The sequence below is a fragment of the Vitis vinifera genome, chromosome 3, assembly GCF_030704535.1.
Source record: "Vitis vinifera cultivar Pinot Noir 40024 chromosome 3, ASM3070453v1".
Classification (NCBI taxonomy): Eukaryota; Viridiplantae; Streptophyta; class Magnoliopsida; order Vitales; family Vitaceae; genus Vitis; species Vitis vinifera.
The window spans coordinates 2,625,719-2,833,502 of NC_081807.1; the positions used below are offsets into that span (position 1 = coordinate 2,625,719).

Genomic DNA, 207,784 nt, shown 5'->3' on the forward strand with positions numbered 1-207,784 from the left:
ATGAAGATTAAATAATTTATAAATATATAAGCTTCTTATTATTTTTTATTATATTTGATTTTTTTTCTTATTTTTTATAATAAAATGATGAGCAACATTTTTTTTTTCTTTTTTAATGTTTTTTTGGAATCAAACATAGTAAAAGGATTTTGACTCCTTTTGAATTGACTTTTGAAATGTTAGAAGGTTATGTTTTAAAATTAATTTGAGTTTTTATTTATATTTGATTAATTTTAATAAAAAAATATATGAAATTAAAAAGAATGGTTATTATTCAAATTAAAAAATATTACTTCTTACCCGAGTTCTAATTGGCTTTATTAGTGTAGGCACGGGAAGGTTTGGACCCCATGGAGAGTATTAAGGGTTTGACCATGAAAGATTCCTCGGTTATAAAAATAAAATAAAAATAAATTATAATCGGTTTTATTAAAGAAATTATTTAATATTCAAGAAAAATTTTATGATATTAACATTATGTTCTGAAAATTATGAATTGGACGCAAGCCGAACACGCAAAGTCTTCCACACGGGCTTTGATAAGGATTGAAATTCTTACTCCACGTGCTATGGAAGCGGAATCTCTGGGGCAAAATGTCAGAGTCTTTAAAAATCATGGGCTTATACGTGTTTTCCTGAACTACAGGGACCAGTGTGCAAATTTATTAACTTTTCACTCCACAATCAAAACCAGATAAAAATGGCATACGATTGACTTTGGTGAGGGAGGAAGCTCTTCTCTCTCTCTGGAGCTTTAAGCTTCCAGGACGCCTTCGTTGTTCTCTAAGGTAACCATTCTCCTTCCCCTCTGCCTTGTTTCGAAATCCCATTTTTTTTGTTCTTTTCTTCGCCATTTGGTTCATGCATCCATGAATGCAAATTTGTTGCTTGTTTATGCTTCAATGGGAGATTGTTGGTGATAAAATTAATTTTTGTTCCTGTTGATTTGACGGGAATGAGGGTGATTCTTGTTTGCTTTCTCCCTTCTTTTTCTGGATAGTGATTTTTTTTACCGCTTTTTCTTTTTCCCTTTGTCTTTTTTTGTAGTGAATTTTTTATTGTATGTAGTGATTTTGACAAGTTTGTAGCTATCGTTTGGATGGGTCCTGCTTATTTGTTAATCATAAACTGAACCCATGTTTCTGATTTTGGGAAATTGATTACTTTGTGGGTAGTTGGAGTATTCTGGATTTGGGTTGCTCTTTTTGGGCATTGTAGTATTGGGCCCAATCATTGGTTCAGAGTGAGGATAAGAAGGAATTGAGTAAACTTATAAATTGGTTATAAAGTTGATTAATTTCTGATACAGAAGAAGGTATGCTCTAGCGGTTGATGCTTTTGCGTTGCATATCCATCACAAACTCAGAGTATCAAGCTTAGTTTGCTTGCTAGAATTACAGAAGATGATGGTCTTTGAAACGAAAATGGGGGTATTTTTTGGGTTTGTGGCAATTTGGAAGTGTGACTCAAACTTGTTCAAGTTGGATTTTATAGCTAAGGATGGGATTAAAGTTGCTGGCTGGAGCATTGCGACTTCCATATTGTCCTGTTGGTAGTGTGATTGAGATAAGATTCAAATGTAAAGTGTTTGGGAGAATGCTAATGAGGGACAGAGTTAGAGAGAAAATGATCAACTTAGTTACTGGTTTGAGAGCTCGAACACATATACATATATAGCTCATTACATCGGAGAAATTTCTAGTGAATTCTGCAAAAATCTTATGTGTACAAATGAATGGGTACAACTAATTCTAACTAAATCCCTGAAATATCAGCATTAGAGAAGTTGACTATTAGAGCCAAAGTAAGAACAACCCGAATGGTAGTGGGCTTCACAACAGGACTAAACATTTCAAAGTTATCAACACCAAGAGTTTGATGAAACCCTATAGTCACCAATTGAGCTTTATACAATTTGATACTACTCTCAGGCTTGTATTTCAACCTATACAACCACTTACATTCAATGACATTCTGAATAGGACATGAGGGGAACCAAATCCAAGTATTATTCTTGATAAGAGCCTTCTACTCAAGTGTCATAGCCTATTTCAATAGGAAACGACAAAGGGATATATTGATAGAAAAAAAAAAAGTACAAGAGAAGGATGAGAAATCCTCCCACCAAAGAAAACTAAATTACAAGAATACAAAAACAAAAAAGTACATAGTAAAAACAAACAAACTCTCTAGATTAGACCAACCCTTTGGAATTACACACCACTAATCAGTCAAGTTGTAACACATTAAGGGGAGTCCCCTTAAAAACCTTAGAACAGAAAGCCCAAAGAGAAGCAAGGAAATAAATAGAAACCCAAAGATACTTTGAATTCTTTACTTTATCCTAAAAAATCATCACGTTTCTTTCCAACCACACAACCCAAATTAAAGCGATGCTCGCAGCTTGCCACAACACTATCCCTCTCTTAGATAAACCAAAACCATTATAATTGATGGACAACATGTCAAAGATGTTCCTTGGGGGGACCTAATCCATCTTGGCTAACTGAAATAATCTGTGCCACAACCCCATCGTCAAAGAGCAATGTAGGAAAAGATTATCTACTGATTCCCCATGCTTCATGCACAGAATACAAATATCAGGACTAAGAGCTTTGTAGGGTCTTCTCAATTGTAGCAAGTCATTAGTATTTACCTTCTTGTGTGCCACTAACCAGACAAAGGACTTGACTTTGAAAGGTACTTGAGAATTCCAAACAAACTTAGTAGGAAAAACCGGAGGAGAACTAAAAAATTGGGATAAGGCTAGAAAGAAAGATTTAACTGAAAAAAGTCCTGAGGAAAGATAAAGGCCAGGATCTGGCATCTGAAACCGAAGGTGATAGATGCAAACCATCAAGTGACCGCATGAGGCCTTCTAAATCTTCTATCTTAGAATCTGAAAGTTTACGACGTAAATTAAAGTTCCAAGAGAAAGGACTAGTAGAACTGAGAATTGAAGAAATAAGAATATTTTTATCTGAAACTACTCTAAATAGTCTTGGATATTGGGATCCCAAAGGTTGGTCCCCCCACTAATCTAAATAGTCTTGGATAAGTGCCATAGCCTATTGCTATTCAGTCGACTTAATGACCTCACAAAAAGAGGAAGGCTCACAAATTTTGGAAGAGGAAACAAAGTTGAACAAACACAAATGATGCTTAAAAATACCACATTGTGATATCCCACATTAGTTAGAAGAAGAAATTTTTGACACTATACATTTTTTTTTGATAGGTAATAAAAGGGCTTGAATTAGAAACGCATAAAAGATGGCAAAACAAGTACACACGAAGTATACAAACAACGCCCAAAAAAAAGCTATGCAATAAGGAAAGAAAAAATCCTTCCCCTTACTTGACAAACAACCAATCTACCAAATCAATTAAAGACAACGTGTGATCCTCTATATACACCTTAACCCAATTCACAAAAGTATTCATGCGAATAGATTTAATTGCTTGGTTGGAACGCTTGACATCATTGAAAGCTCTTCTATTCCTTTCCTTCCAAATAGTCTACATTAAGCATAAGGGGGCAACCCTCAAAGTTTTTTGCTGATTTTTACCCATAAAAGATCCGTGTCAACATAACAAATTCCTTCTAACTGAGGAATGCATAACCCATTGCACACCAAAAAGGGAATCGATCAAGTTCCACAACATTCTAACCTAGTCACAAAACAAGAGTAGGTGATCAGTGGTTTCCTCATCTTTTTTTGCACAATTAACACCTATTCAGGATATTCCATCCCCTCATTTTCAGCTGGTCAAGAGTCAAAAGTCTACTCCAAGATGCTTCCTAGGCAAAAAAATTAGCCCAAGACCTCCAAATAATACTAAACGGACAAGGGTCTCTAGAAGTCCAAGTGTAGGAGCAATAAAGAGATCTAACTGAAAATTTGCCATTCTTTCTTTCTCTCCAACCCAAAATGTCCTCCATTTCTCTTCTAACAACTAGGGGTTGTAGTTTATGAAAAAAAGTCTCCACTTCTCCCATTTCCCAATCATTAAGATGTTTTGAAAAGTGAGGGCTCTAGCTACCCAAATCCCCACCCTTCTCTCATGCCTCTTAACACCTAACCATCTTTATTTACTACCAACAAAAATAAGTTAGGGAAAACTTCTTTCAAAGTTTGGTTCTTGCATCACAAGTCTTTTTAGAACTTAACCCTTCTCCCGTTCCCAACTATAAAGTGAGATCTACTTATTATATCCTCCCATTCATTTCTAATGGCTTTCCACACCCCCACCCCCACACCATAACCTCCTCTCACTCCTTTTGAACATCACCCTCCTTCCTCTTCTCCAAACTTCCCAATGATGACTTGTTTGCAAAGGAGCTCCCTTTCTTTTGCAAGTCTCCAACTCCACTTCCCAAGCAAGGCTTTGTTTAGGGCCACAAGGTTATGAATTCCAAGGCCTCCTTCCTTCTTATCTACATAAACTGAATTCGAATTCACCAAATAAGGCTTTTTCTCTAGGGCACTGCCGCCTCATAAAAAATCCCTTTGAATCTTTTCGAGTCTTGAACTCACTTTTCTAGGAATAAAAAAAAAAGACATGAAATAAATCGGGAGACTTGGTGCTTTTGATCAAAGTAAGCCTCCCGCCCTTAGAAAAGTATTGTCTCTTCCACATTGTTAATTTTTTTTCTGAATCTCTCTTCCCTTGCATCCCACACCATCTTGGAAGATTTAAAAGAGGCAACGAAAGAAAGACTCTGTTAGGATAGAGCCCTTAAAAGTATGATATGATGTAGCAAATTTGGAATTTATTATTCATTTGATGATATTCCAGGTTCACTTTTATCTATCTTTATTTCATGCTTTATACTCTATGAGCATTTTGACCTAATATCTTTTGCATTGTACATGATTTGGATACATTAGGAGTTATACAAAAGATCCAAATCATGAGTTCTTTGCAAGTAGATGATTTGCTCGCAACCGGTTTGTGGACTTAGGCAATTCATTTGAGGTTGTAGTGCATTGCCTCCTAATTGGAGGGATGATTAGTCTTGACCATCGAGATGAATTTCCAATGATGAGTGCACTAGTGTGTATGGTTACACATTGGATAGGACCTATGATGAATTATGACATAAGGTTATTAGGTACTCATAATTTTACCAAGCTGTGTTGTACTGTACTGTTTCTCAACCTTGAGAGAATATTAAGCTTATGTAGAAGTTAGTAATAACGTTGACCTATGAGTGAGATTGTAAGTTGATCATACATTTCTTATGGATTAGGTCATTGTTGATGGAAGTCAGTAGTAACAAGTATTCTCAATAAAGACATCATGATATCTCATGAACTTTGAGATAGTGTATCCCCTTAGGTGATCCTAAGGATGTGTGATTATAAAATCTATGGGTCCGCAGTAATTCCTTTCGTAGAATTTGACATATACTCTTAGTGAACTAGAATGTCATTTGGTCACATAATAGGAGGATCTGTAACTCAAGGATTGTAGAGGTACTCTTGAAAGAATAATAGCTTTTATGTTATTAGACTAATAACTAGTTCATAGGGAGACTGTATAGAGTGGATAGCAAGTCACGAACTCGAACACTTGGTGTCTTGTTGTAACATACATAGGGTACTAGAGTGTAATAGATTCTTTGTAGTGGAATGTTGAGTCAACTTCAAAATTAGATTATGAGGAAACCGGTATTATCCTATGGGTCCTAGTAGTTCCCGCTTGAATTTATATTTCTTGATGACACGGTTTATGAGAGTTAGATGGATTTTGAGTTCACTTATATGTATAAGAGCGTTTTGGTAATTATGCAAGGTTGCATTGAACGATGTCTCTGAATTGGACTAATTAATTAATTGAAGTCCTACTAGGTTAATTAATCAATTAGTAACATTTTTCACTTAAATTAAGTGACCTAAGCCGTTGGTGGACTCAAATCACTTAACCTCAGTAAGAAGCCTATAAATACCTCTCTTAGGGGTTAGGGTTTCTTATGAAGTTTAGTCTTGTCATTCTCTCTCTGTAATCTAGAGAGAGAACCCTAACTTCCAGCCCTGAGATCTCCACCATCTTAGTGCTTAGACTTGAGGAGGAGTCATCGGGTGAAAGATCATGATGTTTATGGGATTTGCTATGGTGTTGGAGCTTTCTACACCAACATGAATTGATCCTAGAAACATCCAAATTACAAGAATGACACTTTCTCATGACATATGATATCTATATTGGTTTTTGAAACCAAGTTTTCCCGTGTGCTTTGATCTAGAGAAGCCTAGGATAGGATTTCATGTACCCTATCGATTCAAGGCTTGGGAATAGAGCAATCCAAAGTTTTCCAACAAACCCAAGTAGGAAGTGGTAGCTTCCCTACTTTACACCCCAACACCGAAACAACATTCTCCACTATCTCAACCTCCCTTACAAGAACTACCTCACTTTTATCCATATTTACTATTAACCCAAAGACCACCTCAAACCACATAAACACCCAACTCAGATATCTCAGTTGATCACTGTTGGTCCCGTAAAGGATTAGGGTGTTGTTGACAAACAAAAGATGAGACACATTCATCCATTTTCCACTGCTTCTTCCTACCTTAAACCTAGAGATGAAACTACCACTTTTGGCTTTGAACAAGAATTGGCTATGAGCCTCTATGGCAAAAAAGAATAGATAAGGGGATATCGGGTCACCTTGCCTCAAGCCCCAAAGCTACAAAAAAAGGTGTGAAGGGGTATGAGAACGGAAAAGCTTGTTGCGGAAATACACCAGTTTATCCGCCTTTGCCCAAACCCCATTTTAGGCATGACTCTTAGGAGAAAATCCCAATCGACATGATCATAAGCCTTCTCAATATCCATCTTTAAGAGGAGATCGGGTATGGTGCCTTTTAACCTAGAATCAATAGCTCCACTAGCAATGAGCACTGCATCCAAGATTTGTTTACCTTAAATAAATGCATGCTGAGTATCCAAAACCACCTCCTCCATTACTGTCTTAAGCCTATTTGCCAAAACTTTGGCAAACAACTTATATAAGCTCCTTACCAAACTAATTGGTCTAAAGTCTTTCAAATCTTCAACTCCCCATTTTTTTTGGAATCAATACCAGGAAAGTAGAATTTAAATTTTTTTGAAAGGTGCCATGAAGGAAGAACTCTTTGAAGAAAGTCATAATCTCTGGCTCGGTAAAATCCCAACAAAAATGCCAAAAAGCCATGGTAAAACCATTTGGGCTTGGAGCTTTATCTCCAGAAAGGCTACTCAAAGCTTCAAAAACTTCTTCCTCTAAAAATGACACCTTTAGGCTTTTAGACCTATCTTCCCCCAACACTTTGAAGTGTAAACCCCTTATGCTCGATCTCTAATCCCATATACAAGAGAAGAGTATGATAAGCTCTACACACCCCATCCTTGATCTCTTCATTAGCAATCAAAGTAACCCTATTGATTTCCACTTTAGTTAACAAGTTCCTTATGGTGCGAGGATTGACCATCTTTTGACTCTATACATAGTGGACTATTTTTAAGAAAGTTAATGCATTTTAAAATCGTGAGTATTTATTGAGTCTAGAGCGGACAATATTTACATAAGATAAAGTGGATCATTATAAATAGTATTAGAGTTAATACTTGACCCCGATGTGAGACTTTATCTGTTTGGTCCCATAAGGAATGTTTGTCAAATAAGACAAGGACGTTGTAAAAGCATTGGGGGGAGGGTTTGATTGTGATATTCCACATCAAATAAGGAGAAGAAGTTTGTGACTCTCTCTCTCTCTCTCTCTTTATACATATATATATATATATATATATACTGGTTTTTTTTAAATGTATAAAAATGCTTTAGAGTCATGAGAACTTATTGGGTTCAAAGTGAAAAATATCTACATGGGAGGAAGTATGTCATTACATACTCCATCGTGCTTAAGCTACCTTTCTTCATATTTTGAAGTTGACAAAGTTGCATTATTTGAGTCTTCGATGCGGCAGAGGAGATTGTCTTGAGAACATTCCAAATCTCAAAGGTAAAATTGAGATTGATGATTTGAGACATCACACGTTTAGTTAGGGACAGATAGATCCAACACATCATTAGACTATTTTGTCATTACTAGAGATGAAGATTAGGATTCACAATCTCAGAACTCTCAAGAAACCTCAGTGGACTGGGTTGTGAGCTATTGATCATCTCCTTGAGTCCATTAGCGATCACAATGTTGAGCATGAGTAAGCCATATGAGATAATTCGAGCGATCAAAGCCTGATGGTGAATGCTTGATTCAAGGATGGGATAATTGAAGCAATGACTTGAGCATTTGAGCTTGAAACAGGGCCGCTTGAACTTGAACCAGCACCATTGCAGTGAATATGAGCAAGAGTGGAAGACAATGAACCTTTGGATGCCTTGGAAGCAGAGCTTTAAGGATCAACTGCTTTGGTACCAAGATAAGATTCAGAGAAAATGTAAAGCGTCTGAGAGAATGCTAGAGAGGGACAGAATTAGAGAGAAAATGAGCAACTGAGTTACTGATCTAAGAGCCTAAAATATATATATATTGCTCATGACAGCAGAAAATTTGCTAGCGAATTCTAGACAAATCTGACATGTACAATTGAAATGGTTGCAACTAATTCTAACTAAGTCCCTTAAATATCAGCACAAGAGAAGGCGACTGTTAGAGCTAAGACTGACACTGTTATAGGTTATAGCAATTTATTACACTTACCAAATTGGACTGCATGATAAACTCAAGCATTTCCTTCTAAATATTGTTTTGGCTTAACAGCCAAGTTGGCCTGTCAAATAGATCTTGTTTTTAGTTTTTATTTTTTTCGTGTTTGGTAAAAATATTTTGAAGACGTAGTCATAAAGGAAAAAAAAAGAAGTGCATTTAGTAAAGTGGCTTACATGTGGGACTTTTATGGAAGATAACAGTGCTGTTAAAAGAATAATAAACAGCTGGAAAGCCCATAAGCCTTTAGGGGTAAGCATGTCTGCCACTAAAAGTCGCTTTTCTTTATACTTTTAAAGATTAGAGAACCTTAAAAAATGATAAAAGTGCCATTAGAAGCTTATGGAAGTGATCACTATGTTGCTAAAAGTCCCTTATCTAAACTGCATTTTCCTGAAGTCTTCTTTTTTTTTTTTTTTTTTTTTCTTTTAAACTACATCTTCAAGTTGCAGTTTTTAGCTGAGCCAGAGAATTTTTCTTTCAAAACAATTCTGCTTGACAAGCAAGGCAATATTAAGAGATCTGACATGCAGATGTCATACCAGATGCAGTATTTGTCCCTACTTAATATTAATTGCTTTTATATTTTTTTGAAAATCATAGTGCTTGGAAGAGAAGGTAACCTTGAGAAACTAGGAAACTCAAAGATTTATCCACTTGAAAATCTGGCCCTCCTATATATCTTTTTGAGAATGTTTGTATTATCCTTCTCGTCTTTTTTTTGATAAGTAAAGGCAATTGTATTAAAAGAAAAAGTATACACGATGTATACAAAGCAATCAAGGTGCGAATACACAAAAAACAAGCAACTGCACCCTAAGAAGAACTTAATCAATCCACAGATTCTAGCAAGGATATAGGACCATCCCCAATGTACAATCTAACCTAATCCCAAAATAAATACCAAAAGGAGCTTTTAAAAGTTTGGTCTAAACTTTCGCAATTCTCAAAGGCTCTCCTATTTCTCTCCCTTCAAATGGTCTAAAAAATATACAAAGGAGCTACTTTCCAAGCCTTTTTCCTTCTTCTACCAACAAAGGAGCCTCCTCAACTCAAAAGCAACCCTCTTACCGAAGAGTTCATCACCCGCTTTACATCAAATAAAGCAAAAACCAGCTGCCACAAAATGTGAGCTTTCGAGCAGTGTAGAAGAATATGATTACTTGTTTCTTCGTCTTCTTCTTTACACATGTAGCATCTATTAGGCATCTTCCAACCCCTCCTTTTGAGCTGATCCTGTGTCAAAATCTATGTCCAAGTTGCCTCCCAAGCAAAGAAGCTTACTCTAACTAGGGCCCACGGATTCCAAACTATCCCATGGGGGAAAGGATCCACTCCCCTGTTGTTCAAGGAAGAGTAGGATGACTTATTTTAAAAGACGCCGTTCTTTGTATCCACCCATACCAAAATATCCTCAAAATTCGAAGAGGGGTAATAATCATGTAACCTCCCAAAGAAGTTATCTACTTCCTCTAACTCCCAATCAATCAACTGCCTAAAGAACCTAGGATTCCAACTACCACTATCCCAAATATCAACCACCCAAGTATCCTTAGAGGAAGCTATAGAAAAAAGATCTGGGAAAGCTTCCTTCAATGGCACATCCCCACATCATCTATCCTTCCAGAACTTCACCCTGTTCCCAGGCAAGAGACTACTTGTCTTGCATAAACAACTGCCATTGACATATTGAGACATAGAGTACAGGCAAAAGACTACTCATCGGATATCTGCATTTAATGTCTGATTTATGGAACTATCATATGTTGGTACCAATATGAGAGAAAAATATACTGTTGCATGCATTTTTTTGGTCATTCACATTGAGGAACTTGTATTCATATCAGTAACTTCACTCCTTAGTTGTAGGAGTTATTAGAGTGCTATTGTTTTGATCTCTCATCTTGTGCCATGCATCCCCAGAATTTCTGGTACTTCTTTCATGAGAGTTGAATCCACTTCAGATGGTTCAAGAAATGATGGACTCAAAATTCACTGGACATGGACTGGGAATACTGAAAATGGCTTGCCTGCCTCTGATAAGCAATTTCTGGTAACTGTAAAGAAGACAAGATGCAGAATGAAAATCGAAGCAGGGTGCCCACATCTTTGGGAAATTCTTCATTACCAAAAGAGAGAGAATCTGTTATTAATGCCATTGAGGTTTCTGGCATCAAGAGACCACCATCTGAGTGCTTGGCGAGTCTCCCTGAAGACCACTCTCGCAGAATTGATGCAACAACTGGCCATTTCGTGTATGTTCGTAGAAAATCTGAAGCAGTACTAAGAAAGAGCAACACTTGCGACAACCGAAGCAACAATGCTCATTGTCCACATATGGGGCAACTTGGCCACAATGAGGAGACGACCCAGTTGATGCACACGCTATCTAGAAAACCTACTGATCCTCCTCTTGGAAAGACTGGCAACAGGCTACCCCCAGCAGAAGCCAATTATCCTCCCATTACTTCTGCTATCCCTTTTTTGGATAATCCAAGGGGAATGAAAAGTCAGCATTGGGAAGAACGTAATCTTCAATTGCAGAGATTGTTGAGGAAATTAGACCAATCAAATCAAGAGGATTATCTCCAGAGTAAGGTTCTTGGAATCAACAAAGTCTCCTTTGGATATTCTATTCTGCCTTAGTTAAATTCTTATGGTATTTCTTTCCATATGTTTTATGTGAATTTTATAGTGCTTCGCTCCTTATCCTCCATTGAACTTAGCAGACATGCTGTAAAGTTGGAAAGGAGATCAATTCAGCTTTCACTGGAGGAAGGTATTGGGTTTTCATGGCTTTATTTTTCCTTTTCAATTTTCAAAAGATATAAAATGGAAATATGCATATGAGGACCAACCAGAAGTTGAAGGGGGCGTGGAGGAATATTTGTTGTCTAGCAATGAGTTTTATTTCTCCTACAGTATTTCTGATGTGAAACTTTACAAGCATGTACTTATGAAACAATTAAATTGCTTTTATGATCTGATATGTGCTTTTAAACTTCTAAACTACCATCTAACTCCAAAAAGAAAAAAAAATGAAAAATGAAAAAAGTCATCTACAGAGAATGTTAATATCTGCTTCACTGTGATAATGAATACCCATGACATATTAATTGGAGCCATGGTGTGTTTGGTCAGTATCACATGTCAAGGTAACATCTTTATTTTGTAGACCTGTTTCTCATAGCTCTTGCACACCCACAAATTTAGCAATCATCCATACTCTTGTCTTTCCAAATAGTATTCATGGTTTTACCACAACTATCTGTCTAACACGGATTCCAGGTGACTAACACAGCAATATCCAAAAGTTAAACTTGTGAACACAAATACATATGCCAGTCAACACAGCCCTGAGGTGTGAAATGGGAAGAATGGTGATGCCATTTCTTTCATAATTTATCATCGAATCTGGGTTGTGTGATGTGGCCACTGAAGGTACACAGTGAATGTTGTGTCTATGCTCAAAATCAATAGCTTCATAAGGATATGCCCCCTTTGGACTTTTAGGAAGCCTTAAGAGAATGATGTTTAGGCTAAAGGATCAACTATGTCCAATTAACTTGCCCTGCTTAGTTGCCCTGCTTAGTTGCAGAGGTGTACGAAATGAAGCTTTTGAATCTTCCACCAGTTGGGGGTGGAATAGCTGTTGTCAGTTTCCGGGTGTTCTTTTAATATGAACAAATTACTCTTCAATTAAATGGAGCATTAGTGAAACATACTTGATAATTGTACACTTCTTTTATGGTAGCAGCAGCAGCTGCTGCAGCTATAACCCCTGGCAGTGCTAGACTGCTTGTTGATAGAATTTAATGTCGGTCCTTGTTGTCTTCATTCTATTGAACTTGGAGTTTTTACCTTGTGCCATGTCTTGAATTAAACATATGAGCAATAGTATTATGCCTCTTCTGCAATCAACTTTAGTGACCTTTTAATGTTATGATATAATAGGAAAGCATATGTTCAGGCTTCAGCTTTCTCATTGTGTGTCATTTTCTGAGATGTACAGGTAAAGAGTTGCAGCGAGTTGGAGCTTTGAACATACTGGAAAAACTATGATTTCTTCAGACCAATCTATACCATACAGAGAAGTGAGGCACCATGATGAAGAGCAGACCAACCTGGGTTTTATTTGTCTGCCTGCCCTTGTGGGTGGGTTCAATCCCATTCCTTCTTGTTTCTTTCCCTTGCCTTTCTGCAATGGCCATCTCCCCATTAGTTATAGCTGATACACTGTCTCATTTTTGTTATGAGGATGTTCATAAACTAATATTAACTCTTTCTTAACCATTTTGTGAGCCCTTTTTAATTAATTATGGCTTATTTGGTAAGTTTTGAAATAGTTTTTTAAAAACATGTTTTTTAAAATCAATTTTCAATTATTTTCCAAAACAAAATTCTACTTAGGAATTCAAATATAAAGAACAATTTTCTCGTACTTTTAAAGTATTTTTTATTGAATAGAGGAAAAAGTTATTAAAATTATATATGTACGTGTTTTTCTTAATCTTAAAGACGTGTTTTAAAGTTGTAAGGACTTAAAGTAAATAATAGTTACATAAATCCTAATTTTATTTAGAAATCAATAATTTTTAAATTCAATTATTATTTTTTGTTAATTTTATTTCAATTTATTTTAATAAATTTTCATTTTACTTTATTAAGAAATCAATAATTTTAAATTCTCAACTCACACAAAATTAGTACCAAAAGTTGGGGTTATATAAAGAGTGTTTATATTTGCCTCCACTTTAAAATATCAATCATATATCTAAAATTTGTATTTTGGAGGGTCATTTTTATTTTATTTTATTTTTTAATTCAAAAAATATTTTATAAATGGAAATTTAAATTTTTATTTAATTCAAAAAATTATAACACTTTAAATAAGTTTTTTTTCTCTTTTTTTTTTTTCGAATTTTCATTTTATCTATTTTTGGTTGTAATTTGGAATTAATATATGGTAGTATGTATGAATTTTTTTTTTATATAAAAAAATATACAGGTGAAATATTAAAGATATTTATAAAAAAAATAAAAAAAATGGAAAAAATATAAATTATTTTAAAATATATTTAATAAATTCGATAATAAAATTAAATAAAATCACGTCATAATTTCAATAGTTTATTTTTTTTTGGAAAAAATTATGGCTTTTTTCCCTAATCTCAAAACGTTGCGTTTTGGCCAATTTGATGTCCTTTGGACTCTCACTAGCATTGAGAAAACCGCGGCCTCTGCGGTTTCCACTATGAACATGGGTTAGTTGCTGCGGTTTGAGTGTCTAAATTACCCTTTCGCCCCCATCCAGTGGCCTACCTAGAGCTGAAATTTCAGGGCTGATTATGGTATTTGCATTGGTCCCGGGAAAATAGGAACTGAAAATAACTGCTAAATTCAAAGCCCTGTACGTAACCGCTTCTAATACATAAGAAACTCATCGGCCATTCTTCAACTCTTTTCCGAAATCTCAATGTGGATTTTCCTCTGCGTAAAGTGATGAACATTAATACAGATTTAATTGTTCATACTTCCAAAAACCCAGTAGAGACATTTGGAAACTTGGATTCATCTCAGCAGAGTGGCAGTAATTACCAAATTCAGAATCAAAACCCCAGAAAGAAGCGTTCGAAGTTGATCCGAATCGATCCTTCTGTGGTGGCGAGCTCTAGTGGCATTGTGAAGGCGAAATCTGGAAAGAAGGCTGACCCGAGTGCTCCAAAGATCACTCGGCCGTGCAGTGAGTGTGGCAAGAAGTTTTGGTCATGGAAGGCCTTGTTTGGGCACATGAGGTGCCACCCTGAGAGGCAGTGGAGGGGGATAAACCCACCTCCCAATTATAGACGCTCCGAAAAGGGTGTGGAGGATGCGGATTTGGGGATGAGCGAGGATGATCATGAGGTTGCTGCCTGTTTGCTTATGCTGGCTAATGGGGCTGGTCCAATTGAGAGGATTAGTCACTGTATGCTGGCGTATCAGGCTGATGGGGCTGATGGGCTTGACGCATTGGGTGGGGGTTGTAGGTTTGAATGTTCAAGTTGTAAGAAGGTTTTCGGGTCGCACCAGGCTCTAGGGGGCCACAGGGCTAGTCATAAGAATGTGAAGGGGTGTTTTGCTATAACAAGAAATGAGGGGGAGGATGAGGATAGGAGTGGTGGGCATGAGAGGGATGGAGATGGGGAAGTGAAGGAGAATTTGGAGGAGAAGATGATGATGGTGTTGGGGCACAAGTGCAGTATCTGTTTGAGGGTGTTCTCTAGTGGTCAAGCCCTGGGTGGACACAAGAGGTGCCATTGGGAGAGAGGGGATGAGCCACCATCATCATTATCGTCACTCCCTCAAGGGCTCAACCCCTTTGCACCCAAGGCAGGTTTCGGTCTCGACTTGAACTTGCCTGCCCCATTGGAAGATGATTCCTATTGCTCTCATTCTTCAAATCTGGCTTTGGATTTAAGGCTGGGACTATGAGGGTGATTCAAAATCCTCTAATATGGGTTTTTCGTTACTGAATTGGCTCTGCTTGTAATGTAGGATTACTGGTCAATATTGTATTAACATTGTATAGTTGATATGGACTTGGAAAGGTTTCTTGTTGGCTCCAAAATTGGGAGACAGAAATTTGAAATCCATAGATGACTTTGATAAACACTGTGTCTTTATGCATATATTGTGCTTGCGCTGCAAAAACACTGTTACTTTTCTTTTGTATAGTCATCAGAATATTTTATAGATTTTGAGTGACAAAGCCTATGGCCTGCAGATTGGATTGTCTAAATTAACTGTTTGTTGATGTTATCAGAATAAGAGGATCAATAACCACAATCTAAATAATTATGTGGTTGGAAACATTTCATTGAACTGGTTTTCTATTCAAATAGAGATGAGGAGAACCGCGTAGTGGCTACACAACACATGGGTCAAGACAAACCACCTTGTTGTTCTTTAGACATAAGAGAATTTTTTTAGCCCCCTGCCCCAACCTTTCGACCAGCTTGGGGTTGTCATTACATTTTCATCACCTTTATGAGATGGTAAATACAAAGAATCGATCAAAAGGGGAGAAAAGAAATGGCAGGACATGGTGAGAAAAGACCTTCAGATTTCCAAAATGGCCAAAAGCCAATACTCCATTTTCTAAGCCTTTACCATTGTGATGAAATGTAGGGTCATATACTTAGAAGATGAAAAAGCTCTGATGTCTCCTTCCACATGAGAGCTCTACTTTTACACGTCTAGATAAGCTTAAGTAGACCTAGATGAACCCTCAAGAACCCCAGGACATAACTTTGTGTTTGAAAAAAAAATGCAACAGCAAAGGCCAAAGCTCCCTCCATGTCCATACCCACTAAAGCCAGGATAACAACTTTGCTGATACCTTGTTTAACTTATTACTCTGTATCAAAGCTATGATAATCCATGAGGTCACATGGTGGCAACTTTGCTGATACCTAACCTACTTTAGAGTATTCTATGCTATAAAATCTTTAGCACTAATGTCCCCACGAGATTATGCAACTTTTACGCTTATTCCATGTACCCAAATGTACATTCATGGCCTTAATAGGTTGCATCAGAACCATAAGAATTCTGCTCAATTCTCACTTCTCACCAGGCTAGCTCCTTTGTGCCTGGTTTTAATGCTAGAATGATAATGATCCAAACCAGTCGAATGATTTGTTCTATTTTTAGTGTCTGTATAATATGATTCAGAATGAAAAACTATGCTAGAGATTAACTCTTAGATTCCTTCTTACTGGCCTATGATTAGAAAAAGGGGCAGGACACCAGCAATTGACTGCATAAGCCATGACGCGAGCAGACTAATATGTAAAAAGGTCTGTTTCTCCCATTACTTATTATTAGACCCATTATTCTGATGTCTGTTATGGCCCATATCGCATTATTTCTTTGAGAGTTAATCGTACTTTTAACATTTGTCCTTGATTTGTAGACATCGAACCTTACACTAGGTGAAACACTCTGATAATATTTAACTCTTGAAAGTATCTTTGAAGCTTCTTAGTGTGTAATTATGAATTATAGTTCATCTGCTTATAGCCCAGGACCATACAAATGAGTGTCATCATAAGACGAAGTGGAGCTCAATCAGCTGGTAAAATGTGAACTCAAGTATAATTATTATTGTGTTCAAGACTTTTCATCAACCACCATTTTTATTTCCTAACCAAATGACTTCATGAATCCCTGACATGTATTGATATTTAGGGAGTTTGAATGGTTGTGATTGAATTTCCAGAGATTAGACCCACATCGGATCTCTTTCATCATAGCTTACCTACTCAATAGACATTTCAGAAGCTGAATAGAAAAATGCTATTGACCTTCCCTTTTCTGGTTTTAATCAGAGGTGTTCAATAATGGTATATCCAGTCCTTATCTACCTGTCCATTTGACAACCACTTTGGGGTTCTATCCAAAATGATTTTGTTAATAAATCACCATGATTGAAAGATTATCATTTCTTTAGAAGTCAGAATCTTTTGGATTCCCCTCCGTAAATTAAGTATATATATGCAGTGTGAAAGCCTCTAGGTATCTTGCCTTGATTCAACTCTCCTCTGTGATCCTGTGAAAAGACGGTTTAGGTATTAAATGACTTATTATATTCATCAATGTGTATTCATCATGTCTGAAATCTTTAAACCAGTCCTATTCTGTGAAAAACACAATAGAACTCTTCTGATAGGGAATGGAATACGGTGTCCAAGTACAAGTTCTGAAAAATAAAAAAATCCCACATAGCTTTCTCTTCTCCTTTTCTTGTGCTGATCTGCAACGAATCCTCCTAGCCTATATTGTCATATTAGGCGATCGAATATTCCATCTACTCAAATATCGAACAACTGTCATCACTGGGCCTTGTTTGATGATATCGTGTGGTTTGAACTGCTAAAGATTGATTCCCCAACTTGATCTCAATCAGCCTGGCTTATTTCTAAGTTCTAACAAGGTTAGACTATGGCATATTGACCATTCTTCCCTGATAATCAGATCTAGTTTTAAATAAAGTGGAGGAATCTTATAACATAGAAAATGAGTTCATAGATATGCATGTTGAATCCTTTGGGATCTTGATCAGTTCATCCAATTGGCTTATGGACTCCACAGCCACATACATGGTTGTCTATGTCAAAATAATTCATCCATATAATTGAGCTGACTTTTTTTAATTGCTGATGCATAATGCAGTTCCTCACCTAATCTAATGCTAGTTTTCGTGGTCCTTTAAGCGTGGGTTTAGGAAGCTTCATGAAGTAAGAATGACATCTAGGCGCGTCATATGGGGCTAGCAACATCGCTTTCTCTTCCTTTTCGTTTCTTTTAAGTCCTTGCAAACGTCAGCTACAGCAAGATGAACTTTTTCTCTGATAGCGAAATATGAAGTAGTTTTGTTGAATGAATCATTCAACAGAAAACTACTTTCTCAAAAGAAAACCACTGTAGTTGTGTCCAAGAAAAACTTGAACGGTCTCATTATGAATTTACTAATTGCATACTTGATTCTTGGTCTCTAGTGAATCTCTGAAGAATACTAATAGTAATTACAATCTTCAATCTTCCTGCAATTTGGTTGATACAATATTAAATGAGGAATTGAACTGAAGCCAAGATTTCTGGCTTAGATATGAAAATCTGTCAAGTGTTCGTATGATCTGATAGACCTGGTCATGGCATGAAGGTTGAAGGAGTCCACTGCAATTACGTACTGATGCAACATCTCTTCATTACTACTTACCATTCTTTCTAAACATGGAAACTTTTCATATAATAAAACATTGTTATCAATAAACTATGTTTTGGCATGTTGGCACTGGTTACTATTTCTGTCAAAATCGAGAACCTGCACGAATCTTGAAACCATTTTTATGTAGTCCAAGGAAGCTGTCTTGGTGTGTGGAGGTCATGGGAAAGTTTTAGGGTTATGGCACATAATCCGATTAATTAGGACTCTAAACCCTGAATGGTTTTCTCGGTTTACTCGTTAATGTTGCTTTCTTTTGGTAATTTTTCTGATAATTTGTCATGACTCAACTCACAGGACTTGTTCTTGCAGTGAAATCTTTCATTAGAAAAATGGAACCCCACCTGCACAAGGTTCCCACTTGTCCTGAAGCAGCAACGGTTCTGTTTCTGACATGATTCCGATGGCAGGGGGTGAAAGGCAAAACCTTTGGCTGAGAACCACAAATGGAGGGAACAAGTGGATGGGGTCAGCCTCATTTGTTCCATCAGTATACCATACAATAATACACATTAATTGGGGGCCTCTGCAAGAGTTGTGTGGAATGCACGAAAGAGAAATCTTTAGTTTAACATCTTGATGGATATACTAATTGCTATTTAATTATGTTTTCCATTTTAGTTTAATGACAATCGGTGCTTTACACCTCATCAACAGTATAAATTATTCGAGAAAGGACGCCATAAGTATGTTCAGTAGGTTTGATCTGCATTCCAACTTTAATTCGTGGTCATAAGCTTCCCAATTAATTAACATTTTCTTTCATTTTCAGTGACTAATCAAGGCTATTATAATACTAATTCAATATCAAACTGCATAAACTTCTTTTCTTATAATGATGCAGGTAAATGACTCTACTTCAACTCACATCTTCGTTTGCTGATAGGACACTAATCACCATCATTGGCCTACCAAGCAACAGAATAATCTGTTTATAGTTGAGATACATGCATCAAATTGTGGGAGAGCATCATTCATGATGAATAAAATGGAGACTGCCCATTTCAAATCTGCAAATCCACAAGCAACCATGGCCATAATTGCCAACAAATGTTGATTCAAAATCTATTGTTCTTCTTGATGTGGACTTACCGATTGCTTCATAAGTTACGTGGGGCCTTTTGCATATACGGTCCTGCTTAATCAAAAGTTTTTTAGCTTTGTAATTGTGTGTTTCCCCATAAGCAGCATGGGTAGGCCCTGGCTGGTTCGGGACAAGCAACAATGAGGCACTTCACTCAAAAAATCCCCACCTCCCTCCCTGGAATCACTGATCATGACTCATTAGGATTCCATTAAACAATCAGCAGAGTAAAGTGATAAGATTGTATGGTGTGGAATCTGGACTATTACATTAGGTGGACGCGGCGACCCGAGGAAGAGAAGAACCCCGACCCCCCAAGATTCTGAGAGGCAGATTATAGGAGAATGACCAAATTAAGCCAGCATTTCATGTACATCAAGAGCTCCCTAGCTATGATTGGAGGATTAATCAAGCTCAGAGAGCTTGATGGTGTGCATAACTTCATGACTCTGTGAGTTCGACAATAATATTTTATGTTGTTTCACATGGGATTGAATCAAATATACCATTAGAAAATATAACTGGGGTCTGTTCTATTTGGGTGATTTGCATTCTTTCTTACTAAACTTGAGGTCAGTTTGAGGGTAGAGCTGCAGATGCCTTTAAGCCACAGTTTGATGATGTGTGTGGTTCATAGTGAGTGTGCCCAGTGTCTTGGAGTCTAAGTTAGAGGGGACCCAAAAGAAAGGCCAACCAAAGGTTAAGGTCAACTTGGTTTTGAGGGTGTCTGAGAATCTTTCAGTCAAAAACCTACTGAGAAGAGAGGGTGAGAATCTTTTCACAGACCCAAAAAGTTCAGAACGCCCCAAGGGGAAAAAAAGAAAAAAAAAGGGGGGAAAAGTAAAGGGAACACAAGAAGCCTTTGTTTAATTAATGAAACTCAATAAGCAATACAAGACACAGAATCTCAGCAGCAATAAAGCATTCATAACTTCATCAATTGCCAATTGCTGTACTCTTCGTCTCTCTCCCTCTATCTCTGTCTCTCTTTTTCTGTGAAGTTGAGCTCACATCAAAAACATCATTTTTTCCCCCCTTCTTTTTCCTTATGATTGGTGCAGTTGACTTTACAAAGCAGATATACAGTGTTGTACATGCAAGGGAGAAGGATTGAAAATCTTATATATATATGTATGGCTCTTTTGTGGGTCCTACTGCCTTGGAGGAGATTCTTCACCTTATAGCCTGAATGGTAGTAGACCCCAGAAGGCAAACTGGAAAGAGCAGACCCAAAAACTGAAGATAAAAGCTCCTTGAGAGATATAGCTTTTTCTTGTGGCTGGGTTTTTGAGGACCAAATCCACCTCTCCCTCTTCACCAAATCTTTGTTGGTGATATGTTGCTGCTCCTGACTCAGATATAGATTATCTGAGCCATGGTGGACATGCCCAATTGAGATATTCCAGGAATATTCACAAAGTGAGTTGGTTATTCTCTCCCCACGCTTTTTTTTTTTTTCACCTGTACTTCTGTTATTAGTTTTGTGCAACGATTGGATAGCGTAGGTTTCAAAATCAGTACGGGTTTTGGGTTTGAAAAAATGGGTTTTTTTTTTTCTTTATTTATTCTTTTTTTTTTTTTAGTCCTCTTGTGAATTCTGACATCACAGCAAAGTTGATAAATCAGATGTTTTCTGGAATGGGTTTTCATTTTTCATTGAGATGATTTTAGTTTGAAGAGTATTTCTTGTGATTTCTGAGTCTGGCTAAGGTTGGATTTTGGAACAATGGTGAAAACCATACTTTTTAATCAACCAAAAGTTCAAGAATCTTTTCATTTTTGGGTTTAAAAGAACTTCAATCAAACTACTTTTTTCCCTTAGTTCTCCATGAAATTGTGTTAGGCTGCTTCCTCTGAAATTCATTTCTGATTGCAGTTCCAAAAGAATATTTGTTGACGATGTTTCTGCAACTCAGACAGATTGGGTTTTTGAAGACCAGCGAAAGGAATCCTCCCTGGAAGTTTCTCTTTTTGTTTTTCATCTTTACACTTCTTCTGTGTTTTGGGTCATGAAAGTGTGTGCATCTCGTATGAAATAGTGTCGCTTTAATTGGAATTTTCAGAGAATTCAGTATGGAAGATGGTTCTTTTACTCCTAATTCAGTATTTGGAGCCCCCTCAGACAGCGCCATGGATCTGAATTTTATGGATGAGCTCTTATTTGAAGGATGCTGGTTGGAGACCACTGATGGATTCAGTTTTTTGCAACCAGGTGCCTCCACTTCCAGTGCTTTGAATGACTCATCACACCATTCACTTACCTTTGAGAATCCAAACACACCTGAGAAAAGCTATGGAGATGATGGCCAAAGATCAAGCTTACCTGAAAATCCACCCCCATTTTATCCCCAAGCGGAAGGACTTGTTGGAACTCAGTCTGACAACTGGAAAACCTTTGAAGCTGCAACAGCTTCAGGCCAATCTGAAAGTTTTCTGGTTGAAAGAACTGAACTGAACAGAAGATTGTGGATTGGACCAAGTGCAAATCCAGGTCCTGTTTCCTCAGTGAAGAACAGATTGATTCTGGCAATTAGAAACTTGAGAGAATTTACTAAAGAGAGGGATGTCCTTATTCAGATATGGGTCCCTATAGAGAGAGGTGGCAAAAATGTTCTTACAACAAATGACCAACCATTCTCCCTTGATCCTGACTGCCAGAGTCTGGCAAATTATAGAAATGTTTCTGAGAATTATCACTTCCCTGCTGAGGAGGATTCAAAGGAGCAGGTTGGGTTGCCTGGCCGTGTTTTCTTGGGGAAGGTGCCTGAATGGACCCCTGATGTCCGTTTCTTTAAGAGTGAAGAGTACCCACGTATCAATTATGCCCAACGATACAATGTTCGGGGATCACTTGCACTTCCTGTTTTTGAACGAGGGAGTGGGGTTTGCTTGGGTGTCATTGAGATTGTGACAACTACTCAAAAGATCAATTATCGTCCTGAACTTGAAAATGTCTGCAAAGCTCTCGAGGTCTCTTCTACTTCTCTTCAACTTTTTAAATCATATTTGAACTAAGAATGTTGGATTCTAAAGAGCATGGTGAAGATCCATAAAAATTACACCCATTTCTGGTTAAAGAATGATGGATTTCAGACCAGATTAAATTGTATGGTTACATGGTTGCTTGACAAAAATGCATGCCAATTAGACCCTAACATATGGAAGCTCTCCCTCAAATGTTTTCAACCATATACTTCTTGTTCCATGATATTTGATGAGTGGAAAACACCATTTATTGGTGGTCAGATGTTACTAGAATTCATTTAATGAATCTCTACACGTAAACTCCATTAACACTTTCACTTATTCATTTGACTAAATAATCACCTTTGTCACCAAATGAACCATTCAATGGTTCCTCTCGTTCTGTTGTTTCTTGCTGTTCTTTGTACTTATTTATTTTGCCTTACTTTCTCACAGTTTTCTCATTCAATTGCCTTTAGCTTCCTCCTTTTTATTCTTTTTATCATTGCAATTATGCTTTTCTTCCCATGTAAATGAATAGTTTTGCATTGACTACCACGAATTTAACAGATTTGAGTCTGAATAAGCATTCTGATTTTCAGGCTGTTGATCTTCGGAGTTCTGAAGTTTTAATCCCACCTGTCAAGGTAAATGAACAGTATCCCAAAGGTAATAACCATGTGAACTTGAGTATTTAGTACTAAGATCAACAAAATTCTTTCCTTTTTTCAGGCTTGCAATGAACTGTATCAAGCTGCATTGCCTGAGATTCTAAAGGTTTTGGCACGTGTCTGTCGGACACATAGATTACCTTTAGCTCAAACTTGGGCCCCATGTATCCAACAAGGTAAAGGTGGCTGCCGGCATTCTGATAAGAACTATGCTTTGTTTTTATCTACGGTTGATCATGCCTACTATGTGACTGATCCAAAATTTAAGGGCTTTAATGAGGCATGCTTCGATCACCACCTGTTTAGAGGACAGGGTGTTGTTGGCAGAGCATTAACAACAAATCAACCCTGTTTTGAAAGCGACATAACTGCCTTTAGCAAGACAGAATATCCTCTTTCTCACCATGCTAGGATGTTTGGGTTGCGTGCCGCTGTAGCAATCCGCCTAAAGAGCATCTATAATGGATCAGCTGATTTTATCTTGGAGTTTTTCTTACCAACAGATTGCCAAGAAACTGAAGAACAAAAGCAGGTGCTGAATTCATTATCCATTGTTATACAACAGACTTGTCAAATTTTCCGTGTTGTAACAGAGAAGGATCTAGAGAAAGAATCCATATTGCCAGTTGGTGAAATTTTATTTGCTTCAGATGAGAGAGTTAAACAAGAAGGATCTGTGAAATTGTTGTCACCTCCTATAAAAGAACCCTCTAGAGAAGAGTCATCCTGGATTGCCCATATGATGGAAGCCCAAAAGAAAGGTAAAGGTGTCTCTGTCTCGTTGGAGTATCAAAAGGAAGAGCCGGAAGAAGAGTTTAAAGTGACAACTAATTGGGATAACACTGAGGTGGAGTTACACCATGGGCAGGTATTCTCAGAGTTTGGGCAACCTCAGCAAAATTCAGGAGCCAAAGGTAGCGTTGAAGGTGGTGGAGATTCTTCTTTTGGTGGGCAACACTCATCAGGTAGCAGAAAAGCTCGAGAGAAGAGACGTACCAAGACAGAAAAGACTATCAGCTTGCAAGTTCTCAGCCAATACTTTGCTGGGAGCCTAAAAGATGCTGCTAAGAGTATTGGCGGTAGGGAAATATCCATTACAGTTAAATTGCAATTTCTTGTTTTAGTATTCCTCACATGAATGTTTTACCTATAAAAACAAAGTATACTGTAGTATTTGATTTAGGATGCAAGCTTAAATTTAGTTGCTCAAGAACATGTTGACAAACAAATCATTCAATTTTTTGTTAAACCCTGTAATATTCATGATGTTTCCATCAGGTGCATGTATGCCATTTTGATTGTGTACAATTCAAAATTTTAATGGTTCACCATAGATATTGTAGATTGTTTACAAAATCAACTGCTTTCTCTTACTGATTTAATCTTAAATTTTTGGCAATTCTTGTGGAATTTTGTATTTGCATAGACTTCACTTTTCCAAATTTCAGAGTATTCAAGGTGTCAAATAATTTCCAGATTCCAACTTTGACACCATGGTTTGGACTCTATGTCCACAAGTTGCAGCAGGGTATCTCTCATTAAAGTAGATTCCTTCAGCCTACTTTGAGATATAGGATGATTCTCTTTTGTCTCCTAGTAGCTTATCTTTAACTTCAGTGAAGAACTCTGAGAGCCCCAAACTAGTTTTAATGTTTTTTTCATGGTTTATATGCTTGAATTTGTGTTGATACCATGAATGGTTTTCCCTCAAAATAAATCCAAAATAGGACTTAAAAGTATTTCTGTTTCTAACATGCATATCTGTCCTTGCTCATCTTCCTTTTGAAGTTTCTTTCACATAATTCCTTTATTCCTCATTAAAATTTGTTTTGTTAACTGGATTGTAAATTCCCAAACTTTCTTTCCATGTTGTCCTGAAATGTCACCAGGACCTGATACTCCTGGATTCCAATATCCCTCACTCTATTTGGAGCTAACACTCTTTGTTAAACAGTAACTACCATTCACCACTTTTCAGCATACTTTGTCATCACAGCCTAGTTTGTACATTCAGTTTACTGCACATTCTCTTTCATTTCTTCATATCCTTCGCTTCAGAGTGATAGTGCATATGTTCTTGGCATCTATCCATTAAGATTATCAGTTCTTGCTATGTGGTGATGCAAATAGGCTGTTTCCAGCTCACTACCAATTGCTTACCTGGTTTGTTTCGGTTGCAGTGTGCCCCACTACCCTGAAAAGGATATGCAGGCAACATGGGATCACCCGTTGGCCTTCCCGGAAGATCAAGAAAGTTGGCCACTCATTAAGGAAACTCCAGCTTGTGATAGACTCAGTCCAAGGTACCCAGGGTGCTATTCAAATTGGGTCCTTCTATACAAACTTCCCAGAATTGAGCTCTCCAAATGTACCTGGGACTGTCCCATTTTCCTCATCCAAGATGACTGACGACTCAAAGCAATTAAACCCTCAATCTGAGGTGTTATTTAGCCCTGGAGTCACTACTTCAAAATCTCCCTCCTCTTCATGCAGTCAAAGCTCCAGTTCAAGTTTCTGTTGTTCGACTGGAGCAAAGCAGCAATCTACCACAGTCAATGCCTCAGTCAGTGGAGATGTTTTAATGGCAGAAGACCCTGTTTTGCTAAAGAGAACACGTAGTGATGCAGAGTTGCATGTCTCTAATCCAGATGAGCCAAAGCTTTTGGTAAGATCTCAAAGCCATAAATCCTTTGGTGAGCATCCTTGCGTTGAGACTTTACCTCCCCTGCCAAAGAGTAACAGCCGGGCCTTGCGCGATGGGGGTGGATTTAGAATCAAAGCCACTTTTGGTGAAGAGAATGTCCGGTTCAGCCTGCAGCTGAATTGGAGTTTCAAAGATCTACAACAAGAGATAGCGAGGCGATTTGGTATAGACAACATGAATAGCATTGATCTCAAGTATTTGGATGATGATTGTGAATGGGTTCTCTTGACATGCGATGCTGATCTTGAGGAGTGTATAGACGTATACAGATCATGCCAGAGCCGCAAAATTAAACTTTCTCTCCACCATTCTTCTCGTCTGAAACTGAAAAGTTCAGCTTTTAGCAGCGGTCCATCCTAACACCATCACCAGTTTCTATTTGGTTGGTGTTTGCAGTCAAAATACTAGTAGTAATCTAGGGATATTTGGACGTTATACAGCCAGCTGCTTGTGTGAGTGTTGGGAAGATTCTGCTGATGCATTGAACATTGGAATCTGTTCATTTTCATGATAGCACAACAGCTGTTGGATCTTCTTCGTCAACCCAGAGGCATCAATTAAGGAGCTGAAGATATGAATCTCAAGAGAGTATTGGGACAAGAATAAGCAATTTGGCTGCCAAACACGTCGTGTAATTACATCAATTACAGCGTTGGTGTTCATTGGCAAAACTAATATTATACAAACATCCATTTGGTACTTTCCAGTATGAGAGGGGGTTAAAAGAGTATGGAGCTCTTCCCCCAAATCTGCTTGCTTTGCCATTAACATGTGTCTTCTGATAAGGGATTTTACACTTCAAAGTTAATGCTCTTTTTAAAATTTGCTCAAGAGGCTTTCAATGTAATCTTCAGCTTGTGATGGTGTATTAACAATGCCTCTTCTGTATGTTTGATACCTTTCAGGATAAGATGTATTAACTGGCTGCAATTGTGTGGATTTGTTGCCTTGTCAAAACAATGAATCCTGAGTTCCGACCGTTTTGTGTCGGCCCCCTGTTCACTTGTGTGGCATTTGTGGGGCTGTCAACCAATGGATTTCAGTTCATGATTGATCATATACTTGGTAGGAAGTCGCATACCTGCCTAGGAAAATACCAGTTATTCGACCGAGCAACCATGAAAGAACCTGTCTGTTACTTGGAACTCAGGACTCCAAATTGTTCAGAACGGGTAAAAGTTGGATTACACTTTCTATAAAAATTTCTGGGTATCACAGATTTTTTAGTATCCCAGTTTCTCTTCAAGTCTAGCAGTTAAAAACTCCCACCTCTGCAGGAAAAAAGCAAAGAAGAGGAAGAAGAAGAAAGAAACTAAAATGCAAAGTCCTGCTTTTCATTATTAACATGAGAAACCTAAGACTCCATCCAAGTACATTTCTTTTCCTACCAGAAGTATTCTTTCTTTGGGGCTACTTTTTATTGAAATAGGGGCTGGTCCATGTCCAATTAGTGGAGGGCAAGAAAGTACCAATTAGTGAAAACAAATGCTGCTCTGGGGGATCATTCAATTAAACCGAAACCAGTTACAATTTGCTTAAACCAAGAAAAGAGAGATGCATTATTAACAAAAGGTATGGAACTACTAAAAAGATGATCAGATATGGAACTGTTGGGTGCTAAAAGTAAGACAACTGTAGCCCAAGAACTAAATCAGGTCCTATTACTGAAAACCTGGAACCAAACCTGGCCCTATTACAGAAAACATGGAAAAGGTCCCACTAATCAAAATGCGGTTAATGATTCTATAAATTTGGGCTGTTGATTTGAATATTTTTCTGTACTCCCATTTTCGATTTCTTTGAGGCATCAAACTACACTCGAGGAACAATCTCCTCATTTTGCTGCATTGCACAGGCATTTACCATCGCAAGTATTATTACATGAGCCAAGACCAAATGAAGTTGATACTGGAAAATTACACCACGATTATCATTAGAACGGATAAAGATCACCAAATATCTGTCACAAGGAACTCCATATAACCGAATAGTGAAATTTTATTTGAAGAAAAACAGTTCTCTACAGTTAGCCTATCAGTAGCAGAAAAAGCGTAAGGCTGGTGTGCTTGCTGTTTCTCGGTAAGTATATGTCAGATGGACCAACCGCATGCAAACCCACCTGCAAATGACAAAAAAAGGGGGAAAAAGAATACAACGGAACTATATATATCTATATCCAGTTACTTGCAGTGTATCATTCTCTTGCGTGTGTGAGAGCTTGCAGTCCAGGGAGGTGGGAGGAACTGTAAAAAATGATGCATTAAGTTACTTGCAGTGTATCATTCTGACATTCCAACAAAGTCCACCATTTTGGGCATATTGAAGTTACACTGGACTGTATTTGAGCAATTGGCATCTAATATTCTTGCATTAATACTCTTTCCAACTTCATTACTCTTTTGGAAAACAAAAATACAATGCTATTACAATGGAACTTTAATTACCTTCCTCACGAAAGCAGTAGTGTTGTTCAAGATGATGCCAGGCACATCAGGAAGCGATTAATTCTGCAAAACATAAAAGAGATACTGATAGCTGAGGAACAGAGTTAACTAGCAACTATTATCAGAAGCTGAGAGTGTAAGGCAAAGAGCACAAATTTCTAATCTTGCGAAGCAAATGATGATACTCCTGGCTTGGAGAATGTGATTTCACTGCAACATTTTGACAATAGCGGAAACGATTGTCATGGAAACCATTTTTGTTGGCAGAGAAATCTAAAATGAAGAATTCGCCAACTCCAAGCCAGTGAGGTAGCATTTCTCCCTAATGCAAGAGGATTTATATACATGATAAAATTTTCTATCTTGAATTCAGCCTACAAACATAAGCACATAAAAAATGGGCATAATATTGACGAGACAACTAATCCATATGTACACATTAGATATTCTAAAATGGAGACCAAATTCAGTTTTATATTCAGAATGGCATTATACCTAGAGACTTTGAACCAGAAACATCTTTGAAAGTGATAGATGAGAACGGAACAAGAAATCATGCTTTGGATTATCTGGTCATCATATGCCTCTGTTGATCTTAAAATGAGGCTACCCCCTGAAAGCCAATTGCATGTCCACAAGACAATATGCTTAGACATGGTTGATTACTAATTCTTGATTGGCACTCCCTAAAATATATCCCAAAGAATCTGCACATATTTTTTGAATTTGCTAAAACACCTATAGTCCATCAGGTCAAGTTTTCAGAAGCTAGTTCCTATTTCTAAGATTTGAAGCTTAACTGAAGGCCAAACTGAGAATAATTTCCAAGCTAGGGAACAGCTTAGGATGTTAAAAAACATACTAAGCATTACACAGAATGTATTATTTATTCACACTAGCCAGAAGATTTTTTGCATGTGTACAACAAGCAGGAAAAGAAGACAATGATATTTTAGAGACAAAGAAATGATGTAGCTGTACCAATTGCAAGAAACATGTTTTAAGATGGCCTTGTTTACAATGAATGAGGGAAAACCCAGAATAATTCTGCTTCAGTGCTCCCTAGATAAGGTCGGTTGGTTGCTCATTGACTACGTTGTTGTAACTGTCTAGTGCATCCTCTCTTTCATCGTATCTGATGAAAAAATGGACCTCACCCTTAGTACCCTGAAGAATATCAAACACTAATCAGTTGAATAAGCAGTAAGCAGAAAGAGGCCATCTTACTAAAATGGATAAGCCTGTGCTAAATGACTACACAGCACATAAATTGGTTGTGGGCTTTTCAGCCACATAATCGTATAGAAAAACAAACAGATTTGAGATCAGATTCATAACCATACCTAGGTACTAATAAAAGGGTCTTCAATCTTCTCATAGATCCAATCCTTTCAATTTGTTCCAAATCTTGAGTGTTGACCTCAAGGAACCAAGAAATTTAATTAGTTCCCTCCCAGTAATCAAGAAAGTCATTTTTCTGAGGTTGCAGACTTGAGATACTTCCTTGACCCCAGCCTTTCTGTACTCGCTTAAGTGCTTTCAATGCTAGTCCACTGCCATCATCTCTGAGAAAGAATAGGTAATCAACACAATGTAAGAAGATCTAATGGGAGAAGAGAAGTTAAAAAATATAATATATAATACACTAACAAAAAAGTCTGGCAAATATTGCATCACCAAGATACATTCCCAGCATGTGAATTAAATGTGACACAGGCACAGATGGTTAGATCCCAGAAAGGATATCTAGTGCAGGCTGCATCTGGATGAGCATATCCATTTATTATCTACATTTCTTGATATGAGGAGAAAATATGGGAACGGGGGGAGAAAAATGAAAGGTTATGTTTATGGACAAATTTTAGATATGGAGATCACCTACAAAGCAATACACATCTAGTAGTACCATGTGCCCTAACAAGAGCTCCATAACAATTATGTTATACTCTAGGATAAGATAGAACTTCAAATTGATGGTGATAACATCTGATATCATGTGAAAACCATTAAAAAGGCACTCCAAAAGCTTCTATCAAGACAAGCAGATAAACAAATCACAGTCCAAGTATGGCATCAAGCAATCATACAGAGCAATGAGATTACAGAAGAAAGTGTCAGTAATATGAAGTAAATAATATAGAGATCTTTTACAGCCTTACCTGTGTATTATTGTTTGCCAATCACTTCCACTGAATTTGTTTCGTTTCTGACGGTTGAATGCACTCTCATTTCTAGTAATCTTATTTTCCACCATACCCTCTGAAGCCATATCCATCATTCTTTCTGCAAGTTCATCAGCATCATGTTTTTTTCCCCTTTTACCCAGACCATCAATCACTGGCATAAAAGATGCAGGATCAAACCTATACCCCTTATCAATCATCTTATGGAGAATATCACTTGCATTCTCTAACATTTCATCCTTACAAAGTTTTTCAATGAGATCATTATACTGGAAATTTCCTAGATCAAAACATCTATCTAAAGCAGCATCAAATAGTTCCTTAGCTTCTGAGACTTCTCCTCCAATAAGTAACTCATTGAACATTAAACTATAAAGAGCTTCCTTGTGGCCGCATATACTCAAAGCAATTTCAAACACTTCTTTTACCACGCCAAAATCACTTGCTTTGCAGAAAGCTTTAATTAATAATCTGAAGGAAGAAATATTAGGGGAAATGCCCTTTTGCAGCATTTCATCTAACAAAGAAGTGGCATCTTTAATTCTCCCTCCTTCACAGAGACAGCTAATCATATTATTATAAGTGCAAATGTTAGGAGTGATTCCTTTTTCTTTCATATCATCCAGCAGCCCATAGATTTCAAATATTTGATTCTTACTTCCTAAGCCCAAGATCAATGAATTATAAGTCTGCAAGCTCTTGTTGCAACCTCTTTTCTCCATATCCTTGAGAACACGAAATGCTGATGATATTTTTCCATGTTTACAGAAACTATGAATGAAAGTATCATAAATAATCGAATCAGGATGCAGGCTTTTACCCACCATCTCAATGAACTTCTTTCTAGCTTCATCAAGCCTACCAGCTTTGCATAATCCATTGATTATGATTGAATACGTGATCAAATCGGGCAGGCATTTCTTCCCATTACTACTGCTATCCACTAGACCAATAAATGAATTTCCTAAGTTGCCAAGAGCAGCACTTCCATGAATCCACATCCCTTCGACAATTTCAACTGCTTCATCCAATTTTCCACTTTTGCATAGACCATCAATGACAATATTGCAGGTTACATTATCCAAATCATAACTTCTCTCATTCATCTTTTGCAGCAATTTCTCTGCTTCAAATATCCTCCCCTCTTTCCATAGACTGTGCAGCAAGATGTTGCAAGTATAGGTGTTTGGAGAACAGCCCCTCCGCATCATCTCATGCAGAATATTATTGGCTTTGAGTACCTTCCCTGTGCTACAGCATCCATGGAGTAAAGTACTATAAGTTACTGTATCAGGACCAATTCCACTACTGATCATTAACCCCATAATCATTCTTGCATCAGAGATCAATCCGTTCTTGCAAAGTCCATCCATCACTGTGTTGAAAGAGTAAATGTTTGGTTCTATGCCCTTATCTACCATTTCTTTAAGCGCCAATTGTGCCTCTAACAGTTTTCCATTCCTTACCAAACCCAACAGCCATATATTATAGCTCTCTAACTCCATAAGATTGCCATTTCTTTTCATAGACTCAACCAGGGTCTTCGCTTCCTCCAACATCCCTTCCTTGCAAAATCCCTCCAGCATTAGATTGAATGTTGTGATATTTGGCCGAGGCAACCCCAACTCCTCATCTATCTGCATGTCTCTGAAAATCCTAGAAGCTTCAAGAATCTTTCCAGCACTGCAAAGAGCAGAAATCCTAGAATTGAAAGTAACAACATCAGGAAACAGACCATCCTCTCTCATCCTCTCCACCAATCTCTCAGCTTCTTCATTCCTCCCTTCCCTACAAAAACTAGAAATCAAAGTATTATATATGACCTTATTAGGTTGAACCCCAAAACTCCCCATCCCATCTAAAAGCTCCAAAGCTCGCATACTCAGCCCTGCCCTGCAATACCCACGAACCAAAATCCCAAAACTGAACTCATTAGGTCTACACCCTTTTACACCCATTTTATCAAACACCTCCCGGGCATCCTCGAACCGACCTGAATCACAGAGCCCAGCAATCAAAAGATTCAAAGTATAAGTTTCCGGGGAAACCCCAGCAACAACCATGTCCTTATACAACCACGAAAAGGAATCCACCTTATCTTCACGAAGAGAGGACTCAAGAACCATATTATAGAGATAAACTGGGGGAGGATTTGCAGGAACCTGGCTCCGAAAGGATTGAAATTGGGAAAATGCCAAATCAGAAAGGCCCGATTTCGCTAAGATGCGAATAAGAGCGATAAGGGAAACGTGGGAAACTTCTTGGGGTTGTTGAAGGAGGAGTTGTTGGAGATGATCGATTTGGGAGATCATTTTGGCGCGAATTAGGATATGGGTGATTATGGGAATCGAGCGAAGAATGGAACGGGAGGAGATGGAAGACGAAGAGGTTGGAATGGAAAGGATGCGTTTGAAGAGATGCCATGCCAATGTGGGATTGTGGGTGTTCTTGATCAGAGCTTTGGTGAGTTTGTTTCTTTGATCCATCAAACCACCCGACTATTGTTTTTTCGCGGGAATATGTAGTTTTGAATCATTTAATCCCCCACAAACCCACCCTTCTTCTTTTCTTTTCTTTTTTGGTATTTTTTTTCCTTTTTTCTTTTTTTTTTCTTTGTTAATAACCTAAAGCAGGTTGTAGAGGTTTTAAAAAAAAATTAAAAAGAAAAAAGCGAACTTATCCTCAAAGTTCACTTGAGAAATAGGTTTTTATTTAATTATTATAATTATTTTTCTTAATAAAATTATTATTTTTAAATACAAAACCAATAATTATTTTTAGTCTTATTTCTGCTACAAATGGTTAAAAAAACAATAGTTATTTCTAGTCTTACTTCTACTACAAGTTGGGGCGACTTGTAAATCCAATTTAATAATAAAAATAAGCTTTCATAGTATCCTTTTTCTAAAACTCCAATCCTTTTTTTCCCCTTCTTGAAATAAGAAAGAAAAATAAAATTTGGCATTTAAGAATGATTTTGGTAGTATGTTTTAAGATGCAACACTAACTACTCTTTGCTAACTATTTTCGAAAACAATTCAAAAAAGTAATTTTTGAAAACTATTCTCTAATTTTTATAGATAAAAAATATATTTGAAAACCTAAAATATTTTTAACATTTTTAAATATAATAATTTTTATATTTAATATTTTATTTTTAATTATTATGCTATAATTATTTCTAAAAATAGTTCTTAAAAAACTAGTGAAAACAATATAAAATAATTAAAACATGTTATTTTAAAACACTTTATTTTCTATTTTTACAAACAAAAACTAGAAAACAATTTTTTATTACTAAACAATTTTTTTTTTATGATTTTTGTTCTAAAAAACAAGAAACTATTAATCATGCCCTAATATAGTTATTTTTATTCCATACGAAATCCTCAATTTGCCACTAAATAAAAATGTTTAAAATATTATTAAGTTTCTATACTTAGGTTGTGTTTGTTTTTTGACTTGATAGAAAAAATCAAATATTTTAGCTTTTTCTATTCAGCTAAAAGTAACTCATTGACATCAACCAACATCATTAAATTAAACTTATTGATAATAAATTCACTTTAATTATGTTGATTAGTATTAATAAGGTACTTTTAACTGAATAGAAAAAATCAAAATATTTGGTTTTTTCTATTCAGTCAAAAAGCAAACACCACCTTATTATTGATGATTATTTTAATTCTAATAAAATATATCAATTATAAAAAATAAAAAAATATGGAACTATTATTTCTCGTATGTATTTTATAAAAAAAATACATCTATTTTTAAAACGGTAATAAGAATCTAAGGGAACACCCAAAAAATAAAAACATTTTACCCAAATATTTAAGAAGAATTTATGAAATAAAAAAAAATCATAGAATATACAGTAGTGTATTCTGTAGTCTCTTTTAAAACATACATAAAAATAAATCTCTGATACAAATATGGATCACTGTGATTGTCCTGTCCCAGACTCGTATCAAACCCTAAGTGATATGACTCCACCCCTCTATCTTACTTTACTTAAATACTGGAAAGACTCCAACTGAGACTGATTCAAGTGACAAATGTTCATGACTCACTGTCTATGCAACTATACTGTAATAATGTACAATAAGTATGAGAACAAAGACCAGAATTTTAGCCCCAAAAGAGAGGCTTTGCTGCTGAACTAATTAGCCCAATAATGCTGACGAAGAGGGCTCATCTTCTTGCTGTTTTATGGGTACATGCATTGATGGTGGACCAATCATGCTTAGTATCACCTGCAATCCACAAATGAAACAAAATTACAAAGTGTGGTTATTAATCTTCTGTTTTTTATATGGAAAATTTTGTTTCAGATTAGGGGACAAATCACAAAACTGCAAGAACCAGCATCATCATCACTGCTTCCTCTTCCACATTTTTTTTTTTAGTTCAGGAGTTCACCATATACCTATTGGATGCCTAGCTGCCTGAAATTTAGACCTCTTTAAGGTAAGGAATAATTACATGGTAATGGAGGAATAACTCACCGGTAAAAATACAAGCCCATGCAAGAAACCAATAAGAACCAATGCCAGATACATTTGGAAGTAATAAACCTGCAGAGCAGAAAGCCAACTCTCAAGAGTCCTAATATTAGTAAAATGTAAAATTAAAAGCAGCAAAGGAAGGATTCTTACCACAAAAATTTCTGATTTTGAGAAGCAGAGGACAATAACCCCGACTAACTTTGTAAGCGTAATTCCACTGAAAAAAAAATCAAAATCAAAATACAAACACCTGTAAATGAAAACATTATCTCATCACAGAACTCCAGCCCACCACTGCCATGGATCATACAATTCATTAATCCTCAAAACTAGTGGTGTATACGGATCATGATTATGTTTTGAAAAGAGAAAAGAAGGAATAAGAAGATTTGTGAAGGGGTGAAAATAATGATATGGCTGCTTTTTTCACATAGCAAAGGTTTACAGATGTAGGTATCCTAATTAGTGGAATTCCGAAATAATAATGAAAAATGATACACAGCTAGATATTAGTAATAATCCTTTCATGGCCTATGAAATAATAATAAGAATAATAATAACTTTTTCCTGGTTGATATCTGATATAATGCTATTACAATATAAATAGACACTAAACACCTCCTGGCGTCATCAATTCGACCACCTAGTCAAAAACGGCTTGATGGCAGTTGTTAGCTACACTCACTCTAATATCCATGTTATGTTTTGAACCAAAAAGACCATAGGCAACATCTAGAGTAGAAAATATGTTAGCATACTGAGATGATAAAAAACAATTATTATGTGAAAACATTTTAGACTTTGTCTATATTCAAAATAATTATAACCATATATGTGAGTCATGTTGGTTTTCTCCAGCTAAAGGGACATTTCTTAGTTCTACATTGCTTGATTGTCCTCAAAACCTTAACTGACAAAACTTAAAGACTATGCAATGTGTGGGCATGAGAAAGAAAGCTGAATATTGCTGATAGCAATGCTTCCTACGCATATTTTGTCCTTCATATATCTTCAATTTGTTTTGAATGTTCATTTATTTTCTGAGCACTAATCAATGTTCTCAAACACATGCTTCTAACACTTTATTGTGTCAACCTGTGGCTTCTGTTTACAGCCCAGAGGAGTTCTATCAAGTGGTGCAAAAGCCTCCAAACCTCAACAAACAAAAGAGTATTATCAGTTACCTGAAGACAGAGGCTCCCATGGTACCCAGAGCCAGCTTTGCTCGTTGGTTCCGATCACCTTGGCTTACCTATAGAAGTCCAATAAAGTTTCTGTAAATAATACAACTCTGAGGACAGAACCTTAATTGCCAATGCCATGAATGTTACTCCATCACACCCTCCCAAATAATACAATAAATAAAGCATACAAAGCCTTAAAATGAAATTGCAAATGGATTGATACTGACCGAAAAGGCATGTGAAATATGGACACAGAACTCAACAGCAATCCCAATTGACATTATAAGGTTTACAACAGAGACTGCATTCAGTTGGATATCCAGACATGCCATCACACCCTGAGTAGATCCATCAGGCATCAATTTTCCGTTTCTTTAAAAAGAGAATAATGGATGAAAACATAAAGCGAAATGACAAACAATTGACAAAAGAGAGAATTTAGTAAATAGAGCGAATTATTAGGATAAAAATGCAATGACACAGAATCAACAAATCAAAACCTAAACAAAGAGAAATGCAATTTATTATTGCCAAGGTAGAAGATATATACCATGAGATCCACAATAATCATTGCCAAAACAAGTAAAATAATTGCTGAACTCCATACACTGCATTTAATGAGAAAGGAAAACAGAAAAAACAAATAGTTTAACTTCAAAAGGAATTTGACTTGTCACCAGTAATTTCATGTGAGAAGGAAGAAATAAAGCAAAAACCAAGTCAAAAGCAACAAGAAGAATACAAACCTGGAAGTGATAACTAGACAAACAATAAATACAGCACCTGTTATATCAACAAATGCAATATGAAATGAGTGCCTCAGTAATAACAAGCATGATAGTAAGTGAACTAGAGCACATGAAACTAAATTTAGACAAAGCAAAAAAATAAAGTGAGAATCAACCTATAACGTATGGGATTAAATAAAACCACTGGCAAATGCTTAAAATCAATAGTACCATCAACTGTACAGAAAAATTGATTTGGAAAGTTGAGGTTCCTCCTAAGGTCAGGATTGTAGCCTGACTAGTTGTCAACCTTTCACTTATGGGGTTAAATAAAACCACTGACAAATGCTTAAAACCAATACCACCATCAACTGCACAGAAGAAATGATTTAGAAAGTCGAGGTTCCTCCTAAGGTGAGGGTTGTAGCTTGACTAGTTGCTTGTTAAAACGTAAATGCCAATGAGATTCTTCAAGCCATATATGGCTCTTTGTCAAGACATGTATTTGTGCAGAGAAAGTGTAAAGAAAATTGATTATTTACTTACCCATTGGCATCTTTCTCATGTACTTCAGCAGAGACTCTGAAACTATTTCTATGATTTTGATCTTGTTTGGAGGCCGGTTAAAAACTGAGAAGGAAAAACTCTATGTTCTTGTTCCTTCTTTGTGGCTATTTTCTGGGTGATTTGGCAAGATAGAGATGTGGATTTCCTGGCTTCCAAGTGAGTTTTGGTGAATAAAAATTTTGAAGGAGTTCACTGAAGTCTGAAATTCCTAGACTGAAGCCAGTGATCATGAAACCACCTCCTTAAAGCTTACTTTTGTAAGCTGCACTTTGTGTAACCCAGGGAAGTTAGACATACAGGTATCCTGAGGGATCACAAGTTATGGTAGTTTCTTTAATCCCAGCTGGTGAGAGCTTCATTATGGAGGCAGAGATGTAAGCTATTCTAAAAGGTATTAGAAAAGACTGTAAACTCAGTTCTAATATGTTGAATGGGCACACACACGCACGCACACACACACATGTACAGGCACAGAGGGGCACACACACTGATGCATGTGCGCACAGAGAGAGAGAGAGGGAGAGAGCAAGGAGCAAGGTCTGTACTAGAATAAAAAAACACAGATAGAGATCAAAATATGTAATATAGAATCAAAATAGACCTAAAAAGGCAGATTTACAATTCTTTGAACACCTACCAAGTGCTATAGCAATGTTGATTAAAGCTGTCCTCCAGATATCCAAATATTGCTCAAAGAACATGTAGAACACTGAATATGGAAAGATTTGGATCTGCATTTAAAAAATAAAAAAATATCTCAGGCAGCAAATACACAATTCCATGCAGAGCTACTCACTACACTCTGAAATTTAGAATCAATTTTTTTATTAAAACCATTCAACAGAGTAAAAGTCAAGAAAATAAGTCCATATGAATTGGTTGGTAACAAAGGGAGTAGGCATGTGACTTTATCCACTCTAAATTATCCCCGAAAAAGTCAAGATTATGTAAAAAACTCATTTATCAGTATCAAAGATAAGAAGGGGATTCAATCCCTTATCTAGTTTGAAACAAGAGAAGATAATAATGAAAATATTTCTTCAAATGTTAAACTTTGTTTTTACTCAAAGGAAGTTTATCCAATATTATCTGGAACATGGATAAACTGCAGTAAGCCTCTTGCTGATCTTTGTTTCAATTTGCAAAGATGATCTTCAACTCTCGCTTACCATGAGATATGCAATTCACCAACTCAACATTGGGTCAAATGTGGGAAGAGTTTGTGGAAAAACGTTTCCTCAGGCTCTAGTGCTCCAAAAAAGATCTCAAATCAGAACTGAACTCACAACAAATTGCCATAACCTAACTCCATGTAGAAGCTTCAACTCTCGCTTACCAATAAAATGCAACACATGAGCTGAATATGGTGTTGAACATGGAAAAATCTTGTGTGGAAAATGTTTCCTTAGGCTCTAGTGCCACTAAGATGGATTTCAAATCATAACTGCACTCACAAGAAATTGCCAAAACCAACTCCATATAGAAGTATGCACATATTGATGGAGCTTTGTCACAACTCACAACACTTAAGAAACTCAAGAATCACCTAGTCTAGAAGCTTGTTATATATAATCGTATGTAAAATTGATGAAGGGCTACTATAATTTGTAGCTGGCCTAAAACAGTCAGCTAATGTAGATATCAAGGGTGGATAGTATGCAACAGGGAGCTACCAACATAACTACTCTCAAGTGCAAAGACCTTGAAATTTGTATGCCAACACCATCTTTCTCATATATGTTTGGTAGATGCACTATTGCACTATTACAATGACATGTTCTTGCGTCTGGAAGATAGAAGAATATTCCATTCTTTTTCCCATTATTTCTAAAGCTAATATCCAATCCTTATTCATGAAATCAGGACAAATAACTAAATAATGGCAACTCCACATGGATGAGTTCAAACCTTCAAGGCATCAGAAACCCTTGAGCTGAATTCTCTTGCAGCTCTCATTGAATTAACGTAGTCAACCTATGGAAAAAAGATACAAGGATTGTTTAACATAATCGATGCTGAGAAAATTACCAAAATAACATTGTAGGATCTGTTTACTAAAGAGTAGAGATGATCACATACCTGTTTGTTTAGTGGTGTGTGATATGTACGGAACTCTGATGCTTGTATAACACTGCTTTCATAACCTGACAATAGGTTACAAGGTATTGCTCAGGGGAAACTACTCAGGTGAGTATGAGGCTCCTTGTGCAAATATTTACAGGGATATATACCATAGCATAGTTGTTCAATTTACATAATTAAAAATGACAATGCAACGAACCATTCAGATCAACACTGCTAGTATAAGCTCCATGGCCACCCTTTGCACAATCAGCAGAGGGCAATGCATTAAGGAACCATGGAAGCTTCTCCCTGAATTGTTCTGTAGATGGCCGGCCACTATTCAAATCTGAGTGACGGAAGCACTGGAACCATTCCAAAATGTTAAATCTCAAGACAGTTTCTTTTTTTGACATTTTATTAATAGTGCTGGCTTGATGTTAGGCCACTGAAAAATACATTCATAGTAAAATAGTTTACTGAAAACATATGAGGATATTCTCTCAGCGACATAGAGGTACATTACCGTTGTACAGTCTTTGCACACCCCTCCTAGGTCACAATAACCTTCATCAGGAGAACAGCAAGGAGGCTGGAGAAAGAAAATATGCCTACTTCAATAATCTAATTGCATGTCACGCTAAAGAATAACAAATATAAATATATATATACACACATCAAAATCATGTCAGATGGACAGAATAGAGCAATTCAGCAACAACTTATCAGATACCACATTATGAGTGGAAGCATAATAATCATAATCTTATGAATGAAAATTAAATCCATAAAACTGTACCATTGGACCATCAATAAGATGCAGGTTAAAACTAGAAATTGATACGGGAGAGAGAGAGAGATTACAATGAACGAAGACTTGCTAGTAAAAAAAAACTAAGCTGCTTATAACAAGAGCAGTTACAAGGCCAAAAAAAAAGAGGCAATAATGTCCAGTGTCCCAGGAGCACTGACCTGATCATCTGGTGGGCAATAACTACCATTTACAAACTTTCTACAGCAACCAAAGGCTTCTGGTGACATCCATACTAAAAAGTCATCAAGCCAGGAGGCAGCTGGCTTAGCGATGTAGCTTGATTCTGGCACCAAAGATGCTCTTGATATCTGCAGAGGCATGAAGAATAAAGTTATATACTCAATCCAAGGTAAAACCTGCTGTATAACACAGAAAATAAGAAAAATGTATTTGAGTATTTAAATGAAGTGGACAGCCATTAGAGCAACTGTTAAATATAGGAGCAAAGATGCCAATCAAAAAGACAAAAAGGAAGAAAATAGACATATGTAGTGTTATGTGATATACACACATGGCAGAAGGAATTTCTCATGAGTCACCCAATCCTCCAAAATGGAAGGATGGGTGATCCCTATCAGGCAAAGCCATTTGATCCATTGAAAGGCATTATGGAGGTGCCTGCTTTTGTAACACTAGGCTGACATGTGAAAGAAACTCAGCCAACTTGGTTAGCAGATGGCAAATGAAGTTTTAGGGCCACAAATATCTTCTAAAAGATATCATTATTTCCCATAACATGGACGTCATCTTAACTTACATTTCAGAATTGGCTTGTTCAGAACATACATATTGAAAAATACTCTGCCTCACAAACTTTCCACCTCTTCTGCTGATTGGATTTTTCACATTGTATTTTCCTTTTGCTTAATTCAACCTCTTCTATAGTGTCTCTTTAGATCTCCCATATCACATCCTCTATCCTCTCACTAGGAACTTTTATTTCATGGGAGAAAAATAGACACCTACTTTATATAATGTAGACAGCTCAAAGTACGATAATTTTTTAAGACAGTGGTTGGGATCATGCCAAAATGTGTTTCAAAGAATTGCTAATGTAAATTGAGCAAAATATTATACTGTAAAGATGTGCATGGACCATCTCAGCTACCTCTGATAATAGAAGCCAGCTACCAGCAAAAGTTTGTGAAAGCAAACTCTATAAGGATAATCAAAGATTGGAGGAGCCAGATTTAGTAAATAATTGAAAGGAAGGGGTAAGAGATGGAAATCAAATTTTATGTACCCCTTAACTCAAAAGTTTAGCTACAAAGTATCCTAACAAAATAATAGATTCAGCCAAGGTTTTAGATTTAACAAATTAATTCATTCAATATCATTTTTTCCCCATATCAATTTTTTGGGTTTCATAGTTAATGCCATTGTAGACCTTTAGAGAGTTTCATTTGTCTCAATGGAACTTATGATAACCAAGAATCATCACGAATTCACTAATAATTACAATTGGCACCAGTCTTTAAGATAGGTGCAGACATGGAGTTGATATGATTGGGGCTCTAAAGTGGTCAACCCATGAACGACATTACATTGATGAGATGTTGTAATGATCTCATGTAGTAGATGCCTATCAAAAAAAATGATTTCATGCAGAAGACAACAGAGCCATCTAACTGCTTTAATCAGTGTTTGCTAGATATGAACCAGTCACATATGCAACAAATAGAAGCAATCAATCAAAATTACCAAATTCACATGTTACAAGATTATAACCCAAAAGTATATAGGCTTCAGATTTACATGATTTGGAAAAATACAAAACAATAAAATTAGTTGACGAATGTAAATTTTCATGATTTCAAGCTCAATACATAATCACAAAGCATACAAGCAGTTATCAATATGTGTATGCCACACTGTGTAGCTGTCTCAAGTTTTACTTAATATCCATTTATGAAATGAAAAAGGTCCTTCACAAATCATATTACCTCGTTCAAAAGAGAGTTTGAGTCACACTGGTTGATGGAGCACAACTGATTTGTGTGTCTGGAATCCGAGCTGAGTAAGAAGGTCATTTAACATTAGACCAAACAACCATATTAATCTTAAATATATTTATTTTAACAGTACAACAAACAAGATAAACATAGCAAAATGAAACAAGCAATTAATAAGGACTACTAGATTGTTGAGTCGGTATTCTTAAAACGTTTATAGCTCTGTTCATGTTTATCTCTTAGTTAAAAATGGAATTCTATTAATTGGGATTTCTGAAGAATTGAAAGTTTAATAGAGATATTAAAATGACAGTTGGCAGACGAGCCCTCTAAAGAGTAGTCCCAAAGATCATAAGCCTCTCACAATCAAGTTATAGGAAGGAATAGCTTACAAATTACACCATATCAACCTAATTAAGGTGTTGCCACCACCCCCATCATTATGAATCTTTTGAGGACCCCACACAGTATTCAAGCTTGTCCTTATCATCATCATCATCAAAAGAATCACAAGTTTAAAACAAGGAAGCAACTATATAGAAGTGCCTCTTTCTTTAACCTCTTTCTTTAATCTCACATCAAATTGAGGAGCATTCAAATGTCCCAAGGCTATCAATTTCACTCAGTTTCATTTTCTTTAATCACTCCAATTTTTGTCCCGCAACTAGTCCATTCTAGAAGATGGATTTGGGTAGAAAATAATGGGAATATTATGTCTCTCTTAAGAGGTTCAACCCCACATAATTTCTTATAACAATATGTTTTTATATACCCTTTTTTTGTATCTTCTCAATGCATCACATCATATAACCTTCTGTTCTCATTCAGATCCAGAACCCTTTTTTGAAATGCTTTCTGCTGTGTTTTTTTGTACAGGATTACATATGAATATATACAGAATAATTGTCCAAAAATAGCCTAGGAAATAATGCCTATGATTATGTTATCAAAGATAAATAAAATAAGTGAAGAATGCTAAGAAGGGAAAAAATCTTAGGAGATTCTATGTATAACTATACAATTGTTACAGCTCATATGGACTGGAAAAATATTCAATAATGTGCCACCCAATCTGCCAGAATTTCAAACTGGCATATTTTCCAAAGGTACATAAGGCAAGAAAGAGCAACAAAATAACATTCATGGATACCTGTAATTATAGTCTTTAACAACAAAGTATAATGGAGGTCCAATTCTGAGATACTCTGAAACATTATTGAAATATCCCTGTGCAAACAAAAATTAACAACTAAGAAGATACGATAAAATGGAAAATGTTAAAGGAAAGCCACAACACAAGGAGGAATTAGGCTATAAAGTCAAACCTGAAGATATGAATCCCGAGGAAGGACAATTTGTTGCTCTAAACCAGGTTCAATTCTTGTACACAATGCCTACAAGGATTGACATGTGGAAAGACATGAAAATATAGAGATAGAAAAGCAGAGAAAATAAAACATATATAACTAAAAAATTAGACATTACTATCTCTATACAATGACCAACTTACAATGCTTGCTAATGTGAAAGCAAAAAAAGCAGCAATGACGAATATTTTAACTCCCCAAATACCAAGAATGGGAGCATGAACTTCCTGCAAGATCAAAGTGATACAAAAAGCAATTTAAAAAATGAAATAGAAAGAAAGTATATGATTGCTCGCCTATTTCATCAAACAGATATTGGCATCCATTAAATCCCAAAACAAAAGATAAAGCAATTGATACTCCATTATTGAATGACTTTATCTAACCTAGCGGGTTTGAAGCTTGAATTATTTGGAGAATTCAGCTCGTTAAAATTAATATTTCACTTAATTACGAGAATTTCTGCAACTGTATCCATATTCTTTTTGCATTGTTGTAACCCATGGGAGAAAGCCAGATCAGATGGTTCTGATCCTGGTAGAATTGAAGCTAGATTCATAACTGGTCAGCCCAAAACTGGATCTAATTTTAGGAGATGGATTCAAAATCAATGCACCAACAGGGGAAAACCATGAACACATGGCCCCTTTCCATAGAACCACTTATTGGCTAAGCATGGGACTTGAACCTTAGACTCTCTGTTGAAATAATGCCAAAGTTAGGACTTTAATTTAGGAATAAAAAAGGAGAGATCATTTAGGATATTTCCTTATGATTTAGTTTCCTAATTTTAGGAGAGAATTAAGCTAGATTGATTGTTTCTTATTCAGTCATTTGTGTATATATATGTGTATGGTGTATACCGATTCATCATCAATAAAGGAGTTCAGAAATTCTTCATGGTATCAGAGCCAGTTTTCTGAAACCCTAATCCCTTCTGGCCACCTCTTATTCAGGCCATCACTCATTCCGGCCAAATCTTTCTGGCCATATCTCAATCCGATCATCTCTCTCTCTCTCTCATTCCGGCCATCAGTCCCTGTTCTCAGAGCCAAGGGAGAAAACACTTTCCAGTCAGTCGAATAGTCGTCAGAAAACACTCACCGCCGGCAACTTTTCCGGCGAACTTTTCCGGCGAATTTTTCCGGCGAACTTTCCGGCGACGGTTTTTTTTCTACACCGCAAGGAGCGCCTGGAGGAGATCTCCAATTTGTCCCAAAGCACCGGAACCAGAAACCCATCCACGCGCCGCCCACGCGCGTTTTTCCGGCCGGCGACTGCATCTCACGCGCCGGCGCGTGAGGGCGCGTGAGCCACTTTCCGGCGACGCGCTTCCTCCTCCAGGCTCGCCTGACGCCGACCAGCCACCCTTCCTACCTGTTTGTGCAATCCGAGCCCTGCACGTGCCTCTTTTGGGGTTCTTTTGCTTCCGCGGGCCCTCTGATCAGATTTTCCGGCGTCCTTCGGCTATTTTTTCTCAACTCCAGTCCCTGCACGTGCCTTGAAAAGTGTTCTTCTACCTTTCCGGTCCATGACAAAATACGGAATGACATCATCACAAGTATCCAGCGTCACGTCACCAGAATCAGGGGGCAGATCTGAAATTCCAAACCTTGGTGGCAATGATTCCTCTCCTATTCTCATCACAGGACACAAATTAAATGGCCATAACTATTTACAGTGGTCACAATCTGTGTTGCTGTTCATTTGCGGTAAAGGAAAGGATGAGTACCTCACTGGAGAAGCAGTCATGCCAGAAACTACAGAACCGGGTTTCAGGAAGTGGAAGATTGAAAACAGCATGATCATGTCATGGCTTATCAATTCCATGAACAATGACATAGGCGAAAATTTCTTGCTGTTTGGGACTGCAAAGGACATATGGGATGCAGCCAAAGAAACTTACTCAAGTTCTGAAAATACTTCAGAACTGTTTCAGGTTGAATCAGCTCTACATGACTTCCGCCAAGGAGAGCAGTCAGTTACTCAGTATTACAACACACTCACAAGGTATTGGCAGCAACTTGACTTATTTGAGACTCACTCATGGAAATGTTCGGATGATGCAGCAACATACAGGCAAATTGTGGAACAAAAGAGACTGTTCAAGTTCTTCCTAGGACTAAACAGGGAATTGGATGATGTTAGAGGCCGAATCATGGGCATTAAACCCCTGCCAAGTCTCAGGGAGGCTTTTTCAGAGGTTAGACGTGAAGAAAGTAGAAAGAAAGTGATGATGGGATCAAAAGAGCAACCTGCCCCAACATTGGATGCCTCTGCCCTTGCGGCTCGGTCATTTAATAGTAGTGGTGGAGATCGTCAGAAACGGGATAGGCCTTGGTGTGATTATTGTAAGAAACCAGGCCATTATAAGGAGACTTGCTGGAAGCTTCATGGCAAACCTGCTGATTGGAAACCAAAGCCACGGTTTGACAGAGATGGCAGAGCACACGTGGCTGCCAACTCTGAGAGCACCTCTGTTCCCGAGCCGAGTCCATTCAACAAAGAGCAGATGGAGATGCTACAAAAATTATTAAGCCAAGTTGGCAGTGGCAGTACTACCGGTGTAGCCTTCACTGCTAATCGAGGAGGAATGAGGCCGTGGATAGTAGACACAGGTGCTTCTGATCACATGACAGGAGATGCTGCCATTCTTCAAAATTACAAGCCAAGTAATGGTCATTCATCCGTCCATATTGCTGATGGTTCAAAGTCAAAAATTGCCGGGACAGGTTCTATAAAACTTACTAAAGACTTATATCTTGACTCTGTTCTCCATGTTCCAAACTTGGATTGCAATCTTTTGTCCATTAGCAAATTGGCTCATGATCTCCAATGTGTTACTAAATTCTATCCAAACTTGTGTGTTTTTCAGGACTTGAAATCGGGGAAGATGATTGGCAGTGCTGAACTGTGTTCCGGGCTCTACCTCCTTTCATGTGGCCAATTCTCCAACCAAGTCTCTCAAGCAAGTTGCGTACAGTCTCAGAGTATGTCAGAGTCTTTCAATTCTGTGTCAAATTCTAAGGTCAATAAAGATAGTGAGATTATAATGTTACACTATCGCCTTGGTCATCCTAGCTTTGTTTACCTTGCAAAATTGTTTCCCAGATTATTTATCAATAAAAATCCAGCATCTTATCACTGTGAAATTTGTCAGTTTGCAAAGCATACTCGAACAGTATATCCTCAAATCCCATACAAACCTTCGACTGTTTTCTCTCTAGTACATAGTGATGTGTGGGGTCCCTCCCGGATAAAAAATATTTCTGGCACTCGATGGTTTGTAACATTCGTTGATGATCATACTCGGGTAACATGGGTTTTCCTTATGAAAGAAAAGTCAGAGGTCGGGCACATTTTTCAAACCTTCAATCGTATGGTTCAAAATCAATTCAATTCCAAAATACAAGTCCTCAAGTCAGATAATGCAAAGGAATACTTTACTAGTAGTCTCAGTACTTATCTTCAAAATCATGGCATTATCCACATAAGTTCTTGCGTTGACACCCCACAACAAAATGGGGTGGCCGAACGCAAGAATAGACATCTCTTGGAGGTTGCCCGGTGCCTTATGTTTTCCTCTAATGTTCCAAACTATTTCTGGGGGGAAGCTATTCTCACAGCTACCTATTTGATTAACCGTATGCCATCCAGAGTGCTTACCTTTCAATCCCCACGTCAACTTTTCTTAAAACAGTTTCCTCACACCCATGCCGCCTCTTCTGATTTACCACTCAAAGTATTTGGTTGTACGGCATTCGTTCATGTGTATCCTCAAAATCGTAGCAAATTTGCTCCTCGAGCAAATAAGTGCATTTTTCTAGGGTATTCTCCAACCCAAAAAGGGTACAAATGCTATTCTCCAACCAACAAAAGATTTTACACCACCATGGACGTCTCTTTCTTTGAACATGTCTTCTTCTATCCCAAATCTCATGTTCAGGGGGAGAGCATGAATGAACATCAAGTTTGGGAGTCTTTTCTTGATGGTGTACCTTCTTTTCACTCAGAGTCACCAAATCCTTCCCAATTCGCGCCCACTGAGTTGTCCACACCCATGCCGCCATCAGTTCAGCCAGCCCAGCACACAAATGTTCCTTCTCCCGTGACCATCCAGTCTCCCATGCCTATTCAACCTATAGCCCCACAACTTGCTAATGAGAACTTACAAGTTTACATCAGGAGGAGGAAAAGACAGGAATTAGAGCACGGATCACAGTCAACATGTGGCCAATATATTGACTCCAATTCAAGTCTTCCTGAAGAGAACATAGGTGAGGATAGGGCTGGAGAGGTGTTAATTCCCAGCATTGATGATTCTACTTTGCCAATTGCATTGAGGAAGGGTGTTAGGAGATGTACAGATCATCCAATTGGGAATTATGTTACGTATGAAGGGTTATCACCATCTTACAGAGCATTTGCTACTTCTCTTGATGATACTCAGGTTCCCAACACAATACAAGAGGCATTAAAAATTTCAGAATGGAAGAAGGCAGTACAAGATGAGATTGATGCACTTGAGAAGAATGGGACGTGGACTATCACAGATTTGCCGGTTGGGAAGAGGCCTGTGGGGTGCAAGTGGATTTTCACCATAAAATACAAAGCAGATGGATCAGTCGAAAGATTCAAGGCTCGTTTGGTAGCTAGAGGGTTTACACAATCCTATGGGATAGACTATCAGGAGACTTTTGCTCCTGTTGCAAAACTGAACACTATCAGGATCCTTCTCTCATTGGCTGTCAATCAAGATTGGTGCTTGCAACAACTGGACATAAAAAATGCGTTTCTAAATGGGGACCTAGAAGAGGAAGTCTACATGGAAATACCACCTGGTTTCGAAGAAAGTATGGCAAAGAATCAGGTTTGCAAACTCCAAAAATCATTGTACGGCCTTAAACAATCTCCTCGAGCCTGGTTTGATAGATTCACAAAAGCAGTCCTGAAGCTGGGCTACAAACAAGGTCAGGCTGATCATACTCTATTTGTCAAGAAATCTCATGCCGGGAAATTAGCCATATTGATAGTCTATGTCGATGATATTATTCTATCTGGAAATGATATGGGGGAGTTACAGAATTTGAAGAAGTATTTGTCAGAAGAGTTTGAAGTTAAAGACCTTGGAAATTTGAAATATTTCCTTGGTATGGAAGTGGCTAGATCAAGGAAAGGAATCGTAGTCTCTCAAAGAAAATACATACTCGATCTTCTTAAGGAGACCGGTATGCTTGGATGCAAACCAATTGATACTCCTATGGATAGTCAGAAGAAACTTGGTATCGAGAAAGAAAGTACACCGGTAGACAGGGGGAGATATCAGCGGCTTGTCGGGCGCTTGATTTATCTCTCACACACTCGGCCAGATATTGGCTTTGCAGTGAGTGCTGTAAGTCAATTCATGCACAGCCCCACTGAGGAACACATGGAAGCAGTCTACAGGATTCTTAGATATTTAAAAATGACACCAGGGAAAGGCCTATTCTTCAGAAAGACAGAGAACCGTGACACTGAAGTATACTCAGATGCGGATTGGGCAGGAAACATCATTGACAGGCGGTCCACTTCCGGATATTGTTCTTTTGTCTGGGGAAATCTTGTTACCTGGAGGAGTAAGAAGCAATCAGTTGTAGCCAGAAGTAGTGCAGAAGCTGAGTACAGAGCTCTTGCACAGGGAATCTGTGAAGGGATTTGGATAAAAAGGGTTCTTAGTGAACTGGGACAAACGAGTTCATCTCCAATTCTGATGATGTGTGATAATCAGGCAGCTATAAGCATAGCAAAGAACCCCGTGCATCATGACAGGACCAAGCATGTTGAGATTGACAGACACTTTATCACAGAGAAGGTGACTAGTGAGACGGTCAAATTAAACTATGTTCCTACCAAGCACCAAACCGCAGACATCCTCACCAAAGCTTTACCTAGGCCTAACTTCGAAGACTTAACTTGCAAGCTGGGATTATATGATATATATTCTCCAGCTTGAGGGGGAGTGTTGAAATAATGCCAAAGTTAGGACTTTAATTTAGGAATAAAAAAGGAGAGATCATTTAGGATATTTCCTTATGATTTAGTTTCCTAATTTTAGGAGAGAATTAAGCTAGATTGATTGTTTCTTATTCAGTCATTTGTGTATATATATGTGTATGGTGTGTACCGATTCATCATCAATAAAGGAGTTCAGAAATTCTTCACTCTCATATGGGTATGAGAGGATCCACCAATTGAGCTATTTATAGGGCCATCCGCAGCACAAATATGGCCCATTTTATTTTCAGAACCTAAATCCAAACTATCTCAGAATAATTCAACCCAAACCCTATTCATTCTAAAGTTATTATCCAAAATGTTATTGATTAATTAAAAACAATAAAATAGTATCAGTTATCTTCACCTTTTAACATAAATAAAACATAGGAAAATGATTAATGAAGATCAAATTTTATAAATGGGAATTGTAAAATATGACAATTTGTCCAAGATCGCTACCCCAGATCCAACTAGCCCATCCACCAGCTGAATAGGTGGAACTAAACCAGACCCATTTATGCTAATGGGTCAAAATCCTCAGGCCAATCCTTAAAAGCACCGTGCATGTTTAGGGATGTGCAGGTTAGACAAGAGAACTTAAAAGGTACCATATCACCTTTTAGTATATTGACATGTCAGGGTCAGGGTATCTTTAGTTTCTTTGAGAGTTTGCAATGTTACCTGGACATTACTCCATCGTATAATGAGTTCCAATGCTAACCGTCAAGAAGGTATTAAAAAACAGTAATGCATGGACAGACACGCTAGGAGAAATTAATATCCATAAAATTAAGATCAAGATGTTACAAACACAAAATTTTCATTTAGGCACAGAGAATTACCTGCATATACCAAGCCAGCAATCCTCCTGGCTTTCTCTGATTGATGCCTACAACATTTAGAACTGCTTCCGTAAGAGCTAATACCAATTTCCAAATGAAAAAAAGGAAACACACACGCATAACATAATCCTAGGATTAATATAAACCTAGAAACAACAGACAAGGTTTTTTTTTTTTTTTTTATCAGAGACAAACAAGGTTATCACCAGAGGTTTTATTTTTTTTATTTTTTTTATTAATATTGTTATTTCATTTTTTTTTCATTTTTTATTTTTGCTTCTACCACCATTTAAAATATTTGGAAAATGCCTCTTGCAAAGCCATAGAAGCAATTGGAAAAACACTTAAAATAACCCTTCCCAAACCACAGAGAAGGGATTATTGGAGAATTCCCAAAGTCTCCTGGTTTGGATTGGCCATTGAGGCAGATGTTTTGTGCCTGTTAGAAGAAGAGACATCCAGAATGGAGGTTTTATCTTTAGGTGGAGGTGGATATTTTAATGTTCTATCATATCACCTGTTTGTCACATGGCAAGCGAAGGCCTTGCAAATATGATCAATGGTTGCACCGTATTTGGATTTTTCTAAGTAGTGGATTCCTCTCTCCAGTGGAAGTCTAAGTCAGCTAACAAGGGTGGTAATAACTGGCTCACAGGAGACCTCACTCCCCAGTTGCGTCTGTTGGGAACTTCCCACCACTAGGCCCAACACCACCCCACTTCACCGAACCGCTTTTTTAGTGTTTCCTCTTTCTCCTTCTTTCTATATTTGCATGATTTAAAGTATCTCACAACCTTTTTTCTGTTTTTTCCCTTTTCTATAAGTAATACTTTTCTTCTTGTTAAAAAAAGAAAAGAAAAGAAAAAGAACCTTAACCTTCCTAAACAAGTAGCACAAATCTAACATTAACAAATGAAAAATCAAATTTAACCATATCCAAATTAATGCAAATGCAACCAAAGTAAAGACTTGTAATACCTTCATCAGATTCCACAGAAGATGATGGAATTTTTATACATGGGAAGCAGTCGATCCTGTTATCCTCAGCTCTCATAAAGTCAAACACTATCAAGGCAACAAAAGCAGTAACTTGCAGAAGGAAGTCCAGTAGAACAGCCAAAGCTACAGAGAAACAGGTAGAGAAAGGTCAAAGTAAAGGGAGCAAACTGATATCTGACACAAAAACTTATTAGGGTACAAAAAAAGAACCTGCAAACATCGAGAAAACACGGCATGCCGGCATAGGAATGAAACTTCCAACTGCAAACGCCAAAACTTCAGACAAACTAGCTAGTGTTATGGACGGACCAACTTCAACAAGTGCATTACTTATTCGTCCTTCTAGAGGCAAATCTAAGGATTGTCGCTTCACAGCATGTACCAGTATACACATGTTATCGACTCCAACCTGATAGAAATTAATAGGATTGAAATATGTAAAAGATATACAACTAAAACATTAATTGGTAACTGTACTCATCATTAATGAAGGTAATGGCATCCATACCAATTTTCAATGCAGGAATACCTATAATATGAGAATGATAGCCACATTTTCTTGCAAGTGCATTAATTTTAAATCTTGATATGATATCGTGATTATCTATATTTTAGTTTAACTCCAATAAGTGTGAAGAATGGCAGATGCAGTTTCATGTCAAGAGACACCTCTCAACAAATCTCTACATTTCAAATTTATGCTTTCTGACACATAAAGCTATTAAGCCAATATCTAAATGAAAGCTACAAAACATTAGAGTACACAAATGGCAGATGTAACAGCATTTCTGAAGCCCCTCACCAAGTTCAGAACTGAACAAAATCAAAGATCTAAAAGCGGTTGTTGTATGCTGAGAGATTAGGAAGGAATCTATACTTTTAATATTTTATTCATCCTCTCATTTTCTTTCCCTGAATTCCAAAGAGAAAACTCACAACTACTGTTGAAAATCTTTTTCTTTTCAGAGTTCCAGTCTAGGCAATTTTCAAGATCAACTTGCATGAAGCTTATCAGGTTCATGACATGTAACCAAGAAGCCTTACATGAGCCGGCAAATAAATAAACAGAATTTATAGGCAGCACTAAGATGGAGTTCACAGAATGTGACTTCAGTAAACAAATAAGTAGAAATGAGGAAAAACTGAAAATTATGATGAGGAAATACTTGAAAGTAGTTACTTTCATTCTTTAGTTTATCAATAAGGTGAAATTGAAGAGGATGTTTGCCTATACAATTACAGCTAGATGGATTAAGGGTAGAAGAGCTTCTAAAGTGTTATATGATCATAGAGTACCTATTAACTTATCAAGATAGCTCATAAAGATAACACAAAGTTTCATAAAAAGACTGGAGGCCAGTTACAAATTACGTAACAAAATGCTACACCAAGGAAATTCGAACAGCGGAAGTGAGTCAAGTGATGATGTTGAGCTGGATGAACAAAGCAGGAAAAGATAGAATAGACACAAATGCATTCATGAAAAGCTAAAGGTAACGCCAACTTACTGACAAAGGATATGATGGCATATGGTAACACAGAAGATTTGTTGATATCTTTCAAATTCCACAAGGTTCACTCATTGCAAACATGATTCCAGTTTGCAACACGAAAGCATCACTGTGTCTTGACTAATAATAGAGCACCATGTTTCCTGTACTATGTGAAAAAACAGTCCTCCACTAGCCTGGCACTGGATGCCTTCTACTCTGGACCACACCACATGGCTATATGCATGCTTCCCCCATGGTCGCTATCTTCAACTCTTTTGCAGTGTCAGTATTACAAAATTTGTACACAGATGTTCACAGAGTGTGCATGCCAAGCCGTGGCATACACTAAGGGGCTTCTCCAACCTCACTTCAAGGTGGATGTGAGACAATGTGCACCTAATGGGAACGATGGCTTCATTCTCCAATCCAAGAGAATGATAAATATTCCTCCAAACTATCAATGGCTCAATGTTCTCCTATGCCCTCTTGAGGCATCTCCTTGACAAAACGCCCTGATGATAATACATCTGCCCAAGTCTAAAGCAGGGCATAGGAGGTCCAAAGGCTTGTTTGGGATTTGATTCTAGACCCCTTAGAATCACTTCTTAAAATTTCATCTAACTCATGCACTTAGTAAAGTAAAAGGAAAATGGTTGTAAGTGAATCTCACCCACTTTGGCAGTGGGATTGGCCCTTCCAACATCATGAAATCTTGGACTCAATTGAGAGTTTCCCTTTGGTGGCTAAAGTTGAAGGTCTATTTAAGACAGGATTAACATGCATTGGGTCCATTTCAACCGAAATAATAGAGAGGGGAACACTAAGACATACCTTTTCAAAACACTTTGAAAACTCTTCATTCCTAACAGAGAAGATTAAAAAAATATCACTCCCAATTCTCTCTTAAATTCTTCAAATCTGCTTTGGGCTAGAGAACATCCCTTCTCACACAGGACTACTGTCAGCCCCTTAGCCACTTGATCTAGACCGGGAAAAATAGGCCTCATGGGTAGGCCTTGCACCCATGAGAGCCTGGGTTGAAAGCAAGGGAAGCCTAGAGGGTTGGTGGTTCGAACCCTTGAAGCTTAGTGTGAGAATCACAAATGAGCCAGACACGCACCGCGGACGAGCCAGGCGCGCACCGCGGGCGAGCCAGACGAGCACCGCACGCGCACCGTGGCCGAGCCAGACACGCACCGCGCGCGCACCAAGGGCAAGCCAGACAGGCACCATGCGCACCTTGAAGGCACTTGGGCTAAGGAGTGGTGCAGAGGGATATTTTGAGAATTTAAATTAATTTGTATTTATTTAAATATTTCCATTATGTCTCCTCAGACATATTGATGTCTCCTCCAGAAACTTTGAAAACGGCCCGTATTGCTCTTTAAGGGGGGGGTGGGTGTCTCAAGGGAGATGAGCACCAAGGGCGAGCCTTGACCGCACCAAGGGCGAGCCTTGACCGCACCAAGAAGGCATCCTGGCATGGCAATTGAGCATGCACACATGGGCTCCACGACATGTGTGGCATGCAACCCGTGGCTGCAGCAGCACGGGGCATGATGCGGCCTAGCCCCTTCCCGCGCCAGCACGAGGGCGCCTAAACCTTGTGCAAGCAAACCAGCCAAGAAGACCATGGGCGCAATGCCATGGCCAGATGGGGCATCAGACAAACAACCGACTAGCACCCGAATGCCTATGCACAGCACAGGGGCGCAATGCCCTGTGCACCAAGAGGGAACAGCCATGGGCGCAATGCCATGGCTCGTTGAAGCGGAACCTGACACAAGAAGGGAAAGCAACAGGCCCAGACCATGGGCACCTCGACATGGCTTGGGCTCACTCATCAGTGTGGGGAGGCACACTGATACAGCTTGGACAGCTAGTGAGCAAGTCAAGGAGCTGCATAGACTGACAGTGGGCTGAGGCAAAATTGATGCTGATGCAAGTGGGTGGTTTCTCAGCAAGCCACCATCTGGGTGGTGGGTAGTTATACCAGCAGTTCAGAGCGGTTCTGAGCAGTTGCACCACCACTAGGAGAAAACTGCAGAGCCAGTCTTTTAAATAGGACTCCTGCAGCCTTGAGAGAAAAAAAAGAGAGGAAGGAGAGAAAGAGGATCTCTGAATGCTTGGGTTGTAAGCATTATCCTCTGGCTCAAGGAACAATTTTGTATCTTGTAGGTTGAGAACTAATACAAGTTGGGAAGACATTCCTGTAATCTCGTGTGTCCTTGTTTCTCTTTGGTTTGCTGTTGCTTATGTGTGAGTGTTGTGAAGACTGGTAAGGAAGGTTGGCTAAGGAGGGGTCCTTAGCACTGCGCACCAGGTGAAAAATTTAGGGTGATTTTCGAGGGTGTGACAACTACCACCACTCTCTCCAACCCTTCTCGAAACCTTATTTGATGGATTTAAAAAATTGTTGAATTGATTAATAATAAATTTTTAATTTGTTATTATTCATGCAATTTAAAGTTCCAATTTCCCTTTTTACATAACCAAGGTTCAAAATTTAATTAACCAATCATTTTAAATAATAAGCTAAAATGGGTTTCAAGCCCATTAAGCTCTTCCAGTACTCTATTCCACCTTTGTTATTGCCACACCATTTTCAGGCACATCACCACTGCCATGCACCACTATTCAAGTTAAAGCAAGCAACACCTTTTCACATTAAGGTGGGATTAGCAGAAGAGGATGCCAAAAAATACATATTCTTTGGGGTTTTGCGTATCATCAAAGTAACTGGCTCCATGATAACATATGCGCATTCACCTCATCATTTTCTTTCAGTACTTTACAGGTTAAGCAGTTAACTACAGTTCTGTTAGGGTTTTCATTATTAACTATAAATTACTGGACACAAATATATTGTAGCTAACCTATTCTCTTTAGTATAGAATTTTTTAAGTTTATATATATACACATCATACACATATAACTAATGGGAAAATAACGAGGGACTCAAAATGCATTTTGTCCAACTATCATAACATATTAGCATCTATAGCTAAAATAGGATCCACCTCCTCCCTTACCAATGCCTTAAAATCGCAAGAATTGTAGCTAATGAATAGATAAAGAACTTACAGCCAAAACAAGGAAAGGAATGACTTCCATTATGATTAACGTAGATTTTACTCCGATGGCACTGAAAAATCCTACAGATCCAAGGACAGATAGCATGACAACAATAACTCCTGAAAGACCAAGCAATACCTGGAATCCAAACCATTAAACCAACATAATAATCAGCGCAGGCTTGAACCAAACAGCACTATAAATCCAATTATCCAAAGCTTGAAAATATTAGTAATTGAACAACTTTCAAACCTCGCTTTTCAGCATAGTGAATAAAGTGGAGAGATTGTTTCAGGAATATAAGTAAAAAGATTCAGAAACATGAACATAAAAAAATTTAGCATTTCTCAATACATGACAGAATACTTGTATGCATAGAGATGCAATAAATATATGAAATGTATATTATATAGATTAAAAGAGGATATCTAAAACAAGATTAGCTATTAAGATAAATAAGGCTTTCCATGAGTCAATATCTAAAAGAAACAAATTAAAGTGGGAGTCAATGATTTTTGTATTTCCACAGTCAAACTTGCTATGTTGATTGATGGAATGCCAACTAGTTACTTCAGAGTTGGGAGTGTACAGAGTATTACCTCATTAAGTAAAAGATTCATAGTCTAGCAGGCATCAGAGTTTTGTTAGCAAGGCCAGGAAGACGGTTTGGAGGTTGGCACCTTTGTGCTTATTTTGGAGTGTCTGGAAAGAGCAGAAGTGCAGGACTTTTGAAGGCTTGGATCTGATTTGGCATTGAAAGATCATTTCATAGAGTCTCTTTTTTCTTGGTCAAGGAGTTCTCTAGGTGATACAAGTTTATCTTTTCTAGATTTTGTAGATGGTTTGGATAGAGACCAAGGCCCCCTCTGCCTATTGTTGATATTAAATTTTCCAGGACATTAAAAACAAAGAACCAAAAGAAAATCTATGTAACACAAAAAATATGGCAGTATGTTGAATGCAAAACTGAACCATACCTATCACAGATGACCTTGTATGAAGCCTCAGGCTTTTATGGGGAGAGGCAGAATAGATTAAATCATTGAAACGATGACTTCTCCAACCCTCAAAGACTCAAATTAAGTGGAGTCATATCTATATTCATGTAGTCCATGAATGTCCTATATTTGAGTAGAGAACTGCTAGGTAGAAATACAGATATTCATGTAATCCATATCTATATTCATCAAGCCTTCCCTTATGTACATTTCATGGCTCTTATAGAACAAGGATTTACCAGAGGACAAACCCTTTGTTATATCTCAAAGGAGTATGAATGGCACCTAAAGCAACAATTGTGAAAGTAGAGAACTCCTAGGCAGAAATATTTGTTCCCTAGTATTTGTGGTGTTCCTCACTTCATTTATCCCTGCCATTTTTCTGGGAACATATAAATGCCAACACAAGCTCTACATTCCCTGGTTTCAACTCTCAACACAATAATATCTGCAGAAGATTTTATAAAAAGAAACTCTTTGCGTCGCTTCTTTAGCGCCTCTTTTGCAATACATATTTTACTTATTGATAAAAAATAAAAAATAAAAATCTGTGGAAGATTTTATAAAAAGAAAAAAAAAAGGAAAATAAAACCAAGCAAAATTCTATATATTATCCACCTTCAGTATCCTTCAAAATTTGTTCTATCCAAAGAAGGAAAGGAAGTACTGACTAAGAGCAAAAAGTTCTCAGAATTTCCTAATCATATGACGGAAGCATGATAACACACATTTTGGTTCTCAGCCATTTATTCATACTAGAAACAAATAGAAACTCATGCCACCAAATGGCATGACAATTTTTTTTATAGATAAATAAGAGAATATATTAAGAACTAGCAAAAAGGCACAACAGAGTACACATGAAGTATACAAAAAACACCAAAAGGCTAACAAGAGAGGAAAGGGAAAAGCAAAAACCAACCACCCAAAACACAACCCCCTAAAAAACCGGGCTCTCCCTGGCAGGAAAGACCAGAGCACAAACAAAACCAACACCAAAGGAGACAACTAGAGCATAACAAGGAGCACACAACATCCTTGAGCCCTTTTAAAACGAAAAACCCTCTACCATGCTAGGAGCAAAAAAAAAGTGATCTCAAATTAGGGGAGCTAAAACCCCACTGCTCCTATCCCTTCCCCTGACTAAGAGAGGAGTGCAATTGTAGTTAACCGAGCTTTCTAATTTTTGGATTTCCCTTTCCAACCAAGTAGACAAGCATTTTCCTCTTTCCTCCTAAGACCTTAACACCACGTCCTTTTCTTGACTACATCTTCCTTAGAAGGGAACTAATTTCCTTTTCAAAACCCACCACAAGCAATCCCAAAAAGCTACTGAAAGTGGCTAACTTACTAGGAAGACTAACAGAACCAAGCTCCTCCCCCTTCGAAACGCTATAGGCCTCCTAGCCTTTAATGTCCTTCACCTCTTCAGCCCTAACCACCAAATCCTTTACTCGAAGAGCCCTTTGCTACACTCCCCATAAGATCCATCATCATCCCATCTTGGAGCAACATTCTTAACGGCCGAAAACTAGAACCTAGAGTCCCCAAGGGAGGCCCCACCATTGCTTGACACATTGGCCCGATGCCGACGATTAGTGACCCAACCGGAGAAGGGAGGAAAAACTACCTTCAAAACCTATCGCTTTTGCCATGAGGACTTCATCAACTCCCAACAGCCGCTCCATTGGACCCTGAGTAGTCACCTTTATGAGAGGGTTAGCGAAATACTCCAAGGGTTTGCCAGAAACTCCTTCAAAAGGAGGTCTTAGAAGCCCTTCCTGGACTTTCTTTACCATGGGCCCTTAACCAATGGGCCGGCTCTCTAACAGACTCAATAGACACGACCACCAAATGGCATGACATTATTCATAATTCATTATATATCTACATCTGTGTGTGTGTGTGTGTATGTGTGTGTGTGTGTGTGTGTGTGTGTGAGAGAGAGAGAGAGAGAGAGAGATTATAATCACCTTAAATAAGGAGAATAAACAGAAATAAAATAGTAATCGGCATCCTCCAGAAAGCATTCAGTCATGCATATATCATCTTACACATCAGAAGGGGAAAAAAAGAATATTAAATTATGAACTTAAAGCGCAGTCGAAACCATACCTTGGATGAAACATAGAAAGAAGATAAACGAGACACATCTCCCAAGGTTATTGATATGTACGCAAACATTACAAGATAGCTTATCTGACATTTGGGAAAAAACAACCAAAAAATGAAAATAAGAAAAATAGGAACAGTTAAAAAGCAATGTTGTTGGATAAATGCTCAGAATTATGGAATGATAATAGATTCATGAAGTTTATTAGCACAAGACAACATGATGCAGGAACTTCTTCCCACTACCAATTGAGAATCTGAGAATAATAATTTTTAATGACTTACTGATATTGTTATAACATCTGCTGTACTTTCTCTTTTCAATTCTTCCTCAATTGAGCTTTCAGATGAAAATGAAAGAGTGAGATTTCTAGACTGCACCATTGACAGCAGCTCATCCTTGAAATATAACAAGTTCAAATTCTATCACATACACAGCCATGGAAAATCACACAAAATGCAACAACACAAGAAATGGTAAAAAACATGTATCTTTGACATATGTTCCTGTTATCAAACTGAACCCTCATACATAATAGTGCCAAAGATATCAGCTGCACAGCAACATTTTTCCTTTTCTTTTTTGATAAGTAATAAAAGTGCATTAAACATACAAGTAAGAGAACAACCAAGTAGACATATAGTATATGTTAACCTATAAGTTGTTAGGATATGAACCTACAATGTATATCCTCACATGTGACCCCATACCCAGCACATGTGGAGAGACAGACAAATCAACAGCAGTTATGATTAGGGAACAACGAGAAAATAAGACTTAAACTCAAGACCTCTAATTAACTGTTGCTTTGATACTATATCAAGCTACTAATTGACCTAAAGCCAACTGTAGGATATGGGCATACAATGTATATCGAGTTAATAATAGTATACAAGAAAACCCTCAGAAAAACAAGATAAGCAACACCAGTACAGATATGAAAAACAATAATACACTCCTCAAAGATTCCTTAAGTTGGCCCTCGCTCATTTTGCCACTGTAATTGGATGCACCGCAATGATGCAGTCAATAGTAATTAAATATGCAAACATATAAAGGCACAATTCAGTGAAGGACATGGAAAAGATATCAAAAAGGAATTACTTCAGTAAGATTGTGTTATCTCCAGTAAGATTAGGGAACCCACACATGATTGTTGTCTCACTTCACAAGAACCCTTACATAGAGATTATACTGAGGCTGAATTTTAACTCAAAAGAATCATATCAAAAATGACAAAATAGAAATGCTTCCAGATATTTTGAACTGGAGTCAGAATAAGAGATCAAAAATGCATAAGAACTTGGTATATACACCAGAAATACAGACATTAAAATCTTAGGAAAATATATGGTATCTAAAGATGCCAACAGACAAGCAATATAAAAACCAGTGATAAACAATGCAACAAAACAGATGTGCACATGCTCAAACCTTCACTAACTGAACAAAAGCCTTCTCCCAGGCCACAGCTTTCCCATTTTCATTGCCTGCTCCACCAATTGCATTATTTACTGGGTAGGTCACAATAAATGCAGAAGCCTGAAATTGGAAATCGTCAAAGGATTAGTATATATACCATTACTCAGGCAAGCGATAGAGGTATTACCTCAGTATAATTGTTCCCAGAAAATCCCCCCAGGGCAGTGCTTGGATCAAGTGGAGCCTTAAAAGCACTCATGCAAGTGTCTGCAGTAGTGTAATGCTGACAGTGCAAAAATAAGGTGAAGCAAGTCAATCTGTGTTCAACAGTTTTGAGGAAACCAATATAATGATGAACAGATGACAATTTCAAATGGGTCACAAATGGAAGATCATATGAAAATTTTTTACCTAAACAGAAAACCACTGTGGCGATAATATAGAATGTGGAATGGTATTCCTTTTTTTGGGTGATAAATGCAAATTGTTAGAAAGGAGGAGGAACAGTACATAGAATCCCGAAAACCCAAAAAAAAAAGAACAAGATCAACTTAATTACCATCCCAATCATTGTAGAATGAAGATCTAGGCACCTCTCTTCACGAAAATTTAGTTGAATACAGTGAATTCCCTTTTGAATCATTAAGTCATGGTGTTACATAATTTGCAATGGATTCAGACGTCAATCCAAATCTGAAAGTTTTTATGTTCAATCTGACTCAGAACTTGTCCAAATTGCCAAAAAAAAATTCCAAATTTTTTCCATGTGAATTTTAAAGAAAAATTTGGCAGAATCAATCTAAAAACAAATTTCACTAATTTTTTGCATGTATTAAGCAATTTTAAAACAATGATCTAAGAGCATCTAAACCTGTTCCAATAAAGATTCTAGAATTTCTTTCTCTTATGGATTATTGCAAGTGTGGCATTTAAAAATATGGAATGTTTACCAGTCAATAAGTATTGACGAAGACAATTTTTTTTTTAGATAAATAAAGAGATTGTATTAAAAACCACCGAAGCAGTGGCTAAAAGTACAAGAAGGAGAAAAGAAAAAGAAAGAAAAACACCCCACGCTCCCTAGCAGCCTGCCAAGGAACGAAGAGCCACCCTATCCACACCCTTAACGGGAAGCCACCCACCCGACAAAATCAACTAAGGTCGAGGGACCATCTTTTATAGACCTCTTCGTCTCCGACCAAAGAAAATAAACAAAAGAAGCCTTGAGTCTTTGGATTGACAACTCCTCTTCCTCAAAAGCAACTTTGTTCCTTGTCTTCCAAACCGTCCAAAAAAGGCATAAAGGACTTGCTTTCCAAACACCCTTCCTCTTCTTCCCCACAAAAGACCCATTCCACCCCAAAAGCGTCTCCTTAACCGTGGCAGGCAGCACCCACTGCACCCCGAACATTGAGTAGAGCAGCACCCAAAGAGTTCTAACCTTTTCACAATGAAGAAGAACGTGATCAATTGATTCTTCATGTCTTTGACAAAGGTAACATCTGTTCGCTAGAGCCCAACCTCTCCTTTGAAGCTGATCCAAGGTGAGAGCCTTTCCCCACGTTGCTTCCCACCCAAAAAAACTCACTCTAGGCTGCACCGTAACTTTCCAAATAGCCGACGATGGGAAAGAGATTGGATGGCCTGATACTAATGATTTGTAGAGAGACTTAACCGAAAACTTCCCACAATTAGTCTCTCTCCAAATCACCCTATCATCCACCCCTTGCTGAATCTGCTTCCTATTTAAGGCCACAAAAAAACTGCACACCTCTTCCAACTCCCAATCATTAAATGGTCTAGAAAACAATGGGCTCCAACTTCCCCCACCCTCATTGCACCTCCACACATCCTTAACCCACGCATCCTTGGAAACAGCCAATGCAAATAGAGAAGGAAAAGAAACACAAAGGGGTTCATCCCCACTCCAAATGTCTTTCCAAAAATTTATCCTTTTCCCATTCCCCACAACGAAAACAAGCCTACTTTTCACGACTTCCCATTCTTTCCTAAGTGTTTTCCACAATCCCACACCATGCGTCTCCCCCCTTGCTTCCTTTGAACTCCAACCCCCTTGCTCCTCCCCATATTTTCCCCTAATCACTTTGTTCCAAAAAGCCTCTCTTTCCATAGCAAATCTCCAACTCCATTTACATAAAAGAGCCTTATTGAGGATAGAAATACTCTTGACCCCCAACCCCCCTTTATCCTTCTCAAGACAAACCAGCTCCCACTTAACAAAATGGATCTTCCTCTCAAAGGCCCCACCTCCCCATAAGAACTCCCTCTGAATCCACTCTAACCTCAGTCTGACTTTTCTAGGCATAGAGAGCATGGACATAAAGTAAATGGGCATATTAGCTAGAGTACTCCGGATCAAAGTAATCCTACCTCCTTTGGATATGTATTGGCTCTTCCATCTAACCAATTTTTTCCTCATTCTCTCCTCCACACCGTCCCAAACAGCCTGCGACCTATACTGTGCACCTAAAGGCAAGCCCAGATAAGAGGTTGGGAGACTTCCAACCTTACACCCAATAGCTGCAGCCAACTCCTCCACATTATTCACACAACCCACCGGAATAAGCTCACTTTTGTCAAGATTAATTCTCAAGCCCGACATGGCTTCAAACCACATTAAAATCCAATTTAAATGCAGCAATTGCACCTTGGAAGCACCACAGAAAACCAAAGTGTCATCAGCAAACAAAAGGTGTGACACATTAACTCCCTCACCACCCCTACTTCTTGCCTTACAAGTAGACACAAAGCCCCCAGCTACTGCCTTCCTTAGGAGACTACTAAAAGCTTCCATCACCAACACAAAAAGATACGGAGAGAGAGGATCCCCTTGCCTTAAACCTCTAGAGCTTTGAAAAAAACCTGAGGAAGACCCATTCACCAAAACGGAGAAGCTAACAGTGGAGATACACCACTTCATCCATCTAATCCATTTTTCCCCAAACCCCATCTTCCTCATGACTGAAAACAAAAAGGACCATTCCACATGGTCATACGCTTTCTCAATGTCCAGCTTACACATCACAGCCTCTTCCTTGTATTTTAAAACCGAGTCTAAAACCTCATTAGCCACCAGAACAGCATCTAGAATTTGCCTTCCTTGCACGAAGGCATTTTGAGCCTTGGAAACCACCTTCCCCACCACCCTCTTTAATCTATTAGCTAAAACTTTAGCCAACCACTTATATAGACCTCCCACCAAGCTGATAGGCCTGAAATCCCTTAACTCTTCTACCCCTCCTTTCTTTGGAATCAAAACAATAAAGGTGGCATTAAGACTTTTAACAAACCTGCCATGGTTATGGAACTCCCTAAAAAACCCCAAGACCTCCTCTTTCACAAACTCCCAAGAAGATTGCCAAAAGGCCATAGAAAAACCATCAGGCCCGGGAGCTTTATCCCCACAAAAACCTTTAAGCGCCTCCATCACCTCTTGCTCCGAAAACGGCTCCTCCAAACTAGCTGCATCCACCGCCTCCAATCTCTCAAAAGACAATCCCCTTACGCTGGGTCTCCAACCTCCAGCAGAAGACAGCATAGCTTTAAACTCATTCACCACCCCCTCTTTAACCTCATTCTCCTTTGTTAACCAAACACCATTTATTTTGACCCGGGCTAACATGTTCCCCCTCCTGTGAGAGTTAGCCATCTTGTGGAAGAACTTAGTATTCCTGTCCCCCTCTCTCAACCAGATTTCCCTTGATTTTTGTCTCCAAGATATCTCTTCCATCAAAGCCCACTTCTTAAAATCCTCTTTAGCTCCTCTCCTTGCATCCACCTCCTGAACAGAAAGAGCCCGAGATAACTCCATTTTGTCCCAAAAATCCACCTGACTCAAAGCCAAAGCCTTATTGACCTCCACTTTCCCAAACTCCAATTTATTCCAATCCCTCAACAGAGACTTCAAAGCTTTCAATTTAGAAACCAACACATAGCTCGCAGACCCACTAAAATTGAGCCCCACCCACCACCCCTGCATTTTTTCTTTGAATCCCTCTTCCTTCAACCACATATTCTCAAACCTGAACGGCATCGGGCCACTCCTTACTCCTCCCCCGTCTAGAAGAATTGGAAAATGATCCGAAGTCGGCTTAGGAAGGACATACTGCACAGACCCAGAGAAATGATCCTCCCATTCATTCGAAATCAGAAACCGATCAAGCCTTGAATGGGATTGATTATTCAATCCTCCCTTCCAGGTGAAGGAGCCTCCTTGCAAAGGCAGGTCCCTCAACTCTAAATCCTCCATAATCTCCGAAAATCTCCTCATTGAAGCAGATAATCTGCCTCCCCTACTGCTCTCCCCAGGGAATCTCACAACATTGAAATCCCCTGCCACACACCAAGGATCACTCCATAGACCCCTAACCGCTCCTAACTCCGCCCAAAAATCTTCCCTCTCTTTCATCAACGAAGGCCCATAAACTCCAGAGAATAACCAACAAAAGCCGTCCTCACAATTTTTGAATCTGCAAGACACAGAAAAGTTCCCCACTTCCGCTTCCAATAAATGCAGCACCCTCTTATCCCAGAACACCAGCACACCGCCAGAAGAACCCCTCGAATTTAACACCTTCCAATCCAGACATCTTCCCACTCCGAGGCTTCTAACTATCTTCCTTGGCATCTCCTGCATTTTGGTCTCTTGTAAACACACTACATCCACCTTTTGACTCTTGATCAACGCCTTAATCACCTTTCTTTTCTCACTATCATTAGCCCCTCTAACATTCCACGACAGTACTCTTAATTTCATAACATCCACCTTAATAAGCCCCTCTCCCCTCACTGGACCAACAAACCCAAACTTCAGTTAGCAATCTGAAGCAACCCCGCACTCTTTCTAGTCCCACAATAATTCATTTAACTCTCCAATTTTTTCAATTCTCTCTCTGACTTGGAGACCTTTTGAACCTTCCTTTTTTTTCCTGCCACACCACCCTTAAAATTCTTTCGCTCTTCCATTCTTCTTAATAACAATAAAATTTCCCCCTCAAAACCCACCGTAGGCATACCCAGACACTTGCAAAGCTTTATAAAATCACCATTCATCCACGAGCCCAGCACACTTCTATTATCTTCCTCCGTAACTCTTCCCGTAACTTCTACCATCATTTCACCCCCCTTACTCTCCTTAATATTCTTCTCTATGTCAAAAGAAATATCCCTCTCCCTCCCATCAGCCTCAATGATTCTCAACGGATCGGCCCTCCCTTCTTCGTTCATCACATATGGCCCCTCAAGTGCCACCAAGTCCCGAACAGCCATAACATCCTCATTTTTTTCCCCGCAGAAAGAAGAAGAAGAAGAAAGAAGACCCCGATCCCTGAAACTAAGAAGAGAACGGTTTTCGGGAAGAGAGTACCTGGATACCTCCTCCAATAGGGCCTCATCTGCACCAGTCTTTCCTCCTCCTTCAGCCCACAACGCAGCACCGACGATGGCCTTGATCAGCCTCGACTCCTCGCACGAAGATGGAATCGCCGGAGCCCTAGCTTTCATACAGCCATCATCGTGACCCATCTGGGCCACACCCTGGCCCAATCCCCTCAGCCCACCTTCCTTTGAGAAGCCTAAAGAGGGGTCACAACCCTTTTTACTAAGGCCCACTCCAAAACCCTCCTGGGCCAGAGGCTTCTCTCGGCCCACAATCTGCCCACAGTCCCTTTGGGCTCCCCCCTTCTTTAAACTTCCCCCCTTACTTGACTCAGCCCAATATTCCATAGGCCCACTACCTTTTCCCCTTAAGTCCACTCCCTCTGATGCAAAACCCACTTCTTCCGCTGCCCCCTTTCCCTTTCTATCAACTTCCTCACCTGCTTCAGTAACCCCCGCCATACCCCGACCGTACTCCACAGTATCAACTCCTACCTGCTCTTCACTGCCCACCTCACCTACTGCCATGGTTCCTTGTACCCGCGATGGCCCCACGCTACTTCCCACGTGTGAAGCCAAGCATCCCTCATCTCTGCCCTGCAACCTCTCCCTTCCTTGCGCCGGTACCGTCACCGACACCCATGGCGGCACCTCCCACCAAAGCTGAATAGCAAAACACAAAGACACCACCACCAAATTTAATGCCCCAGGTAAATCCTTTCCATCCGACTTCACTAAAAACCTTGCCCATTGGAGCTGAGAGAAGTTAGTTGTGTCCTCATCCACAGCCACCAGCCCTCCGCAGCTGTCCCCCAATTTTCTGAACACTTCCTGATTCCAGAAATTGAGAGGGAGCCCCACCGCCCTCACCCAACAACGGTTTGTATGAACTCCATGACGAAAACAACCTGCTTCTGGACCCCATCTTTCTAACTGAAAATGTTTGTCCTGAACACGTCGGTTTCCTCTTCGCAACACTCTTTCTGCTTCTTCTGCTAATTCAAATTCTGCAAGAAAATAAGTGCCTCCCAAATATGAAAACCTCACTCCCCCTTTCAAGTTCCATAAGCTCCTTCCCCACAACTTTAAACAATCTAGATTTGTACATTGCTTATCCTCTGTTTCCCATCTTCCCACAAGACAACGCCCTAATTGCTCATCTCTTCCTTTTAATGCTCTGTCCCCTAGCTGAATCCACACTGCATCCCCTATTCTCCCCGCCTTTGCCTTTGCTACTTCAACAAATGAACGCGTATTCTCCTCCCCCTTCTTCTTTTCTTCGTCTCTCCATCCTTCCTTTGCTCCTACCAGACCTACACCCGCCTTATTTTCAGCTAGCAGATGAATACCTAAAGAACGAAGCTTTTCAGCTAGCAAAACCCATCCCCCACTAAGCCCTCTGCCTTCCGGAAACACCAAGCTGAACCTTTTCGCTTCCAGATCACGAACAGAACAGAGGATGTACCTCCCCGCCCCATTAGCACGCAATTCTAATCTGAATTTCCTCCCCCCCTCTTCCCAAGTTTTGATGACTTTCCCGAACTTATCCTCCCTGCAGCAAGCCTCCACTCCCCCAAGCAAACACCTAAACCCAAACTCTCCGAACCTAATCCAATTGGAGAAGCCTTTTCTTCTCTCCATTACGATTCCACTAAGCTTCCCCCCTGAAGAATTAATCAAAATCTCAAAGGATTTTGATTCCACCACAAAACAACATCTACCCCCTCCAGCACCTCCATCACCTACTCTCATCACTATTACCTTACAATGAACATATTGACGAAGACAATTGATGCTATTATCCTTTTTTTTTTTCTTTTCTTTTCTTCTTGCTCCTTTATCATTTCCTCCAAAAACCCTCAAAACATAAATAGTACTTGCAATCTAACCATCTATGTAACATAGTTCCAGTAATTAGCCAACGCAACCCAACAAAGCCTTAATCCCAATCATGCAGGGTCAGCTACATGAATTCTTTTCCACTATCCAGGTCTATTTAAGGTCATTTCCTCTGTTAAATCCTTGGGCAAGTGTGTTTTCCTTTGCTACCTCAACCCATTCTCTGTTCAGACTTCTTTGTGTCATCTTGCAATCAAGTCATTGTCTGCTTGGGGTTCAAATCAAACAAAAGGTCCTTACCTTTACAATGGCCCATGTAATTAATTAGCAATTGCTCCATGAGCATCAAAAAATGTGAGCCATCTAAATCAATGGTTCAAAAACCATCAAAGATGCACAAGACTTTAAAAGCTCCCTTAAATTTTATTTTTTATTATTTTTTTTATAGGTAAATTAGAGAAATATAAGCTCCCTTAAATTATGTAATGCACACATTCAAACAAGCACATGATTTAGATAGTACAAACAACAAGTAAATGGTCAATGTGTACCTGAAAGCAGTACTCAACATGTTGAACTCCTCCATAGCCATAATAATTTTCAGGGTCCATTTTAAAATACTGTAAAAAGGAAAATGAAAAAAAAATCCACGGTGATACTTCAAGAGAATGTCATATTAGCAAGATAGCCCAACAATGACTTTCAAAACCAAAGGCACTTCAACATAAATAGGTTATGTGAATTAAGAAAGTACAGTTTATTGGAACCATATGGTAGTAGCAAGTTACAAAAGGTTTAGAAGAATTCAATTGCAAGAAAGAAAATGAAAAAACCAGCACTAGCAGTAGTTTTGAGTCCATGGACATCTAAACCATAGAGTGATAAATGCATGTAAGGAAAAGCAAGAAAACCTGCAGAACACTTTGAGTAGCACAATCCTGTCCCATAGGCTTCAAACAAATATCAGTTAGAGACACCACTGAGCCAGAATAATTTGCACGAAGTCCATCAACCTGTCAAAAATTAGCAAAGAACATAGAGGCTGTCATCTACTCTGTATAAAGATATAGAGACCGAGAAGTGAGAAATAGCAAAATCATGTCATAACCCATTTTTGCATTTAAAAAGCCCTCAGCAAGCACTTGGAATACCTTCTTTTGTATTTCAAATAGTAACTGGATATTATCATCTGATACAATACTGGAAGACTTGCCACTCTTGATATCTGGCATGGTGGCCAATATGAGCTGGAAAATGTAACAATCATCCAGTTACATGTCAGTTCTTCCACAAGAAACTATAACAATATGGTCTACACACAGTAACATGAAAAAAGGAAGGGCAAAGTGTAAACCAAATAATCGCATATAAATACAGAAATTAATTCTGCCCTAGACAATAAAACATCTAGAAACTGAACATCTTTTCATGACTCCAGCAAAAAAGGTTATTTTTCATCATTAAATCTTTTGTTAAATTAACTGTAGCATCATCATAAAAAGGTCTTTAATAACAGCATTATCAGCCTTTAATTACATCTTATAAACTCACATCTATCAACAACTAGAGCCAAACTTTTGCCAATTCCAACATCCCAAACAGATAGCTTACACAGTAACTCACAGTTACATCTCATCTGATGATGAAAATCCATGAGGAACATGAAATTAGATGTTTCAACAGGCTTGGCTTCATCAATCACATGAGATTTTTTCATTCCAGATGTTTCATTCAGGATGATCAAGCATCTTTCAATGCTCTCCACACCCTACCTAAAAGCTCATGCTCTTCACTCACCCTCACAAATAGGGGCATTCTTTACTCCTTTTAAAACACAAAGAACTTCATTGCATTGACTTAAAAGCAACACCTTCCACTCAAGCTCAAAAAACCAAACGAAGCAAGAGTTCATCGGTCAAAAAGGTTATTCAAGTTCTCCAAACAGTTTCCCTGTGTACATAGAGTGCATTCCCTTTTTTTATGGCACTATTTTATATATTTTTGTTTGCCTATTTAAAAAAAAAAAAAAAAGGGTTCTCCAAATAATTTTAGCTCTTTCAATTGCTGTTATATTTTATTTTCATTTTTTTTCCCTGCTCCAAGATCTCTTAGTTATCTACCAAAATAGGATGCTGAATGATTATCTTAATGTCAGACAGTTTCAACCTAGGCCTAGACCAAAAGAAGCATATTGGACCTAGTCTTAAACAAACTTATCCAGGCCCACAAGACCCAAACAGATTCTAAGCCCCATTTGGTAACTATTTTCAAAAACAGTTTTGAAAAACAATTTTTGAGAACAATTTTTGTAAACTATTCCCTAATGTTTTGTAAAACAAATATCTATTTGAGAATTTAAAATGTTTTTAACCTATTTTATATATATTTAAATATGTTTTAAAAATAATTTTTATATATAGTGCTTTATTTTTAATCATTCTCCATATTTGTATGATTATTCTTCAAAGCAACCATAAAAACAACTAAAAGATGTTCTTTGAAAATACTTTATTTTTGTTTTTAAGGATAGAAAATTGTTTTTTGTTATCTAGTTGTCAAACATGTTTTCCTGTTTTTTTGTTCTGGAGAACAAAACACTTTTTTTAAAAACAATTACCAAACAGACCCTAATATTTTAAATAAACAAACTAAATCCAAAAAATAACAGGTGGTGTCAAGACATACAACTGACACAAATTCTTCAAAATCAAAGGAAAGTCCTAAAAGTGAACTTAATTTTATGTTTTTGAAACATAAAATAATAACTGTTTTTGGAAAACAAATTCTTCAAAAATAATAAGGTCCTATTTGATAACTGTCTTCGAGACCAATTCTAAAAAATAGTTTTTGAAAATTGTTCTTTGATGTTTTGTAGAATAAAATTTTGCTTAGAAACTTGGAATGTTTTTAATATTTTTAAATGTAGTTTTAAAATAATTTTTTATATCTACTGCTTTATATTTAATCATTATACATGTTTGTCTAATTATTTTTTAAAACAATTATCAAAATACAATTAAAAGATGTTCTTTGAAAACACACTATTTTTTATTCTTAAGAATAGAATACAAAAAACAGTTTTCTGGTTGTCAAACTTGATTTCTTGTTTTCTTATTCTAGAAAATGGAAAACTGTTCTCGAAAACAATTATCAAACAAATCCTAACTGTTTTAAAAAACAATTATCAAACAGGCCCTTAATTTTTGAAATAGACAAAGTAGATCAAAAAAATAATAAGTAGTGTCCAAGACATACAACTGATACAAATTCTTCAAAAATCAGAGGGAAATCCTAAAAGTGAACTTAATTTTATGTTTAGTGAATGTATGCAGAGGGAATTATATCTTTTTCCAGACAAAAAAAGACAACAGAAATCGAACTTATAATTTAATCTTAAAGATGACAAATGAAGAAGAATAAGTAAAAGATGACACTAACACCTGTTCAATTCTGTAAAAAGGGGCTAGGTGGCTGTCAAAGAAATTTTTCTCTTCTGCTGCCCGACTCCCAGGACCTACCCACAGCTGCAAAATGATATTCAAGACCCATTTTGTAATAAATTGAAATTTTACTAAAGAAGAATATGAAAAAGAGAGAGAGATTTCCCCACCAGAAGCTAAAACCAGCAGAAAACAACCATGGGTTAGATATAAATTAGAGCATGAGTATCATGGTATAAACTTATCATTTCATGCAATTTGGTGCAGCTACAGGCTATCTTTTTGAGAAACATTAATAATTAAGTGAATAGGTTACTCGAGATCAATTTGCTGTAACCATATTTTATCTACAGAACAGAGGATGAACTGCATGCTATAATCAGAATCAGACAACAAAGAAGAGCATCCACATATTTCTATATTAGAACACAGCAGCTGATGAATCACAAGGATGGATCTCTTTCACATAAGGAAGAATTGAGATGCCAATATGATACCTTCTCAGGCCGTGTCTCCACCTTGAAACGGATTAGACCTAAACAAAGTATAAGAACAACTGCCAACGACATACACAGCACAAGGCTGGGATTTTTGGCAACCCATGTTCCATATTGCCTGGACAAAGCAGAAAAATTAATCCAGCATGTACTCAAACACAAGAAATAATGTTATATTTATTAACCTGTAGAAACTCGACATGTATCCTTGAACAGCAGAAAGTTGTACATTTGTCTCTTGAGGAACCATCTCATGCACCTAAAAGCCATTCAAGAATCATATAGTACAAAGAAACCTAAATTAGTACTAGCATATAACTAAAAGGACAGAACAGTTAAAATTACTGGGCATGTAAAGAGAATCTAATTAACAATAAAGTTCATATGAAAATAAAGGAAATTGCATGGTAGAAGCCAGGCCAAGGGAAATCTGCTCATGGCTGAGGTTGAGTTTAGTCATGGATCCTACCTCAAAAAACTTTAGTCTAAGTTACTACATAAGCATAATAACCCCTGACCAAGCAGAACATCCAAGTATCACAAGCTCCAGAAACATAATTAGAACCATCTTGGAGATCTTAACAGAAGTAGTAAATGGAAGACAAAAAAACAACACAACTCATTTTAGATAGCACGAAGAGAGCGCATAAGTAAAAGGCAATATGTGGAAACTACAGATAAATATTAAAAAAACAAACAACAAAAGGAAAAAAACAAAAATTAACAAGGAATAAAACAAAGGTAATTTGATCAGCACAACCAACAACAAACCATAAACCAGTTGAAAAGAACATTAAAAAAAAGGGTCAAGCAAGTTTAGCACCAAAAGGCACTGTCTAATGCTGATAGTGAAAACACTGAATAGTTTTCAAAGCCAATAACTGAGAAAGGAAAAGAGGTGGGGTTGGCGCGGGAATCCGAATATTTAGAAAAAAAAAAAAATCAGAATCTACCTTCAGAGTAGTGAGCTTCTCATCCTCAAAGTTCAACAACGGTTTCATGTTTGATGCAGGTATCCTCCTCCTTTCTCTTGTCCGATGAAACAAACCCCACCCGAAAAATGCAGAAACCAACACAATATATAGGATTGCCAATGAAAATTCAATGCATTTGACCTGTATGTGAAACCAACACACCGGATTAATGAAATACATAAAGAAAAGTGAAATTTACAAACTAAAACACCAAAAGATGAGTGTTTCATGACATCATTCATTTGTCGACATTGTAAAACGTACACCAACCAATAAACCAATAAATAGTCAAAAGAAAGGGAATCAATTCCAACCTTCACAGACCCAAGGCTAATCGAGCAGGCATCCTTTTGTTGTGGAGAAGGAGGTTCATAGTCAGAACACACTGGAGATGAAGGGCAATCACCACAAGAGCATCCTAGTGAAGTGTCACCACATGAATAAATAGACACATTCATAAGCTCCATTCCAGATGATTCAGGTCTTGACTTAAAATTAATAGCATAAGGTGAACCAGGCATTCCAAGGTCAGCTTGCTGGCCAATAAATGCAAACCATTCTGGAAAACACAATTGATAACAAAATAATCAATACCTTGAAAGAAGCAGAAATATTAACTCCAAACAGGGAATAAACATTCTATATGATACTTGGCCACAATATAAAGAAGCTGCAAGTAACTTTCTCAAACTCAACCAAATGTATAAGAAAATAAATAAATTAATTAAAAACCAACGCACTTATTGAGCTCCAAAACGCCCAGATTCTTACCACTGACAAAGATGATGCGGATTGCAAGTAATTTTCTCCATTGTTATCAACTATTCCAAAATATGACATTTTTTTTATAGGTAAATAAAAAGTTATTAACAGCATATAAAGAAAAAAGGGCACATCAAAGCAATAGGAGGCATATAAAGGCACTAAAACAACAGAGAATAGGAAAGAGTAACAAAAAGCACATTGCTCCCGTAAAACAGCGTCCCAACAATCAACAAAATCTAATAATGAAATAGAGGCTCTATTTAAAAACTTCTTGAGCCAAAGCTAAAGAGAACACAAAAATGAGTTTTTAAGAGCTTGTTCCACCTGTGTTTTTTCTTTTTTTCTTTTTTCTTTTTTTGATGGGTAAATTTTTGTCCTCATTGGGACTTGGACGTGGAATCTCCCACAAACCTTGCCCAACCCTTTACCACTTGAGTCAAGCCTTAAGGGCCACTTTTTCAACATTAACAAATGCTCTATGATTCTTCTCCTTCCAAATGATCCAAAAAAGCACAAAGGGGCAGTCTTCTCTGCCTTTATACGCTAGTTCCCCATAAAGGTCTCATACCAACTCAAAAAAGGCTCTCTAACCGTAGAAGGGAACCACTCTCTTGATGTCAAACCAAGAGAATAACAAGTGACATAATATCCTCGTTTTAATGCAATAAAAAAGGACATGATCAATTGATTCCTCCTCAACTTCACAAAGATGACAGATGTTATGCTCAAGAGACAAAAAAAGAAAGGCGGAACAAGAGCTTGGTGAGAAGCATTTAGATGGCCCGGAGCAGAGAGTGGATAGAACTACCAGCCTACATCATGTATACATTAGTACACCCTTGTATACATTGTGTATAATTTAGCGCACCATTTCATTAGACGTTGTTTCATGTAATGAATATATTGCTTATTTGCCTATCAAAAAAAAAACCTACTAGGCTATGGGGCATCAGGTGGAATAGTAATAATTTGGGAATCGGGATACTAGAATCTTTTCCTGTACTGGGGTGGTGACGGGATTTTTCAATTTCACTAGAACTTTTTTCTGTTAGTAGTAGGGTTTTTTGGTTGCCTTCAGTTTTTGGCCCAAACAATATTTCACTTAAAAAGGATTTTAGGGATGAAGTTTCCTATTTGTTTAATCTAACTTTCCCAAGATGGTGTGTTGGAGGCAATTGTAATTAGGGAATGTGAGCTAATTGATCCCCCTCTTAGAAATGCTACCTTTACTTGGTCAAACTTGCAAGAGTCCCCCATATCTAAGAGGTTAGATAGGTTTTTATACTCTTTGGATTGGAATGTTAGTTTGTCTCACAATCTGCAACAGACCTTACCTCATTCTACCTCTGATCATTACCCAATAGTTTTAGATACCCACCCAACATTTAGGTTCGAAAATATGTGGTTACTTCAACCTGATTTCAAGGAATGTATTGGTACATGTTGGAGAGAGCTCCAAGTTGTAGGATGGGAAGGTTATAAATTCATCCAAAAATTACAAGTTATCAAAGAAAAATTTAAATCAACTAATAACCTTGAAGGCTATCAAGAAAGTGGAGTTGGAAGCACTTTTGTTAAGGGAAGAAATTCACTGGAGGCAAAAACTAGAGTTAAATGGTCTAAGGAGTAGGATTGCAACTCTAAGTACTTCCACAAGATGGCTAATGGAAGAAGGAAAAAGAAGCTCATCAAATCATTAGTGAACGAGGAAGACGTAACATTAGACAATCAAAAAAGTATCTTAGAGAAGGTTTTAGGCTTCTTTCGTAAATTATATAGTAAAGTGGAAGAGGATTGGTGTCGATTAGAAAGCTTAGATTAGTCCCCTATTTCAAAGGAAAGTGCTAGTAATTTAGAGCAACCCTTCTTATAGGAGGAAATACAGGAAGTGGTCTTTCACATGGACAAGGAAAACTTACCAAACCTAAATGGCTTCACACTTGCATTTTATCAAGATTGTCTAGATATCATTAAATAGGATTTCAATCATTTGATAAAGGATTTCTCTAAGTTTCATAAAAATGCCACTTTCATTGTCCTAGTGCCTAAAAAGAGCCAAACCAATAGAAAATCCGACTTTAAACCCATTAACCTAGTGACTAGCCTCTAGAAAATCCTAGCTAAGGTGCTAGCTCAACGACTACAAGGGGTTTTGCATGAGACAATTCATATTTCTTAGGGAGTCTTTGTTAAGGGTGGACAAATTTTGGATGTAGTTTTGGTAGCAAATGAAGTGGTGGATGAGAAAAGACATTATAGAAATGTAGGAGTTGTTTTTAAGATTGATTTTGAAAAAACTTACGAACATGTCAAATGAAGTTTTGTAGGATCACGCATCAAAGAGGAAAGGATTTGGTTAGAGATGGAGATCATGGATTCGTGCAGTACTAGTAAATAGGTGCGTCAAAGGATGGGTTGAGTCATCTAGGGGCTTAAGGTAAGGCAATCCCCTCTCCACTTGTCTTTTTAACATTGTTGCAAATGTATTGAGTAGATTGATGTTGAGAGCAGAAGAAAAGGTAATCTTAGAGGACTTTTTGGTAGGTAGAAACAAGTTAAGAGTGACGCATTTAGAGTTTGTTTATGACACAATATTCTTCTCAAGAGCCAGAAAGGAGGACTTGTACAACCTTAAGTTAATCTTGTTGGTTTTTTGACACATTTCTAGGCTCATGGTAAATTTGGATAAGAGTACCCTATCAATTATCAATATTAGTTAGACTCAAGTCCTTGAGTTGGCTACATTTTTAGACTGCAATGTCAAATTGGCTCCTCTCTTGCTTGGGCCTTCCTTTATAAGGGAATCCTAGAGGAGTATCGTTTTGGGACATAGTTGTAGAGAGGATTTCACATCGGTTAGATGGTTGGGAAAAAGCCTAACTGTCCCTAGGCGGTAGAAGCATTCTTGTGCAATCATGTTTATTCTTTATCCCCTTGATTATAAATGAATTGGTAGCCTTTCACATACTTCAAGGGACTCAGGACATTGCTTCATAAAATAAAAGATGATTCCTTGATAGTACAATTCGGCTATCAATTTGACTGAACCATTTTTTTTCTGAAAAGAAAGAAAGAACCTGATGCCATCTCTACCAAAGAAGGTGGATCTTTGTTTGTAAAATACTCTTTGGTTCAAGCACAGTCTCTTTTGATGGTTGTTCTACACCAAGTGTAAAACTTCTTGTTCTCACACCCTCACAGTTGTTTGCTAGTTTCACATTTCATGAAGCATACCATTGGAAAAGATGTTCTCCCTGTGGTAATCATGCTTAGCCAAATAACAAGTTGATTGAGTATCGATAGGCATCCAGACGGAGATATCTGACCCAACTGTTAGCTATAAGAAACATGGACCCCACAAAGTTCCTGAGGGGTGTAAAAAAGGTTTTACACTTAGCTTGACACACACACACACACATGTATATAACAAACAGAGTGTGTGTGTGTGTGTGTGTGACAGTGAGAGAGAGAGAGAGAGAGAGAGAGAGAGATCATGTTAATATTACTTACCTTAATATACTATACTGTTGTTTCTCATAAAAAAATAAAAATAAAAATAAAGAGAGAGAGAGAGAGAGATCACACTGCAAATGTAGAAGTATAACTCACCTTTAAAATTTCGAGCACCTGCACCAATAAATTGTATTGCCCTTGTATTCATAGTCCCAAACTTTACATCCTTGCAGGAGTTATATAGCCCTTCCCCAAAAGCATCACTTACATAAAAATCAATGCCATCCACAGTCGAACTGCAATTTCCCTGACACATATGGTGTTGATTACAGCTGAGAATATGTTTTGATAGGTATAGTTACAACTAAAGAAGATAAATGTAAGTGGCAAAAAAGTTCAAAAAACGAGAAACTAACTGTCATTAAGTTCTCTTTTAGAAAATCAAGCACATTCACAAAACAAACCATGGGCACGGCTTCATGGTTATGTCAACTTTATGTACAAGTTGTTAATGTTATACCATCCATAGCCCATTACTTAACGAGGCCACCATAATAAGCACAACACTTATTTAAAAAATCATGGCCAAGCTACATGGTATGATGAAGAAATGTGACTTTCAAATCAAATTGATGTTAAACTAAACAGGATCCCATTTGGGAGTGATTTTGAAAATGGCTAAAAGTGCTTCCTAATACTTGGAAGCACTTCCTCACAAAAATTTAGTGTTCGGAAAATTTTTGAAAATCATTTTTAAAAATTTGGAAAATCATCTTTAAAAAATTGGAAAATCACCTAAAGTGATTCCTAAACAATCACTTAGCATGTGATGCTTCTAAAAATCACTTTTTTTGTTGTATAATACCTTACCTAAAATATTACGAAAGAACTTCTTTTTAGTTTATATCCAAACACTAAGAGATTCTCTTTAAAGGTATTTCGAATGAAACCGTTACTAACAAAAGTGCTTCAGATAAAAGCGCGTCAACCATATTCACTCCCAAAAGGGATCTAAATAAGACCACCTCTCAGATGCGTGGAGAATACAAATGCACTCTTATCTATAAGCTTCACTAAGTTTCTCACAGATGTTTCCTCATCTTTTTTGTCAGTTTTGGTAATTGTTTCCTTTAGAAAATAAAAAATAAAAGTAAGAAACATACACAAATGAACCAATTGCACAACACGAGACATATAAGGCTAAATAGAGTACTCAATAAAGCTCAGTTGAAAGCTACTTAAGAGATTCATATAACAATATAAGATAGTAAATCTCCACAGCAAATTACAAAACTGACCCACCACACTATTTCACCAAAAAACAAACTCAATATTATGTTACTCAGTATGCCTGACCTTGGCGATGGAAGTCACATTGATGAACAGACTTTGATTCGGGGAGCAAGAAAGCTCACAGAAAAGATTTAAGAAGTTCCTCAAGCATGCTGGGCAGCCCACAAGAAAAGGGATTGCCTGCAATAGATTGGGTAGGGTAAAGGGATACACAAATAATGAGCGAGCTTAGATATTACTGAGGTAAATAAAAACATATACAGACTATGTTCTAATCTGACTGAGCTTAGAAAAAGTCCTAATGGTGCCTGTTTGGCACAGAAAATAAGAAGTACACAACAAGAAAATGAAAATGATCCCACATTCAACTATATTTCATCAATAACATTAACAGATTAAATTGTCTGTTTTCTGTGACTTGCTTGTATACACCAAGTGCGCATGGACTGCGCCCCCACTTTCTTTTAGACACTTTTTTAGTACAATATGTTTTATTTGCCTATCAAAGAAAACAACATATTAAATTGAACAGCAAGAGAAAGTCTATCAAAACCATCACAGACAGGCAACAACCTTAAAGCAAAGACAGTAGATGACATCATGATATATTTTGTTATGATTCAACCATATTGCACAAAAGCAAACTGCATTGACTTACAGAACTACCATGAATAGATGGCAATTACAGTCCTGATGTGAATAGAGGTCATAAAAATCCAAAAGAAGAAGCTCAGGGAGCAATCCAGAGTACATGGACACTCATTCTCAGCAGCCCCAAATCACCTAATTTACTGGCAAGTTGTTCATTTTATTTGACTGGATTAGGAATTCCTTCATTTGAAGTTTCTCTTTTTGAAAGATTTCCATTTCATTTATCCTAAACGAAAGAAAAATACGTTTAATTTGGAGATTTGATCTTGGCAAAGATTTCAACTTGTTGTAAAGTCTTTATTAGCCATAACCCAATTAGACTATCTTAGTTTCTAAAATGGCTGGACAAATAGGTTTTTCTGTCAATAAGTAAAAATTGAAACTGATGTAAACTTCAAAAGAACATTTAGGAATAAAACTCTCCTTTAAATCTCAAACATGTGGATATACTATAATCCAAGCCAGAATTAACTCTCTTTAAATCATTTTTTTCTAAATGAATTGTAAATATAAACCATAGACAATAAATGTCCATAATTGACTTCAATACCCAAAACAAACAAACAAAAAACAAAAATGCAAAAGAAAGAACGAAAAAGAGAAAGAAAAGCATCTTACTTGTTGAACTTGTGCCCGCAGAGTATCAAACTGAGCCTCCGTACAGCAAACATTTCCACTTATCATGGGACATAAGCTTTGGATTTTTGCAGAAAGAAACTCATCAGGCTGCAAGTATGTTATTTGTATATTACCAACACCGTCAATGTGCATTAGGTCTTAGAAATTAATTTGGATGGAAAAGGTAAGAAGGAAGAAAAAAAAGAAAAAAAGGTGGAACTGTAGATGCAAACATCATTTGAACAAGCAGAAGTCATATTTACCTTCACAGCAGGGGTCCCATATGGACAATTCAAAACTTTACCATCACTGCGCTCCCCACAGATGTCGTACATTGCACAGTATTCTGGGGAATGCCTTTCCCTGACCAGAAAATTAGAGGTGGGTGAATCCTAAAATATAAATAACGGAGGATGGCTTAAATTATTTAGGAAAATTCAGAAGTTTCATGGGAGAAAAAAATCCTCAACCCAACTACTGTAATCGACAAACATTAAGGACAATCAAGAATGAAAATCAAAACAGATAGATAGCATCACTTATTAGTAATAGCACCAGTTTACTCGATAAATTACAAAAGTAAAGGCTGTGGCCATACCCAGACGTGGCATTGGGAAACAAAAGGAACTGTGAATCAGTCTTCTCTGCTCCGAGTAAAGATGCAAAAATTAATACCTGGAAAAGATAATAATTATGATAACAAGACTGAAATTAGATTGTTAGATCAACCAATTGAATTTAAATTTGATCCTATGAGCATCACATCATATAAGCATCACATTGAGGGAAGCAAAGTGGTTTGTGTCAAAACAGATTCTCTAATGTGCTCCTCTGGCTCACTCAGAGGCCTGACATGTAAGTTTATGCAATACCAAGGGAATTTCTCCACTTTGTCTGTCCGAAATGCACTCCAAGGAGACCATCCAGAGTTAATAACACTAATTTTGTGGGGGGAAAGTGCATACTTCGACTAAACAAATGTTTTCAAAGGTCTCCAAAATTGTAAATTCAAAATTAAACTCCACCTACGCTAGAATAAAATCAATTTTAAGGCCCCCGTTGGCTCTCTCCTTGAATTTATTTTTATTTTTTTTTGTGCTATTTCTTTTCTTTTCCGTCGCACTTTCCCAATAACCAAACAGGATTGAAGAAAATAAAAATAAAACAAACTAGTTGTTCATCAAACGAATTCAATTCCACAGATGATCACACGTCCAACTATCCCTAAATCATCAAGTTAAGCTTCAAACAAGTCAGTCAAAACGGTCTAAACCCAATTCATGAAAACAACGTAAAATAAAATAATCACTCCCAATCGTGCAGCCCTTTTATCGTTTTCCAGGAAAACAATTTACCGGAAAACAAAATTGCGAGAAACAGAAACGAGTTCTTGCCTGTAACAGCGAAAGGGCGGCGAGAAGACGAAACGAGAACACCATGTTTCTCGCCGAGAAAATCATCGTCTTCTTCAGTATTTTCTCGGAGAAACGCGAGAAATGATGTGATGAAGGGTTTGCGAGTAATTGAGCTGAGTTGAGTTGCAGAGTGAACGAGTCAAAAACGAAACCAGGGTTTAGATTACGTGCAGTTCGCCATTGAAGCCAGAACCTCCTGTTCGTACAGTGAGAAATGTCCACAGGAGGTAGATGATAGTTTACTTTCCTATTATAGCCACCTTACTTTTCTTAATAGAAGTATGACCCCTTAATTTTATAAGAATTATAGTTTTGTCCCATAGATGGAGTTTATAATAAACATAAAAAATTTACGTATCATATAAATGCCAAACATTTTTTATTTTATACAATAATAAAAAATTATTTTTATTATTTAAATTCTTACTTTCATTTTGAAATTTAAATTGATTTTCGTCGTCAATAACAAAAACATATGATAATCTAAATTGACACCCCACAAATTTCAACTCAAAATATATCGTGAATATATTATTTATATTATTAATTTTTTTGTACTTTATTTATTCAAAACTTCTCTAAGAAACAATACGATATCTAAGCGATGAAACCCGAGTATACTTGATGTGACTAATATAGATAGAAATAATAACAAGGACAAAAAAAAAGTAATGATTAATATACCATCCAAATTCACTCCAATAATTGTCGTAGCTTTAAAATAAATTATTCATATAAAACTTCTCTTTGAAGAACTACGAGCGCTCAAAGATGAAAGCCGCTTAGAAGATATGACAATTTTGACACTAAGGAATGATTACAAACCAAATATATCGGTTTTTTAAAACCTTACTCATTCTATTTAATATTTTTTGGTACTTCTCCATTGAATCAAACAAAAAAAAAAACATTAGAATCTTTTATCTTTTTCCTTCTCTCCATGTACTTTCCTTGATGCAACCTACATTGGCATATAGTGGCCCCCATCACATGACAATGGTGGATTTCCCCTTTTTGTTTGTCTTGGCCTTCATTAGTCAATTTTTTTGACTACCAACAAGGAAAATGGATACCATGCATTCACACGCATCAAACTCAAATTGAACAATACCTTAAGCTACAAGCAAGTTAGGTTTTCATGAATTGTCAAGTAAGAAAAAACCTAGAATTGAGTTTTTATTAACAAATAAAATAATTATCTTAAAGTTATAAAATATAAATCATACAATGACATAAGAAATTAGAAGCTAAAAATATCTCAAAATCATAGAATATATTATTAGTTACGCATTTGATATAAATGACAACCTTGAAACTCAAGTCTCGAAATTGAAAGATACTCTAATAATTAATAAAAGTAATGCTAAAACGTATCGATCTAATATAATTAACATTTCTTTAGAGATGGAAAAGAAAGAAATGACAGTGAAGATGATTTTGTTAGATTGGATTGGATTGTGTTTTTTGAGGGATTATTAGAATTATTATAATTTAATAATAATAATAATAATATATAAGTTTGAGTATTTGTGTGTTACCGGTGCGTTGAATCCATGCAAACTCGAGCCTCAAGTTGGGCAGGGCTTGGGTTGAGGGGGCCAGACCCACCCAAGTTGCAGCCCTCCCATGCACTTGGGCTACCATGGTGGCTTCTCCCTTTGTCTTTACTTACCTTCATGTCAATCTTTCTGCCCCCAAACAGCTGAAAACGGATACCATGCACTTGAGCAAAGGCTGATGATGGTCAATGCTTCATTATTCAACTGCAGTCACTCTCATTCCTCTCAGCAATCTTCATGCAGTCATGCAACTGCTCAACAACACCCCATATCTCGCCAGCCCTTGGGTGAGACTCATCTCCAGCAACAAATCTCCATGCCTTATCTTCAACATGTACCAAGCTGTAACCAGCCACAACCCTGACCCCTCTCGCCTTCACCAACCATCTCATCCTTGCTGCATCTGCCCATAAGCCGCTTGCAGCATACATGCTTGATGCCAGAAAATAGCCTGCTGAGCTCTGAGGCTCGAGCTCGAGCACACGAAAAGCAGCTCCTGCTCCAAGCCTGCTGTTTCCACTGCTTCTGCAAGCGCTCAATAGTGCCCCCCAAAGGCCTGCACCATCTCTCATCCTTTCAGGCATCTTCTCGATCAAATTCATTGCAGAGTTGAGCTTTCCTGCACGGCTCAACATGTCAACCATGCATGAGTAGTGTTCAAGTCCAGGCTCAACTCCATGGTCTTGAACCATGTTTTCAAAAAAGGAGAGCCCCTCTTCAACCAGTCCTCCATGGCTACATGCAGATAACACTGACAGGGTCGTCACTACATTGGGCTTCAAACCATGCAGCTTCATTTCAGACAGCAGAGCTAGGGCATCACGCGCTAGGCCATTCATGCCACAAGCTGCTATCATGGCTCCCCATGACACAATATTCTTTTCGGGTATTTGATCAAATGCCTTCCTTGACAATCCTATTTCCCCACACTTTGCATACATATCCAGGATTGCAGTTCCAACTGCTACTTCTGCTGCCAAGCCTCTTCTAATCGCTATCCCATGTGCCCATTTTGACCTTTTTAGATCAGCTGAAACTGAGAAAGCCTCAAGAAGACTTAAAATGGTAACCCCATTAGGCTTCTCTTGTGCCTGGTTCATCTCTTGGAAGAGAGCTATTGCTTCATCAGGCTTGCCACAGTGGTTAAAACCTGCTATCATCGCACTCCATGAGACCGTGTCCTTTGTCTTCAACCGATCAAACAGTTTCCATGCAAGCTCAATGAGATCACACTTCGAATAAGCATCAATCAACGAATTTATCACAAACTCGTTTAATTCATAGCCCCACCGGATTACTATAGAATGGATGAATTTGCACTGAAATGGATCTACAAAGTACTTACAGGATTGAAGAAGATTCACAAGAGTCACCTCATCTGCCCTGAACCCTGCCTTCCCCATTGAATAAAACAGTGACAGAGCTTCTGAATGCTTCTCAGTACGAACCAGTCCAGATATGATCGAATTCCAAGAAACAGTGTTCCTGCAGGGCATCTCATTGAAAGCTTTAAATGCTGATTCATGGTCATCACACTTGGAGTACATATCAATTATGGAATTCCCAACAAACAAATCATAATCCAAACCTCTACAGATGACAACCCCATGGACCGACCTTCCCATGCTAATGTCACCTGTGTTGGCGCAGGCTTTTAGGACACTCACCATTGTTATTCCATCCAGTTCAATGCTGGCATTAGATGTCATCTCCAGGAACAACTGCAAAGCCATTTTAGCTTCCCCAGTCTGCACATAACCCCCAATCATGACACTCCAAGAGATAACATCCCTCTCACACATTTCATCAAACAATTCCTCAGCACGCTCCATGTCATTGTCTGCATACATGCTCAACAGAGAGTTCTGCACAGAAGGAATATCCAAAAACCCGCTTCGAATTATGTAGCCATGCATTTTAAGTCCTTCCTCCATGGCTCCAAGACTGCGACAAGCATGAATCGCAAGCACCAAGGTGGAAACATTGGGTTCAAATGCAATAACTCTTGCTTGCCTAAACCACCACAGGCCTTTATCAGAAGCACCCCGACTAAGATGTCCATGGATCATTATATTCCAAGAAACTGAATCACGGCTCCTCATGGAATCAAAAACAAACAATGCAGAATCCAAGGCTCCAGTTTTCATGTAAAAGTCCAGGACGGAGTTTCCAGTGGAGGTGAGGGAATCAAATCCCTGCTTGAGCAAAGAGGCATGGATGGATTTTCCGTGCCGAACAGGGAGGCTTGAACAGGCCTTGAGGATGGAGTGGACCAATGTAGGGTCTGTAAGCTGAGCTCCAGCTTTCTTCATTTGGTGGTAGCGAGAACAGGCTTCCCACGAGTCCCACCATTTGCGATTAGTTGAATCTTTGATTCCCAAGTTCCAGTTTGGGAGTTTTGGAGCTAAAGGAGTGGTTGGGAAACGCATTGCAGAGGATCAAACACAAGTAACATGAGCACGTTCTCTATTATTTCACATGAAAGAATGAAACAACTTCCATGAGGTCGAGAGATGGCATTTAAAACCCCCCAAAAAAAAGTGAGTGAGAGAGAGAGAGGAATATGAGCCAGCATGAACCACCATTTATTTAAAATGGAAAGAATAGTACAATCTTCTTGTTCTACATATCAACGAAAAGAAAACAAAAAATTACACATGGGGAGAAAATGAAATCTCTATTGGCTGATATGGCAAAGTTGAAGATAGGGATTATCGGGCATTACGTATCTTGACCAATACGACTTGTACTTGGCGATTGCAAGCTCCAACCATGGTTTGTAATTTCCATTGTAATGGACAACGGCTGCATTGTCTATCTCTGTCTGGTTAAGTTGCGGGTCATAGCCAAGTCCCAACACATGCCAGCTACGATCCAATGGATATGTCAGGTTGTAGAAAGTGATCAGTCCCGGTGGCAACGATCCAAGTTTCCAGAGAGTTCTATCTTCATTCTGCAAAACAGGATTTAGACGAGTTGTGAATGATGATGAAGAAAAATTTTAGATGTATTGGAATAGGAGGCATTTTCTTTGGGTGACTGGAAAAATCATCTTAGACTGCCCAGAATCAGTAATATAAAGATTAAAACCTTCAACAAACAAACTTGAGCAAAGAGGTGTATCAGTATGCATGCATCACATCTTAAAAATACATTATCAAGTCTACATAACATGGTACTAGAACCGCAGTACACAAGAAACTATTCTACTTCAGGGGACGAGGAGTGATAGGACTGCAGGAATCTTTACAATCCCTCTACACTTGGTATAGAATCTATGACTATATTTTAGTTCCTGAAAAACACTAAAAAAGAAAAAAAAATGTAAAGAAAAATGATTTTCCCATGTTGATGTCCAGTCTGTGTCGCAGTGATTTTAGAAATTTTAGAAAGTGTTTCAACTATTTGAAAATTAAATTGTGGCAGTGATTTTAGAGAGTGTTTCTAAAATCACTGCCACACACACTATTACAATGTAAAATTTGAAAAAAAATCCTATATAATTAAATTTAGTTAGAAGCTTACATATTTTTAAATTATTTATAATCTTTATTTATATAGAAGAGAAAAAAAACTGAAATCCATTTAAAGAAGCATGAATAAATAATTTATCAACTTTGAATTTATTCTGCTTTCCTTCACTTTTTCTTTTCTTCTATTTTCTTTCTCTCAAATTTTGGAAGATTTGAGAATCTAAGATCTTAATTTTTCCTAATCATTATGGAAATTAAAGGGTTAAGACATGGTAAAAATGTGAATCCAATTTTCCTCAAGCATCCTTATACAGAAATCCGCAGGATCCTCCATTTCCCACTCAAGATAACCTATTTCATGCCCCGGATTATTCTATATGACCTTCACTACATCCTCTTTTGTTTACTAGAAACAAAAGATATATTAATTATGTAAAAGGTATGAGAGAAGGATAAGAGCTCCTCTCCACAAAATACAAAGGCTCATCAAAGTGACTAAACACCTCCACTATATAAAGAGAACTATACACCTAAAGGTCACTTATGGTAAACAGAGGTAACATCTCCTTAAAACTAGACTCAGCTCCTCTCATGTTATCTACCCCATTTGATTAACAAATCAAAAGACTTGAATAACATTGAGTGGAACACCTCTAAACACAACAATACAAGATGCCCACAAGGAAGAATAGAAGTGAAGTAGATCCCACAACATCTCTATCATCTCCACTTTTTCTCAAAGACCTTTACTACATCCTTTAACTAGATTCCATAGCTTCTCTCTCTTTACAGACTAAAAGACTACAAATTTATTTTGTGTATGTGTATGAGTAATAGACATAAAAATTTATTTTTTATGTGTGCTTATTGAGGAATAGAGATAAAAGAGAGCGGGGAGGAAGAGAGAGGAAAAGAAATGCTTCCTTACCATGTCTTGCCAATAATGATATATTCCAGTCATGTTTCGCTTCCTCCACTCCTTCAAGTCAAACATGTTCATGCCAAATGCCCAACCACAAGCATTTGGATCAAAATTCTCAGAGATCTTTGGGTGAGAGAAGTTCAGATATTTATCAAACCTATGGAAGCTCTCCTTACAGGTCTCAACTGCAGCATTCACCATCCCTTGCATATCAAGGGACCAAAGAGGTGTCAAATCTTTCTGCACTACAATATCATCGTCCAAAAATAGGATCTTCTCCAGCTTCGGGTAAACTTCAGGAAGGTAGAACCTGAGATGATTCAGCATGGACAGATATTTTGGATTCCTGTATTTGAGATTCTCAAATCCATCAGAAAGAGTAGATGGATGAGATGCTTTGAAATAATATTCTTTCATTCGAGCAGACTCAAGTTGGCGTAGAACAGAACAGTAAGAAGAATTGAGCCACTTAAAATCATCAATGTTCTCAACTTGAATTGTCACTTTTGCAGGACTGTTGACAAGAAACCACATTTTCATTGCTGCAAAACTCAGTTTATCAGTGACTATATGGAAAACATGCTTCTCAGGTTCACTTGCATGTAGCATTGTAGAATTGATGACTACAGATGTTGCAAGCACATTATCAGAAAAGATAGCATAATGGTAGAGAGAAGGATCTTCAAGCAATTTTTTGTTAAGAACCACTCTCTTTTGACGACCTTGCAGAAAATAATCAGTTGTGAGCACAAGAGGGAGGCAATTCAATGGTTTAGGGACAGTTTTTGCGGCTAGCTGAATCAAGAATGCACTCTGTTTCTTCAGTGCATCTACAGTATTTTCAGTTGACTGAACCATGGCTCTTAACTTCCTTGCTACGTTAATGCTGTCATATAATTTGTCCTTTGCTTTAGATAGGATATTACCCATTGCTTTTGCTCGAGCAAGTGCACTGAATAAGGGAAGAGAGAAACTCCAAATAAGAACCAAGAGCCACCATGTATACTTGGTGAGCTGAACAAGTTAGAAACCTAGTATCATTACCTCGAGTGAAGCTCAGAATCAGTGTTTGCTTCTCCAATTGCACGTCGATTTTCTCTGAAATGATTTATGAGAGATTTATAAAGATAAGTTTCGTTCTTAGCCCTGGCGATGCTAGCATATGCTTTGGCCATTATTATCTGATCTCGCATAAGTTTCAAGGTATCATCGGAGTTAGGGTTTTCATGTTCTCTCCTCCATATGCTGTACCTTCCCTTGGCAGTGGTGTCAAGCTCTTTAGAGCGTTCAATTGCTGCTGCTTGCACTTGGCTATCATTTTCTTTATCTTCTCGGAGTAACTCCGCAGTTCGGAGATCCTTCCTTTCTTGTCGTGATGCCTGAGTGGTTACAAACTGTTAGAAATCCAAATTAAATGAGGCAAACATATAAAGTGAATATAAGAAGAAGCATTAAACAGTTCACCCGGCGCTGAAGCTTCACTGGGTTCAACGGAGACATTTGAGGATTCTGCGTTACACTATCTCTAGATCGAAGCTCAACCAAAGAACTCTTATCAAACTCTCCAAGTCTCACTCTACTTTGAGATGAATCTTCCAGCCTCTGAAATTAATCAATTGATAAAACTGCACTCAATGTCTATAACTAGAAACCAATAACTAAAATTTTGGTTTCAGAAATTTGAACCAAAAACAAATAGAAAGCAAAGTTGAAGACTGGAATTAATTTATAAAGTATTTTAACATGTGTTGTTCTAATCATTTAAGCAAGCATTTGGGCATGACAGGATTAAATTTTCTGCCTTTCATACTAAATGTTTCTGTCTGCAACACAATCTGGAAATGGATGGTCTTACCTGGGAACTTTTCAGCTGGTCCTGTCTTTCGTTAATGGGATCTTCCCAGTACCAGGAAGCAGATAAGTCCTTACTTTTCACAGTACCAAGTCGGACAACACCAGAAGTGTCAGTGTATGTTGCAACTATGTCAATGTCCTGTATGAGGAGAAGGGTTGTAAGCTTTCCCATTCTTTGCTAGAAAAATAGAAGTTTCTACTGATTACCTTTTCATCTTGATGATTACCAACACCAGCAGCAGAAGTGTATATTTTGTCATCTTGGTCCTGGTCAGCCAACATTTGACCCATGTGGTAAATAATTATACAATACAACAAATTATATACATGATTAATGGTTGGACACTCAAGAGAAGGGAGTCATTTTCAGGGTTGGTGAGTGGCTTCAGGTGTTGTGAGCATGTAAGATCGGAAAAACCACTGCCATTTTACCAGCGCAACTCAACTCAATCCCAGCAACTGGGTGCACAAGCCACATAAAGCATATTTTCCTCTTGCAATGCTATGTAGGACCACAAAAAGTATACATCAGTAAATCATTCCCCCCTGCATCCAATCTCACACTTTTAGCATTTCCCTTCAATGGTGTGGGATATTATTCAATTTTTTTCATCTGGATGATTAAAATATTCGTTTATTAAATATCAATCAACATCTTAGATGTTATATAATTCTACGCTAGCAATATATATTTGAAAAAAAAAATCACATCTTAACTCAAATAAATGGGAATCTTTTTTCCCCACATAGTTCATATTTTCACAAACAATTTCCCATCCAAACAATTATGCACAGTATGCTCCACCTTATTGCTTTTGTAAGTCCTCAAACATTTACAAACACAACATCTATGTTAGGGACAGACCATCGGACCCATCAAATGACTAAAAAGCATAGCCCCAAACCAGTGCCTGATTAAACACTACAGAAAGCCCAACATATATATTTTTTCCCAGGGAAAACAGCAAAAGTAATACCATGGAAGGCAAAGAAACAAGAAACCGTCTAAATAATCATGCCAGCTACAGCTTGCATAAATTGAAATGTAAGTACCATAAATGCACATAATATAATAAGATTCACATGTCAAACACTATGAATATATCAATCTACACAGGTTTCAAGTTAATAACATTACATTTAGAAAATGATAGAAAGAAAGATGAGATTTAAAACCTTTCTGACTCTATTCTTTGCACAATCACTCTGGAGCCAGTTTCGTATGACTTCCCTTGAACTGAAAACAATTGAATAGAAGACACAACAAAACAATGTTTAAACTAAAGAACACAGTCAATTAAAAAAAAATGATGTCACATTCGGATCCATCTTCCAAAATAGATATGTTCACAAGTGATCTTACGTTGTTGAATCGTCCAATACATTAGCTCTAACAAGAACAATATGGAAAATGACCTGCACACCAAAAAAGTAAATACAACACAACGCTCAGGCGCGAAAAATCCAATACAGAGGAAAGCCCAATGGTTATGCAATTAACATTTACATATATTAGCATTATCAAGCAATCTAAATCTAAAAGATTACAAGCGACAAAACCCTAGACGCCACGAAAAGATCAAGGAACCATATCAAGTTCTCGAAATCGCAGTGACAGTGCAATTCAGTCCATATCACAACGAATTAAACAAAGGACTGATTCACAAACAAAAACAGGAAACCGAGGCATTCTGAACAGTAATTAAAGTCAAAGTAGAAGATCAAACAGCAAGGAGTTTGTTTTTCCAATAAAGAGAAAATCAAGAATCAACAGAAACCAGAAAGATTCAGAAGAAGAAAGAAAGATCGAATCGTTACCACGACGATGCAGACGAAGCTCGCAAATCTTCTAGAAGGAGATTCCATGGCGGATGGCAGAGAGAATTGAATCTTGACTGCTGTTATGTTGGGCGGGAAATCAAAGGGAGGGGTTTATGTAGGCGTAGGAGGGGTTTATATAGGCGTGGCTTGGTCTCGTCTTCTTCAACGGTTCAACCGTGTGCCTCCGCTAAAGCGCGCCGTGGAGCGCAGGATAGTCGAATCCGGTGAAGCAACGTTTCCCGGGAATGCATTCCCCGAAGGAAACGCTTCGGGAAAATGGATTCAGCTGTCGTAGACTTCGCGGAGGAAATTAAACGGACCGACCTTATGATTAAAATTGATTTGTAGTATATAATTAAATATTAATTTATTAATACGGAGGATTATTTATTTAATCTTCAGATGAATTTTTTTTATTTTATAAAATATTAAACAATTATATTTTATTATTTCTTTGGGATATTATTTGGCTTCAGTCACCTGATTTTGTTGGGTAAAAGATATTGTGAGAAAAAAGTCGTCCAAGTATGATCCCCAAGTCAAACATGATAATCACGGAGAAATAGTGGATTGGTTAATTATTGATAAAGTATTATTTTAATTAGGAAGTGGTTTTACCTAATTTTGAATTAGTAAAATATAATTTCTTTTGTATTTTTACCGAAAAATTGTAATTATGGATAATGCATTATTTTTTAACAAATCTGAGTTAACTTATCTTATATCATATTTGGTTAAATATAGAATATGATAAATTATAAATTAATTTATCATATCTCATTACTAACGAAACATGGGATAAAATATATTATTTCTTCTCTTATCTTATGGTATAGTATAACTAAACAACATAACCTTGATAATGAATTATCATAAATGCAATCATGGTTGTGGTTCTATATTTATACTATGCTTCTATATTAAAAAGAAAAAAATAAATCAGAAGGCATTTATATACAACATATGTATTACAAGTGTTTTTTTTTAAAGTGTTTTTAGTGGAAGCATTTTATTTGAAAGCATTTTTGAAAATATCATTTATCAAGAGTATGTTTGGTATTGATTCTAAAAGTGTTTTTTTTTTACCTTTTTAATATTTTGAAAATTTTATTTTTCAAGTATAAGAAATACAAAAAATACTTCTTAAAATCACTATTAAACGCACTCCAAGTGTTTCTCTACAAAACACTATAAATGATTTTTCAAAATTTTAAAAACATTTTTTAAAAAAATTTACCTCATTTTTAGTTTTAACTTTGATTTTATGTAATTTTTGTGTATTAGTTGGATTCCTTTATGTCCTCATTGAATGACCTAGATCTCGCTATATATATTCAATGATTTGAATTTTTTGTTTTATAGATAAGACCAGAATATGTTTGACAATGCATCCGATATCCTCACATGCACCACAAGAGACTGCCATCTCTCACCTCCTCAAGTTTTCTAGTTACCTTCAAGACAACTCCATATACCTTCTATATTATTAGCTCTTTCGACATCTCCGTCTCTTTATCGTATGTCCATAACTCTATACTCATGACCAAAATTCCATTATCTTAGTACTCATGACCAAAATTCTATGTTTTCTTAATTACTTATTTCATATTAAAATAATCACAAAATAAGAATTAAAGTTTTGAAAACTCAAATGTAATACATTTATCTAAAAATTGTTAGGATTTTACTTAATCAAATAGACATCATTTTTTTAGTACTATATGTATTACCTTTGACCACCAAATATTATTTTTGATTATAAATTATATGAACCTATTATAAAAATATTAAATTGAATTTGGATTAGACTCGAATTGCCTAAACCTTAGTCTGAATCCAACCCAAATCAAGTTGGGACGGAGAAAACCTAATGCAAATCTAACTTGAGTATTAAAAATGATTGTCCACATCCATTTAAATGTGGATAGGGTTAGCTATATCAAATTGTACCTTGATGAAGATAGAATTTATGTTATCCAAAAGATTGAGAATAAGAATTATCCAAAAGATTGAGAATAAGAATATGAGAAATTAAAAACAATTTTTAATAAATAGAAAATAGTTTTTAAAACTTTTTTCTACGGTTGGTAATTGTTTTTAGGTTATCGTTTTTAAAAACAAGATAAAAAAAAAAAAATCAACATTTGGAAAACAACGTTCACCTGCTCCGTATTGTTTTTAAAAACAAAGAAAATTACAAAACATGAAAAAAAACGGTCGACGGTAGAGATGGTTCATAGTGTTCGGAACGTAGAGACGTGATAACGAAGAGACCGTCTCTCAGGTTAGGGATTTTCATCATGTTTTTCTTCTCTTTAATTATTTCTGTCCCATTTTTTCGGCTTCTACGTGAAGATGTTGTCTCGCTTTGAGGTTTTTCTCTTTTTTGATTTTCTAGGTTTTTCTTCTTCTGTTTTTGCATTTGATTTGTGTTTTTCTGCGTATTTTTATTTGCAATGTTAGAGGAATCTGATTTTTGAGACTTTGAAGGAAAGTTCCTTTGATTTTTAGGTAAGATGTGAGATGGGTTTTTGGTTCTTGGGATGCTACTTTTGTGAAATAGATTGCATGTCTTGGTTTGATTGAAAGTATTGTGTTATTTTATTTGGTTAAAATGCTTGATTTTCAGCACCTGGGTTAATTTCCGAACCTATTTGATTTGGGGGATTTTCTTTTTTGGTCGACTCTGGGCTTGATCAGTGAATCAAATTTGTAAATTGTTGTTTCAGATGCATTATTGTGTGAACTCCATGCTTATCAGCTGAATTGTTCACCCATTGTCTTGGTGTCTTGTGTATATCTTTTTATTGTTATTGTTATTACGATCTCTCTGTTGGCTAGACTTGGTAACTTTTTGCAGATTGCTGAAAGTCTAGAATGACTGATTGATGAACTTTTTATGTAAGACTGCTTGAGTCTACATTCAATTTGTTCTTTTTCAACCCCAACTTTTCAACAAAACTGCCTGGAAACCACAATCGAATTTCAGTTTAATGGAGGAAGATACGGCATTCAAGATAAACTAAATAATGGCTACTTGCATTGTGGGCTGGGTGAAAATTCCAGCACAGTCGAACGGAATCCAATTCCTCTGCCATGAAAATCAGAGAATACTTTTGAAGATTTTACTGGGTGGTGCAACACTGCTGACATATATGGAAGTTATTCATCCCCATTTCTTAGTTTCAGTTGAACCCAGAGTTTAGACGGACCATTAGCTAAAGATCAACTACCTCCATTTCCAGTTGTTGCTGGAATCAAGTCCCAACATGAACCAAGGTCTAGTAAACTGGTTGTGTTCTTTCAATTTAATGAGTCCCAGTTAGGTATGCAGGTCTTAGGATCAACTGCTCCAGTAAGTTAGCAACATAGATATACCTAAAAATGTTGGGTCTGTCTTAGAATGTCGATTTCTATTGAGACCCATGTCAATTGTCTGCGACCAATCCTGCAGGTATTCCAGTTCTTGTTCAAAATTAGCTGAACAAACCAATCTTATATCTGCCCAATACTTCATACCCTCATAGATAAAAGTTGGTTCAATTGCCTTAGTTTCTGGTAAAAAATTACAACATCTTGTCCATCAGGCTCTCTGGTCTGTAATTGTTAATTGTTAAGGCATGGTAAACCTGCTGCTCTGTGCAGTAGTGGGTGGCTCTTTTCACGGTTTAGGCCAATATAGAGGGTCCCCATTGAGGCCTTTCTATAACCATTTCTCATATGTTCTAGCCCATCATCACTCAAAAGCCCCCATCCATATCCATAACCCAAAAGATTCAACAATGTAATTATTTTACAGTGGGGGGACATCCTATGAGTCAATGTGTAAGATATCCAATAGAGATGAACCTATAGGATTATTTTACAGTGGGAAAACCCTCTTTACATCAATCACCATATGTGAAAATTATGGAACAGTCTACAAGTCCATAAGGAGAACAGTCCTCCATACTGAGGATTAATCCCTATCTTTTATAAACTAGCTTAAGGTAGTATTATTATACATAACAATTTGTAATTTGCCCTAAATAGCTGCCAGGTTCTTCCATATGTAGCCCTAAGAGTCCCTCTTTAGTTATTCATCCGGCTATGTACCTGTACACTCCTATGTATGCTGGTTTACAATAAGGACATATGGAAAATTTCTAACCACAAAATGGTAGTAAAGCATAGCAGAATAATCAGGTGCTAGGTGTCCTTCACATATGGCAAGTGAGTGTCTTGCTATATTCTATTTGTGCCAGCTATAGATTCATCAAATACCTATGTGGCTGGTCACAGTGAAGACAGCCATTCTCAATCACAGGATAATGGTGACGTAACTGCCTACCCCCTATTCATGGACCAACAACTGATGCAGCAACTTGTCAACAATAAAAGAGGATTAATTGTTTGGGTCTAGTTTGAGCACGTCTACTTTTATTTTTTTCGAATCTATTGAAAAGACAGTATCGATTAATAGTATGATGTGTATATTTTTGCATCCTATTATTTGTATTTTGATTCCATTTTTAACTCTTTATTCATTGACTTAGCTCCTCATACATATTCAATGATATAAATCCTTTGACCTGTAGATATGAATACGATAACTTAACAAAATTTTCTTTCAAGTCCCTTTAAGAAATTGGAACTGATAATCATTAATCATTTCAGTTGTTTGCCTTTTCAGATTGATTAAATTGTTTTTTCTTTCTTTCTTTTTTTTTTTTTGATAAGACTTCACTTGAATTTGGTTTTATATCAATATAAGTTAAATTTATAAAATAAAAATAAAACATTGTTTTTAAAAACAAAACAAATTCTTTCATCCAAACGAGTTTTTTGTTTTTAAAAACTATTTTTTAAAACATCTAGCCAAACACTCTTATTTTTAAAAAATTCTAAAAAACTGTTTTTTGTTCTCTATTTTAAAACAAGTTTTAAAAAACATTGCCAAACAGGGCCTAAAATAGTTAAGTTCCTTGAATTTTAATTAGGAAAACATATAGTCTGAATAGATATCTTGGAAAAATTATGGGAGCAGTGCATGGTTATTTTTATATTTACTTGTACTTTTTGGTTTGTTTTACATTTTTCCAAGGAGAACCACGATTGCTTTTCTTAGGTAGAATGGCCGAGGAAGAACAAGAAATTAAAATGGCCCTTTTCAGCCACTGTTGATGTGCTGCAGCTGTTTGCATCCTCACCCTTGTTGATTCTTTGTAATGAAATCCTCTTCCTTCCAAGGGCCGCTACCTCCTGTCATTTACCATTCTGGTGAGTTTCTTTGGGCTGATCATGCTGTTTGTCACACACAAAATCTAGCACCAAATTTTTGCGTATGTGCAGCGCTTAGCCACCCCTCTAAGCTAGCCTTCCAACAACCTGCACGAGATTAAATCAAAGAGCCCACATAAGCACACACAAGTTTATAGGGCACCATCCCCCAACTTGTATTTTATTCTATCCCAAATAAGAATACAAGACACAGATTGGCAAGGCTCCCACAATAGCATCGAGTTCATGTTCTCTCAAGATCTCTCTCTAGATCCCTTTGTATGATTGTGTGAATGTATAAGTACTCAAGGAGGTTCTCCCATTTCCCTTTTATAGAGTGGCTACCACCCACACTTTGTTTGACTAGAACTCCGCATACTAGTTCAACTAGGACTATTCCTCATAACCCATGGCACCGACCATTCCCACTAGGACTCTGAGTCCTTCTTAGACTACAATCATAATCACAAGGGAAATAAGGACTCCTACTCATTCTCGTGCATTAGGAGTGTCTTCCTTCGGGCATTAGGACTCAATCTCCTACTTTGACTAGGAGTCTCATGTATCAAGAGTCTTTCTCCTCATGCTGCAGTCCACGCATATATATATATAGATTGTGTCATCCAAGCTCTCCTTTTGGGACTACCTATTAAGTCGTCTCATGTGGACCACCTATCTAAGTCGTCTCATGTGCTCGACTTGTCCACTTCGCATGAGCAAAGCTTATGTGTGTCCTGTGCACTTTCCGTGCTTGCGGCTTGTGTGTGCGGCTCCATGCACTCACCCAAGCAACCCTTCAATCTAATGCCACAACCCCTTTGTTATCTTGTTCCTTCTCTAGGGGCTTCCCTTCCGAGCACAAAGTTACCCATGAGGCCCCTTTGTGTCTCATGGTCTGTGTCGAGGGTCTAACACTGCCCTAGTATTGAGTTGGGCGGAGACTAATTGATGGGGGAAAGCCTTTTAAAGTTTATTCAAGGAAGAAAGGGAAGACCTAAGTAAACTTTAAGTAGGATTAATATAATTAGAATTTGAGTCATGATAGGTTATTAGAGTCCTAGTAGAATAGGTTATTAGAGTCCTAGTAGACTTTGGATTTCTTAGAGAAGCCTATAAATAGGCTAATCAATGTAAATCAAAGGAATGAATTTTTGATGAATAATATTATACTTTCTTTCATTGCAAGGTTGCAACCCTCAATGGTGAGACTCCATTGATTTTCTTCTAGGTGAGACTCCTAGAAGGCCTTAGTGAGACTCTAAGGTTTTCCATCTTTTCTTCATTGTTTCTTCATCTTCATTGTAGGTCTCTTCTTCCTTTGGGTAACTTTCCAATTCAGATTCTGGTTCTTCAACACAAAAGTGTAAACTTTTGGTTGGGCATACAACAGCATAATGACCATGCCCACCACACTTAAAGCATAAAGGAGTCACGTCTACTTTTCTATCTCCATTACTCATTGAATTTTTACCCTTATTACCATTCTTGTAAGCCACATTCGAAGTTTGTTGAGTGTTGCCCCCACCATTCACATGATTAGGAGTTCTGAAGTTTGACGTGCTTAAAGGTTTGCTTGCTGTCCTGTTGGAGAAAGTGCTCCCAATTTGTGAACTTGGACGCCTGGAAACCCGGAATTTGAGGCCTTCTTCTATTTTGAGGGCTAGTTGATAAACGTCATTTACGGTATAAGTGTGTGCAACTATCATCTCAAGTTGAATCTCCATTCGAAGTCCAGCTTTGTAGCGGGCTGCAAGTTGAGCATCACTTTCCCGCACTTGATTTCGAATGCTCAATTCATGGAATTCTTCTGTATATTCTTCAACGGACTTGGTACCTTGTTTAAGGGAAAACAATTTTGTATACATAAGTTGTTCATAATCAGTTGGGAGAAAGTGCTCCTTCATTTTCAACTTCATCTCGTCCCATGTGTCAATAGGCGGTTAGCCAGTTCTATGAGCTTGATTCTCGATATTATGCCATCATAGACGTGCTGCTCCTTTCAACTTTGCCTTCACAAAACGAACTTTTCTATTTTCGGGCATTGCATACCAATCAAAGTAATCTTCCATTGACATAATCCAATCAAGAAAAGCTGTTGGATTTAGTTTTCCATAAAATTCAGCAACTTCAAGACGTACCTTTTTTGTATGTTCTTGATGATCAACTTGTGTCTACTCGACAAGGTGGATACCAAAAATTTTTAGTGAAATGGCGAGGCAAACCACATTCTGAGAATACATGGATTACGACAACGGATTTTCAGAAGATTAACCCCGATCTCTATGAATAGTATCAAGCATCTAACTCGTCGGAGCCGAGTTCTTTCAAGCCGGGGAGAATTGATGGGGGAAAGTCTTTTAAAGTTTATTCAAGGAAGAAAGGGAAGACCTAAGTAAACTTTAAGTAGGATTAATATAATTAGAATTTGAGTCATGATAGGTTATTAGAGTCCTAGTAGAATAGGTTATTAGAGTCCTAGTAGACTTTGGATTTCTTAGAGAAGCCTATAAATAGGCTAATCAATGTAAATCAAAGGAATGAATTTTTGATGAATAATATTATACTTTCTTTCATTGCAAGGTTGCAACCCTCAATGGTGAGACTCCATTGATTTTCTTCTAGGTGAGACTCCTAGAAGGCCTTAGTGAGACTCTAAGGTTTTCCATCTTTTCTTCATTGTTTCTTCTTTCTCTCTATTTCTTATCTTATAATTTTCTCTACCATAAAGTTTATTCCTTGTTCCTCTCCTTACACCCTAAAAATAAAACCCTAGCCCACCTACCCTTGAGTGTAGGCAACCATCCTAGGGTTGTCCTACATCACTAATTCAAGCAAGAATTTTGAGAAAGAAAGGAGATTTGCAGTTAGAACACTAGAAAGGTGTAGTGCTGATTGGAAGGCAACGTAAGTAGGCTACTATATATTACCTAGCCCCAACTCAGTTCTTGAAACTGTAAACTGATGTTAGGCTTGGTTGGGTGCAAAGCCATGTGCTGCATGGACAAGGAGGGGCCTTCAAGAAGTGGCTGAGAAGGTGCTGCATGAAGAGTCAAGGTGGAGCAATGAGCATAGCCACACAGTATATCTGGTCCCCTCTGCAAAGTGGTTTAGTGACAATAGATCCAATCCCTTTAGCTGGAAACCGACAACAGATAGTCTGAACAAAGACAAAAATAAACAAAACATGAAGGGAACAATATGTTAACCGATCCAATTGGGTACATATGGGAATTCAAGAGAGTCAGGGTTTTAGAACCTGAAAAGCCACACTATTCACAAGCCATTCAATGCCTACACACAACAATTGAAGCTTCCCCTATGTTGGGCTGCATATGGAGATTAAACCTCACTGAAAGAAAAAAGTAAGTTCTAAAACTTACAATCAATTTTTCAAGGTAGACAAAGATGTGGATCCAAACAAGGAACATGGCTTCCATACAGTGGGAAGGAACCAAGTTGGATTGAAAAGCATTGAAGAGTTTGAGAGCTGGGCACGTTTGGTTTCTGTTCGTAGACCACTATTAATTCATACATTACACCACAATTATTAATTTTCCCTCCGTTTTTTCAGAAGCCAAACACAACTATAAGAGTGAAAGAAACAAAAAAATGAAAAGGAAGTCACCTGTTTGTAAGTGGGGTTTGTGAGCCGATCCAAAAGCTATAGCTCCTGTTGTTAATTGTTCAGAAAATGGTTTCTTATGAAACAAATCCATTGAGACGCCAATACCAAGAAGAGAGAGAGAGGAAGCTATAGCACTATTGCTTGGCTTGAAACCCAACTTAAGTAGAAGTTGGCCTGTTTTCCAATCTGTGTTTCTTTTATTCATCACTGTGTTTGGCTACTGTGAAAACAGATGAAAGTAGTACATGGCTTGAAGTACCATATATGAATTTGTGCCGCTTTGGGATTGTATACATAACTCATAAAAGCAAACCCTCTTCTGCCTAGAATTTGAAGAACTGTAAAAATCAGATTTTTGAACGAAAAGTGAATGGGGTTTGCTGATTTGGCCTCAATAAGGCCTTCTTTGAAAGCTTATTCATGGTGAGCTGCTTTTTTATGTTGAACTGATTTTATCCACAACTCATTTGGAGGTAATAAGCAATATACTCTCAAGGGAAGAAAAGAAAACATGGAGAAAACACCTTCTAAATTCTCATTGTATATGTATTATCAAACTAAACTAGTGTGGATCATTTTTACAAACAAAAAAAAGAGACTTTGATTTCTTTAAAAGGCACATAGTAGTAACTGCTCATTGCTCTCTCCTTGATGGAAGTATGCCGAGGATGAGCAGTTATGTGAAGTTAGAGACATGATCAGAGCTCTCTCCAAATCTTTTGCTACACCGTGTTGGATGATTGAGATTGCATAGTCCATGAAGATTGAATCACATGGCAATATGATGGGGCCTTCACTTTCTACCCCAAACTCCTCCTCAGACATTTGTGAAAGCTCTCTGAAGATCTCATTACTGAGATACACCAAAGGAATCACAAAGCGTCTCCTATCAGTGTTGTACACAACAAAATGGCCCTTGTCTGCCACAGCTGATGTACTACAACAGTCAGCATCCAAAACCAAATCTGTTCTTGGAAGAGAAATTCTCTTCCCCTTCATGGTAGAGCTTCTTAGCATTTATCATGCTGTCTTACTCTCTATATTATGGACAGATGGCTTTGAGAAAAAGGAGAAAAAAAAATTGAAGAGGGAGACAAAAAACACATGAAGAAAATGCTTTGAGAATTCTCACTATATTCTATATATTTTATCAAACTAAATTCTGTGGATCATTTACAAAATTTAAGTACGATCTCTTCAGAAGGCACATAATAGTAATGATTCATTGTTCTGTTCTTGGTGGAAGTATGAAGAAGATGAGCAGCTACTGGAAGCTATAGACATGATCAAAGCTCTCTCCAAATCTTTTTCAACTCCTCGTTGGATGAATGAGATCACATAATCCATAAAGACTGAATCACACGGCAATATGATGGGGCCTGCACTTTGTATCCCAAACTCCTCCTCAGACATTTGAAAAAGCTCTCTGAAGATTTCACTATTAAGATAAGCCAAGGGAATTGCAAAGCGTCTTCTGTCAGAGCTGTAAACAACAAAATGACCCCTATCAGCCACTGTTGATGTGCTGCAGCTGTCTGCATCCACACCCCTGTTGATTCTCTGTAATGAAATCCTCTTCCTTCCTAGGGCTGCTACCTTCTGCCATTTCCTTGCCATTCTGATGAGTTTCTTTGGACTGATCATGCTGTCCTAGTCTCAAGTTGGAGGGCGAATAGTTCAAGCAAGAATTTTCAGAAAGAAGGGAGATTTGCAGCTAGAACTCTAGAAAGGTGGTGTTGTGCTGATTGGAAGGCAATGCAAGTAGGCTATTATATATTACCGAGCCCCAACTCAGTCCTTGAAGCAATAAACTGATGTTAGGCTTGGTTGGGTGCAAAGCCATGTGCTGCATGGACAAGGAGGGGCCTTCAAGAAGTGGCTGATAAGGTGCTGCATGAAGAGTCAAGGTGGAGCATTGAGCAAAGCCACACAGCATATCTGGTCCTATCTACCAAGTGGTTTAGCGACAATAGATCCAATCTGTTTAGCTGGAAATCGACAACAGATAGTCTGAACAAAGACAAAAATAAACAAATCATGGAGGGAACAATATGTTAACAGATCCTTTCCTTTCTTATATCAATTGGGTACATATGGAATTTAAGAGGGTCAGGGTTTTAGAACCTGAAAAGCCACATAATGCACAAGCCATTCAGTGCCTACACACATTGTCTGAAGTTTCCCCTGTGTTGGGCTGGATATGATATGGAGATTAAACCTAACTGAAAGAAAAAAGGAAGTTCCACAAATTTACAATCTATTCTTCAAGGTAGAGAAAGACATAGATCCAAACAAGGAACATGGCTGGCATATGGTGGGAAGAAACCAAGTGGGATTTACAAAGCATGGAAGCTTTTGAGAGCTGAGCATGTTTTCTTGCTGTTCATAGACCACTAATTTAATTCATACATTACACCACAAATATTACTTTTCCCCCTGTTTTCTCAGCAGCCAAACACAACTATAAGAGTAAAAGAAACGAAACAAAAAAATAAATAAAAATGAAAAAAAAAGTCATCTGTTTGTAAGTGGGGTTTGTGAGTCAAGCCAAGAGCTATGGATCCTGTTGTTAATTGTTCACAAATTGGTTTCTTATGAGACAAATCCATGGAGACCCTAGAAAACCCAACTTACAAAGAAGTTAGTCTGTTTTCATATTTCTGTTTCTTTTATTCATCACTGTGTTTGGCTTCTGGGAAAACAGGGGAAAGTAGTACATGGCCTGTAGTACTCTATATGAATTTGTGCCTCATTTGGATAGCATACACTCGTAAAACAAACTCTCTTCTGCCTAGAAGTTGAGTAATTGTAAAATCAGATTTTAGAACAAGAAGCAAATGAGGTTTGGTGATTTGGCCTCAATAAGGCCTTCTTTGATAGCTCATTCACACTGAGCTGCTTTTTAATGTTTAACAGATTTTGTCCACCACTCTCTTGGAGGCAATAAGCATTATACTCTCGAGGGAAGACAAAAAAACATGAAGAAGATAGCTTAGAAATTCTCATTTTATAAATATTGTCAAACAAGACTTGTGTGGATCATTTACAAACAAACAAAAAAGAAGGATGATTTCTTTAGAAGGCACATAGTAGTAATTGCTCATTGCTCTGTCCTTGATGGAAGTATGCAGAGGATGAGCAGTTACTTGAACCTATAGACATGATCAAAGCTCTCTCCAAATCTTTTGCTACACCACGTTGGATGAATGAGATTGCATAGTCCATAAAGACTGAATCACATGGCAATATGATGGGGCCTTCACTTTGTACCCCAAACTCCTCCTCAGACATTTGCAAAAGCTGTCTGAAGATTTCATTGTTGAGATACACCAAAGGAATCACAAAGCGTCTCCTATCAGCACTGTAAACAACAAAATGGCCCTTATCTGCCACTGATGATGTACTACAACAGTCAGCATCCAAAACCATATCTGTTCTTGGTAGAGAAATTCTCTTCCTCTTCATGGCAGCTATCTTCTGCCACTTCCTTGCCATCTTGATGAGTTTCTTGGGATTGATCATGGTTATTCACTGAGTAACAAGAGAAAACTTTGAACAAGTGAAGAAAGGGGACTTCAATCTTTGGAATCTCGAATGGTATTGCTGTGTTGTTTGGGATGCAGAATGGAAGAAGGTTAGTTATATAGTAATGAGGACTCAGACAGTAGATAGTTGTATTTTTCATTTTGTGGGGATCCAATGAATGCAAAGCCATGTGCTGGTTGGACCACAAGGCCATTAAGAGGTAGGCAAGTTTGGTTGTATTCTGTGATCAATGAATTCAGAAGTTCATGACAGCAGATACTTCTCCTTTCATTTTGCCAAGTTATCTGCAGACATAGCAGAAGATACGTATTTTTACATTTTGCTAAGTGATCTGCAGACACAGTGGTGCCATTGAGTTTAGGTGTCTGCTCATTCTAACCACAGAAGTCCATGTATTGGCAAAGGCTCAAGAAAACTATCACAGATCAATCTAACAATCATATTATTTGGGAAAGGTAAGACGAAGCCCTCAAACATTTATGACAAAATGAGTGGTATTCATTTAAAAGTTGTCCTTCCAAGCTGATTGGGGACCACAGTCTGCTTGCCATTAGAAGCCATTTCTCTCACCTTCTACATCAAACGGATTTTTATAATTGCAATAACATTTCTGGAGGTCAGTGAAAGTTGGTGAATACTGCTATAATTCAACCCTGGAGCAAATCTAATCACAATAGCATTGAAAAGAAAAGCAGGGTTTTCCAAGCTATGTAGGGGTTATGAGGCTTAACATGGTTCTATTGAACTTTGTGGCGAAGGCTGAGCCAGTGTGAATGAGTTATTGCTTTAAAATCCTATTCTAAATTGTTCTACAATCCATGTTTATTCAGATTTCAATTTTTAATTGCTATTGAGTACTCACCAAAACATTTTTATGGAGACAACAAAGTTTGAAGATTTCAGAAGGTCTTGCTTAATCTGTTTGGCACTGTCACAAAGTTTGAAGAAAACAAAATGGCCTTTATTAGCCACTGATGTACTACGAGTGCCTGCATCCATATCAGTATTTGTTCTTGGTGAAGAAATTCTGTTCCTCCCAAGGGCTGCCCTTCTCTGACACTTCCTTTTCATTTTGATGAGCTTCTTGGGGCTTATCATGCTGTCCTACTCTCTAAATTATTGATGGATGGGCATATTTTGAAAAACACATGCATCATGACCCTGTTTTTTCTCGTTTCAAATAAGCACATCAAGGTGCATACCAAGGATGAGATCTCATCCTACCTCCTTATATGGTTTAAGGACACATCATATTCAATTTAGCTGGAACCAACCTTTTGAAGTCAATTTTATATTTTCAATATCAACTTCTTGATTTCTTTTAACTACAACAACTCATTGATGTGGACAAGAATAGCATTTCAGAAGCATCAGTCCTGTTTTTGGGAGAGTTCATTGCAATATATCTGGTAATATTAGACAAGAATTTACAATTTTCCCTCAATAAGATTCTTCCATGAAAGCTTATTTCCATAACATATTCGTATTGCCAGCAATTGTTCTATTTCACTTTCAACACATTCTTGCTGATGAGCAGCAGCTTCTCTCTTGTAATTAATTGACAGAAAACTGTAATGAATTCATAGCAATTTTGCATAAAAATATCCTGAATTAATCTTACTTTTTCCTCATATTTTAGATGATGAATTATATCACCAAGAGAAAAATCAAGTAAAGGCTATGTCCTAGGAATAACTGGTTAGATGGCTGCAACAATTATTTTTTTCATTTTGAGGCAATACGCAATAATTTAAGAGGGAGACAAGAAACACATGAAGAAAATGCCTTTGAATTCTCACTATATATATTATCAAACTAAACTTGTGTGGATCATTTACAAAATTTCAGTATGACCTCTTCAGAAGGCACATAATAGTAATGGTTCATTGTTCTGTTCTTGATGGAAGTATGAAGAAGATGAGCGGTTACTTGAAGCTATAGACATGATCAAAGCTCTCTCTAAATCTTTTGCAACTCCTTGTTGGATGAATGAAATCACATAATCCATAAAGACTGAATCACATGGCAATATGATGGGGCCTGCACTTTGTATCCCAAACTCCTCTTCAGACATTTGGAAAAGCTCTCTGAAGACTTCACTGCCAAGATATGCCAAGGGAATCACAAAGCGTTTTCTGTCAGAGGTGTAAACAACAAAATGGCCCTTATCAGCCACTGTTGACGTGCTGCAGCTGTCTGCATCCACTTCCCTGTTGATTCTTTGTAACAAAATCCTCTTCCTTCCAAGGGCCGCTACCTTCTGCCACTTCCTTGCCATTCTGATGAGTTTCTTTGGGCTGATCATGCTGTCCTAGTCTCAAGTTGGAGGGAGAATAATTGAAGCAAGAATTTTCAGAAAGAAGGGAGATTTGCAGCTAGAACTCTAGAAAGGTGGTGTTGTGCTGATTGGAAGTCAATGCAAGTTGGCTATTATATATTACTGAGCCCCAATTCAGTCCCTGAAACTGTAAACTGATGTTAGGTTTGGTTGGGTGCAAAGCCATGTGCTGCATGGACAAGGAGGGGCCTTCAAGAAGTGGCTGAGAAGGTGCTGCATGAAGAGTCAAGGTGGAGCAATGAGCAAAGCCACTCAGTATATTTGGTCCTATCTGCCAAGTGGTTTAGTGACAACAAATCCAATCCCTTTAGCTGGAAACCGACAACAGATAGTCTGAACAAAGACGGAAAAATAAACAAATCATGGAGGGAACAATATATTAACTGATCCTTTGCTTTCTTATATCAATTGGGTACATATGGAATTTAGGAGGGTCAGGGTTTTAGAACCTGAAAAGCCACATAATGTACAAGCCACTCAATGCCTATACACAGTGACTGAAGTTTCCCCCATGTTGGGTTGCATATGATATGGAGATCAAACTTAACTGAAAGAAAAAAGGAAGTTCTAAAAATTTACAATCTATTTCTCAAGGTAGAGAAAGATGTAGATCCAAACAAGGAACATGGCTTGCACACAGTGGGAAGGAACCAAGTGGGATTTACAAAGCATGGAAGATTTTGAGATCTGGGCATGTTTGCTTGCTGTTCAAAGGCCACTAATTTAATTCATACATGATACCACAAGTATTACTTTTCCCCCTGTTTTCTCAGCAGCCAAACACAATTATAAGAGTAAAAGAAACAAAAAAAGAAAGAAAGAAAGAAAGAAAGAAAGAAAGGAAGTCACCTGTTTGTAAGTGGGGTTTGTGAGCCAAGCCAGGAGCTATAGCTCCTGTTGTGAACTTGTTCAGAAATTGGTTTCTTATGAGACAAATCCATTAAGACCCCAAAACCAAGACGAGAGAGAGGAAGCTATAGCACTATTGCTCGGCTTGAAAACCCATCTTACAAAGAAGTTAGTCTGTTTTCATATTTCTGTTTCTTTTATTCATCACTGTGTTTGAATGCTGTGAAAACAGGGGAAAGTAGTACATGGCTTCTAGGTCCATATATGAATGTGTGCCTCATTTGTATGTTATATACTCATGAAAGCAAACCCTCTTTATGCCTAGAATTTAAAGAATTGTAAAAATCTGATGTTAGAACAAAAAGCAAAAGGTTTGGCGATTTGGCCTGAATCAAGCCTTCTTTGAAAGCTCATTCACTTTGGGCTGCTTTTCTATGTTTAACAGATTTTGTCCACAACTCATTTGGAGGCAATAAGCAATATATGCTAAAGGGGAGACAAGAAATATGAAGAAAATGCCTTGGAAATTCTCATTATATGTATATTATCAAAATAAACTTGTGTCGATCATTTACATAAAAAAAAAAAAGTATGATTTCTTCAGAAGGCATGTAGTAGTAATGGCTCATTGCTCTGTCCTTGATGGAAGTATGCAGAGGATGAGCAGTTACTTGAACCTATAGACATGATCAAAGCTCTCTCCAAATCTTTTGCTACACCACGTTGGATGAATGAGATTGCATAGTCCATAAAGACTGAATCACAAGGCAATATGATGGGGCCCTCACTTTGTATCCCAAACTCCTCCTCAGACATTTTCAAAAGCTCTGTGAAGATTTCATTGTTGAGATAAGCCAAAGGAATCACAAAGTGTCTCCTATCAGAGCTGTAAACAACAAAACGGCCCTTATCTGCCACTGCTGATGTACTACAACAGTCAGCATCCAAAACCAGATCAACTCTTGGTATAGAAATTCTCTTCCTCTTCATGGCAGCTACCTTCTGCCACTTCCTTGCCATCTTCATGAGTTTCTTGGGACTGATCATGGTTATTCACTGAGTAATAAGAGAGAAAACTTCGAACAGGTGAAGAATGGAGACTTCAATCTTAGTATTCCAGAAGGGTATTTCTGTGCTGTTTGAGATGCAGAATGGAAGGTCAGTTATATAGTATTGAGGATCAAGACAGTAGATAATTGTATTTTTCATTTTGTGGGGATCCAATGAATGCAAAGCCATGTGCTGGTTGGACCACAAGATCATTAAGGGTAGGCAAGTTTGGTTGTGTTCTGCAATCAATGCATTCAGAAATTCAAAGCAGCAGATACATCTCCTTGCATTTTGCTAAGTTATCTGTAGACATAGCAGAAGATGCATATCCTTTCATTTTGCTAAGCGATCTGCAGACATAATGGCTCCAATGAGTTTAGCTGTTCGCTCATTCTAACAACAGAAGTCCACGTATTGACGAAGGCACAAGAAAACTATCACCAATCAATCTAACAATCATATTATTTGGGAAGGTAAGATGGAACCCTCAAACATTTATGAAAAAATGAGTGGTATCCGTTAAAAGTTGTCTTTCCAAGCTGATTGTGGACGACAGTCTGGTTGTCATTAGAAGCCATTGCTCTCACCATATACACCTAATGGATTGTTATAATTGCGTTAATATTTCTGCAGGCCAGTGAACGTTGGTAAAATACTGCTAAAATTCAACCCTGGAGCAAATCTAATCATAATTGCATTGGCAAGAAACGCAGGGTTTCCCACACTATGTAGAGTCATCAGGCTTAACATGTTTCCATTGACCTTTGTGGAGAAGGCTGAGCCACTGTGAATGAGAGATTGCTTTAAAAGCCTATTCTAAATTGCTCTATTATCCGAGTTTATTCAGATTTTAATGTTCAATAGCCATGAGATGGAGACAGCAAATTAATCAGTTTGTGCACTTTCACATAAGATGGGCCTCAATAGGACAAAACTACAACCGATTCTTAGAAGAAATCCGGAGGACTGATCTGAATCAGAACATGGGTTTATGGCAATTCTCCAAAGATTAGATAAATTAATGCTCTTAATTTGAAATGGACTATTATTCATAATAAAGGTCACCAGGAAGATGATGTATATCATGTGCCACCCTGACTGTAATTACTTTATGAAGGAAGATAAACAAGGAAAAACTTGGCAATTGTCAAAGAATGTATCACTATATTAATTGTGTGGATCATTACAAATTACAGTTAATAGCCACAAACAAGTAAATGTTGGCTTATATGTTCTTGATGGGAAGATGATTGTGAGCAGCGACTGGTAACAAGGGAGAAGATCAAGGCTTTCTCCATATCTTTAGCTACCCCACGTTGAATGAGTGGGAGTATGTACTGCATGAAGACTGAATCACAAGGCAATGTTATAGGCCCATCACTTTGCAGTCCAAACTCCTCCTCAGACATCTTAAAGAGCTCTCTGAAGATGTTATTGCTGAGATACACCAAGGGAATCATAAACCGCCTCTTATCAGTGGGATATACAACAAAATGGCCTTTATCAGCCACTGATGTGCTACAAGTGCCTGCATCCATATCAGCATCAGTTCTTGGTGAAGAAATTCTTTTCCTCCCAAGGGCTGCTCTTCTCTGCCACTTCCTTGCCATTTTGATGAGCTTCTTGGGGCTTATCATGTTTTCTAACCCTGTATTATGGATGGATGACTTTGAGAAAAAAGAGAACAGAAGACTTAGATCTTAGAGCTCTGAGAAGACTTTGCTGTGCTGAATGGAAGGCAATGGAAATTAGTTATATATTCACAAGGTTTGAGACACTGCATTTATTGTAGCTTTCTTCATGTTGGGATTCATCTGTTGCAAAACCATGTGATGAGCTATATTTTTGAAAAACAAATGCTTGGTGACCGAGTATTTTTACGTCGCAAATCAGAATATCAAGGTGCAGACAAGGGATGATATCTCATCCTATCTAGTATGTGGTTTAACGACACATCATATCCAATTTAGCTGGCAGCTAATGAGTCATAGGAGTCTTTATCAAGCACCAGAACAAAGATAAACTGGTGGGCTCTTAAGAACTAATTCATTGGACCAGAAGTGAAATACTGAATGTTTTGGCATGCTTGAACTTGAACTCTAATAGATCAATTTTAGTTTCTCCAAACAAGCACATGATACCAACCTTTAAATTTAATTTCAATATGAAGGGCTTGCAACTCTAAAGGAAAAGTGAAGAATCTGTCCAGGATACAGGACTGATAGATAGAAATTGCCTTCTGTAAAATCAAATTTTACAACACCAAGTAAAACCATCACCATTGTTTGTGAGAGTTTGTTAAATGAGGCTTTCCTGCCGGCCGTGAATAAAGTTGGGTTTCTAATACTAATCTGTTTCTCAGTAATAAAAAATCTACACAAAAAAACACTAAAAAGTTTGGCCTTTTCAGAGATTGTTCTGTTTCATTTTCGACACATTCCATGGATGGGCTACTGAATCTCCCTTGTAATTAAATGGAAAAAGACTACGTAATGTTTTACTTATCATTGGTTTCAATGGTTTCACCAAAGGAAGTAAGTTCGATGATGAACAACGCCCCAGAAATACGTATTTAGATGGTTGGATCAATTATAACAAAATCCTCATCCCAATTGATTCTTTGTAACAAAATCCTTTTCCTCCCAATGGCAGCTACCTGCTGCCACTTCCACACCATTTTGATGAGCTTCTTGTGACTAATCATACTGTCCAGGCAAGGTATTGTTGTGCTGAGTGGAAGGCAATGCAAGTAGGTTATTATATATTACTAAGGCCCAACGCCATCCCTCTTCTATAACTTTCACTGTTAGCTTTGCAGGGTGAAAAGGCATGTGCTGCATGGACATGAAGGGACCTTGAAGGACTGGTTGCATTTGGTGGTGCTCTTGCTTGGAGAGCCAAGGTGGAGCATAGCTGAATGGTTTAATGGAACCGATAGCAGATGGTCTATACAAAATGACAGAAACTTAAATAGATAGAAGCAGAAAATATATGCCACCAGGCAGGTAGGAACCAATATATTCTGTGGCTACGCTCCATCTTGACCCTTCCAAGCAGTTGGACATAGATAATCCTTGAAGGCCCCTCATTGTCCAGGCAGCACATGGTTTTGCACCCAACCAAAACCGACACAAAGAAAGTTATATCTGGGGGACTGTCTTGGGACTTAGTAATATATAATAGTCTGCTTGCATTTCCTTCTGCTCAGCACAACAATACCTTGCACTCCTAGCCTCAAAATCTCCTTTCTTTCTCAAAATTCTTTCTCGAAGTATTCTCCCTCTGACTTGAGAGTATAACAGTATGATCAGTCCAAAGAAGCTCATCAAAATGGCAAGGAAGTGGCAGAGGGTAGCTGCCATTGGAAGGAAAAGGATCTCATTGCAAAGCAGCAAAAGGGATCTGCATGCTGAGTGCTGCAGTACATCATTGATGGCCGATAAGGGGCATTTTGTTGTTTACAGTTCTGATAGGAGACGCTATGTGATCCCCTTGGCATATCTTAACACTGAAATCTTCAGAGAGCCTTTACAAATGTCTGAGGAGGAGTTTGGGATACAAACTGATGGCCCCATCATACTGCCATGTGATTCAATTTTTACAGACTACATAATCTCATGCATCCAACGCGGTGTTGCAAAAGATTTGGAGAGAGCTTTGGTTATGTCTATAGCTTCCAGCAACTGTTCATCTTCCTCACACTTCCTTCATGGACAGAATAATGAACAACTACTACTATGTGCCTGCTGAAGCAATTAGGCTCAAATTTTGTAAATCATCTGCACAATTTTAATTTCATATATATGTCAAGATATTTTTCTGAGGATTTTTACAAGTCCATTATTGCTTTAATGCATCTATATTCTTTTGTCAATCAAATTACAAGAGATATGCAGCAGCCCAACAGATGAGATGTGTTGAAAGTGAAAAAGAACGATCTCTGACCTTCCCATATTTTAGTGTTGGTTTCATTTAGGAATATTAATCTGAAATAGCCCCAAATATTTGTATCATCACCCCCTAAATATTTAGGATATTTTCAGGACTTATTGAGGACAGTAGGAAAATCTTATTTAATAGTTTTTCAGATATAATTCCAATGGACTCTCACAAACACTGGATTGATATTGTTAACTTACTTTCAGAAGCAATTTTTACCTATCGATCTACTATGCAGAATTAATTCCTTATTTTCATGAAAATTTCTTAATGAAAGGAAGTCAACCAGCCAAATTGGATATGATGTGCCTTTCAACTACATAACAAGGTTCCAACATCTAAATTTTCTTCTCTTCTTTCTCAAAGCCGTCAGTTCATAATATCTAGAGGAAGGCAGCATGATAAGCCCCAAGAAGCTCATCACAATGTGGCAAAGGATAGCAGCCTTGGGAGGGAAAGAATTTCTTCACCAAGAACCAATGATGATATGGGTGCAAACAGTTGTAGCACATCAGTGGATCATAAAGGCCATTTTGTTGTGTACATTGCTGATCGTAAACGATTTATGCTATGCGTCCCTTCGTGTATCTCAATAATAGCATCTTCAGAGAGCTCTTCAAGATGTCTGAGAAGAGTTTGGATTGCCAAGTGACGGGCCTATAACACTGCCTTGTGATTTAGTCTTCATGGAGTACATACTCCCACTCATCCAACAAGGTGTAGCTAAGGATATGGAGAAAGCTTTGCTTTTCTCCATTGCAGCCTGTCACTGCTCAGAATCGTCTTCTCATCAAGAAAACATAAGTGAAAACATAAGCCAGCGATCACTTGTTTGTGGATGATTTTTTCACAATTTCCAAGACTTATATCTCTGTTTGTCTTTCATTATAATATAGTAAACTGAAGCAAGATTGGTAACTGAAATGAGTGGATGTGATCTTTATCATGCTCTGCAGTCCATTTCAACGGAAGAGAATTGCTTTGGGACGAGAAGCTTTTCCTCCCGATGGCAGCTATCCTCTGCCACTTCCTTGCCATTTTATGAGCTGCTTGGGACTGATCATGCTGTCCAACTCTCAAGCCAGATGAAGAACACTTCAGGCAGAAATGTTGGGAAAGAAAGGAGACTCACGGTTTGAACTCTAGAAAGGTATTGTTGTGCTGAGTGGAAGGCAATGCAAGGAAGCCATTATATATTACTAAGCTCCAGTAGAGTCCCTCAGATGAAATTTTCTTCAGGTTTGGCTTGGTTGGGTGCAAAACCATGTGCTGCATGAACAAGGAAGGACCTTCACAGAGTGGCTGCATATGGCTCTGCTCTCTTAGGGAGTCAAGGATGAGCATAGCCCCAGAATACACCCAGTCCTATGTGCCAATTGGTCTAATGACACTGATACTATCAGCTAAGCTGGAAACCGATGATAGATACTGTGGCAAATGACAGGGATCGGAGCAGGAATAATAGGCCAATAAATCCTTTTCTTGCTTATATTAATTGGATCCATATGGGAATTCATGTGTTTCATGGTTTTAGAACTCAGAACACCACAAAATGCAGAAGCCATTTCTTGGCCTATACACATTACTGAAGCTCTCCCTGCATTGGGCTGCACAGGGAGATGAAATCTCATTACAAACTAACTAAAATTCTAACATTTTTTGTTATTTCTGGTCTGACCCAAGAATGCTCGAAGACAGGAGTTTTCATATAAAAAACTTTGGGGTAAGTGGGGTTTTTGAACCAACATAAGAGCCACAGATCTTATGCTCAGTTTTTTCACAAATGGGTGTTACTCATATAGTCCATGGAGACCCTAAAACCAGCATGAGAAAGACAGAAACGTTAGAGAAGAGAATAATGGATTGTCCTTGAGGAAACAGTGAAACAATTTTTAGACTAGAAAATGGGGAAACCAAATTGAAGTCACTTTGATTGGTGTAGAAAGGAAACAATAGATTAATTTAGACTTGAAAATAGCAAAATTTCAAGTCTCATAGGAGTAAATGGAGATTTCTAAAAAAAATGAAATTGAAATTATAGACCATGGTTCAGATCTTTGATCATTGCTGGATGTGGCATCCCACAGCTAAATTTTCTTATTTTAAGACATCTAAGAGAACCATTTCTTGCCATTGAGTTCCACAATGAATGATAAAAGTCACGGATTTTATTCTTCCCTAGATTGTTAATCTAAGCAGAGGCCATGTTTATTTGGGATTATAAGTAGTCACTGTGGGTGTGCGAATAAACTTTGAGCTGAGAAACTGAAAAAACTCAAAAGAGTTGAGGCATGAAATGGTATGGATTAGCTTATATTATGCTGCAGTTCATGCACTGTTAGGATTTGTGCCCACAACCCATAATATGTATCATGCTCCCTCATAGGCCTTGGACAGAGAAATGATGGAGAGAGGACTTGAACCCCACGCCTCAGGTTAACAAGACAAGAAAGATATTATGGATGTAACATATGGTCTAATGGATTGTGATGGAAAATCTGAAGATATCCCACTCAAAAAAGCAACAGTATAAGTATGCTTAAGCAACAGCAAAAGTATTCTTACTCTAACCAAAAGTTCCCAGTATGGGAAATGGATGATGATATAGAAAGCATAAAAAAGAAGGCCTGAAGAATTTTTTTCCCAATCCATCATAAAATAATGATAAATGATATTTCGATAACAAAAAGAACTCCCCCCAAAGAAAAAAAAAAATCTTTTGAGCAACTCCTGTGACTAGATGGGGCTTATGTCAACCGTAATTGGCCCTAGTTAAGAACCAATATTTTAATAATAGCAGTACAGATATTTTATAGGCATGAAAGTATGATAGGACTATCTCCCTCCATTCTCAGCTCCTTATCATGGCTATTTGAATTGGAGCTCCATCAATAGTTCAAGTTCATGTGTGCTACATCCTAGTTATGATGATAATTATATTGCTGATTCATTTCTTGGAGCTTTTTCAGTAAAGAAAATGATGGCATTCACTAATTTTCTTTATTATAAAGAAAAGAAATATGTACCACCATTTCAAATCTGCAATCACCATATATATCATTTACAGTTTTGTTAATATCTCAAGGCACAATTCACCATACTGATTAACATAATTACAGTTTCACTAATAATAAGCTCCTTTGTTCAGTACAAATTATAAGCACAACAACAAAACTCATTACATCTTTCTAGAGATAACACAATCAAAGGAATAGGGATGGTTTGATATGGGAAACAATTGGCATACACATGTTTTATCAAAGTTACCTTGCCCAAGGTGAGTGTTGATTGGCTTGACTTCCATTCTGCCTTGGGTGAAGTGGAGAGCGATGGTGCAAAGGCGGTTGGCCATGTCGTTGAACAGCAGGACGTGCAGGTCTTACTCTAGGCTCCCTTGGTCTCTCGTTGTAAGCTTCAATCCGCTCCAGAGTCTCTAGAACTTCTTTCATTGATGGCCGGCTTTTATGTTCAGATCCAATACACCTTAGAGAAAGCTGAGCTATTTGATTTGCAGCTTTTGAAGGATATCTTCCCTCCAGTCTGGCATCCATTATGGTTTTCAACTTTCGTCTATCTGAAAGGTGTGGTTTGATCCAGTCCACCAGATTATGTTGCCCACTGGGACGGGTAGTATCCAGTGCCCGTAAGCCTGTTAGCATCTCCACCAAGACAACACCAAAACCATACACATCGCTCTTTACATACAAATGCCCTGTTCAATGACCATAATGCTAATGTCAAAACACAGCTTTAATGAGATTTGGGTCGAAAGACAAATATCATAAGCCAATGTCAAAGGCATTCTGATGATTGGCAAGCCATAGGAGCACCCAAACTTCAGAAGGGTTCAGGGGATTACCTGTGGCTACATACTCAGGAGCGGCATAACCATATGTTCCCATAACCCGTGTGGTCACATGTGACTGACTAGCTGTTGGACCCAATTTTGCCAAGCCAAAGTCTGATATCTTGGCAGTATAGGACTACAGCAAAAACCCAGAATTAGAGCAAGTTCTAAGAATTTCATCATTAGCATTATCTCTTAATAGTAGCTTATGTCCAAAGAACTTTACCCCATCAAGCAATATATTTGATGCCTTGAAGTCCCTGTAAATCACTTGCTTCTCTGATGTATGCAAGAAAGTCAGCCCTCGAGCTGCACCTATAGAAATCTTAAGCCGTATGTCCCAAGGAAGTGGCTGAACAGTTGCGCCCCCTGCACAAGCAAAAGCATACATCTTCTCTGAATCAAATGGGAGAAAGGAAAAGAACAAGAAAACGGAAGAATAGCCACATGTGCTGAAGTGCACATTAATGAATGCTTATATGCAGACAGTAATCTAAGGCTAAATTATTCGTAATTAGTTCTTACTTCCAAAAAGATGGTTCTCTAAGCTGCCTTTCTGCATGAATTCATATACCAGTAGCAGCTCTTTATCCTCCCAGCAATATCCCAACAGCTTGACAAGGTTAGGATGAGAAAGTCTTCCTAAGAAATTGACCTCAGACTGCACCAACAAAATGAACCACTTGAATAAAGAAAATGGACAGAAAACAGGTTCCCAAGTTTTCATATATGTGTGTTTGTAAGAAATCAAAAATATCAAACTAAGATTCACAACACAATTTCATCTCAGCCCCAGTCATCTGGTTTACAGCTCGGTTTCAACTATGTGATTCATAATTCACAGTGGTTTGTATTACCCTTTTTTCCCCCTTCTTTTGATGAACTGAGAACACCATCCTAAAATTAGAGGTTTTAGCCCTCCTGGTATGTAATTGTCTTTGTGATTCCACAAAAAAGGAAACAGCAAATAATGGTATGTAGAAAAAGAAGCAAGAATAATAAAATATCAGGAACCCAAATGATAAGCAAATTTACAAGTGGGAACCACATCTCACCTACTGCAAAACTATGAAAGAAGAAAGCTAAAAAAAAGGAGAAATAATAAAGAAACAAGCTAAAAGATAGAGATAATGATGATATCATATTAATAAAACCGATATGAATCTTCAGGCATTGACAATTATAAACGAATTGCCCCACCCCATCATGTTTAAAAAAAGGATATCTAAAGGGACCATAACTGCCACCCAATAAGTTTAAGTTCAGTGATAATGGAAACATCTTTTGGAAACCTCTTTAACATAACTTTTTGATGTCAGAAACACACACCTTTTCCGGCTGTTATAATCCCTTAAGAGTGACTAAATGCATATACTTTTTCTTGAATACCAAACATGCATTTACCCAGGATCAATTAAATTATATTAGTAATCATCTAAGATGAGCCAAAGATGAACTAAATTTGAACAGTTAAACCATTGCAAGGGAGAGAATAATTATAAGGTCTAAACACATAGAAATCCCAAAAAAATGAAAAACAATCATTCTTTGCTTATTTGAATCACCTGCCATTCTTCAAATCCTTGCATGCTCTCAGAGTTCAATTTCTTGACAGCAATTACAGTTCCACTGCCGCTCTTTGACACCTTCTCATCTAGCCAACCCTTGAAAACTTTCCCAAAACCACCCTCTCCCAGAACTGTATCAGGTCTGAAATTTTTTGTTGCAGCCTTCAGTTCTGAAAAAGTAAAGATCCTTAAATTGGGATGAGGCAAGATCTGACCATTGGGGAAGGCCTCATCACTGCCTCCGCTGGCTGCAGAGAACTGGCTGTTTCTGGAGAAGTTGCTGCCCCGTGAAGATGTAGTGTTGGTGGTTGTCTGAGACACCCCAGCTGCAATTACACCATTGATTATTACAAGTAGGGAAAAAAAACACAAAACAAAGCTTCAATTCAAATCGTACACAAAATTGAATTAAATTTAGAAAAGTAAGCAGATTCAAGATATTTCCAGAGGATCAAAGGAAAGACAACAAAACCCATATGAGAAAGTGATGAAATCAATGGACTATGGTAACAAAAACAATAAGAAATAACCAGAGATTTCCTCAATTATAGTAACATAAGCTCTTTGAAGTCCAAAAGGGAATATTTTAACACAGATTATACAGAACAAATTCACACGAGAGAATAAAAAGACATGATTCAAAAATAAGAAGAAAATCCAGAACCCATAGGAGGAAAATGAAGAAATCAAAGGAAAATATTGAGAAAACCAAACAAAACGATCCAAATAAAAAGAAAAGCCAAAGCCCATATGAGAAGCTGAAAGAAATCAATGCAAAATGTTGAGAAAACCAAACCAAACAATCAAAATGAAAAAGAAAAAGAGAAACCCATGTGAGAAAAATGAAGAAATCAATGAAAAATGTTGAGAAAACAGAACAAAATAATCAATCTATCTACTGAGAATCCCATACCTGTACTGAGATTGCCAGTGGTGATAGGAGTTATGGTATCCTTAGAAGAACTCCAGCAAATCCCCATCTAAGTTTACTCTTTTGCTTTCACTTTGAGTCCACCCAGAGGCCAGAAATGGGCATAGCCTTCTCCTCCAATCCAAACTTGAGACAAGAAAAACCAGGAAAGAAAAAGAAATGCCCCTGGTGGGTATTGCAAGAAAATATTCTTAAAGTACTTCAACCTCTTCCGTGATCAAACAATCGACCTTCCTCACCTTCTTAGCCTCTTCCTCCTATTGACTAGAATTTGAATTGTCCAGCAGCTTCCAAAGTCCACCTTACACACTAAATATTAATAATCTTTAACAGACAGTGAAAAGTCACAAGTATGGAAACAATACAAACAATCGTCTGCTCTTGATGGGAAAATGGTGGGCGTTTTGAGGGGAGATGGGTAACTACTTTTGGCGGGTTATGCAGCAAACGGTAGTCAAGTCAAACTGCCGTGTCACTGTGAAGAACCAGTCAAAGGTATGGAATTCAAACTAAAAGTGACAAGTGATTTGCAATTTTCAGATTTAAGTCTACCCTATTACGTTACTATTTAGTATTTATTCAATTAATTCAATAATCTACTAATTTTATACACATCAATCCCTTTAATACAATCAACATACAAGAATAAATGAAGAGTCAATTTCAGAGTGGGTAGTTAGAACTTGGAAATAGTCACACTTTTGAAATCATATTTCCAATCTATAGCAAGACTAGGTCCTTTTTTTTTTTTTTTTTCATTTGGTCTAAAAAAAAATAGAAAAAATAATAAATTTTTTTTTTCATATTTAATTTACCATGAAAAATATTTATAAAAAATAAATGTAAAGAAAGTACACAAATAATTTATTAAAATTTAAATTTTTTTCTCAAATTTCCTAAAAATTAAAGATAAAGGCAGTTCCTACATTAAGCTTTTGCTTTCAACTCACCTAACATTTTTCAAGCAAAAATGACTTTTCTCTTTCTCTAAAGTCTAAGGAAATAATTAAATGAAGCTAAGAGAAAAACTGTCAAGTAGGAAGACCATCTTCCTGTTGAAGGCAGAGTCCGCGTTCCCAACTACGCGGCTTTTGATTAATCAAGCGTAGGGATTGGGTCAAGGATTTGGGCATGGTGGAAAATACCTCCCAACTCTTTTTCCAAGGAAAACTCACAGACACGTCGATAGTATGGTGGGTGTGGGGGGGTTCACCCCTTCTGAATATGGGACCGCTTGTTTGTTGCTTGAGAGAAGATAAGAATGGGACCCCAAAAATTGAAAATACCCATTTCAAATTTTGAGCAAGGTTTTTGGAATACGACAAGTGGTATGACTATGAGTCACATACTGCTGCCCAATCAAGAGAAGTGTTACAAATATTTTGTCTTTAGAGTTGAATTCCAGGCCTTCCAGCCGTTTATGCAGCAGCAATTTCTCCATGCTAGTCATTTAGTCAAGTATTTTGCCATTAAATAATGTATTTTATGCTCTGCCTTTTGCGTAGATTGACCGTTCTAATTCTTCCCCATTTTTTTTGAAGTCAATTGTAGTTATTAAAACAATAAATCAAAGTTTTTGTGGGTTTTTTATTGATAGTAATGGATGAAGTCCAACCCGAACCGAACCCGTCCCCGTTGACAGCCCTAGTGGTGATGGTGAAACATGAGGAGGAGTGAAATAAAGTAAAAGGAGATGATGGAAGGATTCCACAAGAAATACTCTTTTTAAACAGTTTTATTTATGTATATGTTCAAAAACCATTTCTAGCTAAATCAGAACCACTTTTGTTCTGACTTCCAGCCATTTCTTGGTAGAGGATATGGATATTTTCCACCTATGAGACTTCATATATTTGACAAAGATTTAAGACAGAAAGGTGAGAGACTCCCATTTGTATGTATTAGGCATGGAGAGGGGAGCAAGGTGAGGGGCTGCCACGAGAATGAGCTTCTGGGTTGTAAGGTTGGGAGGCCAAGTACTCCAGAGCTACCAGAACATCACTTATCAGTGGCCGGTATGTAGCCTGCTCCTGCAGGCACATTGCAGTTATGGCAATTGCATGGTGTAGACACCGGACAGGGAAGCGGCCTCGCAACAGAGGATCCACCAGCTGAGAGAATCGCCTCCGGTCCTTGAAGAGAGGCCGAGCCTGCAATCACAGTTCAAGCAATGCAGACGGTGAAACAGTCGTATGATGGTGTTGAGTCTAGTTCATGGGAATTCTTAGGCTATGATTGGTTCCTAGGAAGCATTAAAGGAAAAAATGCTAAGAAACATGATTTTCCCATGTTTGGTAACCATGAAAAAAGCCAAGGAAAAGGAGGAGAAATATGTAAGAGATTTTCCCTCCTTTATCCTAAAGAAAATGTGAGGAAAATTTGAGAAAAGCATAGTCCTTAACAATTTAATTTCCTTTCCCTTGACTTTTTCTTAAACAACCAAACAAGAGAAAAATCTTTCTTCCTATATTTCCTCTACATTTTCTTTCCCTAAAACTTTCTAGGCGCCAAACATAGCCCTAATATTTCTCAGGATGATGCAATGTTTGAATCCATCTAAAGCGGTACTCCTGCTTGAAGTCCCAGTGCAAGGGAAAGAAGCTACAAGACCAAGCAAAAATAACAACCACAATAACTGCTACAAAACAAGGTTGAACTCCAGCATCTGGCCCTAAGTGAAAGAACTTTCGACAATGGAAATTATATCACAGGCAAGTTAGATCACTTAAGCTACTAGACAAAAAGATTTCAAGAAGTAAGGTGAAAAACCAAGAAGGTTGACACTCACCCAATTTACTAGGTTCTGCTCTCCCTGCAACCTAGTAGAGTCGATTGCCATCCGTCCAGTGATCAGTTCCAACAAAACAACACCAAAGCTATATACATCAGATTTGAGGGTCAGTTTACCACTCATTGCATACTCCGGGGCGCAATATCCATGTGTTCCCATAACCCGGGTTGTAACATGGGTGTTGTCACCAACAGGTCCAAATTTAGCAAGTCCAAAATCAGAAAGCTTGGGATGGAAGTCATTGTCCAAGAGTATATTTGCAGATTTCAAATCTCGGTAGATGACAGGTGGGTTTGCTTTGCAGTGAAGATACTCCAGGCCCCTAGCAGTGCCAACAGCAATTTTCATCCGGGTGTTCCATTCCAATGGTGCCTTGTTGGGGCCAACGTCTGAAATAGAAAGAACAATTAGGTTGCGATTATAAAACTTACCCAAAAGGACTTGTATTCATCCCTGCAATTTTCATCATACAATTAAGTATTAGGCACATCTTATGTGTCACTCTCTTTCTCATGTAAGAATAGTGAAAATTCCTTTATTTTCCATTTAAGTTATGCTACATAAATGTAGCAAATTTACTGATTTGTTTCTCTAAATAGAGACATCACATAAATGCTCCTAATTTTGCATATATGACACTACAAAAAATTGACTGTGTTGGAAAACTGGTGAAAGAATCAAAGGAGAAAAGCATTTTTCATTCCTTTGTTTATTCAAAGGAATGCGAATTTAATCATACAAAGAATGAAACAGACCACTGCTCCTGGCATATCATCAATTTAATCTGTGAACAACCAAGGGAACAAATATTTCAGAACTGTGTCTTGCTTCCTGGTGTAGCAGCGAACGGAGCTCACATGGGAGAAGCATGGATATCCATCCAAAAAAAACATAAAATGCAAACAATCCTTAACTATAACAACTAGCCCGTGCCTAGAATGCCCTTACAAGATCAGTTTAGAATCAATACATATTTATGCCTCATTCTATTTAAGAAGTAAATCCAGATCTTGTTCCATCACTTTTGGAAGTTACTAGTTGCACATCCATATTTCTAAGGTACACATTTTCTACTGCAAGGTCATAGAACATGAAAACTACAACCATGCAACCACCTCATTTCTATCGTAGAAGTCCTCTCCATCCAGTACCCTTTCATATAATTAACCTCTATGTAACGGGTAATTTCATTAATCTGTAAATCCTCTAAGAAGTAATTCTGACTTTTTCCTAAATCTACAATCATAGGGACATATAATTGGCCATCTTCCAATGGTATTATCGTTCTTTATCCATTCCCCAAATGCACAGACATTGCAATCTTTGCACCGCATGTATGAGGAGGTTAGAACACCAAATAAATTATGAATGTTTTTTAAATCATATTTGGATTTAATGTTCTCAAAAAGGATGTCAACAAGAAGTTAAGAGTTATCAACAGTTGCAGACAAAGGAGATGTAAGATGGTTTGGTAACGTGCAATGAAGTCTAGACTGAGTTGAAATGTTTGACTCTGTTGAGAAGCCTATGTAAATGGAATTGCCTCTCAAAACTAATAAACCAATGGCATTTGGTAGTCGAATTGGATGCCAAAGAATTCTCAACTCAAAACCCAGTTACTGTGGAGATCGGACATGTAAGGAGTGTTATCTAACCTTACCTAGCTAGAACAATTGCATAGATGCCCAGAAACTCACACCCTAAAATTATGATTAAAAAACCAAAAAACAAAAAAAGGAAGGAAGAAAGAAAGAAAGAAGAACCAACCTCCTGCCCATCCAGGTAGCATGGTAAAGTTTTAAGCTTAAAACATGCCAACTGCAAGTAGACTAAGTTTTGAACTGATATGCAGCTCACATACACTAAAGCAACCTGATAAATTGAGCTCCATCCATATCAGTTTGGTATGTTAAAAAAAATTCCAAGGAAACATGTCCAACAGGAGTTAACCTTGAGAGATCTATAGTACCATATTGATTTCAATTCATCTTTATGATTTTTGAGTTAAATATACATCAAATAAATATACCGTTGTACATGCACAAATACATACGCATGCAGATAAAAGATAATACGAACCTGCATAAATAGACATTTATGCATTTTTGACAAACTAAGCATATTTGCATCCAAAAAAATGTGTATAGATCCCTATGTTTGCACATATAAATCAGGTAAATCAGTATGCAACTCTCAACACAAATATTCATACACATAACCATTAGTTGCATATTATTTTTTTTCAATGATTCAAACTTATATGTGAATAACTGATTAAAATAATATTCCCAAATTGCCAACCTATGTTCTATTATCACAATCCAATCAGGCATCCCAGTAGTCGAACCAGCAGAGGACCAAGAAACCTCCAAATGAGTCAACATGCAGTCGTATCAGATCTCATAAGGTCCATGTTTGTAAACTCAAGATTCAGCAAAACACAGACAGGATCGTTTTATCACCCATATAAGATTTTTCTTTTGTCATAAATGTTTATGGGGCCGTTTATGGAAAGATAAATTGGACTTGCTCCATGATATTTGCTTTCTGAATTTTAAATACGTTGAAATTATTTTCATCAACCAAAAACATGCAGAGGGCTTATCTTTACTATTTTCCTTACAAGCTAACGTAACTAAGATGGAAATAACTGATGTGGCATAGACCCCACTTCTAAAAGATTGCATGCGTTCCCATATCATAGCAAAGAACCTACCAAAGAGATGATCTTCCAAGCTTCCCATGGGCATGTATTCATAAACCAAGAGCCTTTGATCTCCATCAGTACAGTAGCCAATTAAGCAGACAAGATTAGAATGGCGCAAAAGGCTCAACAAGAGAACCTCCATGATAAATTCCTGACTTCCTTGAATGCCCTCATGATTGAGCCATTTGATTGCAACAATCTGCCACAACAACATGAATCAGCACAATGAGAACCTCCACAATAGATTTGCAATTAATCCACATATTAATGAACTCATAAAAGAAATATAATTAATCTAGCTAACATCCAACAGTCTAACATGCACAAACAAGGCATGTAGTAACTAATCCATCACTTAGAAGACATATGCAAGGAAAAGAATTCCCCAATCTTACAACAAATCTGCATCTTACAACATTCTATTTCAGTAATTAATTTTCAATTTAAGTCCTCTAGCAAGGAGATATGTGGGCAAGGAAAATGCAGGGAAAAGAACCCTCTATTTTGTTCTTTGATAAAGAACACTTTTAAGCATTTACCTTCCCTTCCTTTCCCTTCATTCTTTCCTGAGAACCAAACAGACCCATGAATCCCTAGTCATGTGAAACAACTTGCCTGGCCATTTTCTAGCTTGCCTTTATAAACCTTCCCAAAACCCCCTTCTCCAATCATGACCTTGAAACTTCTTGTTGCATTAATGAGTTGTTGAAAGGTGAAACTTTTTGCACCAGTGCCATTTTGGCTGCTTTTATCCTTGCCTTTGTTACTCACTGATCCTCCCTTCCCATGGTCTGCAACCAAATGCCAAGGAAAAGGAACTTCAGGAAATATTAAAACTTTAATAAATAAATAAATAATAAAATAAATAAATTAAAATACAAGCCCATAACAGGAATTGCACCTCAGGCAAATCAGAATCTAAAGTACAAGTAACAGCAGCATTCTGTTTGTTTGCTAAGAAAAATCAGATAAAACAAAAGTCTAAAATTCCAACTCAATTCTTCAGGAAACGAAAACAACAGCATAAGAACAGAAACTATTTTCAATTTCCTGTTCTCTCTTAGTTTCCCCACCAAGCAAACAGTGGGCAGTGAGAGAAAAACATACCTGGAAAATCAGCGGAATGGCGCCTCTGCCCACTGCCCTCGATCATGCTGACATCATCCCTCCGAGGGCTCAAGCAAGAAAAGCAACCCATTTTCTAAAATGGACAATTGCAGCAAACCAACCACACAAAACCCTAACAGACCACACCCAGCATGAACATTCCAGAGATCCCCCAGAAACCCAAAAGCCAAAAGCCAAAAGCCAAAAAGATGAAGGGCTTAAATCATGAAAAACAGCCACTTATAAACAGAAAACACTTCGAATTTTCCCACAATAGAAGAAACCCCAAATCAAAGAAACAAAAACCCAAAAAGAGAAACGCAGAAACGAGGAATCGGTATACTATAAAAGTAGTAAAAATCAGTGTGGAGGTTTTAGCAACCCCACCATTAGAGCAAGTTTTGTCGGCGTTTAAAATCTGCGAATTAATATTAATTACAGAAGAGATATAAATATTTATGTTTATTATTATGGATATGATTGTTCTTCACTTTCCTTTTGTGGGCCTGTAGTTGAAATTCAATTACTCATACACCTTGATTGTTGCAGGTCGCTCTCCGTTTCCATTGCCTTTTCCTCTCTATACATTTAAACGTTGTGGAAGTGGTGGGGGAGCTCTTAGCACACTCTCAACCCCTCTCCCTCTCTCGTTCCCCTCCACTGCCCTTCTCTTTCCACTTTTTTCCCACTCTCTCCCTCTCCTTTTTCTCTCTTTTTCCATCCTTTTTCCTGCAACTGTCAGTCATACGTTGCATGAGAAGTGGCATTACGAGTGTAAAGTTTCATGGGTTTTCACCAGGTTTATGTTATTTATATAGAACAAACTGAAGAAAGGGATTCAGAGCCAAATATGGGAGACTCATTGGATCAGAGCTTGGCCTTTTCTTTCTTGTAAGATCGATCAGTTTGGAATATAAAATAAGCTGTCTTACAATTATCTGGGCACTACAATCATGGGTTTCTGATGTTACAAATGCCAACTTTTTTTTTTGTTTTTGTTTTTTTTTTTTTTTGCTTATGGCCTAAGAATTAGGATACATTGATCTGTACAACAACCAACCTACACTATTACAACAGTCAGCCTTGGCTTGGCTTGGCTCGGCTCCACATTGAAGGAGGAACCAGCAATTCTCATCCCATGATTCTATGGTTAAACTTAATTTAAAGGGGAAAAAATGAAAATGGAAAAAGAATAATTCAATTATTTCTCAGAGCTGCAGAGCTAAATCAGGCTGTGTGGAGTCGACCTTGCTAGAGCTAGGAGATCCTGGAGACTGGAATCTGACGTTAAGGTCAGGGGGTACTGAATCTTGTCGCTGTTGGGGTGGCAGTCCCGGCCAGGAGGGCTGTGGATGGGGCCCTACTCGTGGGGCAGCGGCGGCCTCTCCTCCTGGATGAGGTAATAATGGGCTGCTCGAGTTGGTTGTAGTTGATTTTTCCAAGAACTTGGGGTCCTCGGGGGTTAGGTTATTTCCCATCCCTGGATGGCCGAAGTTGGGGGTGGTTCGGGAGATGGCATCGAGCATCTGAGGAGCCTGGAGGTTGAACCCAGTTGGCCTGGCAGCTCCCATTGGTTTTCCCATCTGAGTTGGAATGTTGAAACCATAGGCGCCATTGAAGCCGTTCATGCCAGGATGGAGGGCAGTGGGGCCTTGATGAATTTGGAAGGGTGGTCTGGGCCTGACAGCACCAGCACTGCTATTTAGTATGCTGAACCCAGATTGTGCATTCAATCCAATACTAGCTTCCGTGCTTCCACTGCTGGGTCCCGAAGCTTTGTTAGCAGTATTGATGAGAGGTGAGGCAGCAGCAGATGTAAGGAGAGACTTGCCCGGATGGTTAGCCAGGGCTGCACGAGCTGAAAGCACATTCCTCTCTGGTAAACCGATTCCTCCAGTCTTCTGTGATGGTTTATCCTCCTGAGAATCCATACTGCAAGGTATAGAATCTCCCGGGAGTGATGAGAGTGGTGTTGATGAAGGAACGAAAAGTGGCTTTGGAGGTATAACATCATTCTCTCCTACCCATCCTGGTCCAAACTTCACTCCAGGAGGCAAAGACTTTTCAATCTTCTTTGCAGCAATTTTCCAGGCAACAGGGCCCAAGTTGGAAGCAAATCGAGCCAGGCTCCTTGCATAACCATACTCTGCGTTAAGCCCCACCTGATTCATATGAGCACCCAAGTCAAATAACTGATTAAAGCAAAGGCACAGATAAGATGCCCCACATACATAGATGCACCAAAGCATAAAGCAGATGTTCAGGAATCTAGGGACAGTTCAGTGAAAGGGTCCTAGGAAATTATTATTGAAAACCACTGAGGACCAATCTGGCTGCTTTTTCACTTATTGGGTCAGTCTTTTGTTGAATGGCTATTAAAAGTAAAGCAAAAAATCAAGGCTCATTGCCATAGTTACAAAATTATATAGCCGAATACTCTACGTTATCTAATAGTGGATGAATTCCATCCTCCATCCAAACCAGTGACTGCTTGATTGTCCTCTTCGAAAGAATCAACTAAATAGTACATACAAAACATCAGAGAGATACATACAGGCATTAGCTGTTTCTTCTCCCCATCAAAGGTAGTCAACACAGATGGCTCTCTCCCAACAGCTATTGAAGAGGATTGTTTGTAGGTATTGCGTCTGTTCTCATCAAGTACAAATGGCTTCTTTGCATGCTTCAGGGAAATACCTTTCAAAATAGAACCTGCAGAAAAGTGAAAAGAAAAAGGAAAAAACGTCACATCTCCCTCAGAAAACTGGTAGAGATAAAAGCTAAACAAGACAAAAAGGAGAAAAGATCAGCCAATTCTCAAGTTTCAAACCTGTAAATTCATCATGTCTCTCTAATTTCTGATCAGCAGACCAACCAGTATTACCATCACTGTAGCGGGTGCCATGCAAAGACCGGCCGAATGAATCAGCAGGACCAGATTTGTCTGAAATAAGAGCTCCCTTTCTCAGATCATGATTGGACCACATGGTGTTTTCTCCCCCAGTAGCAAGAGTTGCATCTGAGGAAAACTCTGAACCAGGCCGCTCCAAAGAAGGCCTGCCCAGAGGCTTCTTTATATTCTTGGTTGGTGGTCTACCTCTCCTTTTCGGCTCGGGCTCATTGTCATCACTATCTTGCCTTAAATTCTCAAAATTCTTCTTCGCCAATTCTTGTATGGATCGTGCCTGGCAACAACATAACCAAAAATTCAAAGAATACCCACAGATGGTCTGAAGATGGCAGGATAGAGACTACGAGTTGACTATACCTGTTTAAAATAAATGGTATCTGGGGCATTGTACTGCATCGCATTTGAACAGATCAAGAAAACATCTTTCTGCAAATGCAATCAAAATCTCAATTAATTAGACTAAAATTCCAGTATTCTTGCAAACTTCAAACATAAACATCAAGAGTGTCTTTGTAGAATCCTTGTATTAAGATATCAGCCTAATTCATTTTCAATATACCCCGCAAGTTTATGGCAAACTAAAAATGTCAATCACAGAAAATTATCTCCTCAAAAAAGGGGAAAAAAGTAGAGAGAAATTTCCAAATCATCAAATGAATAAAAAAAATTTTACTCTCATCCGTTTCTTCAACAACTTATCAAAGGATGAGCTTATTGCAGAAAACAGTCATTTCATAAATAGTAATCAAAATCAGAACAATCTACTATGAATTATACAATTGGATGGTCAATAGGAGTACACATAATAGACAATTGACAGCTGAACCCACAAGATGATCTCAACAACAACTAGTTACAGTGTAATCAAGTCATTCTAAACAACAAAGAAATACACTTCAAACAGTTCTATGAAATATTTGTTGAACTATGCCAAAAAAAGAAATGATGCTTCGAGCAGGCTCAGCAAATTTAAATATCATTAAGAGAAAAACACCTAAGAAAGAGAAAGTGCAATCAAGTAACAGATAGTATACAAAGGGCACCATGAAGCACAGAGGATTTAAAAATAAAATAAAATAAAAATAGCACTACCCATTTCCCAAACAATTGATACCACCAATATATGGCCTATTTGGAAAGAAAACATGCAGAGTGTCACTGGACCTCCCAACCCCTCTCCCCACATTGAGCAGGCACACAAACAGACGAGGAGAGGTGTTAAGCAGTGTGTTGGCAGCTATGGCATTCGACTATTACAGTAATTGCCTATGTTCTTGCTATAACATTCAACTATTACAGCACATCTGCAACATTGCTGTAGCTGCCATACAGGATGTGCACTAAATAGATGGTTTTAAAATTGCATGAGGTGATCAAAGAAGTGGGGCCATGAATGGATGCCAACAGATGGTGAAAGAAGACAACAATGATCTCATGTCTCAAAAGAGCCATATTACATAACAAAAATAACGTAGATTATCATCAGCAAGTGTGTCCTTGTCAAGAGCATGAATATACAACAGGAAGAATCTCACAAATGAATGGAAAAAAATAACGTCTAGAAAAGGTCACCGTATAGGAAGAAAGTATAAATAGTGCTTTAAAGGTTTCAATGATACAAAGATTAAAATTCTATAGTACATGCCTACATATTTTCAATATCAACAATAAATAACTAATAAGCATCCCAACAAATAAATATTTGAATTGGTAAGCATCTAACAATCTTTTTTTTTGATAGGCAAACACACAAAAAGCATATATTAGAATAGGGCACCTTGAGGCTGACCCAAAAGCATACAAGAGCACCAAAATCTAAAGTTTTAAATGCATATAATTAGTAATATGGAAAGAATGTGAGGTAAGACTTGCTCGGTGATCCAGTTTGAACCTATGTTATATGGCACTCCTAAGTATGTGAAGTGCCTGTGTTGGACATTGACATAACAAGGGTTTCAGTGTGTACATGTCCAGAATGCCTATCGGTCATATATGTATCCTACAAGAGTGTTCAATGAAAAAATGAATAAAAAAAAGAAGAAAAGAAAACTGACAAATAAACTCATATTTCCTTGTCACACTAGACTCATAGTTGGCATTCCATCCTAATTAATTATACACCTCAATATGACCTAGGGGATATAACAAGAAAAAGGGAAATTCAACTATTTCATCACACCATGTTTCTTAATATCTAGGGATTAAACAAATTTGACACTTAGACAACCACCCAACACCAGTACTCAAGTTACTGAAACACAGTTTTGACAAGAGCTAGCCTAACCATTTCGCTTGTTTAGGTTTCAGAGGTTGCTTGTAAGTTCCAAGTGCCATAATTGTACTCTCTAAATTTGCAAAATAAGAGAGAAGGTAATGGAAGGGAAAAAGACACCTTAGAATAATCTGAATTGGCTATTTGAGTATTGTGGATGCCCTATTAGGTGCACCCTTCACAAACTTCCGACTGTCAGGAAGTAACTTCAGCCATAAATAAGAATAAATTAATTTTGTCTAGCGAAAAATACAACCTCACTAAGAATTTTAAGCTCACCCCAGATAAAGTCCCCAGAAGTAATGATTGTTGAATATACCATACTTGGAGCTGATACAAGTTGATAATTTTTTTTTAGTAACAACAGAACATAACCAATGCACAATACTGTTGGAACTCTGAAGTATCTAAAGTCAAACCAACCTCACCTAAATATGAAGGTTCATCAAAGATCAAGTTAGATCAGATCCATCAGGTAAGCAATTAATTCATTCTACAATTTATATTGCTTTGCCTTACATAATTCCTCAATTATATTGCCTGTTAATCCCGCATAATAGAAGTGCATTGTTTACAAATAATGCACCAATATATGGGAGTACAAATGGCTTATAAAAAAAAAAAAACAGAACTAGCAATAAATATGTAATAGAAATTATCACATGCATTAATCCTGCTTAACATAAATGTGTTGTCTACAAATAATGCACCAATAAATGGGAATAGAGGCACCAATGACCACGTGTCGAAAGCCAATTTTGACCTCAAACACTTACAAAAGAATCTCACCATTACTTACTAAAAATATGTAAAAAGAACAAGTGTTTCATGCCTTTTTTCTATGTAATCTATTATAACCATAATTGTTAAAAACTTACGATACACGATACGATACATTTTTATGAAAATTGACAAGAATCGCAATTCGTATCTTACAATGCACACACCTTCAACGATTTTTCATAATTTAAAAAAAAAAAATTCAAATTCAATCTTTTTTGTCCAAAAAATTATTATATTAATTAAATAAACAAAAATGTTAGAAATTGATCATAAAAAGGAGAAAGAGCTAAAATAATCCTATGTAAAAAACTATTTAGTTATCAAAGACCATATTGGAAGATAAATAAATTTATTAGGAAAATTTTCATTTAAATGGTTTGAATGTTTGACATTGAAAATGATGGTGATAGGTAAATGAAAACTTTTATGTATTATATTAGTTTGCTTTTTTTTTTGGGCAAGGAAGGAATAATGACAAGCATAAAATGTTAGAACTTCATAAATGACACAGACAAATATCAAGAACATGTACAAGTATATATGCTTAGCCAGAATTTGGAACTTTTTTTTTTTTTTGATAGGCAAAAACAGAATTATATTAGAAAAGGGCACCAAAAGGAAAGCCCAAAGCATACAGGGAGTATACAAAGGACCCTTAAAGCACACCCAAGAGAAAGGAAAACAAACCCGACCCTCATCTAGCGCCTAGCCAATCAAGAAAACTAGGTAAAGTGAGAGGATCTACATTTACAATTGATTTTGTCCACACCCAAAGATTACAAACAAAAGAATTCTTCAACCTATGAACCGAAAAGTCCTCATTATCGAAAGCAATCCTGTTTCTTTCCATCCAAACCGCCCAAAAGAGGCACAACGGGGCTGCCTTCCACACCTTTCTATGCTTCTTGCCCAACATAAAGCCCCTCCATTCAATAAGGGTCTCTCTAGCCGAATAAGGGAGGACCCAACACACTCCAAAAAGGGCGAACAATAAATCCCATAAGGCTCTTGCCTTAGAGCAATGAATAAGGATATGATCAATTGACTCCTCTTCCTCACAGCACATAAAACATCTGTTAGCAACAGCCCAACCCCTCTTTTTAAGCTGGTCCATAGTAAGCACCTTACCCCAAGCAGCCTCCCAAGCAAAGAAACTCACTTTGGACGGCACACTAGGGTTCCATATCAACCCATGAGGGAAAAGACCAGCTCTTCTTGAAGATAGATCATTATAGAGCGATTTAACTGAAAAACTCTCATTCGAAGTCACTTTCCACATCATTCTATCTTCCATAATAGGACTAAGCCTTGCGCCTCGGATTGTCAAAAGAAGCCTCTCCACCTCCTCCACCTCCCAATCATTGAAGGGCCTAGAAAATCTAGGACACCAAGCCCCTTCCACTCCCGAAGTGTCCCAAAACTCCTCTACCCAAGCCTCCTTAGAGAAAGCAAAAGCATACAAGGAGGGAAAAGAATTGCATAAGGGGAGATTCCCCCACCATATATCTTTCCAAAATATTACCCTTCTACCATTCCCCACTAAAAAAGCGACTTTATTTTGCATAAGGGCACCTTCCTTCCTTATTTCCTTCCAAAATCCTACCCCATAACTCTCCCTCACTTCTCTAGAACTCCACCCCCCTTCTTCCTCCCCAAACTTCCTACTAATGACATGCCTCCAAAAGTTCTCCCTTTCAATCGCAAACCGCCAATTCCACTTGCAAAGAAGGGCCCTATTAAGGATGGAAAGACGTCTAACTCCCAAACCCCCCTTCCTCTTATCCATGCAAACAGTATCCCAGTTAACTAAGTGAGGCTTCCTCTCCAAAGCACCCCCTCCCCACAAGAAGTCCCTTTGAATTTTCTCCAACCTTAGACTCACCACTCTTGGCATTCGGAGTAAGGACATCAAGTATATAGGCATGCTTGACAATGTACTCCGAATTAGAGTAATTCTCCCTCCTTTGGAAATAAATTGCCTCTTCCACAAGGCCAGCCGTTTCCGAAATCGCTCTTCCACTCCATCCCAAACAGCCACCGACTTGTGGTTTGCCCCCAAAGGGATCCCCAAATAAGAAGAAGGCAGCTTACCCACTTTACAGCCAGCCTCAAGAGCCAAATTTTCCAAATTCTCCACTCTACCAACCGGTAAAATTTCGCTTTTGTCCAAGTTGATTCTCAAACCTGATATGGCTTCAAACCACATCAACAACCAGCTTAAATGGACCATCTGATCTTCGGAAGCTTCACAAAACACTAATGTGTCGTCGGCAAACAGCAAATGAGAGACTAAGGCCCCATTCCCACCCCTTCCATCAACCCTACAGCCTGAAAGGAACCCTCCCTCCACTGCTCTATGGATCAGCCTGCTAAGGGCCTCCATTCCTATCACAAATAGGTAAGGAGATATGGGGTCCCCCTGCCGCAGCCCCCTTGAGCTGTTGAAGAAGCCTTCCGGGGTGCCATTGATCAAAACTGAAAACGTTGCTGTAGAGATGCACCAGGATATCCACCCAATCCACTTCTCCCCAAATCCCATGCTTTGCAATACAACCATCAAAAAGTTCCAATTTATGTGATCGTATGCCTTCTCTAAATCCAATTTACATAACAATCCACACTCGTTTCGTTTCAACAGAGAATCTATTGCCTCATTGGCAATAAGGGCAGCATCAAGAATCTGTCTTCCTTCAACAAAAGCGTTTTGAGCTGAAGACACCACTTTGCCCACTACCTTCTTAAGTCTGTTGGCTAACACTTTTGCCAACAGTTTATACAATCCGCCCACCAAGCTGATCGGTCTGAAGTCTCTAAGGTCCTCGGCTCCAGGTTTTTTTGGGATTAGGACCAGGAAGGTCGAATTTAGGCTCCTAACGAATCTGCCGCGCTCATGAAACTCTAACAGAAAACCCATAATCTCTTCTTTGACAACATCCCAACAAAATTGCCAAAACCTAATGGGGAAGCCGTCTGGACCCGGAGCTTTGTCCCCGTTTAGGTCTGAAAGAGCCTTGAGGACCTCTTCCTCTGAAAACACCTCCTCCAGACCAGCTGCATCCTCATCACCAATTCTATTAAAATCCAGACCTTCCATAGAGGGGTGCCAGCCCCCCGGGTCAGTCAACTGGTCCTTGAAGGCTCTAACCACACCCCTCTTTATCTCCTGCTCCTCAGTTAGCCATACACCATCAACTTTAATCTTGGACAGGCAGTTTCTCCTTCTATGGGAGTTAGCCATTTTGTGAAAAAAGCCTGTGTTTCTATCCCCCTCCCTAAGCCAAACTTCTCTTGATTTTTGTCTCCAAGAAACCTCCTCCATTAGGGCCCATTTTTCGAAGTCCCCCTTTGCTGCCTTTCTAGCTTCCAATTCCTCCAAAGATAAGGGACGAAGCTTCTCCTGACCATCCCAGAAATTTACCTTGTCCAGAGCCACTTTCTTATTGACACCCACCTGCCCAAAAACCTCCTTATTCCACGACTTTAGAATAGCCTTCAACGCCTTCAACTTCTCAGCAAGGATGAAGCTAAACGAGCCATTAAAGCTTAGACTCTGCCACCACCCCTTCAACAGATCCTTAAATCCCTCCTCCTTAAGCCACATATTTTCAAACCGAAAAGGAACAGGACCTCTTCTAACCCCTCCCCCATCCAATAGAATAGGGAAGTGGTCGGACACAGGCCTAGGGAGGGTACACTGCACCGCCCCCTTAAAGTGATCCTCCCAATCCTCCGACACCAAGAAACGGTCTAACCTGGTCATAGCTTGATTATTCAGGCCTCCACTCCAGGTGAAAGGACCCCCCTGAAGGGGAAGATCCCTCAAATCCAATTCATCAATCACTTCCGAGAATCTTCTCATTGAAGAAGACAATCTTCCCCCTCTTCTGCTCTCATTCGGGAATCTAATTAAATTGAAATCACCTCCGATACACCAAGGATCGCTCCATAGCCCGCGGATGGCCCCTAACTCTTCCCAAAACAGCTCTCTATATCTCTTTACTGTAGGGCCATACACTCCTGAAAAAATCCAATTAAAACCATCTTCACAGTTTTTGAACCGGCAGGAGACGGAGAAAAGACCTACCTCCATCCCTTCCAGCTCCAGCACTCTTTTGTCCCAAAAAACCAACACCCCTCCAGCTGCCCCTCTCGCATTTAGAACTCCCCAATCTAAAAATCTCCCCACACCAAGACTTCTCACCACCCCTAGAGACATCTGAGACATTTTAGTCTCCTGCAAGCATACCAAATCCACTTTTTGGGCTCTAATTAAGGCCTTAATTGAACTCCTCTTATTTCTGTCATTCACCCCCCGGACATTCCAAGATAGGATTTTAATCTTCATTTGAGGCACAGGGCTCTGTCCCCGTTTCTTCTATCCGAGCCTTTCTTCCTGCTTTCTCCTTCATAATTAATCGACCATTCCAATTTTTTCACTTTCCTATCAAACCTAGTCATCCCTGAACTTCCTTTCTTCTTGCCTTGATCCCTCCTTGATTTCAGCCTTAACAGAAGTTTAAGAACTTCCCCCTCAACACCAACTGTCGAGAATCCCAAGGACTTGCTGAACTTAGCCAAGCTACTGTCATCCCAACCGCTGCCCTGGTCCTCTTCTTCCTCCAGATCCTCACTCTCCTTTGACCTGACACCCCTGTTCTTTCCCCCCTCTGTACTCATCTCCCACGGCCTGCCATCAGTCAACAACGCTCGCAACGGAGCATGATACCCATCTTCTTCGTCAATAACTACCGGATCCCTAACAACCCCCACCACCATAGCCCGATCGCACCCAGAAAGAGAAGAAGAAGAGAAGTGGACCCGAACCCCCCCAAGAACATCGATGACGGGCTCGTACCTGGATGCTTCAGCTAGCAGCGCTTCTTCGGACATCCGCGCTCTCGCCTTCGCCATTAGAGACTCGGAATCCCTCCAATCTCCTCCAAGGATGCAAGCGATCCCCCCGTCTTCCTTAACTTGGCCACCCGAAGCTTCCATCGAAGCCCTAATCTCCATCCCCCCGACCTCGGCACGAGGAGAAGCCCTATTTTCTCTTAATCCCCCCAACACCGGTTCAAAACCTATGTCGGCCCTCTCTTCGCAGCCCTCGATCAACCCCTTTATGAGGAAAGGCCTTTCCTCGCAGCCCATTACCCACCCTTTTAAGGTGATGGGCCTGGGCTCACAATCTGGCCCAAACGTCTGGACTCCCACAAATTCTGACTTAAGACCACCATCTCCAAGCCCGCTCCTGGCTTGGGCCTCCCAATCAGGCCCAAAAACACAAGCAGCTGGCCCAGATTTAAAACCTCCCATGTTTGCTAACTTCCCTCCCCCTCGACTGCTGATCCCGCAGCTGTCTTCTCCATCAGTCACCTCCTTTCCAGGCCCCCTACCAGCCAACTCATATGGACAGCCTGAAATCCCTTTTGAAGAACTACCACAGGGCGGCTCACCTGCTCCCCTCTGCTCCATCGGCTGTCCAACCTTCACGATCACGCCTCCTCTACACTCTTCACGAGACCCACTCCCTGCAACTTCTACAGCCACTGCATCCCCTTTCCCGAGAGCACTTCCCGCCGGCACCACCTGAGAGAACCAAGGTGGGGATTCCCACCACAGCTGGACTGAGAAGCACCCCATCTCATCCGCAATCTGGACGGAGGAAGGTGTGTCCCTGCCCACCGATTTCACCAACAATCTAGCCCATTGCAGCTCTGCCATTGATTCCGTCTTGTTGTCCACAGCAATGAACCCACCACAACCATCTCCTATCAACTTAAACACCTCTCGATTCCATAAATGAAGGGGAAGACCTACCACTCTCACCCATACCTCTCTAGCAAAAACACCATTGCTGAAACACCCCACCTCCGGGTGCCATCTTTCCATCATTAAAACACTGCCTAGAACCTTTCTCTTCCCTCTAGCAAGAACACGCTCGGCCTCACTCATCAATTCGAACTCAAATAGCAATAGCCCACCTCCCATTACAGCTATGTCCAGCTTTCCTTTGAGGAGCCAAGCGTGGACAGCCCAGTTTTTCAGAAAAACCAACGCAGGAGGATGGTTCTCCACCTTATCCCATCTACCCACTAAGCAACGACCCAGCTGCTCTAATCTACCAGGCTTCACCCTCCCTCCCCCTTCCAGCCAAACCTTGTCCCCAAGTCTCCCCAATCTCAGATTTACTACATCTGCATATGTCCTTTGATCAGGCTCTTTTTCCTTCTTCAGCACCTCAAGAGAAAGAGGGTCCTTTACTCCTCTAAAAGGAGCTACCCCAACCTCTCTCAGCTTCTCAGCCAAGGTGTTCCATCCTCCAGATAGCCTCTTTCCTTCTGGAAAAATTAAGCAAAACCTTTTTGCCTCCAAATCACGAACAGAACAGAGAATGAATCTACCCGCCTCATTTGTACGACGCTCCAATCTATATTTCCTATTCTCCTCCTCCCATGCGAGGGACCAATTACTATCATCTCTATCTCTACAGCAGGACTCCACACCTACCAGCAGACTACTGAGGCTTGCATCTCCAAATCTGATCCAAGATGATAGCCCTTTACATCTCTCCCAAATGCATCCTCTCAGCTTTCCTCCTACTTCATCAATCACAAGATCATAAGCTTTAGATTCCACAGTAAACCGTCTTCTACCTCCTCCAGAATTTGGAACTAAAAAATCAAATCTAAAAATTGAAGTTTATTTTTATAGATTTTATGATAAATCTATACATTAAACTCATTTTTCTTTTAAATTAAACATTTCAAAACTCTACTATTCAATATTTTCCCATTGAATGATATGCTTTCAACTCTTTCAATCAAACTATCTACTCCATGCTTTTTGCTTCCAATATATATATATATATATATAAGTAAGAGAGTGTATTAATAGGTGATAAAGGCGCACAAGAGTACACAAGACATATACAAAGTACACTAGGCAAAAAATGGAAAGAGGGAACACACAAAAAATACTCTCTCCCTCATCCCAGCCCCAACCAACCTATGAAATCAACTATATTCGTATACGGGCCTATATGCATGTGTATGCATATCTTTTCTATATATTTTCACTATATAAAAAAACTTCTTTTTTTATGATAGGTAAAAGCAGAAGAAAATTTATAAATGAGGAAAAAATGGAGCCCAAAGGCCAACCCAAGGCATACAGGAAGTATACAGCAAGCACCAAAAGGCAAAAACAATAAAAAATAAAAGGGAATACAAAAAACCTCACCCGCTCTCACCTAGAACCCAACCAATAAAAAACGTCGATTAAAGGTAAAGGTCTATCATCTATATACAACTTGGTCTAAGACCAAAAACTACACACAAAAGAATTCTTCATTCTATGAATTGAAAGCTCTTCATTGTCGAAAGCTATCATGTTTCTTTCCTTCCACACCGCCTAAAAAAGGCATAAAGGAGCCAGCATCCAAGCCTTTTTACACTTCTTGCCTACAAAGGACCTATACCAACCAAAGAGTCTCTTTAATCGAGAATGGAAGAACCCATGACACACCAAAAAGAGCAAATAGTAACTCTCACAAAACCCTAGTCTTCATGCAATGGATTAAGATGTGATTAGTAGACTCTTCATCATCAAGACAAAAGAAACATTTGTTAACTAGGGTCCACCCCCTCCTCTTTAGCTGATCCAACATTAAGACTTTCCCCCACGAGGCTTCTCATGCAAAAAAACCCACTTTGGGAGGAACATAAGGGCTCCATATGATACTCCTTAGAAACAGGACTATATTTCCAAGCTCCACTACACTGTATAGGGACTTAACAGAAAAAATCCCATCTTTAGTCATTTTCCATAACACCCTATCCTCCAAATCTGCACTTACCCTCTTCCCTTGAACTGTCAAGAGGAGTCGTTCCACCAAGTCCACCTCCCAATCATTGAAAGCCCTAGAAAAACAAAGACTCCACTCCCTCCTCAACCGAATGGTCCCAAACCTCCGCCACCCACTCCTCTTTTGATACCGCCAAAGCATACAAAAAAGGGAAAGAGTCACAAAAAGCCTCAATACCATTTATCCTTCCAAAATCTAACTATTCTACCATTACCCACGGAAAACACAATATTGTTGCTCAACAATGAACCTTCCTTCCTAATCTCCTTTCACAACCCCACTCCCAACTGTCTCATTTCGAGAGTATATCACCCCCTCTTCTTCTACTCCAAACTTCCTACTAATAGCTTGCTTCCAAAGAGCCCTCCTTTCTTCCATGAAGTGCCAACTTCATTACACAAAAGGACCCTATTAAGTGTAGACAGGCATTTAACACCCAATCCACCCTTACTTTTATCTAAGCAAACAACCGCCCACTTGACAAGATGAGTCTTCCACTCCAAAGCCCTCCCACCACAAAGGAAGTCCCTTTGGATTTGCTCAAGCCTTAATCTAACCACTCTAGGCATACGCAAAAAACACATATAGTAAATAGGCATGCTAGACAAAGTACTATGAATGAGAATGAGTTTCCCTCCTATAGAAATAAATTGTCTCTTCCACGTGGATAATCTCTTCTGAAACCTCTCCTCCACCCTTTCTCAAGCCGCCATTGATTTGTGTGAAGCACCCAAAGGAAGCCCTGAATAAGAGGAAGAAAGCGCCCCTGTCTTGCAACCAAACTTAAGGGCTAATTCCTCCAAATTCTCCACCCTCCATACTAGTAGAATCTCACTTTTGTCCAAATTAATTCTCAAACCAAAGATGGTTTCAAACCATATTAACAACCAACTCAAGTAAGCTAGTTGGTCCTTAGAAGCCTCATAAAAAATCAACATGTCATTAGCATACAGAAAATGGGTGATTTGAACCCCCTCACCACCCCTCTCTTTAACCTTACAGCCTGTCAAAAATCCCCCACTCACCGCTCTCTTAATAAAGAAACTTAAAGCTTCCATTCCAATCATAAAAAGATAGGGCGAAAAGGAGTGTCCTTGCCTTAATCCCCTAGAGTTGTGAAAGAACCTCGATGGAGTATCATTAATCAGAACCAAGAATGTCATTGTAGAAATGCACCACTTTATCCATCTTGTCCATTTCTCTCCAAACCCCATTTTTTGCATTACCTGGAGCAGAAAATCCCAATTTAAGTGATCATACGCCTTCCCTAAGTCAAGCTTGCACTGCAACCCGCTCTCATTTCTTTTCAGTAAAGAATCTATAGCCTCATTAGAGATCAACGCAACATCCTAGATTTGCCTGCTCTCAACAGAAGTATTTTGGGATGAAGATACCACCTTACCCACCACCTTCTTTAACCAATTAGTGACCTTTGCTAGTAGCTTGTACAACCCTCCCACCAAACTAATAGGTCTGAAGTCTCACAGGTCTTCAACCCCTCCTTTTTTTGGGACCAAAACCAAGAAAATAGTATTGAGACCTCTTACAAACCTACCATGCTTGTAAAATTCTCAGGAAAAAAAAAAACCCCACTACCTCCTCCTTCACAAACTCCCAACTAGATTGCTAGAATGCTAAGGGATAACCATCCGACCCTAGAGCTTTGTCCCTGCTCAAATTAGAGAGAGCAAAGACTACCTCTTTGACAAAGAAAACCTCCTCTAGCCTAGCTGCATCCTCCCCTTCAATTCTTCAAACAACAAGCCATACAAGCTTGGACACCACCCACCAGGTTCCGTCAACAGGTTTTGGAACAAAGTCAAAAATTTGTTTGGCTTGTTCCATGCCCTCCTTTTGAGTTGGTCAATCATAAGAATCTTTCCCCAAACAGCTTCGCAAAGGGGGGAAAAAACCCTAATTGGGCAACCCTCCAAGCTTTTTTTTTTCGCTTCTTCCAGACAAAAGAACCATGTCAACTTAGAAGATTCTCTCTAACCGTGGAATTCATCACCCAAGTTACACCAAACAAAGAGAATATCAATTACCACAACATGTTTATTTTGACACAATAAAGATGTAAATGATCAACCGATTCTTTATCCTGTTTACACATGTAAAATCTGTTTGGCTTGTTCCATGCCCTTCTTTTGAGCTGGTCAATCATAAGAATCTTTCCCCAAAGAGCTTCACAAAGGGGGAAAAAAACCTACCTTTGTAGGCACCTAGAGTTCCAAACAATGTTGGCCAAAAAAAATGCCCCTTTCACCCCTTGCCAAGGAAGCATAAGGAGATTTAATTGAGAATATACCACTCTTGGTTTTCATCCAACTCATCTTATCATCCTCATTGTTTCTAATTAGGATCATTCCAGATTCCATAGAAACTCAACCACTCCTTCATGCTCCTAATTGCTGAACGTCCTGAAAAGCGAGGACTCCACCGACCTTCCTCCTCTTCCTCTTCCCACATCTCTACTACCCAAGCATCTTTAGAGACAACTAATATAATAAAACTTCAAGAAAGCCTCTTCCAAAGTGAAATATCCACATCATTTATCTTTCCAAAATGTCATCCTTTGCCATTCCTAACAATGAAACAAGATTTGGTATTTACATCGATCCAACCTTTTCTAATTTCCTTCATCCCGCACTACCCTTGAGCACCATCCCCCAAACTTTCCTATAATGATTTGTTTCCACAATGAATGACTCTCATTAGCGAATCTCCAAATCTACTTGCCTAGCATGGCCTTGTTTATAATGGAGAGATTTCTAAACCCAAGGCACCCATGCTTTTTGTCCGAACAAACTATAGCCCAATTCACCAAATAAGGCCTTTCCTCATAAGGCCCACCGCTCCAAAGGAAGTCTCTCTGAATTTTTCCAAATGAAGTTATTAGCATTTATAAGCATAACAAAAAACACACTTTCTTGTGTAATCAATGGGCTTGGTCTAGGTCGTTTTTAGGTTTTGGTCCTCCATGTGTAACATAATTTGTTGATTGGTTGGGCTCTTCTTAAAGGGGGCATTGTTTTTTGTTGGTCCCTTTTTTTTTATGGTGCCTATAGACATCCATTGTATACTTCGTGTATGCTTTGGTGCTTTGTTTTGGCATCTTTGGTTTATAATACTTTCTCACTTTACTCATCCAAAAAAACTCACTAATTCAACTAAGTTTTAATGATTTACATTAAAAGTTTAATTAATTTCCTTTCGTATAATTGTTATAAATTTTTAAGTTGTTCCTACAACTTATTTAAATCCCACCTATTGATTTATTATTTAGAAAACCAAGTTGTTCAAGCATCATTAATTGATAATAAAAGTAGCAATAAAGGCAAAATGTATAAAGTTGTAAAAGAAAACTAGTTACTTACCTAACTCAAGCAACCGAATCAACCCAATGTTGGACCGAAAATGTGCTGCATATAAATAGTGAGAAAAGAACAGTTGCTCACCTAACTTGAGTAACTTGATGAAATTGACCTCAAGTTAAAGGTTGAAGACATTTCAACCTAAGGAGAGGTGGATTGGGCTTTGATTGGCTTCAATCTAAACCAACCCACCTGAGTTGCAACATGTGTTCAATACAATAACTCATAAATGAAAATACATAATCCTAACACAATATCTAAACTCTAGGCATTCCATCATCCAAATTTTAGGTAAATGCAACTTTTGACTTCCTATGTTTGCCTAAGAATGCAACACTAGTTAAGGTACCCTTTTTATTCAATCATTATTTCAGTTTGTATTTTTGAATGAAAGTAGTTGTAGCATTACCATTTGAACCGCAATGCATAAGTTGACTATCTTGCTATCTTTTTCATTGCTTGTCTTTTTTCTTCATGGCACACACTTTAAGACTTCATAAATTTGTTTATTGTGCCAACTTTTGCATTCAAGAGGTTTGGAAGAATTAATGAACTTCTCAATCTAAGTATTCCCTCTTCCATCCTATTACCTTTCCTCTCAGCTTCAATATACCATTACTTTTTTAAATGAGAAACTAAATTAGTTTATATAAAGAAAGAAAGAATATTTAAAGAAGAATATAAATCCTTCAAAAATGAAGTATAAGAAATATAATAAGAAATGGCCATCAACATGATTTCTCATCTAGTAGAAAAATGCGAAAAAGAACTCCTCGGCAACGTACATCCAAAGAATTGGGAGGTAGCAGGTTCCCTCCCAAGCACCTTCCACTATTCTTCCTCTGCTTTCAAACTAGCGTTCTTCTCTAGCCAGATAACCCCATGATAAAGCAAGGACAATTGCTCTATGTGCTACTAGCCCTCAAAGGATCTTCTCAAAATTTTTGAAAGATTTGTGCTTGGCTTGGTTTCTTGTGTATACTACTTGTATACGTTGGGTTGCACCCCCTGTTTTTAGAGTCTCTTAATACAAGCCTTTGTCTATCAAAAAATTTCTTTTGAAAGATTTAACCATAACACCTGTCATGCCTGTTGGACCAACCATACACAAGGTTGAGCAAACAACTTCCAAACTTCAAAATAAAGGAGCAATGCAAGGACATATGTTTGGCCAACAACCGCTCATACTAATAATGTTCCATGCACCTTAGACTATTCTTTCACTTTGTCTCCTTGTTCAACTAATAATGTTGTTCATTTTTTAGCACACAGAGCAATGCATCGGGTTTATTTTATAAGGAATTTTTTACCCTCTTGAGGAGTGTCAAGTTGCTTATCCTTGTATGGCATTTTTCTCTATCTCTTCTTTTGATCAGATTTTGGAAACTTTAGAAGGATTCCTCATCATTCATTTGTACTTTCCAATTAATATCAATGAATGTGGTTTCCCATCAAGTGCCCAATTGGTTAAGGCAAATGCTAAGATGAATGGTAGAAGCGCAGAGTCTTGGGTTTGATTCTTGCTGCTAGTCGAATGCCTTGGATTACCCAATGCTGGTTGTGGCGAGCGTGATCAACACCCCAAGGTTTGGGTTCCCATAGAGAGTTTGAAAGGCTCATCCATGGAAGGTTCCTTGGTTATCCAAAAAATAAATAAATAAATAATGTGTTTGTTTCTGATAAGAAAACAACAGCTCATACTAATAAAGTAACAATTAGTGCTAATGGGTTTATAGGGACTCCTTAGCAGTAAACCAATGATATTGGCCTTCTTATAATCCACCAACCATCCAAAGACCTAACTTTCAATGATGTCCTTGACTTATAGATGATCGGCAAGAAAGGCTAAAAAATAAAATTTAAGCTTCATTTAGGACTTTTTGGGCCAACTGCATAATTTTGAAGGGACAATATTGGTATAGTAAAACAAAAATATAAATATGAAATCCCTTCATGCATAAACCAAAAAATGGCTTCTACAAGAAGCAACATTTTCCTTACTTCTGTATTAAGCTCCTTATAAACCAAAAGTTTTTCAATAAAATTAGTTAAATAGATACAAAAGCTTTGATTGAACTTTAAAAAAGTCTTTGGCTTATTAGAAGAAGTCAGTCCAAACAAGGCCTTAATAGAGCAAATGAGGATTTGGATGAGAAGAGACCAATAGGGTCCAAGGTTTATCAACTCATTTGAGATTAACCATGCAAAGGCCCTTACCATTTCACCTCATAAAACCAATTTCCTCTCAAGAATTTCACAATATTCAACATTTGTACCATATATTGTAACCTTAGAGCAAGCCTTTGATGTTGGAGATGACATAAATGAACCCAGTTAAACATCTCACAAGCTCCCATCTTTCCTTACATCCACAACAAATTTTGGCCAAGTTCAATGGGTTGTTATGCAACGAAATAAATCAATTATAGTTGGTATCCATCCCTACTATTGAATCAGTCCCGTAGTGGTTAGTCAGAAACGGCGGGCTTTTCTTCCTTTTGGCTTTACTATGTTAGCATGATCTGATCAAGTTCTTTGATGAGCATTATCTAGGTCAAGTGAAGCAATATCGGGGGGAGTATGATTGTGTGCCACGGTTATTTTGCACTAACATAGTCAAACACCAATCAGGAATCCAAATTATGGCACAACACAAGCCTCCATACAAGCATTTTTGCTTGCCTTTACAATATATTTGTAAACTATTGTTGGGGAATGACATTTTAAGACAATATGTTGAGACCCAATTTACAATTGTAAAGGATATTTTCAGTGTTTCAAAACCCTAGATGGGCCCTAGAGTTTGCACTATAATCCCATGATACACCACTTCTCACTTTCAGCTTAAAAATTGCAATTCGTTTGTATAGTACATATATATATATATATAGTTCTATAGAATCCATGTTTTTTTGTCAGGTACTCAATAAGGACAAGAAATTCTTCCAGAATATACAAAACATGACCAAAATAAAAGAAAGTGTAAAATGCACCAAAAAACAACTAAGCAAGCTGCATAATTTGAACCTAGGGGACAAAATCTGCAACCCCTGAGAAAATCTAGTCAACTCAGGGATGTAAGAAACCCATTCCAAAAAAACCAGCTGCTCATCTCTGAGCTTAGCTAAGATACTGACAATGCTATTAGTTAAGGCACAGCTTCTAAAAGACTTCATTTCAAGTGACTAGAGACATCGATAATTTTATGCACCACTAATCAAACGTCCAAGGTCCTCCTCCATCTTCCAATGCTTGTGAGATAACAATAGTTGAATCCCCCTCCGCAAGAAGATTGGAGCAGCCCATCTTCATTGCTCATAGCCAACCATTAAAAAATTACAGGATCTTTGCCTCAATGGTCATCCCCTAACCAGCAGGCTTGAAAAGGGCTCTTAACACAGAAACAATATGGTCCCTGACACTCCTCTGATCCCCATCTACCGTGGATTACTCAAAACCAGTCAAAATTTAACTTAAATAAACCATCTGGAAACAGAATTCACGCCAAATGGAACTCCTCAAATATCCTTTGGGACCCATAGACAAGGTTCCAATGTACCGAGGACGCTTGAGGGAATAACCATAAAAGCTTCAGAGACATTCATTTTTTTTTTTATCAGAAACAAAGAAAAATATATTAAAAGAAGAAAAGATACAAGAGAAGGAAGAGATACAAGAGAAAGAGAATAAATAAGAGAAGGATGAGAGGTCCTTCCCACAAAAACAAAAACTGAACAAAAGAGAAAACATTCAACTTTAGAAAACTAAATACAAAGAAAAACTCCAACACTCTCAAACTTTTGAAACGCAAACCGCAGTCCAGTTGAGTTGTAAAAAAACTAAGAGGAACTCCGCTAAAAGCTGCAGTACAAAAGGCCCAAAGAGAGGAATAGAAAAGAAGCAAGTCCCATAACATCTCTTCCATTCTCCCCTTATCCTCAAAAATCCTATCGTTTCCCCTTATCCTCAGAGACATTCATCCTCCACGACTTTCCCTCTCCTTTTATGTTTCCTTTAACTTCATGTCTTCTGTATTTATCCAATGAACTTCCTGAAGCTTACTGCAGAAATTGCTTTATCCTACAGACATTTAAACTGCCTGGGCAGTAAAAATCAAGAGTTTTCCTTAGAGGTTGAAGCACGCCAATTAGTAGGTTCTTGGAACTTGCCGCAGTCAAAATTAAGCTTGGATCAGCTATTCCCATTAACAAACTTAGATAAGAGCACTTTGGAGTTGGTTCCAAATCCAAGATGTTTCAGTCTCAAGTAAGTTTTGATATCAGGCCATTAACTTCATGAATTTTTAATAGCATACATATGTATATGTGTGTGTCTATGTGTGTGTATAATAAAAAGTGTAATAAAGAATAATTCCTAATAAACTTTATGGATAATCTTAATCAAACATTATTGATAAGCATAATAATCCAAACAAACCATAACTAAGGGAGCTTGGTACTGCTTGAACCCAACACATTGAGCTAAGCACTTAGAACTCGAGCTCAAAATTGGCTCATTTGGGAACACGAGCAAACTCAAATAAGCCTATTTGGGAACACGGCACATTCAAGGTCCTTGTTTCACGTAACAACTCCAGCTACATTCTGAAACAACATTAATTTAGTAATTAAATCCTATGGTTTGCATATATGACAAGACATTTTCCATTTCATTTCATGCTTCAAGGAGACCCATATGCAAATAAAGCCAACAATTCAGCCCCTTAGCAGCGTACGCTTGAGAAGAAACAAAGATCACTTTCAAGCAAGGTCTATGAAAGATATCAGCTACAGACAAATTATGAAATGTTAGCAGCAACTGACTATTCCTCCCATTTTGGTTAAATAAGTGGATAGTAGATCTTCCTAACCGCTTGATCCACTTTGTCAAAGGGAACATCTACTAGGGAAAAAGGTAATATCAAACTTCTGCCCCCCATCTTCCACTCTGTCCTGACTCCATGTTTTATGCTTTGCACAAAACAAACTACCTAACAAGCTGTTTTCCTCCCACAGAAGAAACAAGATAGATAAAAAGATAGGAACCAAAAAGAAGAGAGAAGATGAAAGGTTTCCTACATAGCTAAAAGAACTTTATGCAAACAAAGTTCTAGTATTTAATTTCAACTCAGAAAAGAATGAGAAATGGAGATATGGAAACTTAGCAAATATGGCAGGCAATCATTCCCTCCCCCCTAACTGGATAGATGATATAAAATTGCTAAAAGGAAACAAATTTGATTCCAGAAAGGCAAATTTGGTTGTAAAATAAATATGTATGTCAGATTCAATTGGCACAACAAGAAGAAAAAAAAAACAAAACACATCAATTTCTCCAATACTAAATATTAGTATCACTATATGAGCACTAGAAGTGACTCAGTACCCTGCGCAAAAATAGAGAAGGGAAGATAAGGGGTAAGAGAAGAGATGTTAACAAGCACATAAATGCTAAACCAACCTCAAATTGTTCCAAACTGGCATAAGCTCCACCAGCAAGATTCTTCCTAACGGTTCCGAAATCCATTGGATGCTCTATGACTTCATGGTAGTCTGGAAGCTGTACAAAATAACATACACATGCATCGTCACAAAAATAATTTGACAACAGATGCAAGTATTTTAGAAATTATCGGATCATCCAAAAACTCACCTCTTTTGGGTCCACTGGTTCTGAGAAAACCCCATAAGAGTCTTTCCTGAATTTAAATTGAAAAACGTCGGTAAACTGACAACCAAAAGCTATGTTAAAGAAACAAAATAAAATCTGGGAACCTTAAAGACATACTTTTGAAGTCTGTCAAGGACGAACACCAATAACTTTTTATCGGGTAAAGGGGTAGCCGGTCCACCATCCAACTCAGTCCCTGCACATAATTGCACACATAAACATGGAAATCTTTACAATAAAACCTTTCAATCAAGGACGGCAAGATTGCTAGCTAACCTTGTTGGTTGCTTGCACCAGAAATAGGCTTTTCTGCCTGCAAAATTTGCTCCAATATCAGTACGCCAGATGACATGCAAAAATATTTTGTGGGAAGTGGAAAAATCAAATCAAAAGCAAAGTTGCATTATAAGAAAAGGCAAAGTAGCATAGAATTCAAAGTCCCAAAAAGGGAAATACAGTAAGAAAATGAGAAAAAAATTAGAAAAGACAAATTTGAACTTTTCTCAGACTTGACGGTCTACTATTTATTATTCGAGTAAATAAATACTGATTAAATACAACCAATCAATAATGTATTATGAACTGAAAAATACCCAAATAGGAAAGAACAAAAGCTGTTGCTTCCCCCAAAATTCAAAGTTCAAATACCCAAAACCCTGACCAAGTCAAACCCACCCACTTAGATTTCAGAAAATCAACGACGCAGTTCAATTAAATGTGAGAAATCCAAGGAAAATTCAACCCGTGTCAACAAAAAAATCCCATAAAATAAACCATAAAGCTCAAAAAGCAACCCGACGCTCCCAACTCGACACACTCCCACAAAATCCGCGAAAACCAAACCCTTAAATTCATCCCTCCGCCTCCAAAACCCCAAAAATCGATCACCTTTTCACTGTCCACGTGCCCGGATCCATCCCCGATCGCATTGATCTTCCGCTTCTTGTGACTGGCCGGAACGTTCTCCTCCTCCGCGTTCGAATCCGACCCGCAGGACGCCGAATTCAGAGACGCTGAATTCAACTGCGAGGGCAAGCGCAGTACCAGTTTCAGTTTCTTCTCCCTCCTCCTCCCGCTCAATTCCTCCTCGTCTTCGGCGGCGGCGACGGTATCGTTTTCGTCCTCCTCTGGGTCAGGGTTAGGGTTCCGGCGAGTGGATCGGCGGACGGGCGTAGAACTAACCGTACTAGACTTCAAATTAGGGTTAGGGTTAGAATTAGAATTCTGCTTCTGCTGTTGAAGCTGCTCTTGCTCTTGCTCTTGCTTGATACTCCGCTTCTGAAGATCCAACAGAGACGGCCTCCCCTTCTTCTTCTTCTTCTTCTCCTCCACTACCTTACCCATTTCCGCCTCCTTCTCTCTCCTCTCTTCTCTTCTCTCTCCTCTCTCTCTCTCTAAACAGGGCTGTTTTTTATTTTTATTTATTTTTTTGTTTCTATTTTTTATCTCATGCTCGGCACGTGACGCTCCCACGCACGAGTTGCGCGTAGAGAGACGACACGTTTCATCCCTTGCTGACGTCAGCGGACCTTTTTGGTGGGGCCCGTTACGGAGGTGGAGTAATTTTGTCTTGTCTTCGGGTGTCCACGTGGCAGTGTGCGGGCCCATAGTCGGAGGTAGGCGTTTGCGGCGTTTCTCTGAGGATGTTTTTGCTGGTGTGTTGATCAGTTGAACCCCACTCCCCATTGATGTGTAAGAAAATTCGAAGATTTCCGATGTGTATTTTTTATTTTAATTAAAAATAATATTGGAAGTGAAAAAATAAAATAAATTGAAAGTGAAATCAAACAACCAATAAAGCATTTTAATCATCTAAAATATTTCCTTCATGATTAAAACTGGTAGAAAATAACACATGAAAAACATTGTTAATAAGAATAATTAAGTGCTAAATCAACTAAAAATTATTTTTTATTAGATTTTTGTATTGAATTTAATAGTAAATAAGAAATATTACCACGGAGATGTCATCGACTTTAACCATTGGATGACTTAGATATGATGTATTGGCTTTGTGCTTATCTCTAGCGATGGTGATCGAACTTTCATCTAATGTTGTGTCTTTACCTTTGTTCATTGTGACGATCGGAGAGCTTTCATCTACTACTTTATCTTTACCTTTATTTATTGCGATGATCGAAGGATTTTTGTCTTTGTCTTCTCCGTCGGTGGTGATGCTCTCTTTCCCTTTGTTAATAGCAGTGACGAAATGAAGATTTAGATCAAAAATTTCATCTTCATCAAACATGTGATTATCTATTTCCACGTCCGTAACAAGTTGATATTTCCTTTTTTTGATAGGCAGCAGAAATTGATAGCCTTTTCTTTCTTGATTTTCCATCTTTCTGCTACTACTCACAAAGCGATCAAAACTACTGGATTTTGTAAGGGTAATATTAGAAATTGTTTGACCATTTTTTTTCGATACTACCTATTTAAACGAAAAAGGTAAATATTATTTGTCATTTATCAACTCGTATAGGAGTTGATGTGTCAATAGATATGATACAATTTTTTTTATATTTTTAGGTCAATATTAATTTTCTCTTTTTTTTAATTTTTTTATTATTTAATTGGGTAAATATTAATTTCCTCTTCCTAATATTTCCATTTATAATATTATTATATGTCTATACACCTAAGTCAAATATGATCTTTATTGTTTCTTCTCACCATTGTCCACTTGCAAAATAACTTTTGTCTTGTCACTTTCTCAAACAATAATTATATTTAATATGAATAAAATAGTAAAACTTCTCTCATTATTAAGCCAAATAATAGTTTGTAGAAGTAAAAAAAATATGGGGCATTTATGATAATTATTATTTTATTACCTCATCCACGTACATTGTCCACCTCACCAAATCCATCGTCTTTTTCTCTAACGTTTTATCATTTAAATCAACATTAATTGCATTTAAAAATTAATTTCATTTTAGATTTTTTACTTATTTTGTAAATATATTCTATTTATTGATTAACTCAATATATGCTTTTCTCCTCTATTGTTTTTACAAATAAATTATTAAAATAAAAATGGGATGAAAATATACCTATATCATACATATAAGATAATATTTGATTTCAAATATATATGAGATAATGTTTTATTCATATTAACATTTATTTTATTTTTAATATTTATATTCCTTTTATATTATGGTCCCATAATACCTTTTATGTGATTTTGTTCCATTTTCCATTTTTAACCTTTTGGAAAACAATTTTCATTTTTCTTAAAAAAAATTTGAAAACACCACATTGTTGATTTCGCTTTCTTCCATTTTAAAGAAATTTTATAAAAATATGAAACTTAAAAAATACTATACAAACATGTTTTCAATCTATTTTCATTTAAAAAAAAATAAAAATAGAAAGCAGTCTAAATAAACAAAAGGTTGGAGATCACAAGCACAACATTAATACAATGAGAAATGTTAGAAATTGTTATTTTTCATTAAAAAATAATGTAAAGTACCCCATCACATTTAAAATAATATAGTCGAGGTCTTCAAAATTTACATAATTTAGGTTTTATTATAAAGTATTGTTCGGACAAAATCCTTAAAAGCGAGATATGTTGTACCAAAGTTAGACATGAGTTTCCACTTTTCTATTCATCATTTACACTTATATTGAGCAATTTAATAGAGACTATAATGCATTACCTCCTTATTCGCAGGATGACTTGTTTTGGTCATCAAAATGGATTTCACATAGTGAATGCACTAATATGTATAATTAAACATTGGACATAAGCTATAGTGAATCATAACATAAAACTATCAAGTTGTCATGATTCACTACACTATTATGTTGCATGGACTTTTAATCTTGAGAAGATATTGGGTTTGTGTTGAAATTAGCAAGAGACTTTAACCAATACGTAAGACTTTAATATAGTCATACGTTTCTATGAATTTGGTCACTATTGATGGAGGTTGGTAGCAACAAGTATTATTAATAGAGATACCATGATATCTTGTAAGATTGAAATAGTGTGTCTCTTCGAGTGAAATCAAGGACATGTGATTATGAAATTTATGGTCGTAGTAATTCCTTTAGGAGTATTTGACACATGTTTATTGAAGTTAAAGTATATCAGTTGATCACAAAATAGAAGGGTTTCTAACTCAATGACTAGAAAGGTAATCTTAATGGGTTGATTGCAATGATGAAAATACCGGTCTTCACAAATATATCGATAGATAGATTTTATTGATATACTAGGATGTATTGAGAAATATCAAAACAAAATTTGACAAATAATATCAATGAAAGAAATTTTAAGGAAAAAAATGATAAAATAACAAATAATATACTTATTCTTGTTATTTTTAGTTAATAATATATGTATAATATAATTTGTAATATTTGTATATTGAATTTGAAAATATATTTTATATAAATTTATTTAGTTTAGATATATTCAAAGTTTACAAAGAAATTATGATATATGTATGATTTTTAAAATGTTTAGGTTTTATTACACTTTACTTCCTTAACCTATAACATGTTTTGCACATTGTTCTCTCAAATTCAAAATCGAGCAATGTACCCTCTATGATTTATAATTACCTGCAATGTGCATTTTATTAGAGACAACATTATTTTTTTTAATGAAATGACATGTGCGCTCTGCATGATCAAGGGCAAAAGTGTTTTTTTTTTTTTTTTTTTTTTGCTATTAGAGAGAGCAAAATGATCATTGTTATTTTAAAACCCAAACTGTTGTTGTCTTCTCCCGCGTCGACTGTTTCTCCTCTAACCCATGAGACCCTGTTCTGGAAAGCTCTGAATAGCAATGGCCACACCATCTTCCTTGATGAAACCCAATAGCTTTTGCTTTTGTAGAAACCCCACAAAATCATTGTCACCATCATCTTCATCATCATAAACTAATGATTGAGTGAAATTCACCTTTTGTGATTATTTGAATATTTACATATTTTATTTTGTTTAATACAATGTTCAATTTCATAGATTTGAGTTTACCAAGTTTTGAATTCTCAAAAAGTTCCTTGTTTTATGCATGTTTAGTTGGTGAGAAAAGTTAATAAACTCGAAATCATATAACTTCCACAAGTATTTGAAACCAAATAACCATAATTGATTCCCATAATACAATTTACCTTCCTTTTCCATCAAAATTCTCAATCACCAAACAAAAGCATGAAGAATAATTAGCTGCATTTTGGATTTTAAAATAACAATGATCTTTTTGCCTTCACTAATAGTAAAAAAAAAACATTTTTGCCCTTGATCACATAAAGAGCACATGTCATACCGTCCAAAAAAACAACTTTGTCTCTAAAAAAATGCACATTACATGCAATTATAAATCATAAGGGGTACATTACTCAATTTTAAACTTAAAAGGGCAACGTGCAAAACACGTTATAGGTTGGGGGTAAAGTGTGATGACCAAAATGTTTGTAATTTTATTTTTAAATTTATATTTTTATTATATTTAATTCATATAAAAATTATATTAACAAATACTCATTAAAAATATATGATAATGGTTTTTATATTTTTAATACTCAATTAAATAGAATTCAGTTATAAGATAATTAAAATTAAATTATTTGTTAAAGTTTTATTTTAATATTTTGTGTTTGATAAGAATATATTAAAAATATATTTATTTCCTCTTTTTTTTTTTTATTAAAATGAGATATGAAAGTTAAAGTATATATAAATATGTTAACATTTATGAAACAATAAAATACATTAGTCCAACTAGTAATATGGTTTTTTTTTTTTAATTCAATAGAACATGTTCGAGTCCCACATGTCAGAAAAAAAAAAATTTAAATTTCGAGCCAAAATTTGAGGGTTGAATATTGAAAAAAATCATTTGACCATAAAAAAATATTGGTATTTATTGACAATATTGAGAAAAATCTTGAAATGTTAGCAAAAATTTTGGAAATATTCGTTGAAGGATATATTCGATCAAATATCCTATCATTGCCCTTCGAACCTCAACATTTCGGGGAAATATTGGTCATATTTCCCAAAAATTTTATCCTTGGTTAATAGTAGCACTACCCACTTAGATTATAGACATCAATTCATGAAGAGTTTTCATGCAATGAATAGTAAGTTATAGACCTGAACTTTAGCTCATTGTAAATTCATAAGACACTGGAGCGCAGTTGACTTTCTTTAGTACAGTGTTAAATCAATTTCAAAATTGAATTATGAAAAAGTCAATATTTTCCTATGAGTGTCAATGGTCCTTGTTCAAGCTCTTAGTATATAGCAACACATTTTTTTTTAGGGATTTGGATTTTAGGTTCATAAATATGCATAAGGGCGTTTTGATAAAAATGCAAGGTTACACTAGATCTTATGAATTGGCTTTCTAAACTGAACTATTAGTTAATTAGGACTCAAGTGGACTAGATTAGGTGACCTAAGCATAATTTAGGCTTAAGTCACTTAACCTCATAGGGAGCCTTATAAATACTCCCTTAAGGGTTAGGGTTTCATGTTTTTACCTGTCATCTTCTAGAGACTCTAAAAAGAAACCTTAGCCACCCTCACATGCAAGAGAAAGAGAAAAACTCACCCTTCTTTTATGTTGGAAACCATAAAGAGAGAGATTAGGTTGAAGACTTTTGAGTAGACAAGCTCTATGATGACTGACTATAACGGTTTTTGGTATCTTAATCAGATAGGATTTGATCTTAGAACATCCGAATCGTAGGTTTGATTTTTTAATCTCTAAATTTAATATTTATTTTAGCTTTGAAACTATTATTTTTCGTTGCATTATATTTAGAGTCCTACGAATAGATAGCATGCACTTTATGAGATCCAAGGTCGGGAAACAAAGTAATTCAAGGTTCCTAACAAATATTTTATTCTTACCAAAAGTAACTTGGTCAAATTATATAACCTAATCATATTGAAAAATATTTTATCATATTTCATTCAATGATTGGAAAAATAAGATGTTAGAGAAAACAAACCAATCAACTTGACTGTTGTTTTGGGTTGATTAATTAATCTGGGTATAAAGCCTAGTATATATATTGTTGTGAAAAACTATGGAAATAATAATAATAATAATAATAATAGGAAGAAGATAATAATAGAATGAAAATAAAAAACACAACGATTTACATTATTTAACCTAAAGTCTACATCCACGAGGAAAGACAAAAAAAACTTCCATTATCATTGAAGGAGATTACAACCCTAAAATTCTCAAATCCAAAAGTCTCAATTACATCTAAAAAGTGATTCTCACTTTTTCGTCAAAATATCTTTCTATATATTTTACTAATTACATATGAAGATTCCCCATAGAAAACTGATTGTATAATTATCAAAGATACAAATTCCTAAAAAAATTCTCACAATAGGCTATTTCCTTTATGATAATAGGAAACTTCTTTATAAGAATACATCTCATTGGGAAAGTATCAATGACTTTTCAATTGACTCAGAATTAGAATATGAAATGTTTTTCAATAATCTCCACCTTGGCTCAAATTCATAAGATTCAAATAAGCTTGAAAGTCCCCCATATTACTTTACTTTCACACTTCTAAGAGGCTTTCACATACTACCAACACCAATTAAATCCAAGTAATGTCTGAACTTAATTGTAGGAATTGGTTTAATCATCATATCTATTGGATTATCCATTGAAGATATTTTTTTCACTACAATAGCACCATGTGCAATCACATCTCTAATAAAATACATTCTAACATCAATATGTTTAGTCATCTCATGGAACATTTGATTTTTAGTCACATGTCTAACACTTTGACTATCACAAATAACAATAGTCAATTACTATTGTAAGCTTAATTCGTCAAGCAAACCCTTAAGCCAAATAACTCATTTCCCAAATTTTGTGGCTACCATATATTATGCTTCAGTTGTTGACAAAATAATTATAAATTGCAAGGTTGTTATCCAATTAATAACACTACCACATAAAGTGAATACATACCTTGTTAGAGACCTTCTATTCAAATCTTCAACATAGTCAAAATCAACATAACCAACGATTATCTCAGAGACGTCCCTACTTTTATCATATACTAAGCAAACATGTGATGTTTTTCTCAAATATCGAAGTATCATTTTTTACTTCTTGCCAATGGATCTTTCCAAGGCAATCCATATATTGTTAAGATAAAACTCTTAAAAGCATGTCATGATGCAATCATTTAATGATATTTCAGGTTCAATTTTATTTATCCTTATTTCATGCATTATACTTTATAAGCATTCTGGCTTAACATCTCTTACATTGTACATGACTTGGATGCATTAAGAGTTGTATACAAAATCCAAGTCATGGGTTCCTTGCAAGTAAATGATTTGTTCGCAATCGGTTTGTGAACTTAAATAATCTATTTGAGGTTATAGTGTACCACCTTATAATTTGAAGAATAACTAGCTTTGGTCATCAAGATGGGGTTTCTATGGTGAGTACATTAGTCTATATAGTTACACATTAGACAAGACTTACAGTGAGTCATAATATAAGGCTATCAAGTAGTCATGACTTTACCAAGCTATTAGACCATGTTGTTTCTCAAACTTGAGAGAATATTGAGTTTGTGCAAAAGTTAGTAATGACTTTAATCTATGGGTGAGATCGTAAGTTGATTATATATTCTTTATGGATTGGGTCACTATTGATGGAAGCCCGCAACAACATGTATTCTCAATAGAAGCATTATAATATCTTATGGACTTTAAGATAGTGTATCCCCTAAGGTAATCCTAAGGACGTGTAATCATGAAATTTGTGGGCCTATAGTAATTCTTTTAGTAGAATTTATCATATGTTCTTAGTAAGCTAAAGTATATCATTTGATCACATAATAAAATGATCTATAACTCAAGGATGATAGAGATAGTCTTAAAAGGTTGATAGTTTTCATTTTATTATACTATAAACAATCAGTTCATAAAGAGACTACATATAGTGGATAGTAGGACACAAACTCAAATACTTGGTATCTTGTTGTAATATACATATGGTATTGAAGATGCAATTGACTTTTTTATAGTGAGATGTTGAATCAACTTTAAAATTGGATTATGAAGGAGCTAATAATGTCCTATGGGTCCTAGTGGTCCCCGTTCAAGTTCATATTCCTTTATGACACTATTTATGAGGGTTAAATGAGTTTTTAGTTTCAATTATGTGCATAAGGGTGTTTTGGTAATTATGCAAGATTGCACATAGGTAAGTAAACATTATCTTTAGACTGGTCTAATTGATTAATTGGAGTCTTGTTGGGTTAATTAATCAATTAGCAAGCCTTTTTGGGTTGGATTAAGTGACTCAAGCCCATAGCAAACTTAAGTCACTTAAATCCAATATGAAACCTATAAATATCTTTCTTAGAAGTTAGAGATTTAGGTTTTGTCATTCTCTTCCTACAGTCTTGAGAGAAAACCCTAACTTCTAGTCTCAAGATCTCTACCATCTCAATGCTTAGACTTAAGGAAGAGTTATCGCGGTGAATGACTATGGGTTTACGAGTTCTTCTTCAAATTTGGAGTTTTCTACACCGATAAGAATTGATTTGAGAACATTTTAATCACAAATATGCATTAATCTCTAAATTTACAGTATTATTTTTTATTGTAATTGTTAGGTTTCCATTGTATGATAGATTTAGATAGTCTAGAATAAATTTTCATGCACGCTAACAATCCAAGGCTTAAGAACAAGGCAATTCAGGATTTCCTAATAGATCTACTTACACTAACTCCATTTGAAATGTCTGGCTAAGTGCAAACCATAACATACATAATGCTTCCAATTGCACTAGCATAAGCAATATGTAACATGTGTTCCCCTTCTTCCTCAAGTTGTGATGATGAAGTACTTGAAAGTTTGAAATGACTTGCTAATGGAGTACTCACCAATTTTCATCCTTGCATTCCAAAATGTTCTAAAACTTTTTCAATATATTTTTATATGATAAGTACAACCCTGTTGTTCGGTCTCTATGAATCTCCATACCTTATATTTCTTTGCAGTTCAAAGGTTTTTCATTTCGAACTCTCCCTAAAATTGAGTTTTCAATGTATTAATCTTAGACATATTCTTGTAGACAATTAACATGTCATCAACATATAACAATAAATAAATAAATAAATAAAAGAACCATCAGATAATAAAATTGTCATACTTACTCCTACAATAGTCATTACTAATCATAAAAGTATCAAACATTTTATACCACTGCTTAGGAGATTGCTCCAAATCATTAAGAAATTTCTTCAACAAACCAATATGGTATTCATTTCCCGAAATAATGAATCTATCGAGTTGATGCATATAAATTCATTCTTCCAACTCATCATGTAGAAAAACAGTCTTGACATCAAGTTGCTCTGACTCTAAATCAAATAAAGCAATCATAGTAAGTACACTTGATTGAGCTATTTTTCACAGTTAGAGAAAACACTTCATTGAAGTCCACACTCTCCTATTGTGTGTGGACCTTTTCTAAAAACATGCTTTGAACCTAGCATCCTTTACTCTTGGAATTCTTCCATTTCTTTTGAAGACCTATTTGCAACCAACAATCTTTTGATATTTAGGTTTCTAAATTAGTTGCCAAGTATGATTCTTTTGAAAATATTCATTCTCCTCATTCATAGCAACAATCCACTATATAAACTCTCTACTAGTGATGGCTTCATGATAGTTACAAGGTTTCTCATTTTCAATGTTTTCTTCCATACTAAGTGCATAAGCATACATATGAGGTGGTTCAATTTGCCTCCTCATTCTATCTACACAAGAACTTATCCTATTAGGAAATTATTAATGACTTTTCAATTGACTCAAATTAGAATTTGACATATTATTCAAATATTGTATTTTGTAATTTCATTTTAAATGTTGACACTTCCGTACTTTTAAATCTCACCCCAAGTCTTTTTTTATGGGGTTCATATGGTTTTTTTTTTTTTTTAGTCAATAAGGCAACTAATAAGAATAGGGAATTTGTATAAAACCCAATTGAAAAATATACAAAAATATATTATTAGGGAATCATATCCATTCAATTAGAAAAACTTTTACAAAGAAAATAAACCAATTAAGTTGACTAGGTAAAAAATCCTAGTCAAACCTATGTGGGTTGTTTTGGTTTGGGATGTAGTTATTGTTGCTCAAAAAAGGGGAAAAAAAAAGGAAAAAAAAAATAGCCCACTCCTAGAAGATGTCACATCTTTGGGACATGGTTTAGCATGGCCCAAGATCCATCATGTTGGTGGGCCAGAAAAAGTTGGGACAGAGTGGAAAGGATGGGAAAGCAATGTGGGCCTAGAAGTACTGGATTGGGCTTGATTTGGTGGACTTTAACGACGCCGTTTTCAGGCACACTTCGCTCCTCAAAACGCTGGGTTTTGACGTTTAGCGTTCATTTGCGAGATTCTTGTCTCCCCGCGTCGCACTGTATATATTCAACGGAGAGGAGCTGTGACGGCGTTTGGAGGCCGAGAAAGTAAGAGATTTCAGTTTCTGAGGCGGGAAAGTACGGAAGCATGTGTATAGCAGTATTCTTATGGCAAGCTCACCCGATTTATCCTTTCCTTCTGTTGCTCAACAGAGACGAATATCATAATCGGCAAGTATAATTTTCCTGGATTTTTCTTCTTCTTTTTCCTTTTCTGATTCCCGCTTGGTTCCCGAGAATTGTGATCAAGACAACACAACCCATCAAAAAAACAAACTGAAATAAAATTCTAGAATGCTGGGCTCAGAATTGTTGTCATAAACCAAACTGGGCATTAGAAGAATATATGTTTTGAATCTGTGGGGCTGTTTGTTTTTTCTGAAGGCCTACTGAGGCTCTGGCATGGTGGCAAGGTGGGGAGATACTGGGCGGGCGAGATGGGCTCGCCGGTGGGACATGGTTGGCTTGTAGCAGAGATGGGAGGTTGGCTTTTCTTACAAATGTGCGAGAAGTTCACCCAATCCCCGAAGCCAAGAGCAGAGGAGACCTAATTGTTCGGTTCTTGGAGGTAGTTTTGATCCAATAAAATCAAACCAAGCTCACTTGTTTCCTTTCTTTTCTCTGTTGATCATCCTTATATCTCTGAAAATTACTTTATAACAATGGAAAATTTACAATCATGATGGCTTTGACAACTTCTTTGACTTGGGATTATGTGCTTTTTTTTTAGTAATATCAAGCAATTTTAATGCTGTTGTGATTTGTTGAGCAAGCAGGTAGGGCTGAGATTATGGTAAGTTGAAAGGGAAAATTTGGGGTTTGAGGGAAAACTATTGATTTGAAATGAATCATTCAAATAAGATCATGAAGTAGGGCTCAATCTTGTTTTCTATTTTGCTTTTGATGTTTTAGCTGGTTTTGTCGTGCCCTATATTTCCTTTGTTGTAATTGATTTATTCTGGAAGGCCTTGGATGATTGTTAGAACCTATAAGTTTCCATGGCTGCAGAGCAAGAAGAATCCCATGGAATTTGCAGAGGAAGTTATGAAGGAGGCAGATAAGTATAATGGGTTTAACTTGATAATAGCTGATCTTTGTTCCAAAACTATGATCTATATAACCAACAGACCAAGAGAAGCTAATGTTTCTGTTGTAGAGGTTTCACCTGGTATTCATGTGCTGTCAAATGCAAGTTTGGACTCACCTTGGCCTAAGGTAAGAAGGCCTGTTGACTTCTTATTTATATGATTGTGATATAATGCATAAAGAAAGAGCTGTTTCTTTGGGTTATGTTTGGTTATAAGGAAAAATGTTTTTTTCAATAGCCTTATGGGTGAGGTCCTTCTCCCAAGGATACATAGATGGTGCTAGAAACTACATATAGCTCCATTCACATTGCCTTTTCTCTAGTGTGGAACTTGATTTGTATCTTGTAATCTCAACCCTAGGAGTCTAAAGGGTTTTTCCTCTGGTTCTTGTTGGTCATGGAACATCCTTGGTCTTCAAGGGTGGGAATCTTGATTGAGATGGGGAATTAATGTTGAAAAAGATGGATAATTAGGGTTGTAACAAGGTTCCATATTTTAAACCAGTTATGTTGCTCACCCTTCATTTAAGCAGGTGGGATAGGAATTTGTAGTTGCCTCTGTTTGGATATGGGAAATTACAGGGACAGGGAAGGAAAAAGGAGGAAGAATATCAAACATGATGAAAAATCTTTAGAAGTTCCATGTACTTTTTTAATTTTCCAAAGAGAAATGGAGATTAATAAATTTAGACAAAAGTAGCTTCTTTTGCTTAAGCCTATATTCTATCTTCTTTCTGCCTTTCCTTCCATTTTCCTTATGACCCTTTTTTAAAGAGTTGGGATGCGGGATCGTTCATCTTATAAAGGGTACTTCAAACTTCTTCCCTCATGCTCACAAGTCGAATGGACTGTCAACCATAACTCAATCCTAACTTCGGGATATTTCCTCAGACTGCTTTTCCTACTGCTTTAAAGAAAATATCAAACAGATTTTGCTGAAAACCTGTGGAGAGCTGTAGGATCCAGCCTTTTGTTTCCCCAAAAAATGCTTGGATGGTGTGACCCACACCCATCTCCCTTGTACCAATCATACATGGATGCTAAGTTCATAATTTGAATGCCCCTGTTCTCTGGGTCCATTTTCAGAGTCCCTATTACTCAACTTCCATTTATTCATTGGCAGGCACGAAGACTAGGTCATAATTTCAAAGAGCTCTTGGATAAATATGGTGAAGGTGAGATCCCCACAGAGGAGATGGTTGAGAAATTAATGAAGAACACAATCAAAGACGATGAAATCGTGCTGCCTCGCATCTATCCTCCAGAGAGGGAACACCAGTTAAGCTCCATATTTGTTGACACAGACACCCCACTGGTAAAGATAAACCCCAGTTGCTTCATCTCTCCTCTGACATACCTTTTCAGTGATGAATCTGATAAATCTTACATATTTTATAGGGACGTTATGGCACTAGAAGCACTTCTTCCGTATGTGTGAGAGCAAGTGGGGAGGTCAACTTCTATGAGAAGCACCTTGAAAATGAAACATGGAGAGAGAACACTGTAACTTACCAGATAGAGAGGATGAAGCAGATAGCCTTGGAATCATGAAGCATATAGAATTTTTTTATTTTTTATTTTCATACTTGAACACTCAGATTCTGCTCCAAACTTGACCAACTTTTATTTATAAGACAAGAAACCTAAAGCTTCCCCACCCCCATCATCAAAGAAAATGATGGGGCTCAAGGTTTTTCTAGAACTACACGACCCAGACATCAAAATCTTCAGACCACCCCTCAGGGCTCAGGCAGTACACTTGACACAGGTGCAGCCGTCCGCGCACTTGCAATAAAGCTTGCCGGTGCCGGTGACTTCCCCCCTGGGGCAGGTGCAGGGGTTGCAGCCGCAGTGCTCCCCGCAGGGGCAGGTGCTGTGGTCTGCCGCAGACGCCCCAGTCGTCGAGCACCTGTTGAGATTTTCCATGGACAAACGAGAGCTGGTAAGTAAATTTGATTCAGAAATTCAAGAAGACGAGAACTGAGGTACTGAGTCTACTGACTTGCAATCCACCCCGCCTGGGCATGGCACCGGGCAGCCGCATCCGGCGTCGCACCCTCCTCTTACATCCGCCATTTTCAGCTTTCTTTGATTCGATCGCTGCTTCAGGTCGTGGGCCTTTCAGCTTGGATTTGATGCCTCCCTTATGGGTCTCTGGGATTCCAGATGAATCACCGGGGGTTAACGCGTGGCGCTTCGTGGCAACCAAAGTGTTACGTGGCATCGTGTTTTCATGCAGCTGTTTGCCACCGCTTTCACTCCCAATTCAGTCAGCTGTTACGTGGCATGTTCTTTACAGGAAGTCCACAAAAGTATTTAATGCAAGGAAAAAAATATAAAGGGTTATTTGATTAAAAGGGTGATTAAAAACCGGAAATCTAACACTTTCATTGACCAAAATATTCTTGTTATTTTTTTTAAAATAAATACTTGAAATGGTTAAGGATGTTTATGTGAAAATTAAGTTATTTTTTAAATAAAAATATGAAAAATATTAAATTCATAAATATGAGAGGTTATTTCAACTTTTTAACCTATTAATTCAAATATAAAATGTAAATTTCTAATAAATATATATTTAGATTTTATTGTGCAGTTATCATGGTTGTTTGCATTATTAAAAAACAATTATAAAAAATTTATACCCAACAAAAATAGTTTTTGAAAATTAATGTTTTTAGACAAATATATATTTTATATTTTTAAATATAAAATAATGTTTATATATAACGTCTTATTTATTTTTAACTATTTTTCATATTCGTAAAATTATATTTTAAAATAATATTTAAAACATAACTAAAAATAATTAAAAATAACTAAAAAATCATTTTATTCGAAGACATTATATTATTTAAAAATTATTTTTAAAAACAATTATCAAATATAATCTTAATTTTTTAAAACACTTCTAAAAAATAAATATCACTTATTTTTAACAAAAATAGTTTATACAAAAATTTAAATATAAGAAATAGTTTTCTACTTAAATATAAAAATTTAAATTTAATGTAAAAATACTTAATTTATTCTTTATAATTATATTTGAAGGTATCTCAAATTCATTTTAAAAAAAATTCTCTTTTTTTTTTTTTTTCTAGGGCAAGTTTATCATGTTCACCATAAAAAAAATATATTTGGTAAAATTTAGGCTAATAGATGAAGCTATAAACAATGAGACAAAAATATGAAACAATGGAACTCGATTGTGTATATGATATATTTGAATGGTCTTATTTTTCAATAGATGTCAACTGATAAAAATATCAATAATGAAAAACAAGATCGTAGTATAAAAAAGTAAGACGAAGATATAAAATAATGAAATAAACACCAAATTGTATAAGTCACATATCGTGATGGATAGATGATCATGACTTTTGTATGGGAAATTAAATTTAAATTGGATATATAAATGGCTTCTTTTTGGGTGTGAAATTCAAGAAGTATTCAATTTCTAATAACTTTTCCACCGGTAAGTTTAAATATGGGTACCTTCATCCAACTTTACTCTCCCCAATAACTTTCTGCACCCATTACGTACCCCATATGAATTTCATAACTTCTTGGTTCATTTCATGTCATGACCTCTCATTAGTCATTACATTGGAAATGAAATCAAAATTAGGAATGAAAAATGATGTACAGGGGGCACTAAAAGACAAGAAGAAATATCTCAATGTAGCTGTCCCAGGGTATGGGGGTCCTTCCGTGACAAGGCCTTATCATTATGTTGCCCCCAGTGGGTGGGGAGGGGGATTGAGCCTCAAATTTTGATGTCTGCTCTGTTTGTTTGGTGAGAAATAAAGTCGTGAACTAGAAAACCTTTCCTTCTTTGTATTCAAAGTGGCTATCAAATAAGCAAGCATTCAACCACTGGTTTTGTTGTGTGTACTTTGTCCATTTTTGGATAAAAATGTTCCAAATTTGTTAAAAGATTAACCAATTAAGCGATCAAATAGGAGTCAGACCGAACCCTAATAATCAAATTCGAATTAAACGAGATTAAGATGTTAAAAAAAACCGATACCAATTAATCAAAAATCATGTAGAAGTGAAGGGGAGAAGGAAAATGATGGGGGGAGAGGTCATTTTCTTTGCAAAAGATGCATGGTGGCATCACCTCATAGATTGCATGTGGCTCTCAACTCTTAAGATTGTGACATTTCTCTTGGTATGGAGGAGTCCTGTCCTGCCCATGGATTTTTTCCCCTTCATCCCCACATATGATGCATACATTCTAAGCGCCGACAAAGTAAATTTTAGGGTCATATTAGCACTTTAATATTATATTTTTTTTTAAAATAATTATATAAATTATGACAGTTCATATCAAATAAAGGGAAAATTTTTGATGCTATATAAGTACATACTCCTTATAATTTTATAAATGCGTTTTAAAACCGTAAAGATCCTTTTGAATTCAAAACGAATAATATTCACACAATTGAAAATGGATTCTTATAAATTATTTATATTATAATCGTATTCGACTATACCCCTATACCAAATTTCGGCTCATACAACATACCATTTTCCCACATCAAAAGATATTTTCTAGAAGCCAACCTGCAACTTGGACAACAGTTGTGCATTTTTCAAACAGAGAGAGAGAGAGGCGCTCTGATTCATGGCTCCTACATCATAGGGTTTTGTATGCGCCCCCATGTTCATTTTCAACCAGCAAGACTCCAACCAAGCAAAATTATAAGATTTTTTCCCAAAGTCCCAACTGCCCATTTCTCTCATTTGAGTATGGCCATTGGCCACCACCTAAAGATGTGGGAGGCTCATAATTAATCATGTGTGTGTACTTTTGTGGGGTCCTGCCCTTAGCTGTGTGTCACAAATGTCCCATTAAAGTAGGGTGCCCCCTCAAGTCCTCTGCTCTACACCACCACCACCCACCAACCAAAAGGTCAAAGAATTTCTATCTTCAACTTTTGGGTTAATTCATCATTTTAAGCTAAATATATTTAATTATTATTAATTTAATTTTTTTTCAATTTTAAATTTTAAATTAATAATGATATTCATATTTAATTTTCAAGAAATTAATCAGTGGGGTTTCTATTTTGAGCAATCTTTTGTGTCAAGTTCGATTGAATAATACCAAGATTAGGTTTTAATTAATTATAGTATCTAGAATTAATGATAAGAAAATGGGTTATGCTTCACTTTTTTGGAGTCACTGATATGTTATTTGTTTATTTGTGAGCTTTGGATTTTAGTCTTGTCAGTTGTCTAGTCTTTGTCTTGTACTTGAAAATTCAAATATTAATGATAGATCAAGAATTTTTTTAAGGATATGTTTGGCATTTTTTTTAAAGTGTTCTAATAAATTATTAAAAAAGCATTTATTAATTATTTTAAAAAATAAAATGTAATTTATAAATTAAGATATGAAAATATCTCTAAAATATCAGCTCGTTTTGAACCCAAAAGGTCCTCATGATTTTTTCCCAACTGTATATATTGTTTAACTTTCTCTCCATTCGATGAGGGTATCAAATAAATCCTCATCGAATTCTAAGATCAGTTTTGATATCATTTACAATAACTCTCATCGGATTCAAAGATCAGTTCTAATATCATTTATAATAACCCGCATCTAATTATATATATTGTCTATTTTGGATCTAAAATACCATAATGATTTTAAAACACATCTACTTAGTAAAAAGGGTCTTGAATACTTTACCTAAAACTTTGTCCCCTAAGGGATATCACAAAATAAATTTCAATCATTCCATTTTGCAATCCATACAAAGTGAAAACAAGAGGAGATCAAGTGGTAATTCAAGAAATTAAAATTTAAATATCAATAATTACAATAAATGTGGGACCCATATACCATAAATGTATTGACAAATCAAGTGAAATGTTTTAAATGCTTTGAATTTTAAAAGTTTTAGTTAAAGGACAGTTTTGATATATTAAGCTTACTAAAGCCCTCCCCAATAATTATTAAAAGATATCACCCTTTCTAATAATTGTTTTACCTAGCCTACCCTTTTGGGTAATTCTCCCTTTTTTTTTTCCGTAAAAATAATGTTTTTTTAAATAAATATTTAAAATAGTTAAGGATATTTATGTGAAAATTAAGTTATTTTTTAAATAAAAATATGAAAAATGTTAAATTCATAAATATGAGAGGTTATTTCAACTTTTTTAACCTATTCATTCAAATATAAAATGTAAATTTCGAATCAATATATACTTAGATTTTACTGTGGGGTTATCACAATGTTTGCACTATTAAAAAACAATTATAAAAAATTTATACGCAACAAAATAGTTTTTGAAAATTAATGTTTTTAGACTAATATATATTTTATATTTTTAAATATAAAATAATGTTTATATATAACATATTATTTATTTTTAACTATTTTTCATATTTGTGAAATTATATTTTAAAATAATATTTAAAACATAACTAAAAATAACTAAAAAATCATTTTATTCGAAGACATCATATTATTTAAAAATTATTTTTGAAAACAATTATCAAATATAATCTTAATTTTTTAAAACACTCCTAAAAATAACTATCACTTATTTTTAAGAAAAATAGTTTATACAAAAATTTAAATATAAGAAATAGTTTTCTACTTAAATATAAAAATTTAAATTTAATATAAAAATACTTAATTTATTCTTTATAATTATATTTGAAGGTATCTCTTTTTTTTTTTTAGGAAGTTTATCATGTTCACCATAAAAAATAAAAATAAAATATGGTAAAAATTAGGTTAATAGATGAAGTTATAAACAATGAGATAAAAATATGAAACAATGGAACTTGATTGTGTATATGATATATTTGAATGGTCTTGTTTTTTTAGTAGACGTCGACCGATAAAAATATCAATAATGAAAAATAAGATCGAAGTATAAAAAGGTAAGACTAAGATATAAACTAATGAAATATACACCACATATCGTGATGGATAGATGATTTAATATCGAGAATCATGACTTTTGTATGGGAAATTAAATTCAAATCGGGCATAAATGGCTTCTTTTTGGGTGTGAAATTCAAGAAGTATTCAATTTCTAATAACTTTTCCACCGGTAAGTTTTAATATGGGTACCTTCATCCAACTTTACTCTCCCCAATAACTTTCTGCACCCTTTACGTACCCCATATGAATTTCATAACTTGGTGGTTCATTTCATGTCATGACCTCTCATTAGTCATTACATTGGAAATGAAATCAAAATTAGGCATGAAAAATGATGTACAGGGGGCACTAAAAGACAAGAAGAAATATCTCAATGTAGCTGTCCCAGGGTATGGGGGTCCTTCCGTGACAAGGCCTTATCATTATGTTGCCCCCAGTGGGTGGGGAGGGGAATTGAGCCTCAAATTTTGATGTCTGCTCTGTTTGTTTGGTGAGAAATAAAGTCGTGAACAAGAAAACCTTTCCTTCTTTGTATTCAAAGTGGCTATCAAATAAGCAAGTATTCAACCACTGGTTTTGTTGTGTGTACTTTGTCAATTTTTGGATAAAAATGTTCCAAATTTGTTGAAAGATTAACCAATTAAGCGATCAAATAGGAATCGGATCGAACCCTAATAATCAAATTCGAATTAAACGAGATTAAGATGTTAAAAAAAACCGATACCAATTAATCAAAAACCATGTAGAAGTGAAGGGGAGAAGGAAAATGATGGGGGGAGATGTCATTTTCTTTGCAAAAGATGCATGGTGGCATCACCTCATAGATTGCATGTGGCTCTCAACTCTTAAGATTGTGACACTTCTCTTGGTATGGAGGAGTCCTGTCCTGCCCATGGATTTTTTCCCCTTCATCCCCACATATGATGCATACATTCTAAGTGCCGACAAAGTAAATTTTAGGGTCATATTAGCACTTTAATATTATATTTTTTTAAAAATAATTATATAAATTATGACAGTTCATATCAAATAAAGGGAAAAATTTTGATGCTATATAAGTATGTACTCCTTATAATTTTATAAATGCGTTTTAAAACCATAAAGACCTTTTTGAATTCAAAACGCACAATTAAAAATAGATTCTTATAAAAATATTTATATTATAATTGTATTCGACTATACCCCTATACCAAAATTCGGCTCATACAACGTACCATTTTCCCACATCAAAAGATATTTTCTAGAAGCCAACCTGCAACTTGGACAACTGTTGTGCATTTTTCAAACAGAGAGAGAGAGAGAGAGAGAGAGGCGCTCTGATTCATGGCTCCTGCATCATAGGGTTTTGGTATGCGCCCCCATGTTCATTTTCAACCAGCAAGACTCCAACCAAGCAAAATTATAAGATTTTTTCCCAAAGTCCCAACTGCCCATTTCTCTCATTTGAGTGTGGCCATGGGCCACCGCCTAAAGATGTGGGAGGCTCATAATTAATCATGTGTGTGTACTTTTGTGGGGTCCTGCCCTTAGCTGTGTGTCACAAATGTCCCATTAAAGTAGGGTGCCCGCTCAAGTCCTCTGCTCTACACCACCACCACCCACCAACCAAAAGGTCAAAGAATTTCTATCTTCAACTTTTGGGTTAATTCATCATTTTAAGCTAAATATATTTAATTATTATTAATTTAATTTTTTTTCAATTTTAAATTTTAAATTAATAATGATATTCATATTTAATTTTCAAGAAATTAATCAGTGGGGTTTCTATTTTGAGCAATCTTTTGTGTCAAGTTCGATTGAATAATACCAAGATTAGGTTTTAATTAATTATAGTATCTAGAATTAATGATAAGAAAATGGGTTATGCTTCACTTTTTTGGAGTCACGTATAGTGATATGTTATTTGTTTATTTGTGAGCTTTGGATTTTAGTCTTGTCAGTTGTCTAGTCTTTGTCTTGTACTTGAAAATTCAAATATTAATTATTGATCAAGAATTTTTTAAGGATATGTTTGGCATTTTTTTTAAAGGGTTCTAATAAATTATTAAAAAAGCATTTATTAATTATTTTAGAAAATAAAATGTAATTTATAAATTAAGATATGAAAATATCTCTAAAATATCAGCTCGTTTTGAACCTAAAAGGTCCTCATGATTTTTTCCCAACTGTATATATTGTCTAACTTTCTCTCTATTCGATGAGGGTATCAAATAAACCCCTCATCGAATTCTAAGATCAGTTCTGATATCATTTATAATAACTCTCATCGGATTCAGAGATCAGTTCTAATATCATTTATAATAACCCGCATCCAATTATACATATTGTCTGTTTTGGATATAAAATGCCATAATGATTTTAAAACACATCTACTTAATAAAAAGGGTCTTTGAATACTTTACCTAAAACTTTGTCCCCTAAAGGATATCACAAAATAAATTTCAATCATTCCATTTTGCAATCCATACAAAGTGAAAACAAGAGGAGATCAAGTGGTGATTCAAGAAATTAAAATTTCATAAAAAAATATATATAATATTACCCACATTTTATACATCTATGAGACTAAAGCTAATAAAAATATTACTCGAAAAAAACAAAAACAATAATAAAAACAAAAATTGATTAGTCCAAGGCATTTGGACCAGCACAGGCTTTGAGGGCGGGACTCCATATCCACTGTACCAAGAACTTTCTCTTTCTCCTTCCATTCAAATTAAATGTTCTTCCCTCTCTGTCCCTCATCACTTGACCGATATACCCTCCTCCACCACCTGTTCCGTACAGCCCCTCACACAGATCGCCGATCTCCGTCGGGGCCGTGGGGTCTTCTCCGGCGTACCACGCGTTCACCAGCGGGTTCGATGACAGCTCCGCCAGCTCGTGTCCGATCACGCTGATCATGCCGTCGACGCCAACGTCCCTGTTCGGCGGGGACAGGGCGGACGGGCCGCCTCCTGTCATGTACGCCGGCACGGCGAAGGGGTACGCGCAAACATCGGGGCACTGCTTCCCGGAGTTCCCCACCCAGGCGTACGGGAGCGTGTAGCCGACCATCGACGGGAAGGTGAAGTAGTGGAAGCCGCAGACGGCGCGGCAGAAATCCTGCACGGCGACGTCCTCGGAGGTCAGAATCAGGTAGATTCCGTTCTTGTGGTCCACCGGGAACGGCGCGGCGCGGACCGCGCTAGCAATCACCTGCTGGATCGAGAGGCGCGTGAGCTGCGCGCCGTGTGAGTACCTCTGATCCGCGTACTCGCCGGCGATCAGCACCGATCTCGACACGTTGGCGCCGGTCTGGTCAGTGTACAGAGACACCGTGCGCCACCACTCCGCGACGGAGGGGGAGGCGGCAGCTCGGTGCGACGCAGAGATCGACAAGAGAAAATCTTTAATCAAAAGCTTCTGCGGCTGCGCCCACTTGCCGTACCAGATTATATATATATTGATCGGAGATGACAGCACCGGACCCATATGATACCGGAGACGCACCAAGTCCGACGAACCCTCAAACTTCTTGGAAGAAGTGAGAGCCCTCGGCGGAAGCTTTGGGTTATACACCTCCGGCTGGAAATCATTAGTTTCCACGGCAGCACCGGAGTAAGGAAGAGGAAGGCTTGCACTTACTAGAAAGAAACATATGAAAATGAACAATGCCATTGCTGCAACTGCAAGGACTAAGGAGTGATGTGGTGGAGAAGGGAAATGAAGTTGGTTATATAAAGGCAAAGGCAGAGAGGAGTGTGGGAGGGAAATGGGCTGGAGACAGCTGCCAGAGAGTGGGCACTCATTTTTTTCCTTTCCCCCCACTCTGATAACTGGGGGAATCCACTTTAGTGAAACTGTTTAATTTACTGGAATAGCCCTTACCCTTTTTTTTGCTTTCCCTGGTTGCTACCTCCTCTTTTTTTCTGAACTGTTGGTTCACACTCAGCTTTTACTATTCTAAATTCTCATTCATTAATAATCAACTTATTAATTTGGGATTAGGAAAATCTAAGGTGCCTATGCTCACCCCCCAATTCCCAATCTTCAATTGAAAATATAAATTGATATAATTAAGATACAATGAATGAGACCCGGGTATAAATAATGATATATATATTATATGTATTTTTTTAATCTTATAGACGCGTTTTAAAACCGTGAAGACTTTTTAAACCTAAAATGGATAATATCTACATGGTTAGAAGCGAATCATTACAATAGGATTTATAATTGAGAGTGTTAAATTAAACCCTGAGATAAATGAGTCGAACATATTTTTATATATATTTTTATTTAGTAAAAATAATAATACGTATATTGTATACGTGTAAGTTTTTTTTAACCTTATAGACGCGTTTTAAAGTCATGAGAGCTTTTTAGACTTAAAACTAATAATATCTATATGGTTATAAACGAGTCATTATAATAGGATTCATGATTGAGAGTATTGGGTTAAACCCTGAGATAAATGAGTCGAACATATTTTTATTTAGTAAAAATGCGTAAAAATATCAAAAGCATAATTTTTATATGAAAAGTAGAATAATTATTATACGAAAAATGAATTACTTCTACCCCATTTATTTTCATGCTCCAAATATACGCAACAAGTTTTAAAGAAAGTGAATAAAACACGTATTGGCAAGAATCCTTTGAGCATAAAGCGGCTAAATTGAAAAAAAAAAAAGCACATTCAAAACGCGTCTCGCTTTTGCATGATTATTATGACAATATTCTTGCGAAGTCATCAGGCAATCATCCTAAGAAAACCAATTAATTAAATTTCAAAACATCTTAATCATCCTCTCAGATAACCCCACTTATTTTATTTGATAGAATTTTGCCTTTCCTTCCCGTCACTCTTTTCATCTATTATTATATTTGTAAGGGTATTTAATAAAACTTAATATTTATTAATCAATAACTTAAATTGATTTTAAATTAAATTATATTAAAGTCGTTGATTTAAAACTTATTATTTAATTCTTACTCTAAATATTAAAGTCGTTTAATAAATTTATAATTACGGTAAAGAAGGTTGAGTAATAATAGAGGTCATGGAATAACAAAAAAGACACCGAAAATAACTAAAGTAAATGAGATAAAAATGTAAAATAAATATATTAGTTGAAAAATAAATTAATAATTTGTTTTAGTTATTACTTAAAATTATTTTTGATTTTAAGTTATATTTATTTATCAAACATACTTAATTTAGTTAATAACTTTAATTAAGTTATTAGGTCATTTAAGTTATTAATTTGGTTTACCAAACACCCAGATTTCAACCTGAAATTATAAGATAAATTGAGGTAATTAAAGTGGCCAAAAATTAAATCTTAATCAATAGACTTTTGAGAAAAAAAAATTCAAAATTTTCTTTTGTTTAAAATATGTTTGACAATGCTTTGAAAAAATTTTCAAATATAAAAAAGACTTTTGAACAAAAACATTAATATTAGAAAGTGTTTTTAATAAATTAAAAAATATTTAATAAATTATTTTTTGAAAAATGTACAAAGAGAAAACATTTCAATTAAAAGTAGTTCAGATGAAAATTACTACCCAAACGCACTCTTAATTAATATGCGTTTTTTGTTTAATCAATAAAAAATGAATATGAAAAAATAGTTTTAAAAAACTACTTTTTTAATAAAACTTTTATGATAGTCATTTTACATATATAATGTTATAAATTTAGTAATTTTATTGGCTAAATAAAAATGATTATCATTAAAGTTCTCTTAGTATATCACCTTTTTATTGGTGGCGTTTTAAATAAAAATAAAATTTTAAAAATGTTTTAATAATGTATTTTACAATAATTTAAAAAAATCACCTATTAAGTGATTTTTCAATAATCATTTCAAGCAACCCTTTATATTTCTAAAAATCATATTTAAATTTTTATGAAACACTTAGATATTGTTTTTTTTTTTTTTTTTTTGAATAGAAAACAATCAAAATATTTGACTTTTTTAGTTAAAAATAACCTATTGATATTAACCAATATAATTAAACTAAACTTATTGATAATAAGTTCATTTTAGTTATATTGGTCGATATCACTAAATTATTCTTCAATAAAAAAACAAACATCACCTTAATTTCTAAAAAACGCTTTCCTATATTAGTAAGTACATCTAGTGCTTTTAAAATAAATTGGATAAATTTGTCTTAAAATAATAAATAGGTGACAAAAGTTGGCCAAATTTCTCAAATTTAACAAAAGAAAAACAACTTTCATGACTTAAATTCAAGTTAGGTCATTAAAAAAGGATACCAAATTTTAACCAAAATGTAAATTTTGATGAATGTGGCCCATATGGGACCTATCCATTATTGGTTCTCTGTTGGCAACCCAAACCATAGTATGGAATTTTGTAGGGACTTGTTGAACCTCACCCTAACTAGAATGATTCCTAAAACCCTACTTTTATATCGTGCCATGAGTGATCATATCAAAGTCCCTCTAAATTCTTTAAATTCATGGTTTTTTATTTATATTTTTAAAAAATGTTTTTAATATCTATCATTGAAGGTTTTTTTTGAAATTATTTTTAATTTTTTTATGATAATAAGCATAAAATGATATTAAAAAAATATACATAAATTACAAGTAAGACTGTATTTTCGAATAACGATATAGAAAATAAAATCAAAAGATAAAAGATACAATAAAAATACTTACGTAAAATGAAGTTTTTTTTATCAACATATGAAAATGTGACTAAAAATGAAAATATTATTTTAAACTCGATTTTTTATTATCAACCATGCAATTTTTTTATTTATTTTTCATTTATGTCTAGTGGACTAGGGTACTTTGCAGAGCATTTTCAAGTCCGTGTAGGATCATGGTCGTCCATTCGATTTGTTGACCAGATGTAGTCAGCATTTATTGCGGGTACTTGTCTATAATGCGGTGTACATCTCTATCCTAGACTGTCACGGTCATGTGTCCCCAGCTTCCTCACCAAAGGCCAGATGCCCAAAGCGAATGACCTGGAAATTTAGCCACGTGGCAGATTAATTTAAATGAGATGGAAACATAGCAAAACATCTGGCCACGTGGCGTGATAATGAGTGGAGAAGGACCATGTGGGTGCCCAGGTGTCAATTTGTCGTTTCACGAGATGGGAAACAATGAAAGAGACGAAAAAAAACTGGAGTGAGCTGTCTGTCTCTTCCTTATTTTGTTACGTAGTGTCAATATCGTCTCGTTTATATATCGTAGCACTCGGGATATTTTCACCCGCGGGTGACTCATAGCATGACACTTCAGCTGATCTGCTTACGTGGAATTTAGATAAAATTAGAGGGCCCAGCATGTATCATTTTTAACAAATAAATATAATTTAATTTTTTTTATATTATTAGTATTTATTTTTTACTGAAAATAATTTATTTATAATTATAAAACTATTTTTTAATAAAACTCAAATTAAATTTAATTAATATTATATAAATCAAATTATAAATTTTAAAATTAGAATAAAAATTTAATTTTAAAAATATGGCCTTATTAATCACTTTTATTTTCAGAAAATATGTAAAAAAAAATTATCTATATATATATTATTATTATTTTTTCCTTCTTCCGAAGGTTCCTTCATCCATTTCCAACCAAAAGTGGGTTTTGATTGGGCCCACTATTTGTTCTCATATGGCCGTACAACACAAACTGGCGATGCAGAGAAAATTGGTCCCACAGCAGGCCCATCAATTTCACGCAGACTTAAAGCCCATGTAATGGGCCCAGATAAATGTAGCCTTGGCCATGAAGGGGAACTTTTGTTCCCAAGTACAACTATTGGTACATTTATCATTTGTGTAATTACTAATTAAGTTCCCTAATTCAATAGCAATATTCAACAAACCAAAATTTTTATACTCGAATTATAAATACGAGAATTACTAGTATCTTATCCAATGGGCACACACACCTTAGACGGTTTTCTTTTTTTCGGATTTTCACCTGAGTTCAATAAATTGAAAAAATAAATATATGATGAGATTTGAACATACGATTTTCGATAAAATGATATTAGTACCATATCGAATAACCAATTAGGATTTGGACTCATAATATATATGATGCTTTTCAATGAAAACGAGTTGATTTTTTTGTAAACATCCATCACTCAATTTCATCCTTTTATGTCGGTTTAAGTTTTGAATCTGGATAGGGTCATTTCACTTTAACTTCATATTTACTACTATTTTGAACTTTTTTTGATGGGATCTTGATAAGATTATACTTGTTTTTACTGCATTAAGTATTCATTAAACTATCACATTGAATAGACTAGGCTTTAAATTTTATTGATCAAGGTCAATAGGTGGTGGGATTTGAGTAGACTTGAGCTCCAAGAAAACTTTTATAGTGAAGATGAGATGGTTATTTTATAAAATGATTGAGAATATTTGTTAGGTTGGATTGAAGACTTTTAGCAATGTTGTACAAATTTGAAGAAGAAACCAACACTAGAGGCCAAAGCTTAATGTCACAACCTCCTTTTATATTAGGATGTGTAGGGCCAATTGGCTTGGGGTTTGGTATCTTGGTTCAAGGTATCAAGGTCAAATTTGAAGATTACAAGCCTATGGATGAGGACGACTAGGCCCATGTTTGTTGGGTTCCAACTAAAAAATTGTATTGAGATCCTAATAAGTTTGAACTCAATGAAGGATGTGCGTTTAGGCTTAGCCTAAAGCACTTAGCTCATCTTAATTTTCGATCAAAGTCTAACCTAATATGAATAGCCTAATAACCCTATGATTGGGTTGGAATTGATTCTTTTTTCTTGTTTTTTTAAGTTTGAGTTTTGATAATAGAGTAGCATAAACCCGACCCATGGGTCAGACTTAGTCTTATTATTGGGAATTTGAATTTAGCCCAAACCTAGGCAGTCGCATAGGGGTTTAAAAACATATTGTTGTTATTTATGTGGTTAAGCTCTTTTCGACCATCATAAAGTATAATACATTGCAATCGAATAAACAAACTTATTTAAAGTACGTTTGATAGTGATTTTATAAATTGTTTTTAGTATTTTTAATACTTAAAAAATAAAAAATTTCAAGTATTATAAATGTTATAAATACTTCTTAAAATCGCGATTAATTATTAAATGAACTCTTATTTGTTGATTATTTTTTAAAATAAAAATAATCTAGTCCAAAATTAAGATTTCAATAAGCCTAGACAAAAAGCTCAAGTTAAGTTGGGCCTATGGGTCGACAATCACTCACTCGGGCCAAACCCAAACCAGGATAATTAAACCCCAATTTAATCCAATTCATTTATGTAAATATCTAATGAATCAATATAGTCATAGATCATTAAAAAATAAAAAAGTTCCAAAAATAATTCCACTAAGATGTATAAAACTTGTTTTAGAGTCATAATGTTTGTCAATAAAAATAAATAAATAAATAATATCTATCTATAATCACTAAACACGATATTAGTAATTCAATTCAAACTCGACATTTAGGGTTGAGACTTCGAGAGGATGTGACTTATATTGCATTTTCTCCCACTTGTATGAGACTAATTATAAAATCCACCCATCTCGATTTCTTCAACCCCATCATTTTTTTATGGGTTTTGTGTATGATGAAGCACTAGTCCTTTTCAAACTACTAGGGAAGGGGAATTCAATGTGGATGAGTGGAGCTCAAGGCTCTCTAGAAATGCATGCAATTCAAGGGTTGGATTTACAATTGGGGATGAATCTAGATTTGGCTCAAATCCAAGAGAGCCCACAATGAAAATACCCATTTTCCCACTTTGGATATGAAGTTGGAATGGAATTCACAAGACATTTAGATAATAAATTCAATTATTTCATTTTTGTTTTCACACTAATTTGAGAATAATCAATTGTTTGAATTGTCTTGGTGATAATTATCATTTTTTATTTTTGTTTGGAGAAGGGTTTCAAACTCAAGGCTTATCAACTACTTAGAAAAATATGATTGAACTAAAAGTGGTCTTATTGACCACCTTAACTTTTCTTTTCTTAAAAGTTAAGTTTCTTTTTATTAAATATTTTAATGTCTTTTCTCATACATAAATTTTAATGAAATTAAATTAAATTCATTTTGAAATTCACAATTAGTTAATGATTCATTGATGGATTGAACCTACTACATTTATAAATAGAGGAATTCTTTATCCTTCTCTACACTTTGACAATTTAGTAAAAACATTTCCATAACCATCAACAAGGAGTGCATAAAAGGAAAAGTAGGAAAGGGAAAATCAAGAACAAAGGAGTTCAAGACGATTACTTGAAGAACTTCAAATCATATTGAAGCTAAAAGTATGGATCAAGGTATGATTTTTTTATTTTTTTATTTTATAGATCCTTTTAATTTCAATATTAAACATCAAATGAAATTATTTTTCTAGGTATCAAAGATAAGGTTAATAATTCGTGTGTTTAATTTTTAAAATTTGGATATGATCAAGGAAAAACCACAACTTGAAGTTATGGAGAAAATTCTTGAACATAGAAACCATAACCTGAAATTATGGAAAAAATTTCTTAAGGAAAATCATAACTTGGCGTTATGAATAAATTGATGTATTTTCATAACTTCATTCTTGAATATGCGAAAACCATAACCTGAAGCTATGAAGAAAATTTCTTATGGAAAATCCTAACCTTGCTTTATGAATACATTAATCTATTTTTATAATCTGAATCGATAAAGTTTATACTTTCATAACATAAAGTTATGAATAAAAAGATTTACACATCATAACATGAAGTTATACATATGGAGAAAATCATTTGACATGGAAAATCATGACCTAGTGTCATGAATAAATTAATCTATTTTCATAACCTGAAGCTATGATAAGGTTTATACTTTTATAACTTGAAGTTATGAATTAAGGAATTTACATGTCATAATCTAAAGTTATGAATAAATAAGTTTCACAATTTAAAGTTATAAATAAAGAGATCCGTTGATTTCATAGCATACATTTATTTTTGTTATTATTATTTTGCTTAAAGTAGTTTGCAATTTTTTTATTTATTTATTTGATAACTTTTCAAATAAAAATTATGATGAGAAATATGATTATAATAACTAAAAGATTATAACATTAAGTTATATCAAAATATTGTAAATCTTGCTATAACATTAATGCAACTATATTAATATTGGACTTATACCAAAGGTAGAGAGCAGTTAGGATGTGTAGGGCCAATTGGATTGGGGTTTGGTATATTGGTTCAAGGTACCGAGCCCAATTTTAAAGATCACATGATTATGGGTGATGGACACTAGGCCCATGTTTGTTGGATTCCAACTAAGAAATTGTATTGACATCCTAATAAGTTTGAACTAAATGTGGGCTGTGTATTTGGGCTTAGCCCAAAGCACCTAGCTCATCTTAATTTTTGGTCAAAGTCTAGCCTAATAATCTTATGATCGGGTTGGAGCTATTTTTTTTTTAGTTTGGGTTTTGATCATGGGATAGCATAAACCCAACCCATGGGCTAAGACAAGCATGACCCATGGGTTGGACCGAGTCTAATTATTGGGAATTCAAATTTAGCCAACTCCTAGGCGGTCATATAGGAGTTTAAAAACATATTATAGTTATCTTTATGGTTAATCTTCTTTTGACCATCCTAAAATATAATACATTGCCATCGAAATTAATTTTTCATTATTTTTAAAATAAAAAACAATTCAATCCAAAATTAAGGTTTCAATAAGCCTAGATGAAAAGCTCAAGTTAAGTTGGGCTAGGGGTTGACAATCACTCGCTTGGGCCAAGCCCAAACCAGGATAACCTAATCCCAATATAATCCAATTCATTTATGTAATATTTAATGAATCAATATAAATATTGTCATGTGGACACTTCATTTAAAAAAAAGTTTTAGTCACTCATAAAAAATAACTCTATTGGCATGTATAGACTTGTCTTAGAGTCATAATGTTTATTAATGAGAAAATAAACAATATCTATTTATGACCACTAAACACGATATTAGTAATTCGATTCAAAGTCACATTTATAGTTGAGACTTCAAGAGGATATGACTTCTATTACATTTCCTCCCATTCGTATGAGGTCAGTTATAAAATCCATCAATTTCATCTTCTTCAACCCGTAAATTTTTATAGGCTTTGTGTAAGGTGATGCATTAGTCGTTTTCCAACTATTAGGGGAGGGGAATTAGTCGAGTTCAAGGCTCTCTAGGAATGCTTGCAATTCAAGGAATCTAGATTTAGCTAAAATTCAATGAAAAGATTACCCATTTTCCCACCTTGGATACGAAGATGGAATGCACCCATTAATTAATAATTTTAATATTAATTATAATTATGATGTTCTTAAATGCCCATTAATAAAAATGGTGCACATTAAAATATCATCATCCACCATTTCTCATTATAATTAGACCAATTATTTTGGCTAGTTGGACTGCACTTTTCCTTTTTGGGTTGATTTTAAAATTAAAAATATGAAAATAATTTAAAATTCATGTTTGATGACTTTTTTTTTTAATTATTAAAACATTGAAGAAAATAAAAAAATATCATTTTTCTAAAACTAAGATCTAAAGTTAAAAGTGATGTCTTCTTACTCCAAATTAATAGACTCCTCATCTCACCATCTTGTCAAAAATCACAAAGAAAAGTTCGAAAAAAAGTAAAGGAAATTTATTCCTTTCTTGGCTTAGAATTATTAACATTTATTTATTTTTTAAATAATAAATAAAATTAGAAATGTCAAACACTTGTTCAATTTTAATTATGTAATATGCAAATATTTCATAGTACAAATTCTATTTTTTTTTTATCAATCAAAAACATTTTATCAATCGGAGATGTTACATTTATACCTCAATATTATTTTCTCGTCTTATTGTCTCATATTTGGTGTCCCATTATTTTATACTCATATATGGTCTTATTGTTTTGTATTATAGTCTTATTTTTTTAATTTTATTTATTCTGTACCCTAATCTTATATGTTTGGACCAAAAGTGTAAAATGATGTAGTTTGACCGTTTTTAGAGAAAAAATAAAATGAATTGATATAATAAGTTTATATTTGAATTAAAACCGAACTAACCTTTTAGTAAACCAAACTTATTTAAGTTTGACTTCATTTGATTTAGATGATTGATTTGACATAAGTTAATATATTTTTTCAATTCAGATTGTGTATAAGGTTTAGTTTGATTTAAAATGGGAAAGTGCAAAGGAAAAAGAAATAGAAAAAACAAAAATATGAATAAAAATAAAAAATTGATTTAAAGTCCAATCATTTTTATATACTACTTTAACCTCATTTCATTTTTTATATATAAAAATTAACGGTTTGTTGGTAATTGTTTCCAAAATAATTATGAAAAATAGCTTTTCAAAACGATTTTATAGAAAAAATATATTCGAAACTTAAAATGTTTTTAACCTATTTTTAATATTTTAAAATATATCTTAAAAATAATTTGTATATCTAATATTTTATTTTTAATGATGTATATATTTGTATAATTATTTTTTAAAACAACCCTAAAAAAAATGAAAAAACGAAAAACAATTGAAAGATGTTTTCTAAAAACGCTTTATTTTCTTTTCTTAAAAAGGGAAATAGAAAATACTTCTTGGTTATCAAACAATGTTTTTTTTTATATCTTTTGAATAGAAAACTAAAAAATAGTTACCAAACATACCTTTAGCATGTCCAATTTTTCCATTTTCACTTATGGGGCAACATGAACCGTAGGAGCCATATTTGATCGGATATTTGGACGGTTGAGATTGAAAATTGGTGATGGTATAGATTTTTAAGTTTTCTTAATATAGAAGTTAAAATGTTGAATAATGGTAATTTACTTGGTATTTGTTATTATTTATAATGATGGAATTATGATTAATTTTTGTTTTAATCAGCCACCTCATACTCACTCTCCCTCTTTTCTCTCTCCATTTTCTCTCGAGCCAAACGCTCCGTCGCTGACTCATTTCTCAGTTTCACCTTCCCCTAAAAAGATAAAAAAAAAATCCTCTGAAATTTTCAGTAGCTGATATATCGTCTAATTTTAATCCAATTCTATCTCCACGAATTACACATCGACCAATTGGCTCTATAGGAGCCCTTCTGTGTTCTAGGGTTTCGATTTTGCTCCTCCGATCGGCTCGCGCTGCGGTTGATTTGTTTAATGCTTTTGTGTCCGGATCTCGATCGGCGGTTCTGTTGAGCTTTGTTTCTCTCTGATGGCGGCGGCGCAGAACCAAGCGCCGAATGTGGATCTCTTCGATGCGTATTTTCGAAGGGCGGATTTGGATCGAGATGGCCGGATTAGTGGCTCCGAGGCCGTCGCCTTCTTCCAGACCACCAATTTGCCTAAGCATGTTCTTGCACAGGTACGCCTATGTTTGAATCTGATTCGGTGGTGGTGTGTCGGTGATCGGGTTGATTTGTGGGTTGAATTGTTGATTTATGGTTGGGATGGGGTGATTCTGGGGTTGGTGTGGGGATGTGGATGCTTGAATTTTGAAATTTTGTTTATTTGTTAGGGTTGATTTTTGGTACCATTTATGGTTGCGAGAATGTGAAGTGGAAGTGCATGGTATTTTGATTTTGGAGATGATGGTTGCTTATGTTCATAGTGAAATTTGTTTTCTTCTAAGCTCTGATCATCTAAAATGTACTTTTTCTGGTCATAATTGGGTGGCGATATATGAGATCTCCATTGAGTACTGCTTTGTTTCGGGTTATGGTCTGGTCTAATCAGAAGTGAAGCACAGTTTGGCGTAATTATGGGACAATGTTTATGAGCAAGGTTCTGATGAGATTGTGATAAAATATTTCAATGCTATTTGGTAGCTACTCTGTTCACTCTGATTTTTCTGTGTTTACATCTTTGCCATTTTATTAATTCTGTGAAAAATTGGAACTTAACTGTTAGTTTCATCAGTAAATGGACAGTTCTGAGACAGAGTAACAGTGGGGAGCATTGGTGATCAAATGATTAGTCATCTCCCAGGTTCACAATGAATAACCACATAAATAGGCTTGAGTGCAGAGAAGACGAGTTATAACAACTGTGCCCTTTGATAACATTAATGAATTTATAAATTCAATCTTTCCATTTTAATTGAAACTGCAACACTAATAAAACAAATTGAATCACATATGCGTAGCTCAATAAAAACTTCATCCCAACCACTATCAATAAACTACTTCAATAAAAATCCTTTTCTTTTCTGCACTCGATCAAAGTTTTGAAAAAGTTTTATGTTTGGGGCACAGTAAGCTGACTTTTGGCATTCTCTTCTAAGCCTCTTCTTAATGCGCTCTTAAAAGAGAAAGAAATTGTCTTTGAGTATTCTGTGGTTTGTGACCATGGACATCTTTCCAAGCTATGTAAGATGGATATATACCCTAAATTCTCACTGTGTACATTGGGGTGCACTGTTGGCGTTTCTTTTTTGTAGTATTCCTTTCCTTTACACATCAAATACACGCACACACGCACCCTAAGTTTATGAGGAGTATTGGTGACATATTTACCCTAGAATCTTCCATCATCATGATGTTTGTTCTTCAGTTTTTTCTTCATCTTGCTAGTTTGACCTCCCAGGTTCTGATGCTAGCCTGCTACCTAGGAGACCTAATCTGTGGCCTAGACACTGAACCTTCAGTACGTCTACAGTTTTGCTAAGACATTGATAAAAGAACTTGTTACTTGCACCTCTTAGTTCTTACAGTAATAATCTTATGGTAGAAGACCTTTCATTTTAGTAAGTTAATTTTGTGTTCAAGACATGATAACTCTGTCAGATTTAGTTTGTATCAATTTGTTCTATTTTTTTGCAGATATGGACGTATGCAGACCATAACCGGATCGGTTTCCTTGGTCGGGCTGAGTTCTATAATGCTCTTAAACTTGTCACTGTGGCACAAAGCAAGCGTGAGCTAACCCCTGACATTGTGAAGGCAGCATTGTATGGCCCAGCTGCAGCTAAGATACCTGCACCACAGATAAATCTTGCTGCCGCTCCTACACAGATGAATACTGCTGCACCAGCACCAGCACCTGCACCTGCATCTGTCGCTCCAATGGGCTCTGTTGCTCCAACAGCCTCTCAAAACTTTGGGGTTAGAGGGCCACAAGGACCTATAAGTGCAAATGTAAACCAGCAATATTTTCCCCCTCAGGGAAATCAGTTAATGAGGCCTACTCAAACCTTACCTGGTTCTGCTTCACTTCCAGCACAGGGTGCTGCAGTTCAAGGATTCCCTGGTGGAGGCACTATGGCAGGGATGCGCCTTCCAAACTCAAGCATCTCAAATGATTTAGTTGGTGGAAGGACAGGTGGAGCTCCAACAGGAATCATCTCCCAAGTTCCAATCAGAGGGGTTAGTCCCTCCATGTCTCAGGATGGATTTGGGGTTTCTCCATCAGGGCTGACAGCTTCAGTACCATCAAAACCGCAGGTCAGCTCTGGAATCACATCATTAGAACCAGCAGCTAAGAATTCCAAAGCAATGGATGTTACTGGGAATGGGTTTGCTTCTGAATCAATTTTTGGAGGAGATGTGTTTTCCGCCTCCCCGTCTCAACTAAAGCAAGATTCTTCTGTGCATACATCATCATCAGGAAATGCACCCATTTCATCATCCATTGCTCCAGTATCCTCTGGAGCCCTGCCTTCAGTTAAATCAAGGGCCCTTGATTCTCTGCAAAGTTCGCCAATGATACAGCCTGTTGGTGGTCAGCTTCAGCAAGCTCAGCCACTTTCAAAACAGAACCAACAGGTTCCAACTCAGAATTCTTCTGCCTTTATTTCAGCTGGGATTTCACTTGGAACTGAGAATACTGCTTCTAGTCAATCCCAGCTCCCATGGCCAAGGATTACTCAATCTGACATTCAGAAATATACTAAAGTATTTGTGGCAGTAGACACGGACAGAGATGGGAAAATCACTGGTGAACAGGCACGCAATCTGTTCCTGAGTTGGAGATTGCCAAGAGGTAGGAACAATGATTTTTCCACAACATCTAATGTGGTTGGTCAAGCCTCTCATGATTTCTGTTTGCTGTTTATGTTTTATTTTTTAAGTGATTCATTCAAACACTGGAAATCTGTATTTTGCTTCCCATAATTTTGGCTGCACTTGATGATGGCTCCAGTTTCGTCTTGTTCATTCTTTCACATTTCATGGATCAATACCTTCCACTTGGTGGCTTCCCCTGGAAAACTTATTTTCTGTTACCTGAATGCTAATTTGAACCATCTTGTAAATGAGTTCTTTCTTGGAAAGGATTTGGTTACTTGCTGATTGACTAGTGTGGCTTTTGTGCTGTAGCATCTTTTTGGTGGTGTACACCCATCAAAGTCATCCAGATGCACATTCATGTGCACGAATGAAAGATTACTTCATATGAGCCTGTTATCATCTTGCTACACTTATCAATTGATGTTGACAGTTTGATATTCTGCATGCAATGTATTACAGAACATCCTGTTCAACAAACCACTATGATTGGCTTTGATTGATAGTTTGTGTTGTGCAATGTCATGTTTCTATAATTTTTATCAGGTGATGGCATTATCTTTTCATCTAGCAATAATATAAAAAATGGAGTCATCTATATTTTGTTGTATCATTGTAAAATATTTCAAAGAAATATGTCTTTCTTTGACATTTTATGAGTTTTTTTGATGTAGTATGGTAATGTTTCATCTTTATTTGTTGTGTTTTGTTGATGGCAGCTTATTTAATCTCTGATTGTGTTATTCTTACCATTCTACCATTGGTTACATTTGTCAGAGGTTTTAAAGCAGGTGTGGGACTTATCCGATCAGGATAATGATAGCATGCTTTCTCTCAGGGAGTTTTGTACTGCACTTTATCTAATGGAGAGGTACAGGGATGGACGTCCGCTTCCAGCTGTGCTTCCAAGCAGCATCTTTGCTGACTTTCCAACCACAGTTCAACCTATGGCTGGATATGGCAGTGCAGCTTGGAGACCTCCATCAGGTAGTTTTTCACATATGTGTGAAATTTTCTGATCTTGGTTACCCTGCATTTATGGAGAATTTAATGGTATTTTCCTCTTTTTATTTGTAGGTTTGCAACAACAACAAGGAATGCCTGTTTCTGGTGCACGGCATGTAACACCTGCAATGGGAGGGAGGCCTCCACTGCCCCATCGGGCTGATGAAGGAAAGCAGACAAATCAACAGAAGTCAAAAGTGCCAGTGTTAGAGAAACATTTTGTGAATCAACTTAGTAAAGAGGAACAAGACATGCTTAACACAAAGTTTCGAGAGGCAGCAGATGCTAATAAAAAGGTACTTTTCTTTCTTTTTGTCTCATCACTTTTTAGAACCTTTCACCAATGCTAGACTCACCTTTGGGCAAGCAAGACAACTGCAAAAGGCCACACTTCATAAAAGCCCCCTGTTTTTTATTTTATTTTTTTATTTTATTATTATTTAATTTATTTTTCTAGTTTTTATTAGATATTTTTAAATAATTATTGATAATTAATTGAATGTATACTTTCTTTCTTTTAATACAATTCTGATTTACCTATCAAAAAAAAAAAAAAAAAAAAGACAAAGAAGGTCTAATTGAAAAAGTTTGCCTAAGGCTCTATTTCATGTTGAGCTGCCCCTGCCCTGGGCAGCATTGTTGCTTGTATTTCCATATCTTTTTTAAGTTTCACGGCATATGATTTGAAGCCATCTTGTTTTTGAAAATTAATGTTGAAAAAGAGCAAGTTGATTAGAATTGAGAAGTTAGACAATGTAGAGGAGTTGGCCTTATAAATGGGGTGTAGGGTAGGTGAGCTTATAAATGGGGTGTAGGGTAGGTGAGCTTCTAACTACTTATCTGGGGCTTCCTCTAGTTGCTCCTTTTAAATCAGTGAGGGGTTTGACAATATATTTCAAAAGGGGGTGGATTATTTTAATCTAGATTACTTTAGCTAGTTTGCCCATTTATTTTATGTCTTTGTTTCCATCTCAAGAAATGTTAAAATGAGGCTTGAGAAGATTTAAAGAGATTTCCTGTGGGGAGACAGTGTTTTAGAGAAAAAAGCTTCATTTAGTGAAGTGATCACCTACCTGCATGGAGAAAAGAAAACAGGGTTTGGGTGTAAGGGGACTCTTTTTGTTTAATAAATCACTTTTTGTGTAAGTAGAGTTAGTGATATGCATCTGAAGTGGGAGCTCTTTGGAGACAGGTTATAAGTGAAAAATATGGAGAAGAAGGGGGTTGAAGGTCTTGGGAGGTGAGAGAAGGGTACGCTGTTAGTTTGTGGAAAACTATTAAGAAGGATTGGGATACATGTAATTGTAGAATTTCTTTGTTTGTAGGAAATGGGAGGAGGGTGAAAGGAGCCTTTGTGTGTTTCTTTTCCGTCTCTATTTGCATTAACCTTATCAAAGGAGGTTTAGGTGATGGATTTGTGTGAGCAGACCTGGGAGAGGGGTTATTGGAAATTTAGAACCTCTATTTTTCTAGAAATCTTAATGAACGAGAGCTTGATAATGTTGAACACATTTTTGCTGGACTCCAGGCCAAGTCAATGAACGGGGAGGAGGAGATATGGCAGTGTGGAGGAGTGAAACCTTCTCAGTGAAGTCTTTTTATTTTGTCTTAGAGTTGGGAGCTCAATTTCATTTACAATAGGGATCATTTAGAATCCATGGGTTCCATCTAAGGTAACCTTTTTTGCTTGGGAAGCTTGTCAGGAAAAGGTTTTGACTTTTGGCCAACCTTAGAAAAGAGGGTGAGCACTGGTTCATAGATCCCTCATATGTAACGTGGAAGAACAATCAATTAATTACATCCTCTTTCACTGTACCAAGGCAAGAGTTTTTTTGGCAGATATTGTTTTCCTCGTTTGAGGTTTCTTGGGTTTTGTTGGCCATTGTGAGTGAGACTTTGCTAGGGTGGTATGGATCTTTTTGTCAAAAAAAAGTGCTGAAGAAGGTTGGGAGAGTTGCTCCTTTGTATGTCTTCTAGATTTTTTAGAAAGAAAGAAATTGAAGTTTGTTTGAGAATGAGGAACTGTCTATTTAGAGTCTGAAGAGCATTTTCCTTAGTAATCTCCTTTTCTGGGTAAAGTTTTACATAGGCTGTGCTCATGTCTCTAATTGAGTTTGTTGATTGGTTGGGGTCTCGTTAAAGGAGGGAGGTATTTTTTGTAATCCTGCCTTGGTTGCTCCTTGTCTCTTGTTTGTTGTTTTCTTTGTTGTGCTTTGTATATTTTTGTTGTACTTTGTTGTGCTATTGTGCTTGTTTAATGAATTTCATCATCACCTGGCAAAAAAAAAAAAAAAAAAAAAAAAAAAGGATTCACTGCATACGATAATAGATCACTGATAATCCCTTAAATTCCTTGAAAGGTCATATCTGGCTCCCTGGGAAATTTTCTATTTAATGTGTGATTTATTGATCAGTTCTGCACTTGATTACAATCTTACAGTGCTACCTGCAATACAATGTATTATGTTTGCTTTGTGTAATTTGTCTTTCTCACACCTCATTTTCACAAAGCAATAGGCATAAATGCTATGAGTGTTGATGGCAAACTCTTCATTTGACGGGTGATTTTATGAGTGTTGATGGAAAAAACTATGTTCAGATTTAGAACTAACTAATCACTTCATTCAAATTGGAACTCTTGTAACCTGAAGCAATCTGAAAAATAGGCACTTTTGCAAGTTTTTAGTGTGTGATGTGATGTGCTGATTTTATGAAATTTCTTCCATTTCAACTCTTCTTTGGATGAAATTGCACATATGTTGATAGTCTGTTTGACCTGGCTTGTTTTTGTTCATGGAAGGTAGAAGAATTGGAGAAAGAAATTTTGGATTCTAAAGAGAAAATTGAGTTTTGCCGCACTAAGATGCAGGAACTTGTGAGTATTTTGTTTCTGATTATTATGCCCTTAATTTTAGCTTTAAAGCTTTTTCCTTCCTTTTTCTTGTGGTGGGGCTTTGGTGGCAAGGAGTTCAGAACAGGTTTAAACCCTGGATATACAGTTACCCTCTGGATGAAAAAAAGGAAGAAAGGAAGGAAATAAGAGAAGGGGAGGGGGGTTTGGTTTGGGGACTTCTACCCTATGTTTTAAAAATGTTTCCCACGAGCTAAGTATTGGCATTTTCAGTTTCAATAAGCATTATATTTGAATAATTCATTATGGGTTGAGCACATTTTTGACTTGTTAAGCTACCAACTTTCTTAAAAGCTTAAGCTATTAGAATTTGAGCTATCATATGTCATCCTTAACATCCCCCTCAAGTGTCATACGCTAAACCCTCTTCATGACGGTGACAAAACTGTCAAACCAAATAACTAGTGTTCTCTTAATAAATCGAGGCAAAACCCTAAGATGCTCAAACAAGGCAAGGAACAAAAACTGCAAACTACAAAAGAATCCAACATGTAAGAGGATATGGTTAGTTGATTCCTCCCTTTTTCTTTTTCATGGATGACTAGAACTCGCTTGAAACCAAGCCTTTTCATGTTATTTTCTCCTGCTGAAAAAGAAAGTAACCTTAGGATTGTAGTACCCCACACCTTCCTAGCCGGAAATGGTTAAAAGGCTTTTGGATGCAATGACCTGCAGAAAGACTTCACCAAGAAGCACCCCTAACTTAGAGATCCTCTACACAAGTCTATCTTGTCTCTCTGCACGCTACAGTAGAGTGAATAAGCTGCAAAAATGGCACTGCCAACCCCAACTACTGCTCATGGATGGTCCTCAGCATTTCACTGGCAGATGGTCCCTCCTCATTCCATTACATAGAAATTCAAGCATTTTGTTTGCTGCAATATTGAAAAAACCTAGGAAACAGTCTTTCAAAGGAGATCACCAACCATACATCCTAAGTAGCGGGCAATTTTTATGCTTGTTTATTATGCTTTATTCTTTCTAAATGGTTTTCTTTTTGGTAAAGGTTTTATACAAAAGCAGATGTGACAACAGACTTAATGAGATCATTGAGAGGGTAGCTGCTGATAAACGCGAGGTATCTTTTTTGGTCATATAAGTCTTCATCTTTCACCTTAATCTATCTTGATGATTATTATTGGCTTAATGATCACGATGCATATTCCAGGCTGAAGCCCTGGCCAAGAAATATGAAGAGAAATACAAGCAATCTGGAGATGTAGCCTCTAAATTAACTATTGAAGAAGCTACATTTCGTGATATTCAGGTATTCCTCACTTATGAGCAGTTATGGTTCTTGTTTCATTTTTCATTTATTCATATGTTTAAACTTCATTGTGTTTTCTCTTAGTTCTAGTTGTATGTGCTTATATGATTGACCTTCAGGAGAGGAAAATGGAGCTGTATCAGGCAATTCTCAAGATGGAGGAAAATGGCAGTGCTGATGAGAGCATTCAGGTAAATTCTAACCATGTTGAGCCAATGGAGAGTCTATGAAATTTTCTAACCTTTTTAACTGGCACATTCAGGTTCGTGCTGATCGTATCCAGTCTGATCTCGATGAGCTAGTGAAAGCTCTTAATGAGCGCTGCAAGAAGTATGGATTATATGTGAAACCAACCACACTTGTCGAGCTTCCCTTTGGTAATTTCATCTCATGCTGGCCCCCGATGTGTTTTCCATTCTTGCTTATTAGGCAGATTTCGGGATCACAAGGACTTGTTTAAGTTATCATCTGGCATGCACATAGCAGTCTGTCATATATATATATATATATATTGAACCGTTAACTGGTAGCATAATCTGGTTTTGATACATCTGAGAATTATACAAGCGGCATCTTTTCAAATCCACAAAAGTTAAATCAAGGATTAGTTACTCAAGAGTTACTATTGATAGGCAAAAAGGAATCCTTATATCATCAATGGAAAAAGATACTTCTTGAATTAGAGAATCAATATCAGGATGAAAAAGAATTTGCTAGACAAGTTGATCTTGAATAAGATGTACAAACTAAGGAAATGTTGGATTAGTTTTCTCAAACCAAGAAAAAGATATTGAAGAAGATTATGTGAGATTATACTAATGAAAAATTATTCATTTATAGACCAAGATGAAAATCTTTCCTGTTGTTGAATAATTGTAACTTCCATTTTTCCATTCGTCAATAAAACACAAGCTGTTCTGGAAGAAATCTCTTAAAATTAATTTTGAAATAGAAAACATAATGTAAACCTGAACATTGTTGGCCAAATTTTTATATTAGTTGTGATTTTCTGGGCTTTGGAGTCTTTGGAGGGACCTGATAGGGTTCTTTGGAATTAATCATGTTATGTCATTTTTTCTGCCCCAGTTTACTGTAAGTTACCCAACGATTCTTCTGTTTTCCAAAATTCTGATTTCTAATTTTATTATCTATTAAGGCTGGCAACTTGGAATCCAAGAGGGAGCTGCTGATTGGGATGAAGATTGGGATAAGTTTGAAGAGGAAGGTATGCTGTAATATTCCCTCATGGATAATCATAATTTAGTAAGTCTCCTTTTTGTAGCAGATAGAGGACAATTCCCCTCAGGTTCTTAAAATATCAGATTCATCAGAACAGCAATCAGAGTGGCACATCAATCTACAGAAAGCATTTCTGTCATTTTGGTATATATGGTGGGATAGTTCTCATGCATACATTGGAACTGCCCCTTCATTGTGATGTTGTGCTAATATGCAGCTGTGTGATGAATCTTTAACCAATATATGCCCTTAAACCAGACTTCAATATCTGCAGAATCTTCTTATGAGAAATTTGAACTGGATATATAGTCTTCATGTAAATCATGCATCATTTCCACTTTTCAGGATACGTTTTTGTGAAGGAGCTCACTCTTGATGTACAAAATGCCATAGCACCTCCAAAACCAAAGTCTATGCCAGTTGACAAAGAAAAAGCTTCCACAGCTGAAACTCCAACTGCTGCTTCTTCAAGTGTTGATGTTAAATCGGAGGACCCTCCAAGCATGGGTGAACGAGTGGTTGAAAATGGATCAGCATATAGCCAAACTGAGGATTACTCAGCAAGAAGTCCAGGCAGCAGTCCATTAGCAAGGGTGGCAATGGAGAGGAGTCCAGCTGGCAGTCCAGCAGCAAGGACTGCAATGGAGAGAAGTCCAGTGGGCAGCCCAGCAGCAAGGGCTGCATTCGAGAGAAGTCCAGCTGGCAGTCCAGCAGCAAGGACTGCATTTGAAAGAAGTCCTGCTGGCAGTCCAGCAGCAAGGCCTGCATTTGATAGCCCTTCTAGAGAATTTCTTGACTCTCACTTCTTCAAGCCTTTCAGTGAAGATGCCTCACCCCATGCCAAAGACACTCAAAGGTATTACTCTTTGATGTAGACAACCTTTCTATGAAATAACATGGTACCTGTTGACACAAAACACGTGTTCACACTAGAAGAAGAGAAGAAAAGTTTCAAATGTATGTCTCATTGCATTGTCATTGCCATGCTCATTAAAAACTTATTTTCCTCCTTATCTTTTTTGATATCCCATGTTGTAATTTACTCAATAGCAGGTGTTATGTTGTTTATGTTGCTCGAGTTGAACAGCCTCATCCCAATTACCTGGGAGGAGCTACATGGAGTCATTTTTGCATTCTGTGCAGTTTTGGATTATCCCTTCTGTTAAATTATAGGTTATGATGTCTCATTTCACAGACTTGATCCACGCTACTTTTGACATGCCTCTAGTCATATCACTTAACTTAAACCAAGTTTCTACTTGCTGATCTAGTCATTGGTAGTTGTTGCAACAGGACTAAACTTTCTTGCCAACCTTTGCTTCTTATTCTCAGTTGGTACTACCACCAACTTCACATGAATTTCTTCTCTGATTCTGTTGTCTTGCCATTCATCCATCTTGTATAACACTCCATATTGGTGTCAAGTTCTTGCATGTATGGTTTATAAGTCATTTCTTAGTTCTCTTTATGGCTTCTCAAGCTTTTAAAGTTTTCTTTTAGTTTTTTTCTGGACTTGTTGCCTATTTGATTATTTGAACAGATGGATTGAAATTATAGTTACTGTTTATGCAGTGATTATGGAGGTGCAGACTCTTTCCTTTCTGGAGATAAGAGCTTTGATGAACCAACTTGGGGAAAATTTGACACTAATGATGACATGGAGTCAATATGGGGCATGAACTCAATCGGTGCTACTAGCAAGGTAAGCAATACTCTCATTTAAAGGATATGTCTGTGTTGGGGGGTGGGGTTGCATTTGAGGAGTATGCTTAGCATTTGTCATGTTACTCAAATGCCTGCTCATCCCCCATCTTTTTCTAGTATTAGGAGTATGCCTAACGAGAAAGACATTACCTACATAATTTGCTCGAAAGTTCATTTCTTCAGTGTGCATGCATGTTATACTAGCATATCAAATGTTGAATTGCAAATGGGACTTATTAAAAAGGTCTAAGGTTAGCTCCCAGATTTGATTCATAATGCAACGTGTCATTTGTTTTTAACTATGTTTAAACTTGAAAGAAGGAAATTTAAATTACTTTTACTCAAAGCAGCTTTATTTGGTTGAGAAGTTTGTACCCTATCCTATTTGACCCAAACACAACCTACTAGAAAAACCCATTTGAGGTTCTACATGTCAGCAGCAAGGATGGACATGAATGTCCTTGTTCTCAATGTAAGATGAAGTGCATATCTCGGGGACCTGGGCTCTATAACGCATGGCAACTATGACAACCGACCAAGATTTGACCCATTTGGATGAACATAGATAATGTATTTGGAGACTGGCACAAAAAGGGATAGGAGAGTTAAGATGATCTGACCAGGTTAGTTTTGGCTTTAGGAATTTCAAGGCCTTCTGAACTCTTAGGAATCAGATCTGCAGGTATGCTTATGCTGACAATTGATTTGGTTTGTCCATCCATGGGCTGGCTTGAGACTAGGTTCTGGAAAGCATATGCTCACCTTGAATCACAAAATAGTGTAAGAGTGACTATCACCTGAACCTAATTTTTATGAATGTTATTGTATGATGGTACTATTAGAAATCTTAACTCAAACCCAACCACATCAGAATTGGTGTGATCAGAGTTTGATAACTGTATTGCAACCTCCCATTAGATGCATGCATTTTTAAGGAAATTTTGTAGCTAGTTTAAAAGCTAGTCGCCGAAGCCAGTTCTTGGTGTGCTGGTGATTTGTGCTGTTTATCATGAGATGTGGAACCGTGCTTACAAGCAGCCATTTCCTGCAAAATGCTGAGGCTTAGGTCTGCTACTAGGCAGCCCCTTCTAGAACCCTGGAAAAAGGGGCCTGCATTGGGTAAGCAAGCTTCCTATATCAAAACAAGCAACTTTGGTTGATGTAGGAGCATCTATATAATATTTTCCCCTTTCTCTGCTTCAAATGGTTCTTTGTGATTATTCATTGTTTGAGACTATGATCAGTAGCTGCCAGTAAAGTTTGATTTTGCCTTTTTCTTCTTAATTTGGTGTTCACTATAAGTCCATTTATTTTGTAGATGGATCATGAGAGACACACAGAAAATTATTTCTTTGGGGACGAGTTTGATCTAAAGCCTATAAGAACAGAGTCATCACAAGCAAGTGGCTCTTTTCCAAAGAAGAGCACGTTTACTTTTGATGATTCTGTACCTAGCACACCACTCTACAGTATAAGCAATTCACCTTCAAGATTCAACGAGGGGTCAGAACACTCTTTTGACCCCTTCTCAAGGTTTGATTCTTTCAAGTCGCATGATTCTGGATTTTTCCAACCACGGGAAACACTTGCAAGATTCGATTCGATGCGCAGTACTGCTGACTATGATCATGGCCATGGGTTTCCATCATCTGATGACTCCGATCCTTTTGGCACCGGGCCCTTTAAGACATCACTGGACAGTCAAACTCCAAGAAGAGGCTCTGATAATTGGAGTGCCTTTTAGCTCGGTGACTCACTTTAGTCATGCCTGAGGACTCGACTCTTCTCGTGTGTTTTGATAGTTCTGCTATATAATTGGCCTGTGTTTTCCTTGTGTGCTATATAGTTGTGACTGTCGCTGGCTGCTTGTTATATATTTTTGGATCACACTGTTGTGTATTCCCCAATTCTTCTCTGATTTTTTTTTTTTTTTTTTGGGGAGCTTGTCAGGGTGGAAAATTTTTCATATTTCCCAGATCCTGTTGAGAGTATTTTTTTATATCTTATGTTGCTGAATGTTGTCATGACTAGGCAGTTGATTTCATTTTTCCTTTCTCTTGTTTCTTTTTTCCTTTGGTGTAATATCGATATGAGGTATTTGGGCAATTGGGGGTGGTTAATACCATCCAGCCATGACATGAATCGTGTGACATCGAACAAGCAGCTTTTGCAGTAAGGCATTGAGTGAATAATAATAGTATCATGAGTAGTTGTTGAAGCTTTAAGAGATTGTGAATTGTATTCCCTGCTTGTGTTTCAGCTTGTGTTTCAGTTAGTGGTGGTTTAAAGGCAATACTGTGGTGCAAAATGGAAGATGAATGTTGTGTGACAAAGAGTGTTCTTTACAATACACGGTAGCTTACTGCACCTCAAGGAGATGGAGCCATGGCTGAAAGATCGGATTCTTGTGTGCTATATTAACATCCAGATTTTTTAAAGAATTCACTTGGTTAATCCCTCAAGACGGTGAAAACCCATTAGGGGAAAAATGTCAATCTTATGTTCAAATTTAAGTTGAAGCCTCAATTACCGATAAGGGTTTCAGTTAAAAAATAAAGTCTTAATTGTTAATTGGAGCTTTTAAAATCTTATTTGCTAATTAAAACTTTATTTTTTTACTAAAGTTTTAATTGTTAATTAATACTTCATTTTTGTGGGAGGATGATGTGACACTCAAGTGATTGAAAATATATCACATTGTATGTAAGTTTTAAAAGAAGTTTAAAAGTTATATTTTTTGCATTCAAATTTGTGAAAATGCCTGTAATTTAATTATAGCATAATGCCTTAACAAAATTAAGAAATAACAATAATTTCCATGACTTGGATGGTTAACCTATCATTTTGGTTATGTTTGATTTCTAAAAAGTATTAAAGGAAGAAAAAAAAATTATTAAAGAAAATGATTTTTTTATATTAATTGTATTATAAAAAATATTTTTAAAAATTAATTACAAATTTATATATTTTTAATTTATTTTATCTTTATTGAAGAGCTAAAACATGCAAAATAAATTTAAAATAACATACAAAATTAATTTATTAATTTTAAATTTATTTTATTTATTTATTATCTTTCTTCTCTTGTATTTTCTTTCAATTTTTTTATTCTTGGGAATCATACATAGCCTCATGCAACTTTAAAACAAGAATAATCTATAGGAGAAAGGGATTCCCCCATCCCAGAACCAAGGTAGCATGGTAAAACCCAGGAATTTGCCAAAACTCATTGTCCCTTCTGTCCTGGATTCTACTGACAAAATCATTCTGACTCCATGAAGGCAGAAACTGCCAGAAACCCAATTTCAAGTATTTGAACTATTTTAATTATATAAATACATTTCTTTGACTGCCTGTACTAATATTGTTGATGAAACAGATGATGATTTTCTTTCTGGTTTCATAAATTTGTAGTGTTTTTCGAAATGTTATATGGCTCATATGCATATAGATAGATCCGCATCACGGTTTATAAACAGATTGTCGCTTGTAGAAGCCAGTGCCTGCCGTAGCAATGGAACCGAAGAAAATATACAGAATATTAGTCAGTGATAGGGAGTGCTGTATTGGCATGTCTTGGATTATGAATCGTGCAGTTGTGTTTTGAGTTCATCCCTTTCTGTATAATCCAAAATGCGGGTTTTTCTTTGCAACAATGCTTTAGTGAAAACCCACATGGAGGGGGAGAAGAAAGAAAAAGGTGCAAACAAAGCACCAAATGACAAAAAAAACTAAGCAACCAACAACAGTAGAAAAGATACACGAAGATCCTCGACCTTTACAGGACTAGAACCAAATTGAGGCAAACAACAACACTACTCACCAATATGTTAACAATACCATCGCTCGCTTCCTTCCCTACCCTTTCCTAGTTTCCTTTGCCTTGGATTCTCATTTGTTACTACATTTCCCCCCAGTTATTTACTGAGGAGAGAGCGACTCACCACCTTGCAAACCACCCTTCCATAACCTCTCTCAAGTCAAGGATGCTGGCATTGCCCACCGAACCTTTATCTCAAAGGGAAGTTTCTCCATTTTTCCCAAACAGAGGATGAAAAGGAGAATGAATTAACGGGTAGTTATTAACAGTTCGAAATTTTGTCAATACTCACCAATTGAGCAAAACACCTAAGGTAGTTGCTTTGAAAGAAATAACTCCACAATTCTATATACCCTATCATGCATTTCAAACAGTTTTCTTTAGGTTATGTTTGGTTCTCGAGAAGTAATAAGAAAAGAAAAAATGATTTTCTCATATTTGGTTTTACTATAGGAAATACGAAAGAAAGTTCAATACAATTAAAAAATTAGTAAGAAACTAATATATTTTTAAATTATTTAATCTTTGGATAAAAGAGTTAAAATAAGTGAAATGAGATTAAAGTAGGATATAAAAATAATTTATTAATTTAAATTTTTTTCCTTTATTTTTTCTTTCCTTTTATTTTTCATTTCTATTTTCTTTCTCTTACATTTTCCCTAAAACTTTTCGGGAATCAAGCATAGCCTTAATTTTTTCCTTACACAAGTTCATACTAACACCCATGAATAATTACCATTTTTAATCAACAAAAATGCATGCTAATACCGACACTTAGAACCTTCAATGGCCAAGTAACATGGTAATAGATCATGTGATGATTATGGATTAATCTATAAGCTTGATATTGAGAAAGCTTATGATCATATTAATTGGAACTTCCTGCTCTTAATTTTTTTTTTTGATAGATAAACAACCAAATATATTAGAAAAGGCTAAAAAGCCACACGTATACAGGGAGTATACTGAACAGCCCTACACAAGGCTAGAAAAAACAAAAAAGGGGAAAAAAAACCCCACCCATCCTCACCCACCCTCAAGTGGTTCCAAGCCACTCCAAAAAACCTAAAAGAGAGTATGTTTCCTCACCATTGTACACCCTAACCCAACTCCACAAATTACATACAAAAGAATTCTTGAATTTCTGAATATCTAAAGACCCTCCCCTGAAAGCTAACCTATTCCTTTCCTTCCAAACCGTCCAAAATATGCACACCGGAATGGAATTCCATATCTTCTTTCTTTTTTTCCCCACAAAAGAACCCCTCCAACTAAGTAACACCTCTATAACCGACTCTGGGAATACCCATTGAACTCCAAAAATGGCAAGGGTAATCTCCCAAATAGTTTTAGTCACTGTACAATGTAAGAGGATGTGATTCGCACTTTCCTCTTCATAGCCGCATAGGAAGCACCGGTTTGGGAGCTGCCACCCCCTTCTCTGAAGCTTATCCAAAGTAAGGATCTTCCCCCACGAGGCTTCCCAAGCAAAAAAAGACACTTTTGTTGGAACCTTATCCATCCAAATGCGCCTATACGGGAAAACCTCGGCTGAAGAGCCGCTCAAAATTTTGTAAGCCCCCTTAGCCCCATAAACTCCATTGCCTTCCCACTTCCATCTCACTGAGTCCTCTTCAAGAGAAGTCCTGAAGTCCTTCAACAGATTCAGCATATCTCCTATCTGCTCCATCTCCCAGTCATTGAGGTCTCTAGCCAACCTGAGATTCCAACCTCCTTGACCCATGCTAGAGTCCCACACTTCACAAATTTTGGCATTCTTGTGACCCGCCAAGGTAAACAACTGCGGATAAGATTGAGCAAGCGCCTCATTGCCACACCACTTATCCGTCCAGAACAAAACTCTATTCCCCTTCCCAACCTTAAAATCAATGTTCTCCCAGCACCAATCCACCTCCTTCATGATGTCCTTCCACAACCCCACCCCAAAAGGCCCACACACTTCCTTTGTCTTCCACCCACATCCCTCTTGACCATATTTCACCCCTATCACAGTTTTCCAAAGGTTATCCTTCTCATAGGCATATCTCCAAACCCATTTTCCCAACAAGGCTTTGTTCAACAAGTCTATCTTTCGGATGCCTAAACCACCCTCCTCCTTAGGGCTGCAGACCACCTTCCAATTTATCAAGTGAGCTTTCCCTTCCAAGCATCCTCCCCCCCACAAGAAGTCTCTTTGAATTCTTTCAATCCTTTTTGCCACAGCCTTAGGAATGCGAATAAGGGAAAGAAGATAGATGGGTATGCTGGCCAAAGTGCTCTTGATGAGAGTAATTCTTCCCCCCTTCGAAATATACTGCCTTTTCCACTGGGCTAATCTTCTTCTCATTCTCTCTTCCACCCCATCCCAAGAAGAAGAGGTTTTATGGTGAGCTCCAAAGGGCAGCCCCAAGTAAACAGTGGGTAAAGCCCCCAATCTGCATCCTAACTCAGCCGCCAACTCCTCCAGCTCATCCACTTCCCCCACCGGAATTAGGACACTCTTAGCCAGGTTAATTCTGAGGCCGGAGGCCGCCTCAAACCACGCCAATATCCAGCTAAGATTGGCAAGTTGCTCTCTTCTAGCTTCGCAAAAGATGAGAGTGTCGTCAGCGAAAAGCAGATGAGAGACAGCCAGCTCTTCCCCTCCTCTCCCCCTCAGTCTACAGCCTGAAATGAAGCCACCCTCACTAGCCCGTCTTATAGAGTGCTAAGCACTTCCATACCCAAGACAAAGAGGTAAGGAGAGAGGGGGTCTCCTTGCCTCAACCCCTTTGAATTCGAAAAGAACCCAGCTGGAACCCCATTGATTAATATGGAGAATTTGGTAGTAGAAATACACCACCACATCCAATCCCTCCAGCGAGACCCAAAGCCCATCTTCCGAAGAACCTTCATAAGAAACTTCCAGTTGATGCTATCATAGGCTTTTTCAATGTCCAACTTGCAAATTAACCCTTTCTCTTTTCTTTTCTTCCAATAATCTATCACCTCATTAGCTACTAAAGAAGCATTCAAAATCTGTCTCCCTCTCACAAAGGCATTTTGGTCAACAGAAACCACCCTATCCAGCACTTTCTTTAGCCTATTGGCTAGGACTTTGGCTAAGAGTTTATACAAACCCCCAAGCAAGCTGATTGGCCTGAAGTCCCTCAAGTCTTCAACTCCTCCTTTCTTAGGAATAAGGACCAAAAAAGTAGTATTGAGAGACTTAGCAAAGGACCCATGCTCAAAGAACTCCTTAAACATTTCCACCACCTCCTCCTTCACAAAATCCCAACACTCTTGCCAAAAGGCCACTGAAAAGCCATCCGGGCCAAGAGCTTTGTCACCCCCCATCTCCATCAAAGCATAATGGATTTCCTCCACAGAGAAAGGCACCTCTAGACCATCAGCCTCCCTAGAACTAAGTTGTTTGAACTGCAGCCCCTCAATATCCGCTCTCCACCCCTGCTCTTCTGAGAGTAATTTCTGGAATTCATTCACTATCCCGTCCCTCACCTCTTGATCCTCGGTCAACAGCTCCCCATTAATCATAATCCTGTCCATGGAGTTATTCCTACGGTGGGCATTTGCCATACGGTGGAAGTAACCCGTATTCCTATCCCCTTCCTTAAGCCACAGCTCCCTAGATTTCTGCCTCCAATGAACCTCTTCCAAAAGCACCCAATGATGGAAGGCATCCTTGGCTTGTTTTTTCTGCTCAGCTTCAGCTAAAGTCAAGGTCCTTTCACTCTCCACTCCATCCCAATACTCCAACTGCTGGAGGGCAGAATTTTTGTTGACTTCCAGCCTTCCAAACACCTCCCTATTCCAAACTTTAATGTTGTGCTTCAAAACCTTCATCTTATAGGCCAATCTGAAACTGGCCCTTCCTCTCACCTCAATCCCTTGCCACCATCCCCGGAGAAGATCAATGAACCCGTCCACTTTCAGCCACATATTCTCGAATCTAAACGGAGTGGGTCCTCTCCTTATCCCCCCACCCATCAGCAAGATAGGAAAATGATCGGAAGTGGGTCTATGCATTCTGCATTGGGCTACCCCACAAAACATATCTAGCCACTGTTGAGTCACCAAAAACCTATCTAGTCAAGCCCAGGATTGATTATTCCTGCCCCCATTCCAAGTGGCAATACCCCCTTGCATTGGGAGATCAATGAGTTCTAAATCGTCAACTATTTGGGCAAAACTTCTCATGGCACCAGACAACCTTCCCTGTCTGCTCCTTTCCCGCTGGGATAATATGACATTGAAGTCCCCCCCTAAGCACCAGGGATCTTCCCACAAGCCTCTGATCGCCCCTAGCTCTTCCCACAGACAATCTCTATCCTCTTTGGAAAAAGGCCCATACACCCCTGTAAAGATCTAGGACATCCCATCTTCCACATTCCTAAACCTACAGGAGACTGAGAACCTTCCTACCTCCGTCTCCATCACCTCCAAAGACCTTTTGTCCCAACACACCAGAATCCCTCCCGCAGAGCCCAAGGCGTCTAAAGCCACCCAATTAGACCACCTTCCAGAACCCAAACTTCTTACCAAATCCTCCGACAAAGTTTGAAATTTGGTTTCCTGAATACAAAACAGGTCCACCCTCTGACTTCTTATAACTGCCTTAATAACCCTTCTTTTGGAGCTATCATTGGCTCCACGAACATTCCAGCTAATGATTCTTAGCTTCATTTACTTCCGTAATTTGGCACCCCTTTACTTTCACTTCACCATTTTGCTTTTTCCCCTTTTCATAGTTGATGGAACACTCCAATCTCTTCAATTCTCTCTCAAATTTGGATTTCTCCAGAAAGGTTTTGCTGTGGACACTTTCCCTTCTTTTACGAATTTTCACCAAGAATTCCATAATGTCCTTTTCCAGACCTTCTGTTGAAAACCCCAAAAATTTACTAAACTTGGCCAGATCACTCTTCTCCCAGCTTAGCTCCCCTCCTGCCTTATTACCAATTGGCACTATTTGATCGGAGTCCAACCCTTTTCCAATAACATCAATTCTGTCCTTGCTGGCCTCCACCAAATCCCAGCATTCGACAGGCTCACTCACAGGTGGCTCCATGCCCATGAGCATTTGAAGCAGATTCTCATCCTCGTCACGCTTCTCTCCGAGTCCAGAAAGGTCGCAATACTCCCCCACTGGAGTCCGACCGAAAAAAGAAAGAGGGGAAGAGGGAAGCACAGGGATCAAGCAATCGGACTGGACCATAACATACCTCGACGCTTCCTCCACCAGGGCAAGGTCAGTCTTCGATCGCTCTAAGGGGGGGAGCTCTGCCTCACCCAGCCATCGCATCCCATCCTTCTCCCAAACCAGGGACATATCAGAGAGTGGGCTTCCCGCGTGGCTTGGGCCGCATCTCTGGGCCTCAGCAAGGTGGTCACTGGGCTCCTTCTCAGCTACCAGTCCCGCCTCCACCGTGGGCCTCCAAGCCTCGATCCGTCTATTTTCCTTTGGCCCAAGAGAGGCCACAGAGGAGGAGGACTGATTAAAGCCCTCAGTCCCACAAGGCCTCATCAGAGAGCCCAGCCCAACCTGTCCACTTTGCACGCTCTCTGTTCCCTGGGGCTTTAACTGCAGCCCATAAGGCCCACGAGAGCACTCCATGGGGTGCCCCAACCCGGAGGTCAGTCTTCGCGTCCCATCCGCCGACTGCATCTGCACCTCGGGCCTCGAACCCCCTTTGGCCTCCTTCACACGCTTGCCCTCGCGTGAATGGGCCTCACCCTCTACCTCACCCTCTGTTACAACAGATTTCCCTTTCCCTCCTGTCGGCGACACGCTCAGCGTCGGCCTGGTCTCCCACCACAGGGTTAGGGAGTAACACATATTTCCCACCCATATTTCCACCATATTAGGAGTCTTCTCCTCGATCCTCCTTACCCGGATTCTTGCCCACTGAAGCTCCTCCATCCTCTCTGTTTTAACATCCATGCCCAAAAAACCCCCGCATGCCTCTCCTACCTTGCTCAAGATGTCCCGATTCCATAGAGAGATGGGAAGACCCACTATCCTTACCCATGCCTCTCTTACTTTCTCTTCCTCCATTAAGCATCCCGACCTTGGGCTCCATTTCTCCAGTCGAATGACGAAGCCTCCAACCGAAATTTCCGCCATATCTAGGGCTTTCTCAGCTTCTGATAACAGCCCAAATTCCAACAATGCCTTGCCATCTTCCAATTTGGCCAAGCCTAAATTGCCCTTTAGCCCCCATAATTTTGACATTTGGGTCCCCCAACTTCTTAAATCTTCCCCCCCTCCTCTCGTTGAGTTCCAGCACCCGACAAGATAGTGGGCTAGCTTCTCCAAATTCACACATAATGCACTGTTGTCCACACGCACCCTAGCCACCTCTTCTCCGATGCTGTGGTTTTGCTTTACCACCTCCGCAAAGGACTTTCCCCTCAAAGGTGACCAAAAAATTTCCTTATCCTTCTGTCTCACTTGCCGGCCTGAGATAGACACCATCTCACGCAGCGCCTCCACCAAGAGAGACCATCCCCCTTTTGCTCCTCTGCCCCTGGGAACAAAGATATTGAACCTCTTTTTTTCCCGATCTAAAACCCCCAGCTTAAGGAAACATCCCCCTTTGTTTTCGCCGCGCTCTAAAGAGAAAAATCTCCCATTCTCTTGCCAGCGTTTCTCCCAATGGCCAGTCCTCATGTCCTTTGAGCAGAAAACCAGGCCTTCAATGAGCGGCCCCAAACTTGCCGGCCCCAGCTTAATCCAAGAAGAGACGCCTCCTTTGCTTTCCGTTATGAAAATAAATGTCCTACCCTTCTTCTTCTCTACCTCGATCTCAAAGATTTTTGACTCAACCCCAAACCTCCTTTTCCGACCCCCTACCTTGAGGTACCCCTCTGAGTCCCCATTCGCGCCTTCGAACCAGCTCTCTTCACCGTCTCCTTCACTCACTCTCTCTCTAGGTATTTCTCTCTCCTCCATTATCCTTTTCCCCTCTAACTTCCTGCTCTTGATTTTAAAAAAGATAAGTTTCAAAGAAAAGTGGATCAATTGGATTAAATGGTATATTTCTATAATAAGGTATTCTATCCTTGTTAATGGCACTCCGTCAAGCATTTTTCAAAACTCTCAGAGATTTAGGCAAGGGCACCCTATATCGCATTATTTATTTGTGATTGCCAAGTAGGTTCTCACTTATAGACTCCATAAGGCTAATGTCAGAGGTTTCTTATCAGTTGGTAGATGAGTGACAAAGGTGAAGGGATGTTAGTTTCTAATCTTTGTTTGATAATAATACTTTTAGTATTTTGTGAGCCTTCTTAGGATCAATTGATTTATTTGAGTTGTTTAGGTCATTTTGGGGCTAATAATTAATTTGGAAAAGAGCAAGCTAATTCCAATGGGAAGAGTGGAGAACTTAGAAGAGTTGTCTCTAGACTTTGGTTGCAAGGTGGATGCACTTCCCTCTATCGCATTATTTATTTGTGATTGTCATGGAGATTTTCACTTGTCAAGTTAGCAGGTGAGTGACGAAGGCGGAGAAGGGTGGAAATTTCTCATCTTTGTTTGCTAATAATACTTTTAGTCTTTTATGAGCCTTCTAAGGATCAATTGACTTATCTGAGCTGGTTGACCATGTGGTTTGAGGTCATTTTGGGGCTAAGAATTAATTTGGAAAAGAGCAAGCTAATTTCAACGGGAAGGGTGGAAAACTTCGAAGAGTTGTCTTTAAAGTTTGGTTGCAAGGTGGATGAGCTTCCATTTTCTTACTTAGGTCTTCTTTATGCATTCCTTTCAAGTTTGTGGCAGTGTAGGATGGAGTGGAGAAGAGGTTTAGCAAAAGGCTAGCTATGTGGAAAAGACATATCTCCAAAGGTGGGAGGCTTACCCTGATTCAAAGCACTTTATCTAATATGTCTATCTATTCCGTGTCTTCGTTTTACATTCTAAGGACAATCATGTTGAGGTTAGAACAAATTCAAAGAGATTTCTTATGGGGAGGAGGGGCTCTTGAATGGAAACCACATTTAGTAAGGTGAGCTATTGTTTGTTTGGACAAAAAGGTGGTGTGGGGTTAGGAATCTCTCGACGCTTAAGAAGCCCTTCTTTGTAAATGGAGTTGCCATTTTGCTAAGGATAAAGAACCTTTTTGGAAACAAGTTATAAGCAAAAAGTATGGGGAAGAAGGAGGGTGGCAAGCTCTTGAAGTGAGAGAACGATATGGGGTAAGGTTATGGAAAGCCATTGAAAAGGATTGAGATCTTTTGGTTAGTAGACTTGCTTCTTAGTGGGTAATGGATAGAGGCTGAGATTTTGGAAGGACAAGTGGTGTGAAACCAAATAGTTGTGTACTACTTTTCCTTCTTTATTTGCTATCACTGCTTTATAGGAGGCTTGAGTGGCAGATATTTGCAACTTGTCAAATGAAAGGGGTTTTAGGGCCCTACGCTTCTCTGGGCTCTTCAATTAGTTGGAGGTGGAAATTGTGAAGTGTTTCCTTACAAGACTACAAAGGACAAGGGCATGTAGGAAAGAGGAAGATAAGGTGATTTGAACAAAATCAAAGAATGGTAAGTTTTCTGTTCAAATCCTTTACTTGGCTTTGGGACCAAGAAGTCCAACTTTTCCGACAGGTGTTATTTGGAACCCTAGGTGTTGTCAAAGGTGGACCTTTTTGCTTAGGAGGCTACTTAGGAAAATGTTTGAAAATGTTTTGACCTTAGATCACTTAAAGAGGAGAAGGAGGTCTTTAACTAACAAATGTTTCCTTTGTCATTTAGATGAAGAAAGAATCCATTGATCACATCTTTATCCACCATGTCAAGACAAGGATTTTATGGCATTTGTTGTTTTCCCTGTGTGACATGTCTTGGGTGCTTCACTTTTCATTTAGAGAAACGCTATTAGGATGACATGACTCTTTTGTGGGTAAAAAGGGGAAAAAATGCATAGAGGACTACTCCTTTATGCTTATTTTATACAATTTGGAATGAGAGAAACAATAAATTGCTTGAAAATGAGGAGCATTCTATTCAAGGGTTGAAACACTTTTTTTTTCTATAATCTGAGTTTGGTCTTGTTTATAGTTTTTTATCCCCCTTCGGTAGGAGATTATCTTGATTGGTAGGGCTCTTATTGAAGGGGTGCTGTTTTTCGCTACCCCTCTATTTTTTTGGTAGCATCTTTAGGTGTCTGTTGTAATTGTATACTTCTTGTGTACTTTGGGAAGTTATTCATAAAAATTCTCATGCTTTACCCTTAAAAAAAAAAAAAAAAAAAAAAAAAAATCAAGATCAACCATTGAAAATGCTACAATTATTTTATTGAATATTTCTTAAAACTAAACATCATTCAATATTCCACAGTTGCAGGGCTTGAGGTTTAGTAGGAATTCAGAATTTACATTGAATAAGAAAAATATCATACCTTTACAGAGAAAATCTCCACCAGAGAATACCAGGTTCCTGAAACCCCCAAAACAACACCAACAACCACAATACCTACATCCAAAGATACTCCTCCCCACCCCATTTCTTCCTTGAACACCATCAAATGAAACAGAGCAGGCAACACAAACCCTAATCCACAGCAGACACTGCTCCCAACCAAAGACAAGAAATCAGTGAAGTTTGGAACCAACAATGCCACCAAGATTACTGTCAAAACAAGCAACCATCTCAGCCACAGGCAGTATCTCCCATTATACAATCTTCTCTCAACCACCTCATACACTGGGTTCATCATCAATGGAAATGTGAAGAACAGATTCACACAGAGCCCCAGTTGGACTAAGAAGCTCACCAACCCTGTTCCCAAGTTAGCTGTGATGATATCTTTTGTGTCTTCACCGAATGCGAAGTAGCCCAGCGCTCCAAATCCTCCGTACATCAATGAAATTGAAGCCATGGCCAAGGCCAGGACTTTCCCAAACTTTTCCCTCTCTTGGGTTTCTGATTCTATCGGCAAAACCATTCCCACACCTTCAAAGGCATAAACAGCCACGCCCAGGCCATAGAAGAACATTGATAAGCTCCCAACAGCCTCCACACTAGGTCTGTTTTTGAAGAAAATGAACACATCCTCAATCATCACCACTCCCATGGCTCCAACATCCACAATATCCGCGAAAATGCTCAGAGGAGCCATATGGGTCAGCGTTGAGATCGAGTTTAACCCCAATTGGAAGGGGATACACCCCCAGATGTACACAGTCTTGGGCATCAATCCCAGGATCCGCGGGTGCAGATTCGTGGGTGTGGGCGAATTGAAAAGATTAGCCAGAGTATTGGCTATAAAAATGAGATACCCAACACAGAACCCAGCTTGAGAGAGAACGAGCATGAGGTCGACGGCGAACCTCCCGACCGAACCGCAAACGATGAACCCTAGATCGCCGAACGAGGCAATATTCGTGAAACCCATAACGGATTCGAGCCTTCTGCGGGTGCGAACGAGGAGCATCATACAATGGTGGGTGAGAGCGGCGACGGAGAACAGCATCAGAAGGCTGACGACCCACCCCGTCCTCTTGAAACAGTAAGGCAAACCCAGAACGCCGGCACCGACGACGGCTATGAAAACGTTGGCGAAGGTCTTAGGTTGAGACGACAGAAGCTTGAGCTTGGGAAGGAGTGGCGCTTCTTCTGGTGACATAGGATTGAGGCCATGCGAGGACGAGCTCGCTTCCTTGCTGAAAACCATGGTTGGATCGATGAGAAAAAGAGGTCCGAGAGCAAGTTCTGGGAATCCGTGAATCTACGAATCTCCGCCAATGGATTTCCCAGGATTCAGATCCCTCTGCAACTTTTTTTCCAGCAGATTCAGTAACCCATGCTGAAAATATGGTGCATGACTCCTCGAATCTCTGGCTTCTCTGCAACAGAACAGACCTTTCTGCATCTCTCCCCAAAACGCATCGTTTTATCATTTAATTTATTTATTTTTATTTAATTCAAATTTTAAAGGGAGAATTATCCGAATGGGTGGGTTAGAAAAAATAATGACTATGAAGATTCGCTTTTTTAGAGGACAATTTTACTCATAAATATGTTTTCTATATTATTTAGAAATAAATTGAGATTGTTAATGATGTGGGGCCTATATATGATGATAAGTGCAGGTTGATAAATGATGTGGGGTTCATACATGATGATAAGTACAGATTGAATCATCAATGGTACATTTTTCAACTTAAAAAAATTGTTGTCTCTTTTAAACAATTAACTGTTTAAAAATTTGCTATTTTTTTTTTTAAAAAATTGAGATTTTTAAAATAACCTTGTAAAAAAAAAAATTAATATCTCATAAATAAAAATCATATCCTAAAGTTATTATATCGTTTTATATATAAAACATACAATTAAAAACTTTGTTATCATAATATAATAAATAATTATTTTTTATGAGCACTTATCAATTGAATAATATATAAATATTCAATTGACTAACACACACCTATTAAATGGAATAACTCACAATTATTTATTGGGTAATATAGCACGTGAAAAAAATTAAATAAAAATAAATTAAATTATGTTGTAATATATTGTAATGATAGTGTATTTATATTGTAAGCATAATGCATTTATGTCGTACCTATATTTCATTATAAAAGTAATAATTCTAAAAATGTTTATTCATACTTTATTGGTATTAACACATCGTATTAATATATTAACAACATTTATTTAATGTTTTGAAATTATTTAATAATTTTTGTATATATATAAACTACGTGAATTCAAATTAGTATTTCATTTGATTTCAGAAATTATTTATGATATAGGTATGTTGTGAAATATGGTATGATCATACAAAATTACAATTTTTATAAAAAAATTCATAAATTTCTTAATTAGGTTTTATTGTAATGTAAGTGTATTTATATTGTAATTATAATATATTTTTGTTGTGCGTGTATTTTATAATAAAAGTAATAATCTTGAGGATCACCTTTTATACCTTATTAATATTCAACATATCAAATATATTAACATCATCCAATGCATTGAAAAAAAAATTCATATGAAAATTAAAAAAAAATATTATATATATATATATATATATGAAAAAATAATCATTTTTATTATATAATTATAAAACTTATTTTTTTCTTCATAAAATTAAAAATTAGAATAAAAATAAAAAAGGTAAAAAAACAATAAATGATATTTTGAAAATATTTTTTAAAAGTATTTTTGTTTTAAATAGTAAATTTAAATAACAAATTATATATAATTGTAAAGATTAAACCCAAAATTTTGATTTAAAATTTAAAT

General features: G+C 37.1%; 22 protein-coding genes across 30 annotated transcripts; 6 read left to right on the forward strand and 16 right to left on the reverse strand.

Moving 5' to 3' along the window:
- The first annotated feature begins 733 nt into the window (after positions 1-733).
- On the forward strand, positions 734-13,013 carry LOC100262451 (uncharacterized). 3 transcript variants are annotated; one of them, XM_010647614.3, is made up of 4 exons: positions 734-788; positions 10,644-11,313; positions 11,416-11,499; positions 12,733-13,013. In XM_010647614.3, exons 2-4 carry the CDS (start codon positions 10,794-10,796, stop codon positions 12,780-12,782), a joined length of 654 nt encoding a protein of 217 aa, XP_010645916.1. In that variant the 5' UTR covers positions 734-788; positions 10,644-10,793; the 3' UTR covers positions 12,783-13,013. The 3 variants fall into 3 exon arrangements, with proteins under 3 accessions (XP_010645916.1, XP_010645920.1, XP_059591797.1); XM_010647618.3 differs by having other exon boundaries at positions 10,685-11,313; XM_059735814.1 differs by lacking the exon at positions 734-788 and having other exon boundaries at positions 10,626-11,313.
- A 1,024-nt stretch (positions 13,014-14,037) lies between these two features.
- LOC100245119 (zinc finger protein ZAT3) lies at positions 14,038-15,322 on the forward strand. Its single transcript, XM_010647607.3, has one exon. It carries the CDS (start codon positions 14,223-14,225, stop codon positions 15,189-15,191), a length of 969 nt encoding a protein of 322 aa, XP_010645909.1. The 5' UTR covers positions 14,038-14,222; the 3' UTR covers positions 15,192-15,322.
- A 5,085-nt stretch (positions 15,323-20,407) lies between these two features.
- On the forward strand, positions 20,408-26,848 carry LOC100267426 (protein NLP2). 3 transcript variants are annotated; one of them, XM_010647578.3, is made up of 5 exons: positions 20,408-20,989; positions 21,447-22,540; positions 23,137-23,181; positions 23,267-24,284; positions 25,386-26,848. In XM_010647578.3, the coding sequence occupies exons 2-5, from the start codon at positions 21,644-21,646 to the stop codon at positions 26,267-26,269; spliced, it is 2,844 nt and encodes a 947-aa protein (XP_010645880.1). In that variant the 5' UTR covers positions 20,408-20,989; positions 21,447-21,643; the 3' UTR covers positions 26,270-26,848. The 3 variants fall into 3 exon arrangements, with proteins under 3 accessions (XP_010645880.1, XP_010645886.1, XP_010645896.1); XM_010647584.3 differs by having other exon boundaries at positions 21,487-22,540; XM_010647594.3 differs by having other exon boundaries at positions 21,491-22,540.
- Positions 26,849-27,722: 874 nt separating this feature from the next.
- On the reverse strand, positions 27,723-33,108 carry LOC100262264 (pentatricopeptide repeat-containing protein At2g17140). 3 transcript variants are annotated; one of them, XM_010647574.3, is made up of 5 exons: positions 30,513-33,108; positions 29,697-29,918; positions 29,335-29,520; positions 28,354-28,416; positions 27,723-28,028 (listed from the first exon to the last, which is right to left on the reverse strand). In XM_010647574.3, exons 1-2 carry the CDS (start codon positions 33,020-33,022, stop codon positions 29,792-29,794), a joined length of 2,637 nt encoding a protein of 878 aa, XP_010645876.1. In that variant the 5' UTR covers positions 33,023-33,108; the 3' UTR covers positions 27,723-28,028; positions 28,354-28,416; positions 29,335-29,520; positions 29,697-29,791. The 3 variants fall into 3 exon arrangements, with proteins under 3 accessions (XP_010645876.1, XP_002279589.1, XP_059591798.1); XM_002279553.4 differs by having other exon boundaries at positions 27,723-28,152; XM_059735815.1 differs by having other exon boundaries at positions 27,723-28,416.
- A 1,261-nt stretch (positions 33,109-34,369) lies between these two features.
- Positions 34,370-81,278, reverse strand: LOC100257163 (uncharacterized). 3 transcript variants are annotated; one of them, XM_002279575.5, is made up of 39 exons: positions 81,017-81,278; positions 80,221-80,297; positions 79,886-79,985; positions 79,623-79,730; positions 78,417-78,533; positions 77,217-77,367; positions 73,157-73,401; positions 72,822-72,983; positions 72,054-72,127; positions 71,869-71,986; positions 71,372-71,455; positions 69,083-69,178; positions 68,843-68,944; positions 68,483-68,551; positions 60,883-60,978; positions 60,708-60,815; positions 59,558-59,671; positions 59,276-59,359; positions 56,172-56,300; positions 51,805-52,003; positions 51,574-51,717; positions 50,596-50,642; positions 43,861-43,944; positions 43,676-43,744; positions 43,501-43,577; positions 42,342-42,411; positions 40,557-40,706; positions 40,111-40,176; positions 39,805-39,949; positions 39,603-39,667; positions 39,432-39,497; positions 38,161-38,254; positions 36,975-37,011; positions 36,779-36,836; positions 36,456-36,566; positions 36,229-36,296; positions 35,195-35,261; positions 35,045-35,113; positions 34,370-34,792 (listed from the first exon to the last, which is right to left on the reverse strand). In XM_002279575.5, exons 1-39 carry the CDS (start codon positions 81,080-81,082, stop codon positions 34,703-34,705), a joined length of 3,876 nt encoding a protein of 1,291 aa, XP_002279611.3. In that variant the 5' UTR covers positions 81,083-81,278; the 3' UTR covers positions 34,370-34,702. The 3 variants fall into 3 exon arrangements, with proteins under 3 accessions (XP_002279611.3, XP_010645858.1, XP_059591799.1); XM_010647556.3 differs by having other exon boundaries at positions 50,596-50,657; XM_059735816.1 differs by lacking the exons at positions 34,370-34,792; positions 35,045-35,113; positions 35,195-35,261; positions 36,779-36,836; positions 36,975-37,011 and having other exon boundaries at positions 36,223-36,296; positions 50,596-50,657.
- A 1,013-nt stretch (positions 81,279-82,291) lies between these two features.
- LOC100252032 (pentatricopeptide repeat-containing protein At2g17210) lies at positions 82,292-85,047 on the reverse strand. The gene has a single exon (XM_002279591.4). The coding sequence runs from the start codon at positions 85,023-85,025 to the stop codon at positions 82,797-82,799; it is 2,229 nt and encodes a 742-aa protein (XP_002279627.1). The 5' UTR covers positions 85,026-85,047; the 3' UTR covers positions 82,292-82,796.
- Positions 85,048-85,160: 113 nt separating this feature from the next.
- LOC100246897 (probable galacturonosyltransferase 3) lies at positions 85,161-91,050 on the reverse strand. The gene is made up of 9 exons (XM_010647546.3): positions 90,664-91,050; positions 90,209-90,261; positions 90,022-90,082; positions 89,053-89,112; positions 88,847-88,984; positions 88,456-88,593; positions 88,036-88,370; positions 86,998-87,943; positions 85,161-85,549 (listed from the first exon to the last, which is right to left on the reverse strand). Exons 1-9 carry the CDS (start codon positions 90,709-90,711, stop codon positions 85,274-85,276), a joined length of 2,055 nt encoding a protein of 684 aa, XP_010645848.1. The 5' UTR covers positions 90,712-91,050; the 3' UTR covers positions 85,161-85,273.
- A 9,109-nt stretch (positions 91,051-100,159) lies between these two features.
- Positions 100,160-100,549, reverse strand: LOC100264053 (auxin-responsive protein SAUR67). The gene has a single exon (XM_002279650.1). The coding sequence runs from the start codon at positions 100,547-100,549 to the stop codon at positions 100,160-100,162; it is 390 nt and encodes a 129-aa protein (XP_002279686.1).
- Positions 100,550-100,747: 198 nt separating this feature from the next.
- Positions 100,748-101,167, reverse strand: LOC100258880 (auxin-responsive protein SAUR64-like). The gene has a single exon (XM_002279666.2). It carries the CDS (start codon positions 101,165-101,167, stop codon positions 100,748-100,750), a length of 420 nt encoding a protein of 139 aa, XP_002279702.2.
- Positions 101,168-102,529: 1,362 nt separating this feature from the next.
- On the reverse strand, positions 102,530-103,147 carry LOC100253733 (auxin-responsive protein SAUR68). Its single transcript, XM_059735817.1, has one exon. It carries the CDS (start codon positions 103,070-103,072, stop codon positions 102,626-102,628), a length of 447 nt encoding a protein of 148 aa, XP_059591800.1. The 5' UTR covers positions 103,073-103,147; the 3' UTR covers positions 102,530-102,625.
- Positions 103,148-104,954: 1,807 nt separating this feature from the next.
- On the reverse strand, positions 104,955-105,374 carry LOC100248635 (auxin-responsive protein SAUR64). Its single transcript, XM_002279701.2, has one exon. It carries the CDS (start codon positions 105,372-105,374, stop codon positions 104,955-104,957), a length of 420 nt encoding a protein of 139 aa, XP_002279737.2.
- Positions 105,375-106,790: 1,416 nt separating this feature from the next.
- LOC100243500 (auxin-responsive protein SAUR68-like) lies at positions 106,791-107,446 on the reverse strand. Its single transcript, XM_002279718.2, has one exon. It carries the CDS (start codon positions 107,328-107,330, stop codon positions 106,884-106,886), a length of 447 nt encoding a protein of 148 aa, XP_002279754.1. The 5' UTR covers positions 107,331-107,446; the 3' UTR covers positions 106,791-106,883.
- A 1,031-nt stretch (positions 107,447-108,477) lies between these two features.
- On the reverse strand, positions 108,478-109,304 carry LOC100257334 (auxin-responsive protein SAUR64-like). The gene has a single exon (XM_002282662.5). The coding sequence runs from the start codon at positions 108,968-108,970 to the stop codon at positions 108,530-108,532; it is 441 nt and encodes a 146-aa protein (XP_002282698.1). The 5' UTR covers positions 108,971-109,304; the 3' UTR covers positions 108,478-108,529.
- Positions 109,305-110,663: 1,359 nt separating this feature from the next.
- LOC104878764 (auxin-responsive protein SAUR64-like) lies at positions 110,664-111,083 on the forward strand. The gene has a single exon (XM_010649392.1). The coding sequence runs from the start codon at positions 110,664-110,666 to the stop codon at positions 111,081-111,083; it is 420 nt and encodes a 139-aa protein (XP_010647694.1).
- Positions 111,084-114,376: 3,293 nt separating this feature from the next.
- Positions 114,377-124,883, reverse strand: LOC100854748 (probable serine/threonine-protein kinase PIX13). The gene is made up of 10 exons (XM_010647516.3): positions 124,224-124,883; positions 123,732-123,907; positions 123,126-123,315; positions 120,407-120,798; positions 119,522-119,768; positions 116,685-117,013; positions 115,645-115,780; positions 115,346-115,488; positions 115,132-115,255; positions 114,377-114,984 (listed from the first exon to the last, which is right to left on the reverse strand). Exons 1-10 carry the CDS (start codon positions 124,312-124,314, stop codon positions 114,536-114,538), a joined length of 2,277 nt encoding a protein of 758 aa, XP_010645818.2. The 5' UTR covers positions 124,315-124,883; the 3' UTR covers positions 114,377-114,535.
- A 202-nt stretch (positions 124,884-125,085) lies between these two features.
- LOC100245230 (uncharacterized) lies at positions 125,086-148,510 on the reverse strand. The gene is made up of 9 exons (XM_002279794.5): positions 147,986-148,510; positions 147,374-147,410; positions 147,215-147,293; positions 147,080-147,125; positions 146,888-146,986; positions 127,492-127,560; positions 127,054-127,408; positions 126,778-126,935; positions 125,086-126,385 (listed from the first exon to the last, which is right to left on the reverse strand). The coding sequence occupies exons 1-9, from the start codon at positions 148,439-148,441 to the stop codon at positions 125,432-125,434; spliced, it is 2,253 nt and encodes a 750-aa protein (XP_002279830.1). The 5' UTR covers positions 148,442-148,510; the 3' UTR covers positions 125,086-125,431.
- A 9,996-nt stretch (positions 148,511-158,506) lies between these two features.
- Positions 158,507-161,345, forward strand: LOC100853903 (uncharacterized). Its single transcript, XM_003631511.4, has 5 exons — positions 158,507-158,727; positions 158,941-159,124; positions 159,565-159,771; positions 160,767-160,958; positions 161,042-161,345. The coding sequence occupies exons 1-5, from the start codon at positions 158,645-158,647 to the stop codon at positions 161,192-161,194; spliced, it is 819 nt and encodes a 272-aa protein (XP_003631559.1). The 5' UTR covers positions 158,507-158,644; the 3' UTR covers positions 161,195-161,345.
- LOC100853931 (uncharacterized) lies at positions 161,183-161,882 on the reverse strand. The gene is made up of 2 exons (XM_003631512.4): positions 161,646-161,882; positions 161,183-161,552 (listed from the first exon to the last, which is right to left on the reverse strand). Exons 1-2 carry the CDS (start codon positions 161,865-161,867, stop codon positions 161,346-161,348), a joined length of 429 nt encoding a protein of 142 aa, XP_003631560.2. The 5' UTR covers positions 161,868-161,882; the 3' UTR covers positions 161,183-161,345.
- A 7,165-nt stretch (positions 161,883-169,047) lies between these two features.
- On the reverse strand, positions 169,048-170,533 carry LOC100853859 (protein EXORDIUM-like 5). Its single transcript, XM_003631510.4, has one exon. It carries the CDS (start codon positions 170,209-170,211, stop codon positions 169,177-169,179), a length of 1,035 nt encoding a protein of 344 aa, XP_003631558.1. The 5' UTR covers positions 170,212-170,533; the 3' UTR covers positions 169,048-169,176.
- A 9,922-nt stretch (positions 170,534-180,455) lies between these two features.
- LOC100854676 (actin cytoskeleton-regulatory complex protein PAN1) lies at positions 180,456-193,940 on the forward strand. Its single transcript, XM_010647489.3, has 13 exons — positions 180,456-180,951; positions 182,408-183,566; positions 184,367-184,576; positions 184,667-184,890; positions 187,395-187,469; positions 188,512-188,583; positions 188,674-188,772; positions 188,892-188,963; positions 189,035-189,149; positions 189,929-189,997; positions 190,357-190,867; positions 191,584-191,713; positions 193,034-193,940. Exons 1-13 carry the CDS (start codon positions 180,802-180,804, stop codon positions 193,457-193,459), a joined length of 3,312 nt encoding a protein of 1,103 aa, XP_010645791.1. The 5' UTR covers positions 180,456-180,801; the 3' UTR covers positions 193,460-193,940.
- A 1,212-nt stretch (positions 193,941-195,152) lies between these two features.
- Positions 195,153-199,474, reverse strand: LOC109122301 (uncharacterized). The gene is made up of 3 exons (XM_019218830.1): positions 198,814-199,474; positions 197,049-198,202; positions 195,153-195,218 (listed from the first exon to the last, which is right to left on the reverse strand). Exons 1-3 carry the CDS (start codon positions 199,472-199,474, stop codon positions 195,153-195,155), a joined length of 1,881 nt encoding a protein of 626 aa, XP_019074375.1.
- A 5,332-nt stretch (positions 199,475-204,806) lies between these two features.
- Positions 204,807-206,451, reverse strand: LOC100241728 (amino acid transporter AVT3B). Its single transcript, XM_002282891.4, has one exon. The coding sequence runs from the start codon at positions 206,205-206,207 to the stop codon at positions 204,927-204,929; it is 1,281 nt and encodes a 426-aa protein (XP_002282927.1). The 5' UTR covers positions 206,208-206,451; the 3' UTR covers positions 204,807-204,926.
- Positions 206,452-207,784: the final 1,333 nt, after the last annotated feature.

What these genes read in the sequence shown, in the direction of transcription:
- LOC100262451 (XM_010647614.3), top strand. Translation starts at nt 10,794, where the DNA reads ATGCAGAATGAAAATCGAAGCAGGGTGCCCACATCTTTGGGAAATTCT. An exon ending in TCAAGAGGATTATCTCCAGA is followed by an intron (nt 11,314 to 11,415) that starts GTAAGGTTCTTG and finishes TGAATTTTATAG; the next exon opens with TGCTTCGCTCCTTATCCTCC. An exon ending in TCAGCTTTCACTGGAGGAAG is followed by an intron (nt 11,500 to 12,732) that starts GTATTGGGTTTT and finishes TGAGATGTACAG; the next exon opens with GTAAAGAGTTGCAGCGAGTT.
- LOC100245119 (XM_010647607.3), top strand. Translation starts at nt 14,223, where the DNA reads ATGAACATTAATACAGATTTAATTGTTCATACTTCCAAAAACCCAGTA.
- LOC100267426 (XM_010647578.3), top strand. Translation starts at nt 21,644, where the DNA reads ATGGAAGATGGTTCTTTTACTCCTAATTCAGTATTTGGAGCCCCCTCA. An exon ending in ATGTCTGCAAAGCTCTCGAG is followed by an intron (nt 22,541 to 23,136) that starts GTCTCTTCTACT and finishes TCTGATTTTCAG; the next exon opens with GCTGTTGATCTTCGGAGTTC. An exon ending in TTTTAATCCCACCTGTCAAG is followed by an intron (nt 23,182 to 23,266) that starts GTAAATGAACAG and finishes TCCTTTTTTCAG; the next exon opens with GCTTGCAATGAACTGTATCA.
- LOC100262264 (XM_010647574.3), bottom strand. Translation starts at nt 33,022, where the DNA reads ATGGATCAAAGAAACAAACTCACCAAAGCTCTGATCAAGAACACCCAC. An exon ending in TGGCAAACAATAATACACAG is followed by an intron (nt 29,919 to 30,512) that starts GTAAGGCTGTAA and finishes ATTCTTTCTCAG; the next exon opens with AGATGATGGCAGTGGACTAG.
- LOC100257163 (XM_010647556.3), bottom strand. Translation starts at nt 81,082, where the DNA reads ATGATTTTCTCGGCGAGAAACATGGTGTTCTCGTTTCGTCTTCTCGCC. An exon ending in ATGTGACTTCCATCGCCAAG is followed by an intron (nt 77,368 to 78,416) that starts GTCAGGCATACT and finishes CATATGTGTCAG; the next exon opens with GGAAATTGCAGTTCGACTGT. An exon ending in AGGTGCTCGAAATTTTAAAG is followed by an intron (nt 73,402 to 77,216) that starts GTGAGTTATACT and finishes TGTGTTTTCCAG; the next exon opens with AATGGTTTGCATTTATTGGC.
- LOC100252032 (XM_002279591.4), bottom strand. Translation starts at nt 85,025, where the DNA reads ATGCGTTTCCCAACCACTCCTTTAGCTCCAAAACTCCCAAACTGGAAC.
- LOC100246897 (XM_010647546.3), bottom strand. Translation starts at nt 90,711, where the DNA reads ATGGAATCTCCTTCTAGAAGATTTGCGAGCTTCGTCTGCATCGTCGTG. An exon ending in GTATTGGACGATTCAACAAC is followed by an intron (nt 90,083 to 90,208) that starts GTAAGATCACTT and finishes AATTGTTTTCAG; the next exon opens with TTCAAGGGAAGTCATACGAA. An exon ending in GTAATCATCAAGATGAAAAG is followed by an intron (nt 88,985 to 89,052) that starts GTAATCAGTAGA and finishes CTCCTCATACAG; the next exon opens with GACATTGACATAGTTGCAAC.
- LOC100264053 (XM_002279650.1), bottom strand. Translation starts at nt 100,549, where the DNA reads ATGAAGGGGAAGAGAATTTCTCTTCCAAGAACAGATTTGGTTTTGGAT.
- LOC100258880 (XM_002279666.2), bottom strand. Translation starts at nt 101,167, where the DNA reads ATGGCAAGGAAATGGCAGAAGGTAGCAGCCCTAGGAAGGAAGAGGATT.
- LOC100253733 (XM_059735817.1), bottom strand. Translation starts at nt 103,072, where the DNA reads ATGATCAATCCCAAGAAACTCATCAAGATGGCAAGGAAGTGGCAGAAG.
- LOC100248635 (XM_002279701.2), bottom strand. Translation starts at nt 105,374, where the DNA reads ATGGCAAGGAAGTGGCAGAAGGTAGCGGCCCTTGGAAGGAAGAGGATT.
- LOC100243500 (XM_002279718.2), bottom strand. Translation starts at nt 107,330, where the DNA reads ATGATCAGTCCCAAGAAACTCATGAAGATGGCAAGGAAGTGGCAGAAG.
- LOC100257334 (XM_002282662.5), bottom strand. Translation starts at nt 108,970, where the DNA reads ATGATAAGCCCCAAGAAGCTCATCAAAATGGCAAGGAAGTGGCAGAGA.
- LOC104878764 (XM_010649392.1), top strand. Translation starts at nt 110,664, where the DNA reads ATGGCAAGGAAGTGGCAGAGGGTAGCTGCCATTGGAAGGAAAAGGATC.
- LOC100854748 (XM_010647516.3), bottom strand. Translation starts at nt 124,314, where the DNA reads ATGGGTTGCTTTTCTTGCTTGAGCCCTCGGAGGGATGATGTCAGCATG. An exon ending in CCATTCCGCTGATTTTCCAG is followed by an intron (nt 123,908 to 124,223) that starts GTATGTTTTTCT and finishes ATTTGGTTGCAG; the next exon opens with ACCATGGGAAGGGAGGATCA. An exon ending in AAGGATTTGAAGAATGGCAG is followed by an intron (nt 115,781 to 116,684) that starts GTGATTCAAATA and finishes TTGTTGGTGCAG; the next exon opens with TCTGAGGTCAATTTCTTAGG.
- LOC100245230 (XM_002279794.5), bottom strand. Translation starts at nt 148,441, where the DNA reads ATGGGTAAGGTAGTGGAGGAGAAGAAGAAGAAGAAGAAGGGGAGGCCG. An exon ending in TGGTGCAAGCAACCAACAAG is followed by an intron (nt 147,294 to 147,373) that starts GTTAGCTAGCAA and finishes AATTATGTGCAG; the next exon opens with GGACTGAGTTGGATGGTGGA. An exon ending in ATACCATTTATTTTAAACAG is followed by an intron (nt 127,409 to 127,491) that starts GTATAGTCAACT and finishes TGTTGTTGCCAG; the next exon opens with GCACGATCCATACAAGAATT.
- LOC100853903 (XM_003631511.4), top strand. Translation starts at nt 158,645, where the DNA reads ATGTGTATAGCAGTATTCTTATGGCAAGCTCACCCGATTTATCCTTTC. An exon ending in TAATTGTTCGGTTCTTGGAG is followed by an intron (nt 159,125 to 159,564) that starts GTAGTTTTGATC and finishes CCATGGCTGCAG; the next exon opens with AGCAAGAAGAATCCCATGGA. An exon ending in TTGACACAGACACCCCACTG is followed by an intron (nt 160,959 to 161,041) that starts GTAAAGATAAAC and finishes CATATTTTATAG; the next exon opens with GGACGTTATGGCACTAGAAG.
- LOC100853931 (XM_003631512.4), bottom strand. Translation starts at nt 161,867, where the DNA reads ATGCCACGTAACACTTTGGTTGCCACGAAGCGCCACGCGTTAACCCCC. An exon ending in CCAGGCGGGGTGGATTGCAA is followed by an intron (nt 161,553 to 161,645) that starts GTCAGTAGACTC and finishes AAATCTCAACAG; the next exon opens with GTGCTCGACGACTGGGGCGT.
- LOC100853859 (XM_003631510.4), bottom strand. Translation starts at nt 170,211, where the DNA reads ATGGCATTGTTCATTTTCATATGTTTCTTTCTAGTAAGTGCAAGCCTT.
- LOC100854676 (XM_010647489.3), top strand. Translation starts at nt 180,802, where the DNA reads ATGGCGGCGGCGCAGAACCAAGCGCCGAATGTGGATCTCTTCGATGCG. An exon ending in CTAAGCATGTTCTTGCACAG is followed by an intron (nt 180,952 to 182,407) that starts GTACGCCTATGT and finishes ATTTTTTTGCAG; the next exon opens with ATATGGACGTATGCAGACCA. An exon ending in CATGCCAAAGACACTCAAAG is followed by an intron (nt 190,868 to 191,583) that starts GTATTACTCTTT and finishes CTGTTTATGCAG; the next exon opens with TGATTATGGAGGTGCAGACT.
- LOC109122301 (XM_019218830.1), bottom strand. Translation starts at nt 199,474, where the DNA reads ATGTGGCTGAAAGTGGACGGGTTCATTGATCTTCTCCGGGGATGGTGG. An exon ending in AGTGGCCTTTTGGCAAGAGT is followed by an intron (nt 198,203 to 198,813) that starts GTTGGGATTTTG and finishes GCTTCATTTCAG; the next exon opens with GCTGTAGACTGAGGGGGAGA. An exon ending in GGCGCATTTGGATGGATAAG is followed by an intron (nt 195,219 to 197,048) that starts GTTCCAACAAAA and finishes TTGCTACGGCAG; the next exon opens with GCACTGGCTTCTACAAGCGA.
- LOC100241728 (XM_002282891.4), bottom strand. Translation starts at nt 206,207, where the DNA reads ATGGTTTTCAGCAAGGAAGCGAGCTCGTCCTCGCATGGCCTCAATCCT.